Source organism: Lonchura striata, chromosome 4 (assembly GCF_050655825.1).
Source record: "Lonchura striata isolate lonStrDom1 chromosome 4, ASM5065582v1, whole genome shotgun sequence".
Classification (NCBI taxonomy): Eukaryota; Metazoa; Chordata; class Aves; order Passeriformes; family Estrildidae; genus Lonchura; species Lonchura striata.
Window position 1 is genome coordinate 18,960,688 of NC_140706.1, and position 288,358 is coordinate 19,249,045.

A 288,358-nucleotide genomic window follows, 5' to 3' on the forward strand; every position below is an offset into this window, starting at 1 on the left:
TCTGCTCACACCCATTCTCATGATTTCTAGGTACTATCTTTCAAAATTTTGGGGACTACAAGCCTGTATTCATTGCCTTAATCCAAATATGTGCAATGTTGCTTCTATAATTGGGAATGCTGCTTAACCTGATGTTCTTTGTTTTTATCAGTTATGATAACCAAACAGAGAATAATAGAACAGAATATGTGGGTAGGAAAGGGGTCTAAGAAATTCTCTGACCTCCTACAAAAGTCAAGCAATCATCTGTGAAGACTCCCTTCTCTTGTGGAGAATTTGGATACCACCACTTGTGGTGAGTTTATATCCTAGTCATACCTATTCACTATTGAAATATATTTTAAAGCCATTTTATCCTACTTATTAAAGTACTGCTCTGTCGCATTGTGTAAAGAGTATAAATACTGTGGTGGGTACAGGAAGGAAGCAAAAAAAATCTATTTCCTGATCTACACATTGAAATCTTCCTAAAATTTGTTGATGTGGTGTTTTGGATTATTTTTTTCTTTTTGCTTATTATTTGACATGCATTTTCTCAAAATCAAACTATATTGTCTAAATTGAAAATCCTATATTTTTTAAGTACTTGTGAGAAGGAAGCGAATCAACTCCTGCTGTACCCAGCAGATTCTTGTATCCTCTGTTTATTCATGTGACACTTCAAAATTAGCTTGTTAAAAATTAGAGACAATCAATAACTTTTGGTTTTGACTTAATCTAAGTAGCATTTAGTCATGAAACTCTGAAAGGGAAACAAATTTTCCTGAAGGTTTTTCATAGCTTCTTTCTGAGGGGCATACAAAGCAGTATTCTGCAGCCAGTGTCACTTTCAAATGACACTGGAGTTGCCTTATTTCACCATAAAAAAAAAAAAAAAAAGCTCAGAGACTATCATTAGAGCTACTTTTTATTTGGAAACAAAAACAAAACCAGAACTCCAGTTCTGGAGACTGTGCTCCATTACTGTTAATTAAAAAAAATAAATCACTCCGTATAGCCAAATAAAAAAAGAAACAAACCAAAATTTATGCAAAGCATGTTAAAGATGGCATTAAATCTGCCTGTAGCAATGTTCCCCAACACTGCTGGCCTGGGGGTAGTGATACTGCATGAGTCATGTGCTGCAGGCATACTTGGTACTTCCCTTCAGCTTAAGTTCAGGTTTTAAGTTTCCTCTGCCTGTGAGCGCTGTTGGGGATACCGCGGGCACACAGGGCTGGCCCGTGGTGCATCTCCCTGTGCTGCCTCATCTGTCACCTTTGTGCTACTCATTATGGGCTTATTCCCAGAGTTAGCTAAAGCCCATGAAACATTTCATAAACTGAAAATTCAGCTGGCAGTGAAATATGTGGCGTGTGCAAGATCTTTATATGACGATGATGTTACGAATGTGTACAAGTGGGCACAACCATAATTTCCCATGCAATTTTAATGTTTAATAACATCCCAGGAAATTAAGCAAACATACTCCTGTTCCCTGAAAATACTGGTGTATTAAATACAATAGCATGTTAATCTGTTCAAATTCTGAGTTGGAATTTTTAAGATGCTAAATTCTGATTTAAGTTCCATTTCTCTAAACAATTGCTAGATCAAAGAATAAATTTTTTTGCCTTTTTTGTCTCATATAGGTGTTGCACATTAACACTGCGTACAGTGAGTTATTTGGTCAGTTCTAAATTGTTGGTTTTCATCCAACATTACACAATTACAGCTGAGTTTCATGGCTCAGCTTTCATTCCTCATGAGTAGCTGAGGCGGGTTAATGTAATAACCTGCATCACCTTAACAGTCTCATAATTGTTTGCTTTAGTTTAATATTTACATAAATCACAATATCAAATTTTTATCAGGTTCTTTGATTTATGAGAACCCCAAACCAACCCAGCACAACTCTTCATAGTCTGATGGATAGAACAATGGATGTTATTGCTAAAACTAGAAAGGAATTTGACACTCTGGTGCATGAACATGGAAATGTTTCTCTCACGAACTTTGTCTCATGTCACATTAATGTATGACATCATTTATATGATGTATTGGGTAAACCTGGAGCTACTAACACTTTAACTTATTCTACAGGCAAAAATCTGCTTCCCTGGAAAAACGTTGTGGAATTGGTTGAGCCTGTGGTACTTGAAACCAGATTAGATGTAGTGTCTAGTTTAGACTAAATGATGTTCTATTTTGCAAACATTAAGCTAATTAAACCCCAAATAGTGGAAAAGAAATTCCTTGCAATTTTTATTATTTAGTCTTAAAGCCATATTTCAAGAATATGTCCATGAGCTTTAGTTAATTGTTTTCTCTATTCACTAGAGAGTTGGTTGAGATAGGAACAAGCTTAGGCATAAAAAGTTCATCCTAGGTCCTGAAGTTTTTAGACAGGGATTTAAATGTATATCTATGTCTAGATCTCTATATCTCTATATCTCTATAAAATTGCCAATTTGTATTGTCTTAAGTGCTGTATCATGTTTTCCAAATGACTGTAAAGTGAGATTTTTTTTTAATATGCACTGAAGAATAGTTGTGCCTGAATTGTCTGTGTGGCAATTTATAAAATTATGCCATTATTATTTTAAATGCTTGTAAGTAGGGCTCCATCATTTTGGAGTGCAAACACAAAGAAATAATTAGTCCTCCTCTCAGAGATCCTATCTGTTAAAAAGACCTGATGGAGGTACAAGGAGAGGAAGCAACGCAGTGTTGACAACTGCTCATGTTAATATGATTGTTTAAATGATAACATTTATTAAAGTTTTGCTGCATCAAAAGTCAAGAGAAGGCAGCAAATGTATCAGGTCCTGCTCTTCTGCAGCCAGTTTGGAGAATTCTAAATCTGCTACAGTCATGAAGATGAATATTTGGATAAAACACTGAAGTGTAGAAATGTGATGAGGGAGGAACGAGGGTGTCCCCTGGTGCTGGGCTCTCTGTGTTTATAGCAGTTATGTGTTCATACCTGAGTGCACTGTTGTTTTAGAGCTGCTTCCCACTGAAAGAGACAGGGCTGGACACACCTGGGGAGTCTGAACCCACCAGAGCGTGGCCACAAATCTGGCATGGTAAAACCTATTGGACCACTGAAACCGTGGTATGGAAAGGTCGTGTGAGCTAGGACCTACAGATGCTGTTGTAACACTATCTTATCACTCTTTATGGTTTTTGGAGGCCCTCACAAACATGTCTTGGGACTCTTAGATCCTGGCCAGCTATGTATCTTCACATAAGACATCATCTTACTGAAGGCCAGCAGTAACCGTTTCCCTGAACCTTGGAATTTCACTGCTTTGCTTGGGAAAATAGATTTGTATTCCACTTGAAAATGCACTGAATGCCTTCCTGTAAACCTACTACAGAATGACTATTTCTGCCTATATTTGGAAATAGCAATGCAGAGTTGGAACTGTTGTTGCCCTGGAAAGGTCAAGATTTCAGTTTAAAAGCAAAACACTTTTGCCAATGTAGCTGGTGTAAAACAGGCTTGCATTTCTAGATGTTTGCAAACCTAGGGCCTGTTGGCTGCCAATGCTTCGCAGACAGTGTTGCATGTTCTGATACATGGTTTGGCAAAGGCATAAGCTTTTACTGTCTGTGAGGTCTAACTGGAAACCACTATCATTGGCATTGTAGAAGAGAATTATTTATATTACATATTAATTTATGATATAAATATTATGCAAGATAAAGCTGTATTATGCATATAAAAATTTCAATATATATGCATATATGCATATGCTTGTCGGTGCAGTGCTATTAATTATAGGCCAACTGTGCCTGATCTGACAATCTTACAGTATTCTCAGGTATAACACTTCATGTGTTCTGATATGAATTTCTGCAGTAATGTCTGTATTTCTTTTGAGAATGTTTCTCAGAGCTCTGTAAGAGAGTCTACAGATTCTGAACTTATACTGTCCTACTGCAAAAAATCATCATTAATTTTTAGGGAATAGTTGAATAAAGTTTGCAAAAATCTAGGCATACCTATGCTATTATGACTGTACAGCTGCAAAAAAACCCCTCAAAAAATCAACAGATAAAATCTTGAGAATAGATAGACATTCATAATTCCTTTGAATGCAGTGAGTTTTGAAAATAGTTTGCAGCACAATGCAGTTGGTGGCCTAATTTTCAGGACTGTTGAAGTTAAAACTTCTCTTCTGTTATCAAGTAAGAAACTTCTATAACACTAAGACGCTTGCAATTTCATGACAAGAATCTTTGTGAGGAGAAAATGGTTAACTGATTTTCATCTGATCAATATGAAGCTGACCTGAAATCTTTGCTATAGCAGTTCCCATGGAGGTGATGAGCTGCTAGATGAAGAGTTTATACTGGTGTTATTTTTGCTCCTTCGCTTGTGTATTATGTGTATGTGATATAAAAGGGATTGAATGCTTTCTTTGCTTCTTTCTCTCTGCCTAGAGGAGCTTGCAAGCTTAATGTTTGCAGAGAGTCTCTGGCTCTGATGACTCTCTCTTCACAAGAATCTGAGTGATGTCTCCCAAAGACTGTGTGTAAGTTGCTGTTGTTGCCTGAACAAAACTAGCTGAAGATTTTTTCTTTGTTGTTCGTGAAAGGAATGCCCATCTTTTTGCCTATACTTTTTGTTGAATCTGAGATTATCTCTGAAATGATCTTTATGTATCATGATTGAATAACCATTCACTGCTTGGGGAATATGCAGAGGCAAATTCTTGTAAATAGTAGTCAGATAAAGAAAAAAGACATAGCCAAATGGGCTGTGATTTCTAACACTACAGTCAAGCACAATGAACATGCAGATTAAAAATAAGTATGGCTTGTAGCTGTTTATGGAAATACAGCTAGGAAGAAGCTGTGAGGAGCAAGGTTTAGAGATAAAAATATGTAGAAATCTAATACAAAAATGTCCTGGGGACAATAGATATCCCTTGCTTCGAAAAAGGCTTTTCTTTTCTTCTAGTCAAATGAGAAAAATCCCTCACCTTGGAGCAGTCATATGTTGCAATAAGCCATAGTGCAAAGGAAATCTAGGAAGGGCTAAGACAACTTCTCTAGCTGGAATTGAGGGAAGATCTGTCTGATCAAGAAATCAGCAAAGGGAAAAAATTGCTAGAGATGTGAGCTTTCCTTTTCTCTACTACTAAGATAAAGACGTCTATATTGTCTAGTTTCTGAGAAAAATTAGTCTGGATGTGTTGCTAAAACAGATTTTGCTAACGTTCACTGATCCTATTGGTCCTTTTAGATAGCCTCACATGCTGTACAGAGTAATGCTAAAAACAGACTTCAGCAAAAGCTAGAAGAGACCATCTGAAATGATGGAAGGAGAAGTTGTACCTGGTGACTCTGTACTTTATGAAAAAACTTTCATTTTAATAAAGTCCTGTCCTATGTGATTGTTTGCTGTCATAGCTGACTATGTTAGTGTTTAATCAGCTTTCTCCATGGGATCTATGAAGTGCAGAATGATGTTTGCAAGATTTTTTGGGGGGGAAGTTACTTAATATTTTTGAGCGTCTCACTTTAGGTACTTGCTTAGGACAATAGCAATTTAATTTTTTATTTGGGCAGAAGTCTCCCAGGTTTCATTCTGGATTTACATCAATGGAAATGCTGGAACCAGTATTTTTCTGAGTCCTGACCAGAAAAGCTTTCATAATGTCAACAAAACTGGAGCGAGTGCCTTCTGTGTGTTTTTCTGTGAATGTAAAATGTTAGATTCAGAAGTTTTCAAACTGGCTGGTGCTGATATTGTAGTGGGTCTGGAAAACATTTAGGAAGTAACTTCCTTTAATGACAAGACTGTCTGCAGATGTGAGCTAGCACTGAGAAATTATCTGTCCCCTTGACTTGCAGACTTCTCTTGCCATCTATGTATTCTATTTATTACTCAATGCTTCTACCTTAAAGTGGCTTTAGTATCTCTCCTTTTGAAGGCTGGCACATTTACAATGCCTTGAGCCTTTCAGATCTACAGCACAAAGGAATTGCAAAGGTTACTAGTTTTACTATTTGCTGGCAATCTGTATTCCTAAGGGTTAATACAAAAATAACTTTAGCTTAGCACAGTTGTCAGCCAATTTAAGGTGAAGATTTCAGAGATTAGTTCTGACAATCCTGTGGAACACACCATATGTCATCTTTTGAAAACTGAAGACAGTATTCCTTCTGGTCTTTGTTGAGAACTTAATGAGGTTAGAGAAATGTCCTCTGTCTTTTACAAGACACAAGAGTAGAAGGCCTTGATTTGAAAAATGCTGATCAACAATCTATCTTTAGTGAGAAAACAAATTGAATTATGCTGCTGTTTTTGTTTGTCGTGTCTCTTAATAACAGTTTCATCACAAAATTATTTAATTGTAATTGTTTGTAAACTCCACAATTTGTGACAAGCCAGAGTGGATTCCTGTAGGGATGACTGACTGTTAGTTTTGAGTTTGCTTACTCCATTTTAGGGCATCTAACCCTGATGGGACAGACTAGCAGCTATAAGAGAGGGGCAGGAGCTCTCAGCTGCAGAACTGCTTCTGGTTGGGGATCACTGGAGGAATGAGCCACAACGTTCCTCTGACTGAAAGAACTGACATGCCAGCATCCCTCAGATCAATTACAGCGTGATGATGTTTTCATTGTTTCACTGCTTTGGAAATAATGAATGTTGCTGCTATGACAGAAAAGTAGTCTTTATTATGAGAAAAGGGACTGGAAATAAACTGTGCATCCAGCTGCCTTGCAGGCTGTGTATTGCTGTCTGGGTCTCTTAAATGACAACTTGAAAGCAACCTGGTTGCTGCACTATGTGCCCTGATAATTTTGGATATGTGTACTTCTTTCACCCACCAAACAGCCAAAAATGCTTTTAAGTAAAGTTTTAAATATTGGAAAATCAGTCTTTTGGGTTTGAATATTTTTCTTATGTACTTAATATTCTGTCAACTAAATTGGACTAAAATACTTGTATTTTGCATCTATGTCTAGCAAGTTGAGAAATTGTAACAGTTGAGAAATTGTAGATATTTTCCTTCCTTTTTAAATAAAAAATTCCTTTTTTTAAACAAAAAACATCCAACAAAAAATTTCTCCTGTTCATTTGATCTTTTCTTCTTTAAGCAAACTTAAACTTTGAAATATAGGATTTAGGGATGATATAAGGTTCTTTTTAATTTAAAACTAAACCAGGAAAATAAAGGAGAGCTCATCACTTATATTTTCTTTCCCTGTTGAAAGTATTATAAACAACAGCAATGAGAAATATGTCATAAATGAAACCAACATGATGTTAGACGTAAAGTACTTTTCTGAGACTGCTGGATTTGAATCAAGAGATTGGATCATCTTCTAAATTTGCTATTGATTTCCTAGGTGATGATGTTTAACTTCTCTGTATATTTGTGCAGGAGCTCTTATAAGATTTTCTTATACTTTGCATCCATATTTTTTTTTAACTGACACATGGAGGGAGGGGAAAAGTAAATAAGATGCAAAGGGAGACTGAGACCTTACTTATCCAAATGCTATCACACTATGAGAAGACTTGCTTTCTGAGAGAGTAATAACCTGCAGAATACAACACTGATAAATCTAAATGGATTGAAGTCTGTGTATATTTAAGAAGAATGATCAAAAGAGCCAAGTGGCACAAAGCAGAAATGGGATGAGAAACAGCAGTAATAATGAAAGCAATTAGTTTGCTTTCTCTGAGAGAACAAGATGCTTGCTGCCAGCTAAACATCAAATTGCCTGGCAGCTGGGGACAGGGCGTGAGGGGGCAGGAGGAGAGTGGGGAATTGGCAGGGTTCTCCTTTTCTCTCTTTCCCAAAGAAGTTCTGGGCCTGGAGCAGGTGGGAGAAAGGCAGTGCCTCCTGCAGAAGCAGGGCTGACCTGCCTTCCAGGACAGAGGGGACCTGTGCTGGTGAGCTGAAACTTGCTGCAGGTGACTCTTCTCTGGAGGCTTTCCTTGAAATGCTTGCAGATCCCGGGGATGAATTAGTACTTTCCTAAAAGCCAGAATATCAGGATGCCTTTAAGTCTGAGGAGATGACTTCTTGACAAGGTGAATGAGATGGGAGGGTTTGGTGAGCAGGAATGGATGCCTTCCAGAATATGAGATTTGAATGTCTGATTTCTACATTGGAAATATAGCTCAGGGTGATGGCTCAGTCTGCCTGTGATGTGAAACACAAAGTAAGAAAACAGTGATGTGCCTGCTGAACTGAGAAAGATAGAAGACTAGAAATGGTGCCCTGGGGCTGTTGGCCTGTAGGAGTGGATTACTAGTAGTTGAATATCAATGGAATTTAAATTCTGTGATGAAACTGTCCTTGGAAAACTTTGTAGGAGATACATTTGGGTTTTAAAAGGCAACTAAACTAAGAGTCATTCTCTCATATTCCAGAATCTAGCCTGTGATGGAAACTCTTTTCATTGAGCAAAGCTAATATGAGCAGCTTTATTTTTTCCTGATAGTAAACTATGAGGACAAGATACATTTGGGTCTTCTTTTTAACAAATATTATTTACCATACCTTTGCTACGTAATCACTCATAAATTCAGACAGAGTGCAAGGCCTTCCTAGCCTAGTTTTAGGAGTTTCAAGTAAATGAGGTACATAAGACTTACATCTGCTTAACAGAAATCTTTTCATATGGGGAATTATTATCCAAATTGAAGATGTTTTTATGTACATTTTGTACAGAAAAAGCAGGAACAGAGAAATGAGCCTTTGCTTTTACAGCATATATGATTTATCAGGCATTGCATTCTTTCCCTGGGGAAAGGTAGGTCAGCTAAACCATGCAGTGGGAATGCAAGGTGCTTTTTTATGGGGTTGCCTCTTTTTTTCCTCCTTTCTGTTACCTGAGATATTTTGTACACATATGTCAACGCAGCTTTTGTAAAGACTGCTTTAGAATTAGCACTATTAAAATAAACTATTGGATTTAAAAATTTCTATGTTGCTAGGATGAGTGCTCTGTTGTGGTAAAAAATTATAAATTATTTTCACAGAAAAGACTAATGCATGAAAATACTTGTTACTGTGAGAGACGACAGTTCTATGGTATTATATTTCGAAAAGCTGCCAAAAAAATACTGTATGAATAACTAGCAATGCTCTGAAATGTCTAGTGCTGTGCCTGCAAATTGCTCCTTGGCATGAAATGTGTTTTGCAGCTGTTATAAAGGTACATCAAAGCCTGGGCTGGGAGAAAATTCAAACTGGCAGGCAAAGAAAAAAGTCCTGGGTGCAAATAGTTGATCTGCCCAGAGTGAGATGAAGCCAAATATTGTTTGTTCTGCATTGTCTGACAGAAGCACTGAGCAAAAAGTACACGCAGGCCAAATTCGCTGCTTGCATAAACAAGCTGAATGTCACTGGAGTCAGCTGTTTGCACCAACAGCGAATTTGCCTTCCAGGTTTTAAATGATTCCTACATTCTTTAATGTCAGAACATAAAACAATGCTCATTACAGGGTCTAAATTAACTAATTATGCAAGTTTCCTGTTTCTTGCTCCAGAGGCGGGAGGAAGGCTCCTTGTACTACTGAGGAACCTTCTGCCCTGGTTTGTAGCACTTGGGTCTGGCACAGGGAGGTTCTCTGAAGCTGTGCAGGGAGAGATGGAGATAAAAGCTCAGAGTCCTTGCTCAGATGCAAAGAGATTCCCCTGGCAAGGCCCGTGGCGGGGGTCAAACTGGAGAACACAAATGAGCTGTGAGGCTGCAGAAGGGGAGGTGAGGAAATGTTTTTATTCCCTCTCTCTTGACTGGGTCAGACTGGGGGCCCTTGGGTGCTGCTTCTCCTTACTCATGCACATGCCACAGGCCTTGGCTCTGCACTGTCTGTTCAGATCAGTCCTAGGGATATTTTGAATGGACTGCCTTAATTTTGCTTTTCTTTAGCCCTGTTGGGTTGGTGGATGGGTAGTGTTGGGAGCCTACATGGAGTCTCAGGGAGGGGCAATCAGAGTTTTTGTTGCTGCTGCCCATGTCAGCCTTCCTTCCCATGCTCTTGCCCTTTTATCTTGCAAACAGGGGAGGTAAAAATGCAGAGAAATCACTTCTAAGTAGCTAATACTCTGCAGGATGCATCCTGACACAAGGGACTCGATCCTCACCATGTATAGAAATGTGATGGTAATTGAAATCCGGTTTATTTTTCAAATCCCTAAGTATTAATACTAACACATTAACTTAATTTACAAGCAAAGAGAATAGTTTTGCCTGATAACAATGGTGTAATATACCATCCACATCTGTTATGTGCTCCTCTGGGAATTTCTCTCTATTTAACTCTCTCTGTAATGATCTTGGTTTCACTGTTGCTGGGTTTTGTGTAATTACCCATCTTACAACAAGGGCAGAAATGAGTTTGGTTTCTTTTAAATTTTATTTTAATGGTTCTTCTCTAAGTGACTTGATTAAGTTATTGAAGGACTGATTGTTTAAAATAAAATAATATCACAACCCTTTCCTTCCCCTAAACAATGAAACTCTTTAGTGGGGACAAGTTGCATTGAGAGCTTGATTTATTTTCCATTTGGCCACTTGCAGAAGAATATAATTCTATTACCTTCCAAACATGGACAGTTTTCTACAGAATTAAAAAAAAATATAAAGTTCTGTGTTTTGCACTAGCACAGTGAAACATTTTGCTTCAGAAAAATATCTCATAGTTCAAATGTTTTTGGATGATTCCACTTAATCATGTTCTTCCTCATGGGAACTAGATATAAGTCATGAGCTGAATTGCCTTTCTTTGTTCTGTCTTCCATGTCATAATGGCCTACAGGAGAGAAAAACAATAAAAATTAATATTGGAAATTCCTATGATACTGGAACAATCTCTTTTTTTTTTCCTTATTAGTTTTACTCTGTTTCTTAACCTTTTATTGAATATTAGTGTACTCTGTGCTTTATAAAGCATATGACAAAGGTTATGCTATGTTGCTACTGTAAAATACCTGACTGAAAATACAGGGTGAATGAAACTTAGTGAAAGATCATGCTCTTGGTCACATGTTTCAGCAAGGTGAGTTTTTAGGAAGTATTTAAATGAGAAGTAATAGTTCAATACCTGTGGAGTGTTAATGAGGGGAACAGCAGTTTTTGCTTTGCCTGGCAAAAAAAATTAAGCTCCTGAGTGAAAACTTGGCATTGGGGCAGAAATCTTCATTTTATTTGAAACTAATTCTGTATATAGTTAATATGTTTGTTCTAAGGATTTAGCATCAGTAAAAGGCATAAATTATTTGGCAGATGAGGAGTGTTTACAACATTAAATAGTGAAGATTAATGTGCCAAAGCTGATTCCCATGTCAATGCTGTCCTAGAAAACCCAAAACTTACTTGTGGAACCTGGAATAGGACCTTGAGAAACAGGCAATTATCTTTTGATTTGGGATGAATCCCCATCCAGAACTGGTGTGGAACATGCTCATGCCACTGATATGAATTACTGATGCTTCCCTGAAGGAAGCTGTAGCTTTTTGTTTAGGAATGGCACAGAGACAAATATCTCAGTAATGCCTGAGTAAACAAGAGACTTAATAAATGGGAATGAAAAAGCTGGTTATATGAACTTCATATTTTGGCATATTAGCTTCCTTTGCTGTCACAGAATTCCTGTTTATAAGCATATTTTTGGCCTCAAATTTTTGTCTATAAATGAAGATAAAATTAATTCTATACATCACATGCAGGTACTATGAGGAAAACAACTTTAAAGCCTGAAGTGATCCATTTATTAGTAAGTGTTTTGTGTTAGAAATGACTCATGGTGAGCACAATCACTAGGAAAAAATGAAAGACCCCTATTTACTAGTCTATTTCTGCACAATTTTGCACATAAATCATATGAAGGCAGATCTGCTACTTGTTTCTAAATGGCACTTTTTATTCCATGTATAAAGGCTTCCAAGCTTGCCGATAACTTCTTGAGTTTGAACTGGTTTGGCTCAGGCATTTAATGTGATCTACTTCCATGCCTGTAGATATAAACCTATGTGAAATGATGATACTTTGAAAACCCTGTTGTCTGTCAGTAGGTCACTTCTTCAGCTATATTTCTTGATTTTCAGACCACTACAGTCAATATGTATATATTTTTTTTCTATAGGCTACCATTAAACCAGCTATATTTCCCAACTGTTTTTTACCTCAAAATTATATAAGAAAGAGCTTTAAATTTCTGTTATTAGAGACAAAGGCAGAACTGCTGGGGAGACAAGCGGAGACAACCACAAAATTTCATATAGAAATCAATTTGATAAATAATGGAAAAATCTGGGACTTTGAGCACTGTATTTTCTGAACTGGATCTTTCTGGAGGTTGTTCATTTTACTAGGTTTTATTTTAAAAGTAATGCCATAAGTTTTGGGAGAAACTGGAGGCATAGCTTCCAGATTAATGGCATTGTGTAAGGAAGGTGTATTTTTTAATATGTGTAGTTGGATTTTTCTAAAGCAATTCAATATAAATACCTTGTAGAGCTTGGTCTTAAAGCTTCATTTCCATCTGCATTGACTGCTTTAGTAGATCTTTGGATAAATGTCTAAAGAGCTTGGAAGGCAGAATAAGTATTTGATCCACTGAAATCTTCAGCATTCTCCCAGAAAAAGATAAGAGCAAATATTATTTTTACTGCTGCTGTCACATGTATGAATATTACTGGAAAGACTTTTATAATAATGCTCAAGGAGAATGGGTGTCGCATCTATTATGCAAGTATTATAATGTTTCTAAACCAGATAAAAATAATGTTCTCAATAGACACTACAAAATGAACTCCAATCTAATTGCTCTCAACACTATATTAAATCACTCCCATTTGCACCTCGCTAATGATTTCAGATGTTCAAACAAGCCATTTTTAAACTGATCAAAGTCTACTGCGCTTCTAACACTGATTCATTTCGCCATCTAATCAGGTCTCCGACAAATTCCTGAGTACTCATTCCCTTGGAAGTAATTTGCAAGTGGTAATACTCAGGGTATTGTGATTTGGTGCAACATCCTGCTGCTTAGTAAGAGATACAGCAAAAAGCCTGTGTTTAGAAGGGTATGTGAAGGCTAAGCTCACTTGGCCAAACTCGCTGTTCATGCTATGACAATACAGCAGACTTTGCATGTATACTTGGATGTGGCTTTGCACCTCATTCTCAATGTTTATTGTAGATACAGCTGTTACAGCATCTCAGGATATGAATGCCTCTAGCATTCTGTTTTTTTAGTGATTGTCCCCACTGAGGCTTCTTCAGAGGAGGGTCGAGATGAGGCAAGCATTTCTCTGGCCCTGTTCTGTACATAGGTATGAGAGGTGTATGAAAGTCTGGCTTTACTGGACAGGAAGCAGTTTCTGTTTTTGCATACTCCAGGCCTTCTAAGGCTATTGCTGACTAAAATTTTTTTGGACTTCCACCATTTCTTGTGCCAGAACCTCAAAGTTCCCATGTTTTTTTCCAAATCCTGCATTTGCATGGAATTCTCTGGAAGTTCATTCTCACGCTGCCTGCAAGTTGTGCTCAGACTGTGTTTTACAAAGCAGTATCTTGGAAAACAGCTTTGTATTTTGCAATGTGTTCTTAAAGGAATGTTTATTTGTTCCCTCATCTAAATGGACTGGCCAGTAATTGACACTGATCTTATTTAATATAAACAGGGCATTAATTTGTATACAGTAAAAACCTGTTACATTGACCAGAGTTAACTATAACTGTAAGGCAGTGGTAACCTTTAGGTTGTGCTATGTCATTTTGTCACCTCTTCTTGGTCTTTCACTTTTAATTTCCCTCCACAGAAGGCTGTTTAGCCATGGATGTTGAGGAATTTGCAGTATTAAGTTGGATCATGTTGAGTAGATTAGTGATTTTCCAAGAATTTGATGCTCCTATTTTTACAAGGAAGATTCAAGTACACTTTTATTTAAAGGTAGAAATAATTGCTTTTCATATCCATTTTGCTGGTTTTACAGACAATGCAATTTCCAGCATTTTAATGAGTCCAAAATAAAGATCTGCTTATTGTACTTAGATGTCCTTTGTAAGTTTTTAGTTGAGACTTTACTGATGCCAGAGCTAAGCTGACATCTGCAAAGTGGTGTTTGCTAGTCTGCCACTTCTGCTCAGGAAATACTAATCAATTGGACTGGAGCCACTTAGGATGCTTACATGCAAAAATCATGGCAGTTCTTCATCACTTGTTAATTAAACAGAAAAAATTCTATCCATAGTTAAGGTCAGACATTCTGCCAGCTAATGACTTGTATGCATTGACAGAAACACAGCAGAATTTTTCCCTTAGTGATCTTTTTAAAATACTTAAAATTGAGAGGAGATTGCTAACTAGATAATAATGGTCTTTGCACATCAAATTAAGTCCAAATATGCCACGTTGTTGGCTTTGATTTAAGAATGATTTAAAGTTCAAACTTTATAAAATAACACACCTCAACTCTGAATGACTCAAAGAACCTTGCAGATACAAATGATTTGGATAGAAATAAACTTCTGCTGGGGAGGATTTAAAATAGGAAATGCATTTAAAAAGAAAACAAAGAAATTAAAAATAGCAGCAAATGGGCTCTAATGCTCTTGTAACAGTTGACAAGGTACAGAAAATGTCTTATGAAGAGTATAGAAAATTGCATGGAAAACCAGTGAAACTGAGGATTTTTCATACCTGTAAGTAAGGCTTCTGCCCACCTTCTTCCTGGCTCCCACCTGCACACACATTTTGAGAGTCCCCTCACACAGAGAGTGGGCAGCAGCCAGAGCAGAGACTTTCACCCAGTCCTTGTGGAAGTTATCCTATAGAATTAATCCTTGTCTACTTTGCCACTGGATCTTGGATCTAATGGGCAGATTCCTGGTTCTAGTATGAATTTGCTAGACTTGTTGCATTAACACCTGATATAGGATTAGAGTGCAGCCTGCTCCAGGGGCCTGAGCCAGAGGAGTAAAATTTTTTTGGGGATGTGGATGGATCTTGATCATCAGCTATAGGGGCAAACCTAGGAGTTCCCATTTATGACATGCTTAAAAAGAGGTTTAAAGACTTTCTGCAGAGTGAAAAATGTAGAGCTGTCTGTTTTTAAATTTGTTATCTAAAGGAAAAGGTTTATTCACTCCTTCAAGAGAAAAAATTCTGGAGCTTTAAATTTAGTCTTTTACCCTGCCTTACAGTAGAGGGTGTCTAGAAGGCTCCTAACGTTTGAAAGTTGCACTTGCTTGGCACCTTTACTCCAATGTACTCAACTGGGAACACCAAATAGCAGACCAGCCTGGAAGTACATATTTTCCCTTGCATTGAAGCACTGTGAATAATAATTATCTTATAAAGATAGTGTAATTTCATTAAAAAATTATTAGTGTTCAAAACAGCTAAAATATATTTTGAGGATCTTTCAACCTAGTACTTTGACATCAAATTCCATCTTAGCCTTTGTGCAAACACTTCCTACCCATATTTATGCTAAAGGGAAGCTGATATTTAACAATAAATGTTATGAAAGTGTATCTTTGTGTTGTGAAATGGAAAAAAAAAGTACTAGATTTCCAACTTTACCCACAGAATTTTGGCAGATTTCACAGTCATTTTCCATAGCTGGAGTTCTTTATCAAAGAACAGACATAAATGATACCTGAGAAAGAGCTGCTATGTAGTTCAGGGTTAAATAACATTTAATTTTCAAATCTAGAAATGAAAGAACTAGAATAACATTTAATTTTTGAATCTAGAAATGAACTGGTGGTGTAACTGAAAATATAGCTACAAATTCACAAGTATTTAAAATACTTTATTCCTGTCATAAGCATAGTGAATATTGAAGCATTTGATGAACAGCAGTAGGCTGTGTTTTGAAGTTTTTTTTAGTGATTAATGCAGTGCCACATTGATAAGTGACGTGATTGCTATCTTTCCTATAGTCTGGCTTTTCTAGCCCTAAAATCTCAAATACTGTGAACTATATTTACACTTAAAATGAAATAAATTTTACTCTTGGCAGCAGAGGACTGCATGGGTACCGAATAGTGCACTAGCTGTAGTTCCAGTCACAAAATGGTTTTATGGACAAGCTACTCTAAGCCTATTATGAGAAGAGCTACAGCAAGTTGTTATGGTAACTGGAGCTGTACAGTAACAGGGTAGGATTAAATACTTGATTTTTTTTCCCCATGTGGACCTCTGTGAAGCATTGTTTTCCACATACAAAAAAGAAAAAGGCATTTCAGAGGAAAATTAATGAAAAATAGCTCAGTTGAATGTTTGGATAAATTGGCTGTGGTACTTTCATGAAATGTCTTTACCCTCCCAAATGACAGGTCTTGTCTCCTTTCAGGCAGAGATGAATATATTTACTCCACTAAAAGTCAATGTTTGCTTTGATTGGAAGCTTTTTAGTGCATTGCTGCTTTTTGCTGTTCCAGTTTTATTATTGTTGGTATGGTGATACTATTTCCATAGTTTTGCTTAGAGGGTGTTTGCATCATGAAGTTTTTTGTCTGTGTTGCCATACTGCTGCAACAGGGGCCTGCTGCGGGAAGGACTCAGAAAAGTGGTAGGCAAGATGGATGGGATTGCGGCTGTCCTTCCTCCAAAGCCTGTGGCAACCATGTGGCACTTTGGTTGTTCTGAATTCCCTTTGATAAGGATATTTTTCTTTCATAGTTTAAAACTCGCTTGAACCATATTTAACAGGAATGTAAATGTATGTTTCTATGATAATTTCCAGTACAAGTAATTTGTTTGACTCCTGCTTTTGTATGTGTGCAAGATGGCTTGTCACTCATGCCTGTTGGATCTCTTTCATATGTATTTATGTACTATTTTTGAGGGAGATGCATTTTTTTCAGCAATATATCACAGTGTTTGATAAGTTCCTTATCAAACACTGAGATAATGCTCTTTGTCTTATGAGAAGTCTGGTTGCTTTTGTTTCATGAAGTATCTTAAAATTCATTTTGCAGATTAAATATGTTGACAAACCCTATAGCACTTCTATCAGAATTTTGACTTTAGCTGTCTGAACCTTTTCTGAATTTAAAGTGTTTACTAATATATTGTTAGAAATGCTGATGTTTATAGGATTTAGATTACTAAACAGGCTCCACAAATTGCCTTGAACCCCTGATTACCAATCCAGTAGGATTAGAACTGGTCTATTTTGTCATGAGTATTTTTTTTCCAAAGTACTTTACTCTTAACATTTAGGGTCTGCTTGAATTATAGAAGTGCTCAGAGATTAGAGCTAAACTTTACTAGCCTTTACTTTACAGAGCAGTCTGGTTCTCTAGGTGTTCTCCTCTTTGTTGTTAAAGCCTAGAGTTATACAAAACACTACAAATCCATGTTTGAGTCAATGTCTTTCAGAACAAAGGGGGTCTCTGTTATGCTGATATTCTTGTAATGAATTCCCCTCTTCAGATTAATAAATTTAGGTATGTGCCACTTAAAAATTTAGGATTGAACATTAGGGAACACAAAGCAGACAGTGCATATAAAATATGACAAGAAATAAAAAGGAATAACAGTGGAGATTGCAAGATATCATCCTGATAGAGAATGATAAAATATGCATAGTTCAGATGACAATAACACAAATAAAATGCAACATTTTACAGAAGTGAACCACAGCTCCTGACACAGCTCTGGCGCTATCATGCGACTGGTGATTATTCAAATGTCTCCATGATAAATACAGTTTGTATTGATGCAAATAATACTAGAGAAGACCTGTGAGAGCTAATGCATTTTGCTTCTGTGGCTTTCCATTGATAGCACAAAACAGCAAAGAGGAAAGTAATTTTCATGATATTAATAATGCGACTGCAGAATCAGGTCATTTAAAAGAATGGTGCTGACTCAGCTGTAGTAGTGCAGGGTTGAACATAGAGATTAATTCTTGAGCATGCTACATAAAAATCCACTGCTGGATATCTCATTGCACTAAAGTGTATTTCCCCCTCTGTAAGAAATATTTTAAATGACAGCAGTTGATTTGATGCCTTCTTTCCTACTGTTAGGAATTCTCTTATAACATCAGAGCTCTTTCTGTTGAAGTATTTACCTTTACACAGTGAGAGGGGGCTTGCCTTTCTCCTCCTCCTTTCCAGGAATAGAAATTGGTTTCTTCTTTTATAATTCCCTGAAGGTCAGTGAAAGTCTGAGGGGATTATAAGTGCTGTGCATGAATAGCTGTCTCAGCCAATGAATCTTATTAAAATCAGTGATGAGAGGGAGCAAACATTTCCTTTTTTTGAAAGGACATCTTCATGGATGTCACTGGAGGCAGGCTCCTGGCTGACTCTTGCTAACTTAGGTAATTCTAGTGGCAGACATCTGTACTTTTATTTCCCTTTTTTTTTTTTTTTTTACTGACCAGTCCAATAAGCTCAGCAGATATGCTAAAAAGGTGATTCTTGTAAAAATTCCTTAGAGAGAGGGAGAAAGACAAGAAAAAATACATAGCCATTGGGTTTCTTTTAAGTGCAAGTTAAAAATGCACCACGTAAAATTTTTCCCTATACTTAAAAATGTAAAACAGAAAAGGTTTAAGTAAAAAACACTTAAAACAAGGCTCTACTTGTGTTTTTTTTTCCTTCTGTTTTCTTTGTTTGCTTGGGTTTTTTTTTTTTATGTGGAGTTCTTGGGGGTAGGCTAAAAGGATTAGAGAAACAATTTCTATACATTTGCACTGTATTGTTTCCACATTAGTGATATTTTTCTTGCTTTTATAGGGAGCAGGAAAAGCCTGTTTTGCTCTTGTGGAACTACAAAATTAAAAATGAGCTGAAAGTTAAACATACTAATATGTTTACTAAAGTTAAACATGTCTAATATTTCTAATACTGAATTTTTCTGATCCCAACTAATTTATATTTAAATAATATATTAATTCCAATGTAAATAAGAAAATAATGTAACACAATCTAGAAAAAAAAAAAATCCTATATTAAATGGGTTCAGTTCAAGATAATTGTAGTTTGGTCTTGCTGGTGACCAGGAAAAAAATGAGAGGGGAGCATTAGTGAAGAATATTAGGAACATCATCAAGTAATTAGAGATGAATATTTCTGAGATTCTGTAGCAACACTGGAAGCAAGAGACTTGTTTTTCTCCTTAGCATCTTGGGTGGTAAATAATTGGGCTACTTGGGCCTCCCTGCTCTTGAAAGTAAAGCTCATATTTTCTCGCTGAGAGTTGTTTCCACATTTTGTGGTTTAAAATAGGTCAGATATGTGCCATTGCCTTTGGCTGTGTATTGAGTCATAGCACGTAGCTACAAACCCACTGTGTTCCCTGAGAAAGCTGCAGCTTGCTCCCTGGGAACACAGGACTGGTGTGTACTGAGAGTGCAGCATGGTAGTCCAGCTGCCACAAGGCCTTCTTCCACGAGTGTCATCTTAAGTTTCCTTCCCAAATACCAAGATACTTTTTGGGTAGGATTTGGATGGGGGATTTTGATAAAGCCTTTGGTGCTGATCCAAATCATCTGACTCTTTTGTTACTCTTGTCAGGTTGGATTTGTACACTGGTGCATTGCCAGGCATGGCCCCAGCTGCCCTGCTGACGCCCAGCCCATAACAGCCCCAAATGCTCTCCAGTCAACTTCCCTGGCCCCACTTGCCCCTTGGCATTCCCCCTCTGGGTGCAGCTCTTACCCCCTTCTCTCTCTGCACTGGAAGGGGTTAACACTACTGTGAGCCTTGCTGACTGGCTGCTGCAGCCCAAAATCAGTGACATGCAAGCCCCTGTAAAAGGCTTCTGCTCTCTGTCGCTGATGTCCAGACCATAATCACAGTCCTGCTGCCCTGAGTGCTGTCACGGGTCTCTGTGCAGCCAAGGGGAAAGGGAAGGCAAGAGCCTTGAGAAACTGCACTTCCTTGTCTTGTTTATGAAATGAGATTTACTCATGAACTGATCATAAATTTATGGCAAAACATTGTTGAATGTCAAAATACTACCGTGTCAGTCTGTACTAAGCTTCAGCTGAACTAAATTTGGGTTCTGTACTATTGAATGATGAGATGTGTGAAATTTGTCTGAAGACAGGACAGTTGTTGTCATATTTGTGCTGACGAATTGAAAATTAGTATATTGCCTCCAAGTTTGCACAGGTGGGAGAATGATGTGGAAGAATGAGTCATATCAATTTAAAATAGGAATGAAGGCTAAAAAGGATTGGTTTAGTGTTTGTTTTTACTCTTGCTGTGACTCCATTTTTAACTACTTTATTATCCTCTGTAGTTATTTTTTGCAAAGACATTTGCCAAGGATTAGTTTTTGTTTGGTTGCAAATACTATATGGCAGCTGGAAGCCTTTTTATGAGGCTTTCAAAAGCTGAGAAACTGGTTGTCAATGTGTGAAAAGTTCTTTGCTGGTACTCTAAACTGCCTTTCATTAGGATGTTGTATATTTAATGATTGCTAGCCCAATGGGGCATGCAGAATTTCCTGCTGTGGTCTTCTGTAAAATGTATTGAAGAAAGACATTGGAAAATGTTGCTGGTATGCAATGATGCATGGAAAACATTTGCAGTTGTGTAAAAGCAATGGAAATCCTCTGAAACAGTTGCTAGATTAAAACTAAGCCAAGTCCTTGGTGATTCTAGCTGAATTATCTGCACACAGATATTGGCAGGTAGGGTAGGTGTTAGGTTTTTATCACTGCCTTTAAGCAGCCTTTGTACATTGGTGCTTTCAGATCCAGGATGAAAATGTTTTTCTTTTGGGAGAGAAAAGTAAAATATTGTTTTCTCACTTGTTTGCATGTATGTGCAAAATTACAGAACAGCAACTAGAAATTGGACCACACAATCTACAAATAGAATTCCATCTTTCAATGCTTAACATGGAATTTTGAGATGTGGCATCTATCATAAATCTTGTTGCAGATTCTCTCTGTTTTTAGCAGTATATTAATTTGTCAGAGTCTGTGTTGAGTGATTTTTTTGTTTGTTTTGGTTTTTTTAAAATTTGTTTTGTTTGTTGCCATTTTGGCATAGCATGGCTCTCAGAATGCAGATGCCAAAACAACCAGTGAACTGGATGCATTGGATCAAAAGGTCTGACTGAGGAAAATATGATGTAGCTCAGACTAGAGTGGAACTGACACAGTCCTGAACTAAAGCTACTTAAGTGGTTTTCTGAAGTCAAAATGTTCAGGGATAAAAAGGCAATTTTTAGACCAGTGACTGGAAAGAAAGTGACTGACATAAGAGCTGTACAAAGTAGATCCTATGTTGGCCTAAGCATTAGGTGGTATTCGAGGTGTACTTTGCAGGCCAGACTCTGCTGTTCTTGCTTTGAGCTAAACACTAGATTGCATATTAAAATACATTCCACATTCCAATTTCTAGCCATTCAGTTTGTTCATGAAACTGTGGCTGTGGTTATTCTGCTGATGTGTTCACTTTAGATTTTAGTTGTAAATCCTGAAATTTTAAGTATTTGGTCCAAGACAAACAATAGTATCAAGAGAAGCATGCTTCTGCTGACCTTTCATATGGCTCCATCCTATCAAGAGGATCAATCCTCTTCTAGACCTACCAAAAGTTTACCTGGAGTCATTACAAAGATCCATTGAGATGGTGTAGTTGACTGTGACTTTATGCAACTTGACAATACCTAGAAAGAGCTGAGCTAAGATATGAGCAATTTAATGCATGGTATAGTGCATTGTTCAGTTCTGTAAGGTGATATGACTCCAATCAAAATGATCTGGGTGGGGGGCAAACCACAACCATATGGAATGCTAGCAAGATCCATGGAAAGGTTTTAGTTTAGACCTGTATGTTGAAGTCATACAGTATTCAGCTTCAGTACAGTATTCTCTGTGGGGAGGATGAATTCTCTGTGTGTGCTCTTGCATAATAACATCTGAAAGACCCTCTGTTGTTCTCTGTACTGTCCTGCCCAGCAGATGATGCAGCTTTGGAGTCTACAGCATTACAGCAGGTTTAAACATAAATCCCAGTGACTTAGGAAGTTTTATTCAGAACACAGCCATGTTTCAATTAAGTAAACACATAAATTATTTATTGCTAGTCTGTCAGTTGGCCACCAAGATGGACTGCAGGATACGTACTCTTTGAGGGAGCTCAGCATGTACACAGTCATGTAGACACTAAGGAGTGATCTAATAGATATTTATAACTACTTCAATATGGGGAGTTATGAAAATGAGAGAACCAAAATTCCTCAGAAAGTACAGATGACGTATCAGGAGGCAATGATCATGATTTCTGCATGGGGAGGGTCAAGTTAGCCAACCCTTCTTCCCAGGAGTGCAGTGAGGCACCCAGCCAGGTGACTATCTTTGGGGTGTTTTCTGTTGATGACCTGATTCAGTTCTGCTGATAATCCTGCTTGGAGGGTGAAACTGGACTGGACAGCTTCAGTTGTTTCTTGTTAGCAGCCTTTCAGTGAAACTGTTCTATTTTCTTGACCAGATTTGAACCCCTAAGAGGTTGAAGGTTTTTAAAGGCTGGGTCCATTCAGCACAAGTTTCATAAAAAGCCTTCAGACCCTTCAGGCAAGTAAGGTCTATTTCAGCAAAGAGTTTTTAATAATCTTCAATAAGAACCACAGTGGGATTTGCTGCTTCAAATGGAAAGCATACTTTTTTGACCTTGACTTCTCTAAAATAGGCACACAGCAGCATGTATATATTTGTGCAAGGAAAAAAATCCTACCAGATCCTACTTTGCATATGTAATTTGGTTACAGGGAAGAGAATGAGAGAACAAGCTGCTTGTGGCAAATATAAATAAATTAATTCATTACTGCATAGCAGTTCTTGCTGTGACATTATTGGGTGTTTTCAAATCTTATAGTACAAAGTCTTATTGTCTTGGTTTGACCAGATGGACTAATGATCTTTTGGGTCCTGTTATCTGTAGTCTAATGACACTAAAATATTTGGATTCTGCACTATGCCAATTTTAAATACACCGTTTAAAGACACACATTTTCTTGGCAATTTTTTGAGCATGATTAATACTGTATGAACAGAAAAAAAGTTCTTCTTGATAAGTCTTTGTAAAGGTGGTAGTGATGTGGAAACTAAGGAGAGAGAAAATCCACTTGCCCTGAACTACACAGTAAGTCAGGTTCTTCTTTCTCTTTATTAATTCTGAAGATAAAATGGATGTGAAATAATACTTACACTGATCTGGAACAGCTGTTGAAGATCTTTTAACAGAGCCCAAGTAGGAATAATATCAAACCAAAATAGCTGTATAAGTAATTAGGCACAAATTAATAAAACCACAAAAGGCAGAGGCAAACTATGATCTCTGATTTAATCCCGAAGAGAAAAGAAAACTAAGAGGAGTTAAAATATTCTTGATGTATATGTACAGTGACTTCTGCCTGGGAATTTAGATTAATCTCATCAGTGTAAATGTTAATGCTAAATATCTAAAGAGGCAAGATCGAAGTGATTTCTGTGAGGCAGGATGGGGAAAGCAGATGCTGCTGTTCTAATTGTAAGGATATCTTGTCACTGAGATTTGCCAGCTGGATGTATTTATTGATCCTCAATCGGTTTTGGGTTTATTTGTGATAATGATGGCTGAAGGACTCTCTTAATATTCTTTTATAATTATCCAGCTGAAAATGTTCTAACAGTTTACCAAATTCCCAGCACACAGCTGGATAAACACTTCATGTAATGGTTGAGCAACTGGCTTTCAGGTTAGGAACACAGGGTTACAGTGAATGGGGTGACATCAGGTTGGTGACCTGTCACTAGTGGGGTCCCACAGGGCTCCATCCTCAGCCCTGTGCTCTTCAACATCTTCATGAATGACTTGGACATGGGACTGAGCAAGTTTGCAGATGATGCAAAGCTGGGAGGAACTGTTGACTCCTTCTAAGGCCTGGAGGCCCTGCAGAGAGTCCTCAACAAATCAGAAGGCTGAGCAATCACCAACCACATGAAGATCAACAAGGAAAAGTACTGGATTCTGCACCTGAAATGGGATAATGCTTGATGTAGGCTCATACCAGGGAATGAGATGATGGAAAGCAGTGCCACAGAAAGAGACTTGGGGATCCTGATTGATGGCAAGTTGGACATGAGCCAGCAGTGGCCTGGCAGCCAGAAGGGCCAGCCCTGTCCTAGGGAGCATCAGGCACACATGGCCAGCTGGGCAAGGGAGGGATTGTCCTGCTCTGCTCTGAGCTGGGGCAGCCTCACCTCCAGTGCTGGGGCAGAGTTGGGCACTGCAATGTAAGAAAGATAGGAAGCTATTGGAGAGTGTCCAGGGGAGGGCAACAAAGATGATGAAGGGCCTTGAGGGGAAGCGGAGCAGCTGAGGTCCCTTGGCGTGCTCAGCCTGGGGAAGAGGAGGAGATTGAGGGGAGATCTCATTGCAGTTACAACTTCCTTGTGAGAGGAAGAGGAGGAGCAGACACTGATCTCTTCCCTGTGGTTTCAGTGACAGGACCCAAGGGACTGGCCTGAAGCTGTGTCAGGGGAGGCTTAGACTGGATATCAGGATGAGGTTTTTAACCTAGAGGGCGGCTGGGCACTGGAACAGGCTCCCCAGGGAAGTGCTCACAGCACCAAGCCTGACAGAGTTCAAGAAGTGCTTGGATGATGCTCTCATGCATTATGGTGTGACTCTTGGGGATGGTGCTGTGAAGGGTTGGGTATTGGACTTGAGGATCCTTGTGGATCCCTTCCAATTCAGCTTATTCTGTGATTCTGTGATTTCCTGCACCACCATTTATTGGCAGGAAACCTCTGCAGAAGAAATGAGCTTATCAAAACATATCATGAAAGACAGGTAGAACCCTATACATCAAGAGTAATATTTAAGCATTTGAGAAATAAGCTCTTTCATACTAATGCAGTGTTAAGTTAATTAGTGAAGGAAAAGCAGAACTCATTTTGAATGTACATGGTATTGTAGGGAGAAAGAAATCAGTGGTTCAAGCAAATGTCAGGTAGCTAAAAGCTCAGGTGATTTCAGATTTTTTCATGTAATTCTTGACAGGATTCTAAGTAACTCCCAGCTCTTTATCTTTGTGGACAAAAAAGAAAGAGGAACAATCCCTCTTTTCCTTCACTGTGCCACAGAGCACTGCCGATTTGCTCACTCCCAGGAAAACATGAGCAGTTAGGATGATGTAAATGCTATGTCTGTGTGTGGTTAAATAACTGCAGTTTTCAGCAATATCTGTTGCTGTAACTGCTTAGTTTGATGCAGCCAGCTGTAACTCCAGGGAGGGTATCAGGCTCTGGCACTCTCTTCCAAAAGCCTCAGAAGAGATCAATCCACTCCTTAAGGTTTGTTTCCCTAAGCCCAACAGAGCCATATGACTCATCCTTTCTTGCTGAGTAGAGGACAGAAGGTCTGGGGCCTGAATGTTCTCTGTGGGTCTGATGGCCCCCAGGCAGGGTCCAGCCTGCTGGGTTAGGTTGATGCTGCAAGTGTCCTGGTGGGAGCTGGTGCTGAGAGCTGGTCCCAGAGTGTTTCAGCCTCCCTGACAAGCTCTCCCTCCTCTGTCACAGCTGTGCAGGCTGGAAGGCTAGACAGCACTAGTATGGCTTATTGTGTTATATCAATCCAGGGTCTGATTGGATTAACTTCTACTAATGCACATTCCCAGAGATGCAGAATCCACTTCAGCCCCTAAAATTTGATGAAATTGACTGGAGGGAGATAATGAAATGTTTTGGCATGAAGTAAAATCTGCCAGAATATTCTGCATGCTCAGCCCTGGCACTGCTGTGCTAGGCAGGGATATTGCCTTAAATGTGCACTAGGAGGCACTTTAAGACTGGTTAAAAGAAGCAGAAAACAGCAACACTAATTCCACATCATCATGAGCAGAGTAAACAGTCTGGTGCAAAACAAAATATAAAAAAAACATAAGCAATTAAATATGTATTTAGCAGCAAGTGTGATTCGATTTCTGTTTTTCCCACAGCAACTGCACTTGCTGAAAGTGGACATGCAACTGAAAATTACATTCTTGTTCTAAACAGATTGTATCTTTGTCGTCTTGTTCTTCTAAATAAATGGACTTCGCTTTTCAGCATCTAGCCAAACACAGGATCAGGTACTATATTTTTTTGTTAATCAGCCTGTTTCTCTACAGCTATCTGTGATGGTAGATTGGTAATTTTTTAATTTCTCCATAGGAACTGCTGAAATGTCTGTTCTCCCACATTTTATTTTATTTCCTTCAACTGCTTTTATCTAACTTAAGCCCATGCAGAACCAAAATTCTGTTCCAGGACAGCCCTCTAGGGTGTCTCCTGAGCATGAGAAACTGGTTTTGCTGCCATTTTAATGTCCATTCCCCTGCTAGGGATATGTTTGCCAAAATGTTTGAATTCTGTAATGATTTATCTTGTTAAGCACATTAGAATGACATAAGAATCATAACTCCTAATTCTAACAGAATTTTCTCCTTGTGAATAGTTTAGGGAAGCTTAGAAGTAATCAGATTAATTTGATAGGTACAGATAAGCTAACGGAAGTATAGCTTTGTATAGATTACTTTCCACAAAATGACAGGCCATCCTTTTGCTAAGAATTTGGTTTTGTAGTATCAATAAGATGTATAAACTGTGAAATGGTAGGTAAGAATGACCCATTCAGATCACAGCAACAAGAAAATGTACAGTATGTAGCTGAGATGAATTAATGTCTTGCAAAACCAGTAGGTTTATACTGGTCAGCATATAAAATAGCCAGGCAATAAATCCAAGCTTTGTTAGAGTTTGTTGGCTACACTGTCACTTTTTTTTCTTTTTTCCTGCCTCTACTATGCATATGACTGCAGTTCATTGCTTCTGATACTGTTACTTTTGCTTATTTTAAGAAACTGGTAGACCTACTCAGCATTAATGAATGCACAATTTTTTTTTCTTTTTTTTCTTTTTTGTCAAGAATTACTGTTTTCTTGAAACTGAAACATTTTGTTGAAACAATGACTTAAAAACTTCCTGAGGAAGGTGCCTGAGCATCAGGAATACTGACAAAGTGCTAAAAATATGTTCATCCAAGAACAGCTGACAGCCAGGCACTGAAGAGGAGTATTGCTTTTAGTTTGGCACTTATGATGTACAGAGGCCTCTACACAACCTCTATATAAAGGGTTATGTAGCTGCACCTACTCCAAGTGCCATCCCAATCTGTTATGTAAAATTATTCTAAGAAAAGTCTGAGAAAGTCAGAGAACTAATGCAAGCAGAGAGGTCTGCAGGCACAACCCCAGGGCAGCTTTCGACTGCAGTATCTGCCTAGTCAGATGTTTGCTCCGAGGCAGCTTCAGCCCGGAGCTGTCAGCCCTGCTCCTGTGCAGCTGTGCCTGCAGAAAAGGGCCCTGCTCCTGACCTGGGCATCTGGGCACAGACAGGCAGGGATGTGCGCTGCTGGGGCTGCTGGGGTACACATGGGGCCACAGCTCCTGCTTCCTCTGAGCAGACAGGAGGCATGCCTTGGTCTTTAGAGTAAACAAGAAGAGTGTGTGACTGGAAATCAATAAGTTGAACTTAGCAGATGAGAAATGAGGTCTAATTGGTGATTAAACAACACCGTGTTTGAAACAGTTAGATGTCGATCCATTTACCTCTCTCCTTTCTGGAGGGAAAGCTAGGTTGAAGAGCTTGAATTTCATGGCTCTTGCTACGTCCTGAGATCTCTCATGGCATTTGGGGCTTTGGGTATCTTGGACTTGAGAGAGAGACAGAGACTGAGCAGTTTGAATAAGAAGGGATCCTGGAGGATGTCTGGTAGTCTGAAATTAATGTCTCACTCTTGCAGGCTCCCTGACCTCTGCTGTGACTGCTTCCTAGCCAGGTGAGGCTGCTCTTCTGAAATATTGTGCTGGGAACCTTTGAACAGAGATGAAGACAGATGTTAGGTGATTCTAAAAGTGGTATAAATTTACAAGGTTGCTGACTCTTCATCAGCTTTATAATCCACTCCTTTTCTTTGTCTCTTCATAATGAATTACGTGTTAGAGAATATCTTTCAGTAGTATTGAATAAGTATGTCTTGTGCCAATATATGAAGCTTAATGTTCTATTTCAAATATAGTTATTAGTATTGCTCTGGAAGTGTTGGTCTTGGCAGAGACTACCGATGGGTCTTGAGAAAATTTCCCCAGTAGGTGTTCCAGTCTGCACTGAGATGCTGTGATTGTGCTGACAGCAACAATTATGTGCTTAGCTTAAAGCTAGTTTTGATAGTGTGTATGGGAGCAGGAGTGATGCAGGACATGGCTGTGTGTATGTGCAGGCATGTGTGTGTATATCACATAACTGTACCATGGGGTGTAAGATTCATGAACAGGTATTATATGTTCTTCGATATTCTTTCACCTTTTCATGTTGGCACTTCTTTTGTCTTGTTCTCTTTTGTTCTTAAAATTAACCTTGTTGATCCCACAGAATGGTTTACTCTCCTCTAAGGTACTTCTGTTAGCTCTGTTATCATCCTGTACAATGTACTTGGTGATAGAAAAGATTCCATGGTAAAACAAACAATCTCCCATCTAGAAATACCTCCTTTCAGGTTTCAGCTTCTTTTATGCATGTTTTTATCTTTGCCATAAAATGTTAAGAAATGTAATGGTTATTTTCTGCTAAGAAGCTGAAGTGTGTGCCAGTCTTTGGTTTGTATTAGTGCTTGATATTGTAAAGGCATAGTAAAGTCATATTAGCCCCATAGATTTTTGGTTTTTTGCCTAACATAGTCCATTAAATTAACCTATATGGCATTAACTGAAGACTTAAATTCAAGTCCCTTCTTGTTTAATTCAGAACAGGAGAGTGAACCTCTAGCTCTGCTTTGCAGGTGTCAGTCAAAAAGATAGATAGTTTTTTATTTTTCTCCTTTTCCTTTTCCTTTTCCTTTTCCTTTTCCTTTTCCTTTTCCTTTTCCTTTTCCTTTTCCTTTTCCTTTTCCTTTTCCTTTTTTTTTTTCTTTTAATTTTTCTTTGCCCCCTCCCCACCTTTTCCAATTCAAAACTGGAAAGTAAAAAAAAAAATCTGACAAATAGAAATATTTTGCAAATTAGACAGCCATTTCTTTTCATCACTGGTTCTAGAGAGTATGACAATATTTTTTTGGTTTTCCTAATCCTTTGTTAGCAAATAAAGTCTTGTATGTAATCAGAGTGGAGAAAGGATGCAAAAATATTACAAAAATATTCAAGCACAGAAAACTTTCCAGGGGAGTTTTCTCATCTCTGCTGTTATATTATGAACTCATAATTTTTTTTTTTTTTTTTTTTTTTTTTTTTTTTTTTTTTTTTTTGTGAAGTTTGAAATCCTCAGTGGAAAATTACTGTAAATCAGAGTAATTCTTCCTGGGAGTTCTACTGCCAGCAAATATAGCTTGGAGTCCATAGCTAATTATAATGTCTCTGCTTAGGCTTTTTAACTAGAAGAATCTACTCCATCAGCAGTTCCCAGTGATTCCAGCACAGTGCGGCATACACGTGTTCCTACAGCACTCCAGGGCTTATAGGTCATGATCCTTTTCTGTTACGGATATGAATGCATTCTTGTAATGTAGCTAAAGCAGATGAGGGTTCCCAACAAGTGAACACAAATCTCCATGTAACACAATGAAAGGTCCCTGCACTTTGGCTGTGTCTTTGGGAAGGTGACCAAACTGATCCCAGCACCACAGACTCTGGTGGAAGTCTGAGGTAGAAAGTGATATCTGGAGATTGTCCCTTTCTCCAAGCCCCCTTTCTCCAAGAAGGGATCAGCTAGAGCAGATTGCTCAGGGCTGTGTTAAATCTGATCTTAAATATCTACAAGGGGCAAGACTCCACAGCCTCTTGGGGAAACCTGTTCTAATGCTTAATTACACTGAATTTCTTTTTTAATGGTTAAATCAGACTTCATGTATTTTAACTTATGGCTGGTACCACTGAGGAGAGTCTGTTTCTATCTTATTTACTGACAGGATCAGATGTGAGCCTTCTTTTCTCCAGGTTGAAGAGTCCTAGCTCTCAACTTTTCCTCATTTGACCCTTAATCATCCTCACAGTCTGTAAAAAGATTTGCTCCATGTCTCACTTGCACTGGGGATTCCAGGACTGTACCCAGCACTCAGTGCTGAGTGAAGGAGAAGGATCAGCTCCCTCAGCCTTCTGACACTCTCCCTAACACTAACCAGTGACTGCTGACTGCCTTTGCCCCAAGGACACATTGCTGGTTAATTATCAAGTTGTTCATTCCCTCCTTTGCAGAGTCTCTGCAGAGCTGCTTCCAAGCTAGCTGGCCCCCATCTTGTGCTGATGGATGGGATTATTCCTTTCTAGATACAGGACTTCTGCTCTTCCCTCTTCATGACCTTTCTGTTGGCTCATTTGTCCAGGCCATTGTGGTGGCTCTGAAATGGCAACATCTGGTGCACCAGCCACTCCTCCAGTCCATGTGCATTCAGGCCCATGTCACAGGTAATTAATGAACATGTTAACCAACACTGGCCCCAGTATCAAAGCCAGGGGTACACTGTGAGGGGTTGCTGTCACCTGGACCTTGTGCTGCAGATCACAGCCCTTTGATCCTGCCAGTTCAACCAGTTTTCAATTCACCTTGCTTACTATCCACTAATCTAGTCCATATTTCATCAATATGACTATGAGAAAGCTATGGGAGAAAGTGTCAAAATCCTTGCTCAAGTCAATATAAAAATGTCATCACAAATGCATACTGATTATTCTCTCCTTTCCTTTCATATTTTTGGAAAGTACTTACAATTTTTTTGCTTCATTACCTTCTCAGAGATTGAAGTGAGGTCTATTACCTTGTAGGTTCCCTGCCACATTCAGCACCAGATGGGTTTTGTTGTACCTAACACCATCATTCCACAGTTGGACTGTATCTCTGTATTCCTGCTGTGTAAAATGTCCCTTCTGTCACCTCTTAATAGTTCTTTATAGTTGAGATTTTCAGGAGCTCTCTGCTACCTTTGTTTGACTTTCTGCACATTGGGGTGGACTATTCTTAAGTTTGGAGGGAAATGATCCTTGAAAAATCGTAGAAGTCTGCATGAGCACAAGGGCCTGTGCAGGTGAGATTTATCTGTCTGAAGGAGGCCACAAAATCCAGTATTTCCTTATGATATTACTGATTTTTGTCTGCCCAATGATTTTGACTTGCAAGCTGTCAGCTGGCTCCTCACCCATCTGCTGTTTTCATATGAAGGGCAATTCTCCCTTCTCACTATCCTGACCATCCAAACAGTGGATGCATCTGGATTCACCATTCCTAATAAGGTTTCCTAATAAGCCTGTGTTCACCCATTGCAGCACTTAAGTGAGCTACCTCCCATCTCTAACCAAAGGAGGTGGTAGCCCTGTAACAGACATCTAATTACTCCTACCTGTTCCCCATGCTGCAAGCTAGGTGTACAGGCACTTCAGAGAAGAACCAGTTTACTGATTTCAGAGAAAACATATCCAATCTGCTATCTTTTTGGCACTTCATGTGTTTGCATAGATTTGAGGCATCCTCTTCAGTTCACATTAAGGTCTTTCCTGTTCACATCACATTGCATACTTGTCAACCCCACCCATTATTTCCTTTCTGCATTGGTTATTGCCAACTTCCTGGCCCCCTTGCTCCTGGTTTGAAGGGTTCCTCACCAGGCTGGCCAGCCTGTTAGTAAATATACTTTTGCTCCACTTGTTGAGTGGATCCTGCTTCTTCCAAGCAGTCCTCAGTAACCAGAGGATAGCAGGACTAGCTGCTTTGGTCACTGTGCCCTATGCCAGTGACTATTACTGCTGGTTAGGCACATATAAAATTTTTTTTAACCCCTTTTCCACAAACTAATGTACTCCACACCTCTTTGTAGCTCCTGCCGAAAGGGTGCTTGACCCTTTCTAGTATTCTGATTAGGACTAGAAGAACCTTTGACCAAGAGCAGCTGTGAAATCTTGTTAGAAGCTGCTAGAGCTTACCTGCAGCAGCAGCAGGAATCCTGGTGCCCCTCAAAGTACCTGGCAGACCTCCAGCAATCCCCTGGGTTCAGAAAGATCTAGAAGTAGGGTCCAGAAACTGCTGTGCAAGCTGCTGTGTCTGAATTCAACACTGAAGAGGCTGGCTAGAAGCAGGTTCTAATTGCCTGTTGGAGGCATTTGTTTCTCTTCCTGCCTGTGCCTAAGGTGTCCTGACTGCAAAACAGCAAGTGGGGACATAAATGAATTTTCATTGTGCACTACCTCTGAAACAAGGCTGTAGGTTGACTCCTTCTTTTGTGTTTATCATACACAAGAGGATAGGACATGGAATGAAAGATTTCCTTTGAATTTTGTCCTCAGTTGACTAGGTTTTTAAAAATCATTTTCTACATGTTTCAAGTTGCTCAGAAACAGCCTACTCTGGATTGAAGAAAGCCAGAAATATACCTAATATTGTAGATGGCAGGAGACTGTCTGCTGCTGACACTTTGTACTGTTTTGTTATCGTAAGTACAATGGAGGAGCACTCTTGTTGTTAAAAGTTTTCTTTCCATCTGCTCATTCTGACTTTAAGCATAAGCCTGCTTAACACAAAGGGAAGGCATTCTATCTAACAAGGAGAGGTTCAGGAGGGTTCACTGTAAACAAACTGATGGGAGAATATAAACAGGAGCAGTGTATTCTGCTACAGATGGCTTCCCCTCCCTCTTGCCTTACAATTTCCATGTTCATAATGAAATATTTTTGCTCCTTAGAATCCTATAATAAAACATGAATTAGCAAGAAATGGAATTTTTGAAAATAAGGTTGAATTCTTCATCTGCTGCCCATGATAATGGATGACTGAAGAATTAAAACCTTGACTTCACAGCTGACCTTGTTTTTGGGCAGAAGTTGGCTAGATCACTTTCCAACCTGACTTTTCCTATGATTTTATGAATTATAAGACATTCTATAGCAATATTTTCAATATAGCAGTTTGGGATTTAACTGCAGCAATATAGATCATAGTGCCACATCTTGCCTAATTTCTAACCTTTCTGTAGTATTTCTTCCATAAGTTGTTACTGGATGAATGAAGGAATTTTTGATGTGTCCTATTTCCATCTAGAAGTTAATATTAAATTGCTTTGAAGATGATGGGCGGGCGGTAGTACTTGTCCTGTGAGGAGTGACTGAGGAAACTGGCTTGTTCACCTTGGAGAAGAGATGGCACAGTAGTTATGGGGACACTTAATATCAGCTTCCAGTGCCAGAGAGGTCACAAAAGAGATGGAGTCAGGTTCCAGGAATCAGTACTCAGAGCTGGCTCTGCTTTGGGCAGGAGGTTGGACTAGAAATGTCCTGAGATCCCTTCCAAGCTGAATTACCCTGGGATCCTCACAGAATGGCCTCTATATTTGTTCAGAAGATTATTATAATTCCTCTTATCAAATATCAAATGGCAGTACTATGAATGAATTTGATTAGGCTTGAATCATTGGACATGATGTTTCTTCCCCTCCTGGTTATGAGAGGAGACCCTATAATCTGTGTAGTGATGCCAGAGAAGTTTCTGAAGAGAATCCAATAGAAGGAAAGTTTGGAGTTGAAGAATTCAAGGGAGTCAATGACTGTTACCCCTTTTGGCCCCAAGCAGAATAGACATCAGATCTTTTGATGGTATGGTTTCTCAGTTTAGTTTCTAACTGGCTTTTCTGTGTCAGGCTGTGATGCGGGAAAGAGGGTGCAACTCTGACTTTCAGGTTGCTGTTGCTCATGGAAGGAGTAACTAGTAGCACAGCTTTACATCTCTGATATTCCTGCATCTATGATTTTGAACATAATTCAGACTCATAGAATTTCTTTGTGACTGTGATTGATAGTCCTGTGCTTTTTTTGCCTTCCCCTCCTCAACCCCCCTAAAGATGAAATTCCACAGAATCAGAATAAAGGTGCAAAAATATGTAGGATCCATGCATGTTATGCATAATTCAAACTCTCTCTCTTGCTTTCCTACCCCCACTGCTCAACACCTGTTCCTCCTGTTATACCTCAAAAAACCACTAAAGTTTCATGCTGTTGTTGCTGATATTGACTTACTGATATGCACATTCAGTACTTGGTCTCTACTGAGAAGCTGATGGAATCACTTTCAATTGATACTGAGCAGCTGATCTTCAGCTTGCCTTCTTCATTTTTGATCCATTTATGGACTAAGTGATTCAGAGAAACCAGAGCTGCTGTTTTTTGGAGAAGGATTAGCATAAAGGTACAAGTTTCACTTCCTCTTCTTTACTATGATGGATACATTTGTTTGTTTTAAAAGGTACCTAGCATTTACCAGTGTGCAGGGTCCAAGAGAAGATGTTGCCTTTGTGGCTAGGGGAAATACTTTGTTCTCCAGACTGTATTTCCCTGCTTCATACAAGCCCAGATAGTGAGATGAATGGTAGATCTGTAGTTCTGTCTGTTCCTATCAATGAAATGTAATCTCTGTCTTTCTGCTTTAATATCTGGATGAAGCCTGGGGTAGGGAATTTAGAGTGTGGAGTCATCCACATATGTTTGGAGACACAACTGAGGCTTTATTATTGTTGACCTTTCTCATTTTGTTAATTATTCCTGTAGTGAAGAAGAGAAAAGGAATAAAGTTTTCTCTCTTCTGAGGTTCTTCCAAGATGGGACATCAGTCTGGATATTGGCAACTACACCTCCTTTTGATTTAAAGGTGTATTTATAGAATTTTAATGAGTGGGTTTTGCAAATGGCAAGCAGAGAAAGTGGATTTATACCTGCAGAATACCATATTAGGTTGGACAGTATTTCTTCCAGGTGAGTTCTAGGACAGCTGTATGTTTTTGAGAGAAGTCTCTCAGGTGCCCTGAATTTCTCAGAGCCAAACTGGTTATCTTCTTTCAGAGTTTGCTGACTTTGACTTTCACTTACCACTCACTCCACTTACTCACTTACTTACTAAAATCTGATAAAGAATAAAATAATATTTCTAATTACATCTATTCTTAAACCTAAAAGTGTTGCAATATAAAGAGTTATATTTATTTGTCCACTCTTTTTAGCTCCAGGAACTGATAAAGATTGAAATATTTTTGAAGAAAGTTTTGAAATGGATGAAATGCTTAAACATATCGACATTGTGTTTCTGTCACTCCAGAAAGTTGTCATTTACTGTACTCACTCAGAAGGGCTTTGCAGATATTCTCTGTGACTCTTTTATTTGAGCTTGGATTCATTTTTGAAATAGTACCAAGAAGTTGACTGAAAGGAGGCAAAACAAGGATTTAATGAGTAACATATTGAAGTAGATTTCAGAAACTTTGTGCTATCTTACTTCCTTTCACCCCTCAAATATGTGTGTAAATATATGTATGCCTCCCCTCATCTTTCCACAGGCTTGTCCAAAAATCCTTGCATTCCCACCTCCAACTCCTTATCTTTGATTGAAACAATTCCAGTTTCTTTCATCTCTCCCACATCCTCAGGAACTTTTCAACACTGGCTCTGATAGAGCCAGCTTTCTCCCTTTTCTTTGATTCCTATTACTTCAAAGTAACAGTAAACTTTTGATGTGAAGGAGAAAATTTCAGGAGGAAGACAGGGATAGGAGAGAAGATGCAGACATTTAATGACATTTTCCTGGGAAGTTTACCAGCATAATATTCCTGAAAGCTATTCCCCGAAGGTATAACTACAAAGTAAAATGTAGGTGTGATTGCAGCAAACTAAGAATAAAATGAATATACTTGTATCTCTGTATCTACATATACAACAGCACAGGGACTAATAACTAAAATTCAAACTGGGGGTTGAAGTACATGGCTGCCAATCTGTGACTGCATCTCCATTGCTGTGCATATTGAAGATACACAAAGACACCCGTGGACATTTCTTGCTCTGATTTCAAATGTGGCTTAATTTCTAGCTGCCAAATTAATGATAAAGGATTTGAAATTCCAGTGGTTCAACACTCTGCCAGTTCTGTCCTATAAATAGAAATTTGCCCTTATATAGAGACTGTAATCCTAGGGAATCAGATAGGAAAGAATCTTGGTCTGACAGACTTCACCATATTTTTTTTGGAAATGCTCTATATCTGCTTTGTCCCTTGGCGCATCAAAACCAATTGCTGTACACACACAAGTGAATTTTGAACAATGCACAAAAACACATTCTTAATCATGACATATATTTGGAAATAGTCTTATCTTAAAATCTACAGTTCAATGATAAACAATTTTGGAGACATGATGGTATGCTTTGCTTCTGTTGTTTGTGAACCATTAACTACAAGATTGGATTGTAAGTAATTCTGCCCTCCTTTGATAGCAAAAGTTTGCAGCCATTTTGGAACTACTTCTTTAATATTTTTAGAAATTTTGAATAGCATTTGAGTTGGTTGCTCTGACTTCAAGATATTTTTTGAGCCTCTTTACATAGTGAATAACTCATGTAATTGCTGAATGTCAATTAGAAGTAAACATAACAATTAAAGCTAGTTAGACAGAAATTAGCTAAAAGTTCAAAACCAATACTTAGCCTGCCAAATTAAACTGTAGAAAATTGCATGTAGAAACATAGGTTAGATTGCTTTATTTTTGAACAAGATGCAATTTCTACAAAATACTTCTTGTATAGTTTACAATTCTTATTTTTAATCTTTTCCCAATAGGCTAATTTCAAGTTTATTGTGCTGTGTTCTCTAGTGCACTCATAATTTTGGATCTATTTAATTTCTTCCTCTTATCCTTTTTTTTTGTTTTAATGTTTCCTACAAAGATTTATTCAGGTTGGAAAATTTAATTTGTTTTGCTTTCTTTTTTTTTTACTACAGTCTCAAAGGGCTTCTCATCTCCTTTCACTTCTTTGTTAATTGTATTTTATTTTCACCTGTTTAAGGCTATTTCCCCAAGGAGTTTGAAGGATTAAGCTTTTGTTCAATAAGAAAGAATTCAAGTCTCAAGTTCAGATTATAACTAGTCATGTGTGCATATATATAACAAGCTTGAGAGTATGCTGACATCCCCTGCCCTTTTTTATCTTTCAAGGGAGAATAACTTGAGCTTGCATTTTCACAAGGTTTCTGCATCTAAAATGTTTATTTTTTTCATTTACTTCAAATATTAACCCTTCTTTAAAATTCTGTGCAATTACTCAATTCAGTGCTTTAACTTTTACTGATATCTAAAGTCTTTAGATACAAAACCCCCTTTTAAATGTCTTTTTCAGTTGAAATTGAAATAGCTTGTGAAGATAATTGGAAATATTTTCCATTGCATTTGCAGATCATGGTGCTCCTACCTGGACAAAAATGTAGGCTGAAATAACCCTTTGTAAAATCATCTGAAAAAATGCCAGAGCAAGTATAATTTGCCTGGATGCTAAGTTTATATTGTTTTTAAAATGTTACATATCTTATTAACTCAGAGATGCAAGCAAACTCTCCAGATAACTTACTAGGCATTTTTTAAACCTGCCTAAGAAACTATAACTATGCTTTGTTCTCAATACCATGGATGTAAACTGTTTATGGTAGAACACACTATAGTATTTCAATATTTTTATTTTATACTATCAGAAAGACATGCCACTTATAAAACATTATTATTGCATAATTTATTTTTTTTACTTCCCTCTTGTGTAATTGGTTTCTGTAGGTCATAACTGAATTTTCTTTGCAAACTCCAATACCTACTGCTAATATGCTGTGTGCTTAAGCCAATCAAATGGTAAGTTAACCTCTAATTTTAGAGCTAATCCAGAAATATTTTTACATTCCTTTCAGCAGCTATAATATGGCTTTAATATACTCTGTATGGTTCCTCTGATCTATCAAACATGGATCATGCATTTCTGACAATCCTCTTTGGACCCATGCTGTGATCATAAGTGCTAGTAGATTGCAGGACACTTTTGTGGCTATATCCTACAAAGCAGGACTGCTTTTTACAAATGCATTAAACATTAATACAGACAAATGTGAAGGTTTTTAGTGCAGAAGCTTTATTTGCCTGGACATGTATGTATTTTTTATTAATAATTTTTGCCATACCACACAGTTCTCTCTAGAATTTGAACTCTGAGAATGATGCCTTGGACTCAGTAAATGTTGTTTCATTTAAGACTAAGGGAACAAATGAAAATTGCTCAGATTTACATTTCAGTGAAATCTCATAAGTAATGCATGCACTGTGTTTCAGAACTGACTTGTACAGGGCCTTAAGTACCTTGTAACACTCATCACCTTCCATAGGGAAACTACAGAGAAGAGAAATTCTTTTCCCCTTTCTTTTCTAAACTACAGAATCTGGAAGAATTGTGAGGGAGGCAACTATTGGTCATGAAAACTAAGAATGTTTATTTTTAATTATCAAGGAATGTCCTGATACAGTTAGTTGTTCTGACTATGGAACATCACAGTAAACACTTGTGTTCTTGAAGTGCCAAAGTCACTGTCACAGTCAGGACTTTCAGTATGAGTTTAATATGAATGGATAGGTCCATTGCCGAGAAGCCTGCTGATGGAAACAACCACACCAGCTCAAAGCCCTTATGAAAGCTTCTTTCTAAAGCTCCTCAGGTATTTTTCTATGCTTTGTTAGGATTTGAGATTCTGACTCCAGTTTTAAATTTATTATTTTATCTGACATGAAAATGGCTTTTTCTATAAGCCTACAATAATCCATTATCACTGTCTACTACTATCCTAAAGTTATTCCTAAATCATGACCTACTTTTATTATAAATAAACCCTTCCCATCATATGCTACTACTTCTACACATTCTTTTGCATGTTAACATAATAGTATGTATCACAGCTGACCTTTATTATCTATATAATCCTGCTGAATGAGATAGTAACTTCAATACTTTTAATTCAAATATAACCTCTCTTGTATAACATGTACTAGGTTGCCACTTTAAGTTCTTGTGTGCGTAAATCTACTGCAAGGTTATAAAAACCTAGAAGAAATGCCAAACCATAATCAATACACAATATGTGTACATAGATGCAATATGAAGAGGAGAGAAATTAAAGATTTCAATGACAGCTCTAAGTGGCTACTGTTGACATTAGAAATGCAAGGATTAAAATGATATCTGCATTGAAATGCTAACAAGTATGATGATTTAGACAGTGTGCCCTATTTCTAATTATTATGCATAACTTGCATATAACATAAGTAGTTGTAACCTTTGTGTGAAGAGCAAAGTCAGGAAATGTTAATCCATGGGGAAACCATCACTTCTCTCCAACTGCCATAGAGAAACTGTAGCTGAAATGATTGCTCTTGTTCTCCAGTTCAGGGGAAAAACATCCTTTTGATGGTTAAATACCCCCTTTTATACTGTGTATGTATTAGTCAAATTGATTCCCATAAGAGTTCTCCAGGCTTGTACAACACTATCATTTAGTGCATCTACAAAGGGAACTGGAGGAGGGAAAATGAGAAATATTAGAAAAAAGATAGTCTGAAAACCTGGAAATAGCAATTTTATCAAAGCTGGAAAGAATTCAGATGGAGAAACAATATACAGGTTATCTGGAAAGATAACCTATATGGTGGGAAGGTCAGAATTTGAATTTAGACTTCACTTGGAGCTCTGGTGTTCTCTCCTACAGACAGGCTAGTCACACGTCTAAGGCCAAGTGTCACTTGGTAGGCAGGGAGGGGATGCTAGAGAAGGGTCTCTAGAATGCTTCTGGCAGCAATTTTTCTGTAATGCTTATGTGCATGTCCTGCCCTCTCACGGTATGTTCTGGCTACTTATTGAAAGATTCTATGGCAAGCACTTCTTGACACTTTAACATGACTTACAGACAGAAGTTTCAGCTAAACTGCCATGGGTTTTGAGTGCTAGGACAGGAAATTAAGGAAAGAAATAACATATGGCTGATTGCAAAGTGCAAACAGACTTTTAAAGTAAGTAGACATCACTCTTTGATAGTCTGATCATAATCCTCAAAGTTGTGCTTTTGCTGCTCCCAGCTTCATGGTTACTTCACTGAGTATCTGGTTTTCGCTTGATTTAGTCAGCTTCAAGTAAGTAACTGCTTCTTGCCCTGATTTTCATATTTATGCACAAGAACTTGTGATTTGTTTTCAGCCACATTAATGCATACTGTTGCTATCACAATTGATTTTTGCAGTTGAATTTTTTCACTTGGATCCATCCAAAAGTCTTGTGTTTTTAAGTGTTGCACTGCTTTGGCTTCTCAGTCATCTTTCTCCAACACAAATAGAGAATGTTAATGAAAAACCTAATTTAGGAATTTCTGTGTTCTTCAGTACTCTCTTGTGTATCTCATGTATTTTACATATATATTCTTCAGTCCATGGGCTATCTGCCATTGTACATTGCAGAGGTGTTAATACACAATGGTTTGAGTTGGAGGGCACCTTAAAAATCATCTTGCTCTATTCTCCCTACCCTAAGCACAATTACACCAATACATTTAGCTGATGGGAGAATATTAAGATTTCTTTTAACTTTATATGCAAAAAAAAAAAAAAAAAAAAAAAAAAAGAAGAAGAAGAAGCTACAGAGCGGTAACTTGATTTTCTGAAAACAAAATGTAACAATGTAAGGTGGTTCTGAAATCCTAGTTTTAAATTTGCATGTGTTCAATCATCTCACCCCCAATTTCCCAGTTTTGGGATATGTTAGATAATTCCAGTATTGTTCTGAGGAAAAATATATATTGAGTTTGGGCTCATATCATTCCCAACCTCTTATAGAACAAGGAATAGTTTATATTTTTTAAAACAGCTTATGGCAATAACCTAGATCTCAGCAATAAACCTTATTTATATTCAAGAAGTTTTCAAAATGTATACAGCAGCAATAACAGAGAAAAATCAATGGAAACATAAGTGAGTATCAAAGCTTTACAATACAGGTGCAGACATAGGAAAAACTGTTTCCCTTAGTCATATTATGTATGATCTGAGCAAACAAAGGTCTCTTGAGAACTAACTTCAACAACTATAGGTTGTGATCAAGGGAGTGAAAGCTTTGATTCCTACACAGTTACTTGAGATTTGAGCTGGACATGGTGCCCACCAGGGTGAGCTAATGGAAATGCTGAGCTCAGGGGAGAGAGTATGCTTGAGGAGAAGAAACTCTTTCATGGCTCAGCTTACTTGGAGTGTTTCCTGTATTTTAAAAGCATATCAATAACGCAGGAAGTGAATCTGTAGCTGTACTAGCAAAAATCAGTGCTGTGTCCTCAAACAGAACAGGCTGAAAATTAGGTCTTTAAAACGCAGAAAAATAAACAAATAAAGAAAGTCAGGATTTTGTAATTTTTCATCAGGTTTTATTGCTAGGAGTTACTTTGACACTTCAGAAACTGTTTTTGAAAATTTATTTTAATTGTTCATGAACTATTTTAACTCGACACTTTCAGGTTAGGCTGTTATGATTTTAACCATTTTATTATTTTTTTTCCCATTAAATTGAACAATAACAAGTATGTTTAACATTTATATATACATTTTCAATCTAAAAACATGCAGATGGCTGTCTTCTTTAAAAAAGTGCTCCTGGGATGGACTTGATATGTTAAATTTTAACTTGTAGTAAATTTTTACAGTTGAATTATAAACCTCTGGGAAATGTTGGGGTGGGTTATCACAAAAATGCTAATACAACCCTAACTCCAGCAGTGATCTTGTAATATATACATCATTAAGTTTCCATTCTCATGGAACACTTGGTGTACAGAATATTTACATTTATAGTACTATAGTGTATCTTACAGTGTCCCTTCAGGTAACAGCAAAATGATAGTTCCATGTAGAAAATTATGTGACATTATTCTAATATACCCATGCTGATTCAAGCTCAGAGAAGCTTAGGAGCAGGATTGTCATAATACCTCCCTATACTAGCCTAGAAAGTATTCAGACCCTTTTAACTGTTAGTTTAGTAGTTGCTCAGAAAAGGGTGATAATTCAGAGGGCTTTTTATCCTTCTGGCTTCTACAGTAATTTTATCATACTGGGTAGGGGCATTTTTTGTTTTGTTTTGTTAAATCTATTAGAGTTGCTTTGTGTAAGGTTCAAATATGAAATACTTTTTAAAATATGTTTTTGCTACCTGTTTGTATATTTACACATTTTTCTATGTAGACTTTATACTAGGTGTCATTCACCTTTAAATGCTCACAGATAATTGCCTTTCTTTCTAACCCTAGCAGGAAAAGTTGTAAGGGGGAAATCATTACAGTGTTTGGAAGGAGACAATTAGAATACACCCTTTTTCTGGGCTTACTTTAAGAATGGCAAGGAAAACAGAAAAAAAAGGAAAAGCCTTTGAAAGAATGTCTGTGATCTTTTGTCCCTGAGGATGGACATTAAGGAGCAGAGATCCATTGATGAGGGCAAAGAAAGACTCAGATTTACCAAAGTCAGGAAAGGGCAACAAAAGTTTGCATGAAGACACTTGCAGCATTTGAGCCTGGCGAACTATTCTCTAGCACCTTAGGTTCATCCTGGCCAGCATGGTCACATTATTTCAGCTTTGCTTTATTGCCTGAAGACACATTTATGTTTTTGAAAGTACAAGAGGATTTGCCTGAACAGAGTAAAAAGCAAATTCTATACAAGTTACTGAATGTCTTTGAGATATTTTGAATGTAGAGAATTATTTTTGGGTCTGATTTTTGAGGGTTGGTGCCAGGGATGAACCTGCAAGGTGACCCCACAGGACACGTGTGCATGTGCTGCTTGCATGATGCAACTCAACAGACGAGCAGGAGTTATTCATAACAACTCCTCATGTGTGGAAGCCTAGAGGATAAGGTGGCTGATGTGTTTGTCTTAAACACCTACAGCCAGTCGTGGAGCCAGCCAAGGATTGCTGGCAAGAACATGCTGTGAGAAAGAAAAGGGTGTGGCTGGAGAGGCAGGGCAGCACTTGTCTGGGGGACACATACTGTTCTGGCTCCTGGGGATGAGCATAGCACAGTATAGCACAGGTGTGGGAATGAGGCTGAGAAGAAAATATGGGCTGTAGGGGTGGGACCAAAGACTCCCAAAAGCTCTCTGAACCGTAGAAGAACAGACTGCACATGATAACTAATTTGCATAGAAAGTGAGAGAATTATCTCCAGGGCAGGGAAAACTTATTTACGAAAAGGTACCCTCATGAATGCTCTCCAGGATTCTGGGCACCCTGCCAGCTTGATTGATGCTAGAGACAGGACTGGTAATTTCCCTTTCTTTCTCTGTCTCCCTCTTTAATCCAGACCTCTCTCTCTCTCTCTCTCTCTCTCTCTCTCTCTCTCTCTCTCTCTCTCTCTCTTCCTAGTCCTTTATCTAAAAACCACTGCTTGGGGCTTGTAGTAGGAGATAGGGGACTACCATACCAAAATCCATGCCAAGTGTATAATTTAATAATAAAATCCCGTACTTTTTTTTGGGACCTTCTGACTTTTGTTTTTCCATTTGACCGCAAGCATACACGAACCTTGAATGCTCCTTTCCTCTTAAGGGTGCAATGCCCCACCACGTTGCTAAATAAGTTATGAACACTAGGTATGAGTGTTCTGAGGTGTAATGGCCCAAGTAAAGGTCCCATGTCTACTAAAAGGTAGCATCATTTTTTTCTCAAAATACATGTAGAAATGCAACAACAAATTGCTTCTAATGGTGAAGAAAGGGCCACGGTGATCTCTTGCTCTGAAAATGCATTTGGGCTAAGACTTTTCCCAGAATATATCTGAAAAGCCATTTTGTAACATTCCAGTGCAATTAGTAATTTACAGGAGTTATGACTGTATCCCTGCAGAGCTTTGTTTGATCCAAAACACACAGCAGCTACCAAGTACTCTTCTGTAGAGTGCATGCAGCTATAAGAGAATGACATTTGAGTTAATTAATCCGTGGAAATATTGTTAGAGAGAAAGAGACTAATGTTGACGACCTGTCAGATTCCACTTGCTTTCTGAAAATACTTTTGTGACAAAAGATACCAGCAAGAGGCATCAGTACCAGCACAGCACCTTGTTAATCTGTTCCGTTTTGTTTCTCTGCATTCAAAGAGCAAGCAGAAATTTTCTGTTGGGATGAATCAGGACAACAAAATAGGAACAAAAATAAAACTCCATCAGAGAAAAAAAAGTGCGTTTGGTGCTTTTTTTTTTTTCTGCACAGACTTCACTAAAATTACTGCTGGTCTCTGTAGACTTCTCCACCTTTTTAAAAACTTAGCTCATGACAACAGCCATAGCATGTATAGATATCTAATTGTTGTTATGTTTATGGTTGTGGATAAAAATTTTCCACTTTAATGAGATTTTCTTTAAGTGCTGTCATCTATGACTTCATCCTCTTGAGTCACTAAACCTTGAGTTTGTTTCCTTAACTTTGCCCTGTCCTGGCAAGGGCACCGGTGAGGATGTAGGAGATGAAAAGCATGACCAGCATGTCACTTTAGAGAATGTAGGCTTTTACTGCTATTGGAGAGAAGCTACTCATGAGTATATTGGAAGTAAGTTTGGTGGGGCTGCGAGGCAATAGTCATTAGAATAACCTCAGAGCCCAGATCGCTTTTAGATGTGGAAGCTGCCAGCCAGCTGTCAAAAATGACTGAATTAAGTATCTAAACAAAAAATAGCTGAACTGAGAAAATACTTTAGTCTTGCTTCTCAGTCACTTATTTTATTGTCATTAAGCTTTGTAATTTAGAAATACAGAATAAAATGGTATGTTTTACATTTAAGTTACACATTTAAGTTGCATGATCTTCTGTGGCTTAGTAGCTTGCACCATGAATTTCATACAGATTGTAATTCAATCAGGAACATTATGTTGGCAAACTTTTGCCATTTTAACAATTTTTGAAAAAAGTTTGATTATTTAATCTCAAGGGCAGATGAGTATCTGATCCTAAATGGGAAGAAAAGTGTTAAAATGCACAAATATGTGAAATTTCAATAAGTTATTTACATAGAAGCACTTGAACAAATTGAAGAAATGAGAATGTGTGAGAATACCTTTAGATATTTAACTATTAGTCATCACAGTCTATTTTAGCTTATATTTATGCTATTGAATATGTACAGTTACAGTGTGTCCTGGGTATAAACAGAGATCATCTTTTGAGCCTTGGAAGAAAGAAGTGAGTGGTCTTGGGCAGAGAAGAAATGTGACATACTCAATAGCTTCCCCTGGTTGGTCAAGGATGTTCTCTACATGTATTTTTTTCTGGAAACACCTGCCCTTGCCCCATGATAAAATCAGTCATTAGAAAGAACCAGACAAAGGCCTGCAGAGCAAGAACAGTCCACATTCAGAAAATATTAGTTAAGAGATAATGAGAGAATCCAGATTCTGCATACTGACCTTATGATCCCCACAAATGGGACCTGTGAGAACACTGGTTGTGACATTTCTCTGTGCTACTTACTATGGGAGGTAAACTTGTCAGCTAAAAGGGGTAATTCTGAATGGCAGCATTACATATTCAGGATCAATGAGCCTTGACTGAATCTTTTTCTCTCTCTGTGTAATTAAAGATTCTGCCTATATCATGTAGGTTGATTTTATTCTCTGCATCTTTGCATTCAGATACAAGAGAGATGGCTTTCTGCAGTAGAGTTCAAAGGATGCATTGTGATGGGCTGTGAGGTTGTTAGGGCATTGCAAGTGAAGGCAGTTAATTATTTTAAAAGTTGGAAGTGGTCGGAAGTTCATGCCTGGTGCTTTCTTACTGGTACTTACAGAATGCTCTTTTGTAAGGGCACTCCTGAATGCACTGGTCCTTTGGAAGTTACCACCTTTGGAGTTTTGTCATTTTACATCTAATAAGTTGCTTCTTTTTTCCTCATAAAGGAAAGAAAACAAATCAAGAAAAAACTTTGCATTTGAAATAGAATTTCCTTCCTCTCCTCACAGCTTTCTAGGTATTCACTGATATTTCTGTCTCTTGGGCAGTGTCTACAGTGATACAGTCCACATTTTATTCTTGTCTTTCCACCATTCTTCACCAAATATAAATATGCAATAAGATTTTTTGAGAAAACCTCAATTTTAATTTCTTTCATGGAATTTCCTTTCAGGCCTCTCTGTGTTAATTTATCTTTCTAGAGAAAGAGAATTATTAGGGGGAAGAAGAAGACAAGAATGTGTAGGTTCAGTTAGCACTGCCCGGTACATGTAAGCATCAGATAACATTTTACTTAATTCTTCATGTAAAGTCTATTAAACACAGTGATCTTTTCAAAGTCATTAATTTGTATCATGTTAAAGCCAATTAGCATTCTAATTTGTGGGGTTTAGTCTGTGTTTTTTTTTTGTTTTGTTGTGGTTTTGCTATCAAAGTATATAATAATAATAATAGAGTTTGGAATAACTAGAAAAACAGAAAAAAATCTGAGCTGAAAGATCTATCTTGAATATTTTGGTGTCAGAATTTTCTTTTCCTAAAGGCACTTAAGATCTGAAAGAACAAAGTAAACATCTGGCTTTGGTGAACTCATGCTCAGGAGCAGTGACTTGAAATTTATTCACACTGTTGAATATCAGTGGAACTTTTTATTACACTCTACAGGTAAGAATTAATTATCATCACCATTTCTTAGCATATTTTGCAAGATGCTTACCATTTTGATGGGGTAGCCTCCTGCAGTTTAATATTCTGTTATTATTGTCTTGATGGATTTGGAAAGATGGTAATCCCAAAAAACAAACTAATCTCCCCAAGAGGAGTGAAAAGAACTCCATAGGAAATGGATTCAGTTTCATCTGCCATAGCCTTTCTGTTTATATCTCACTTTGCCTTTCACAACAAAGTTGATACTTTTTACTAGTTTAGGAAGGTTATTTGCTATTCTGGAGACAACCTGAAATCTTTGGGATGACTTTTTAAGAAGCATAGTATTTGAGTATGAAAATTAAATGTGTACCTTCCTTCTTAAACAAATTCTTCTAAACTGCTTATTATGTCTCTGTCAACAAAATGCTTACATGTGAGCTCAACTCTGTGGCTCAAAGCAGAACTTGTATTATGTGGAGGCATTCTAAATTAAAGAGAGAAAGAACAGAGTTGTAACTTTTGTCAAAAATATTCTCAGGAAGTTATCTCAGGTTTGAAATAGAATGAGAGGGAGCAGAGAGAAAGAGGCATTTGTCACAGAATATGTATTACCCTAGGAAAAGGTCACTGACCTTTGGGATTGAGTATCCTGCTTCAAATTGTAGCCTTAGAGCAGGCTTGCAAGCTAAATTTTAAAACTGAGTTATTTTATTTTTCTGCCACAGACTTTTTTGTGTTTCTTAAAATGTGATTGGGAAATTGTAGATGGATGAATTGCTAAATGTAGACTTTTCTTTACATATCATCTCAACCAATTGCACAAGTACCACAAGAGGTGGAACTCCCTGCTCTCCGCAGGGAATGACACTGCTGTTGTGAAATGAAGCATTTTCTCTGTGTATGGCAGGCAGGTCTGGGACCTTCCTGTCTATTATCACTGAAGTATTGTAAATACCATCTGGGTAGAATACCATGTTTTTACATCTTCCATTTTATCTATGCTTATATGAGGCTCCCTTTATGGGAAGTTTCATAAGATCCTCCACACTGCTCCTCCTGTTTCTTCCACTTCTGGCTGCTGCTTCATTACAGAAGGCTTTCAATATACCACATTTTGAGCATTGTGAAGGCTAATATCAGGGAAGATCATGGATTTTATACCCAGCAACTGTATTCTCAGTTATTGTCATAGTAGAGGAATGTACAATACATTTCAAAGTACTTCAGAGACAAAGATGACTCCTTCTGGGATAACTTGCCAAAAGGTCTCCAGTGTCAGTTTGTCAGCACAGTTATCTTTCTGAAACCTGTAATTGAGAACAGGGGGGAAAAGTACATTTTGCAGCAACTGCTATAGAAATGCAAGTACCAAACTGAAGGTAGCAGTGAGCAAAGTTGCAACTGCTAGTGGAAGATGGCTTGAGAATAAATTGATTTTAAACCCAGCAGTTTTATAGCTCCCCTCCTCAAGATAATAAAGATATGGTGAAGGTTAAAAGAATTCTATCACAGCAATAAAAGCTTTATAAAAATATTTGAAAACATCTTATTTTTATAGATATATAGCTGTGTAAAATATAGTTCCAAGTGAAACATATAATACCAGTTTGAAAATAACATTCAACTAACATTGCTGTCAATGTAATGCACATACCCCAGCAGGTTCATATTTTGGATCTGTGCTTATGTTTAAGTAGGTCTAACTCCAAATTTCATATTCAGATTAGTGAATATGTATTGTTTTGTAGCCCACAAGCATTTTTGTATATGTACAAAAAATAGTGTATTATGATCTCTCATTATTCCTGCATCAGAATAATTTACTCTTGTGTTCTCTTTTGTCTCTGTTGATCAAGTGTTTGAAATTATTTTAATGCATAAAGAAATACATGTACAATGGAATCCCCTGCTACTCATATTTGCAGTTTACTAGGGATATAAGAAACTCAAATTTAAGTTCATTCTGGCCTTGCATTAAAATCCCAAATCTCCATTTCTCACATTATAAGCAATGGCTATAACTGTAAATCTCCCGGTGTCTTTGGGATTGGGAGCATATTTCTATCTACATGGATATGAACTGAAATATCTCAGATTTGAAAAACAATTGTCTTTTTCTTGCTTGTCTTTGGGGGGGGGGCAAATAGGGGAGAATATTCTCTGTGATGAAAAAAGGAAACTGTTCTTCATATTCAGTTATGACTGAGTTTTTCTAAAATACAGAAGTCTGTTAATATGCTACTAATGCTTGAAATTCTTGTTTGTCCACTTGCTTATTAACTTCATCAAGAGCCTCCTCGTATGAAAGTGTCAGCTGTGTTCTGCATATATCTCAGCACCGAACAAACCTGAGCCTTCTTCGTCATTATTTGCCACACAATCTATTTTTACAAGCATTTTATATCCTCTCTGCCCAGAGTGGGGAGAGTCTAAAATTAGGCTCCTAAATTGCTAGGTAGGTAGGTAGGGATTTTCAAAATCTTGTAGTGACTCATAATCAATTTCTATTAAATTAATTCAGATTTCTAAATTTTTAATGCAAGTGAGAACACTTTTGAACACTGGGCAATAGGCCAAATAATTACACACTGCTTATGGACACTTTTTTGGTAGAAGAAAGACTATTAGGAACATACCACATTATTAAGTTATGAAAAATATAAAAAAATCTGTTATGAGAAATATAAGGCAAAGCGCCCTTTCCAACAGACCATTATGTTCAGTGTCAATAGACTACATGTCATGTAAACAAATAGCTGTAGATACTAAAATAAAATGGATTTCTATAGAAAATAGAGTACCACACTTTAACTTGTACCTTTGAAAAAAGTCTTGAACACAGTTATAATATAGCATTCAAAACGTCTTCATGGAATAAACTGAAAATATAGTATATCAATTCAGCAGTTAGTCATCTTTCAGCCAAAGACCAAGGGAATTCTTGTTTGTTGGCCTTTTTATGGTTTTTTGGATTACTGTCATGAAAGACTTATGAAAATTCCACTTTTAATTCAGAAAAGAACATGTCCATCTGAATCCCACCATCTCATGCTGAGGTTGTTTAGTTATAAGGCAGAAGCAGACTACTATGTTGCTCTACTTTAGTGTTACTATTTTGGTTTTTGTTACTCAAGGTGTTTTTCATGTTTCCAATAATAAATGAAGCTTTCCCATGCTTTCTCAAGGGAATGGATGCTTTCTGTGCTTTGCTGATATTGTGGAAATGTAGATGCGAGTTAGCCACTTAGTAGGATTTTCCCATCATTTGTCACTGTGTTAGGTGAAGCAGTGACACTCTAAGCATTAGGAGTTGTGTACTTTGAAATCACTCATCTGTTTATTTCTTGTCTGAGTTTTTTCAAAAAGTGATCTTTTGTAACTATGTTTTTATCTTAGAGTAGCCACTTAAGCAGAAAATTAGCAACAACTACATAAAAATTATTTAGCTATAATTAATTCAGTATTGCAGAAACCCTCCAACTTTGGTAATGATGTATTTTTTGTATTCTTCAACCCCAACATTTTAGATGAGATTTGCACTTCCAGTTTTGCTTAAGTACCCAATATTGTGTAACTGAAGCCGTTCTTTATCCTTTCTATTGTATTTAGCTTATCTTTTCAGAATGCCATGATGGTCATGTTTACAGTTCAGTAGGCAGATGCTTTCTGGAGGTGACTGGGTATTTCTGAGCACAGATAATGAATTCAGGGAACTTTAATCCTTGGACTGTTGCTTGAATTCTACATCAAGTGCACAGCTGCTGAAGCTGTATCTTTCATGCACAGTGAACCATGCTGAAGAACCCTTTCAATATGTTAACTTGTATACAAGTGAATGCCTACACTATAGTTGCTTAGCAGAAGACTAAGGCTTGATTTCATGTTTAATCACACTGAGAAATTGCAGGATTCCTTCAGTCAATTCCATCACTTCCAGAAAAACTTGTATTTTAAGGAAGATGGGGGACATGTGTATAAATACTACACTGATTTTGCCTTCAGTCTGATGAAATGTGGGCAGATACTGTAGAACTCACCCTTAAAACTGAAAAAAACCTCTGTCAAAGTTTTTGTATAAAAATTGCATAGGACAAATATAAGGAAGGGGCTGAGTTAACCTTGAAATGAAATTAGACTCTGAACATTATCTATTCTCAAACAGCTGCTTGAATTCTGTCCACAGCTTTGCTCTGACCATTTTCCAGTAATGGGCATCAGCAGCGCTGAAGGCATTGTCAGAACTGATTGCAATTGCCCCTTGTTAACAGTCTCAATCAAAAGAGACTGAATGTGCCTTAGGACTAGGTATCTCTTCTCTCCAAAGGTGGTCATCTCAGTGGATGCTGAAGAGCAATAATTTGTTGATTATGTGTATGCTATCTGATGTGAAGAGCAGAGTGCCTCAGGCTGCAGCTCCACCAAATGGTAAACCAGGTTTTTGAGTGGAGAACAACAAATAAAAAATTGCTCAAATGCAAAGCACAGAAACAGTACAGGCTCACTCTGCTGTCTCAGCAGTTCTTGTCCAGTCATTTAGCCCCTGTACTCCCACAGCAGGCATAGATCTGGCATAAGCATTGTATTGCTTGCTGTGTGGGTGACTGGAGAAATGTGTAATTGTGTGTTCACACTTGATCCAGACCACATTTTTTCCGCCAGTGGGTCAGAAAATACATATATTAGGTAACAATGAATGTTGAACCATGACTTCAAACGTCTCAGACTTTCTCCAAAGCACTCAATTTAAAGTTTAGTAGGGTTTAATTTATATGAAACAGCAAAAGCTTTTTAGGATTTAGTAACTGCCTTCTCTAGCTGTATATTTCCTGTAAAGAAAAATGATACAGTTGCAATTAAGAATTTTAGAAGAAAAATGAAATTTCAACTGCTTCAATTTTTAGAATTTTTTCAACATCTTTATTGCTTACATCCTTCTGATTTCAGGGGAAATTTATTTTTTACCTACAAAAAAAGGGGCAGGGTGAAGATTGAAATTAATGTTTCACTTTTGAAATTTCCTTCTTCAGGAGAAAAAAAAAGAAGAAAGCTAAGGAGGGGCATTAAAATTGAAAGTCTCTTCTTTCCCTCTGTCTTGCAGAAAATGGGCCAAATATCAAAGAAAAAGACTACCTATTACGAAAGTTTCTGTAAAAAAATTATTTATGATTTCTAATTCTTGTGTCCTCCAATATGTTTTGAGAAGATGTTATTATTTTGGTAATGCATGCTTATTTAAGACCTGGAAGTCCTGAGCTCAAATGTATCCTGGGCATGGTTTATTATGACCATTGGTGAAGGAATGAAATAAATACCACAGTACATTTTGGGATGTAATACAGTAGTACCTGTTCAGATATTGCATTAAATTTGACTGGAAAATTTCTCTGGCACTCTATACACATTTTTTGAGAAATCCAGACCAACAGCCCTTATCTCAAGGAAAATATTTTAGTGTATATAATCACTTGCATAAGGAGCTGTTTCTTTACATAGAAAATGAGCTTTTGAGTACTTGATTCTTCAGCCCAAAGGCACCTTTGGGATATGACTACTAGTGCTGTGCTATTTTCTTTAGTAGTTTAAAGACCAGCCTTTGTTTCTGGGATACGATAAATGAAATCAATCCAAACCAACAAATCAGACTTAACTATATTCACATTGTTAGACTTTTAGGCATTTTCTGTGGGGGTAGATATTGAAATCTGCCCCTGGGGCTGGAGTTTTCATTTCTCATCTTTGCTCTGATTTCCTTTCTTCAGACAGAGCCAGCATCTTCAAAACTAGGGTCACAGAATTATTTGCTATCAGGACAGACATGATTAATACATGCTACAGCAAAAGATGACTAGGATACTAATATGTATCTTATGTTATAAAGTATAATAATAATATGAAAAAGTTATTGCTCTCGTATTTTGATTTAAAAAATGAAAAGTATCTGGTGATATTTGAAAGACGTGGTGCAATGCAGCCTACAATATGAAGCATAACATTATTCAGATTTAATACATAATACCAACCTTCTTCCAGAATGTGTTGATGTAACAGGCCAATTAATTTTATAAAATGATACATCATTTGTAAAGTGAGATACTTAGGGTGAGGTAATTGTGTCAATGGAAAGATTGCAATTTCAAGGAGCCATGCCCAAATGCTGTTTCAGCATATCACTAATTAGCATGCTACTCCAGACTGTCCCAGATTAATATCTTCTGCTGCGTGTACTGTATATAGCTAGTAATCATGATTGATTACTGAACAGAGTTGTTGTGAACCACTGAAACCATATGATAAACTTGCTGGAACAGGATGGAGAATTTTTCTGTTCGTGTTCTGTTAGCAGTAAAATATTGAGAAGTGTGGCCTGGGTTTAGGGCAGATTTTAGTGACTAGCAGACCTTGATTAGAAACTGTAGAATTTTCTTTGATTGTTTTGTTTCCTTTTTAATATTAAGACATAACCTTTCAAACTTACACATGAAAAAGCAGTGAGAACCACATATGTACACACCAATGGTCAAGACATTAGGACATTCCCTGCCAATGATCCTACATGAATTAATCTCAATTCATTCTAATTAGAGACTTCAGTCATCTGAGTGCCTTTACTGCCACACAATGTTTCCAGGGATACATTTTCCTTCTTGGGGCTGCTCCATTTTGAATAACTAATCAAACTTCCATTGAACAAGTACTTGAACATGAATTTGTTGCATCTGAAAGTGCTCTAATCACTGTCACACAAACTCAGGCTGCCTCTTGATGTAGTTAAATGAATTTTTAATTTTATAAAGTAGAACTGATCCAAGAAAACATTGGAGAGATCTACATCAAAGTATCTAACAGCCTGTTTGGCAAAGGTACTAACCTCGTGTGGGGAACCCTGTCCGAAATCCCCAGTCTGAAGAGGGTATACAAGAGACCTGTAGCCACTCAGGAATGTCCAAACCTTTGGCTTTGATATTTTAGAGCTGGACTTCCCAAGAAGCAACTCCTTCTGGGAAAGAAGCAGCATAACATGATTCACAATGTTTTAGAACCCACTGTGAAACTTAGTAACTCCAAATCATTTTTCCTTTTCTCACCCAGCCAAAGCCAAATGAAAATATTTTCACAAGAATATTCCTTTATAATCCTAATTAATATTTCAGGGTTGTTTTTATAGCTTTCTACCAATTTTAAAATAATAATATCAACAAAAACCCCATGTACAGCAAAAGTGCAGCCATGACCTCATTTATATGTTAGTGCATGTTAAAAATTGCTCATATGCTAAATTTTGCCATGAGCTGTGAGATACCGAGCAAAAATATGCCAAGGAATATTGATATTTCTTATACTTATAACACCCACTGTGTGCTTCCACAGAGGGCAAACAGAACTTGCCCCTAACTGTTTGCATATATGTAATTGCAATAGATTTTAGCTACTCTTTTGTCCTTCTCTGTAGTACCTGTGTGGTAATAAGACCCAGGAGGGATGCATAAATTAGCTTGTACAACATTATGATATCCTAATGTATGAAAAAGTTGAAATATACCATTTTTACCCTCTCTGCTGTTCTGTGAAGTGGGAAACATCTAAATGTTCTTTTCACATATGTCTGGGTGGTTCCACTGCGCTTTATGTAACAATCAGGCTGGTTTCCTTAGAGCCTTGCTGAGGGGAGTGAACACAGGGACAAGACAGAATAATGAATAAGTCACGGGGTATGAAATTGCTATATTTGTGGGTTGATTCCAGCATCACCCACCCTCTTCCTTCTGCCTTAATGAGAGAGAAGGTTTTCTTCCCTTGTGAAACAAAACTTGTTACTCTGCCTTGTCCATCCCAAAGAATAATTAGAAATGTACTGGAATATATCCAGTAATTAACCTCCAATGACAAGGCTTCAACTTCAGGTAGAATATACAGAATATGTAGTGTTTGACAAGAGTGTAAAAATTATGCTCAAATAGTAAGGATGCATGAGCAATGAAGAATGAAAAAAGGCAAGATCAAATTCAAGATAAGTGGAGATTCCAGTATGAACAGGATACTCCATATTTGCCTTTGACTTCTGTTTTGGCCATGGAGCATTGATTCATTGGAGGTTCTAAGGAATGGAATATTGCCATTCACCCATTAACACTGTGGATTCTTCTTGTTGCTGCATTGTTTTCCCTCTCTCTTTGAAGACACTTGGAGATCTTTATGGAAACAGTCCAAGAAAGAGACATGGAAAAGTGGATACAATGGAAATCATGAGATGCAGTTGGTAGGCCTACATCTCTTTGTCATGAGATTAGTCTAGGACATCAGTATTCCAGGAAAAACATTCTGTGGAGCCTCATGACAACAAAATAGCTTGTTTGAGATGGGAGTTGAAGAAAGGGAGTAGGTAATGGGAAAGGACAGAAGAAAGGAGTATGCAGGTCTAAAAAAAGCTCCACAAATGGTCAAGGAGTTATGTAGATTTGAAGGAAAGGCAAAAACATTCACAGCATGTTGTAAGCCAGTTCACAGGAAAGCTCCAAGCTGCCTAAGTGCTAAGAAAGCTAGGGCAAAATCCTTGTGCCAAGCATGCTTAACAGCAACACATAAGGCAATGTGGCATTCTGATGGGCTGTCATGAGACAACTTGCCCACATATAGCAGGATAGAAGGATGCTTAGCCAGCTGCATAAATTTCATTTTTTTCATTTTATAAGATATCCTCTTATTTTGATTTTGATTTTAATTTTTAAAAATTTAATTCCCTTGCATTCACCACTCCTGCAACTTTTTCTTCCCTGATATTGACAAGTATGTAGGAAATACATTAGGCATGCAAAGGAATACAGCTGACATTAAACTTCCAACAAGGAAAACTGTTCTACTTCAGTACTCTAAACCTTATTATGTAGCAGACCAGCCACTTCACCTCCATGGGGAAAAACTGTGTAGTAGCTGCTCCTCCTAGACAAAAGGCTAACAATTTGATATGGCCCTTTTATTTGTTATTTAATCAAATATAGGAATATGTGGCAATTTTTCAATAAATTAAGAGCACTTCACTTGGAATGTGCAAACTAATTACCCTATTTTTCACAATAATGTAGCAAAGTCTAAAAAGGTGGAATTTTTTTTTTAAACTACATGACACCTTATGCAATTTCCATACTTTCAGGGAGCAAGATTAAGAGTTTTTATTTTATAAGTGAAAAAATCACACAAAAAAAGGGTAAAATAAAGACCTCATAAGGCAATGATTGTCAGTCAATACCTACAGACACTTGAATGAGAGGGTGATGGGATAGTAGAGGCCAAAATCCTAGTTTGTGAATGAGATGATGCCTTGAAATAATTCACATACCAGATAGCAGCCTCAGCTATGAAATTAGTGAATATATTGTGAAGAACAGATGGAATTAGGAAATTCAGCAGGTGCTTGTAGAGGGTCTGGCAGTGCTCCAGTAATTTGTTGACTTCTAAGGGAGATGCATGTGTGTCTTAGTAGGAGGAAGATTTCACCCTAGAATCAGTAATCTTTGATTTATCAGTCAAAATGTTATCTGGTCCTGATGTACTTGCTTATTAAAAACAGATCTGTGAAAAAATTTACTTCAAAATCAAACGAAAAAGTTCTTCCCACACCTCACCCACCGTGTCCAAAAAAGTCCGTAGACAGTACAGCAGTCAGACTGGATGTTGGAAAGGTAGTTCAGGCATGGGGGTAGCCAAGGAAAAATCATACCCTGACAATGTGAGAAGCAAATGACAAAATAATTAATAGCCAGGGAAGGGTTTGACAGCAGTAGAAAGCAATCTGGAGATAGCTATAAGTCTAATGCTTCACTGCCTCTTGCTCATTAAAGACCATTCTATGGGTATATAAGTAGTAGTATAAGTTGTAAACTGTTTTTTAATAATTTTTGTATTTTTAAAGTCAGGTTACAGGAAATACACACACCCAATAATTATGTTCAAAAAATGTAAAATGAGTGCTTATTTTATCCAGAGTGTGAAAAGCTGATATTTCACAGAGTATCTCTAGTTAACAGATAATGTCAATAGAATAGGATGTTATCACAGGATAATGTTCTCCTGCTGCTTGGTAAGTGCTGAGTCGAAAGCACAATGTTTATTTTCAAGGCAGGGGACATTGATCCTCTGACAACTCTCTATTTCTGTGACATTCTTGCTATTACATTAGATTGATGCACTTATGACCATTTTGTTTAATGGATATTAGTTTTGTAAAGTGACAGCTGGTTATTGTGTGACTATTCAATATGCTACCTACAGTCTGATTGGCTTCAAGAAAAGAACTTGACTGATAAGCATAAAGGGTACAGACTTTAATTTTAAAAAAGTGGCTCTGAACCTATGAATGAAGTGCTTAATTTTTTTATTCTTAATATCTGCTATAGAAGAGATTGTTTACTTTGCAGGCCTGCATTTTGATATAATGCTAAACAACAGTAATTCTGTATTGAAAAAAGAAATAAAGTAAGAATGAAAATTGCTTTGGAAAACCTGATCCACTGAATGTTTGAGCATTTCAGCTGGGAGCTTTTCCCAGGTAAAAACTGGTAATTTGTTCTTTAAAGAAAAAACAAATAACAAAAATGCTTTCAGTACTGGAATTACTATTTTACTACTTTGGAGTAGACTATGTAACACATTAAAACCAGACAGCAGATGAATTCCCAAGAGTAAAACAGCCTTTTACTGTAAAACACTTTCACTGCAAGTCATGGAGTAAAGTTCTAGTGTGTGCTCTCTCTCCTTTTTGCATTCGTGAATATTTTAGTGTCATTACCAAGTTGAACTTGAAATTTTTTGTACTTTTTTTCACCTTGAAAGAGAAGGGAAAAGGAGATTTTTTTCACTACATTGAATTTCAGGCCTAAGAAGATGTTTCATACAAACCAGGTTGTTTTGCATGGCTGAAAGATAAAGTCAAGTGAACAAACATCATTTATCCTTCAGAAAAAAACCTGCAAACCAACCTTATTTGAGTAGCAGCTAAGGAAAGCCCTACTTAATTTTTTCAAAATTGGCATTGGTTTCATGTGAGTAGCAGTGAAAACAAGAGAAGGTAGTAGAAGAGTTTAAAAGAATCCGATCCATATTCTCATTGAGGAAAAATGCTTTTCTGCAAATGTAATATCAACCATGTCCAGCAGTAGTCCTATTGATTTTAATGAGTCAAAGTACTTTATTGCACTGAAAGTCACAAGGAATGTGACCTGGATGATCTAGTGGTAAAGCAGGGGACTTAATTATTTCTCTTTCCTTGTCAGTGCAGTAATTTTACACTGCACATTTAGGATAATGTGGGAGGCATAGTGCATGCATTTGTACATGTGTGGGAGAAAAGTAAGGAAAAGTAATTACCTGAAGCCTCCTCACATGCAGTCAGGAAGCAGAACATTACTGTACATTTTATTAAATTACATCATTTAAAAAACCATTCCGAATATTTTAAGAGAGTTCAATTTAGAGGGGCACTGTAATAAGCAAATTTCAAACTACAGATGTAGTTTGAATGTATCCCAATATAATCTTTAATGGCAGTCAAAAACTGTCAAAACATGTAAGAATGTGCTTGGTGATTTTTCTTTCAATCCAGATCAGATACTAGAAAATGACTTTCTCACACCAGCATTTCTAATTTCTTTTTTTTCTTGAAATCTATAAAATGAGATAGAAAACACTTTGAAATTTGAAAAAAGACAGAGTTTGGTGTAAGAGAGATATGAAGGCTGGCTCAGGTAATGTTCATACACAAACCATAAACCAAATTTTCTACTGATAAAATTTAATTTTTATTTACAGCAACTAAGACTTTGTTGGTATCATTTTTTTTCTCTTAGATAATCCCTTTTCTCAGGTGTATCTTATGTTTCATAGCTGTAGGAAGTCCACTATTTCCTTTCAATAAGAAATACATTTCAAGGACTGGACAATGGTTATAGAAGGTTATTGGTTATTTTACAACACATCAGGAGGACTAAAATTCTGGTTGGTTTTACCTGGTAAGGAAGATAATATGTGAGCACTTTAATGCAAATAACTAGTTTTAGAGAACTTCTGAAAAATCTTAAAATAGACTTTTGAAAATCTATAAAAAGGACATTATCTGGATTTAAATACTTGTAGGCAGCCAGAGGATTATTTTAACTCTCAAATATTGCCATGTATGCAATAAGAATCATGTTAAAATTATCTCAGGTGACAGGTAGGTGTGTCAAGGTCTGAAGAAACTACAACTATAGGATAAAAGTCCTAAAAATTTGACTTTTTTAACTGGTAAGATAATATTTTTTTGGCAAAATGAGAAATTATTCTTAGCCTGCTGATGATACCGATGTACATTGAAGTCCAATAGAAAGGAACAGAGATATATAAAAAAAGCCTTGGTCTTGAGCATTTAATCACTTATATTTCTCTATAGTGATAGATCTCATTGGTTTTCCTCAGTGCCACAAGGAAGCTCTGTGTCTCCATACACAGAGCTCCATATTATTATTAAGGCCGTATTGTCATCTCCTATAAGTAAATGTAGGGCCCAGTGAGACAAAAGTGTTTCAGGGCCTGGATCTGCTTTGAAGTTGTTACAGGGTTTCTGGAGAGAGAGGGAGATGGTGTTTTCTAAGGTTTATCCAGGAAATAATTTCTGCAATATTTCTCATGAAGGAAGTAGCCCTATCTGTAGTTTGTAGAACAAAGAAATCAAATTACAGAAAGAAAATCTGTAACTGCCCAGTCCTGACCCCTGCTGGGACAGGCTGATAGCCCCAAGACCCAGAAAATACTTCATCTGTGAAATGGAGAACAAAGTTTGCATATAGGTAAAAAACAGTGTCAACTGATCATGAGGGTGAGGAAGTGGAGCTCTTTCCATCCACTTCACATTCTTGGAATAAAAGTGCCTGTTGAAAGCAAAGTCAAGTCCTTAGTGCCAATGACCATCCTGATTCCAGATGAGTTGCACTACTCTTGGAACAAATTCTGAACTTGTAAGAAAATGGAAGAGAGAAACCAGAAGAAAAATGTTGGAGCCTCATTCTCACTGTGGAAAAAAAGAGTGTGGTAAGGATGACTTTTAGCAACAATAATGTGTGAGAGGTAGTTGAACCTGAGCAGAACTGTGGAATCTTAGACAATGAAATACTTCATAAAGATCTGTCTAAGAAACAGTTTGCTTATCAGAAAGATGAATTAATTTACTACTGACAAAAGTGACAAATCAGTCTAACAAGATACCTGTCAAAACTATCTCTCTGTTCACTTGCTTATCTAGAATATGTGCCATAACCCTATAGATAAAAAGAAAAACCTAAGAGAGTAGCTGGAAATTAGCCTGATTTGTATCCACATACTTTCATTTGCGTCCATTGCTATCAAGTGATTGACAGCATAACATAAATCAATTTTTTTTTGCTTATTAATATGATATGAGCTGCAAAAAGATTAAAGTCTCATTTACATAACCTGAGATGAAAAGAGGTGAAATATTGTAATTATCTTTTCAAGCTAAATTTGCACTGCCATTTAAAATTAACCTATGCAAATGACAGGTTAAAGCCCAGGAAAGCTCTGGCTCTGTTTGAAAAAGTACAATCAATTTCCAATCATGAGTGTGTTTTTATGCTAGCCATTCAGTTAGTTACTTGAATCCATAAATATATGCCAATATAATGTAAATTTTCTTTGGACTTGTTTTTTTCTTGGCTTTTAGCCCCCCAGAAGGTTTTGAAGTCTGCATCTTTACTTGCATTGAGTAGCAGTTACATGAATTATCTATAGGGTAATGGGATGTGTTGCTTAGCCCAAGTGAGGATGGTTAAGCATAATTATGTCCATGGGTAAGCTGAGGATCTGATCTTTTCATAGTTAATAGGTGTATGGAATGATTTTGGTAAGATTTGCATGCGCAGCAGCTTTTAAAAGGATTCCAGTCCTGTTGTGAATGTAAGAAGGAAGAAGATGTATATATTGGCTTTTTGTCAGCAGAATTACAAGTTCTAGAACATATCAGCTAGGGACCTCCATTACATTTTTGTTTACACATAATCTGAAAATATTTTCAAAAAAGAGAAGAAAGCTTACATTTCCATGTAATGCCAACGTGGCATGAAGAGAATTTGTATACAGATGCACACACAAATAATTTTCCTTAGTAAACTGACATGTTTCATCAGATGGATCCAAGAAAATTGAATATGTTATATGAGCTGTGAACTTGTCCTTAATCATGTGTCCTCTAGGGCAGATATTTCACACTTGGCAGTTGAAGGTCTCCTTAATAACGGCCAGCCTCAATTATTTATTAAGGGCAAATAAGGAGATGGAAATTTTAGTGAATGCAGGCCAACCCCCTAAATCAGTGCAGCAAGGGAAGGAGGACTGAATGGGTCTGGAAATTCGTTTGTAGGTATGAACTACTGGGCCTGAGACTTGTGGGACAGCAAACACCTTTCGCTGCTTCTGCAGAGAAGATAATGCTGCAGGGGTTCTCTTCTGCCTTCTTGGTAGTATCCACAGAAATTGTCAGTTAGAGACAATTGAAAACCCTCAACCTTCCCAGCTGGTGTTCTTTTTTCCAACATTTGAGGTGGGTGTAATTTGCATAAATAGTCAATTTTGTTTTGGCAGCCAGTCTACAGGCAAAGGCGCAATGGAAGCCTGAGTTATGATGGGCTTATATACTATGTCTCCCGCAACACCTTCCCATTCCACTGCAAGAAGCACAAACTCAGCACTGAGATATTTTTATGTATTTTCTGTGTTTCTGAAGACTATCATACCGTTTTCAGTTTCTGTCAATCTCAACCTACTTTCTGGTTTACTTATTGGATGAGAAATAGTGTACATCCTGTGGCTACTCTAGATAACAGCACATACAAACTGATCAAATAATGAATAAATGCTGAGCAGTGCAGCAGGTTGTCAGATACTAAGTTCTGTCTGCCTTTTCTTCAGTGGGAGTATTAGTATGGTGTCTACCATATTTTGAGATACCAATTGTCACAAAACTCATGTAGCAGCTTTGAATTATGACTGAAAAATCTGATAAAAATCAGTCAATGAAAGAGAGAAATGTCTGACAACCTGCACAGTTATGTCAGATATAGCCTTGCCAAATCAGACTATAAAATTAAGGGGAAAGGAAAGAGAAAGGGAGAGAATTATTCAAACAGTAATGAAAGGAATATTTCTTGCTGAAATGAAAGACTGAAACATTTAATTTAGTTTGACACAAAAGGTTCCATTCACCGTGAAATCAAATATTTTGTTCCAAGACACTTGTGAGAAAATAAAGAATATGAAAGACTAAAGTCAAAAGCTGACAGAGGAAAAGCCTTACCCTTGCAAAATAAGTTCTTGGAACTATCTCTACAAAGCACTAGAGATCTGAATAATACTACTTCTATACTTCTATATTTGGAAGGGGGATTGATTCCTATTTTTCACTTTTTTTTTTTTTTAAATTTTTTTTTTTTTATTGCTCAAATATCCCCAGCTTTAGGGTATCTGAAATCCCACCTCCTCTAGTTCCACTTTTAAAAGACACTTTCAGAGCCACAGTAGGTGAATGTGAATGTGCATGTCTGAGAGAAAGAGTTAAGGTTTATAAAAAAACTAAAACAGTTGTTTATTTGCAAGTATGGAGAGGAAATGAGAATACTTCCACCCACCAAAAAAATGTGTTTGACACCCAAGCTCTCCAGGAATTAATACACTTATAACTAGTAGGGAGAGAAATTGATTTGATTTGGCGTGGAATTTAAGGTATTGCTTACCATCTGAGAATTTGTACCAGCTGCTGAGCATTTACAGACAAGAATTTATCATTTAGGACTACAAACAGCATACTTACTCTGATTATTTTTGACACTCTGTTATCAAAAGTTTCTTTGCACTTCTGATCTCAAAACTTAGAAACAATCACCAGAGGCGTTACAGTACTGAGGTGTCATACTGATGTGTCAGTACTTTTATACAAAGCATCTCAGGCCGGAGGTTACTGAGTTGCTGGTGGCGCTAGGTTTGAAGAGGTGGGAGGAATGTCCTTTGAATTTCTGCTTTAGCAGCCCTGAATGCTGAAATGCTCCACTCTGACTCCAGGTCTTGTGAGGATCAGGTGAAACTAGCTTTCCTTAAGAAGCTAAAGATAAAGATGAAAAGATTTAGTGGCTTGTATTCATTTGCCCATGGGAGGGGGCAAGTAAAAGGGCAACTGCAGGTGTTAGCCTGAAACTCCCAGTTGTCCACCACAGAGAATAAGGGAATGATTGCTTCTCTATACGATTGCAAGAAGGGAGGTCTCCTTAGAAGATTTTACTAAAGGGAGTTTTTTGGCACATCACATGAAAGAATATCCTGGTGAAAGTAGAGTTTGTTTGTAAAAATGTCAATAAAAGTTTTACTGTCATTTATTTAAGAACAACTGTGATGTGTGCCCACTTGGACTGTTTTCCTCTAGAAGGACAAATGACTCAACCCCAGAAATGTGTATCTGAATGCTTCTTTGCCTAGGAGATGTTCTATTCTGGACCCAAACTGTTTTTCTCTGTGTTCATAAGATAATTTTAGTCGTTACCTGAATATAAGTGAACTGTGACACTGTCCAAGTCTGAGTTCTGGATCTTCTCATAACTGATCCCTGTTTGGTTTGATGAAATGATGCTTTTGTGTCTTGTCTTTTATCTGTTTTTCTCCTTGTTTAATGATTGTTATGTTTAAGAACTTTTGCTGATGCTAGCCTTTGTAAGACAGCAAATCCAAATTTTTTTCTGCCTCAGATAACCTGTAACTTAAAACTGTAGGTTTTGAATGCTGAATTCTTGTAGCCCTGAATGCTACAATTTTCAGTCAGCAGGGTCACTCTGTTTACCTCTGACCACAATAAGTGGCATGCAGGGTGCTCAAATGAATGCTGAAGATGTTAAGTCATACACCCTGAGGATTACAGGTGGGAAAATCTTGTGCTCTGATAAAGCTAATATCTTGTGCTGATAATTAAAATTTCTGTGCTTGGCACTGATATTTAGAAAGATTGGAAAAGAAATGGTGCATCTTGCATATAGCATATTTTTGTTCTCTTTAGGTCACACTAATATGTCTGTTGCTTCCAGATGAAAAATGTCTTGCATTTAGACAAGTGCAAGTGAAACAAATATGGCCATACTGAACTTTAGTGTGCATATAAACATCAACACAATTGCATGGCATATTTCCCAATTTTTGAAAATTGATCTGGTCTTCAGAATATTGTTTCAATCAAGAATCAAGTCCTCTAGTACTTGTTAGAGGCATATAAAAACTGAGCAGGATTGGACATTTGAGCTGTGTCTTTATATTTCTTTTTGCATCTTTTCTAGTGAGTAAAATGATCTACTCTCCAATAACATGCACAGTGAAGCTGATGTCTAAGTGCTATTGTTGCAGACTCTCTACAAGCTTTGAGGTATTGGCATAATTTACACATGAGGCAGAGCTTTGGGAAAGAAGCAAGTTTCCAGTTATACAGGTATGGACTTCTATATCTAAAGAAATTAAAAAGTCTAGAGAAAACTGGAATACTTATATCTATTCTCATAAATGCTTACTAGCCCTTTGGAAAATGCTTTCCTGAGAGAATGGTGTCAGTAGACTCCTTTAAGCTTTACAATGTGTTTGTAAACTACTAAACCTTGTGCAAATAATTAAAGTAAGGAAAAAAGATTGTTACCAAGGAATGATTCAGTAAATGTAACATTAAAAAGTGTAAAAATTTTCTCTGAAATGTGTGTGCTTGCTTGTCAGCTCTCTGTATTGCCAAATATTGTTTGTTAGTCAGTAGTAAAGAGTAATAGTGAAACCACTGAAAACTACTGACTGACATAGTGGTTTAACCACAATTTTTCTTAATGATTTGAAACAAAATTTTTAATTTCATTAAAAATAGGAATATTCCTTAAAGTTGTATTGGAATAATAAACAGATAACGTTTTCATTTAAAAAACAAACCAGCTGCTGGATCAACACATAGCTATAAAATCCATTCTTTTATGAAGAGGATAAGAAAATATGCCCTGGAAATAGAAATGAGAAGTTTAGCACCAAAATTACTTACACATAGCATAGAATTTTTATTCTATGGTGACCTCTTTGCCTTGGATTAATTTCTAAAAGTCTGCAATTTATTCTGTCTGTAGTCTGAAAAATTTAAATTCTGAATGTATCTACAAGAATGATCACAGACCATAAGCAGCAAAGGAGGAATACATTCTCTGGGTTATCATTTCAGCACTGTGTACACAATATGTCAGAGTCTGAAACTTTCAAATTAATTACTAGTTCTGGTGATGCTGAATGTGTTTTGTTGCCCTTCAAGCTTGCAATTAATATTCAGACAGTTGTGAAGGGAGGATAATTTGGTGATTTTCAGTTTATTCTTCCAGGGAATAAACAAGAGAAGAGAATACATATTTCTCTTTTACTGCAGTTCAGCATCAGTTGATTAAGTTGTGTCTGCAACTGTACACAATCAATGTCAGTTAGAGTACAACTTTATTAAAGTTTTCTTGAATTTACATAACTTTCAGAACCATTACATGTATAATTTATCATGATGATGCAGTATCGTTGTAGGGTATTTATAAGCTTTGTGCAGTGGGGCAGAATTTCAAACCTGGTCCTTCATTAATTTTTAATTCAATAACTTAGCTAAACTAGGTGAGCACTGATAGCAAGAACACCAAGAGCTTTACCAGGCTTTAAATGTAAATGCTCTCTATGTTCACTGCCTCTGCAATCCTATGGGACAAAGTTTAATGTGCTTATGAAAGTGTGTTTACCTTCAGCATGTTCACTAAATTTTTCTTCCAAATATTTTTTACCAGCCTATGGTTTAAATTTATAGCCAAAAAGCTGAAATATTTAATTGAAAAAATAATTTTAAAAATCATGCGGGTTTTACTTGGAATGGGAAATGGTGAGGAAAACCTGAGGTCTCATGTATGTATGAAAAAATATCTCATTTCTTATTTTCTCATATCCCTTCGCTAGCCATAGCTCAAAGATGGTTTTCAAAGGAAAACATTTTCTTCTGCATTTAATCAAATAATGACAAACAAAAACATCAGGAATTATGGATGGTTGTGAAAATAACTTAGATCATAGAAACATAGAATAGAATCATAGAATTGTTAAGGTTGGAAAAGAGCTCTAAGATCATTGAGTTCAACCATGGCATTAGTACCACCATGTTCATGACCAAGACATGTCCCTAAGTGCCTCATCTTCTAAATTTGTCTTTTAAATACTTGCAGGAAGGGATGGTGACTCATCCACTTCCCTGTGTAACTTGTTCCAATGCTTGAAAACCCTCTTGTTGAGGAAATTTTTCCTAATAGCTGTTCTAAACCTTCCCTGGTGTAATTTGAGGACATTTTCTCTTGTCCTGTCACTTATCTGGGAGAAGAGACTGACCCCCAGCTTGCCACAATCTTCTTTCAGGTAGTTGTAAAGTTGTAGGTGGCCTTGGTGAGGGTGGGAACTCAGCCCTGACTTTCTTTAGCTGTTTGAAAAATCTGTGTCTAACTTCACAAAGGCTCTGGCTTCTAAAGCTAGACTTTCTATATTGTTTGAGATGCTTTAGGAGGTGCTTTTTGTTTTATGCATAGAGAGCATGATCTGTTTCTAATGTGCCTCAATATCAATGAGGAAAAAGGGTTAATTATTGGCATTCCAGCCATTGGAAATTGTTGATAATGGGAGATAAATAGCTGATTCTACTCTCATTGAAATAATAAGTCAATTTCTATTGATTTTTTGTGTTTAAAGAAAGCCTCAAGTGAATGGAAGATCTATTCCTTTCTGTTACAGTCATACATGGTATTGGTAATTTGAAGTACTCTTTCTGGATTAAGCTGACTTCTTGATCTCTCAGAAATGTGTGTGACACATTTAGCCTGTAACACTGTTCTCATTTACTAATTGTGGGCGAGGGTAACAACAAATATGCATAATTTCTCACAGAAAATACTCCAACATTATGCAGAATGTTAAATACAAATAATGCTACTCTGGGAGTGAAAGAAAATGGGAAGAAAAGAAAGCAGCTTAAGTCTTTCCCCTCTCCACCCCTCAACCTCCCTCTTCTATTCCAGAAATAGAAACCATGATGAAAAACGATATTGTGGCTTTGAGACTCTCTTTGGGCTGCAGACAAAAAAGAACAAAGTTAACCTTGTTATATTTTTCCTTCCATAGTCTAAAGAAGGCCACATGGTTGAGATTTCACTTCTCATTTCTATTTCCAGGGCATATTTTCTTATCCTCTTCATAAAAGAATGGATTTTATAGCTATGTGTTGATCCAGCAGCTGGTTTGTTTTTTAAATGAAAACATTATCTGTTTATTATTCAAATACAATTTTAAGCAGTTTTACTCAGCATATTTGAATTCAAAATCCTATTAAAGATCCAATATTCCTCTACTACTTTGTCCCCCACTGTGCTGACATTCAGTTTCCCCATTTTGAATAGAAATATAATATTGTATATCTGTTCAGGTTGATGTAATTTCCAGCACTGAATTACCAGTCATTGGACTGCCTGCTCACCTTCCTATCATGGAAATTTTGTATTCGCACATATTTTTCTCCACATTTACAAAATGAATTATTGGTCTGGCTATCTTGCAATTGCTTTACAGCAGCACTTTCTTTTTAAATCCAGAAAACTTATCCCTTTGCTTCCTACCATCTGATTGAAGTAGTAAGAATTGCTGAGTTAAGATAAACACCCTCATTTTGTGGTAGAGAGGGGAGGGGGATGAGAAGCAAAATGTTAATTTGTTTTAAAGTTAAAAGTACTGACCCATGCACTGAAGATAAGCATATCTAATTTTAAATCTTCCATATCTATTGTAATGTCTAATTGCATAGTTAAATGAGCTGTAAAAGCAGAAATGCCACTGTAACCTCTAAACAATTTTACACAGTTCTAGAACATTTGAGATAACAGAAGAAAGCTTAAAGACGCTTTTCTCCTCTAGTAATGCTAGTACTTCAGAGGACAGTGTTTATTGAACAGGAGAGGCTTTCTGCTTGGGCAGCACTTTCCTGTTACTCTGGACCCACTTAAGATTTAAGGAGGCAATTGAATGCATCATGTGGACTATGAACACTAAAAAGGTTCAAAACCATTAGTGGATGTGTCACTCAGTGCTCAGTTCTCATCTCAGATTGATGTAATGCTGGAATAACTTGATTGAATTCAGTAACTTTATTCTAAATTAACATAATTGCTCTCATAATTATTTAGTCTACAGAAGCATCTGGAGCCCCTAACTAGGTCAGGGCACAATTTCACTAGGCTCTCTGCATTACACACGCACATACACAGATTAATATGTCAGAGAGCTGTATATACAGACTGCCTCTCTCTGAATACTTGCTTGGGGCAAAATAAAACAACAGAGAGGTGAATCAACTAGTCTGAGTGTTAGCCTCTGTGATTGACTTCACTGAAAGTCCCATAGACTTTCTGTGTCTCTGTTCTCTTTCTAGAAACTGCTGATGGTAGTGCTTCTCTTGTTTTATGGGAATAATTGCATTTAAAATTGTGAAGTGCTCAGGCACCATGGTAATGGGGAGATGCATAAGTGTTGTGGATCGACAAGGTAATCTGCATCCAATTGTTCATGCTTTATAGCTCTTAATGACAGACACTTCAGGGGAGTTGTTTATATCCTCAAGATGAGATGTGCCAGCATATTAGATTTTTTTACTACTGAGGGGTAAAAAGGAAAATACAAAGTAGCTGTAAAATAGTAACTTTTCTGCAGACTGTAAAAGACTTCGTTTAACAGCAGAAATTATTGTTTCTAAGGTTAAATGAAATCACAGTATTGTCTCTGCAAAGTGGGAATTACATACACCTCACACAGCACAGCTCATATTTCCTGTAAATGTAAAGTATGACTTTTTGTTTCTACTCAGAAATTTTAGTCTAATGATGTTTTAGGCAATAATGAAAGTTATTGAAAAGAACATTAGGTGTTGTTCCTTAACTCTGCCCTGCCTGAATTGTCATTAATTTGTTGTGCCTAGCAAATGGAAAATACTAGGACAGGAGCTGAGCGGCAGTTGCATCAAATTAATTTGGGATTCTGAAGTATGTTAATGTTCTTAGGATGACTGGCTTCAGTGAAGCTAGGATATACTATCAAGACACTTAAAGTTGACCTGATTATACCTTCTTTTTATTTCCCAAACTATCCAGAATGACAGATACTGTCAGAAAGAACTTCCCAAGTTTCTATGCTTTCAGGATCTGACAATTTTTGCTAGAAAGGAAAATGAGTTGAGTAGAGAATTTATTTACCCCCTATTTTCAGCAAGACCAGAAAGGTTTAGACCAGCTCTTCTGATAAAATATCTTAGTAGTCTTCAAACTATTACACGACCAGTGACCAGAGTGAATGAATACATTGTCATAATTCTTCTGATGGCTGGGTGAAGTCCAGAAGTCTTTATGCACATTTTGGGTTACAGAATCCAGACTTAGAACAAGTTCCTTATCTAGCTTTTGTAGCAGTACTGTCCCATAAAGGATCTGGGCCCAAATGAATTTACTCCCCAAACAGACAATTTACCTTTTGGTAAATAAGAATGGAATTTGTGTTCTTCTGAAGTTTCTATTTTTGGCAGCAGGATCTTCAGACAACTCAAGTTAAACCTTGGATAGCCTAGTGCTGTACTATAAATGCTGGGATCCCAGAAATGTGATTGTGCAGCAAAAGGACTGACTAAAGTTTTCTGTATCTAGATACCTGAGTTTAGACATATTTTATAAAGGACAGCCTCAATATTACTGTGGGCACACCAATTTTTTTTTTTTTTTTTTTAAATTTCTATCTTGTCCTGAATTCAATAGCAAAACCTTGGAGTGTACATGTGAGGCAAGAATACCAAGGTTTTCTGGATACTTGCTTGGTTTTGGTTTCCTTATAACTTTCTATAAAATACCTGTTTTTCTTACATCTTTATCAGTGCCTTTTCAGTCTGCATTTCAAATACTTCAGTACTTTCTCAGTAGCATCTTAGAAAGTGTAATTTAATGGAGATAACTCTCAGGATTCTCTAGCCAGGACAGACTTGCATGGTTTGTGCATTCTTGCTGCAGTGGTGGTTGATTTTTTCTTAAGTTTTGTATCATAACCTCTGTGCCTGCAATATAGAAAAATATGTGACTGATACTTTGCCTTAGTATTATATAATAAAAAGTAATCCCTTCTTGAAATTCTAGTGTCTTTGAGGATACTCTCTTCTGAGTAAACAAAATCCTTTGGCTGCAAATTTCCAAGTATCATGAGTTTAAAGGGAAAGATTTTGAGGAATTAATTTTAACAAGCCATGTGGTAAGAGATTAATGGATTATTTACTTTGAGAACAGTGGAAAGAAATGTGGGACTCTGCTTTTAAATTTATCAGAAATCTAACTATATAATTGAGTTCAAATGTGAAAATGTTTTAACTGTGATGGCTGCTTTCCACTTGGTTTCTCAAATGAGGAAGACTTTTGCAGCTGATCCACAGAAGACCAAAGCGTTGGCTTACTCTGCCATATTAAGTAAGCAAAAATGTCTTTACATTGTGTCAAGATGTTTGTGTCACTGGTTTTACTTATGCCACTGTTACTAATGTACAGTTATTGTAGTTCGCTGGTGCTGGAAAAGATAAAATTAATGCTATTAATTCAGCTACAAGGTTCGTGGATCTGTGAGCAGTTAAGCAACATATCTAGGGGTCACTACCTGGATTAATGATGCTTCATGTCTTGGATTGATCATATCTAAATGTTAATCAATTCCAACCAAACGCCTGATGCTGGTTCTTTAATATCTTTTTCAATTTGTTATTTGTCAGTAGTACGGAATCAAACAAAGATATTAAGCTCTCAAGTCAATTAAACTGCTGTTGCTACCATAATTAGCAGCTGCTTCTTCTTATGACTGATTTAGTTAGAAATAGGTAAACTTGTTTTTACAGAAATATGGCAATTTGTTCTAGATCAATTAAAGTAACTCTGCATTTCATTTGTATTTTTACCAACAGATAGCATCCCAAGAGTTCAGTTATCTTATGTGATGGGCAAAGAACTGGGGTGAGTGACTTAGAGAACAAAGTAATTTAAATACTGATATAGATGAATTTTGAGATCAAACCAAAGGATGGCAATGTCGACTAAAGGTGGCCTTCAGGTCAATAGAAATATAAATTGAAATAAATTCCCACTAAAAATTCTTTCTCTGTACTTAGTAAAACAACTTCTTTTCTGGTATTGAATGAGAATTTTTACAGACCAAGTACTCCTTTTGTGTGTGATGCTTATTGGAAGATTGATTTGCTTTTCTCAATGTCTTACATGAAAATGTTTTTTTTTTCTCTAACCTCTTTCCTTGCATTAAAATTTCGTCCAGTCTTGGTGAAAGCACTTTACCCCTAGGTGTCTTGATCATAGATTTAAAATCATTCTTGGAGACAGAAATTTTTCAACTGAAATATGAGAGTTTACAGGGTGACCATGTGCCCTGTCAGTGTGGCATGAGTTATGTAAGTGGTTTTCATACTCTGACTATATTCCAGCTGGTGTCACTGACACACAGTGTGCTCATAACATGTAAACATATGAATAGGACTAAAGGATATAGTAACAGGGTTGAGATAGACATTTCAAGGAAAGCACTGCTTTACCCTTTCCTTTATGTAAATGCAACAGCATTTCTTTCTGTTCTCTGGAGTTCACTAAATCTCTTTATTTCTCTACAAAATTGTATGAGCATGGATGAGCAACACTGTCAGATAAGGATTTTATACCTGAGCCATAGAAGTCAGAGATGGAGAAGCCCTATCTCATGTTGTAGGTCTTTTTCCTGTTCTGGATAATTTCTGTCTAAATATATTTTTCTCTCATTGCTTTGAGAGCATCTGCACCATAATAGTATACAAACACACAAACTGGATTATGATAGAGAGTTAATAATTTATCATAGAGAGCTCTGGGTGCCTATGGCAGCAGTGTGCGAGGCTCATTTAAGAAGCCTGTGAGTGTTTTGCTGATAGGATTGTACTCATGACAACTGCTTCTTGCATAAAGTAAGATTTTTCTTCTTGTTGTTTGGATGAAGGTGCTTGCTTTTATTAACTATTTATTATTGAGATTTGACACTCCTAAGAAGAACATCTTCTTTAGCATAAGAGATATTACTGAAAGGAAAAAGAGTCTATAATTTTTCTGCACTTTTGTTTAGCTTCTGTACTTCTAATGAGTTACTAGAATGAAGTTGTAATGACAGTAGCCATACAATATGTTGGCTTTGGCTCTGGAATATCTAGTTACAGTTACCCAGAGCAATTAGTGAAGGCAACATACTTGTTATCAAAAATAGATTTTTGTCAGTAGACTCAGCACCAAAAATTACAAGTTTGTTTCAGTAGTTATTCAAACCCTTCAAATTTCTTGTCCTCTATCTTCATTGTATTTTAACTACAATTTCTACAAACCTTACTGCAAGAAGAGATTGTACAGAGAGAGAACAAGACAAGAGAGAACTGTAAAAGCTGTTTTTCTGGAATGCAGGAAGGGGGTTTAGTTTGCTTGTTTGTTTTGCTTTTTGTTTTGCTGTTTTTTTTTTTTTTTTTTTTGCATTTTTCTTTCAAGGGAAAGGAGTGGCAGAGGCAAGTTTTGTGCTACTGTTTATTTTCTTGGTTAGTTCAGGCTCTATTGATCCTATGTTTTAACTTCAGCTTTTCCTGCATTAAATAAAAGATTTTACCTTGCCATCTGAATACCATTATAGGGTCTTTCCCTGGGCCCCCCCTCCACCTCTCCCCAAAAAAGAAAAAGCAGCGTGAAAAGACTATCTCTGGATTTGGAGATGTTGTGCTATTTTTTCCTCCACCATGATTTTAGAAATTTTATTAAAATAATTTGAAAAATGCAAATCATAGCATCTTTCTGACTCTAAGAATAATATTGAGTGGATTTTGTGCTTATTATTCTATAATTTCAACTTCTAAGGCATATTTCTCATTTTCATACTAGGGCAAGTTACAGAGTTCAGTGACCAGAAGCATCAAGAAATAATTAAAAAAAAATCTCAAATGATGTCTAATTAAAAACTGTTCCAGGCAGAATGAATTAAACGCCCCTTAAAGTTGCTTACTGCATCCATCTTCCTGATGTCTGAAGGAACTGAGTTGCAGAGGTGAATCATATAATGGTAAAAAAGCCCTTGCAATAGGTAAATTCAGAAATGGAATAGACAATAAACTGATATTACAGAATAATCAGGCTAGTAAATTACAACATAAAATTTCTTAACTTGGCAAGAGACAGAAAAAAAAAGTTTTATTGGCTACCAAAGCCAGAGCCATAAGAGCTGTAGATTTTTTGTGGCAGATGAGGCGGTGTAATGACATCAATCAGATCCTTGGGTAGAAGCCAATACATGATTTTAAGAGGAAGGCTAATATACTGATATGCCAGCTTAGTTTGATATCTGATCAAGCCATGTTGTCAAATGACATCCAAATATAACTTCCAGTGTTTCTGCTGGTAAATCTGTTGAACTCTCTTCCTTTCATCCCATTTCACTTCCTTATTCTTTCTTGCTCCTCCATTCCCAAGGTAAGTCTCATGTGTCTGTTAACTGTATCTGCATTATGAAAGGCTAGCAGTCCAACTTCTCATCCATTCCTACAGCAACATTTTGTGTGTGTAAAAACGACTGACAGCTGTAAGTAGAAACCCAGTTCAGAGTCACAAAGCTAAAATCTCCAATGTAGAATTTAGTGACAATGATGAAAACGAATCAAACCTAGCTGGCTTGGCCAAATTGATGCCCACTAAGTTAACATTTTAAAGAAGCAATGGTTTTGCTATCTGCAGAGTTTGGTAAGCAGTAGTTCATAACAATACGATTGTTTATATCTGCATAAATTGTGTATGTGCAAAGAAGAGTATCTGATACTTACCATTTTCTGTTCTGCAGAAAAGAATACTTAATTATTAAAAAAAAATCAGTAACTCACTGTCCTGAGATGTATGGACAAGCTACACATTAGTTATTGAACATAATGCATCTCCTATTATAAACACTATTAATTTGTTTGTTATTATATGGATACAATAAATAAAATTGATTAAACTCTGAATAGATAGAAAATAATAATAAAATATATTTAATTTCCTGAATGTCCCACTACAAATAAATAATTCTACTGCTAAGTCCAAGAATATCCATCTATGACTTGATACAATGTAGGATATGAATTGCATTATAATTTTAAAATTTTATTTTCTCATTCTTTTAGGAGCATTTTTAGGATGCTGATGTTTAACTAATTGCTGTAGCAGGTGCCCTGTTACTTAAACACTATGGCTGAGAGCATTATGCAGTCTTCAGGAGCCTGGGGATAAAAAGTAAGTCTAGCAGCCGAGCCCATTGCACTGAAGACGTATAAATTAAAAAGATTAGAACTGACTGCTCTGGGCAGTGTAGAGTAATGATTTTTAGGCCAACACAAGATTCCAGATGCTCCAGGAAAATCCCATGATGAGCAATGTCAACTGATGTCAAATGCTACTGAAAGATCTAAGAAAATAAATGTAGCAATGCCAGTTGGTATTGAAAGCAGGTGGTTAGCCATGTTCCACAGGGCAATCTCTGTGCTGTGAAAAATCCTAAAATCTGAAGGAGATATGTGCTTAGGAAACCCAAACCCATGATCAAAGTATTATTTTTCTCTAAGTGTCCCTAAAATTAAAAAAATAGTAGTAAAGAAAAAATAATTGATCTTAAATGTAAATATTAAACTTAGCACTGTACAAATATACATTAAATGATAAACTAACACTCTATACATAGCAAGTTTTCATGATATAAAAATCTGCCCTCCCAGTAATAATCATTATATGCACTAGTGAGTACATCAGGTTTGGTGATTTTTCAGAGGAAAAAATATCATTAAAAAGGTGATATGTGACTATGTGACTAAAGACAACTGGTTGTAAAACAGGTGCAGACAGTAGCATTTTAAAAGACTGAAGTTTAAATTAGAATTTCAAGTTATGTTGTATCCATTATATGAAGTGACAGAAACATGTCTGGAGGAGCTTGAATAGATTCAACACAGGTCTACTGTTTATTTTGATTAACAAAAAAAAGGAAATGCAGACTAGATGCCAACCCTCATTAATAACCTTTGCATAGTGGAAATCAGGCAGATAAAGGTGACTTTGAAAGATTGCGCTTATCACATATCATCAAACTACAGATAAAAAATATCTAAGCAATAGTCAACCAAAATACAAATTTTGGTGTAGAGTGAACCAATGCATTATATATGGGGGAAAAAATGCAGAACCTAACAGTTTTGCTTTATAGGCATAAGGCAAAATGGGGTGAAAGGATTTGATTTGCTCTTGAGGAGGATAAATCAGGATTCCACTACAGTCTGGTGTTTTGGTCTTTCTTTTTACTTGGCAAGGGATTTGTCACTGTAGCTTTGATGTTGTGTTATGGTGTAACTACACATTAAGGAGCAGAGAATATTTTTTTCTTATTATTTTAAGTGACTTAATAGATATAAGACAATGAAACTGTGGGCATGGTGTGCAGGAATGACTGGTGCAGGCATAGCAAGTCTTGCTATGACATGGTCAGATCTTGAAGACTAATGGCGTGGCTAACCAGTCAGACCAGTGCATTTTACCTTTTTACAGAGATCCAGGCATTATATTCTTTACACATTGTTCAGTGGGAATCTAACTGTTAATAAAATTCTGTGGAAAAGTTTTATGACTCTTAGTCATTAGCCCTGGGTCATATCTAATGAGCATGAAAAACAGTATCTCCTATATTCTCTGATATTTTTCCTACATAATTCTTAAAATTATTTTTGTATATAGAGTGACCATGCAATTTGAATACCCAAAGTATTTGCAGTGAATGGAAAAAACCCCAAAATAAAAAATCTTGTCTCATCCAGACAATCTGAATCAATCTGTGGGTGAGTTTGCTTACCCTACCAAGGATCTGGCTACTTTAAGAAGGTTCTATAAACTAATCTGCTACTTTTTTAGATTGGTTATATTTTGGTTATCTGTCAAATACCACTTTATTGGACAGTTTTGCCTAATTACTTTTCTGTAATCAGGAACTGCTGGCTAAGAAAAAAGAACTGTTTTCTCTTGAGATATGGTATCCAGGGAGGTCCATATCATTCTTATAGGATTATATTAAGAGTGGATTAATTGAATGAGTCCCTATTCTTATTACAATCTCTCCTTATTAGAATGGATTAATTTATCACATTTTCTGTTCTCTTCACAGTCTTTGACGTAAGAATGAATTATCACATTTTCACTGGTCTTTTTCCAACTGGGTGATGGCTCCCTTACTTTTCAGCCTGTTCAAAAAAGAGAGGGATATTAGTAACTTGATGTAATGAACTTGCATGTTGGAAGATGGAGGAATAGCAGGGGGGTCTGTTTTACAAAGGACTGCAGGGAGAACTCTGTGCTCCACAGGTTTCTGAATACCTGGCAGACTTCTGTGAGTGAAATTAAAGGAAAGATGCAGAGAGGAGTGTAATTGAACACAGCCTCTCTGTCTGTGGTTTTACTGTGGTTGACATTTTTACTGTGGTTTACAGTCATATTGTTAATTTTAGTTTAAGGAGAATAGCTGAGACATGAGCAACTTCTGTTGTCTGCTGACTGCTGTCTTTCAAAATTTTCATACCTACAGCAGCATATTCCTTTAGATCAGTCAGCTTTCAAGTCCATGCACACCATAGCAAGTGCACTATGCTAAGGTATCTACTCATTAAGTCTTTTTTTGATATTGAAGAACTTAATTTTCCTTCTGAAATGAAGATGCGATGGTGGAAGAGCACCTTACACATGAAGTATATTTATTCTGTATTTTAAAGTACAGATCAAGTATGACTTTAATAGAGCCAGCTCTAGCGTATTTTTAGGGAAAAACACTGAGCTTTGTGAAAGAATCACAGCATCATTAAAGTTGGAAAATACCTCTAAAATCATTGAGTCCAGCCATTAACCTAACATTCCCAGGTCTCCACTTAAACCATGTCCCTAAGCACAATAGCTACACAGTTTTTGAACACTTCTAGGGCAGCTAGAAGTGTTTAAAGTTTTGAACCACTTCCCTGGGCAGCCTATGCCAATCACTGACAAACCTTTCAGTAAAGAATTTTTTTCCTAATATCTAATCTAAACTTCCCCTGGCACAACTTGAGGATGATTCCTCTTGTCATATTGCTTGTTACCTGGGAGAAGAGACTGACCTCTACCTGTCCACACCCTCCTTTCGGTTATCTATAGAGGGTGATAAAGTCTCTACTGAGCCTCCAGTAGAGGAGCCTCTCTTCTCCAGGCTAAAAAACCTCAGCTGGTCCTCACAGGACTTGTGTTCCAGACCCTTCCTCAGATTCATTGCCCTTCTCTGGACACACTCCAGCACCTGTCTTGTCATGGGGGGCCCAAAACTGGACACAGGACTAGAGATGCAGCCTCATCAGCGCTGCCTATGGGAGGATGATCATTGCCCTGGTCCTGCTGGCCACACTATTGCTGGCAATGGCCAGGATGTCATTGGCTTTTTTTGCCACCTGGGCACACACTGGCTCATGTTCAGCAGGCTATCACCCAGCACCCCATGTCCTTTTCTGCTAGGCAGCTTTCCTGCCAGTCTTCCCCAGTCTGTAGCATTCCATGTTGTTGTTGTGACCCAAGAGCAAGACAGGGCATTCTCCATATAGATCCTCATATCCTTGGTCTCAGCCTATCAATTCAGCTTGTCCAGATACATCTGCAGAGCCTTCCTACCCTCCAAGTCCTGCCCAAATTGTCATCTACTTGCTGAGTGTGCACCCAATCTCCTTATCCAGATAATTGATAAAGATGTTAAGCAGAACTGGTTACAACACTGAATACTGGGGAAGACCACTTGTGTTCTGACCACCAACTAATTTAACTCCATTCACCATCACTTCCTAGGTCCAACCATCCAGCCAGATTTTAACCTAATGAACATTGCACCCATCCAAGCCATGAGCAGACAATTTCTTCAGGAGGATGATGCAGGAAAGATTGTCAAAGGCTTTACTAAAATCCAGGCAGACAATATCCTTTCTTAGCCTTTCCCTCATCCAGTGAGGAATTCACCTTCTCATAGAAGGAGATCAGGTTGGTGAAGCAGGACCTGCCTTTCCCAAACCCATGCTGGCTAGGTTGTACTGCACATGCTGCGTGATGGCACTCAGGATGATCTACTCTGTGACCTTCCCTGGCACCAAGGTCATGCTGACAGGCCTGTAGTTCCAGGAGGTGCCTCAGTGCAGCACTTTTAGGTCTTACTAGAGCTTCAATGAGAGCAGAAAGTGCAAAAGTACAGCTATATATAACCGACTACTTTCTTTAACACAAATGCTGATATGCATTGTGATTTGACACTGAAAAACCAGGACAAGCAGACTCCCTTCCAGAAGGGCTAAACACCTTAAAGTTTATAAACAGAGGTTCAGAATTTGTTCTGTGACTCTACAGAAGCCCTTTAGAATACAGGTCACAGAGCACAACATGTATGCTTCTAAGCCTGTGCTCTGGGATGCACACGGCTACAACTGTTAAGGTAAACTGTACAGCCTCAGCCTAGAAGCGTGAAGAAAATGTTACTGCCATCCTGTTTTATAGCATTAATATGTAAATAGTATTTGATTTTATGTGTTTTTGTTTCTCCAAGGTGAACTAGGAGGGAGATCATACTTTTCTTAAGAGGCTCAATCACTGCAACTCCAGCAGAATGAGTGTAGTCTGGGCACTGCCGAGGCACTAAAGACTCTCTAAGATATAGGCTGGGATTCCATATTCCAGTTTAGGCATGCAGGGATTCCTCTTCCAAAATGGGTTGCATGGGTAATTTTCTGTGCTCTTTTCTCTTACACTGGTCAGTGTATTTTATGTGCTTCAGAGGTGGTAAGTCACATCTTAAGCACAGCCACGTGCAATCATATATATGATATTTCTTTGGCATACAAAGCAGTAGAGGAAGAATAATTTCCTTCTTATTTCAGCTATTTATTAGTTTGTACTATAAACATGAGGAGTAGTGACCTTTTAAATTTATTTATTCTTACTAAGCTTTTTCTTTAGTAATATCTTATAGGGCTGAGGCAGTTATGGCAATTATATGGTGCATAAAATCTATTCTCCTTTATACATATGAAATTTACTTAGTTTTAATTTCATAGAATGTCTTTCCATGCTTGTATTACAAAGCCATATGAATAAAAATGGTCTTCAGAATAAAATTACAGACATACTGTAGACATGTAGACATTGTCTAAGTTAAGTGCCTTCCATACAAACAAACAAACAAAAAAGGTAATGCTTCAAATTACTTTTAAGGAAACCTTCCAGACTTTTTTTTCTCTTTCAGCTGTTAAAAATTATCCTCCTTTTGTTACATCTTCAAACTCAATTTTTACTCTATTCTTTTCAATGAGATGGCAGTCAAAGGAGGTGATTATCCTGCTTTGCTCTGCACTGGAGTGGCCTCACTTTGAGCCGTGTGTGCAGTTTTTTGGCACCAGAACAGAAAAAAGATATTAAGCAATCAGGTAGCATCCATGGGAAGGCCACAGGGATGGTGAAGGGCCTTGGGGGGAAGCTATATGAAGAGAGGCTGAGGTCAATTGGTCTGTTCAGCCTGGAGAAGAGGAGACAGGGGAGATCTCATTGCAGTTACAACTTCATGAGTGGAAGAGGAGGGGCAGGCACTGATTTCTTCACTCTCATGACAGAACTCAAAGAAATGGCATGAAGCTGAGTCTGGGGAAGGTTAGGTTGGATATTAAAAAAAAGGTTCCTCACCCAGAGGGTGACTGGGCACTGGAACAAGCAACCCAGGGAAGTGGTCACAGCAACCCTTGCATACTTCAAGAAGTGTTTGGACAGTACTCTCAGCACATGGTGTGATTATTGGGGTGTTCTGCAAAGGGTCAGGAGTTGGACTCAGGGATCTTGATGGGTCTCTTCCAATTCAGCATACTTTATATTATATGATAATATGAATTAGCTTGTACAATACTGTCCTCCTGACAACACAATCCTGTGACTGAGGACCTCCCTACTAGCCTGGTGTCCAGGAGCTCAATAGGCCCTATGATGCCTAAATTCCTTAATGACTTCTTCAACTTCTTTGAAGTGAAGAAGTCATTAAGGAATGTTTAGAGTGGGAGAGGAAAGCTTAGAAACCAGCCATTACATCTAAGTATATTGACTGCATAATTTTGTTCACACATTAAATGGCTCCTATGAATTATGAGTCTGGTGCCATAAAAATGTTCATTATTTCCTGTTAAGGGCTTCCAAGTGATATAATATCCGGATCTTGGCCCAGAAGTTGGAGTTGTAGATGCAATGGCAGTGCCTCCAATGACACTTCACTAATTGTTTTGGCATGTGACATTAATTACATTCTGTTCAGGAATTCTCTTCTCCTGATTGAAGCGGGCTTTGTGTGTGTGTTGTGAGTAAGTTGCTACACACCCTGTCTGGCAGAACAATATGGGCTCTTTATGGCGTGCCCTTTTAACTTGAATAGTTTCTCCGAGATGAAGAGGTGTAGTTTTGTGTTAACCGAGAACCTGCAGAAGCATACAGGGCTTATTTTTAATGTTTAATTTTTCTTTTGGAGAGAAAGAAAAATATATGTCTCTTGTGGTACAGATATGCAATTAGGTGGAAACAAGAAAGGTTCATTTCCATTCTTTCTCTTTCTATGTCCATTTCAGAAATAAAGATATTGAAGCTTGAGGCTCTATGAACCAATACTTTTTCAACCAATGTTCTAGTTGTCTCAACTTGTCTGATCAAATCAGCAAATTGCACATTAAATATGTTTTTTCCTTGTTTTTAAATCAATGGATAAGTTTCCATCAGAAAAAAATCCAAAAGACTTATGTATTTTAATGACTTTATTAAACATACAGTTTAATACACAGGTAATTTCTTTCTTTTGCTTTTTAGAGTTTGTAAGAATATCTTTTTCCATTGGCACCTCCTACCAATTTTATTTATGCAATTTGTAAGCAAATTTGTTGCTATAGAGATATTTTCCTTGGAATTATTACTGCAATGAGGAGCAAAGGTGAAAAAGTAACTTGTATGTGCCTTGAAAAACACTTGATATAGTGACTGATTCTAAAAGAAAGATCCAGTATTTGTTTCTCAGAACTAGAAACTGTTCCAACAATTTCAACAGCTTCACTTGGAAGCCTATCTTTAAGCAAGATCCCAGGATCTGTCAAAAGTATCTGTATATAGATGACAAATAATTTCAGTTTGCCAGCTGCTCAGAAACTGTCTAACCAAGTAGACAAAATTAACACTCTTGTTGCAGATTAATGTTTAGCTGAGGTTATGGACCCGTAGGAAGATGAGGAACTTCTCTCTCCTGTGATTTGAACTCTCTGCTTTTTACCATTATTCTATGGTTTTGATCTTTTTAGTTGAAACAAATAACACTGTTCTGTTTGCATCTGTTGACCTTAATCTACAAATCAAGCTACTATTAGCAGACATCTGCATGATGGTGTGCCAATTAAAATTAGGAGAGTAAATTCCAGTTTGCACACAAACAGCAATTTGCATAGCTCTTCAAAGAGAGGAACTCAGATGTTTTAAGAACTCAGTGCCATTAAACCTTGAGGCAACTGGGAAAGGATTTGAAAGGCAATAGCAGATTTAACTTTATTTCTCTGTAGTAAACGTAGATGCTGCAACTTTAGCTATATACCAGATACCTGTGATTTCTCCAAAGTTAGCCAGCTATTGATATGATTATTTTGCTTCCAGCTATGGTGTTCAGAGAACTGAGATGTATGCGATGGTTATGGCAATTGGAAAGCAGACAAAGATGAGAAACAAATGTTTGCAGCTACTGAATGAAAGCATGATTAAAATGGTAGTTTACCAAAGTGAAGGAAAAACAACCAATAATCCCTGTTACTATTTACTCCAGCTCACAGAGAACACAAGGGAAATGAACATAAGTTAAAATGTGAAGTCAAAAATTGACTTAAAGAATCTATAATGACAGGACCTTGTACCAGCAGGTTCTTACCTGGCAGAGTACTGAAGCCTTTCTCGAAGGACTGAGAAACCTTTTGTTCACTCTAGCAGCCAGCAGACCTATATATGGCACTTTTTGTTACCACAGTTATTTACAAGTGTTCCTACAGCTCCACTGGGATCTTTGAAAATTGTCATCAGTTCCCTGGGATTCTCTGAGTTCAGGTATGCTTCCCTTCCTGTGACTTTCCTAGAATATTTATGCTTTTAACCTGCTGAGAAAATTTTCAGCATTGCTCCTGCGACAGCTACAATACAAATTCATGGAGGATGAGTTGTGGCACATACTTTATTTTACTGGGCACTGTCTCCAACCTGAACCAGGCTTAAGTGAGAATCCTTAAGTAGTTCACATCTATTTTTTAGTTATTAATTCTCCATATTTTTGAACTTCAAGCTTTTGGGCTCTTAACATGTATGAGAGTTTAAATCAATGAACTTCATCTCACAGCCATCTAGGCACTGTTACAGTGTAAAGTCTGTTATTTGCTGGGTTTTGGGGTTTTTCTTTCTTCCTTTTTTCTTTTTTCCCCACATGTTGTTATATCAGGGTCAAATTTATTTTGAGAATGAAATCCAACATTTAATAGGGATTGTGGTTTTACATCAGGAATTTTCAAACAGTTCTCAAGTGAAATCTAAATTGTGTGTTACTGTGAATATCCAATGCAATAGACATATTTTCCTTAATAGTACACTTGACTCTGTGATGACAATGATGTATTAATAATTTGAAGTCTACAGAAAAACAATGAAGCTGTGATCTTATTTCAGGCCTGTGAATCACTGACTTGGAATCTTTTTCTAGGGGAAAGAGACCCTAGAGCTATTTGTTTCTCTTTATCTCAATTCTCTTATCTGTGAAACAGTAATAATACTTGCTGTGTGATTGGAAGGTCTGCCTCATTAGTGTCAATGTCTGCTGAAAAGTAGGCTGAAAAAAAAAGGTGTACAAATGTTGCAGTTTATTATTTTAGAGATTACATGTAACTATCTAAACAGAATGACATAGCTTCACATTCTGAAATAATTTTCTCTAAATAACCATAAGAACGTAATTTTCAAAAGGAGATGCTTATGGTTTGAACAGTTAGAAATATTAGCATCTGAAACAAAGAATTGTCTACAGACAAGGTTTTTTATTAGTAATAATGAATAAATATATTTAAAAGACATTTCATGCATAATTGCTCCACAGGCTCGTTTCCTGGGCTTCACTTTTATCACAGTACCTGGCAAGATACCAGTTCAATATCTTGTGCTTGAGTGCAGTTAATGCATTCACTCTGTACAACAAAAAGTTAAAAACGGCAAAAACAAAAGCAAAGCAAAAAAAAAAAAATCTAATCTTGAAAATGCAATATGTGTTGCCATATGTATTTTAGTTCCCCAGAAACCTCTACAATTCACTGGAATTATGGGATTCTTGAGCTACAACAATCCAGTGAGATATTGGGAAGAACAGCAAAGCACAGGGACAGTTTTTGATATGGCATAACTTTTCCTTTTCATATGATCAGGTGGCAGGTTGAACTTCTGAAAAGATTTCCAGAGAAGACTGAAAGACTGAAAGACTGCTTTTTTGTAAGGTGTCCAGGATGGGATTTTTATTCCTTGTAAATCCTACCACAATTATGCTAGGAAGAAATACAGTATGGCTACATAGTAATAAACAACATTTAGCAGCTGAGATCAGTTGATCAAGAGCAGGAAAACTTGTTTCACTGAAGTTTAGAACTCCTTTGAGCATTGTTTCTTTGGGGTCTTAAAATTTCAGCTTAATCATACAAAACCAGAAAACCAAATACAAGAAAAATTACCCTGACTGGACACAGGGGACATGGGAAATGAGCAAAATCTGATGATAACAAAATAGAAAGATATATCACATATGAAGTGAACAGGAAGAGACTTAATATTTATTTCTTCCTTTTGGTATGGTACCATTGATGATGGAGGTGGAGAGTAACTGAAGTAACATGGTACTCTGTGAAATAAAACCAGAATATAACCTTAATACCCAAGCCAGCTTGTAAATGGCTCCAAGGACATTGCCAAACATAGACACTCCGTATTCAGGGCAGCACTGAATAAGAGGGTGCCAGAGGGACAGCTAGAGGGAATAGGTCATTTTGACAGTTTTGCTTTTCAATGACTTGCTTGTTCATTCTCCTCTCCATTGTAATCACCATAAATCAGTGGCTGTCTGATGTCTCTTGTGTAACATGTTGGGTATTAGATACAAGCTAATATGTTTAATAGCTAGATGAATCAGTTATATTTACTGAAATTTAAAATTATAACTTTGGACTTAGTAAAAAAAAATCCCACCAAAATCCTGGAAGTGCATATACAGTTATTTTCTTTCAATTTGCTATAACCAGATTTAACATGTAATGCAAATGCTGTAGTTTTAGCACATAATCTTAATGACGGTAAATGGAATTTGATATATTCAGTGTTTTTCATCACCAATTATTTCTTTCACACATTAGTGGGAATACTTTTAAAAACAGTTTGACCTGTGTGTTTCTGGATGATCCAGGGAAAACAATGAAGCTGTTAGAAATGTTACTGACATGTACAACGATAACGAGCATTTAATTATAATTGTGAAATTAGACTCACTGTAATTTAGACATGACAGATGCTTTCACAAAGATACAAATCATACTTAGATGTTCAATTTTTTTATTTTGACCTAGTAGAATCTTCTCTAGCTTGTTCAGATAACAGAAGTGTATTTAGGATAAGAAATGTTTACTTATTTATGGCTTTTTATTTCAATACTCAGGGTTGGTTTTTTATCTCTCTTCCTTTTTTCACATAATTTCTCTGATTATCATGCGAGAATCGTCTAAATGGTCTTTTTTTTTTCTGGAATAACAGTAAAATCCATTATTTTCTACTTTGTCTTCTCTGTATATTTCTATTTATTTTAGAGATCAAATATTTCTCATTGCTTTGAAATGTAAAAGTGTTCATAAGTTTGAATTGTTTGAACATTCTATGTTTAACTAAAAATTACTGCCACCCAAAGTAGCTATTCTGAAAGGGGAAATTAGTGTTGTAAAGCCCCTTACGGTTATGATCAAACCCCCAGTTCCTATGGACGTGTGCAGTCAGTGTTCTGCAGGTCAGCAACTGATTTCATAAATTTTTTTTTGCAATTTTAAATCTGTAAAAACATGAGGTTTACAATTCCAAACATAACTTTTGTTGACTAATCATCTAAGAATGGCTGAACCTCTTTGTTCATCTCAGTGGAATGTAAATAGTGACTGCCTAAAGATAAATATTCCACTGGAGGTTGCTTTAACATAGATAATTTATATTTTTATTAAATTAAAATAAGTATTTTAGATTTTATAATTTGTTTATAGTAATTTTCTTGAGTCTGGGTAATAAATGTTTTCTCACTGTGAACTCAGTCTAAATCAAAATCTTTATATTTTACAGCATCATTTGCTACGGAAAAAAGGGGAAAGAAAGACTTCCTGTAGCTTAGTGGAGAGGAAGTAATGTGGGATCTGGGCAGACAGTTCATGAGCAATATATTCTTTGTTAAGAGTGGAGTCATGCCAGAACAGAAAGTGAATTCCATCAGACAGAGGGGAATGGGTACTGCTCTCACATCTTTAGCCTGAATTAGAGGAGATGTCTCTGCCTCACAGCAGAAAATCTAGTCTGGACCCAAGAACTTCCACCATCCAGACCTGGTAGGCAAGTGCTCTGCTGTTTTATTCCAATTTTATTTTAGTTTTCAAGCTGTAGTAAAAACTCTTCAGAAAATCCTTATTTAATCAGATTACTTTTGTTATCTTGAAGTTTTATTCTCAAATTGCAGCTGTTTACAATGGAGTGACATCTAAAATAAATATTAAATTATATAGCTGCAAAATTTTTAATATTTTTAAAATCTAGTTAATGTGTATTTTAAAAAATATTCCAGAGTAGAGAGTTTCAAAAATTATCTTAGATTATGACTATTGTTTCCAGTCCAAAGAAACCAATTCCTCAGAACCTCCAGATAATTCCTCAGAACCTCCAGATAATTCCTCTAGGGACTGACAATAAAACAAATAGAAATAATCTATAAAAAATAACATAATTTGAAAAATAGTGACTTTGTTGTCTACATCACAGGAACATTTTAAAGCACTTGGGCAGTCTGTCCTTCTACTTTACCTGCTGTTGTTTTTTAGCTATGATATACTCAGAAAATCTTTCAAAAGTTTTACTCAATTTCTGGCTCAGCAAAATGGTAAAATCCTCCAATGATTGTAAATGATGGAGTTGTTTCCAGTCATTGCTGAAATTATTGCTGATAATTTTTGGTCCAACTAGGAGCACACTGTCCTACAAAGATTAACTAGTAATCATTTCTTCATTTATTCAGTGGCAATAGTCCCAGGTTTAAATACATATCACACTGTTGATCCTAGCAATTATCGTTTGAACTAAGTCTACACAAAAAATCTCATTTATTCAGAGCTACATTAATGAGTCAATAAAGCTCTGATGAATCTGGCTCTGTGTCCCTATATACATTATCTTGAAATTTGTGTTGCAACCAATAATTCAGAGAAGGTTGTTTTTTGGGTTGATTTGTCTACAGTCTTTCATAAATTTCAAGCTTTTCCAGTGCAGAGAGATTCCTTAGACTTGGGATTTTAATAAAAGTAATGATAGACAGTTTTATCATCTTCATTGAACTTCAGATGACATCTTGCTTATATTTACGTTACTGCATCAGATGTCATGAGTGCCAAGTGTCCAGTCACAATTTGTCCAGAAGAGGATTTATCCAATTTGTATGTGCATGAGCAGAAGCACACACTCATATAAGTAATCTCAGTAATATTCATTTGGTGGTGCTATAAAACTGGTCACTTGCCCCAGTTCTGTGAAATGTTTTTCTTTATATAACTTCTTTTTATGATTTTAAAGAAAGTGAGCATTTCTTCATTCCTGACCTTACAAAAGAAAACTTCCCCACTTCAGTATCCCTGATGTCACATAGTTAGTAACCACACATATGGCATGAAAATCTTGATTAATCTTAATTTTAGCATAATACATGCTTGATTCTATTAATTTATCTTGTAATATCTGGCGTGTTAAAGGAGGATTTGCCTTTACAGCTGTGCTGGTTAGCCATGAACAATATTTTTTTTTTCCAAGAAAAGATGAGATTCTTATTGATTCCATCAGCTTTGGGGATTTTAAAAAAAAATAAAATTATGCAATAAAACTTTATGAAAGGCTGAATAAGATTTGTGAAAAAGCCACAGCAGTTAGTAGGGCTGAACTCCAAGGCTTGCTTTTTATGAACACTATACTTGAATCCTCATGATTTTTTAGTTTTAATGAATTTTACTGAAAAAAGATATATGTGCATGGAACATAGTTGAATGTGAACTTGAAGTTGAACTTAGTTGAATGTGAACTAATTATAGCTCTACAAAGAGGAGTTTAGTCAGAGCACTTTAGTTTTATTTCTATATTTTTGCATAATTATGGGTTTTTTAAGTTTATGAGAAAAAAGAAAATTTTTCTAGTGACAATTAACTTACTAATTCAAATATAGTCCAGTATTTCTAGACCATAATTGATTCTGACTCAATTAGGGTACATCTTCCTTGGCCGGAAAGCAGAAGCTTCTCATGCCTTGGTGTGGGGTCTGGCTCAGAAGCTCTGAATTGTGTGTAGCTGAGATCTGCTATTGCCAGAAACATTTTCAGTAACTTAAAGAATTTTATATTATTAGGTAGAATGACTGATTCCCCATGTATTTGTGGTCTTTAAGCACTCACTCTTCCTAGTGTAACATCACATATTATCTCCTTAACAATGCCTCAGCTTTCAATGTCTAGTTTGTATAAAATTATGAGCTTCTGAGTGTGACTGTGTGGAATCTTTGTGATTTGTCAGCTGAGATGTATACATGGAATAGTATGAGCACCTTCAGAGCTATGGTATAGTATTTTATTGTAGGATAAATATCAGTGAAGAATCTGAATTGCTAGTTTTTTTCCCTCCTCTAAATTTGACATACAGCTAAACAAAAAAGCCTTTTTCTTGTTTATCAAGAATGCATCAATTGGAAGAAAACATTATGGAACAAAATCAAAATGGCTTTTTAAAACTGAAATTCAAAAACTGAAATCAGTGTATATTTTCAGGGTTTTTAATTGAAAATCAAAACTTGTTTTTCTGATATACCTGCCATTGGAGTAGTTAGTTCATGTGAATCCACATTCATTGCTGGGGAAAAAAGGCATGGAAAAAAATCCAACATGGTAGTGGGTTTGTTGTCTTGTTTTGTTATTTTTTTTTGAAACAGCTCTCTGAGGGAGGAGCAGGGACTCTGCCACGCTCACCCCCTACCCCCAGGCCATGTGAGATGTGCCCACATTACTTTGTACAGCTGCCTGACTACTGTGAAATCCTTTCTCCTTCAGACTCTGGCTGTGCTCACCCCTGCTGAGCCAGGAGAGACAAAGGAGTGAGAGTCTTGATATCGATCACCTGTTGTGACACTGCCAATGCAGAACCAGTGCCTTCCTTCCTGCAAAATAAGACCCTGGGACATTTAAAGCACCTGGCCCCATTTAAACATCCTAGCCTGACTTGCCAAAAACATATTTCAAGCATTTCAATGTTGTTTTCTTGCTCAACTTTTAAAAAGCAAATCAGTGACAAATTACCAACCTGTAAATTTGAACTGCCCATTACCCTGCAATTAAGAAAAAAAAATCATTAAAAGGGTAAGTAATTTGTAGGTATTTTTTTGTGCAACACTGATGTAAATTGCACACTAGGTAGTTACTTTATGCTAGCTCTATCTAATAATGAACACAACATTTTTTTCTCCAGCCTTTTCAATTTGTGATATTTGGACTTGGCCTTAATTTTCATGTTTATTTTTTCATTGAATAAATGATCTGTTCCCTTGTTCACCTGCTAGATGATATATCAGTGATTCTGTCTGTGACTTTTGGAATATATATATATATATATATATATATGTATACATATATGTATATATATATATATATATTATTATTTGGAGTATATATTAACAGAAAGACTGTTCTGCAGGTACCCTGTGTTGTCACCTTAGCTTTATATGAGCTATTCTGGAATCCTATGTTATTAAGTGAGGGCTGAGAACAGGCACAAAAGAATGACGTATAAAAAGTTTCTTTCATATTGAGAATGAGAGGTGAATGTTACCTAAAAATGAAACTTCAGCTGTAAAAATTGAAAGCAAAACAGTAACTTCATACAATTAATTAAAAAAAGTACAAAATACAACTTGGCATGATAATAATATTAAAAAAAAAAGTTTACAGATTATCTCTCTGTTTTACATGCACTTTCCTCACTGTGATTCTCGCATAGGATACCCAAGTACAGCTGCAGAGGACCTGTTACCCATAAAAATACAATATTAGATTGATCTTGGCTAGCTGCCACTCTCTCACTTCTTGTAAATAGGACATAGGAAGAAAATAGGATGAAAAAGCTAATGGGTTGAGATCAGGAAGGGAAATCACTTACTGATTGCCATCAGAGACAGAGAGTCTTGCCTGCAGAAAAAATTGCTAAAATTTTTGCAAGTTAAAATAGTGTTGGATAGCGAGAAACAAACACTGAACTACCTTCCTCACCAGCCTCCACCCCTTTTTCCGTGGCGCAGCTTCACTCCTTGCCTCCTCCCTCGTCCTCCTACCCCAGGCACGGAGCTCTGCTGGAGGCTGGGTGCTGCCGTCCGTCCAAGGTCCTTCTCTGCTCTTCCTTCCTCCTCACTCTTTTCCCTCGCTCCCGTGTGGGCCCTTCCCGTGGGCTGCTGCTCCTGCCAGCTGAAGCTGCTCCAGCTGTCCAGAGGCTCCTTTAGGGACCATCCAGCTGCTCTTGGGTGGCTTCTCCTGGTCTGCAGTGTGGACATCTGCTCACAACTGCTCTGCTGTGGTCTCTACCATGAGCTGCAGGAGAATCTCTGATCCAGCATGGGGAGCAGCCCGTCACCCTCCTCCTTTTTGACCTTGGTGTCCATAGAGCTATTTCGTACACCTGTGTTTAACTTGCTCCTCGGTCTCCTGGACAGCGTTTTGCCCTTTCTTAGATACTTTTTCCTGGAGGTCCCACACCCATGGCAGCAGGGCTCAGCTGTGCCCTGCATTGGGGCCGGTGGCTGGGATCACTGAGGCCACCCCTGCAGCCCCCACTTCCACTCCTACAACCTCCCTGCTCCCCTCTGTAAGGTCCAACTCCTGCTTTTTCTGGGTCTCGATGTTTCAAATCTTTCTCAAGGAAGGTACAAGCAGGTACAGTCTGTGCTACTTGATTTGCAGCAAGTATATTATTTTAATGTGAGTTTCAACTAGAAGAACACACTGAAATTAACATTTGATGTCTTGTTCTTTGATATCTGGCATTTTTCACAGGCAGACTATAATAAAGAAGTCAGTTATTGCTATTAGACATATTTTAAAAGAATTTTTTTGATGCATATCTTCACTCAGATTATTAAATTTAAATCACTGCTGCTATCAGTTTGAATACTAATGATACATTCTGCCAGATGGAAGCCTTTAATAAATTTTCACTTTTCTCTAACAGTTAGCTGTAAATCTTAAATAAGAGAATTTTCAGGTTATATCAGCTTTAATGCCTTCTGTCCACACTGATTTCAATGTCATCAGTACCTGGGAGGCAGGTACTCTTTAATTAAATGCTATCCTTTCCCATTTATTGAGATGCAAGGCAGTAGCACAGTCAAGGCTGTTCTTTTGCTGATTTCTGAGCTGCCACTTTCCTGCTATACTTGTGTACTTGAGAGTGTCCTTCATTGTTTCAGTTGAAGTATATATTCCTTATATTCAGAATTTTGAGCTCTTTTCTGTAGTTTTTTGTGAACCACCAAGTACTGGGGCTTGTGGAAAAGGAGGGGGAAAGGGGTGTGGGAGCTGCCCACTTACCAAGTAGAAATAATTCCTCCAGAAACAGAAATACTTCTTACTGATTTCAGGTAATTAGTGCACTTTGGAAGGCATCACACTGCAGTACAGGGGCAGCTGTTACAACCCAGTACCTCAGGTGCAGAATGAATGAAACTTAGTAAATTAGTATGTCTCTTTTATCAGTGCATTTGATGGCCTGTCTTCATCAGTTAGTAATATTTCCCTCTGGAGTCATCTTCTGTATTCACTTTTAGAGTTCTGAATTTTTGCATGGGGGCCATACTCAGCTAAAATCTATGCTGTTGTGGGCAAATGAACTTTATATAGCTTAACCTTTGCTCTGCTATAATCTAGCTAACTTTCTAGCATTCTCTGGAATGGCTTCTTCAGGGGAAAAAAATGTCTATCACACTGCTAAAAGTATAGGAAAAGTAAGTTGGAACTCCTGGCTGTGGTGGGAAGGGAAGAATAAACACTAGATAACAGAAGAGAAAATGAAATCACAGCATTCAAACTTTCTGTACCTTGGGGGAAAGAGAGAACTAAAATACTTATGTGAGTCAATAACTATTCCCAGTAGAATCCTTGGAAAAGCCTACAGGTAGAGTGAGATTTTCAGTTATTGAGTTATTTTCTCACCAGTCTGTTTCACTTATTGACTAGTTTTGTCATTAAACTTCAGAGCCACACAGTTAAATCTGTTTCATCCATGTACCAGACTCTCCAAATAATTTCTTATCTAAATGATTATCTGAAGTGCCAATTACAAGAAAGTAATTAATAATATTGTAATGCAGAGAACAGGTTTTGTTGAGATTTGTGGTGGTGCTTTGTTCATTAGTTTTCTGGTTTGTTCTCTTTCTGCTTCTAAATTAGTAAAAAAATGCTCATTGAAATGTCTCCATCATGAGACAAAAGATGTCAATTACAGAAAAGTACGGGCACCAACAAAACATTTCAAATCATTTTAAGAAATTTTCTGACATAGTAATGGTAATTAGTGTATTTCAGTTTCAACAACTGTAATTAAACCTGACCTTTAAGTTAATTATGTCTTGACATTTATGATTTTAAACTAGCTTTCCCTGTGGTGATGATGTGTTATATACAGACACTAATAAGTAGTTTCTGTAGTGTGAACAAGCAGATTTCAGATGTGCCTACACTGCTGTTCAGAAAACAGCATCATGCACATAGCTTCAATGCATTTGTGCTGTTTTAGTTAATGCTGCTCCTAGATTTTGTAATGGCATCCTGACGTTCCGTCTTACTCAAAAATCTCACTGACACAATTTTGAAAGGAGTTTAAAGACCAGTAACTGGTATTGTTTCAATTTGTTATTTATATAAAACCATTAAATCAGCATGGATGTTAGAGGCAAATAAGTCCATCTCTTACAAAGGCTGCAGCATAGCAAAGACATAACTAGTCAGTCATGGGAGTTGAAACAGGACATATGACAGAATAAAAGTTGAGGGCTGCTCTTGCTTATGTAGAACAATAGTCTAGTTTGGTTCAAGATTAAACTAAAAGGTGAGATTCAATAGTTCTAGAAGAAACATCAATGATAGAACATGTAAGGAGAGGCATTTCTGAACAGAAGAACTTTGACAAATAGCATAGCCAAGGTGTTTTTAGTGAAGATAATTACAGCAATGTTGAAAAGCTATTTTTATGACAATAAAAACACCATTAGTCTATTACAGAAAGAATTATTTGAGTTTAGAAAAGATCAGTAGACTTCAGGAAAGATCTTGGCCGTTTTGAAATTCCAGTGGGGCCTTGTTTTTTTGGAAGGGTTGGTAACTTTGTCTCTAAAGACCTGTGCTTCATACCTGATAAACACTATATTTCAGAGCCCTGGTGCTAATACTGTGATTTTAGAGTTGAACTCTCAGTTTGATCAAAAAATCCCTTGCTGTCCCTCTTTAAAAGAACAACAATTTATGTAGTCTCCTTCTTGATCCATACATTAATCTGCTTTGTATGAGTCATATGCTGAGAAATCTCTACTGCCTGTTTTCAGGCTTTATAACCTCAAATCCATATGGAATTATTTGTATATTGTAATTACATATCTATCTATCTATCTGTCTATCTATCTATCTATCTATCTATCTATCTATCTATCTGTCTATCTATCTATCTAATCTATTTAAAGTGAGATCAAACTAAATTTCAAAATGATCTGTGTTTATATGGAAAGCTAAGTTGGCCAAATAATACAGCCATACCATTTTCTATTTTTGGTGGTTCTAAGCTATAGGGTACCAAAACCATTTCCCTGAAGCCCACAAGCAGTACAGTGCATGTATTTATGGGGAAATCAGAAATCTTACCCCATTACCCATTTATTTTCTTTCCTATGCTGACAATTCCTCTAAAAGTTTTCTAAAGATGTTTGTTTATTTGGATGAGTTATAATTTATTTTCTGTTTTGCCTCTTCACAAAATTTTGACATGTTTTTATGGTGGGTCACTTATGATAAGGAAAGGGTCAACAGAAAGTTTTGCAACTAGTTTTGTTGATGATATCTGGACTATGGCTGCCTGACCTGTTCATTGACTGTGTTTTCTAATTGGGTTGTCATTGCTATCCAACCAGCAGTGTAATGTTGCTAAATGCTAGCTTAGTGATAACATAAAAATCAATCTGACAGTAAAAGGCATAGCAAGCACCGTGCCTTTAGAGTATTATGTGTTTGGCCTTAGCACTCTGAAGATTTTCAGTTACTGCTACTCTGAAGGAATACTGTAATCTATTTCCAAACTGAGTGACTCACAGTGTCTTTTAAATGCCTTCTTGCATTGCATTAAGAAGTATTTTTTGATGTAAGACAAACTGCAAAACACATAGGTTTGAGAGGTGTGTTACAAAAGAATGCCATACTTCTTGACTTGTGGTGCAAATAGTTGTGCAGTACAGCCTGACATTTTTGGCCCTAATTACTGCAGTTTTTCCTTTCTGAAATAAAGCTTTAGACAGCATGGCATCCACTAGAACTAATAGAGCACATGAACAAAGCAAGTAGCATTGTGCAATAAGTAGAGAAGTATAACTCATTTTTTCCTGCATAAGTTTCCTCCTAGCTACACTGTTTTTGGCATTTTAGAAAAATAAAAGAATTGCTCTGATCTGAGAACTGCATGAAAAGTAAGAATGCTTTCATCAAAGTGAAAATGAAAAAAAAAAAGCCCTTGAATTACTTATACTTTAGGTTGTCAGATACAAAGGAAGTGAGCCAAACATTTACTTCGATTGAAACTTGATTATAGAAGTGGCTTGAACTTAGCCTGGAAACAGTACTCAGCCTCCCCATCCCCATTGTTCTGTTTATCATATGATTTACTTTTCCTTTACACCTTATGCCCCAATGTTCATCAAATAGTAAATATCAAAAGCCTATTTTAATTGGGTAAAAATAGTTTTATTGCAATGTTTGTACCATTCTTTTCAAATTTAAGACCTGAATTGACACCAATTCAATAGGTAAAATTCAGAAATATCTCCTTTTTTTTTAACAAAAATATATTGTAGAATACTAAAACTACCTCAAGAGGTAGTGGTTGGGTTTTGGCAGAGAGAATAGTCAATCATATGCATAGTGTACTGCGTACTGCATACCTCTTTTGAAAATGATCCAAAGAACACAAATGCTCCAATGTATTTTTAATTAGTTTTAAATCTTTGCTCTAAACAGTTGGGAAAGAAGCAACTGAGAGTGAATATGACGAAGGTCATTAGAATAGCATGTTATAAACTGTGGGTAACCGAGGAAGAGCTGTATTTTTAAAAAAAAAATAAACTCCAGGGAGTATCATGTAAAACTAAAAGGTATCAGTACAAGGCAAGCAAAAGGCAACATTTATTTGTGAAGCATGTAGGTGACACGTTGGACTCCAATGCCATGGGAAGTTTGGGATGCCAGATGGCTACAGAAATGCCAAAATCAATTGAACAAATGCTTGCAGGGGGGCAGAACTATTAAGCACACAGACATAATGCCAAGCTCAGGATGTCCATGGTTTGTACATCACTGGAAGCAATACTCCCAGGAAACAGCGCTGTGCATTTCCACTGCTCTACTTTTCAGTGCCTGCCTGCTGTTAGCCACAGCCTGCTATGGGTAACTGGACAAAGTAGACCTTTGGCATGGACCAGTAGATCTGCTTATGAGCTCTTAAGTGGCTCTGTGAGCATCAAAAGTGGTAAATCTGTTTTTCCACAGCTGTGCGAAACACATTCGGTTCTGGCAAGTGAAAGATGTGAGTGCTGATTGATGTTCTTCCCTCAGATTTGAGCAGTAAATAGTGTGCCTATATGTTTTATAGTATCTCAAAAGCACTAGGCATGTACTGCAGGTTTTATTCTCAGGGTAGTAGCATCTTCAACACATTTATTTTCATGAGGCATGGTAGGTATTTATTATTGCTGAGCTCATTCCCATTTTGGGGGGAATGTAAATATAGTTGACTTGAGCAGAGTCATCTGAATTTTTGATAGTGCAAATATACATAGCCTTGATCATATAAGCATTGTTTAATTTAGAAAGGAGGCTGAAAACAAGATGTCCATTTCTTTGTAACAAGCATCATAAAATACAAGACAAGATGCAGTTTAATATTAATGTAAGTACTGTACACTCACACTATTATAAACCAAACAATTAGACAAGGTCCACACCCTAAAAATCTCAGCATTTAATTAGGATAGTTTCAGTACAAATAATTAGAAGCCTGACAGAAGGAGCAAAACGGGTCACAGGAGTTTTATGAATGTGAAGAAAAATAGCTGCTATAAAGTATGCTAAAAAAAATAAAAAGTGAATTTTTTTTCCAGCAGTGCACTGTGTGGAGGATTATCTTCTGATAAGAACTAGTTCAGCTATGATTTTCCTTATTCTTATGACTTTTTTAGGATGAGATATTGCTCTGAATATTATGGCCTATATTCTTAAATTCATCTGTCTTTCTCATGAAAGTTCCTGTTAAATCTTGGGTTCAGTTGATTGTACAAAGGGGGCATCTTTTCTTTCATGTGTTTTAAGCCAACAAGACTTTAACACAAAATGGTAAGGTGACACATGGTCCTTCAGACATGGAGGAAATGTACAGCTGCCACTAAGAGTGTGGGTCCATATCAAGGAGTAGGGGGAGCTTTTCCCAAGGACGTCAATGCAGTGCCTAATACATAAGAGAACTATGGAACCTGTACTTTCAGAAATAGTAGGGCAGATTTCAAAGATACCTCAAAATGTTTGCTCTGCAGTTTGACATCTTAACAATGGCTTGACATCACTACAATTTTTATGAGTGACCAAAAGCAATAAAGAATTGACTGTAAATACTTACACTTGAAGACATTTATCTGTATAGTTTTATAGCAAGTTTCCTCCTGAGGGGGGGAAAAAAAAGGATATTAATACTTCAGCTAAATTTGTAATAGACTAATACCAATTTGTCATTTTATCTTTATTTGATGATTTATTTATGAGGATGATTTAATTTCAAGACCTATACTATTTTCTGAGCTGTTACCACTTGAATACTTCTATACCTCATGCTGTTAAGCCTTTGAACATACACACAATATACTTTTCTTACATCTAGCTTTCTTACATTATAGGAGAAAGCAAACATTTTTAATTTATCAAAGTATGTCTTTCATTTCTTGCCTGCATTTTGTTTCCTTTATAAATAATTTTTATGTACAGTTTTAAAAATATAAACAAATCCTCCATGACATTCTTTCTGATCATTAACGTTCGCAGTCTCTCAGATCAAAAGTTTTCCTGAGGTTCTTTGTAAACGTGAAAAGTCCTAATCCACATACTCAAGAAACTTGCATTAGAAGTCTTTTCCTTCCATTATTTCTGATCTTTCTTAATAATTCTGAAGGTAAGTGATGAATAATGTGATTTTGTTCAGATATCCCTTGAAGTAATGGACACTAAGCAGTGGTTGAATATGACTGGATTTTTCTTAAAATTTTTAAAATTCCAGTGTTTATCTTGAAACTATAAATATATAGCTCACACCACATAAAATTATTTTTTTCAGCAAAATGCAATACAGGTATTGTAATGATACTTGGTAGTAAAATAACTGGCTATTTCAGGGCACTGACTTACAATTCTGCATACAGGTTGCATTTTCAAGATTAGAAGCCCAACAAAAGTTAATGCAAAGAAAGCAAATGGCTGCAAAAGATATCTCCATTAATAGGTAGCTACTGAACAGATATGATTTTATGGAAAATGTGGGAAGAATGAGACTGCTGTTCTTTCTCTTTGTTCTTTGTATATTATGTATGTTCAGAATGAATTGTCCCCCAACTTCACAGCATAGGGAGCATTTAAAAAAAATGGTGTTTCTTATTTCTGTTGTGTCCTTATTATCTCTCATTTCCTCAACGCCAATTCACAAATTCCCTTCATTTCATCCTGCTTATATCCCTACTGTCCCTGGCTCATCATGCCTCAAAATTTCATATTCTTCCCATCCATCAGTATTTCAGAGAATTCCCTGTGTAACTCTTTTCACTCAGTGAACTCTGAAATTTTCCCCTTTGTTGAGCAAGGAGGCCCCATTTTTATTTTTATTTCATGAATGTATTGTGAAATTTAAGTAATTCAGATCTTGTGCTCTCCTATAGCAGTGCGCTGGCTACCTCTGCTGAGTGTGCAATTCTTGAATAAGAGAGCTAGGTGAGACCACTTTATTGCCTGTGTGTTCAAAGGCATCTCAAAGTAAACATGCAGGTTGCAGCATGGCCACACCTTCGTTCCTTCACATGACCTGGTACATTTCCTCAGTGATTGTGAGTCTGTTGCATTTTACTGGGGATTCATGCCTGAGGATGTAGAAAAAGTTGGTGCCTGGACCATACCTATATTTTGAGGGCTGTTTTTCTAATGTGACAGTTATCACAATTGTACAGGTTAAAACATGGACCTAATTAGTGTTTGGAGCAGAGCAGAAGCTGAAGAAAAAGACTTTCTGAAATCATCAGTACAGAGCATTCTTTGTTCTGTTTCTAGACTGCAGGTATGAATTGTGTGTCTAGCCATTTAAACTCCCTCTAGTTGTCTTCCAGAGGCCAATTTATACCAAGTCTGAGAAAGATATTTCCAGAGAGTGCTTTATCCTTTATGGGAGATTTTATGATGAGTGTCTGTCTTCTACTTGAATGTGGAGGGATCTTTCATTGGACAGCTGTACTATTGGAATTTTAGGAATTCTGCTTGAAATGTACAGCTGTATTTTGCAGATGAGGCTGAGTCCCTTTGCTCTTTCAAGTTCAGTGATACCTAATAATGTCGGCACAGATGGATGTTTTCAAGGACATTTAGATACTTAGAGGTACCGAAGAGGATTTTCAAGATCTCTAAGGCAGACAGGACATCTAACTTCCGTGGATTTACCTGAGGTAGCTGACTGCTTATATGTGATGTTTTCCCATCATAATCCAACTCAGCACTTTTCATAATTTTGTCCACAAGTCTTATTTAATTTCTGAGGAATGCGTCCTATTTGTATCTACTGTATTAGACTGTATCTAGGTAAAATGTGTTAAATCTCAATTCTTAGATTATATGAAAAAGAGTTTTCATTAAACTCTTGTACAAGGTCATCAATTTTGTAGTGTAGTCTGGGGGGCTTTCATGTGGAGTCATCACTTTTCCAAAAAACTGCTGGTACTTTTATACTTCAGCTGCCATACTGTGATTGCTTTGCAGTTGGTTCAGCTGAAAATTTATATTTGAAAAATATTGTGCTCTTTCAGGAGAAGCATTTTCCATGGAGCATGGTGCTTTAAATATGGTGGACAGCAAACTACTATGTTTTGAAGGAACGGTTCTCTGACACAATACAATTTATTCTTTGTTGTTATTCCCATGACATTAGGAATCTGTTCAGGAACATTTTCTGAATGAAAATTCTGCAGGTGCTAATGGGATGACCACAAAGACAGGAGACATCCAGTCCCACTCCTAATTTACCTTCAATAGATTCTTTAACCAGATCAGCATTTATTTAAAATAATGACTATGTGATTTATTCCCCTGTCCCAGTTTTCACCTTGCTCTCATTCTGCCAGTCTGGAGTGACAAGAATTTTTCTTGTCTAAACTTTCTTTGGACAATAGATTTTATTCTTTAGAAATGTTATTTTTAGATGGGTACGTTTTTTAAAGGACTGTCTGTGAATAAAACACATAAACTTGATAGAATTTGAAACAATTTCTGTCAAATCCTAGATAGACATACTTATGCTTTGCAAGTTACTACACATTTAAAACCTCAGTTCCTTTTCGGTGTCATGTTGTCTATCTTGTTTCCCACTTGCAAGAAATAAGTGGACCAAAATCAATTAATTAGTGGCAATACATATCAAAAATAAGCACTGCTTTATGCTGGAAGTCCCTGTAAGTGCATTAAGTGTGTTATTCCTCACAGCAGCACTCAGAACCTTCTCTTCATTCTGCTGCTGTAACAGAGGTCAGGGCATTTTTTGTGCCCAAACCCTGGGCTTCTCATGCCCACATGTATCAGAGATTTTGCAGCAGTGAGAGTTACAGCCTGTGGAACTTCCTGGCAATAGGGATGCCAGGGCAAGATGCTTGGGGAAAAAAAAATCCATGAAGATATGATGATGCTGTTATTGCACACTCAGCTGCTAGGAATTTATCTGCTATAGTAGGATCACCCAGGAACTGTATACACTGAACACTCACTATTAAAGCCTCTTCCTGATTCCATTAGCACATGACAGAGAAACCCAAATCAGTTCTAAAGGCATTTGCAAGCAGCTGCTGCTGCAACAAAGAATATTGGCAAAGCTTTTCAATTGTGTAAAGAATAGGCAGCATTAATTTAAACTTCCAGTTGTGACTTATAGACTAAATGTTAACTTGAGTAATTTTTAAAGCTAATTATGTAACAGGGATTTTTAAAAAAAAAAAGCTCTGAAATACTTGAAGTGATTATTAAAAAATTCAAAATCCTCATATGACAGCTACAGTAGTAATACCTATTGTTAAGTTTTGCTAGACTTTCCTCTGTCATATAAGCTCAAAAAATGTTTTATTTTTGAAATATCTTCTTCTTTTAATGACCTAGGTATAACATTTATTACATGCTCTTAACATTTAGTAGCTATGAAATAAAACCTCATGCCCTTGAGTACATATTTTGTATGCATCTAATGGAATGATTTCCTACTGAGTGAGTTAAGCGGGGCTTTGTTTTTGTCTTCCCTGAACTATGATGGACCACAGGCTTTCTGAATGCAGCTGTGGCAAATTAAGCCTGACCTTTGCTAATGGGGATTCCAATCAGTTGGAAACTGTGAAAAATAATCTGTACTTGTGCTTTTCCTGTAGACTTGAAGTTTCATGCTCTTTAGCAAATATATTCTGATATATTCCACCACAGTGTACTGGTGTGGGTAAGGAGAATTTGGGGATAGTCCAAGTTCTCTCAATGTTGTGTTTTATTTTAATGTCAGACACTGGCACTTTTCTGAAATTGATTTGATTCCTCCATGCAGTGAGATCAACCTTTAACCTTTCACCAACACATGTAAGACTCATAGAGATACCATTAACATTCATGCTGGGTTAAAAATAGTTAGTCTTCTGTATAGTGGATTGTGTTGAGAGCAGCATTCACTAACAAGTCCCATACATGGCTTGTTTAATTACATATGAGTGAAAGAGTTACAGCTTCTAATTTGAAAGTCAGTCATAGGGATAACATGAAGTTAACACCTGCCATGAAACACTAGAATTCAAGACACAATTGTGAAGTAAACATTGACTTCATTTATCTTTTATGGAAAATATTTTCTTTGAAATGTTGTGATGAGATTCTGATAGCCTGTGCATTGATGTCTTGGTTGAAAAGACAGGTGTCTGCTAAGGAAGGCAGAGCCCCCCTTGAAATAAAAAATGTAAACCCTCTCTCTGAATTATTATAATTTTGAAATTAAGGGTCTCTTAAGCAAAATATGAGAGTAGGAACAAAAGTTCTTTATTAGGAAAAAAAAAAAATCAGAAAATGCAGTAATACTAATTAACACTGACAGAGTCAGAATACAACCTGACACTGTTGATCAGTCTGTTCGTAGCAGTGCCATTAAATGGTGGCTGCAGTCCTCCTGCAGTGACAGGTGTGGTTCTGTTGAAGCAGTGATCCTGTAGAAGGGTGTAGGTTTCCTTTGTAGATCCAATGGTGGGCCTGGTTTTCCTCTGGGAATCCAGTGGAGAAGAAAGCTGCTCCTCTGGGAATCCAGTGGGAAAGTCTGGTTGGTGTTCCAGCTCAGACTATATCCAGGTAGGAATACTTGGCTCCTCTCCCTGGATGGAGCATCTCCCAATGGGATGATATAATTTTATCAGTCGTGCAGTGACCCTCAGTGGCCCATTAACAGAAGAGATCTCCTGGAGGGAGGATTGGTTGTGGTAGAGATAAAGAAAACTACCCCACTTTAACAGGTGGTCAATTAAGAGAAGATAACTGCCCCACCTCCGACAGATGGCAATGGAATACACACCCCCAGCCACCTCTTGCATCCTAAGACAATTGACAATGGTGTTCTGTGCAGTTTTCTCATTAAAAGCCTCTACAAAGATGTTTAGAGCATATTGGTCTTCAGAAATGTTAAGTAGAGGCTGTTGTATAGTTAAAGTATTCTCTGTGTACTTCATATGAATGGCTTGACACCTGAAAATTGTAAACTGAGTGCTAGCCAAATGATTGCCAGGCTGTTTTCCTGAAAATAAAATGTTTGGCTGAGTGCCAGTACAGGGACCTAAAATCTGGATTATGCAGTCCAATGAGGCCCTAATCACTTTAGAGGCATATCCAGATAAGATGGCATTGTCTTAGTCTGATGATCACTGTCACTTAATGATCATGCTCAGGTGTAATGATTTTGACTTCAATTTTAACTGATAAAATGAATTGTCAATCATTAGGGTAGCCTTGATAGCGACTGTTCTTTAAATTAATCTGAAAATGGAGTTGTTTTTTTCCTGCTGCTGTGTTTGTATGTAGCTCTTAATAATGATTCATCATTAGTTTCCTAGCTTGAGTTTGACAATGGGTTTGTTTTGTTCCCACTGGGCCACTTCAGAGACTTGGCTCAGTGCAAGCAGGAACAAGTCCAAACTCTCTTGATGCAGTGCTACAGCTACTGCAGGCTGATTAAGACAAGAAGAGGAAAACATGAAAAATCCAGTTAATTGATCTTTTGCAAACATGATCAGTGAAATTATGCATTCTGTTGAAGGCAAGAGAAACTTAACCATTAACTTCAGAGAAGAAAACATTTTATCCAGTGCCTATGTCAGGTCATGTGAAAGGTAAATAAAACAAGATTTTTATGTGTTGTTTCTGAGAACAAAAATACTTTTTTTCTTATGGTAGTATCTGGAAAGACCAGACAAGGATTTGGTCTAAAATTTTTGTACATACAGAAAGTAAGGAGCAAACCTGGAGTTAAGGAACTTTACCTTCCAGATAAGAATTAAAAATTGATGTATTACACTTGGGGACCTCATTCTCAGAAAGATTAAATTACTCAAAAAATATCTGTCAGAGCCAGGAATGAACACAAATCTTCTGAGTTTTAGTCCAGTATTTCAAATTAAAGGCAAGTAGTTCCCACTTTTAATATATGCTTCCTTTATGGGTTTAAGTGTGATTTCAAGCTTAATGAACTATTTGGAGCAGATTGGAGCATGTCGGTCAGTTTTGCTGGAGTTCATGCTGGAACATAGATATATAAACCTGCAAGTAGCAGATCAAAAAGAAAACAGGGGGACACAAAAACATTCTTAATTATGTCTTGGGACAGAACTTAGGTCAAAGAAATTCTCGTGCTTCTCTATCAAGATCAAATTATCCTAGTTACACGAACAAAATGACTTCAGCTTGGAACATGACTGGGACAAAATTATGTAGCTAATGATTTACCTAGCTTCCAAAATTAGTTTGAGGGAATGAATGTATTCTAGCATTTGCCTTTTGTTTTAGCCTATTTTAATTGTTAAGATTTATGGTATAGCCACTTTTTCTTTGTTGTGTGTATTTGTGTTGCATTTATAAATTAGAAAATACTATTAATTATATAGTTATTTGTCAGGTCATTTTTTGACTGACTTCTGTGGGAAACTGTTTTTAAATAATGGCAAAAATTAAAAAATAAAAATTAAACAGATCACAAAAGATGCCTTTTTTTTTTTTTTTTCTATGAAAGTGTATGTTTTTTACATGAGAAGGAAAATGAATTTCCTGAAAGTGAAATTGTTTTTGTATCTTCAGAAATTGCAAAATCATTATGTGTTTCTGTGTTATGTTTGGAGAAACTTTGGGGCTTTACTTGATTTACTTCAATTTATGACTCAGAGTAATGTTCAATGATTACTTTCATGGAAACCAATTCAGAAGGGTCATTCTTGTAGTAGAGACAGTGACATTTCTCTCCTTGTAAAATTAAAGAATAGAGATAAACACTGTTTCTAGGGAAATATTTTCTTTTCTATTGTATAATGTACTGTAATTAAAAAACTTAAACACTTGCAAATACATATTCCTCAATGAATGAACTAACAGTGAAACAAAGTCTGTTTTTTAAACTGAAAAAACTCTTATCAACAAACCGGAGTGGTAATTCTGCAAGTTTTTCTCTGCTTGAGTAATCCTATGAAGCTCAATGGGGCTACAGAAATGCATAATCACATAATTGAAAACACTGTTTTAAGTATAGTTGAGCATTTAATACACAAAGAAAACAGACATTCAGATAAAATAAGAAAGTAAACCCCTTGTGTCAAATCTGCAGTGGATTTTTTTTAGAAAGGCACACTTGGAGAATTTGTGTTGTTATCTTTATGCCTTTCACAAAATGTGTACCTGTCATTATCCTCCAGAAAGAAAATATAAGTGAAATCCACAAAGTTATATGAGATTTAGAGCTGCATTTCCTAGTCATGCTTTAAGTAAATTCAGTGTCTAAGATTTGGAAAATGGAATTCCTTTCACCTAACAGATTTGACATTGCCAAGGCAAATAACTTCATATACTTTCTGTCAATGTTTTAATCTCTTTTAGATAGTAATATTACTGTGACTGTAATGATCTGGAATAGAATCTTTTTTTTAAAAAAAAACTTCTTATAATTGGAAGGATGCAAAAACTTTCTGATTATAGAAGAGTATAGAAACAGGTTTTGTAATTTAAACCTGAAAAATATGAATGTGTTCATGGCTGCTTGAAGAAATCAGAAGACTCTTTTTACTCAGCCTGTTTTAACTTGGATATGTGGCTATCATCTTCAGGAACCAGGTTAAACTGCACCTATTCAGCCACTGATTTCTCTGCTTGCATCCATTTCTAGCATAGATACCAACTACATGGCAATACTTCTAAGTACTAGAAAGACAATTGAATGAGACTGCCAGTTGAATTCATGTTTATAGGTGTGATTGCTCTGGGTAAGCAGCTTTCTATGCTGTTTCTGTTTTTCTTTCAATGCTACCCGAGAATAGCTGGCAAAGGCAGCAGTGAAAAACGCTGTAAACCTGTAGGATTCCCTTAGTTTTAATGCCCTTGGTTTTATTGATTTGTAAAATGGCTATTAATAGTTGTGATATAGTTCCTCTTTTATATTTGGAAAATCATATACTACTATGTACAAAATAAATGATTGTGACTTATTTTCTAAGAAAGATAGTATTGAGCTTTGTGGGTCTTATACTAAGAAGATTTTTTGTCCTTATGAAATTTTAATAAATCAATGAGCACATGAAAGTCATGGGATTAACTCGTAACTTGCAAATTTCTGTCTGACAGTCCCATGTTTGAGTAAATGTTAATGATTTTTTTTTTCATTTGACTGATTCTTGAAGATGAAACCTAATTTTCATCAAGAAAGGAAGAATCCATACATACCGATGGTATAATGCAGGCAGGTAAATTCTAATTATTTGCCTGTGTTGTCCCCAGCATAAATGAATGCTTTAAAAAATTGTTCAGATCATCCACCTAAATAACAAAAAAGAAATGGGGTAGGAGAAATTAACATACTCATTGATAAATTGTCAAGCAAGGTCTATCAATTTTCTCCCAAGATCATAGTGAATTTCGCAGTTAACTTCTCTCTGCTTTGACTATAGTTGGGGAAAAAAAGAATGGGTTATTAAACAGGAATCAAAAATTCTCATTAAAATGGAAATATTTCATAGAGAAAAAGGGCTGTTTGAAAAATCAGTTCCATATGTAGTTATTTTGTCTATGTGCTGTAATTCATTAAGCTCATATTTTTCTATTGTAATTGATTAAACCTGTGGTAAAGAAGTAATTCTGACTCTAAGTATATATAGCAGAAATAAAGTGGCAGAAAGTATTCTAAGTCAGGTATAGTATTTTGAATCATTATTATTAATTCTAAATATTCTCACTTGAACTTAAAAAAAAAATGCTTGAAGTGGTAGAGAACAGATTAAGGATATATATTCTTTTCAGTTTTGTTGGCAAGGTGTTGCCAGTCTCCTACTACCTAAAGGGGGTTTATAAGAAAGCTGGAGAGGAACTTTTTAGAAGGGGATGTACTGACAAAACAAGGGGTGATGGATTTAAACTGAAAGAAGGCAGGTTTAGATTAGATATAAGGAAAAAAAAAAAAAATCTTCACTGTGAGAGCAGTGAAGCACTGGAACAGGTTGCCCAGACAAGCTGTGGATGCCTCATCCCTGGGATCAGGGTGGATGAGGCCTTGAGCAACCTGGTCTAGTGGAAGGTGTCCCTGCTCATGGCAGGGCAGCTGGAAATACATGACTTTTAAGATCCTTTCCAACGCAAACCATTCTAAGATTTGTCACAGGCAAAAAATAATTGGGAAGAACATTAGTTTGTTTAATGTACTGTTGTCAGTATCCAGCAAGACATATAATAGCTCACAAATTATTGACTCTAGATCATAATCTGCATTGCACTTGTGGCTGTATTCAGTTCTTTAATGAAACCAGCCACTTTAACAGCAAACATGCAGTCATGTGAAAGATGACTGAAATGTCTGCTAGCTTTTTCTTGAAACTGTGATTTCAGTTTTAATTTTTTAAAACTTATTATATGGAAGATTAAAGCACATTTTTTAGTGTATCATTTAAATCAGTCATGACTAAGTTGATACCAGTGGGCAGTGTGTTTGAATATTTAATCACAAAGTGATGGAGCATCTTATCTTGCTTGTTAGAGTGCTTCTACTCACCAGTCTATTCTGTTCTCTTATTTGACATGACCTGAATAAAGAATGACCAAAAAGTTCAGCAAGGACAGAATAAAAAAGCTATATCAATAGAGGAAAAAAAGTATTTAAAGTCCTGATGATATTATTTCCTTAATTCATTCAGTGCTATGGAAATAGTTTTCTGAGTTATTCAAAGCCATGTAATGATGTTTGGTTTGCACAAATATAATTTAGTAAAGCAAAGCAAATATTTCTTCTTGTAAACTGAAACTAAATATAGTTAAAATTGATTTTTTTTCCTGTAAATTATGGAGCCCACTCTTCAACTTAAAATATTTTTTTGCACTCCAATCTCTTGTCAGACTAGGGAAGCAACTTTCCTTTCTTCTTGATTCTCTTGAGATCAAAAACTGTTTGGAAAACCTTAAAGACATTCAGAAATGTAATCTTTTTTCTCTAAGTATGGTAAATCAGCTAGAACAGCATTTTGTCTGTAGGCCATTAGAATCAGTACAACAGTCTTACTCCCTGACTTACTGCTGTGCTGAAATGTTTACTCTGTTCCTTGGGACAGCCTCAACCAGCTGAAATAATCCATTGACAGTGCATCCTCTGTCTGACTTTCCTATTGGCAGCATCCTTTTCAAAGGGACTCTGTTTGCTACACTTTTATACTCTTCCTGTGAGACTCTAAAGCCCAGGTCAGCTTAATGTGACAATAGCTTTCATCAGATCAGTGAAAACTCTGCAGAGTTCAGATTTTTCTTTCAACTTTCAGATCTGGAGAATGAAAATCACACAAAATTCTCTGCAGTGTGTCAGTACCTGCCAAGAGTCAGGAGCCCTCTGGGTGTAAGAATAGTGACTGGGAATCCAAGAGGGAATACCTAGCTGGGGCTGGGGCTGGCAGTGCCTGTACTGTCTCCAGCTGTTACTGCTAAATCAGAATTTCTTTTGTTTGTCCCATATACTTAACAGTTGCTGGTAAGAAGATCGACAGATTCCAAATCAAACAGAAAACCAATGCAATTGTTCATTTGGGACTTTGTGACCTGTTTTTCAGATGTCAGAGGAGATGGCATCCAAAGTAAGTTCCCTTTGTCCTACACTGAAGTCACCCTGTTGACTCACTTTGCTAGGCAAGGGAGGGATAGAGCCTAACATGTCACCCTTAGCAGCCATACAGAAAAAGAGCAGATGCTGAAATGTTTTACTGCCTTATGTTGTCACAGTCTGTAGATTTTGCTCTCTTAACTGGTGATGTTGTATTCATATAATGCCTAGAAGCCACAAAGAAAGAAAATGAAGTGAATATGTTGCTTGTCAGCCTGCAGTTTGTCTGTACTGGCATTTCACCATAGATCTTTCATCAGATTACATTCAGTTTGGAAAATGAGTCTATTTATCTTTATGTTTACTCACAAAATACATAGCAATAAACAGTATGAAACAGTTCTAGCTTCATACTTCTGCTTACAATATTATGGCTATCATAGAATATTAGTTCTAGTAAAGAATATTTAACATAAACCAGCATTTGTGTGACACAATTTTTTAAGAAAAGAATAAGTAGTTGGATGAGCAGTGGCAATAAGACCTGGCTCTTGTGAAGTCGTGTCATGAAGGTGAGCAGCTCTGTGGATGTAGGTTCACACTCAAACAGTACCAACAAATAGGCATGAGCGGCTGTACTTTTAGGATGATCAAAAGTGATAATGAATGTGAGTTCAAATTTATTATTTTTCATAAGTTGGGAAATTAACACAAACTATCCTCTACTCTGCTGCACATTCTCATAGAAATTAGGGGGAGCAGAAAAAATTGACGCCTCCTTGGGCACATGTGTTGTAGCTAGGCAATAGTTAAAGAACTTTTGAAGGAAACTAAACAGACTGGTAAATGTGCACTGAAGGGCACTGCATAGGTGTTTTTTGAAATTGTGATGAAAAGATTTATGAGATAAACTACATTTTTAAAAGTGAGTTACTGCAGTGGTGCAGGTTAAGGACTGTTTAAATAATTCAGAAAATAGTCAAAATGAATAATTTTCTGCAAACAGAACACTTCAGAATTCACCTGACTCTTTAAGAGGGTTTTAAAGTGATAATTAAGTGTTTGAGAAGAGCTATAATACTTGGGGGATTATCTTACACATGAAGAGAGTCCTATTTACTCTACATCAGTCAAATAGGCATAATTTTGAAATTTAAGGAAGTTATTAGAGAAAGGTGATGATTGGCAAAGCTCCTCAACATGCCATCAAGAGAAATATTCAAGATATCATGTAATATCATTTGATTTTAGTAGAAAGTAGAGTGATATAGAGGATTAACCTCTGCCAAAGGAGATGAAGTTTGGCCACGCACTGGAATGGAAATGACTGTCCAAAATTTAGAATGCCATCGATTTGTGGTTTCCTTCTTGACTATGTTTGCATGGCATAGCACAGAGCTGCAGAGGGAGGCTGCAGTTGGACTTCAGCATCCTGTCAAGGTCTGTGCAAGCAATGTATCTGTGTTGGCATGGCACTATCAAGGTTAATGGGCACTTCTGAGCACACAATGTAAGATTCAGTGCAGTTATAAACACAGCAGTATTGTGTTCTCTGTCTTTGCTGGCCAGGTATTTTTCAATGTCTTGAACTCAGTTCTACAGATCTGCACCTTGGAAGAGATGCGCAGTGCCCTCAGCTGTGACTGGCTGCTGTTGTGTGTGGTTATGCATGGAATACATAGGAATAATGTGACTATTTTTTGTGAACATACAAAAATAAAGAAATCTGTGTATTTATAGAATTTGCAACTAACATTCCAAGTTAATACAGAGAAGTATATTCTAACTTCAATTATTTAATGAGAAATACAATGTATTATATATTCTATAAGTATTTTGTTCCATTCTAAGCATTATGAGATGCTTCAGAACCCTATCCTAATGGCTGAATATTTTTTATTTAGAATTTTTAAAGTCTGTTTGCATATGACTTGATTTCTCAGTGTTTTGATCTGTTTGTCCAGAACATCCAGAATTTTTACACAGGATACAGATATGTCTGAATCCCTGTTGCTTATGATGTCAACTGGTAGTCCTAAGTACATAAGGAGATAGTGTTAAATGAAATAGAACTTGAATTTTTGATTGGAAAATTGCTTTATTTCCTCATCTCTGTGTGTTCCTGTCTGAGACAGCAGCTCAGCGGTTAGATTTGACAGCCACAATTATGAAATTGGAATGCCAAAGAGAATTTTTTTGTTTCAAGGATTTAAATCCCAGTTAGTGTTAGAGCTACATTATTGCACATCTCTCCACAAAGAAACATTGCATTTCCCCAAGGAAACACATTGGAAAAGAAATAGCGAAAAAGTTAAGTTTAAAATATATTTCAATCACAGTATTTTCTCATGGCTTTTGTATGTTTTAACAATTTCTAAGAGGCACATGCAGACTGTTTTTTCCTGTGCTGATTTGTAGCATAGGAAAATAGCTTTAAGACCAATTGCCCATCAGTGAGAATTTGTGCATTGCACCTAAATTTATCTTTTATAAAGTGAATAAACATGGAAGTTTTCCAAAACACTAAGTTGCACCACATAATTTACAAAATAAAAAAAGCGTAGGTCGGAATTTAAGTAAGCTACACATTTTTTGTTGGATGGATCTGACAATATCTGTGGTTAACAACATGTAGTCACTGGTAATAGAAATAAAAACATGTTTAGTCATCTTTCTAGGCCTAGTTAGGGGATAAATACCTGAGAGAAAAGAAAAACATAGTCTGGAATGCAATTATATGAGAAATTTAATCTTATGTCTGACTGCAAAGCCTTGTATGTTTGTATGTAGTTTGTAGGATTAAAGTTGAAAGAGAAATATTCCTGTATTCTTTATCCCTGATTCATCCTTGTTATAGTTTTTTTTTTCTCTTTTTCTTTTCTCTGCAGTTTCATGATAAAATAATTCTTCAAAATGGACTTGGATTTAATCCTCTGTATCTGCCTCTTGCCTTCTGCATTTTGGCAGGTTTGAAAACCACAGCCAGGTATGAATTTCTCTTTGAAATCTTTCTTCTCTGTTCATATTGCCAATTCATTTGCAGCACCCTTGTGTAGTAGTTTTCATTGGTATGCATATGAAATCTTATGATGAAGTTTAAATATTTATCAGCAAAGTTATCTAGGTGTAATGGTATAACTTTTTCTAGTATTTCTCTCACATACCAAAGGAAATTTGGGATTGTTGACTAGTATATCAGTAGCATTTGTTAGTATCAGGCTATGTCAGGTAGTCTTTCACTGTTCCCAGAAATACACAGCAAAGATGTTTGGTAGTCACAACCTTGGCAGACAGGTAAGCAAACAATGTGGTGTTTTCTAATGCCACGGAGTGTTTCGCTAATTAAGTAAACCTTGCTCTGCACTGTTATTGTGTGATGGTGCATTTAGATTTCTAATTGCTTTTCCCTCAACTGCTACATGATGCCTTGTTTTTGCATAATATCATCTAAATCATGCAACTACAATTGTATGATTTTATCAAGCCATTGTCTTCAGAAATCAAAGTAGCACTAATGTGTACTCATGCAGAATTTGGTTGAGTGGGAGTGCTCATGTCTTACTAGAAGGATGGTAGGTAACTTGGTGATGTTCTCACCAAGACCTTATAAAAAGGCCTTATAGAGGAATTAAGGGAGACCAGCAGTCAATTCCCTTTCCTTTCCCTCCTTGTTGCCTTTTTCTCTTAATTTTTTTTCAGTCAGTAAAAACATTGTTTTAGCTGTTAGCAGGTGATAGAGTGAAATCAGAATCCTCCTGAATGAAAACCAAAATGTGGTATTGGAATAAGAAACCAGAAAACCAATGGTAATGAAAAGACAAAAAACATGAGCCAGGGAGATTTAACAAGCTATCACAATGATAGGGTTTAGGCCAGTGTAGTTTGTAAACAGCAATCTCAAAGTAAATTGTATGTCAGTTTGAAAAATCATATATTTAAAAAAAAATCTCTACTGTTGATGCTGATTATCATTCTGTGGCAGTAGTGGGAAAAAAGACAGAAAAATTAAATCAAAACCTCCTACTTTTATGTTAAACATAGATTCTGATATCATCTAATAGGTCATGCTGGGATGAAGTGTATTGAAGTAAATGCCATGAGATGTTTTGAAATGCATGTATTTACATCAGAATAAGACTTGCTATTCAAAATTCTCTTTGCAGTGCCTGTAAGTTGACTTAAATGCTGATATTGAATTTGTGGTGTAAAGACCTTATATGTAATGATCAGGAAACAGCAGATAGATCATTCCAAATGGTATTGTGCATGGCGGTGACTGAAACCACTGTAACCCTCTAACAAAGCAAAATGATTCGGTTGTGCTTGTTCTGTGTACCTGGGGATCCCCTACAAATCAGCTCGACCTCATAGAATCAAGTTGTGAGGCAGTTAATATGTATGCATTCAAACTGACTAATGATATCTAACTAAAGGAGAACTTCTGTAAAAGCATCATCATACCCATAATTCTCTTGTTTTATTTACATGGGCATGATTGTGTAATGGACGTGGTTTTCTAAAGCAAAACAGAAATTAAAATCCTTCAATGTTCACACTACTATTTGGAAAGAGAAGAAACCTCAAAAAACCCTCCATAAAACAAGTACTCTCTGTTCACAGAAAGCTGAAAAGGTTAAAAAAGGTAAGTTAAGGACATTGACTGTTACACTCCCAGGCTGGTGGTAACACTTTATGACTGCCCTGTACCATGTACAGCAGAGTACAGCAGCTTATGTGTTGAGTTACTAGCACATTGTATCCATTCTGATGAAGGAGGGAGAAAATGTAATGGCATTTAATCTTTGACTTGCACTGGACTCTTAAACAGATCCATTTTTAATAAGTCTACATTGCCTGTGCTTGCAAACTGAGAAAAATGCAGTAGGAGACTGAAAGCACAACAAATAGCTTGATGAAATTATCCTCTCAGTGCAGAGTAGTGCCAATGCCAATGTGGTTATTATGTATATACTTATCAGTTCTACCCTCCTTTTCCTTTGTTCTTCTTATTTTTCTTTCTGCTAAAAAAATATCAATTTGAAAACTTGTTAATTTCCAAGCTGGAGCTCTACATCTCTGTCATGGTTGCTTTTAAATATTTAGAAATTGACCTGGTATTTCTTTAAATAGTAAAAAATGACAGATCCAAAAATCTTTCTACCGAAGCCTTATGAATCTGGGTATATATATCTGGGTAAATTTTGAAATGTAATAAAGCCCTAAATTCCCTAAGGTTGCATCATAAAAGCCCCTTGATTTCATGTGGGAGCCTAAAAACTTTAACAGTGGGCCTTGAAGACTTCAGAAAATATTAGCATAATGTGACAAAGAGATTCACATTCAAGGTAGCTGAATTTTTAATCCATCTTCAAGTTTAGTAGGAAGAACAACCTATTTTCTTTAGTGCGAATATTTATTAGACTAAAACTGGGCACACTGGGTAAAGCTGTATTAAAGATAGAGTTGCAATTTACATGTGGAATCCATTATAGTGACATAATACTTATTTACTGTTTGAGGTCATCATACAATTCTAAAAAACAAAGCAATATAAATAAAATCTTTAGAGTTTAATGGGTAATGGAACATCTAATTTACTGACTGTTGTCACAGGGTAATGCTATAAATCTTTACCCTTCAATTTAATTTAGGACATGGAAGAAATCCATTTACAAGCACTTAAGCTGTGTTAGGATGTTGTTTGTTCTTGCTTGGTGATTTCCTTAGGATTTACCACAATGGCCTGAGTTATAGAAATACTATTTCAAGTTAAGGGAAGAACTGACCTGAGTTCAAGCTGAAAACAAATGTTCTGACAACTCAAGTTTAACTCATCTGTCAGTATCTCCAAATTCTTTGCAAGAAACAAAACAATGTTTTTTTACCATTATTGTGGCTCTTAATCTTCAATAGATAAATGTATACTGAGTGTAGGAGAAAGAAGCTAAAGGAAGAAAAGAGGGAAAAAGCCCTAAATGAGGGACTGACTAGCAAAATGGAGTCTGAGCTTTAACTGTGAGCAGTGGAAATTATATACCAAGAAACAGTTCTCTCTACATGGAAGTCAAAATGCTGTTTGACAATAGTGGCCCCATACTTTAAGTATGATAGGACAGGTATAGTGAACAATTATTGCTATTTGGATTAGATAAGAAGTAGCAAATTTACTTTAAGGAAATTGTCAAAAGGTCTGATGCAGTTAGAAGCTGTTATCTAGTAACTCAAATAGAAAAAAGATGACAGGTGGTTTGCCATAGTTGAGAAACATAAGAAATAGCTACCCTTTTCACTGTACATATTAATAGATTAAAAAATGCAATTTAATTCAGACTGGTAGCTAGGAAGGATGCACAACCAGTCTTCATAGTAGAAAAAGACATCTGTCTTATCCATCATTCATTGTGGACTAACAGTGTTTTGTCACACTGTGCTTGATCAGTATGCACACCCTCATTTTCCAAAAGCAGGAAAATTTCAGAGGCTTTGTTTTGGCTCTGTATTTATTCATGTATCCTACCAACATTACTTGCTACCTCTGAGATACTCTATAAACATTAATTATTCCTTGCCTTAAATCTGTGAAATAGATCATTACTTTCAACATTGCCAACACCATCATTTTTGCTATGGATAAAATTGAAAATGAGAGACTTTTAAAGGCAATAATTACATTTTTGTTTTTTCTACTTGAATTATTTTCTAGGGACTGGTTCGGTTTAAACAGCAGTGGTAAAATGTCCATTTCTTTTCTGTAAGAGATCTGCCAGGGATAAAAATAATCCAAGAATGTGAAGAACATCAAGATAATTTTTTCTCATTCCATGATAGCTCATGACATTATCAGGCATATTATTATATAAAGGAAGGCATTGCTTGTGTCAGAGGCAATGCTTAGTAGCAAGCAGTCACAGCTGACATGAAATGTCCATTTAATATCTTTGAAGTCATGGCCAGCTTTTCCATGTGAAGCCTATGAAACTCCTTGGGACATTGAGAATTTGTTACCAACCCTCCCAAGATGCATCAAACAATTGCATTGAGTCCTTGTAGCGCATGGTACTCAGATTTTTAGCCTTACCTACTTTTACCTTCTACTACAAGTCTAGTGTTCCAAGCTAGTACATCTGACATATTTAAAATGAAAAGACCCTTTGCAGAAAAGAAATTATTATCTATAATTAGGAATACAGGAACCAAAAATTGTAGTTGAAAATCTCTATTAACTCACCCACAGATGAAGTACAAGCAGTGGACTCTGAAATGATTGTTCACCATCTGAGTTTCAAATGTTCTTGTTTGTGTGGGGGGATTTTATGGGAATTTTAAATAGAATTTGAATAGTTGACATTCAAGAAAATGATTTTTTTAGAACATTCTTACATAGGAAATTGCCTCGATGCATTGAATGTTCTGCTCTACATAGTTTAATTGTAAAGAGGAGAAAATATTTTGGTTGTGCTGTAGCTATCAAACAGAAATGAAAGATGGAAAAGGCGTATTAGGTCACCTTGAGGCCAAATTCACAGGTGCTGGAAACTGGTATAATTCCACTGATGTCAATTCCCATTCTTTTCACTTGGAGTTGCAGATGCTCAGCACCCCTGAAATCCCTGATGTGTATTCAGATTGTTCTTTTTATTACAGTGCAGTTTTTAGAGCATAGTTCCCTACATTTTTGCTGATTAATATGGTGATGCATTGACTAACAAAAACATTCCTGTTCTACTGTATGTTTTCACCTCTGTCATATTTAGCAGATTTAGTCTTTGGCAAGTAGAATGATACCTCCACCTTTTACACCAGAAAGCCAAGAGTCAAACCAGCAGAATCTGCAAATGCATTTACAGAGGTGTAAATTACCAACATGGTTTCAAGTCTGGAGTGTTTTGATTGTGAGGGAATGAAATGAAAATGTGGCACAAAAGAAAAATGCTTCACAGAAGCTATCAATAAGTAATGACTTTTTAAACAAAAATTCCAGTTCGTTTGGATTCATTGCCACCAAGTTATACTTCAAAGAATGTTCTAAGCAGACATTTTAAGAATAAGTGTTGACAGATTTCTATATATTATATATGGAAATTATAATTTAAATATAATTAATAAATTATAAATTGATCTATTTACCATTTTTTCCAATTGTTCAAAATTTTTGATTTTTCTGAATCATCATCTACAGGACTTATGAAAGGGTGTGATGTCAGAGCAGTATAGGGTAGAAGTAAGCAATCAGAAAGGGATTTTTAGAAAATGTTAAATGTATTTTAAATAACTAGCAAGTAGGCTAGTTTCTGGGTTAGAGTTGCTGCTTAGAATCATAGCACAGCAGTAACTTAGACAGTGAGATGGAGAAATCGCTTACACTTGTATCTACTCTGAGTTCCAAGGAAAAATGTGGTTACTATAGCAACTGCCACATTACACTTATGCAGTCTTTGGAATAGATTAAATTGCTGAAAACCTCAAGGTTTTGTTTGACTCTGTTGAGAACTGCAGCTAAATGTACTGAAGTTACTTAATCAAAGGTATGTTAGTGTGCATGTTCTTACATGTTACTGAAACTTTGGCTTGTTACTTTAGCTTAGTTTTTTTTGGTAGCATATACTTATTCAAAATAACTTTGTCATATTCATTTACTGTTTAGGTGGAATCCATTTGGCTATATGCACATATATGATAGAGACTGAATATGTGAAACATTCTATAGAAAATTTCCTGCCATGAGATATAGCCAAGAGGTTTAGAAAATCAAAGTATTGGTTGCTCTAGGAAGTTTGTTTGGAAACCATCCTAAGATTATATAAAAAATTATTAATTAATTACTATGGCAGCAGAAAGCAAGTGATGTGTTTTGTTTTTGGTGGAAATTCACTCTGGGCTCAGTGCAGTTGGTCAACAATTGCAGATAAAGTCATGTAACATACATCTATTATTTGAAGAAAATCTTGTGCTTTATATGTGTGCTTAAATGCAGTGATTTGGAGGAGTGGTGATTTATGCCTTCCTGACATGTTTAAACACTTCAAAAGTTTAATGACTTAAGAGGCAGAAATTTTGCTGCGAATATTTTTGGATGGTGTTCACACAGAACAAAATACAAAATAAACATAGGGTGGAGCTGTAGAAAACATTTTTCTTTGAATAGCTGAGATGCCACAACATGTCATGCTGTGCTAGGAAAACTACAGATAGTTTTGCATTGTAGGCCTTTTGGGCCTCCCTGAGCTGTGACTTCTGACAGAGAAAGTAGGTAATGTAGTAGCATTGTAGTATTGAAGAATTTAAACTTGAAATCCTGGGATTATATGCACTTGTATGTTTTTGTTACTCTAGACTGTTCCCTTTGTCTAGGGAGTTAATATTTTAACACTGTGGTTGCTGTTGATTCTTCCCCCTGCTTAATGAACAGTTTTTGTTTTCTCGTGTTGCCTCTGTTCTGGGCTTGCCCTGCTGGGGCAAGGGAGTGAAGCACCTGGCAGAGTCAGGGTTCTTGGTTGTTTTGGTGCTGGTTTTGTTCTAATGGGACATGGAAAACTCTGCCTACTTTGCCTGTTTATTTCTCCTTCTTAGTTAGACTTCCCAAAGTCTAGAGTATGTGGAGCCTCTCCAGAAAACAACTGGGAAGGGTTCTTCTAAAGGTTTGAGTTTTCACCTACCTCCTTACTGGTCACCTACTGCCCTTCCCTTTCTAAATTTAACTCTTTCTTTAGAGCTAATTATTCATTTTTATATGTTTCCTTCACAAATCCTGACAGTCGCTAAAGCTTTACTTTGTTCAGATGTTCTATCTTTATCTTTTTAAGCCAGTGTTTCTTATTGATTTATTTACCTATTTAGTGATTATTTGACAACATGACTATGTGGTACTTTTTTTTCTGTTTATTGTTCAAAGTTTTAGACTGAAGTAGTGCTTTCTTCCACCCTTCAAGGTATTCCTGTTTTTCCCTGAGAGGACACAGAAGTCTGGTGCTGAAACATTAGCAAGTCTTTTGTAATGAGTGACAGTTATTTAATTTACTTTCTGTACCTGATACAATAGCTCTTACAGCTTATTTAAATATGTCATTTGGTATTTTACATAGAAGTGCTGCATCAGTTTCTTTGTAACATCCAAGTAAGGATTAGATTTAACAGTACCAGGCTATCTAGGAATGCAGTTATTGGGTCTATGTGTTTATGAAATACATTATCATAAATATTCATGATTTCTTGTGTGTATTTGATATCAGTTTGCAATGTTAATCCTGCCTCAGGACCAACTTCCATCATGACAAGTACAAGAAATGTATTCTTCTTGCCTACTTTGTGAGCTTCATAAATTAAAACCTTTGAAATATACACAATGTAATTTGCCTTGCTTTGTCCCCTATGGTTTTTATCTCAATACCTTGTCATTGAATTTCATAGGAGCTACATTTTTTTGCTTGTCAGGTAACCAGGGTTCTGTCTTTGTCCTAAACTGTGACTTTATTCTTTTGTTACCCACTTCATTTTATCACCTTTGAAAACTGGTTCCTGTGCTGCCACTTCCATGGCGAAACACATTCATGTGCTGTGTTGGAGATGGTTAGACTCAGAGTGATTATTTGAATGTGAGACACTGTTCTTGTTTAGAGTGCAGGGAAATTGAAAGAAGAGAAAAATAGTTTCTTGACAGAAGGAAGCTGGCTTCAAGTCTTTTCACCGTAAATCCAGGTGAAAGCAAAGCAGGTATAAAACTGCTGCACGCCATGGGAAACTATTCCTTGTATGCTTCATTCACTTGCATTGGTTTATTTTTTCTCCCTCTTAGTCAATATTAAAATCTGGGTTTATATAACAGTAATACTGTTATATATTCATGTGAAAATACGTGACATCATCACTTTGCTGAGGATGTCTTTCTGAGCAGAGACAGGGATACATCTGAGAATTACAATTAGATGAACATTTCTGCTCAATTTTCTTGTTTATAGGCATCAAATGAATTTTTATCTGTATTTCCATTAATTTACTTTTTGATCAGTTCCCATAACCAGATAGCTTTGAAATTAAGGATAATTTTTAGCGCATAAAATACTTTAAGAAAAATGCCTACTTATTACTTTTATATTGATGATAGATTCTCAATATTAAATGAAACCATTTTACCATTGGAAAGTCCTACAACCTTGTATATCCCAGTTTTCTGGTATATAATATTAGCAAGATTCATACTTGTCAGGGCTTGTCAGCTTTTTAATGATTTACCTGTTTTTTAGTTACAGTAAAGACTTAGCTCATTATTTATCCTGAAAAACTCATTTTGCTCCTTTGTCTTGCTAAAATGATGTCCAAGTTTTGTTTGCTACTGTTTTTTCATTTCTCAGTGCATCTCTAGATGCAAAAGTTGAGGAGACAATTTGACATTCCAAGTGACTTTTAGAAAGAGTCTAGGTTATAAACAGGGCAAAGCATGTTTTGGTACACAGGGGGATGAGGATTTGGGCTGTTAAAAGGTGCTTCTGTGGGAACAGCCCCTGGCTGTCCCTGTGTTGCTCAGTCAGTTTCAGCTTGCTCTGAAATGGACCCACTACAGGTCTAAGCTGATCAGAGCAGTCACGCTTGTGGTGTCTCTGTATAAATGTACTTTTGAAAGACTAAAAAATCCTGCACAGCAGCTGTGAAAAAGAGCACTGAGACATGAGAAAAAAAATGTTGAAACAACTCTGCAGACACCAAGGTCAGTGTAGGAAGGGGAGTAGGTGTTAACAGGGTATCAGAGCAGAGATTCCCCTGCATCCCAAGGAGCAGAACATGGTAATGCAGGTTGAGCCCCTGCAGCCCATGGAACACACGGGGGGAGCAGATATGCTGCAAACTGCAGCCCATGGAGGATCCCAGGCTGGAGAAAGTGCTTATGTCATAAAGGAAGCTGCAGCCCAGCTGGAGCCCACATGAAGCAGGTTTGCTGGTAGGAGCTGTGGACTGTAGAGAACCCACACTGGAGCAGTCTGTTCCTGAAGGACTGTGCTGTGTGCGGAGAACCCACTTCGGAGCACTTTATGAACAGCTTCAGTCCATAGGAAGGAGCCACACTGAGGCAGGTTGGGAAGAGCTCTATCCTGTGAGAAGGACCCCATGTTGTTGCTGGAGAACAGTGTGGGGATGAAGGAGAAGCAGAGATGGAATGTTATTATGGGCTGACCACAACCCTCGCTCCTTATCCTACTGTACCACTTAGAGCAGGGAGAAAGTTGAAGAATGAGGAGTGAAGGAAGTTGAGCCAGAGAAGAAGGGGGTTGTGAACGGAAAGCATATTTAGTTTGGTCTGTTTCTCACCATTCTAGTCTATTTTTAATTGGTGGAAAATTAAATCAATCTTCTCCGGCCAGAGTTTGTTTTGCATGTAGTAGTTTCCTGTCCTTATTAAGCCATGAACATTTCCATCTTATTTCACCTCCTTGTTTTGCCGAGGAGGAGGAATGGAGAGTGCTTTGGTGGGCATCTGGCAGCCAGTCAAGGTTAACCCACTGGACATCGTTTGCAGTCCTGTAAGAAGTAGAAGCTATCTTTGGTTGATGGCTTCCTCATATGTAGAAACACAATTGTGTTTTCTATAATTCCAATGCTTATTGTTGTACCATTTGCAATGCCCTATCATATGCTGGCAGCAGAATCTATGTGTAGAATTTCCCTAACCCACTTTTCAGTAAACTGGGGAGCTGATACTATATGAAATACGTGTAACTGAAAAGGCAGGGCACCCTGATGTATTCAAAATGAATTTTGAAAGTCACACAAAGGAAGTACCATCCTTACATATTCTAGGCAGTATTTTCCAGCACAGAACAAATAAGTGGAAAATTATAATGCTTTTATTGGGATATCCACTTAATCTGTTTTTTCCTGGCTAATCATTAGCTCTTTTATCTCTTACCAATCTGTTTATCAAAAAATTACAATCTTCTCTTCCACTGATATTCTAGATACTAAAGTGTAACATTGCGATATCACCAAGGGTAAGCAAATTAGGACAAGATATGTGAGGCTTAGAAAAAGGGAAAAGGGAAAGAAAAATTAAAATACAGTGGGGTGAGGTAAGGAGAAAAAGAACAAAGATAAATACTTAAATATGCAATGGACGGAGAGTGAGAAGAAAGAAAAGAAAAATATTCTGAAGTAAAAAACAGTAGTTATTCACTTAATGAAATGGGTGTATCTTTGAGTGCACCTGCAGGTATGTATCTAGAGAACTTCTGATTTTTTAGAGAAAACTATAGCAATATACTTCAGCCATCAACAAACATCCTACCCAGATGCCACAAATGAATGTTTTCTCTGAGGTTTGTGTCTTCTTGGTACCTGTGGTAGATTAGATCTCACTTAAAATTAGCTGTCAAAATCTGTGAATCTTTAAAGGACCTGTTGCAGAGTTAATTAGACTTACAGGGGCTGTTGAAGAGTCATTCAAACTGTACAGAAAAAAAAAATGGGCAGAGAAACAGGGTGATTTCCGCTGTGGAAGGGATTACAGGAAGGCAAACATCTGTAGTGAGCTCGAGTAGGAAAACCTTCAGTCCTATGTGCCAAGAGCTATGTGAAGGATCTCGGTAAAATTAAAAAAACGCATTAATTCAAAGACTAAAGAGCTATTACCAAGCAATAGCAAAGTGCATATGCTACTTGCAAAAAGCTTTCTTACAAGTTGCATGGAGGCCTACTATGTGACAGAGTTTAGGATTTCTTTTTGGAACAGTGTTCCATCTTTTTAGTGTAGGACTTAATTCATGTTTGGTGGCCAAGCTCCTGCTATTGTTTCCTAATTCCACAGTCTTCTCTTGCAGGTCATTTTTTTGTATTTTTAAACAAAGGTGAACACCTGTTCTGCCAGTACTAATGTCTGTGAGCTCACGCTGTGTTTTAATCATCTCTGACTAGGAAAATCATTCATGCTGCAGTTTTTCCTTCACATTTATGCTTATTGGAAAGACTAAATACTTCATCTCACACTCAAGGAAGGAACTGGAAAATGCTGCACTGTCTCGCTACAGCATTGCTGTCCTAGAATCTTTTAGCATCATAGTAAATATCAGCATGAATATACAGAAATTACTTCAATTGAGCATGCTTTTTGAGTAGGAAGAAATCATAGGTTTTAACATACATAGGTGCCAACCTACTCCAGTGTCAGTAGTGATTTTCCTTCTGTCTTTCACAGGAATACCTAGTTGTGAAAACTGTGAGCTCAAGACTGATCTGCCAGGCCTTCCTTCATAGGGCTCCTGAATGATCCCTCCATCTGTATGCAAAATGTCATTTGAACAACTGCTTTTCATTTGTTTTGAGTTTTTCAATATGTACAGATTAGATGAGTATTAGGATGTCCTAATTAATCATGCAGGAAGATAGGGGAGACTAGTTATTTATATAACTCAGACTCCTAAGTAGAAAGACATCTTCCACATTTCTCTTTAAGTTTGGTCCCTGTCCCTTGCATTCCTTGTCCCATTCCCATTTTCTTTAACTTCAAAAAATTATTGCAAAATTTTGTCACACCCAAAGTGAATTAGAAACTTTGGAAGTAGCCAGTTTCACTGAATCCACTAAATTGATGTATACTGGACCTAAATCCCTAAATCACCCCTGGCATAATTCTGTTGCCATTAACTAGGACATGTGTGCAAGTTGCTGGGGTGTAAACAACAGGTTTGTTCTGTTCATGATACTTTCAGCTTGGAATGTTAATGTTATATTTCTGTATGGTTTTTACAATGGAAGGCATTACAATAAAACTTTTCATATGCAAAATACTGTACCAGGTATTTGCAGTTAGATAGTATGTGATATGTAATGTTATAATGCATTTCAAAATAGAAGAGAAAGAACAGAGCAGACTTAATTAAAAAAGGTTCATCTTTCAGCAGGAGCAAATGTTTGCTTTCTCAATATCACATTCTCTGGATTTCTTTTGGATTTTTTTCTTTGTTTTCTTAATTTTAGGAGCTATGCTAGTTCTATTGTATTAATGCTACATTCTATGGTATTCTCTGGGTTTTTCTTGGTGAAAGTGCTGAGTGTGATTTACACACAGCAAGTACACATAAGATTGTAAAACCTCAAAAAAGCAAAACAAATTTCACCAAAGACATAATTCACATGGAAAATAGTTTTTGTGAGATCAGTGTTATAACTTGTTTTATTTTAGAGCTTTTCAAGTAGATGCTGCAAGGATTATTTTATAATGCAAACATTTTCTCCTCTTTTCCCAAACTGATTTTATTTGTTGGATTTGCTTCTGTATTTTATGGATGTACAGAAATCATGGATGCAGTCCTGATCTGATTGAGTCATATCATTGATTATTTTTAGTGGGACAAGGGTTAGGTATCAAGGTTTCTTGCTACATTTAAACCTCTGCAGACCATGTGTAAACAAAATACCGGAGTTTTTGACTGAGTGAACCCAACAGCTTAATGGTATTTTCACTTGCATGCATGAAAAGCAAGTCATAAAATCACAGGAGGGAATAAGGGAGAGAAAAATAAGGAAAGTTATGTTTGAGAGTAAATGAAATTAGTCAGAGCATTGTGATTCTAGAAAAAACTAAATGGTGCCATAATTAGATCAAGCCAAAACATTTTAGGAGAAAGGCTTTTAAACCCACAAAACATATTGATTTATTATCTTAATGCATTTGATAAATAGCTTCAGAAAATATAAAAGCAAACAACTGATTCAACAAAGCAAACATATTTTATTCCTTGTCCCAAAATATGAAAAATGTGATATTTAGCTTTACACCAAATGAAATTTTGAGATTAAACTCCCCCAATAAAAAAATCCAACCCAAACAAAGCATTCTCTTTTAATTAACTGGAATGTTTAGGCTAAGCAAATGCCATCAAGAGGGGTAGACTAAAAAAGAGATGTGAATTCATTATAAAGAACTGTATTCATGTCCAGAGGGGGATGTGGTAATTTGTGATATTTATGCTTTTTCTTCTTCCTAGTCATTGGTGCCTCTGGGTTTACACTGAAAATGATGCAAGAAGAGTCTATCAATATGGGTAAGTGAAAAAACCCAGCTTGTCTTAGGTCAAATGTGTAGGACCGATATTGTGAGGACGTATTTCTTTTGCTGAAAATATTTCAGGGCATAGTCAAACCTATGTTGATCAGATTCATATGATAAGATTAATACAAAAATTGCATTCTATCCAAAGTATATTTTCCCATAAACTTATTTTCATGCAAATTTAAACTGTTATGGGAGATTTAACATCTTTGTCTATATTAAAGCTGGTAGTTTATACAAATTGTTCTGAAAGTTATGATTACATGATACTAGGAGGTGAAGCATTGACAATGTAGTCAGAAAGGTTTTCTCTGTCTAAAGCACATAGAAGATGTATCATGGTTCTATAGTTCTTAGAATTATAAGAACACAAATAAGAAAAGCAGTGGATGGCTAATAGATCTTTGTTTGTTTAGGAAAAAAAAAGACTAAAAATGTTATTCACTGCTGGACTCAAATTTATTGTTGCTCTGATTCAGCTATTAAAAAACCCACTTATCCACAATACAAGGTGACATTGTAATGCATTTATAATATTCTCTGCTACCATTATGCTACCAAATTTTGAATGCAAATAGGGTTATCTCTTGTTTGCTCAATACAATGTACATGTCCTAGTTAATACTATGTGTAGTGATTCTGTTGTATTTTCAAATGCCACTTCTTTGTAATCAAAAAAGATTTCCTATTTATGTGCATTTCCTGGCAACTGCTGTTTTTTTTTTTTTTCTTGTTTGCTTACTGAGATTTGATTTATTCAAAAGCTGTCATCTAAGTCCATTCCTTGACCGGTCTGACTGATTCAAGAAGATCGATCTAGTTATTCCACATGTCACTTTAATCCCTGGTGAAGAAAATTTGCTTGACCAAAGAAGACAGTAGAAAATTTCAGTAACTTAGAGATGCAAAGTGAGCAACAAAAAAGCAAATGAAATTCAGTGTTAATAAATACATACTGAAGTTAAAATTAAACCTAGTAGTGTACTTTACAGAATTCTAAGTCAAGAGTATTGCTTGAAGAAAGGGAGAAAAATAATTATAAGCAGTTCAGTGCACAGCTACAGTCAGCAAAGTTAGCATGATTTTGGGACACATGAAATAGGGTAAAGAATAATAAGAGATTATTATAATACTTTTGTGAGTCCATAGTGGGAGTATATATTCTTGTATAGCACTGTGTGTAAGGCTTTCCACCACATCTCAGAGAGATTAACCATCTGTAAATGGCTTCAGAGAAGGACAATAACAATTATAGAGAATCTAGAACGCCTCACGAAAGAAAACTGGGAGGGTTTTCCTTGGAAAGAAGATGAGTAAGTGGGGACACAATAAAATATACAGAATACTGAATACTGCAGAAAGATTAAGAACGATTTGTCTTCCTTTTTATAATACAAGACAAAAGAGGCATTAATGAGAACATTTATTTACTTATATTTAGAATAATAGAGATGTAAGACAGGATGTAGCCTTCCTTACATAATTATGCAATAAATATCTCCACATAAAACATAAGCAGGATTAGGGTAAGCTATTCCACAAGGACTTGGACCTGCAGAGACAGAGATCCACATGCTGCACAGAAAACAGTTTAGGGATGTATGTAATACTGATGGTAAATTGAAAGTTGGTATTTTCCCCCCCATGCATAAAGTAATTAAATGGGAGAACTGTAGTGCAACAGAAAGTGATAGGACAAAACATTTAGCAAAACTAAAAAGAGTATGTTTACGCATGTTTATAATTTTAATCATGCTATACAAAGTCATTAAAATTAATTATAAGAACTTAGTAAACTATCCTATGTTTCATTTCAGAGCTTAAACTTGTGTCTAATGATATGAGACCAAGAAGAAATTTGGGTGGTGTAGATAATTTTCAGTCTAGAATGATTTTGCGCTTTCCGGTGAAACAATTGCATTGGATGTTCTAAGAGATCATTAAGATTTGATGGACCTTGGTGTGATCTAATATTTAGATTCAAATGTTTCTTTGTTAGTAAATATGTGGCATCTAGCTATGGTAGAGTTGTTATGAAGCAAGACGCTGAGAAGCATAGAGTGTTGAGCTTGCATCATTAGAGAGCAAAATTGCTTCAAACAGGGTTTTTTTCCTGATGTTAAGGAATTTTAGCCGATGCATACACATGACTCATGTGTGGGGCTGTGAGTTGAGTTGCTTAGAGTTGGTACTTAAAGGGCTTAAAGTATTATTCAAGATATTTTAACTGATTATAAAAAATGTTTTAGGCAGAACCAATTTTTACTGAGCATCCATTTCAGTAAAGAGTAAAGTGGATTTCTGCTTTGCTCCCTATTTTCAATGTTAGTTTAAAAGTACCTTGACAAGCATAAGCAAAAAAATGTAGGATCAGACCCTGGTATTCATTAGCAACAATTCCTATCAAAGAAGTGGGATAAATGTATATGAGACATTTTAAAGGGTGTTTAATACTATAGCATGCAATATTGTGAATGAAAAAGTCTTGGCTGCTAAAAAGCATGTTTGAACTGTGTGGAAAGCTGTAAATTGTTTCCTAAGAAATACAACACTGAGTTTCTTTTGGTTTTCTCCATACATAACATATTAAAATCTCACACTAAACATCTTCTTGCTGAAAGTATGCATGTGGAAAAATTAATGCTGGGTAAGCTGGTGTGTGAACTTAGAATGCATTAAAACTTGTGCACTGTGTTTATTTATATACCCTATGGTACACATACAGACATACTTTGTTTTTATCAAGATTTGTCACAAATTCAGAAGCTGTGTATTCAGATATGTATCATAAATAATGCCATCAAAATTTTTCCAATAACTTTTTTGCATGTTCATAGACTTAATTTGGGGGCTTTGGGGATAGACCATATCTCTTGAAAAACAAATTCAGAACATTTTAGCTTTTTCAGCATATAGAGTAAATACTCTGGGTTCAGTAATACTATTCATGAAATCAAGAGTATTCCAATTTCTCTGGTACACAGGGTAAAATGAACCAAAAGAGAGATGTTGTTTTAGGGAAAACAGGATGCAATTTCATCAGTGTTTCTGAGAACACTGGAACATGCAAAGCTGTGAACAAGAAACTTAGCTTTCCAGTTGGCAGCATATTGATTGAAAGAGTAGTTCACTAATGAGATAACTAGAAGAAGCCAAAGCCAAAAAAGCCTGCACAACCAAATATGCTGACTTTGTTTAACAATGAGCATGTTTGCAGGAACACTGGAACTTTGCTGGCTGAGGTAAAATGGCTTTACCTTCACTTGATTTATTTTTTAGCCCTCTGTAATATATTATGTAGCTTTATAACTAGTATAGTATTTAGGCAGAGTCTTTAATCAGATCCAATTATACTGTTTTAACAGAACTCCGAGGAGTAGCTGTGTTTCAAAGCATTTGTATGCTACATCTGCAGGTAGTTGACTATTTATTCTAGGGAAGAGGAGTATAGGATTCTGTATAATTTTAGCAATAAGGAGAAACTTGGCTTGTGAGTACTGAGGCCACTCATACCATCAGTTTTGCTCTATACTGTCTTTGGTTAGCTAGGAGGCTCTATCTCACCTTGACAGAGTTTTTTGCTCAGTTGTCACACCTTTGCTGAGTTTTACATGGACTATGACAACTTGAACAGAAAGCTTTGGAAAGCCTGTGATCTTACAGGGTTCTTTATATATCTGCATGTTTTCTTAAATGACTCTTCTTCTCTCTGTCTAGACTTCCCATTAAACATTGACAAAAAGATACTTTAGGCTTGTGCATAGACAAACATATTCCCAAGTCTGCTGTAGCTCTGTTCTCTTGATTGTCCAAATTGTGAAATAGGGAGCAAGCAGCTGGGGCTCTTGTGTGCTTGAATGTGACCAGAATGTGTGCCAGAACCAGGAGCTAGGAAATGCTACTGGATGCTGAAGTTTAAGCATAGTTCATCCCACTCACCTGAAGCTCTGACACAGGATAAACATGCTCTGACACAATAAAACTCTCCATGGCAGTGTAAGGCTTATGTGTTCAGAAACTTAAGCTTGTAACTATGGGATATTTTCCTTTACAGATTGCAATATGTTCCATCACCTCTGAGCTGGGATGCAGCTGGACAGCCATGATAGAACTGTGCAGCTGTGTTGGCTCTCTGTTGTCAAATGATACAAAGTGCTTGCTATATTGATTAATTCATGTTTTCTCTAAGTGGATCATATATTTCTGTGTCCTTTCCTCCCTAAAATAAATAGATGGCAATATGCTTATATTTATACATTGAAAGTACTTTAAGAATTGTATTAAATGAAGTGCTTGTGTACATTGCCTTCTCTGGCAAGAAAGCAGATGTTAATCAGGTCACTTAATGCACTGAAGTGAAGAGCATGATAAAAAATCTAAGCACAATTTCTCTGTGACTAACATGGAACATGGTAATGAGTGTAGCATTTATGTCCAAGGATTTTAAGTGGCAAAGATAAAATGCTCCATTTTCATTTTCTGTGGAAGAGATCAAGCATTTTTTATTTTCTTCTTACACATCAGTATTGTATTCAGTGGTAAATACTACAATGGGAAGATAATTATTCTAATGGGTTAGTTTTAAAAAGGCTTTTGAGGGGTAGAGGGAGGAGGATTTTTTTAGCCATTTGAGAGATGAGTTATGCAACAAAAAGCTAGAAATCTTTGTTGCTGATTTTGGTGTGCTCATGAGCTGGGATTAATGTTCTTTGTGCTTGCTGATGTAGACAAACACGCAGTAGTTCTAAATTTATACCGCATGTACTGGAATCAAGCTCGCCTTTTCATTTAAGTGCCGTTATGAACTGGAGGAATTTTTTATATCTAATGAGTCCTAAAATGGCACACACTGATGGGGGAGACTAGAAAAATAACAAGATAAATAAAGAAGGTACTTAGCTACAGTCTATAGCAATCCTAAACATCAATTCTCTTGTTTGAGACCTAGCAGAGTTAACTTTTGTGAATTAGATATAGGGGATTTGTTTCAAATGGCTCTATACATGTAGATACAGACATATATATAGATTTGTGTATGTGCCATTCACCAGGCACTTTGACTATTCCTTTTATTGAGAGAGATTACAGAGCCTGCATTCAGAAAATTAAAAGGGACTTTTTGCAGGAATATGTAAAAACACTGGCAGAAACTGGTATGCCACAAAGCTGTGGTGATAATACTGTTTTAAAATGTGCACTAGTGGGACACAGAGATAATTTCCATAACTACTGCATCATCTTATGCCTCTAAGAGAACAGTTGTGGAATACAAAGTAGAGGCTTATTATTAAGTGTTTTGGTGACAAGAAGGCAATATTTTATATTAGGTATGAAAAGGAAGCCTCTGGAAAGTAGCTTGAGGTAAAGCACTTCCTTCTCATTTTACTAATTTGAATAATGAAAAAACCTGTAACCAACTGAAACCCCAACCTTTGGTCACAAGTACTGTCTTTGAAAATGGCATGAAAGCATGGTAATCACATAAATTTATACACAGTTTCTTAGGTCATGGTACTTTGTCATCATGTAAAGGAAATTCTTTGGAACTCTTATAAGAAAAATATTCCAAATGCCTGTTTCATATTAATAAGGCAGAAGACAGAAAAGTATTGGTGCTAAGTTCTCTTTTAATCCTCAGAATACAAAACAAGTTTACCTAGGTTTAAATCTGGAATAACTGACTTCTATTGAAATGCATATTACATAGATGGCCACCGTACCATTCTTGCCATGCAAGAAAGAACATCTGTGAAATTGATGTAATGACAAAACCAACAGGCAAGAAATGTGAAATGCAGAAAGCAAAATCTAGAAGATTTGGATGCTGTGTAGCTACCTAACTTTGTAGCTGACATTAAAAATCCTATTCTGATTTTTTTATTTAAAGTATGACACATATTGAGCTACTTACATAACCAGTACCTGTCCCTTTTGCTTTCTTTCTAAAAGGACAAAATAAGTGTTATAATGGCAATGGGTTATGAGAGCTCTAGGGTCATATGACCTTTATTTTGCCAAGGAGAGGAGAGTCTAGAACTCACATCTTGGGTGACTGTCTTTGCATGCTCATTTGGCTGCCTTTTAAAGCATGGCTGCCTTTTAAAGCAGTTGTTAGCATGAAAGGTGTGCTTCGTACTTATTTTTCAGTTCAGGACTGGATGATATTTCACATACACTCCAGAGAGAGCTCTGAACAAGTTGCTGGTTTTCAATAGGTGTCACAGTGCATTTACACTGCATGTATCCACTGAAAGAAATACCACTGCTGTTACTTAGTTGGCCTGAGTGTACTATTTTATACAAGTTATAATTAAAAAAATAATTTACTATCATTAAATGGGAGGTAGATATAAAAAGATGAGATGTGTTTTTATTAAATGTGTCAATTTCTGTAAACTGCATCCAACTATTAAAAAAATATTATGCCTTGCAGCAGCTTCAAACAATAGGATAAGGGATGAAATTATATTTCCTTTTAACACAAGAAGCTGTGAAGTCCATTGTAGTTCAGTTACATTTGTAATAGGACATATGTTCAAGAAAAGTGAGTTTTGACCATGTTATTATCACTTCTAAGAGTTAGTGTCTTTGCAGCAAGAATTTCAGAGGGATTACTTCAAGTTAACATTAGTCTTGCTCAGTGAACTGAATTATCATTTGTGTTTGAAGTGTGTGAATTGAGTTACCAGAGTACTTCTCCCAGAGTCATCCAAAGGATATACAGATTGTACACTCCAAGATTCCTCTGCGATTGGAGCCAAAGTGTAGCACTTAATCCTCTTAAAGCATGCTCCTAAATTCAAAGCACTAATGCAGATGCATCCCTATTGCCCTCATCCAATACTCTAATCAGCCCAACATTAAAAAAATGCTTACATGTGATTAAGGCTTGTTTAGGCACATCTCAGCTAGCTTCAGTTGCTCCTATGTGGTACCAAGGCAGAGAAGCTTTCTTACACAAGCACACCAGAACCCTTTGCACTTAGGGAACCTGGCTCTACTGAAGTCTGTATCACTGTACCTTTACACTTGGTACTTAAGAGAAGTGTCACAGTACCTGTACAAACTGCAGTGAACCTCCTACACTGGTCGAATGACTTCACAGGTGTAGAAATGAAGAGTATTTGATTTAACCCCATAAAATGAAAAATTATGCATTTGTTTCTGTAACTTTGTAAATTAGTGACTAAAACCAGAACTGGAGGTGGTTTCTCTGACACTGCTGCTGGAATAAATTGTAGAATATAATTTAAACATTGCACCACATGAAACAAAAACTCCTAAGTATCCTAAAAACTAGCTGTGAGATGAGCTCTCTAGGGAGCAAATAATCACCTCATTGACAGTACTGAGCTGTATTAATATGCACCAAAAGTGATGCTAGCAGTTTCTGGAGAGCAAATTATGATATTTCTTTTTCTCACATCCTGCAGGAGTCTCTTCACTGGCAAATAAAACGGACCTTATTAAGCTGAGACATACCTCTTTGAACTAGAGGAACTGTAGCATCATCTGCACATGTTTCAATTTCCTGATTAGGGATACAAAAAAATAGAGTTGCTTTTTATTTTTTTTATGCTTTTTTCATCTTATAAAAAACCTAAAATTATTATTTCTTCTAGTTTTTTTTAAATTGTATTTTAGGGGGACAGAATGTAGGGATAGGCTTGTGTTCAACTTGTTAGTAGGTTTTAAAATAAATGGCTTATCATGAAGGTATATATATTTACATATACATACACATATATTTACATACATACATACATACATACATATACATATATGTAAATATATATAATTGTTTGAGGTTTTATTTTGGAAGATTTTTCATCAACTTTTCTTTTTTATAGGAGGAAATGTTCATCTTCATTGTCAAACCATACATTTTCCAGGTGTGGAAAAAAAGTGGCTGCTTTTTTTAGGGTATATTTTAAAGACAACTTCAAGGTGAAATGCTCAGACAACAAGCTGTGCTATAGTGGTGTGATTTGATGTTCACATGGCCTGAGATCTTATTTACTGCTACTTCCTTCCTTCTAACTGCTTTTAAATCACTGTTGTGGTTCTCTTAGTGTTTTGCCTTGTTTCCTTTGGTTCTTGACATGACTTTGGGATGAAATGGAACCAAAAAGAAGATCAGAAGTGCATTGCCATAGATATTGCTGTGTGGATTCAAAGCATAGAAATGTGAAGCTAGATATAGAAGTATCCAAAAGGCTTAGAAAGCTCTCTTTTGTTATATATTTCTGAGAGAACAGCCATAACTGGGAAAAAAGCTGTTTATAAGAAGGAAAGTTGTAAATATGGCAATATGTGCCTTCCCTCAAGTGGCTGTACTCTAGCATGCAGAGCTTGGTAAACAAGAAAGGTCTGTGAGTCCATGCACTTCCATAAGCCTGTAAATATCAAAATCACAAAGATCAGGTGCAATGCTATTCACAATTTAGACACTTCCATGAGTGTTTACAGCCTATCTAGGAAAATTAGAAGAGGAGGAAAGCTATGGTAGAGTCCTCTCCCATGAAACTGGAAATGTGTTTGTATGATGATTGATATTTGGGTTACCATGCTGGCTGGGGGTGTCCTACAGGCCACCTGACTGAAAGGAGATGAGGATGGACAAAAGCAACTAACATTAGGTGGATGCCTGTACATCATTATTGTTTTTTTGGGATTTTAACAGTCCAGACAAATCCTGGAAGGGCAGCAATATGCAGTCAATTCAAGAAACGATTGTACTGCATATTGGCTGCTTCCCAGTGCAAATACTGGAGGGGTCAGACAGTATAATGATGTATGTGAGTTGCTGTTCACGAGGTCAGGGTCTGAAGGAAAGCTGGAAAGATGCAGAGCAGAGTTGGGACTCTCACCATCAGGAACCAGATTTCAATCTGTTCTGGCAATTTCTTTGCCCAATTTTCAAAATATTAGGCAGATTTCTCACTGGAAGCTGCCATGAAGGAAAGACAGTGCATAAGCAAAATTGTTTTTCAAAGAAAACTTACTGAGAGTTCAAAAATTAACTCTCTTCCATTTGCACAGGAAGATGAGAAATTTTGGCAGAAGAGTCATTTGGCTGGCAGGGTGCTTCTGGATGAAAGGAAACACAAGAACACACAAGAAGTGAAAACTAGGCAACAAAGGCAGAATACAAAGAGAATTGCTTGAGTATTTGGAGCAAAATCAGAAAGACCAAAGCACAGCTGCAGATAAAAGTACTGAGGCACATAAGGGGTAACAGGAGAATATTCTAGCATCAGTGGGATGCCCAGGGAAAATGTGGGTCCATCAATGACTGTAGGAGAAACAGATGGTTCAGAAAAGGCTGAATAACTCTGTGTCTTTTTTGGCCTCTGTCTTCACAAGCAAAATTTTGAGTACCAGAAAAACTGGGGGTGGGGAGGATAACAGGATAGAGGAGCAACAGGTTAGGAACTGCTTAGAAAAACAGAATGTATTCAAAACCTTGGACTATATTAGATTCACCTGAGGGTGCTGAAAGGTTGGCTGAGGTGATGCAATTAGATAAGGTTGCCAAATTTAGTTCTGCTAATGATTTTCTGGCTTGTAAATCTGTTGCCAGGAATACTTGGATTGACACAGCAAGGACAAGGCTGATAGCTCACATGAGGATAAATGGCCAATGACAAAATATTAGGCAAGCTGTGTAACTTAGGTGAGGGGTTTCCAGGGAAGAAATAATTGCATATTGCAGAATGTGAGAAATAAGTGCATTCTGAAAAGCCATTTATACTGCAATAAAAAAGAAAAAAGTTTTGTTTATTTGTGCCCAGCCTATTAAATTTAAAGGATGTGCATTGTGCTAAATATTCTCATGAGGCCAGCAGTTAAACACTTTCTCAGTCACTGTGGCTTCATGAATAAAGTGTTAGGAATTTCTATTTTGGCCTTTCTGTACACCAGCAATAATGCTTGCTGTAGGGCAGCAACTAAATACTCGTAAGCGATTATTATTATTTTATTCACAAGAAAACTTTTTTTTTTTCCTCTGAAATCATCACTGAAACTTGGTCTAGCAATCTATCTAGTCAAGACTTTATCCTAAAGTACTCTTGCCTTCATGTTGGTGTCTTTGAGTTATTTTGGAAAATTTAGACTGTAGTGCTAATGCAACCATCAACTTCAATGGTGCAGGGTACATATCTTGTTTTCTTTCTGGATTATTGGATCCTGCCTGACATCTTGTCAGGAGTGCTGAAATGTCTCCAACAGTGTATTCATGATTTTAACTGAATGACCTGCTATCAGCTGTTTGGCTTGACCATGTTCCTATTACTCTTTCACAGATATTGGTCTAACTCAGTGCTAATGGATTTTGATTGTTCAAACACCTGGGAATTCTGAGATTTGGACTAGAATAAGAGTATTTATGCATGAAGAAAAATATCTGCTGTTCACTATTTATTGCTTTAGCCAGAGAACATAAGAAACAAAAAAAAAGTGAAATAGATGACCAATTACACACTGAAGATAGAGTGAAATTGGATTTCCTTGATTGATAAAGAAAAATTGTAATTAAAATTATTAGAAATGTGATAAAAGTATTTGCCAAAAAGGCCACATTTACTGACTCTGATTGTTAGGTTCTCTTTGCTAGATTTTTGTAGGAATATTAATATTATGTCCTTCAGGTAGTAGGCATGATGCTATTTCCTTCAATCTCAATAATAAAGAATATTTAAATTTGCCTTTAAGACTAGAGAACATATTCCATATCAGATAATAATATTACTGTAGGTAAAATTGAATGTCAGGCTCCTGGAGCAAGTTTCTGAAAGAAACATCTCTATTTTTCTAATTTTTCTAAATATTTTTCTGAAAGGGTGTCCATGCTGGTCTTGGACATGACAATGCCTGTAGTGATTTCCCTGTTTTGTAGTGGAGGGAATAAAGGGAGAGACAACAGGTTTATTAAGAGTGTAAGAGGTGAAAGCAGAATAACAAAGCAGAAAGACTTTTGAAGGAAAGTCTCAGTGTCTAAAATTGAAAAGCATCATTTGGGTGATAGGTGCCACTCTGCTGTCAACCCTTTTGTCACTCTCTCTTTCCTTCACATTTCAAGATACCGTTCACATTCCCATCTATTCTTGTGTTGACTCCTTTGCTTCCAGCTCCATGCCTTCTCTTGCTGCATGGAGGGCACTGTACAAAGACCAGACCATATTTTAGTTTATGATATGTACTTTAGGGTTTAGGAAACATTTTTCCACCTAAACTTACACAGGGATCACCAAGTAAATAAATATCCTAATAGATCCAATAAAAGGTGTATCGAGTTACAAAAACACAGTTGGAGGAATCTGGGTTACAACCTAATAGCTAGTATTTCCCCTCTAGGCTTGGGATACAAATGCGCTTTGCCTCTCCTCTAAGACAGTTCCATGACCATTAGGAAATCCCTACACAGCTCTCATGGTTGTGTTGGTACTTCTGTTTTTGCAGCTGCTTAGTGAACTCAAGTGGGACACTGTCACCTTGTAAGCAGGCCAAAATCAGTGTATTTAAACCTTCCTCTTCTGCATCAAGTATAGCTTTACAGATCCATAGTCCAGTGAAGAAGAAAAGAGATATGGGAATGAGAACCTGGTAGTGTGGGAGAGGGGATTCAAGTCTCACTTTAACATCCAGCTATGACCTCATCCCTTCTGGATCTAGTTTTTATCTGTTTGCTCCATTTTAGCTGTATTATAAATCTCTGTCTACTAGCAACACTCTGAAGCTAATACAGCACAATTAAAAATTTCTAATTAATCGGTATCTAAAAAATAACTAGAACATTCAAAAAATCCCAGCATGCAATTGACTGGTCCTAAACAGATTGATTGAATATCTCGGTGCACTCTTGACATCTGTGCAGGTATTTTTGTGTGGCTCACAGGACCTTTCAACTATTTGTGACACACATGTATGTCCTCCTGTCTGCTGATTTTGCTCAGCAGCTTGATAGCTGGTAGCTCTTGATAGCTCTTATAATTTCTTTTATTAAACTTGTTGTAAATACAATTAGTGGCTCACTAACTCTTGGCATAGAGCATATATTATATTTTAGAATATCTCCTTTTTTTGCCTTCCTAGGCAACTGAATTCATGGCTTCTTAGTGCTACAAAATGCTTCCTGGGTTTCATCCTTCATAAACAGAGCATTAGTTAGGTAATCCATAGGTAGGGTCAGCTAACAGGATTATTAACTTGCAGACACCTGACTGAGAAAAATGACTGGACTATAGGAATATGATCACTCAGCTTATTATTTCGAGGCACTATATCTTAGCTTCAAGTAAGTATCAAGGACAGAATCAATATGTTTAGTAGATTTTTTGGTGCCATTTTCTCCTTTTTATTTGCCATTGCTTCTTTTTTATAGTCAGATTTTGATTTTTTAGCCAAGGCATTAAATAAAGTCACAGCATCTCATTTGACTGGGAAGGAAATTAAATAGAAGGATGCACATGATCACATGCATATCTACACAATTATGGTTTTATACACTCTCTTTAGTGTCTTAAGTTTCTAGAGCAAAGAGGTAAGATAGATTTTTGATTATTTGAAGGTGAAAAGGAGACACTATATTGAGAGGGATATTGAAGATCCAAACAAATTTCTAAAATTAGGAAGAAGGAGTGGAAAAAATACTTGGCAAAAAGTAAGAAAGAAGAAATGGAGGTGACAACTGAGAATTAAAGGAAAATTACTTCAGGAATGCAGTTACTGCTTCTGAGATCAAAATTCAACAGCAAAAGAACTATTGTAGTAGTAGGAAATATATGGAAGGGAAAAGAGCTTGACAAAGAGAACAAGGGAAAATTTTTGTTTTTCTTTTCCTTGCCTGGATGGTATTCCCTGGAATGTGTTATTACCTTGTATATGATTCTTGGATGATTTGGCTGATTTTGTTTATTGTTTCCTGTTCCCTTTGTAATGACTCCTAAGTGAGCAGAACCTGTCAAAATTGAGGTAATGAGCAACTCTGAGAGATGACAACTGCTATGGATCCTGTATTTACTACATCTAGGGAGGTCTGAAAGGGAAGCTAAACCTCTGAAATAACCAGTCACTTGACATTGCTCTGCAGTTATATATGAAAGATCTTAGCTCCAGTAAGGTTCAGTATGACTGGACAGCAGCTGGTCCCAACCACAGGGTCACTCTTCCTGCTTCTCCTTCATGTCAGCAGTGACTGTGATGTGAGGGGCATGTTTGAGGGCTGTTGTCCTCAGTATCACACCAGTGCAATGATGACAGTTCTGGGTATTATGATGATGCAGCATGAAACAGAGAAGCTGGGGGTGTTTTAAAGACCAGAAAGAGATGGGATGCTGCAGAGAACTGGCACACAGGGTAGTGTAAAGAGTTAAATATGTGCAGGACTACCAGGCAATGAGAGACACATTGAAATACTATGCTTCCTGTGAAAGAAGAGTCACATAAGCAATGTTTAATTTAAGTGCTGCTGAACTCAGCAAATAGGTGTTCTACATATCACTTTCCATGCTTCCAGATCTTTAATTCACTGATGGTTTCTGTACTCTCTTGACCTGCTGTAATAATCACTGCTTCACCTATCCAAGTGGCTGTCTTGCTCCATGGGGGGAAAAGCCAAGACTCAGAAATCCCCAGCTAGCTGCTCAATACAGGACTCCGAATTCAGCATTCAGAGATTTTTGGCTGCTGCAGCAATTTTGCTATTGTGCTTCTAATTGTTTCATTCCAGAGGGGATATGCAATGTGTCAAAAGATGAAAATATTAATAGAGACTATCATGTATCATTCTCTACAAGTAGCTTCTTTTTGCAAAGGACAAAGTTATGAACTGATAAACTGAGGGTTAGGATTAAATCAGCCATTTCTATGGAGATAACTTCAGAGAAATACAGCTCTTCCTAGTGCTGATCAACTGCTGATCCTGCTCTAACTTGTAATGAAAGGATTAGATGACAAGTGTCACCCACATTATTTCTGATGCTAAGAGATTGCTAATAATGTGATAGAAGTCTGCTGTGAATATTGCATGAGGAAGGTTATCTATAGCATAAGTTGAGCAGGGAACTTGCTTTTTTGTACCCTGACAGCATAATTACAAATGCTTCTTGCTCCTTACACATGTCAGCTCTCTGCTTCTGCTGTTAGTTTATGAAGTGGTGTAGTGTGCTACACAAATCTGTCATGGTCCTGCTTGACCTAGAAAAGTCTGAGACTGGATGATCCAAAGTCATGTAAAATCAATGTTTTTTCTCCCCAAAGAATATTGTCAGACTCTGGGTGCTGCCCAAATAAATAGATAAAGTGGGGATTAACTTCTAAATGAGTTAGCAAAAGAATTATTTGAAATAAAAGCACAGTGGGTAACAGGATACATATTATCTATTTCAGCCCCTGCCATGAAAATTCTTTTTACCTCAATTTACCCAGTTCTATTTGACAAATGCCTCAGAGAAGAGATGCTCTGCTAGTGCAGATAAGTGGTTGGGAAGATTTTCATAGATCCTTGACAAAAACCACAATACAACTCTAAAGTGTTATTATCGTGGTTTTGCTCTCAGCTTTATGAATATTGTATAAAAAATTTTATTAGTTCAGTTTGGTAGAAATAAGAAATCATTCACAGCTAGTAATAGCTTTTATGAGTGTGCTTGTTTTAGTTGGGGTAGAGTTAATTTTATTCACAGTAGCTGGTGTGGGGCTATGTTTGGGATTTCTGCTGAAAACATTATTGATAACAGAATGTTGCTTTAGCCATTGTTGAGCTGTGTTTGCACAGGGTCAAGGACTTTTGTGCTTCTCACTCCACCCCATCAGTGGGGAGACTGGGAATACACAAGAAGCTGGCAGGGGACACAGCTGGGACAGCTGATCCAAACTGACCCAAGCGCTATTCCATACCCTGTGGCATCATGCTCAGCATATGCTGCTGAGAGGAAGAAGAAAGAAGGGGGGATGTTTGGAGTGATGACATTTGTCTTCCCAAATCACCATTACCTGAGGTAATTTTTCCTGATTTCCTGGAGATGGCTGAACATCTGCCTGCCCATGGGAAGGAATGAATTAATTCCTTGTTTTACTTTGCTTGCGTGAGCAGGTAAACTGTCTCAATATACGAATTTTTGTCACTTCTAGTCTTCTGATCCTCTCCCCCATTGCACTGAAGGGGACTGAGTGAGTGGCTGTGTGGTACTTTGTTGCAGGCTGGGGTTAAACCCTGTTAACAAGTAGTCTTGCAAGCTTGCTGTTTTGTTTAAAAAAATACCTTTGGAGTTTTCTTCCCTATTTTATAATTTATTTAATTTGATCCATTCTAGTCTCTGCACTTGAATTTCCTGTATGATTAATTCTATAATATTAAAACAGTGATGAAATGCAAACTTTATAAAATTGACGGATAATTATGTTTCTTATGTTAGTCAGCAAAATGAATGATGAAAAAAACCACTATGGCCTGATCAAAACCATTAAATAATTTAAAATTAGGACTTCAGAATCAGGTTAGAAGAATTATATTGAAAATAATGGTTATCTTGCTTTATAAGCTTTCTGATGTGTCCTATCTTTTGCAGGGCTTTTTTCTTGAGAATGTTAAGCACATATTTGTAGTTAATTTGCTGATACTATGTGCATGAGCTATTACTTTTCCTTAGCTTCAAATTGTGCAGTTCATTCTTTTCATTCCTAAAAGGATAAAGGCAGGGATTTTCCAAAGGAGCTTAGAAAATTTAGGTCTAAATTTTAAAAGGTGCCTGAAGATTCAGATAGATGCCAAAGGGGATTTTTCAGAAGCATTCAGCTTTGTATTAGAAGAAATATAAATGGGTATTGAAATTCTTGAAAATCATACTGGGTTTGTATCAGTAGCCTTTAATTCCTACAGGTATTAAAATTGCCTTCTTTGGCTATGTCTATTTTAGTAAGTAGTGCAACACAGTAGGAGCAGATTTGTAGAGCAAAATGATGTTGAGAAGCTGACATTCCCATTTTTAGTTTTGGGGTGTTTGTCTTCAGAAGAGCACTAGTCCTGTCCCATAGACTAAATTCAAATTAGGAGATGGAGCATATTAAATATGTCAGAGAATCCCAGAAGAATTGCTTAGAGGGAATGCCTGGAAGTCCTCTAGTCCAATGTGCACCTCAGTGAATCCACTGACTCCTGACTGCTGCACTCCTCTCCAAGTGAAGAGTACTGTAGAAGTCCAGCCTGGACCTCCCAAGCTGCAGCTTCTGTTATTTTTGGCTGCATCTTGCGTTATTGTTCTTGTGCTTGTATAGCATCTTTACCAAGATAACTTTGGCTCTGTGTTTTGTTTCCTGTCCAAGCTGTGAGCATTAGTATAGAAGCACATGGAGCAGGATGGTGCATTTGCAGCCCTTTCCTAGGCAGATTTCCTCTGTATATACTGCTTTCTAGCTTGCCCCTGGATGTGGGCCCCTAGTTCAAAGCTCTCCTTGATAGGTCACCATGTCTGTCTCCTAGCACACTTTGAAGAAAGAAAACAAAGCCTTGCTGGTTACTCAGGCATGCATCCAGTTGTTCTTCTGCCCTCTACCCCTATATCTTCCATATAGCAAAAACAAAAACAATGTATAATGTATAATTCATGACTGTCCATATAGAGATATTCTAGCAGTTACATACTGCTGCAGATATCTTAAATTTCAGTTTTGTCCTGCAAAGTATAGCAAGTCAATTAGAATTGCCTTAAGCTTCTACTTTATTATTATGGTTATCAGATACTGGGTGCACAATCTGGTTATGGTGAAGTAAGATTTAATTTTCCAGGCTGTCAGCTTACTGCTTGGGTACATTACCTTATACTACTGTGAAGTAAAATTTGTCCTTTCCATGGATTAGTTGCCTTTTTCAAGTTCCTCTCTGAGTTTGGCCCACAAAATCTTGTTTGAGTTTTCATTGCCTCAAGGAAATATATCAGGGCTGGAAAAAGTGCTTTTCTCTTGCGGAAACTCTGCTGTTTTTTCCCCCCGTCAAGCTTTACTTTTGTTTTTATATGGTTTTGTCCTTAATTAGTCTCTTAATTACTTTCTCTGAAACCACAGTAAGTCTCATTGCTTTGTAATTCCCTTGATCTCCTGTGACTTCTTATTTTAAATATAGATGGTGTTTTATGTGAACAGATTGTTATCTTCAAAAATAATTGCTGTTGTAAAGCCTGTATTTTGCATCCTTTTCTATATCAACACTGCTTCAAACATTATTTCATTCAAATTTTTCAAGTCAGTTAAGTCCTGTAGCCTGGAAAATGTCAAATATATTGACTGTTTTTCTGTTTTGTGCTATATTCTCTCTAGTTCTGTGCTCATTGAAAAAAAAGAAAAGATACTTTTCCCATTAGCGCTGTTCCATTTATGGTCACCACTGGTATAAAGAAAACAATAATTTCCCCCACAAAGAAAGCGGGAAGAAATAAGCAAATGGATCAGCAGCATCAACCAACCTGGGGAAGCAGAATCTCTGGTATGCCTTTTCACAGGATGGAAGGGTGTGTACAAGGCTGTGTGCAGGAGAGGGTGTGATGCTTTAAGGGTATCTGGTCAAGGATTATCCCAAGGATTTCCAATGCCTAGGGATAATTGGAAAAGAAGGAAGCCATAAACAAGAACACAGAAGGACACAAAGCTGACGAACAAAGGATGAGTGAGGCAGTGATGGGAACCAAAGCTGATCAATCACACTAATTGATGGGGACCTGTGAAAGTGTCAGAATGTTTGTTCCAAGGAGGTAATGTAGGAATCTGATCAGTGACCTTGTTTGTTGGGAATTCAAGGGAAAAAGGAGGAAGCCAGAAACCAAATCAAGACATAGACCTGATAAAGCAAACATGGAGACAGTGACAACACTCACACTAATTATGGGCTATCAAGGAAACACAGATTCCACTTCCAAGAAGATCAACCTGGACTTTGTAGCAAATAAAATTGTAAACCAGAGGAACTCTGGATCATGAGGTAGTCAAGGATGAAAAGATAAGGACAAACCCATGGGGAACCTGTAGGGGAAGGAGATCGGTCACTTGTAAAATGGTCCAGGTCTGTACATTGCCTGACCAAGCCCTGTGCTTGATCTCTGTAGTATGGCCTGTCTTATGTCTTATTAAATCTTTTCTTAGCTCACTCTGTCTGTGTGTGCTGCAAGGAGTAAGTGCCAGTCACTGGTGAGACCTGTACGTGTGTCAGTGGGTTCTGTGCTAGCTGCTGGAGTCAGGCCAGGGGCACTGGAGCCAGTGAGGCCTCTGTGCCATCTGCTGGAGCAGTGTGTGTCTTTGGCTTCCAGCCACTTGGACAGGAACCCTGCGTGTTCCCAGCTACTGGGAGAAGGAAGCAGTGGTGTGAGAGAGGAAATGAGGGACTCAGCACTGGTGGCTGAAGTGCCTGGGAGCACATACAGGATCACACACAGGCTGGGATCACAGCCTGTGTGCCAGGTGCCAGCTGCTGCTTGATCTTCTCCAGCCAGGTGTGTGTGAAGGGTGAGGGTTTTGTTAGCAAACGTCAAGGTGGTCCAGACAGTGAGGAGGGGACCTTGAGTCTGGGCTGTGGCTTTAGGTGGGCAGAAGGTCTGTGCTGGTACATCCAGGGAGACTTGAAAATGTGAACTGCAGGAGGGATGACATGAGCCTGTATTTGCAAGTGTATAGCCTATGTTTGCTAGTGAGCATCATGCTGGAGTAGCTGGCAAGTGGGGGACCTGGTTGCTGCATGGGTACCCAAGGGAACAGAGAATACGTGTATGCTTGTGGATCTAGAGATTGCCATGGTCTGCCTGCACGAGTGACCTCCTGTCTCTACCAGCTGAAGGCAAGGAGGGCAGTTGTCTGGCTAGCTTGTGTTTTATGAGTTCTTGTATGTGGCAGGCAGCTTGTGTGACCAGCTGTGTCAGTGTCCTCTGTGTCCATGTCTGTGTCTCTGGGACACGTGCAGCTTTGCTGCTAGTAGAGGCTGCAGTCAGGAAAGCAGCAGCCATGTCCCTCAGGGGTCCCCAGGCATTGGGCTGGGCTTCAGCCACTGGGCAAGAGGGAGCTGGGCCGGAGCTGCTGGGGAAGGAGGCAGCAGAGCTGACATCACTTAGTACAATCGTATTTTCAGATACTGCATCGTCCCTTATAAAGCCCTTTTAAACCATTGTGGACTAATTAGAGAGAGTAGCATGCCCTCCCACAGGAATACACATTCAGAGCTTCTGCCTCTCCTTTTATTAAATTGTGATATACCTGTTGGTGTGCATTGAGCAAGAGCCCAGTGAACTGCAATTACTATTGATCAGAATATATATACTAACAGCTTGTGTCTCCTGCCTGCTCCTCTACTCACTCTCAAGAGCCTGAGCCACTGCTGTGCTCTGTCCTTCCAAGTGGGAGCACAGGGTAGAGTCCTTGGCAGGTACAGAGTGCAGCTCTGGGTTGGTGCAATAAAAAATGTGGGGAAGAAGATACAGGAACATGGGCTGGGCGGGTGAGAAGGGAGGAATATATTACTTTATGATGTAGAGTGTAGGACTGGAGGGTGTAAAGGATAATGCATCTAAGTGGCAGTTTGCAGTGAGAGGAGCAGGGAACTGGGGGCAGCCAGCTGAATATGGAAGCTTCTTTCAGGATCAAAGGCTGACTACTGCCTAAAATAGCTCCAAATAAAAGCTGTGTCAAAATCTGTATTATATGTGTTTTTAAGACACTTATTAGGTGCTTTTCAAATCATACCCTTATGAACAAATAGTTTTCAGCACATAACTACAAATGTTCAATCTACATGTTTCCAGGAAGAACATAAAAAAGTGAGGTTTGGAAATTTGAAAGTAAAGTACATGCTCCTGTCTCTCATCCTGATGTCTGGAAACTGATCTGTTACAGGTACTATGAAAAAATGCATGATCATGTAGTGTGTAGGTAGGTTCTCTGCCTGTGTAAATTATTCACAGATTTCAATGATGTGTGAACTTGTTATAGTTGGTTTCTGTAAGAAGAAAAAAAACCAAATGTGTTTGAAGAGCCTATAGATCATTCTAGCTATCAATATGATACAAAATTAATAATTGCTAACAATTTCTTCAGTGATGCATTGGAAATTACTATGTAATGCTCTCTGGTTCAGAAAACTTTAGAAAAATAATAATCTGAATGAAGATGAGGATTGAAGAAAATGCCAGTAGCTCTCCTGTTTTATTTCAGGTTCCTGTAATTTTATACAATAACATGTCTGATATTTTTATAAATATCTGTAGTGCAAGAAAAATTTCCATATATTTCCTAGTAACAGAACTAAGGCTAGAATTTTTTTTTCTAAATGCCATTTCAGAGCATGACATTGATTTTATTTTGGATATTTTTTTAAGATTGCTTTTGTAAATTATTTGTCCATAAAGGAGAAGTATAGAACAATACATCTTATCCTATTTATGGATTCTACAGATGTGACTCTGTGCACGGACCTTATTAAAATATTCCTATTGTTGCAGGAAAAAGTAATCCAAACCACTAGATATACATAAGAAATTGCCTTGGCAGTCATAGCTGGTTTTTTATTGTTTATTGTTTTTTTTATATGATGAGCACTTTATTCCAGGTTTTAAATCCCCTAGATGGCACTACAGAATGCAGTATTTAAATGTTTCATACAATGCTATTAAATAGATGATGTTAAATAATTTTTCTCTTGAAAAATAAACATCTGTGTGTTACTTAACAAAATGAAATAAAAAGCAAAGCTTTTGTTTAATACATTTGTGGTATTTTGGCATGTTCTGATGTACAAAAAGTGGAACAGTATGCTAGACATGTGCCAGATCACATATCACCCTTTCTGCTCATGTGGTCCAGATGGTGGCTGTCAGTTTCAAATCCAGGCTTGGGCCTCCAGGTCTGAATTGGAAAATAAGTGTGTTCAGTCTAAAGGGATTAAAGATCAGGAAAGAAAACAAGAGTTGTTGTTTTATGGTAGAAACATATTTGGCAATTGAACATCATGAAATTGTCTATTGCAAAGAGCTATTGTTTGAGAACATGTAAAAGATTTTAATACTATAATTGGTATTTAAATTTCGTGCTTTAGTTGCAGGTACCTTGCATGCTGGACCTCATGGGAACCCTGTAGTTTGTATTACCCCTGAGCATTTCTTTTTCAGTTAGTATGTCATTGTCTGCAGATCACTGCAGTAAATACTTTACTGTACTGCTGAAAAGAGAGAAAAACATTGCCATCTGCAACTACAGCTTGCAAATTACAGCTTGCAATCGTCTGCTATTAAATAAAGACACTTTAACAATATTTTGGGTTTTAAATTAGCAATTTACATCACAAGATGCTGAAAATACTAGTCTTTTAATACAGCAATTTTTGTTTCCTTTTAGCCAGGCCTCAACATGTATTGAATAAAATAAAAAAACAAGATAAAGTAATACAAACCAGTGTTTACTTAAACAATAGCCACTGACAGCAAGAGACACACAGATGGAAACCCAGTCACTTGTATCGCAGTGGAAGGTTTCATTTGAGGACCTTGATGGGACTGGAACACTCTTAATTTTACATCATGGAGAATCTATCCTGATGCCTTTTTCATGATGCTGCTGTGCCAGACTAGGTCTCCTGTGAGAAACTGGTCACACGCAGGGAAAAGAAAGGAAAGACTTTAGTCTGAATGAGAGGAAAAAGCAGAGTTTCCAGTACTGCAGATATGGGCTATCTTGCAATAGCCTGCTATTTTATGGACACAAGTAATGGCAGAACCATGCCTGTACATTTCATTTTTTTTAAGAATGGTAAAGAGGACAGCAGAGGAGCTATAGGGCATATTTGATATGTGGTGTATATTGCCCTATAGGTTAAGGAAGGAACAGAATTGCATAATGTCCTGCCAGGAAACAGCCCAAAATGTCCTTTTTTAGTGTCACTTCATTTACAATGATAGAATGAAAGACTGGAGAGAAGTTGTCCATTATAATGAGTGCAGAGCTCATTCTTTCATCCAGAGAATCTTAGTGTCAGCAAAATGTATGGAGAGATTCCTGACAGAAAAAGCCCTAGAAGTAATGGAAAATGCCAGCAAAGAATTCTATGAGGTAAGCAGAGTTTTCTGTTAAATTCTACCAGATGGTCCACAAAGGCTGATAAAAATGCTTTCCAGTTATAAATCTTAGAGAATTTTTCCTCCCAGGGCTAATCTTGTAATTGCTAATCAGTGAAAGCTACAAGTACTTGCTTTATCTTTGAGTACACACAAAGATGTTTTACTTCTAGTCTGCTTGGGCTTTTGGGGAAAGCAAATTCTTTATTATTGATGAGAAGGTAAATCTACTGGGGCAGGTGGGGAATAGCAGAAGATTCCTTGGGAAGTACAGCCAGAGCCTGCTTGGGCATTTGGTAACACACTGATTGTTGTAAGGAATCCTTTTCTTCCACATACTTTTGTGTTGCTCCTAAACTGCATATTCATTTTTTCAGTCAGATTTCACAATATAAATCTCTACAGTTTTCTGGCCAGGTGCTAGAAATCCTTGTTTCTCCTCCATAATGATCCCTAACTTTTTTTCTAATGATGAGCAGGTCCCTTAGGTTATGTTGGAACTGAGCTGTGGGTGTGTACTGTGGCACTGGGCAACCTCTCGAGCTCCTGGCTCCCCTGACTTGCAGGGGCAGTGGCAGATGTACCCAGGGTAGCCAAGCATGTGAGAGTGAGAATAGAGGGCTTGTGGTGCATATTCACATCTCCCAGCTGGGTAAATGTGCCTCCTCTATTTAGTCTCTTTTGTTTTGTATTCTCTCTATCTATTAACTATCTTATCCTATCTATCTGAGGATCTTGGAATCCACTTTAAGACTGTTCTAGCCAGCACCATATAATTTGAGTCCCCTGTAATACTTTCTACATGAAGTCAGCAGCAGTAGTGATATCTCTAAAAGAAACTTAGTAGCTGCCACTTACAGACTTACTGTAGTCTCTGATACCTGTCACTTATTCTGCAAACTCTTAGGATCAGGTTTATATCTCACCATTTGCCAATATAAAGCTTAGCATAATCTCAACCGCCAGTGTAGAGACAGTTGTGATACAAATACTTTTGAAAATGCATCTTTTGTTATTGGAAATGTAAATTATTATCATAATTTAGGTCATTTTTTCTCTGATAAAAAGAACTGTTTCACAACAGTAGAGTATACAAATTTTCACAGTAAGAGAAGAAAAGGAAAAAATTCTTTTAATAAAAATTTAATCTTAGTGAAATGTAGGCAGTTATACTGAAAGCACATACTAGCCTCAGAACATTGTTATTTGTCAAAAGTTAGCGAAGTGCAATTCTTTCATTGCATATCATTCTCTTGGTGCCTGCTGAGTAGCTAAGAAATTTCAGTCATGATTCTAGCAAAATAATGGCAAAACCTGCTTAGATTCTTTCAGTGATTTGCCAGCAAAAAGTGCTAGTGCAATTACTAACCTCGCCTTTTTTAGACTGTTTAGTCTGATTAGTCATCTCTCTGATACTCATTATCACTCCACATTATAATTTCACATAAGAACTGATGCCATACATACTGTTTAAGTGTCAGATTGGTCTGCATTTAGTCTTGTGAGTCCTGTTCAGATGATTTCTGTATCTAACTCAACTGCTGCTTCAGCTCTGGTTTTCTCCTTCAGAAACCCAATCCAGAGGACCATGTTCTTGGCCTGTTATTAGGTGTTATTTCTAGTGCCATTTGGTGGCAAAGATTGGTGGATAATGGATGGATTTTCATTTCTGTGCTGGTTATGAACTTCTATTTAATTTTAAAGGGTTTAAAAGACTTAGTTGTTTGTTTTTGTTTGTGGTTTTTGTTTGTTTGCTTTTTAATTTTTTTTTATGCTTGACTATACATCCTGTCACTAAAGTGTAACTGAACTCATTTTAATTTCTTATAACAAAATTGAGAGATGCCATTAATCTACTACTGCTATTAGGAACAAAAATATAGGTGCTTATACCTTTGTTAATAAATGTTGACTCTTTTCTGAACCACTGTTACTGTATGAGAACTATGCATATGTTGCTTAAAGTGTGGAATAGCTATAATTTTTATATATGCTTGTTAAGAAGGCTGTGTTTAATACTGAAGACTTCATATAGTTCTCAGCTTGAATTAAATATATCCTTTTCTTTTTCAAGAAGAAAAGGCCATTTTTCCTGTTTTATTAGTAATATAATAATTATCTGTGGACTGTTAAAAATGAGAATAAAATGTGAATGTTTACTTTTGCACACATATAATTCTTATGATATAGCTTTTGACATTAATCCCTTGAGCTGGATGGAGGCCAGTTTATTTTCTAACCTATCATAGAACAGCTGGAGGCCATGTGTAACTGCAGACTTGCCAATTGTTGGCAAATCCAACAATTGTAGCTCATGGGAATTTGGATCAGAGAGACTGTGGCAGTCCAAGACGGCTTCATAGAGAAGCATAATTTAGACATGGTTCCTGTAATCCTGTCAAAGACAGTCTGCAGATAGTCTGAAATAAAAAAATTAAGGAGAATTTTCAAGAGATTAAGAAGTTCAATAAAAAGACAGGCATGCTGTATTGTGGAAAAGGACAGATTTTTATTTTGAGTTTTGTGATGGAATGAAGATTTTCCTGATGCTAAACTTAAAACTAGTGGGCATAAAACTGGATGTTCTCATCCCTGGTGACTCAGAAGCAGAGCAAGACATGATTGTTCTTAAAAAATTCTCAAGTTGTTGATTAGTTTGAATGTGTCTGGACAGGCAGTAATAAGATGAAGTGTATGCAGTCTGTTCCATGCAAACTTTCAGAATGTGACCTTTATAAGTGTATGTTAGTGATTAGAAAATAATAGGAAAGGTAATGTTTTTGAATAGTTTTTTAAAGACTTTGGGAGTTCAGATTCTTGGCAAACTTCAGTGTGTTGATACCACTCTCATAGACACTTCAGAAATAATGATAATACATCTAGATTACACAGATACTGGCCCAAAGGGCTGTGTGTTATTGCCAAATACTAAAGTGAGAATAGGGCTGTACAGATCCCCTATACAGCTTGTGTTTAATTTTACAGGAGACATTGTTTTAATTTTTCTAATGATCCCCAATATAGAAATTATGTTCTAATGAGTGCAAGAGTCCAAGAAATTTTGTGTACATGCCAGCAAAAGAATATTCTAAATATGACAGAGTTTCACTTGTAGTATAGTAGAAGTACCTATTGGAATAGTAGGTAGTATAGATACCTACTGGAGCTTGATTAGAAGATATTCTAGAGAGGTGTATGATAAATTTTTACTAGTACTGATACTGTCTAAGAAACAGGCAGTAGTTCCAACAACCTGCCTTCACTTGGAGGTATTCTTCTCATGGAAATTTCTGTTTTTACCTGTCTTCTTCCTTAAAGTCTATCTAGCAGTCAGCTGCCTGGATAGTATTCACAGGCCTGCAGCAGACACCCAGGCTCTTATTTTTCCGTGATGCTACATACTGAGAGCTAAAATTCTTCTAAGGGCAGGAATATTTGTGCATTTGGAGCACTCTCCGGGGACATGGTGGCCACAGCTGCAAGGTTGGCAAGATGGCTGCAGCTCCAGAGACTCCAACTGAAGCAGCTGCCCAGAGTGCCAAGAGTTTGTTTTTAGCCCCTTTGAAACAGTGCTGCTCTCTTCTTTTATACTGGCTTGTGTGATGGTGTAAATGATCACTTGGGGAGTGGGTCCAGGTCCATGGATCACTTCCCTGTTGGAAAACAAACCTTGTACTTCCCATTTTTGCTGCAAACTTCCTGGTGCTAAGGAACTTTTCCTGCTGAACCCAGGCTACCGTGTGAAAATAAATTGGTATCTCTGTTATAGGAAACACTATAGAGCTTGAATCTATTGCCTAGAACTGAGACAATCTATCTGGGATGAGGTAGACTTAAGATGCTGTCCCTGACTGCAGATATGTTTATCCCTTTTAAACTAAATGAAAAACAGAAGCAGTATTACTTTCATAATCACAGTTTAAGTGTGTTTCTACCTCTCCCTTCCATGTACGTTCAAAATAACCTCAGAAGGAGAAATGCAGTCCTGAGCTATCAGCTTTGCCCTGTGGAGAAAGTGTTTTGCTCCATATCTGTTGAGGCCATCTGAAGCTTCCTTCCCTCATGAGATCTTCCTGTTGCTGTGTGCCTTTTTGGCCCCAGAGTCAGCAGTCACCTCTAGTGTCTGCTACTGAGTTTCTCTATGCAACTGCTTTGCAGAGCCACTTTTTCTGCTGCTCTGGTTTGAGCACCTTCAATGCAATGTGGGATAGATGAGACCCGCGTATGCAGCACCCTTAGTGACTTCAGTAATGCTTCTCCTTTAATAGTATCCTGGAGATAACCTTTGTTAGCCCAGGAAAGGGGAAAAAATGTACATACCCCTTAAGTATAGCTATTATGCTGGTATGCAGATCACATTTAAGTGCTGTGGGTTGTTAGGCAAAGATCTCCAACTATTTCAGATATCAAAAGCAACAAAACTGCGATAACATAATATTCAACACAGGATACTTACACTGGTAGCAAAGCTCTTTGAGAGCTGACTCAAAGTGCTTCTTCATAGTATCCTAGAGTGCCATACAGATCCAATTTTGATGGGAATTTTTTTTAAAAATACCCACTCCTGCACATTGGCAATTAGCTTTTCTTTGCTATTACCTGAACTGCTGCTAAGGCAGATGGCACTGTCTAGTTCCTGTCATCAACTGATGAACTTCAGCTGTCTCTAAAAGGTGCAATTTAAAGAGAGCTTCTTCAGGAAAAGAAAATATGAACCTATTTTTCAAGTGATAAAAATCTGTTTATTGGCTAATTCTCAGACAGACTAGTGATCATACAGTGATGATGGGCATCTGTGCATTACTGGCAGTTAGTTACTGAATGTAACCATTTCTCTTATCTTCCTAGAGAGAGCTAAATAAGTATGCTGGTATCTGTTTTTGGTCAGAAATTTGGATAGGCCTTGTCTACTATCAGGCCTTAATGGGAGTTTTTCCTTGTTCAGAATTAGTTCCATGCTGATTTTGTGAGATTTTTCTTTTTTTCCAAAAGATATTTTATTTCATCTTCCTTTCATCTTTGAGACTGACAGGGTTCCAGGGCAGAAAGTAAGGTCATGAATTACCTCCTCCTCTCATTCTGGTGCCAGAGTTGGTAACTCTGATGCAGTGGAAAGAGACTTCTTGAAGATGAACCATTTGGCTTTTCTGTCAGAAATAGAGTGAGAGGTGATTTACAAACTACAGAATATGTGTGGAACCTTGAGACTACCAATCTCCAGATTATTGCTTGATTTGTTTACTTCAGCAAACAATCCTAGTCCTATATGTTGGGTTTTACTTCCTAACAGTGTCTTATAATCTTACATTTTCCAGACAGTTGTACTGCCTAAACGTCAGTATGCTGAATAAAAGAGAAATACTCCAAGGCTGTCACTGTCAATACTCAATAAGAGATAAGATCCCTCAGAACACTTTGCATCATGCAAAGAAATAATTTTTAAGGATATGTAATTAAAGTCTGGATTCTTGCACACCACAGACTGCATTCTTTAGAGTCATAAATAATTTGCAGACATTTCTCATCTACATTATATCTGCAGTAGTTACAGCCAGATGTCTCAGTGCAACTTTACCAAGCTTTACAGGAAGAGTAGTGAATAAAGACATTTTATTTCTGAAGGACTTTTACTCCTGAGCTAGAAAACACTTCCTAAGAGGCAGGAAAATGTGTTGAGTGTGTTCACAGTAAGTAGTTAATGTAATAGAAGTTTTCTCCTCCTGCTGCTTAAGGACTGCAAGAGTAGAGTCAAAGTCCTTCTCTATATACTTAAAGAATCTCAAAAACTATTATTTTGTTTGAAAATGTATCAATCTTACATCTGTCTTACAAAATATATGAGGGATACAGTTTTTCCCAACATATTTAGCTGCTAAACATTAAGTTAGTACCATTTATTAAAGCACTATGATTTATTATTATATTTAGTATTCTTTCCCTTGAACAGCACAGCTCAGACATTGTTATAAGGTTGGTGTGAAGCACAAGTGTATGATGTGGGACAGAATAGAATTTTTACCTAAAAATGTTTTATCACCTCTCAATCATTTTATATTTCCATAGTGGCTTAGCTTTATGTGAGATGAGACCTAGTTTCCCCTGAAGAGGTTTTGAATGCAATGTGCTCTGCATCCTGCTTGACTGCCATCCACAAATCTGAAATGCAGACTTGAGTGCAAGCAGTGTGCCTAGCAGCATACAGACCTACCTGGCACACTTCCATGATTTGGAAGGCATGAGCAGGCTGTGCTTATAAGTTTGCTTTGCATTTAGGCTGAATGTCTGGTTTTCAAGATAATTCTTAGGCAATTCCTGCCCCAAAGAGCAGTTTAGATCAGAGGCAGCAGATGATTTCAGTTATTCAGGACAATAAAACTTTAAATTATTAAAAACTTAAATAGTAAAAATGGACACAAAGGGAAAATTCCATTCTTATTTCATCAGAAGTCTTTGAAAAAAGATAGTTTTAATATTAAGAGAAAAATTTCCTTTCTAGAATAATTGATGACTTCAGGTGTGGAAACTAAGGTCAAGCAGTAGCAGATAAATAATCCTGAGGTTGCTGTGGGGCATAGATGCTTCTCAGACTGGCAGACTCATTGTCTGGATTGTATTGGGGAATAAAAATATTTGAGAAGATATTTCTAGAGTTGTTTCCAATAGATTTCAAAATTCTCAAGGAAAGTTCACCCAAATCAATACTATCTGTTTAGGTTCTAATTTGCCTTTAAAGAATTCTTTAGGATTGATGTTGCAAGAATTAAAATTTATTGCTTCATGAGTCCTTCTTGCCTGACCTTCAGACCCAAACTTCCAAACTGGCTAAAATATCTCATTTTCCATCAGTAGATACAGAAGAATCTTGTTGTTGGGCTTGCAGGCAGTTTCTGTCAGAAAAAACCTTTTCTTTTGGGTTAATAGGGCTCTAGAATTAACCACAACAGTGCCTTTAACCAGAATGTGGAAAAACATGAACTGTCAACTTTCTTCTTGTACTAGCCAAATATTTTGGATTGTAATTTTATCTTGACTAGAACACAGATGCTTTGCATGGACATCTTGCCTTCGATTTTTAGTAGGATCCCTGATAAAAGATTTATTTTCCATTGCCTCATTTCTTCAGTGGAAGAAATTATATTTACTTACAGGGATATTTTAAAATCAGTTATATTAATTGTTTGGACAATGCCCTCAGGCACATGATGTGACTCTTTGGATATGCTACACAGGGCCAGGATTTGGACTTGATGACCCTGATGGGTCCCTTCCAACTCAGTGTGTTCTCTGTTTTTCTAAGGCAGTGCTGAGAAGTACTGTACAGTTAGTTGTACAATAAATTATGACATTTTTTGGAATTGCTGTTTACCACAGTCCATTCAGTAGAACAGAAAATATATATCAGTTTTTTTTTTTGCAGGAAGGTGCTAAGCTTAGAAAAGTGTTTGCTATAGAATCTTTTCAAAGCTAGTGAGAAATACCTATGTAAGGGGATTTTAATAAGCATTCTCTTGCTGAGTTCTATATTTCTGATTAAAATAAGTAATCCAGGTTTAATGTATCAAAAGACAGCTACATTCCACCTCTGCTGTTGGATTTTTGCATGGAGTAATGATTTTTATTTAGGTACGTGTATTTATATCTCAAGGTCATAATACTTCTCTTTAGGAGTCTATTTACATTATGTGCTCTGTTATTTTCTACATCACAAAGGTTTGATTGCATCAAATCTGAAAACTGAAACTGGCTAAAGAAATGGCTATAATTCTCTAAGTAAAAGCCCTAATTAATATATTAACTATATTAGCTAGTTTAAAATAGGATCAATATTACAGTCCATAGTGATATAAAAAAATGTTTTGTCTTTCTAATGTCAAGCTTTGATAGACTGTAAAATCAAGATTTTTTCCAACCAGCTGATAAGGCATAATCTACTTTTTATAAGAAGCAAATCTATGTAGTCATAAGTACCTAAGAGCCAGAAGAGTATGGCTAAGTTAGCAGACTTTGAAGGTTCTATGCAATATATTGTGTGCTATTTGATTATAATTAGAGATACTGCTTTAACTTTTATCAGTACATTGTTTTGATAGACTGCAAAGCATGTAAAGGACTTCTAACCTTTCAAAATCGGCTGCTTCAAAAACAGAATAATCTTCTGGATAAAACCACCATTTAAGCTCCTGTTAGGGGGCTATTTCACTCCCTTGGAGAAGATAGCAGGGTAGGTTGAATTATCTGGTAGACAATTGTCTGACTGACAGCTACTGTTTGTACTCAGTGATGAATTCTGGAAGGCTGATGGACATTTAACAGTGAGCGAGAACATTTCTCAAGATATAAATTTTAAAAAAGTTACACAATTTAAGAAATACCCTACCAGTAGGATGAAGAAAACATTGCCTAATTCTGTATTCCTTGAGCTAAGTGCCTGCTCTGGAATCATCCTATTTCCTTGATAATAGCTAATCATACAGTAGCAATTAAATTGCATGTGTCCCTTTACTTAACTTTGTAGAACACATAGGCAATTATGGAAAGTAAGATAGGTTATATTGGCCATCAGTCATTCTAGTTTTATATTTTATTCACCCTGTGGTGCCTTATAATTGTTTCTTAAATGACCTTATTATGTTTGTGCAACATGGAAAATAGCTTACTTCACCTGCTTAAAAATTGTTCTGATTCCATGTGTTTCTATTAAGTCATTTTTATATGCAGACGGCTTAAATAACTTATTATAAACTGTACATCTGTGTGTTGCCTACACTAATTGGTAAGCCAAATTACCTAACCAATTGTTTTTTCTGGCAGTGATGCCATAGCATTTATTTATACCTGTGCCCTGACTTTGCCTCTGGTGGGCCTGCACACACCGTAGTGCCTCAGGCATTTTGATGTGTGTTGGAGGCTTTGGAAAAAGAAAGCAGTGCAGACCATGTGCACATGGCTTCAGTTTCTGTCTGCATATTCCTTATCACAGACCTTCCATTTTGTTCTTGCTTGTCCAGGATAAAAGCTTATTTCATGTCCACATCTGACAGGGTGAGCTGGAGTCTGCCTAATTAAAAAAAATCCTATGGTGGCCATGGGATGTATATAACCTATATTTCAATACTTGTTAACTGAGTAGATGGTATCCAATAACATCAATATAATTATGTTTTAAATAGTTTTCTGGTGTTGCTCCAATAGTTGAGAAAGTTTGATTTTGTGAAATGGCAGTGGATTCCATGTCAAGAACTGAGAGTCTGAAATCACCTAAGCAGAGTACTTTATCTCCTAAGCATCTTCCCCAGCCTCTCTGACACGACCAGTTAGTAGGCAAAGCCGTTGTTTTGTGGGAATGATAAGCTGAAAAGCACTGATCACATTGCACCCTGTAAATCAAGGTAATGAGTGAATGTACAACTAAGTGCAGCATCTTCAAGTCATGTCTACCAGGAGTAAGGAACGCTCATCACTTTTCTGAGTCAATTGATAGATGCAGGATGGGTTTTTTTTTTTTTTGTGAGGAAGGATTTATTCCCAGAGGATAATTCCATGTCTCTTTTGTGACTGAGAGCTTGGAGCTTCCTGCTGTTAATTTTCAAGTTAATATTAACCTCTAGTAACAGAGAATATATTGCTTCTGGGATGCCTGATCAGGAAAGCAACCTTTTCCTTCTCTCTCTCCCCAGGACTGGAAGGTTGTATCAGCAAGGAGAAAATAATCTTTCTTGTTACTGTACCAGTTTTACCTCTCAGAACATTAGCCCTAATTCAGTTTGGTGTGTATTACAGCTGCAGTCACTGGTAGTCTATCACTGAAACAATAGATCTTGAAACTAAAACATGCTTGTAGATTACAGCATGGAATCTTTATTGAAGCTGTCCTGCTATGCAGGAGGGGATGCAGGGTTCAAGGTGCTGGTGGTCTAACACTGTCAGCTCTCAGATGTAAAGCAGAAACATGGATTTGGTTTCTACATTTTTCCATATGTTTTCTCAGTGTCTTTACAATGCAGAATACATAGGCAGATGTAGAAGGAGAAACCAGAACCCAGGAAGAGTTTGCAACAAGCCCCATTCAGGGTTTGTATTATTAAAAAACAAGAGAGACAAGAGGGAGGGGGAGAAGAAAAGAATAAACAAAAAGGAGAGGAGAGGAGGGAAGAGGGCTTCCCTTACATGTGCTTTTCTGTTTAATGAAAAACATTGATAACATGATGTATTTTTCTTAGCCACAGTTAAGACTTGAGATTTCACAGAAAAGACAAGGGGTCCTAGTGTAAATTCTACACCCAGTGAACTCTACTTTCAGGTAGATATATCAGATATATGTAACCACATAGATGTTTATGACCACATAGGTGTTTATGACTACAGACAAAAGAGGATTTTACATGCAACTTTTTTTTTTTTTTTTCCCTCATTGCAGTGTTTAAGATTTTTTTACCATAGTGGATTTCTGAATGGATGCTACTCCCAAGTGTGGCAGCAGCTCTCTGGCCACAGAGAGCACCAGACAACTTTCTCAGGCCTTTCTGGGGAAAGGCTGTGAGAAGATCAGAGAAAAGGATGATAAATAATTCTTATCTTCACTTGCTACACCTGGTATTGTGAACATGTGCAATGTGTTATGGAGATTTGTTTATCAATTTGTTTCTCAATTAGCCAGTGGTGATGGTGTTTGGATTGGTGGACCAATTAGGTTCAGGTGTATCGTAATGTCTATACAAGCAATAGGGTTCTTAATAATGATAATAATAAAGAGAGTGATCAGCCTTCTGTGAATCATGGAGTCAATGCTAATCATTACCGAGTGGGGGGCCTGTTGCGGTGACACTCCCAAGCACTTTACTTCCTAAGACATTATGATAACTGAGCTGGGACTCCAAATTTCCCCTGCAGGACCGATTATCTTAAAATCAAGTACAAGGATGTTTGGTCCTTCCAGGACAACGTTCTTTTCTAAACGTGGTCTTGTTTTCTTTTGACATTGAATTGCTATACAGTTATTATGAAATTACAGACATAGGGGTACAATAATACAGAATTATATATAATATTTTTTATAATAAGATATCAAATAATAGATCACAGATTTAACACTATTACTGGAAATATGGCAGATATCTTACTGTTGATTATAGGGGCCAGTAAACGAATGTATAATATTTTAAATGTTACAATGTTTTTAATGCAGACTTTTTATTTCAGATCATAAAATGTACTTTGAGCTCAAACAAGAACACAGAAAGCAGAGGCTTTTTCCATAAGAAAGAAAACTTCAAAAAATAGATGAAAACCCAGAAACTTACTTTCAAAAAGGCATAATATATTTTCTGAACAATATACAATACCTTATCTTAATTGAATAGGTTTATACTGCAACCATTTATGGAATAGCAGAGTACAGAATGAAGTAAAAACCTCACACATAATCAGTTTTCTTGGTCTAATTTGCTATGCTTAGCAAATTAGATTCTGCAAGAATCAGTGAACCCTTGCCCTTTGCAGAAAATTTATTATTTTCATTTTGAGATGAAAATACGGTAATTTCTTTCTCTTTTATTCACAGTGAAACTGTTGAGCAGTGATCTGCTTAGCATAGACCCAGAATATTACCAAAAAAAAAAAAAAAAAGGAAGAAAAAAAAAGAAAAACAAGTATAGGTTTTGTTTTATCAGAAGTCAGAAAATAGAGTGAAGCTGTACTACAAAAACCAACTCAAAAGAAAATACAGGAGTGTTTAATCTGTTGAGAATCTGACAAACAGTGAGTGAATACCCAAAGACAACAAAGAACATAGTTTCACAATCCTTTCTGTCAAAAAACCCCTCAAAACAATCTAATTTTAAAAAGCCTGAAAAGGCATCCAGCTCTCCCTGAAACTTACTGTCTTTTTACCTTGTGGGTTGTTCTTTATTTTCCCCTTTGTCCAGTTGCCAATACATTTTCCAAGTGGCAGAGTTTCTAATATTTCACTTAAAGGAGTAACAAGGTGAATAATTCCCTAGTCAGAATAATTTTCCCTCCTGATATTTAGCAAAATAATCAAAACAAACACCCTTCTTAATTTTATCTCATTATTCTTCCTGGAGCTAAAATCTTTTTTGGTCACTTGGAATAGTGCCTCTCTCCTTCTGCAGTGCTTTCCCGTGGAAAATTTGTAGGTTATTATTGCTCTCCTTAGTTGTTGCTTAGCTAAGTGATATATGTTTGACAGACTGTAATTGCATGAGCCCCTGGGAAGTGAAACTGCCAAGTTGCACACAGCTCTATTTGAGATACATATTACAAGGTGTGTCAAATGCAGCCGGATATAGTGCATAAACAAGAGAAGAAAAACTCAGGCTAGAAGAAAAGAAGAGTAGGGATTTTATTTTTTTAATGCCAGTTTTAAAAATCTCAGCTATTTTCTGGAGTTTTCCAAAGGTCACATATGCACCAGTCTGGGTTCACAAGCACTTGTACACTCACTTGTCCCAAATGCTGGCATGGCACTGGTCCTTGTCCATCTGCCACCCCTGCCCAGACCCTGTTGTGCCCTTCAACACTTCCCACAGGTCCCTTGCTCACAGGCCGGTCCTGTGGGGGGTTTGCTAGCAACCCCACAAACCCCACACACGTGGTTTGGGGGAGATGTGCCCCTGCCCAGCAGCTGGCAGCAGGCACACAGGCCATGATCCAAGGTCTCATTGCAGCTGCCAGTGTTGAGTCCCTCGCACTCTTCACTCATGCCTGCCTCACTTGTAGTAGCTATTTTTGGGGACACACATCATTCCTACCAAAGGGGCCAGGTCCAAGACATCCACTCACTACTGTGGGTGACACAGAGGCCACACTGGCTCCAGGGAGTGACACCACAGGTCAGGCAAAGTTGTCCACAACCCTTGTCCATATTCCCTCTTTATGTTACCTCAGAAATGGCACCTTAGTCTTTGCAGCATTCACACAGACACAGAAACGTCTTGAGGTTGATCCTCTCCAAACTTGTGCCTGGAGCTTCTTAATGGTCCAGCAATTATTACCTGGAGAATTTTGGTCTTTAGCATTGTCTTTATTATCTATCCTTTGTCTTCCTTGTTTGTCTTGTTAACCCTTCCCCCTTCACTTATCTCCTTTTCCATTGAAAAGGCCATTGATCAGATATCCTTGTATGTTCTTGCCTTCCACATACCTTTGCAGAAGTCAGTACAGTAAATCCCAGAAAACAAAAAAAAGCCATAGATAGTGAGAGAGCTGCAAGGTGGGTGAAGAAGAGAGACAAAGAAATATTTGAAGAGAAGGGGAAATGGTATTTTTAAAGCAGTATTTAATATCAGTGTCAGGTACTCAAATATAGCAAAAATATGAAAACCAGTGTGCTCATCAAATAGACTAAAGAAAGGAAAGCCTGAAATTCTTGAAGCATATATGTTTTTAAATACAATATTTGTGGTTATTCTCATTTTCATATTAATGTTACAGTAATTAGAAAGGTATCTATACTAGACATGACATTCTGTTTTTTTTTTTTTTTTTTTCCAGAAGGTCCAGAGATAAAAATATTTTATCTGATCAAATATCATCATCTACAGCTCAGCTATTCATCCTGAGCTTCCTCTCTGTCAGTGGGAAGAAGTAGGCACTTATTGGGTGCAGTGTATCACAGCCTAAAATAGACTTCTGAAATAGAATAGAGGAACCAAGCTTTAAAATTGCCTAATTCTCTTTATTGAATATGAAGTCAGCCTAGGGAGTTGGCTGAGATGTAGCTGTCTACATTCTACTCAGATTAAATTAGGTAAAATGAATCCCACCCTTCATTTATTTTTCAAAGAATATAACTTGAGATTGTCATATAATGATATGAATATGAGAGATGGGGCTTCAACAAAAGCATTAAATATGACAAAACTGATGATAAAATTGTGAGAATTGTTAATTGCACTTATGGACAGAAGTGAACTGAAGTTGTCAGAGTCATACATTTATAATTGTGTGCTATTAAAAAAACCCCAACTTATTAGGAGAAGGCAACGAAATGTTACATCAGATCTAGAGAAACATGCTCTCTCTTCTGATTACTTCTCCATTGCTCCTTCAAAGTCCAGCTGAAAATTCTATTATGCAAAGAAGCAATTCAAAGAACTAGAAGGAAAATAGAAATGAGAGAGAAGAATGAAGGAATAAAGAGAGAAATGAAAGCAAAACAAGGGAAACCAGTGTCTTTTTATTCATTAGGCAGCATTTTCTGCCTACATGCAAACCAGATTTCTAGTGACTAGTACAATAGACTGTTCCTAGCTTGCTGAAGTTGTCACTTGACCACTTCATTGTCTTTTATGTTTTGTTTTCTCCTGTCCAATATTTTTCTCTCTTCCATTTTCTTCCTGTCTATAATTCCTGGTGCTTTTGAACACCATAACATTTAAAAGCCTCTGTTGTCCTGTCTGCCTTTTCTGCCAATTGCTTTTTCTTTTTGTTTTTCCTCACTTCAACTAAGCTCATTGAGTTGCTTTGGAAAGAGCTCAACCTCCTATCCATTGCTCTGGAGGCAGAGCAACAAAACAGAGGGAGCTGCAGAGAGAGGTGCCCGCCAGCAGCTAAGGAAGTCTGGCACAAAGGACATGTACAAAACCCTATATCATTGAAATAAGGAAGGCACAGGGCAGAGAAGAAGCAAAGCAATTCTTTTGTGATTGGCACAGAAACAATGAGTTGTGTGCCAGATATAACAATGAACTGGAAAAAAAAAAGGTACTGGCTGGAGGTTAGCTCAGTTAATTATCAGAACTGAAAATGAGATGAACAGCCAAAGTGTGGAAAAGGGGAAGCTACAGTGTCTCATACACCTGCTTTTCTTAATCCAGTCTCATTTGGAAACAAAAATGCTCTCTTTTAAGTCCAGCATATCAACAAGTAGGAGCAGGAGACTGATTTGATGACTGAAACTAAATTTGGGGGCAATGATTCTCACACAGCTGACATGAGAGTAGCTCTTTCCTTCAGATGCTGATTTTCTATGTCATGGTGATGTCCCATGGTGCCCATGAAGCCTGGCTCCCCACTGCGCAATCCTTTCATAAACAGAGAAGAAGAAACTGTCTCAGTGCCAAAGAGCTTGCTTTAAGCAAGTCTACTGAGGGAGATATTTTTTCCATAATGAGCACGTGTGTCTTTGTGCTGCTCAGGTTTGTGTTAAGTTACTAAATCATTCTCTCAGTCTCCTACTTTCTCTTAGGTAACAGCATGGATTTTGGAAAGAAGCTTTGCCCTTCTTCAAAGTTATGCCACATCTGAAGTGTAGCCAGATCTCCCTTGAGTGCAAGGAGCTTAGGGACAAGCATTTGTATATTGAAGTATAATGAATTCCAGCTTAGAGACCAGAGTCAGAGGATAATGGTGGAAACCAGAAAAAGCTTCAATGCCATCCTCCATCATGGCAGCAAGCTGAAGAAATGGCAGACTGAGATGCTGGTGAGCAGAACTGACAACGTGCAAGCTAACAGAGACTATTGAAAATTAATGAGACATATTGGGGTAGAACCTTTTCAGAGGAGAGAGTGTGATGAAAGAAAAGAATGAACAGTTCTAAAACGAAGGAATTAAAGATAGGAACAGAGAAATATTGTTGGCAAGTGGAAATCCATTTAGAACAGGTTTACTGAGAAGAGAGTGACTGGAAACTTCACATAGTTTTTTGGTGCTCAGGAGGGATGGAGGGTTATCCACAGCTTCCTTTTTTTCTGTATGAGAGAATTATTTGATATCTGAGTTTAGGTTTTTATTACCCTTCTCAAATCAACACTAACAACTTATGGAAACTGAAAAAAAAAAAGTCTTGACAAATGTGTGGAATCCAATCTTACATTTTTGGAGATATATTCCGAGGTATACAAAGATTTCTGAAGACCATTGGAGCAAATTCCTGATCATATTTTTCTTCAAAATTCCCATGAAAAGCTTTTTGTTACCACTGTCAAGAGGAAAATAGTTTGAAGATTTGGCAAGTCTTATTCCATTTGGAATCATAACAGTTGCTACTTTATATAAAAACATGAAAATATGTATAATATAGTAAAATAACTAAATTTAATATGTATACATAAATATATATCTGGTATCTGTTATAAGCTATTTACTGAGTAACTCCCATGATTATTTTAAGGCTTCTCTATGAGTCTGAGATTCACCGATTGATTGAGTTAAATTTTCTTAGATACATATTAAAAAGCAGTAGGACTTAGGCTCAGGAGAAAAAAAATTTGATTATGATTTTTTTGAAGCAATTGATTCTCTTCAGTATATAACTCCATACTTAAGTTTTCATACAGATGTTTTGAATTAAAACCAATGAGAAAAGCAAGCAAGGGAGAGTTGCAAACTGATAAATTGCTGAAATTAGAAACATTTCCTTTATAAGGGAAAAACAAAAAAACCCTCATGCATTCACTTTGTATAATAGAGGCTCAATCTGACTCCTTTCATGCTGTTGCACTTAATCATGTGCTGTAAATCCATAAGTAATTGCTATAGAACAAATACTGTTGCAGTTAGCCTGTATATTTCTTAGCAAGAACTATAATGATTTACTGTAAAGAGTTTGTGGCTTTACTCTGCCACAAAGCCCCTGAAAGGCCCCCTGTAAAATTTCTCAGTCCATTGTATGATATATTCCTCATTCTCTGAGCAAAAGTGAATTGAAGTTATCCTGGATAATAAGGCATCACTCCTGCCTCCTCTTTTCTCTTCCGTCCTCCTCCTTGCCCCAGTTGCTGTCTCAAATATTGAACTCTAATTCTAGCCCACAAATTAGATTTTCTTTTAACTACAATGCCCAGAGTTCTTTCTTGTACATTTTAGTTGAATCTGAGTACCTCATGCAAATCCAAGCATTTTTGTATTGAGTCTTTTGCAGTATCTCTGTCTGTACAAAAGCAGACATAAGTTCCCTGGATGGCAGTCAGAGGTTTTTCTCCTCTGCAGTGCATTTCAAGCTATTAAACACCTGAGTCCAAGAAGGTACCCATCTGTAGATTACTGCCATACTCATAACATGGATACAGCAGTCTTTGTCTAACTCAGGCTCCTCTTTTTAAGTTTATATTTGCAGGCACAGTCTGTGAAAGTCCCTGTTTCTTCCCATCATCGAAGGGCTATGTTTCTTTCAGTGAGTTATGCACCTCTGCACTTTTTGGTAATCCAAAACACTGGGCAGTAGGGTGGGCATTAATAAGGCCTTGGTCTGTGAGCTCCCTATTGGCAAGGTGGGAGGGGTACCCTTTCCATAGCCCCTAGCAAATGCAGCATGTGTGGAGGTTTCTTGTATTTATCATAAAAGAGACTGATTTGAAGGTTACCTCTGTCATATCTAGCAAATCACTCACAATCTACTTCAATTATCACTGCAATGCACAGCTGAGAGTTACTTTATCTTGCAGGGAAGAAAATGGGTACAGAGGACCAATAGATATGAATTATCATGATTTTCACAAATGCAAAGCATAAAGCAGAATAGAAAATGATAATTTGTGACCCGCTTTATATTTAAACAGAAGAGATGAGTTCTAAAGCATGAAGGCAGATATTTTTCTACTATTACATTCTCTCTTACCAAAAATTATCAAGTAATAGATTAAAGGTGATCCAGTACTCACTAGTTTATTCTCCTTCTTTGCATTTGAATATACAATCAGTTTTTTGGGTTTTACCTCTAGGTGCTGACAGATGCAGAAGAAAGACATCCTGTCTCTGTTCTTGCACCCTTCACCATTGCCTCATATCATAGCTTCAGAATCCAAGATCTAGATAACTGAAAGATATGATGCAGAGATGGGAGCAAGAGGCCATCTTAACTGGCAGATGCAATTTCCCTTTTTGTAAAAATAAACTCATTAAGCTATAGCAATCTTTGTTGCATTGTATTGTAGATGCTAAATGTTTATTTAGGAGTAAGAGAGACTGGGAAAATTGTATAATGATCTGGGGTGGGTGTTACTAAATGTGTGGAGAACACCTCTAGCACATGATGAGCCACAAATGCTTGAAGGTTGGAACTGGTATTTTTTAGAATTTTTACTAATGTATGCTGACTCTGTTCTTGGACTTTTCCCTAGTCATGCATATCACTTACTCTGAAAGGCAGGAGACTGAACAAGCTGTATGAAGAAAGTTCTGAAATATTTTTGCACAGCTTTTCTTATCCAAGAAGCACAAATCCTTTATACCCCCAGAGATGGTTCTCAGGAGCTTACAGCTGTGAGTGGGGGCACTGCCCTCTCAGCAATGAAAACAAGTTAATCGTATCAATGAAGACAAGGTCAATTAACATAGTTCCCAGAACATGGGCCCTTGAGATAGTACTATAAAGTTTTAGTGGAAATGAGGCTTGGTCTATACTTGTTTACATAACCATGCTCCAAACTATGATGAAACAAGTCTGGGTTCAAACCCAGAGAGTTGGCTCTACTTCTGGCTCCAGTACCTCCATCTCTAAAGGACTCTCTTTGAATGAGCTGCCTGACACCTGAAAAGGTTCAGACTGGAGAGGAAATAAATGTTTAAGATTGCTCATGCAATCCATTATTGTCTCTAGTGGGATCTGCTTGTTGTGTATCAGGTCTAGGAACTGTGTCATGTACAGGAGGGAGGAGCCCATCCCAACAGTGTTTTCCCTGCATTATGTACATGAAGACAAAGCATTGAATATGAGCTTGCTATACTTCAAGCAAATTCACTTCTTCTGTACAAAGCATGTCAGACTAGTCAGATTTAACCTTTTATTGACATTCATCCTAGGATTCTCTCTTTTCATTATACTGCTGTATGTGCAACTTACTGGATTAGTTGTGTCTTTCTGCAAGAATAGATTATTCTACTTCTGTATGTGCACAATTCGCATAACTCAGCACAGGAACAATGGATCTATGATTGCTAAGATGCAGAGACACTGGTTCATCCTGACTCCTGGCAACCTGCTAAAATATATATTCTTCACCAGTCAGTACACAACTTCTAATACAGAGAAAGGCAGGCTGAATTCCTGTAAAAGGAATAAGAGAAGACAGTTCTGTAAAAAATACTGTACATTTTAAACTGGCAAAAAGGTCCTCCTGGCCTTTTTGTTTTTATGATAGCCCTGGCTGGAATAGGCATGGAGTATAATCCAAGTGTTTGTCACTGATCCCAGAGGACAGAGGTAGGCTTATATGGCAGAGCAAGATACACACGTTATCTTTTCCTTTTAAATTTTTCAGTTATCATATATTCAGGTTTCTGTCAGGAGTAGAGAAATTGAGTCACTTTATTGTTAACCTCTACTATAATAGTTATATATTTGAACATTGATACAACAATTATTATTAGGAAAGGCTCTTATTTCTTTCATCAGATCTACTGTACCTGGTATAATGTTGTACTACATGAAAAGATCAAAATATTTGGTCTCTCCAAAGACAGTGTTATAGTTATACATAAACACATCTGGGGAGAATGTCAAATCTGGGCTGACCTTTCAATCTTGCCTACATTTTTTTATTGAACTGTCTGATTATTTTTCATTATTTGGAACTACAGAAAATAGGAAAACTTAATATTTTCTGTAGTCAAAGTTTTTAAATTAAAAAAAATGGGAAAAATACCTAAAGTAGTGGAATTTATTAATATAGAAAGTTTTAAAAACTGATTATATGTCTATTGTTGAAAAAAGATTCAAAATTAAAAAGTCAACAATATGTGCTTTTTTTCCTAAATACTCGAGATCTCAATAGGTGTCAGTCTGATTTCATTAATTTCTATAATATAGTGGTAAAGCAATGTGAAGAATCAAGGTTTATTCCAAATAGCACTGTGTTGAATTCTACAATTAGAAAGTAAAATTATGTTGTACTAGAGAAACATGTCTTTTCAGAATATATAATTACAGATATATTCAATTTGTTCTCTAAAACAGAGCTGGATATAGAGCCTCAAATCACATTATGACCTGAGGTTACCTTGAAAGTAAAGAAATTATCCATCCACTTCAGCAATAAAAAAGTTCTGTATTCAGTGCACCTGCACTTCCCTTTCTCCTTTTTAGGCATTTGAACCATGAATGGACAACAAGTAGTATTGTCATATGTACTAGGAGAATAATTAGTAATGCATCTTCCCACTAATTCAGATTACTATTTATTAATTTTTTGTATGGCATTTTAGGGAATATTAAGTGAGTATTTGCCTTTGACAACATGCAAACTTTGTTGTTCAGTTCACTCTATGGTCATAAATAATTGAGATTCTATACCAGTTAGCCTAAACCCAAATACAGAGTAAATAATATATGCATGTGATCTATAAACAGAAAAAAAAAAAAAACGCTTGCCATTCATTGAGCAAAACCTTTTTTTCAGGAGCAGGATTTGTAGTATGTATGTGCTGACATCCATCTCAGTTTACTATGCGGTGCAGTGTGCTACAACTTCTTTGTGCCCTCAGGTTATTGTGTTCCAGTAATAGAAGCATTGTTCCTTGGGTGTGCTGTATTGATGTTTGCAAAATGTTTTGAGTTTCTCTGAGATGGAAGCTGCTATGCCAGTATAAATCCAGACTATTAATGGACAATTAGACTTCAGACCTGGATTTACCAGAAGAATTTAAGACTGAATCCTGCTTGATGAAGTCTCCATTAATCTTGTACTAACAGAGATACATATGCCCTCCAGTGTCTTGATTCATTAACATGATTTCCATAATGACATACCTGGAATGAAAAAGTTCACCTTTCTACTCAGTAAATGAGTTGGAACAAATGTAGAGAACATTGACCTTACAGAGAGGCTTCTGGGTGATTAAATTGTTGAAACCATGTCAGTAAGTGCATTAGCCACTATAGAAACTTCCCTGTGGTGCTAATGAAGGAGAGAGGATAAAGATCTCTGTAAACCAATTGTCCATGTGTTTCCATCTGGCTAAGACAGAAAGAAAAAATTAAAAGGAGTTTATCTAATCACAAGTCCTCACTCCCCTTCCCCCACCCTCCCGCCCACTCTGCTACTGTTGAACAAAACTAAAAAACAGTGCTGAGATTGTGAATCAAAAGGTTTTTCAGTCTCACACAAACACTCAGATACACTTAATTCATCTTCTGCATTGATTTTCCAGAGATCCGATCAGTGGAAATTCCAAGGTGTTATGGTGAAGGGAACCATATAAAAGCTTGGCAGATAGATAGGACCAGTGGTTTTCAAGTCTTTGAAAAAACTTTACCTTTCAACACATCTGTGCCAAATATCTTCCTGTAGATTTAGTAAAAGATAGAGGACTTTCAGGGGGAGTTAAAGAACATAGAAAGCAGAGCAGTTTTTCACTGGTGCTTTTAATACATTATCTTTTCTAAGCTTAGCTTCCTGTTTGCAGATCTACAGTTCTCTGCATAATTCAGTGCCCAGCAAGAAATTCTGCATGCCTGTGCACAGAATATTAAATTACACTCTAATACAAAAGGGAATCTGTCCCAGTGCACATGAAGACTGGGGTGTTTTCTATGCTGTGCTGCTCTTTCTCAGCTTATAAGGCTACAAAAATCATACAAAGACATGGCAATAGCAAATTCACAGGTTCAGTCTTTTAAAAGCTCACAATGGATATAACAAAATGTTCATGAAAGAGTTCTAACAGAGGTTTTCCAAAATCGATTTTTCTTATTCTCTCTGACCACATCTCAGTCAGAACGATACCCTTGTGACCTACAGAATGTCTGAGAGAATAAAAATGCAGCGCAGCTGAGCAAAGAGCAGAACTTTCCAAGTCAGGAAAAAAGGGAAAAAAGCAGGCGAAACAGGACAAAGCATCTGACTTAATCATATTCTACAATGTAACTTTGCCATGGCTGAAAAGTTTAAGTCTTCCTAATGCTAACATTTCTGCTACATAACTTGCACCCTGACAAATAATTAATCTAGAAAATATATGCTTATATGAGACATACTTGCATGATGTAATTCATATGATCCCAGATTACTGGCTCCACCATGAAAAGCTGAACTAATGAGTCTTTTTTCTTTCCTTATAATTTGTATCTTTTGTCTCTCACCTTTTCCAGCTGAATTCTCTTTCATGTCATCCATGACATCCCTTACCAGCAAGAGACAGCAGTGCTATACCTAGACTGGAGCTATCTGTGTGCTCATCAGCCAGCAAGGGTGCACTTGCTGACTCGCTAGAAAGCTGCTGCCAAATGGAGTGTACACGGGCTGAAATCTGTTTGTCTTTCTCTCAGCAGGACAGCAATTTATGCCCTACCCTTCCCTCTAGCTGCTGATTTTCACAATACTTGAAGGAACATAATTATCTTCAATCATATACAGCTGAATACAGACAGTAGGGTTCAAATATTATGAAGGACAGGGAAAGTACAGGCATATCTAGACAGTTAAATATGATAGATCTCATTTGTTATATTTGTAGTATTCAATTTACATCCTGTAAGGAAACCAGAAAAAAAAAACCACCAACACAAAACCACCCTGTGACTATTGGCAGAGAGTAATAGTTTCTAAAGCAACACTGATAATGCAAATGATAGATTCCTACTGTGAAAAAAGTGTTTTTATCAGGAAAAAAAAAAGAGAAAGATTTGTATTTATTCTGCTTACTGTAGTTGTTCCAATTTGAAATTTTGCTTCTTGACTGTTGGTAGGGTGATTTCCTTTAATTTCTCAAGTCTGCTTTGCAGAGGGGATGATTAAGTTGTAGATCTCAGATACAGGTGCTTCAGGAGCACAGTTAAAGACTTTCTGATTCCTACCCTGCACTGCTTCAAAATCACACAACTGTATTCTTTAGGATTAGCCTTTTTATTGGAATAGGAAAATGCTGAATTATTTTGTCCCAAATCAGTTACTGATCCAGTTTTACTGCAAAATTCTAAAGTGGTTAGTCCAGAACAATGTGGCCAGGATAAATTGTGTGCTATGGGGCACTAGAAGAAAATTTTGATTGTAACTGAGGACAATGAGATCTTAAATGTGCTTTCCTACTGAGCCCCTTGTACACAAAGATGCCTCTGCAAGAAATGTTAAAGTCATATTAATTAAACCTAATAATTTTAGCAGTCTGCTCAGGTAATATAAAACGAAAGTCACATATGTGTTTTGATTAATCCTGCTTCACTAGACTGTACAGTGGTGGATAACTCCTGAAGTCTTTGCTTATTCTTAACTGTTGTTCTCTTGGTATCTGCTGTAATTCTCTAGTCATGTGATCATCAAAACCATGCTTTGCAGAAGAAACCCCATGGTGGTTAATAAACCTGGTAAATAAAGCTCAAGTGGCCTGAAGGAAAACTGAAATAAAAAGATAAAAGGTCAACATCTTTTGCATTTGGCCCTATAATCAAAATGTTCCATCAGGCGAGAAATTAATCATTATGGCCAAACCAGCACAAATCAGTTAATTTAATATTTCTTTCACTTACCATTGACAAACAGTAATATTTAGGAGTGTGCATGTTAGTATGGCCATTCCTAGCTATAGGCTGAGAATTATCTTTTGCATGAAAACTCCACATGATTTCTGGTTCAGAGGATACATAGATAGAGCCCATGAAAATGCTGCTTCAAGCATAAGTGCCTGCTTTAGTATTAAGCATCAGTGCAAATGAAAACTGCAAATAGACAGCTGGGAATAACAGCACAAAAATCACATGCTGTGTAGTTGTCCTCCACTTTGTGTTTCTGGTTGGTTCATGTTAGTTATGCTGTGCAACAGTCAAGAAATCACATACAAAGAGAAAGAAAAAAGGCATTTTTGTCACCTAAATGATTTGTATTGCACAATTACACACAAGTAAGGTGAAGCAATTAATTGCATTCTCTCCCAGTGCCTGTAGACCTACAGCAAAATGTTTCATGTGAAATGGTCAAGATAGAATCAATACAGCTTATGCTTTCTATGTATGTGGTTGAAAATATGTTGTTTATTTTAGTGGTACTTTTGGAAGGGGAAAACTTTATTCAGGAAAAACAGCTGTAACCCTGTGCTCAGAACACTGTATTCTTTAATCAGGTACAGGGTTTTAGTAGGGAAGGAGAATCTGCTGAGAGCCTGATAGCATGGGAGCTGCCAAGTTCTAAGGTTCTAGGAGGCCTCTCTGCAGTTTTAGACAGGACCTTCTGTCTGTCTGCATTACATGAGGAATAATGCCTTCAAAATACTTAATATTGGAAAGATTTAAAAATATGTCTGTCTCTGCTCCAGGGCTGCTAGCTGTTATGCTGAGCCTTTTTAAGATTCACCCAATGAGAGTATGTAATTAAATGCGAGCAAACTTGCCTAAGGGCAATAAAATCCAGCCGTTGTCTTTTCAGTTTTCAAGTGTGTTGTGTGATTGAAATGAACTATCCTTTCTTGTGTGGAGGGAGACTTGAGTGTTTATGAATTGTGTGAAATCTAGTCAATCTACTCATCATTGTTAATAAATATTCATGTGTATAGCTAAAGTATCTATGGAAATGGAAAGGTGGAACAATAGAGGATCTCACTGAAAAGGTGGGACTTCCCAGTACAAAGGCAACTTCAGAGCATTTCTGAAATGGACATACTGTTGTGATGCTGCTTGGTAAGAGTGAATGTGTCTGTCTTCCAGAGAAAACCACAGAAGTAGAGAGAAAAGCATTTGAAACACAGTGACAGCAAACATTGGAATGTTTTGTAAACAAAAAGAATGACACCTATGAAATATTTGATTATTATCAGGTTCAATCCTTACCTGATGGCTCTTGGACTAACAGGTCAAAAAAGGTCTTTTGCATACTGCTTGAAATGCACTTGATTTCAGAAAGGATTCTATCTTTGATCTTTTTACATGTGAAAAGCAGGTCCTACACCCACAAATTTCTTCCTGTGGAACACATTTCTGACAGCATTAGACTATGAGTGGCTCAGAAGGGGAGAACTTGTGCTGTTTGTGTTCTAAGTCCAAATGATCTTTGTTACAAAAAATTAAGTACTGAAGAGTTGCACAGCCAAGACATAAGAAACATCAGAACTGTGGTTGCCTGAGCAGCCTTAATTGCACTTAGCAATAAAATCACCAACTCATCTACTCTACAGCTAAGAATACACAAGGGAAAATGAATTTTAATGAAAATATTGAACAATTTAATCTACAAGGAATCTTTAACTTGTAAAATTTGAGAAGTATTTTATAGAAGCATTGTTCTTGGGAAATTGCCTTAAAGAACTTGTCTCATTTGGCTTCACTGATCCTTATCTGTGTCTTAATTGTTTTACTTTATGTTGTAACATCTTTTTATTGTACAGAAGTTTGTCATGTTTCTATTTAATAATTTCTAGTGATAGGATTCTTTCCACTGCAAAATGCTTCTTTTGTAAAATTTGACTGAAATTAAAGAGGAAAGAGATTTTTTTTGAAAACTCAGACTTATATGAAAGGGATGTCTGAAAACCATTAGCTGTTCAGCAAGTTGCTAAGCATTTGGTCCTGATCAATGTGCGATCACCTTTAACATGGTTAATATCTCAACAGTTGTCTTTTTAAACCCTATTTAAATAGTACAGCTTTAATTCCAGAACATGCAAACTTGGCAAAATAGGGCTGAATATGCCATCAGGCTGTTCTATTGATCTTGGTGCAATTAGCTTCTGAAGTAAACAGATACCATGTAAATGGACAAGAGTATTCCTCTCAGAGCAAGGAGCAGAGAATGGGGAAAAACTTGTTCTGCTTCATGTGCTTCCTCTGTACCTCTGCCCAGCCTTTTAAGAGTCTTGTCCTGTCCCCAGTGACTGTAGACTGCCACGGTCTTCAAAATCTTCCAGAAAGAAGAGAAACAGCATGAAGTTTGGGCAGTGCACCAAATGAAAGTACTATCAGTGGAGCTAGTAAAATGATCTTTTCATTTGACTTTCCCTCTTGCAGCCTTGGGCAGAATGGAAGAGAGGGCGAACTGTGTCCAACATTGCTTATGCCTAGAGAGGAAGCCACTAGGTTGAATTAAGAATTATTTTCTTAATGTACTGCCAATATTTCAGCACTCTATGACTGTATGATTAATGATGGTACTTGGACATGTGGCAGTGATGCTGAAAATGGAAATTGGCTGCTGGATATTTGCACTGGAGTGTAGATCAATGGACTATGGTCAGAAGTACTCTGTTCAATGTGAAGAGATTTCTACTGTGTCTTCCCAAAACAAAGACATCTTCCATTCCTTTCTCTGATGAAGTTTGTAGGTTATTTTTTGTTGTTGTTGTTTTGTTTTGTTTGTTTTGTTTCATATGGAGACTCAGTGTTTGTTAGTGGGGAAAAAAAAGACAACTAAAGGAAGACCAGAGAAGGTATTTAGTCATCCTGGAGATTATCAGTGAGTGCTCAGGTCAGTGTGGTTTAGTGAATTTAAAAAGCATCCCCAGCTGCTTAAGGCAAGGTCTTGTGACAATCAGTACTTGACAGAATAACTGCATGCCAAAGAAACAATACAGGTGCAGTTTATCCTGCTTTGAAGCAACAAAATGAATAACAAAATTGTCTCTTCAGCTTAAAGGTCCAGGGTTCCACCCCTATGAACTTGCATTCATAGAGCTATTTTTACCCCCTTACAAATAAATGGAAAAAGAAGAGTGTTTAAGGGAGAGTTTAATTTCTTCAGGCTTTATTGGGAATTAAATTAGCCTTTTACATGTTTGAAATATTTATTGGTCTTTTTCTCTCCACTATAATGGCCATATAAAGAGAGGATGTAATCTTCTACTGAGAGGTAAAAAACCCATTCCTCAACACCCCAAACCCTCTTAATATTCTGCAAGATCCTATTTCCTTTTTCCTTATTCTTATGCCTATAAGATCCAAATCCACATTTACAGAAGTGACTGGAAAACACTTGTTTTGATTTTAATGCATGCTGTAAAAATGTTATTAGTTTATTGTGAACTTTTCCACCTCAGTCATTGGTCACTGTGTGGACTTGACGAGAATGAGGCACTTGCAAGCATAGCAAGGTGCTCTTTTAGAAGTACTTGCTTCATAGAGTTGAAAGCACAGCATCTCAAAAAAACTGCTCTAACCTGTGTTTAGGGACTTTTAGGCAGTGAAGAATATAATTTAATTCCCTTTGAGACTTCTTTAGGAAGCATTGGCAGCCCATCTTGCTTTGGGAAGATATTTGGCTTGACAGTATATTGACTTTATAGTCTTTCTTTCTCACTCACTTCCAGTGAGGCACATTTGCCACTGAATTTTCAACATGATGACAATCCTTAAAGCACCAGAATGAGGTTCCAGAATAGATGTTTTCATTTTGCAATAAAGTCATATTGTTTTTTTGTTAAACATTTCAGTGAACATAAGCCAATTAACCCTTTTCTCTAAATGAAATATGTCCACAGAATTAATTTGTTAAAGATAAATACTAAAATATTTATTGTTTAACTTGAAAGTATGCTAACACAATATACTGCTGTATCTTGATAACATACAAGGCAATAATCTGAATTGGTCCGAAAAATGTATGCAAAATTGCATTTATCAGGCTGAAAACCTTCCTGGATAAAATATGTGGTGCCTTAGAGTCATTGAAGCAAATGTTATTTAAATTAGCTTAAATTCCAGCACTCTGCCTTTTAGAATCAGGTTTAGTTAGCTTAAATGTGCTCCATCTAAAAGACAGACCTATAAATGTGCAAAGGTGCTTTTTTCTTCCTGCACAGTATCACTTTTAAAAATTAAGATTAAAGATAGATACCTAAAATTTCTGCTTAACTCTAGTCTTGCAGGTATTTAAATATTCACTAGGAAATCTTTCTGAACTGCAATATGTCTGCCTATGGCTTTATTTAGAAGTGCTGAGCGGAAGAAAAAGAATCTTGTCTTGTGTACCAATTATTCACATTAGAATTGCAGAATTGTCTTAGTTTGGAAAGGAATCATGAGGATCATTGATCCAACTCCCTGCTCCTCTCAGGTCTACCTAAGACTGAGCCATATGGCTGAGAGTGCATCCAGACACTCGGAGCCAAGGCTTGCCTTTCCTGGGTGAGCTGTACGACCCCACAGCTAGAGTGCTTCTGAGCAGGGTGCAACAGCTTGCACAATACAGACACAAAGAACATCCCCTGTCCTGCTCACCTGCTGCCACACAAAGCCTGATAGCTGTGGAGCTCTCCTGGGAATGTATGGTTAATATGTCAGGAGGGATATTTACAGCCTGCCTCCCAGCTGATGGAATGTTGCCACACATACCACATGTGTGAATCTTCTATGTCTACTGGGTCTAGTAGTCTGTACATGCAAATATGACCCATATACTACTTGATTAATTCTACTGAATGAGATTTTTTTTCCTTCTGTTTCTCTATTGCTATTTGAAAAGTGTTCCAGAAACTATCTCATATGACAGGTAAGTACTTTCACTAATACTTGTTCTGAGTGTATTCCTTGGCCATTACTTTTTGTCTTTTTGCAACTTTGCCTGTTAGTTTGTACATCCCTTCTGTCTCTAATATTTAACTTTATGATGTGTTTACATAGAGCAAAAATATCTCCTCTTGGCTTCTCTCCTTCTTCTCTTCTAAAGAGTCAGGAAGCCAAGTGTTCCTTTAGTCCTTTAGACAGACTGTTCAAACTTATGATCAGGCTGGTTGCTTCGCCATCTACTTGCTCCAGTTAGAGTGTGATTGCTCTTGAACATGAATGGCCAGAATTGTGAAGGAGTAGTTAAAAGAAAATTTTGCATTTATTTTGTGTAAAAGTCATGAATATTGCCAAAAATATTTCACATAGTACCTTTCTAAAATGGCTTTACCTTTCTAAAATGGCTTTGCCTTTCCATGTGGGCACATTTTAAAACTGATAATTCGTCATGTCAAATTTGTCTCCTCTCTTTCATTTGCATCTCAGAGATTTTCATTCATAGCATAAATTTATGTCATGCAAATAATGTAAATTCCTATTGTATAACCTTGCATTTTTGCATTACTTATTTTCACCATGATTTATTTTGTAGCACTCTCAGGAGGTGCCACTGAGATTCTTTTTCTGGGATCTACCTCAACCAAATTTCAGAAGTACAATTTCAAATAAGAAAAGTTGAAGCCTTATTTAAATTATGCTGGATCTGATTTGTCATTGTGTAATTCCTGTTCTGAGTTTTTATGAATTAGTCCAATTGAATTAGGGAAACACAGATTTGAATGAGCATATGAAGTAGACTGAAATATTGAGATTTTGTATTTTTCCAGAATTAAATTCTGAGAGAGTGTTGTTTTAAGTTTAGATATGGTACCTAAAAGATAATTTTTGTTATAGTGTAGACTTAGGAAAAAGTAAAAGGTGGTTTGATAACTATTTGTAACTTTATCAAAAATACTTAATCAGTTTCAAGTAATTTAATGAAGATCAGAAGACTGAATAGAATATTCTGCATTAAATACAATATAGAGAATAGAGAGGTTGTGACATTATGAAATTTCTCCATTTGCAATCATTTTGAGAAAGATGATCTGGGTAGGAGGATGTTTGAGGAAGTGACTGACCTTGGTGCTTATCAAAGAACATGCTATTGGTTAATCACGCAACAGTGTTAAAAACAAACTGCAATTAGAGTTCTCTGAAACAATACCATGTTATTTCAACAAGGTAACAATGGTCTAAAGACAGATTTGAAATCCTTTCCTGTGTTAGAATTTTAACACAGCTCTCAGGACTGCAAAATGTCAGGCCATTCTGAAATGCTTCTGAGGTCCCCAAAGCTGCCTAGAGTCCTAGGAACCCACCAAGCATGTTCAGATGGAATCTGAGGGGAGCAACTTTTTTTTATGAGAAGTTTACTGATGCAGCAGTACAATGAGGTAACATAGGATGAATTCCTTGTCTGGTCTTTTTACTCTCAGACCACAAGTTAATTTTCCTGCCAGTGTGTTTCTTCTGGCAGCCAGGAGGGCCAGCCCTGTCCTGGGGTGCATCAGACACAGCATCACCAGTTGGTCGAGGGAGGGGATTGTCCTGCTCTGCTCTGAGCTGGGGTGGCCTCACCTCCAGTGCTGGGGGCAGTTTGGGGCACCACAGTGTAATTTTGTACAAGATTCCCAAGCAGCAGAGAAGATGCCTCGGGAAATAAGCTGCTGTTTGTGTAACATATGAGGAGAGCTCCAACTCCAGGAGCACTGACTACCAGCACCTGCTGTGCAGCTGGCAGCAGGAAGCAATTAGGCCAGACTTTCAATAACTTCATGGTAGGTAGAGCTAGGTAGGGGAAATAGAGCTTCACGAGTCAAGGAAATGCAGTTGTTTTCTGTGGGGAGGATCACAACAGAGCTGGGAGGGTAAGAAAGAGGAGCAGAGACAGCATAAGAAAAATCACTGCAAAATGATCCCGCCAATATATGTAAATAAAATCAGTTGAAAAAGATGATTGTTTAGAATAACTTTCTCAGAAATTTCCATGTCTAAATTTCTCATAAAAAAGAGTAATATTATATAACCAATTAAAATATACTTTTAAATGCTTGAGTTAATATAGTTTTACATTTCTGTACCCTAATCTCTAAAAGGAATGAGTCTGTAAATATTAGAGTTCCACAATATTAACAGGAACTGTCAAGGGCTTAAAGAAAAGACTTCAGCAGTAAATATGATGTGAAAATAAAAATTCAAACTGATTACATAGCAGATACTTCTTACATAGCAGAACACATAGGTCAACACTTCCAACTTACTTATCATATTCTCTTTATGTATCTAAATATTGTCTCTCCAAAGAAGAGAAATATTGATTTCCTTGATAGCAGAGGTGAAAACCTAATCCCACCTACACTGGTGACATCATACCTCAGCTTCCAAGAAACAAAACTATTTTATGTGTCCTCCTGATCAACAAGATCATAGATTGAACCCCTGAAAGACTGACACTTAATTAAATGGCTTTTATTCTATTCTTAAAAGTGAAATCCAAGAACTTGCTGCATGATAGATGCTCTGATAGAGACCTGTTTCTTCCTATTAGAAAAAAATGTTTAAAATATTATAAAGGAAATAACCTACTTTCAGAAGGAATTAAAAATACCTTTTATCTGTTACAAGTGGCTGAATCTCTTTACCATATATAAATCCCTTGCATTACTTGGCACTGGAGCAGGTTGTCCAAAGAAGTTGTGGATGCCCCATCCCTGCAGGTGTTGGAGCTGGTGCTGGATGGAGCTCTGAGTTACCTGGTCTTGTGGAAGGTATCCCTTCCCATGATAAGGGGATTTGAGCTAGATGATCTTTAGAGTTGTTTCCAACCCAAACCATTCTGTGATTCTATGATTACTGCTGTGTATAAATCCTTTGAATCTGCACAAAATAATTTTGAAAAGCTTGTCATTCCAACACCTAAGATTAAATGTCAACTTAATAAAATTGTCATGTTAGTCTTCTTTTTTCATATGCATCTATAAATTTAATAATACAGGTCTGATGACATGTCCTAGAGAACAAATACTTCCGTCCTGTGTCAAAATGAATATCCACCTAGACCAACACTGCGTCTCTAATGATGACAAATATTGGATACACAGCAAAACATTTTCAAAAATCCAAGGAAGACAAAATCTTTCCCAAGTTTTCTGTCTCACATTATGCCAAGCAAACAGAAATTTTTTTATAATCAATATTGTGTTAAAAGCACAGTCTTGACTAGCCATTGATGGCCCTGTCTCCTGTGACTTTTTCCTGTTCTTTCTAGAATTTGCTTTCAGCTCTCACAGGATTATGTGACAATGTGCCACAATATTGTAAATATAATATTTTTAATAATTACCTACAATTAATTGCTATGATGTATATATATATATAATTATTATATATTGTAAAATTTTAACATTAATATTTATAAACTGCTACTGTAATTTCCTATTCATTGTCTTTATGCTATTTACCTATTCATTGTCTTTATGCTATTTATGTTTCAATGACCAGAGTAATATATACTGCTGTAACTATTTATTTCTTACAAAACAGTTTTGCAAAACATCATCCATTATCCCTTTTCCAAGCTGAAAAATTGTCATTTGTTTATTATCTTCTTATTTGGAAGGGTTCCAAACCCCTGACCACCCATGGCCTTTTCTACTTGTGCTTTCTGCTATGGTAAGGCCAACAGTGTATATATTGTTTGAGGAGCAGCCACAGTTTGTGTTTACATGTTGGCATTGTTGATTTTCTTCTCTCTTGATGTATATGCATGATTTTTTGTTTGTTTTTTTTTTTTATTTTCCCTTTTTTCCTTTGCCAAGCTAAGGATTCTCTTTCTCAGTTAGCCCTAATCTTAAAACCTGTAATTTCTTTTCTTAAAAAGAATTTCTTGGAAGGAATTTATGTTCCTTATGTCACTCAGAATGAACTATTTAATCCATTGTATCACTACTGTTCTATCCATTCTATCTCTATTAGTGATAGATGAGAAGTCAGCACCATAAAAATTGTCTCTGCCTGTCCTTAGTATCAGACATAGGAGTCAGGCTCAGAAAAAGAACCAGACCCCATTTTCTCTAATATTCTTTCTGTGTTAACTATGATTTGGAAAATCAAGAAACAAATTGCATTTGACTCAATATGTTTGGCACTCTGGGCCCATAAGCACATCAGGAAAAATAAAGATGTGTGTGATTTCTAGAAGGTTAAGTGAAACTGGTCTGGAAATATAAAATACTGGAATGAAAGTATTCAATTTCTTAATGAAGCTTTGCATACCAGCAAAGTATTTACTTTAAGGTATTCCTTTTTCAACTTCAAGCTCTAAGAAATTATCTAGAAATTGCCATGTTGATGTGTGTTCTAAGTTTTGCTAAGAATGTGATATGTTCCTTCCTGAGGCACGTCAGTGAAGGTCTGAAACAATTCTGTGGGCTTTAAGGATGTATCCACAAAACTTTTCACATAACCAATGTTCTATTTTTAGATGACTTTGAAAAACCTGTAAGTGTAGTTTTATTAATTCTACTTTTGTTTTTACTCTTTGCATGGACTAAACACAAATTTTACTAATTTATTTTAAAATCAATATCATATAGAGAGCAAATTGCTTTTATGGCTTACTTTACGGTGTGATGGCTCAAGCAGTATTATTGCAGTAAATGCAGAAATGTTAGCACTGTTTAAATCAAAAGTGAGCAATATAAGTTGCTTATGGACAGCAAGCTCAGTGTTATAGAAAATAAAAACTCATTGATAAAGTACTCGTCGCCTAATAATTTTCTGCGGTTTGTTCAAAATTAGATTTAGAAGTGTCGGCTAGTAGATGGGCAAGACTTTCTCAATCTGCATGATTTTAAATTTTACACAAAAGCTGTTATTTATCAATACAGCTAGAAACAGTGATGTTGCCCACTGTTCATTAAAAATAATAATGATGCCCATCTCCTTCAAGATTATTCCTTGTACGTATTGTGCTTTGCAAAATTGTTTTTTATTGTTTTGAGTCAGTGATCACAGAGTGCTTTCTAGGCTTACCAAGGGTAATGGCTAGGAGAGTGTCTATCTGTAAAGGCAACATATTAATATCTAAATGTATTTTCATAACAGTCCTCCAACAAGTAGAATTGTGGAATTCTATTAAATTGTGAGTAAAGGGTACCCCATAGATTTAATGCTTCAGCAACATACAGAATTTAGTGGACACAGGTCATCACTGATTCTTGCTGTGAGAGGAGTGGGAGGTAATAAAGAAAGGTGATATTTTTATAGGTATTGTCTGCACCTCTCTTTATTCCATGCACTTACTCCCCATAAGTAAGTCGAGGAATTTGGATTCATCAGCCTCTCGAGGTCGGTATACTTTGGCATGCTGAGATCTGACCAGAAAAAAGATAGGAAAGTCTTCATTATATGGTAGTATCCTTTGAGGAGATATGCCTTAGGCTTTGATTATCCAGGAGATTATCCTTGTTCTCCTAACGTCTTTCTTCTTTAATTCTGCTTACCACAGCAAATCCTCCTGTCTGGCCAAAGCCCAGCTGTATCCAGTCTGGCTGAAGGCAGCAGTCTGCTGCAGTGACAATGTGTGCTGCAGAGCAGGGCAGTTTGTGTGTTAACACAGAGCACAGTTCTGTCTTTCCCAGCACCCAGGTGAGGTGAGGATGGTGCTGCTCCTGTTCCGTTTGCTGCTGACAGAACCAGCAGGAGCAGATATGGCTCTCAGGGTTCAGAGCCCCTTTCTACCATTTGGCTTGGTTACATCTGCACTGCCCTGCCAACTGCACGTTAAGCCCCTCTGCAGAATTCACCTGAACTACTTGGAGTAGTCAGGCTTTTACAGGCTCTTGTTTATTGTGTTAAACATGTCTTGCAAAATGAAGTATGGAGCATTAATTAAAAAGATTTGGATTCATGAGGCATCATAATGGAGTTCAAGGTACAGCTATCACAGATGTCCAAAGTTATATTTAAAAAATAATGATTTTTAAAAATAGTCTTTTATGTCCATTTGTTTTAGCATGTCTAAATGAATAATGGAAATAATTACCTTCAAATACATTATCTTCATGCCTCACTGTACTTAAACAGATGCTTGATCTTAGCATGGGACTAGTTTTGTTCACTCTAAAGGGACTAAGTTCTTGCTTAGCTTTAAGCACATTTAAACATTTTTTTATGCAGGGGTGATATTTCAAGAAAAAATATCAGCTTCTGTGCATAAAATAAATGTTAAAATATCATATAATGTATAATTTACTCCAACCAATTAGCAAGTTAAAAATTCAGTATGAAAAAAGGTGTATCATTAGACTGTGCATTTCTTGCTGCAAGAAATTTTTTAAAAAAGTGTTTAACTATCTGGAGGTGTAATTTTATATTCCTAGGCAAGATTTTGTCCAGAGGATTGTTATGGGCTTGAGAAACTTCTTTCTTTGCAGCTTGACTCAGAGAGTTCTTCAGTGGCATGAACAACTTGTAGTGAAATAAAATAGTGAGTATGTATCAGGAAGTTATTTCCTTAGGAAAGAGTTTTTTATTCTTCATATAGATGAGGTAGAATTAACATTCTGTAAGACTTATCTTACATTTTGTGTATTGATATCTGGTAAAAAAATGATACAATCAATGGATGAAAAAGAAATGGACATTTCAGGAGTCATAGAAGAATGCCAAGATCAAGGAATAGGAAGAAGCCAGACAGTAAGAGAGCATATGTGTAGCAACATATGTTTTGTAATCTACCAGTGACAGCACTTGACTTGAAATTGGACATAGGTGAATTAGATCTTAAAGATCAGCTAGTTTTAGTGTGCTGTCATTTTGCACAATTCATTAACTAACTGATATTGGCATTTTGGCAAGTAATTAGTACTGAATTTCAAATACAAGAGTTTAAGTATTAGGATTTCATTCTTATGGATATGATGGCATAGTTATGAAATGTTATCTCTGCTATTAATTCCTCTAAATCTGACATCAGAAAAAAAAGTGTTTTATAGAAAATGTGGGCAGGGATGCACACTGCTTTGTATTTCTCACTCTTGTGTAATTCAGTTAAGAATTGAAAAATGAGTTTTCAGAGAAGTCCCTGGACTGGGGTGTGCCTTTTTGAAGACAATCCTGCTGGAGTGTTGTAAGTTCCATTGTAATCAGCTGCTTCTGGTTGAAAAAAATGAAAAGAGGAAAAAAATTTTTAGAGATGCTGAATAGATTGGTGGTGAACATGAATCGATAATTAAAGTATCTCCTATTTAGAATTCTAAGTCTACCTCTTCAACACAATATTCCTATGGCAAAAATACTTTTGACCGCCTGAGCAGGAATATGAGAGCATATTAAGTTTTGAGAAGTTAAGAAAGAAAAATAGTTAAAGAAAGAGTTGTGTTTTCAAGGTCCTAATCCAGCAAGATTTGTACATAAATAATAAACACTAAACAATTCCTTTATCTTCATCCAGTGCAACCTTTCAGACTTTGAACAAAGCCATGATGTCAGTGAAATGTAAGCATGCATTCAGAATAAATATTTATGAAATAATTTCAAATATTCAGTAATGTCAATCCCAGATTATAAAACAGACTGACCATAAATATATATGACTTCTGTCACTCAATTCCTCCAAGCCTGCCACAAAGAGAAAAAAAAAAAAAGATAAAATTCACTTTTGTTATATTTTAATTTATAGCCTCTTTATAGCCTTGAACACCCCCTTTATTCACAGACCTTCTGAAACTTTGTTCCCAGAGATGTTAGACTGGAAATATGGAAGCAACTTGTGGTATCAAAGAGATGTAGTTCTTCCTAAAATGGCAGCTCTTCAGTTTTCAGAGCAAGATATGGGAAGCATGGGCAAAGGGTCATCAAATGAAAACTTGCTGACCTGATGGCTGGCTCCTTATATCTCTTTTTAGGTTGAGGCTGAGGTTTCTTCACAGTTTTGACCAGATTCTGCATAATCAATTTTTTTTTTTATTAATCTATTCAGTAATCACAGATGTTGCTAGCTTTAACAAGAAATAAAGTTTGTGGGTCAAGTTTCTTTCCTGATGAAGCATACAAATAATTATTGACTTTGAAAATTATTTTCTTTGTGGCATTTGTTTTAGTATTTAATGGAACTGTTGACTTCTAAACCTCAGGCATCTCCTTCCTACATCTCCTAAATTCCTGTTGTTAGCTTAGGTACCTTTTATTATTTCCTGCAACATATTTGCTGAAACAGCCTTATCTTGTTCTTGTATGATTATTTCAAAATCATCTAATGTGCCTTGAGTTAAGACAATGAGAGATGTTTTCTGTGAAACAAGTCATCCATGAAATGAGGTCACCAGTCCTTCTTCCTGTATCTCCCTTATATTCCTTCATAAATTTGTCATGTCATCATTAACTCCCATTTAAATCAGAAAAAGAGGCAGAGGAGAAATGGAAGAAATGGCAGAGGAGAAATGTCCCTTTTTATGACATTGCACCTACAACACTCTTATTATTGGAGAAGACTTAATGCCCCTTCAGAGTGCTTGGTCTGGTGGCTGACAGTCATCAGAGACTCTTTTTGGAGCTGCTCCACTAACATGTGCCTGCTCTTTATTATTGGTAGGACATGGAGATTTTAAGCCCTGATTGGCTGAATATGACATGATTTGGGAGTAAAAACATGCATTCTTCCCTTTCAATGTCAGTATTTCAAGTCTGGAATATCACAAGTTTAATTTCCCTTCCATCAAATATGGATAAAAGACCTAAGGTAAGGACAATAACCTGATGTTGAGAGGATGAATTTCTGGTATGTAAAATGACTGCCATAAACTTAGAGACTTTGCTAGGTCTGAGACAGACTAGCCTATTAAAATCTCCAAGATTAAAAGTACATGTCCTCAGTCATAGTAAAAGTAAATAATGAAGTCCTTTGTGTTGTGATTTGATTTTTAGATTTGAAGAGAACTTCTAAAAAGAACTCCACTTTACCTGGATTAGTACCTATGGTGTCAATCTTCTGAAAACTATAATTGAAACTATAATTGAAGTTTCTATCTTCTGTCCTTTTCTACCTATTCCATAAGAGATGTTGAGAAAGATATATTTTCTTGTTTCAAAATTCAGTTATTCTTTCCTTGATCAGATTGTTTTTCTCCTGTTTCATTCCCCTGCCCCTGACTCCAACTCATAATAGGTGTTATTATATTTCAGTCTCCTAAGTTTATGTTTCATGCTGAGGGAAAATAATACTCTTGATTAAAAAGTAAACTACATGTAGTGTAGTATTTAAAGTAGTAGATTTCAGTCATCTTTGATTATGCTTCCTCAAGCATATCTTTATCTACAAACTGTTTAAAATTCACAAAATGCACAAAAAAAGTTGTTTAACTGTTCTGCTGTTCTTGTTACTCTATTGAATTGAGCCTGTCCATGGTTTATGTGTATTCTGTTTTCTGGCTGGAAAAGGGAAAGCTATTCTCATCTTTTATGCTACATACTAGTATAATGTAGATAATAAATCATGTAAAACTTCAAGCATTTCTTTCATGAAAGGCAAAAAAGTTTTTCTGAAAAAAAAATACACACCAAAGCAAGAGCAGAGAGAAATAATTAAACTATTTTTTATTACTTGTAAATGTTTTAAATCTAATTTATTTCAAAATCTGCATGTTGCTAAATAACAAGCAATGGTACTACATGCCACATTAAGGATTTCAGGAATTCATTAGAATGATTTAAACTTTTCTTGGGCAAAAGTCAAAAGAACTGGCAAAATATCAGAGCTGAGAATAACACCCAGGCTATTGCTCTGCCAGTTGCTGCACTTGCTACAACAGACCTAAATGGGTTATTCTTAAGCTTCCAACATGAAAGTATATTTAGCATTTTTAAAATACTTTTCTTTCGTTTTGAGGCAGTTTTGTAAGAAGTGCTATGGAAATCTAAGGCACAGAAAAATCTTTTAAATCATCAATGCTTGAACATAAGCAATGCAAGCAGGGTTTAAATTGTCTCGCAGACAAATAATACTTCCTGTTGAGCTGACCCATTCTGTGACACTATTTAAGTGAATTTTTCTTGCTGTTTATGATCTCTTATTTGTTCTGTTACACTTCAAAGCTGTGTTCTATAATTTCAGACAGCTCCTGGAACTTTCATCTTCAGGACCTTGTATGCATTACTTAATTAAGTGATGTACAGGCTTTAAGATCTGGAGTTTGAACATAAAGGATTATGTTAAATGACATAGAGCTGATCTGATCTGAGGTTCCATATGATGTGGTTAGTCCTATTTTGATCTCAATTAAATGCAGCTAAACAATGATCTGCCCCTAAGTACCAAATGGAGATGACTTTTGTCTAATTCTCTCAACATATAGGGGATTATTTTTTAATTAAAGCAGACATTTTACAGTAATCAATTTAAACTATTTGACTATTATCTATAGTCTAAATAGATAAAATATTTATTTTGAATAAACAATACATTCTATATGCATATGTTAAAATATATATGTAAAAGAATACTATCATCATGGCTAAAGAAAAAAAAAAGTAAAAATTTATATTTTTCCACTTTCAGACCAAACCAGAAGCATGCTTATTTGAAAAAAAAAATAAAAAAATCATAGAGTCATAATATATAGAGAAAGACTAATATACCTAAATATATTTCTAATCCATTTCACATACCAAGATCACATAGATGGTCTTTTCAAGAGCTGCTTTCACAGAAGGTGTATCTCCTATCTGCCTGAACATGTTGATAAGGCACACAGCAAATATTAACAGTGATGGGAAAGAAAAGCTAAAATCTACCATGGTCTGTATGCTCACTGAAACTTGTGTAGTCTCAATCTATGTGTCACCACTGAAATATATATATTTCCTCTGATAATTTGTCCTAAAATGTTAAACGTGACTGTAACCTGTGTGTGTTAGAGACTATTGTGAACCTATTCAAAAGATGGTTTTCAGAATATCCCTTAGTGGTTCAGAAGATCATTTTAAAGTAAGAGTGGTAAATGCTACCTGAAAATAGAAATTCTTACCCAGTGTGATATTAATACCTGTTGGCACTAATTTATATACTGAATTTGGTTGAAAAGTAAGGAAAATGCTGAATTAATAAAAAATGCAATTAGGAAATGTTAAAATATAGCTAAGCACCAAGTTGCAACACAAAAATGAAGACTATAAGTTAGCATTAAGATTTGTTTTCTCTTGGTAAAAATCATCAGAACAACATATTCAGCTGGCTTTGATGTGAAACTGAATCTCTCCATATTGTCTTGTAGGAACTGGGGATCAAGTGGCCCATGATGTGGGCTACCCTCCTCAGCTGGATTGCCTGTAAATCTGCAATGGGTAAAAAATGCTCACTCTAGGTATAAAAGACTCTTGGTCTGACTCTTGGGGATGGTGCTGTGAGGGCTGGGAGTTGATGATCCTTGTGAGTCTCTTCCAATTCAGTTTGTTCTGGAATTCTGTGAATATCAGCACAAAGCTTGACATAAATTTCCTTCCTTAAAAAGACCACACTTGTATAGTTTGGGCAAAAAGATGCCTCCTTTCTGATTCTGATCATGTTGAAGTATGTACAGTAAAGTTAGTTAACATCTCATGCTTGTCAAGAATAGTACAATTTCAGTACATACTTGGTACCTTAGGAACCTTAAGGAAAAAAAAGAAAAAAAGGAAAATATAAGAACTGTCTTTCAGATTAATAAGAAGGCTGGTGTTCTTTTAAAGATCAAAAATTTATACATGTTATATTATGGCACTATAAAATTTCGGTGTATGCATCCAATTCTGTCTGCCTGTGATCCTGAATTCCTTGCATGGGTCAAATTTTATTTTAACCACCAGTTACTTGTCAAACCCTGTAAAGTTCACCAGTTCCCTAAAAAATTCTTTAGAATCTTGAGTTGTAGAAGTATTTCAGAGGCATAATTTCTTCTCTCTCCTTCTTCATTGTTTCATCCTTTGGATGGGACCAGTAATGATTAGTTAGTTAATATTCATAAAATGTTTGGCATGTATAATAAGTTGATTTGCCAGGCTTTGTTTAGGTAGCAGATTGAATGATAAGGTGCATTCATGTAAGCTACCCTACTCAAGACTAAGTGTAACATCTTATATGCTGACATTTATGTAGGGGAAAAATACATATGTGGAAGAAATACAACTGCCTTCTCTGACAGAAAGCTATTTATACCCCTATTGTAATGCAAAATAATAGAAGATAGAAGGATGGCTGGGCTGAGGAAAAAATTGTCAGCCAGTTAGGGAAGGTGGATGAAAGCTAAAAAGAATCAATGGGAAAATAAATATTATATTTTAAATTCAATCCAGCATCTGTTCCTGTTGAAACTGGCTAAGGCTCTGGAAGAGGCTGCTGGCTGGGCACTGGCAACTCTAAGTAACCCAGCATTACCAGAGGACTATTCTCTGATGGATACATCTGCTTAGATCAAGAGGTTGAAAGGGGCTCAGTTTGTAACCGGTGTGTTGGAAAGTTAGGTTCAACAAGATTTCCTCTGTGTGAGTGCATGTGTGTGTATGGAACAAAACAGGAAAATTTTCTTTCAGTATATAGTGAAAGGAAGATGATTAATGATTTAGGATTCTTTTCACACTGCAGTAAAAATTAATTAAAGATGTGCTGCCTTTAAGCAATTCTATGCTTACAATGATAAATATGGAAATGTGCTGCATTTTGCTGAATAAAACCCACTGTCTTTACAACACACAGAAAAGAATTGTATCCACATCCTCTTTTATGTAAACACTGTGAAATTCAATTGTTAAGGGTTCAGCTGAATGTCTCTCCATGATTAAAGAAAAGCAATACTGGTGGTAGCATCTTCAATAGCAAATACTTTTTCTCACTTAAGAAAGAATTGGAAATAAAAGATTTTTGTCTTCTGTGGACATAAGGGCAAGTGAAGGGAAGAGGCAGGATCAATAAATGCTTTCAGTAGCTAAATATATTACAATTATGCTGAATGGGGGGAGAAATATTTTTGGTATTGTTTATTAAACTGAATAGTGTTAGATGTGAGCTCTGAATCTATTATTACAAATAGGTCCCAAATCCCTTACCCCTTCTATTCTTACAAAATGAAGCTACCAGAGTAATATTCCTTTCTATTGACACTGAGGCATAATTCCTCTTTTCAAATCCCAATGGCTGTCTCTCTATTACTATATTAAATAAAACCTCTTCTTCTCAAACTTCCACATAACTTTGAACATAACTGCAGATTTCTTTTCCTCTAGTCCATTTCCTTTTTCCTTCCTCTAGTTGCCATTTTGAGGGTGTTGGGAGCATTCCTGGTCTTTTCTGCTTCCTCCCTGCCTCCTGCACAGCAGCTGCACAAGCTGTCCTAGAGCCTGTCTAGGATAGCCCCAGCAGCTCTTATCTTTGCCTCTGACTAGTCTCTTAAATCAGCCTCTGCAATGCTGCCAGAAGGGACTTGTTCAAAAGTGCCTTTCATCTGCTTTCTGCTTGCTCACCTGTCCTTCAGGCTTGTAAAGCCTGCTGCAGCTTACAGTGATGATACAGCAAACCAAGGTTAGAAAAAAAAAATATTTAGCAAATCCTATTCATTAGGAACACATGTGTGATCTAGCTATTCTTATAGAAAAATGCTTTAATACTGCTGCTGATTTACTGTTAAGTGAGTATGTGTAGGTCTCTGTATGACACATCAACTAGAGAATTTAATTGGTTAGATGAGAATAGAAATATTCTCAGGAATATTTCTTGTTCCCTTTGGAATCTCTGGATAAAGGGGAAAAATGGAAACTGAGAAACTGAGAGCTAAGCATGTAACTGCTTTCTGGAGATAAAGCAGAATTATTTGCAGAGTTTGAAGTAGTAGCAGTGGGTGGGCAGTTTCTTCTGTGCCCCCCTTCAGCCATGTCTGTTTTCTCTTTTGAAAGCATTATCCTTATGTCCTTTATGTGTTGACCAGTGAATGAAAAGAGACTTGCACATCTCAGTGCCAAAGCACTGTAACTACATTGGTATCAGTGGGATTACAAACTGAAGGGTCATCCCAATCTGTCCAGTTAGGAATTAAGACATAGTTAAGATGAAGAGAGAAGGATATACTGGTTTCATGAAAATTCAGCTAAACACAGATATATTTTTTGGCATGAAATAAAATTTTCTTGTAATATGGATAAAGATAATATAGAACTAAAAGTTCTAGGAAACTGACAGATGACTTTTTAGCACCTCTGAGGATGAATGTTTTGATGTAGGCGTAATGTGCTAATGAATTAGCCTTTCAAGTACAAATGGAGCAAATATGCCTCATTCTAGTCCTAGAGCATGAAAAGTGTTTGCTTAAACCTAAAAATGATCACATGCTTCAGCAAACCATGACATGAGTGGAAATTTCCACTTGGTCAATAGCAAGTAGGTTTTTTTTTGTACAGGCTTTAGAAGTGCAGTAAGTAAAATTAATGTAATCTAGTGTAGTTTAGGATAATATTTTACCTGTGTTTCAATCAGTTAGGTGAGGCTTGGATAGAAGAATTAAGTAAGCTAAAAAGAGATGAAAACACGAGTGCTCTGAGCTAGGTTACAGGAGGCAAATGACCAAACATATTTGAAAAGGTGTGTGCCCTTGGGATACATTTCTGTTTGCCAGCAGATTTTCCCTCTTCTCTTGCAGTGGAACCAGGTCTGTCCTTGAAAAATTCTCTTAAAAATCTTAGAAGTCAAGTAAAACCCAGTGGGTGAAGATTTCAAATCTGCTTAATTCTGCAGACAGAAATATTAAATAAAAATAGGAAAGATTTTCTGACCACAAGTGAAAAACAGCCGGGATTGTAGGTTGCCACAAAGCCATTTTCAGTGAGGAAGGTTAGAGATGCTTGCTCCAGCAGCCACCATCCTCCATTAGTGCCTGTAGCTACACCAGCCTGTGGGTCATGTTTTAACTAGATGCTTTTCTATTACTGCTCTATAGTTTGCAGCCCATTTAGTTCTGTCTGTGCCTTTGCAAGGCCCTGATTGAAACCAGAGCACTGGAATGATGTATGTTAAAAAACAAACTCCTCTTAAAAAAGGAGAAAGAGTGAGAGGCATTATTGGATATAACTGTTTACTCTGGCAAGGGAACTGTGAATTGTCTTAAATGGCCAGCAGCAGCTCAGCCTCTCCAAGTCAGGGGAGTGAGGGAGTGTTTGTACTTACAGGCAGTAATTACAGCTGCTGCTCATTCCCTACTCTAGAGAAATTAAGCTGCTCCAGATTTGAGCAGTACAAAGTGCTATGTCTCAGTGCCTGTTGACTTTTATTTCTCTTCCTTCCCTCCTGCAGCACCTCCCTCCTTTGTGCTGCGTCAGCGCAAGTCTTTGTTCATGTTAGGTGGATTGGGAATTAAGGAATTAATCTGACTTAAAAAAAAACCACAGCAAACCCGATTACTTACTTCTATGCCTAAAACCCCTCTTGATGTGAGTAATGAGGACTAAGTGTACGGAACGAAATTACTGTAGGATTCCTTCTGGTACTGGAAAAACTTGGGCATCTTATGTGTGCCTAACAGACAGCCTTATGCTATGCTCACAGAGATAATGGAGTTACAGAAAAGGTGGTGTAAAAAAGCATGACTATCCATCAATTCCATCCTTTCTAGTAGGCAGGCTGTCACAAAACATTAATAAAATCTCATTGTTACTCAGCTTTAAACTGTCAACATCAGCAGTGCTGTGCCATAACTAAGTACAAATCTTATTAGGAAAAAAGCATTACCTTTTAGATTTTCCCCTAAAGAAGAAATATCTCACTGTTGCATTCATTGCTAAACAGAAACTCTATTATTTCAGTAAACAGTTTATAAACATTAAAAGAAACTGAGTGAGATTTATGGGATTTAAACCTTAGTTTCATTATTTGTTAACAGGCTTTAGCTCCTGCATGGTACTTCAAACATCCCTCTTGAATACACTTTTCTGCAGTTTTGTGTCTTGAAGGACTGAAAAAAAAAATCTTTCTTACCTGAGCTGGATATTCTCAGAAAATCAGCAAGAAGACCTGATGTCAATTACAGGTTTAAGAGCTGTACAAACATCACTGAATATGCAAAAATGCATCTTCAATGAATACTTTCTAGTTAGACTATTATTTCTCTCATTAATATTTTAGTTAAAAAGGTTTCTTTTTTAAATTGACATTAAGGGACCTGCTAAGAAAAAATTACTTATAACTTAATTTCCCTTTGACTGGCCTTGTAATGCATTGCATTAAGCAAGAAATTATTGTATAGTATATGATTGTATGATTTGTATGACAAAGTATGATGTTTGCTGATGCCAGTTAGAGCCAATACATATACAAATGCTTATGGGCTGAAAGGTTAATACATCATACATTGTGCCTTTGCAGTGACAAGCAAAATTTGCAACTGGATTCTTTATATTTACAACAAAATATTTATCTTTTCAATGGACAGGAATACCCACAAATGTTTATTGATTTTATTGACAGATTAATGACTTATTTTTAAAACGCATGAACCTTATATATCATCTGTTATTTTTCATTTTCTTGCATTGTTTTAATATTTTACTCTTTATGGGGATGGGATAAGTCAATTATAATTTGATTGAATAAATGTCATGCAAGAAGTTTCATAGAATAACAATCTTGCAAAGAAATGCTCTAGCAGGGGTTTAGTGTGCTGTGTCCTCTAAGAACTATTTGGTAGTTCTAGGATGCACAGGAGTATGTCTGTAGAGGTAAAGATGACAAATTCACTGACCTCTATGCTCTAAAGATGAAGGCTCGACTATCATGATAAAAAGGAATGTTTAGTGGCAGGAACAGGAAAGAAAGGAAAGTTGCACTTTTCTGAGAAGCTGAAATTCAGAGGCTGATAAAATCTGAATGTTGTGAAGGTTGTAAAATCACTGGGGATATGGGAGAATATGGATATGGAAGTATGTTTTAATAGCTGCCAAACCTGTGGTGTAGCTAGATCAGTGTATAAACTAAATTGAAACAATGCCACAGCAATGCCCTGTCAAAATTCCACCATCAAGCAAAAATGCTGTACTAAATGAGGCAAAAATGAAGCAGATTAGAAGCTTTCAACAGCTTCTGAGCCAGCTGGTGGCATTACCAGGATGGAGGTTTGCACAGTATCTAGCTAGTCATTCATATCAGCCATTGCTTTGCAGAGATATTTACTTTTTTACTCATATTATAACTACACAAACAAAGCTGCATTTTCAGCCAATGAGCAAAGAGTGTATCAATAGAAAATTAGTAGTGGACTTCTGCATGGTTCAGCAAGGTGATTACAAACTGGATTTTTTGTCTGTAGTTTTTCAAGTGTGGGAAAAAAAAAATCTTGGCTAGAATGATTACAGTCAGGAGAAACCAATTAAATAGATTTGTGTCCCATGGAATGTCTCAGGTGTATTAATCTCTATGTAAATTCTGTTTTCAAGTAGTCAGAAAAGGCCTCTTTACAGCCATTCCTCCCTAAAAAATGGTAAATAAAAAGTGGAGGCTGTCAGTATATTCATGTTTGAGATATTTTTAATCATTCAAAGATAATCAAATATTCTAAGAAAAAGAAGATATTCTATGAAAATGTAAAATGAAGTGATAACCCAACTTTTTCCCCTCTACTGAGTCTTTTGTGTGTTATCTGTGGCTGTAGTGCTCTTAAAACAAAACAAGGTCATTATTCATTCAGAACCTGTAGTATTAAGGTTGTGAAGTCAAGCACTCACAAGATAAGAAGTGCCAGTTTAGGTTCCCATCTGCATCTTATTTTGCCCCTACCTAGCTGTTTATGTTGCTAGCTATTTTTGACAAATTCAAATTCCATTTCTTGTTACATTATTTTGGCATATTTAAACACCTCTGGTTTTTTTAACTTTGACTACCCAGCCAAATGATTTAAATGTCCTAATTTCTGTAAAAATATTTCTGATGCACTGGCAGGGTATTTGTAAAGCAGTAGTATGTCCTGGAATTGCTTTCACAACTGTATCAGGTCTCCCTGTTGCTGAGCAAGATGCCATTGCAGGTCTGTCTTTACTGACATAATCCCTTCTAGGGTACCTGAGCTGCGTCCTTCATCCCTGTCCTACCTATCATTCATTCTTGTTTTATCCAAGGTGTATTAACCACACTCAAAGTGCAGCCTTTCTATAATGCAGGGTCTTTTCAGGCTGCTCTGTACTTCATGCAGTAGCAAAGGGTGTTTGAAAAAGGGCTGGAGTTTAAGGTTTTTATGTGTGGTATAGATGGTGCTGACTCTCTTCTACCCTGTGAAGCTGAGAGATGTGCCAGTGAAAGGAGCAGGGTTAGGGTGAGAGAAGAATGTAAACGTCACCATTTCTGCAAGTGTGGCAGAACTGCAGGGCAGGGCAATCTGGATGGCAACAAGGACAGAACAAAATACTTCAGGTTTTATGGGTCACCAAAGTATGAGGGAGGTGGGGACTGTAACAACATGCTTTACTCTTACACAGACATAGTCCCAGCAAATAACTTCATTTTAATGTTCTTATCCTGCAATCTGTTGGCAAAATATAGTTCTCCTCTACTTAAAATTTTCTTTTACAGTAACATATATGGTTCATGATCTTTTATGTTGTCATCTGAACAAAGAGATAGATACAGAGAATTATGAAGTTTAAACTGAATTGTCAAGGTGTATGTATGTACAAGATGTTTCTTGCTTGCTATTCCTGGCCATTAACCTGAGAAATCTGGGTCCTTGACTCTGGCTGACACAGAGCATAGGGTAACTTTAAGGTTGGCCCTACTTATTGGTGCAAATGTAACCTATATGCTCAAAAAGGTTTTCTGTGGTTCTTATATTGTATTACACTGAACCTCAAACTCAAAATCTGAATGCACTTAAATTTAAGTGAAGAAAATGAGCAAAAATGTGTCATGTCACTACAGAATTATTGGTTTGAGCTCATTAAACTGCAAGGTTTGTGAAGTTTCTTGGAGAAAAGAACAACTGAAAGTACTTCAGGACAACAAAAAACAAGAACTGCTTAGAATCTAATAGAAATAGCTCAAATGAAACACACAGTTCTCCAAAAGCTCAGTGAGTCTGGTTAACCCATTGTCTTTGAATAATTTTAGAGAAATAAGTCTACCACAGTGTTACCCAGGTGATTAGTAGTAAAACTACTGAAGGCAGAGAATTGTACAGGAATGATATGGAAGTGAGGGATCAGCTAAAGCAGAGATGATAACCGATTTTGTTAAAGGGGAAATAATAATGAAATTCCTCCAAGAACAGTCTTGCAACTAATGTAATGTAAAATTTTCATTAATAATCTCAACATAAATTTGAATTTGAGTACAGAGAAAATCTCAAATGACTCGTCATTGGGGCATGGGTCAGTTTCACTCTGGATAGTCATAGGTGCCTAAACCAGTAGGTTAGAGAAAGAAGTGGAGAGAAAAAGTCATCTCCCAAGGCTGGCTCCTGGCACCTGGGTAAGCTTCCTGCTCTGAATTGCTCTTTTAAGTACAGAGAGGGAGTCAGGATGCAGCAGGAGGCCTATCTGCTTGCTGTGGGGAGTAATGACATTGTTTATTACACACGGTTGATAACCCCACATTCAGGCCTGTTCTAGTTCTTGTTCACAACGTTAAAACAGGGCTTGAACATTGACTGCGAAACCTGCAAACCCCCTCTGGAGACTCTACTTGAGTCCATAGATAATTTAAATGTACATGAAAGGACTTGCCTAAAGCCAGTGTATTTCAAGTACTCTACTTCTACATCTTTAAACGATGCTTTTGCAGTAAGTTTCCCTTTGTTGTCACAAAATACATTTGTAGGACAGTATCTAATGTTCCATCTCACCAGCATTCACCTGCTGCTTGACAGGGTCCCATGTACCTGCTTAAGCACTAACCCTTTCCCCCACAAATTAACCAAATTAAAGAGATACTGCTCTCAGCTTCTCAACTTCAATGCTCCTTTTTCAAAACCTGTCTTGTTAAAAAAAAAACCCAAACCAACTGCCCTCCCCCAGCTGTTAAAAATCTTGCTGAAAATCAAGAACAAAATACTTGTGGCAATACAAAAGACACTGAGGATTAATAAAAGCTAGCTGCAATTATTTTGTCTCTTACTGTATTTGTTTGTATCTACCTCTCCAGCTCCTGGCTGCTCCCAGTGTCACTGCCTGTACCCTCCGGGGCTGGGTGTGTGGGGCAGGAGTCAATGTGGGGAGGATGGTTTCTTTTTGGTTTCTTTCTGCCTGGGTCATTTCTGCGGCTTGGTTTACATTTTGCGGCCACATGTGGCAGTACAGTTTGTAACTTGGTTTAAAAAAGGGGACAGAATGTCCCAGATTTTCTATGCTTGCTGCAGTTTAGCACACATTGCAACAGTTGCACTAGTCTTTCCTTGTACCTGTTTCCCTGTGGCCAGACTTGACAATGCAGACCCATCCTCACTGATATGTACCACTGATCTCATTGATCAACTATTGAAAATACCCAAATTTCTCACTCTTAAGGGAGTCAACTTAAGCCACTAGTTCAGGTTGGAAGATAAAATATTGGTTTGGTTGTTCTATAAATCATTCCATGCTAGGTATGTAGAGCAAGCACCATTGTAGACAGAGGCATGATTTTCTAAAAGTGGAGAAAAATATCAGACTCAGTAGGAAATACCTATATTTTAGCATGAGAATAAATTGGTTTCTTTAGATTGTAGAGCAGGGACTGGGAGTGAGAGAATATTCCTCATAAATAGTCCATGGTTTTGGCAACACAGAATGAGACACACTGTTTATCTTTAAAATAAAGAAATAAAAAAGTGCATTAGGGCCTAAGAGATATGTACTGTAAGGTAGTGGGGTGTGGAAGAGAATTCCAGCAAAAATGGTGGTGGGTAGGAAATGTAACAAATTCTAATCTGAAGATTGATTGGTTTATGAAAAGATGATTTTGTGGCTGTTATGATACACATTATTTTCTTGCCTGTGCTAGAAAGTGCTCTAACTCACTAATTAGGGTTTAGGCATATTCTAGTTTCCTAAATTATTATTCTTTATTATGGACAAAGAAAGCATTTACTACATTAGATGATGTTAGCCAGTTAAAAAAACCAAAAAGAACGAGCACTTTCATTTGACTGATAAATGTTGAAGTTTGACCCTGATCTTGCAAGAAATTGTGTGAACTTATAGAAATGCAAATAGCTATAATTATTGCAATGGGAACAAACTCAGCATGTTGTGAAGTACATATGGGTTGCAAGGAAATGTGCTATCACCACCTATATTCAAATAAGATCTCATAAGACTGTGTGCTGTTAGCTGATAGAATACTATCCAGCTATTCATTTTACAGAATAACATTCCCAGCAGCTGTCACCATATTAGGGTCTTGAGCTATTCAGTCTGAGCAGAGTGTAGCGATTTGGCAGGAATCACAAATGAGCAGCAGTCGTTGATTTGCTGTGTGGAATATGAATGGCAGAGCACTTTGAGGGTTAACCCTGAAATGCAGCAGATAATTTGAGAAGGATTTTTTAAAAAATATTTGAACCAGAGACTTCTTCAAAACAATAGATTCAGAAATGGGAATTGCATAGATAAATTATGCATTCAAGTCGAAACATCTCACATCATATAGGAATGTTTTGTCTCTTAGAAGAGTGTGCTGAAAGGGAGACGTCAGAAAATGGAGCAGTCAGAACAATCCATATTTTCACATCTAGTTTAGTTTTGCTGCAACCCTGCCCTAATTATTTAAAACCAGACTACCTACAATGAGAGTGTCTGCCAGTCCCTCTATTTACACTACCTTTAGGTTTTCTGTGCAGACAGTACAAAAATTTGCCAAAATGTTCTGTGACTTAGATGCTTGTTTTAGGATAGGTAATTTTGAAGCAAGCTATTGTAAAATCAGCCAAATAAAACCACTTGAAAAATCTGGAGAAGACTAATTCTTAAGGTGAAATCCATCACCATGATGCTGCCAATAAGCTACTATTAGCACATGCTTTGGCATATGCCTTTCTGAATTTGCAGATGTTGCTAATGCTTCAGAGGTTTTGGGGAGTAGAATGCATAAATAGCAGTTATTGTTATGGCCATTAACTTCTGGGTTTGGAAAGTCTTTTACATTATGATTGAGAACTTTCTTCCAGATGACAGCCAGAGGCAGTAAAAGACAGATAGAATCTTTAGCAAGACAGCACCCACGCATAATTGTATGAAAAATTATGATGACAAAGTTGGACTGTGGATCTCTAATGCACTGTACTGAAATAAAATTAATTTCCTGAAGGATACTGCTATTTGTAGTAACCATCTTTGGAAAGCACAATATACCAGCCCTGCATCAGGAGACACTCTTTTTCTGCATGAGTTTTTATTTTTAAGTTTTTTCCCTCATAATCTAATCTGGTTTTGAGATATTAACATAGTTAGCAGAGAGAACAATATGCATTTAATACAGCTTCAATTGACAGCTCAGTAAGAACTACATCAGGTCTTTGGCATATTTCTTGACAAGTCCTGACACCAGAACTTACATAAAGATAATTTAAAATAAATGATTTTGCATAATTATATTTTTGAGTCATAATTTTAAAGTCTGAAATAAATTCATAACAATTTTGCCACAAAAAGTAAAATGGGAAAAAGGGTAACTCTTTTTGAATGGCAAGCTCTTGTAATCCAGGACAGGAACAACATAGTTAGTAGCTATCAGTCAGCCTGAGCTGATTGAGGCAAGACATTTTGTTCAACTAACCTTGCTGATTAGAGGCACATTTTCAGTCCACCCTCTAGATGCAAGCTGAAGCAGATAAGAGAGGAATCATCATAGAATCATAAAATAGTTTGGATTGAAAGTGACTTAAAAAGCCATCTACCTTCAACCCACCTGCCATGAGCATGGAGATCTTCAACAAGACCGGATTACTCAAAGTCTCATCCAAACCAGCCTTGAATATCTCCAGGGATGGAGCATCCACAACTTCTCTGGGCAACCAGTTCCAATGCCTTGCCACTCACTCAGTGAAGAATCTCCTCCTAATATTTAATCTAAATCTACCCATTTTCAGTTTAAAAGCATCACCCCTTCTCCTATAACTATGTACGATTTAGTAATATGGCATAATAACTCTGAAAGGGTAGAAAGTACCTCTCTGGGTTTTTTGTAGGTTCCCTTTAGGGGTCTAAATCCTCATAATGAAAAGCAATTGCTAGTTTCTCTTATTGTGAGATGCTAAAGCACAAATGCCCTACGTAGTTTCTTGTACCATTTCATAAGCAAAGAATATAGGATGCATTAGGTTTGCTTAGCACCTACTACTAGGAAGTAAAACTGAGTGAGTCCTGTCAAGTCTCACTAATTGCTACAGAGTCTGGATCTTTCTATTATTTCTTAAGACCTTTGGTGCTTTTTCTTTTTTGGATGCTGCTGTATCTGTGTCATCTCTGGTTTTCTGTTCCTCTCTGTGAACCTCTTAAACTCTATTGCCTATTTCCTTTCCCTGTCAGGGGCTGGCAAGCCCACCAGACAAGAGGTGATCCTTATCTTTCAGATCTTGAAGTTCTTGTCTGTCACATCACCTGTTTCTTCTTCCTTTGTTCCTGCATATATTTTAAATTGCCTAACTCTAATCAATATGATTAGATTAGATTAGATTAGATTAGATTATATTAGATTGCCCTAAAATGTTCTTTGTTCCAGTATCAGTTTGTAGCTATTTCTTTTCCATCTGGGTTATCTTTGTACCCGCACTAGCTCTGAAATTAGCTTTTACCTAAAGGCTGCCTCAACCTTCTGGAAATATCTGAACCTCTTTTATGAATAGAGATTTGTCTGTGGCTTCATCCTTAAGACTTTCCCCAGAAGAAAGGAGAATATCCACACCTTTCCTCAGGTCCCAGAAGATATCTTTTTCTCTGATGTGATGCAAGAGGAAGTATTTGCTTGGCAGATTTCATGGGTCTGACAACCCAAAATGTGTGTATCCTTTAAGTAATATACCTTAACTAGTCAGGTCAAATAGGTATCTGTTTCTATAAATTACTTTCCTGATATCTTCTAATAACCAAAGCAAAATATAAGGTGTATCATAAATAAAGAGACGCTTTAATAAGTGCTAAAGATTTGGAACAACCACAGTTGATAAAAAGGTATGGTATGGTGTGAAGTGGTAAGATGAGTTGGGCTTCCAGTGCAAATTTGAAAAAAATTTTGGCCAGAAAGCTACTCTGTGGACTAACTGTTACAGAGGAATGATAGATGGTAATCATAACCCATCCCTACCCTTCCCAGAAACATTACTTCTGACACCATAAATAATATTAGACCCCTTTCTTTCCAGAATGTAGAATTGGATTATACATCTTTATTGCTTCCTGCTGTCTCTTTTTCTTCTCCCCAATAATGCACAGACATAATGTAGCCTTTTTTATTTCTATAATAAGAAGACAATTTATTATTCTCTAGTCAAATTTAGGGTAAAAAGACCCAAGGAAAGCATCTCTTTGTTATACCTGTAATATAATTAGAAACAATGCACAAAGATTTAGATGGTAGGTTGGCTGACAAGCATATGATAATAAATCAAATATGCAAATGAAAAATCAATGTATGCACAAAAAGGAAAGATATCACAGATTTCTGGCCAAGAAACAGAAAAAGTTTGGGAGTTATTGTGTGAAAAATCTGTCAGTTCCTCAGTGTAGTGCAGTTGCAGTGCTAAAGAAAAGCATGTTTCTTGAATTGTACTGTTAGGAGTACAAAGTCAGTGATGGATATTCTATCCAAAATTGTCACTACACCTCATCTTAAATACTGGTATAATGCAACTTTGCAGTGTATGCCACTGACTTTCAGAGTTTAAAATGGTAAAAAAAAAAAAATAAAAATACCATTGATTGCAGGGATCTAAACAGAAGAAAAGTTTAAATTAGACTTTATTATAATTGAAAAATGAAAGATTCACTGGAATTTACTGAAATTTCATAATTTTGTCAGTAGTTAGTGGGTATTCATTATAAGACTCAGTGTCATTGCTGAAATATAATCATACAAAAAATACCACAATATATAATTTGCTAAACCAGTGGAAGCAAGCAAGAAGTAATAAAAATAGGTTCAGACACATGATAGATAGTATAATGCTATATACTAAGGATAGCTGCTGAAAGAACCAAAAATAATGAGAGCACGGAGCACAGTCTGTGGTAGTAAAGACAGCTTCAGATTGTGCTTCTGCATTACCCTTTACAGGGAGCTGCAATCAGTTGGGAGGCTGGTCTGTAAAATGAATGATGTGAGATAAGGAGTTTTTTTCCTGGAGCCTTTTTTTACTGATCCAATGGAGGTGGAAATTTGCAAATGGGGAAAGGCAGCAAAAAGTAGTGAATAGAACAGGAGAGCAATGGGGTAAAGCTGGTGCACAAGTTTCAGAAAGAAGGAGTTAGATTTCTGCACTGTTAAGGCAGTGAGTGTTAAAAGAAAAAGGAAAGGGAAAGTTGACGATGATTCTGAGCATCATAAAACATTTTATTTTGTATTTATTTAGCTTTAAGTAGTAATTTTTTAAAATTATTTCACTGATAACACTGATTGTATGTGTGTCTCATCATCATATTAAGTGCATTTTAAAAACAATAAATTTGTTTATCATGTTGATGTGACTTTGATAGGGGAATTTTGCCCACAAGGGTAGAAAATTGTTGCTTACATTTGCATAGGAAGTCTGGGTCAAAGCAGGAAATGGTAAACAGCCTCATCTCACCACTGAGCAGGGTGTGCAGGTTGCTCATAGTTAATCTATCTCTAGAACAGATTTTTATTCATGTCTATTTGAGTTTTAAACTTTATGCTCCTGAAAGCAGGGCTGAATAAGGGAAATAGTGGAAATGCTCAAAAAGAATGGGTTTATGCAAATAGTGTCTACAGGTTGAAACCAGGAAACTTAATATACTGTGCCAGGAAGCCAAGTCACCTTTGACTCCAGACTGCATACAGGAAAATAAACTATGTCAGGGATCATATAAAGGAATTCTATACTCATATAAAAAGTCATCCCTTTGGTGGAATAATTCTGACTTCTAGCTGAAATAATTTTTTTTTTTTTTACAACCTTTTTGATTTTTGTTTATTCCTCCAATCTCAGCAAAATTTCAGTTTTCCAGGGGTAAGGGGTTGGGAGAAACTGAGAGTCCAATCAACTATCCAAACACCATACAGAAGAAAATGCTTTATAGTGATGAGAAATCTTTCTCTGTAAAATATCAAGCTGCAGCTTGATGATCTATGGAAGAAAAAATTGAATTTTTTTACCTTGAAACTCAGATTAGTATAATCTGAGTATAAGATTTATTTTAAAACCTTGACATTTAAAAAAAGATTAAAAATGTCTGTAAGGTCTAAAATTGACATATGTGCAAAAAGTAAGAAACACAAGAACATCAGGAGCAGTTTCAGCAATGATGAAGCTAAAAATTGGTGAAGGGCAACATTTCAATTCTCCACACAAATCAATATGCTCATATTTCTAACTGTATAATTATAAAATACATTATGTTCTAAAGTGAACATTTACTGAAATTGATGAGAGAATTACCAGAGTAGCTGGACTCTCTTAAAGAGTGTGTTGGTGATGATCATTACAGGGATTTTGCTGGCAGGCATTCCTTATTACCAGGACTGTAAGACTGCATTTTCTAGAAAGCCATCAAAAAAGAAGTTTTACATCTTCAGCTTTGAAAGAGAATATGAATACCTGCACTATACAACTTGCAGAGCTGTTTGACAAGTGTGATGCCAAATTAAGGTCTGCAGAGTCTCAAAAATTTTAGCTACACTAAAATATTCCATGCTATGCTTTTAGTAGACAGCCTTTACAAGACATTTTTGCTAAAATTGGGTACATGGTTTTTAGTAAGTTTCCTTAACAGACTGCTAATTTTAACAGATGTACTGGCTTTCTGTGGCAAGGTTTTGGTAGTGGGGAAGCAACAAGGGTGGCTGTTATGAGGAGCTGCCAGAAGCTTTCCCTGTGTCCAACAGAACCAATCCCAGCAGGCTCCAGGACTGACCCGCTGCTGGTCAAGGCTGAGCCCACCAGTTATGTTGGGAGTGCGTCTGGGATAACGGGATAAGAACAAGAAATAACTCCTGCACAACAGCAATGGGAAGACAGGAGTGAGAATGTGTGAGGGCAGCAGCTCTGCAGACACCAGGTCAGGGAAGAGGGAGGAGTAGGAGATGCATGAGGCACCAGAGCATTTCCCTGCAGCCTGTGGCGCAGACCATGGGGAAGCAGCTGCAGCCTGGCAGCCCATGGAGGACTGCAGCAGAGCAGAGATACACCTGCAGCCTGCAGAAGACCTCATGGTGGAACAGGGGGAATGTCCAATAACTTCTGGACCCTGTGGGAAGCTTGTGCTGGTGCCCCGTGGACAGAGAAGCCCACACTGGAGCAGGTGTGCTGTGTGCTGCAGAAAGACTGCACCCTGTAGAAAGGACCCATGCTGGAGAAGTTCATGAAGATCTGCAGCCTGTGGGAAGGACTCATGCTGCAGAGGTTCCTGGAGGGCTGTTTCCTGTGGGAGGCACCCATGCTGAAGCAGGGCCAGAGCAGGAGGAGTCCTTCCCATGAGGAGGAAGAAGGAGTGCAGATGCTGCTTCTGTGATGAAATGTCCACGGCCCCCATTCCCTGTCTACCTACGCTGCTGTGGGGAGGAGTTAGTGAATTTGGGAGTGAAGCTGAGCCTGGGAAGAAAGGATGGATGTGGAGAAGGTGTTTTAAGATCTGGTTGTACCAATGACAGGAATTACTGAACTATTTGTTTCCTTATCTTGATGCATGAGACTTTTTTATTTTCTCTCCCCTGTCCATCTGAGGAGGGCAGTGACAGAGCAGCCTTGGTGGATATCTGGCATCCAGATGGGATCAATCTTCCACAGCAGATAACAGGACACTGAACTCTTCAAAGACCTACTTCACAGCTAAACTGTGTCTTCTGGTCTTTTTTTTTTTTTTTTTTAGTTCATTTTAGAGGGAGCTAAACCTACTGACTTTAATGTTACAAATAGTGTTACAAGTAAGACTTTTTTAAAATCAAAGAAATTAACTACAGAAGTATGTGTTTTCCTTCAGAGAGCATTTGCATGTAAAACTAGTGGGAAAATTTTTCTTCCAAGCTGTATTGTTGTTAAGCCAATGAGTTAAAGGAATCCCAGGTCCTGTAGGTGAGAGCACACAGACACAGTTTATTGCATTCATCTGGGTTTCAGAAATAATGAGACACACTCCAGCCAGTGATTCCTCCCACTTTGTGAAAACTCAAAGGGAGTTTTCTGTCACATTTTATACTGTTTCAGGAGGGAACTCCTTGCAGAAACCTGGGGATGAAGAAGAGCATCCAGCCATTCTAAGGTTAGCAGAAAAACATAAAAGAGGGCAGCTGCCCTAATCGTCTCTGAAGCAGCCAAGCAGAGAAGTTTTAACATCCAGGCCCCTTATTTTTTTCTCTCTCTCCTTCTCTGAAAGCAATACAAGTGGGAGTAAAACAGCCTGCAGGAAGAGATACATTGGTGGAATATAAACAGTTGCTGGGGCTGGATGCGGAGGGGACCCAAGGACTATGTGAAGTACCCCAGTAAATTCTGGGAAATGTTAGACCTCTGGGTCATAACTCTAATTAAGGTATATGTGTGGTTTTTCTCCTGTTTGAATGTAACTGTTGTTTAAAATGTTAGTTTTAAGTAAGACTTAGATAAACTTACTATTAGAGTTTTTTTAAGCCACCCTTGTAATGCTGAAGTTAAAAATTTTGCTTGCTTTTTAAACATATGAGGTTGGGAGAATAGTAATGAATGGGCTAGCAAAACAAAAAACCCTGAAATATATGAATCCTAGTTTCTCCCCACGTTCTGTCAAGAGGATTTTAAGGCTTGGTAAAGAGAGTCATGCTTAGGAAGATTGTTAAATTCTGTTAGTGAAGATGGTTGCATGTCACATATATCTATGTTTGTCTACATTTTCTCCTTTTGCCCACTGAAAAATCTTATATAGAGAGAATTTGAAAACTGAGCACATATCCTGGGATATCTAAGCAAGTTGAAACCATTCAGGGAACTTTTTATCTATGCCTGAGATTATATGGACAGATCATCAGAAAAAGGCTATGTGCAGTGACTGCGCTGCACCTTGGATTAATCAGACTCACTAAATACAAACTGCAAATTTCAGGCAAATTTCTGTCTTTGAGTTCCTGCAAAAAGGATGAGAACTCTGATTTTCCCCTCTGCACAGTAGTATTGAAAAAGATGTAAAGTCCTGAAATTAATTTTGCTTTTGACTAAATATTTCAGTCATATTCCTTTTTTTCCATCCCCTGAGAAGAAATATGAGAGGAATAAGAAAGAGGCAGCAGTCTAAGAAGACTTGGGAGACAACATTTTATTCTTAGCCCCACTATACAGTGGATTGAAATATATCTCTTTCTATAGCATTTTGAGATCCTAGGGCTAAAAATGCTTCTGTAACGAGGCTTTATAATTATCATTATTGTTGTTCATATTTAAACTTTTTTCCACTATTTTAAGATTCTAATTAAGAGAAAAGTAAGGAAAAGGCTGTACTGGAGTGACTCCAAAGAATTCTTTTTTGATGGAGTTTCAAATTTGTTACTTCTTTACTATAAATTGTGTTATTTTCATTCAGACTGCAATCAACTATCCAACTTCAGAAAAGCAAATTCAGTTGAACATCTGTTCAACTCTTTATTAACCACAATACATGGCTTACTTTGTGTTGCTCTGAATAGTTTCATTTCTTTTTGTTTCCTATACTTTTACTCTATGGAGGTGCAATACAGGTCAGAAGATAAGAATTTTCAGTCTCTTACAGAATATATTTAGAGGCATGATGTACTCCAGAAATGCAATTGGTATTCGAGAGGATTTTCCCCCCCACCTTAATAGGCTGTGAGCTGAAAAGGACACTCCATTTTACTTAAATAGTCTAGCTGACAAATTATGCTCTTTAATTCTGCTTAGAAAACTGTCTTTTACATTAAATAAACATCACCCCCTTCCTCAGCCCTACTTGACATTTAAAGCTTAAGCAACTGCAACCTGCTTCCAACAAATTCTCCTTCGATATAAATTAAAATGACGTGGCATTGAACAAAATCATCCAGTATCAAACAGTGCACTCCTCTGGGATTTCTTTAATACTGTTCATGTATAAATAGAGGAATTCAATTATAAAATAACCTAAGGCACTAGGCAGACTTGCAATATCAGCAGAATGCAATGTAACTTGTCAGAGACCTCATGTCATGAGTGGTATATGTATACACACACATACATGTACATACAGGCACACATAAATAGACCTAGAATGTTCCTAAACAAAGAATATCTTCTTCTCTCATTATTTGGGATGGTTTTATTTTAAATGGAATTATCTCTTGCTTTATTTGGCTTGTTTCACTTACTATAATGAGCTTCCTCAACAGCCGCATCCTGGAATTTTAAGATCTGTAGGATGCAGTTACAGTATCTTGCAAAGTAAATGGTATGAATTAAACTCCACAGATTTTACCCAGGCTCATCTTCACAGATTCAGTTGTACCTTCTAAAAATATTAAGACTGGAATTTGGTACTTGAAACTACCACAGAAAGAATGATGTCTGCAGATTCTCTGTAACTTGCCATACTTAAAGTCAACTGATCCCATTTGAGCTCCTCTAAATTTCTATTTTTTGAAAGACAACAGGAATAGATAAAGTGATTTTGTCACAACCATGCCAAGAGAAAATGGAATAATCTTCTAAAACAGGTTGGAACATAATTATGATTAGATTCTTTGGGCTCACTTGAAACCATCTCTGCACCTTCAGAAGATAACGTATGGGAAAGATGACTTTGTTCTTAATGCACAACTGTGTGTTAAATTTAAATTAAACATCTGTTAAGCTCTGCTTTTTGATTATTTTCACATTCAGTTTGAATGTCCTATTTTTACAATATCTTGGTGATATTAAATTATTAATTGTGCTTGTGTAACATGACACCCAAAACTATTCAGTTGTACATTGAAAATGTACTTATAGGGGCAGCAGATCATTCATTAACTGTGGTGCTTGCATAGCTTCCCAGTTCCACTATTAGTGGTTATCATTTGGTGCCTCAGGTGGGAAGAGCACAGTGTCAGTGATTTTACATATTTTTGATTAAAGTACTGAAAAGTTGGACCGCAAATATATTTACTTCCTGTTGTCCTGGAATTTTAGAAACTGAGCTTTTTTTTTTTTTTTTTGGTGATAAAAATGAATAAATGACAAATGCACATATCCAGACTCCTCCTTCCATGTAATTTTTTTTTAAAGACAAATTACAGCTTTCCTTTAGGTTAAGCCTGTCTTTGCTTTTGTGAGTAAACACAAAATTTTCTGGAAATGGGCTGATGGACTTATTGACGTGTTATTATAAATACAGAAGTATTTGTTAATGTAAAATATAGTTGAGGATGTTTTAAATCACAGCTTATCTTTTAATGTTCTAACCAGCTGTACTTCCAACAGATGTATTGAGTATACTTATTAGTAATTTAAACAAAGGACCAACCAATCTGCCCTTCTTGGATCTGATGTGCATTACATGTTCAGTGAAGGTTCTGCAGGAGGTCAAAGTTTAAAATATTTTTCAAAGATCAGAAAATAATCATAGAACCAGAGAATCATGGAATATTTCAGCTTGGAAGTAACCTTAAAGATTATCTAGTTCCAGCCATCCCACCATAGGCAGGGACCCCTTCCACTAGATCAGGTTGCTAAAAGCCCCATCTAGCCTGGTCTTCAAAACTTCCAGGAGCAACCACAGCTTCTCTGGGAAACCTGATTCAGTTCCTCACCACCTTAATGGAACATTAAAAATTACTCTAATATTAATTTTCAATAAAAATGATCCTAAAAACCTACAAAAACTATACCTGCACAAGAACATAAACTATTAATCTAATTGCTGAACTTATTTTTTTTTCCCTGCAAGAGCACTCTATTTGTAAAGATGATGTCAAGTCTTAGAAGAATGTTAAAGAAACACCTAGGTTGCTTACTGATATGGTGTACACAGTTTGACAGTTACAGGATTAATTCAGGGAAGTACTTAAACATGTGCCTAACTTTAAACACTTTAAATCTCATCAACTTTAATGAAATTTAATTATATATGGGAACACTCTCAAAGAATAAGATAATTTCCTGTAAATAATTTTTTTCAGAGGGTTGGTTAAGTGAAAAAATCTTTAACTATAAAAGCTTTTTTAGTTTCCATTTGCAGTAATGTTTCTGCATAGTAAGTGGTTTTACTAGTTTTAACATAATTTTACCTGGGTTGCTTTTGGAGTAGCAATAGTGAGTGTTTATTTTATTCTTTAATGCAGATGAATGGAAAGAAGCAGTAAATACGAAGCATAGCTGGTTACTTTTATCCTTGGTGCAACCCCTTTGGCTTCTGTGTAATGTTGCTAGGGATGGATTTAATCTGCTGTTGGAAGATTATTTGTTCTGACTGCATGTGACAGCATAATTTAGTAAAAACATATTAAATATACCATTTAGGCACCACACTTCTAGCATTTTTGAGATCCATAGGAATGATGTTCAAGCACATATGGTAAATTGCTCCCTGGAATTAATGGTCTGGTTTGATTGTTGTCTACAAGATTAAAAATAAATAGGAAGTTTTTGAATGAGGAATTTCAGAGGGAAACTGTGAGAGTTGATAAGCACACTTAATGCACTGTCTAGATGGACCATTAGTTTGATCTGGCATGTCAGTTCTTATGTACCTGAGAAGAGCTTTTCTGCACACAAATGCCAAAAGGAATTTCGTTTCACGCAGAGGTTAGAACAAGTTAATTTTATTTTAAATTATTTTTATTTGTAAACATTAAAATATAGAATGATCAATTTTAGCAGAGTGCATACATCTTAAATGCATAAGCCTGATACAGTTAAGAAAACATGAATTAATTTAGCCTTCTACCTTTCTGGTGTTGTGGGAATTCAGGAGTTCCCAGAATCAAACCAACAGCTGCTGATGATTTTGAAAAATACAGACTTCAGCTATATTTGAAGTTTAGCTTATTTACTGTACTTCCATTTCAAAGTGTGTGAGTGTTCTGTTTTCAAAAGTGAGCACTTTTTGTGACCTAAGGGGCAACTACTGAACCATTCAAAAATATAATTCATGGACTTGATGATTTTGTTAAAGATCTATGAAATTCTCAGTTTTTAAAATTGGAAATATACTGAATGATGAAACATACTTATAAAGGAAGAAAGTTTAAGATTAAAGATCTTTTAAGATGTTTGAATACTCAAGGAATTTGAGAGCTGTACTGGTCATGTATTTGCCTCTTGCATGTGAATTTTAGATGTATTGCAGAGTTTGTGCAACTGCAAATTGAATTAAGCGTAAATTCACAAGAGATCCAGTATTGCACAAAGGCTAATTTTATTGCATAGCAAAATCTACTTTAGATCTAGAGGATCTAAAGATCAGTCAACAAAGAAACCAGTTGATAGGTTGATTGTGTTTGACATCTGAATAAAGCTGGACTACTATGCCTCTGCATCATTTGTTTCTTACACACTGGTTTAATTTCCTTGAAAGTTAAGATGGAGAAATGTGGACATGACAGCCCAGTCAGAGAGTGAGAAAACTAGAGAAGTTTTTTTCAGAATTGGCCTGGGAGACTTTAGGGAACTGGAGATAAACAATGACAGCCAATTATTAAAAACAACAATCTGGGGATTGTTTTTCCAACTGTCTGTTTTCTTGTTATTCTCATAAGATTGTTTATAAAAGGGTGTCTTGTTAATTAGCCAATCAGGTGAAATGTATTGATAAAATGACCAATCAGGTCTGCCTGTATCGGAACAGTGTATAAAGAGCAATCCAAAGTAAGCATGGGTGCTATATATCACTCAGCCTTCTGATGACTCTGTGTCATTTCTTACTAAACAGTGACAGTGGGTTTTTTTCTTAAATTATTATAGATTTTTTTACAAAAATTTAGTCAGGGCAAGGTATGAAAGACAACAGCTATCATAAATTTGTTCTAGGATATTAATGTGTAACAAAATCACAAGGTCTCACATGTTCCTTTCCCCATTGAAGAGCTGTGACTTCTGTTCAGTCACAGCTCTTCTTAAGTCTGCAAGTTACCTTAGAAGGTAAACAAGCTACTTAATTTTTATTTTTTTTTTTTTTACTTTTCCTCATGCTAAATTCCAGCTATACCCTTGGATGACTGCGACCACCTGTTCTCCCACACCTGTTTTATTTCTAAACCATATGTTGCAGTCACAGACTAGAACTGCTATATATATGATGTACTTTCTCATAAATATTTCACAGGCTTCCTAGTCTCTGTGAAAAAAATTAATTTGAAAGCATTGATTTGCTGAAAATTAGGACTGAAAATGGTTTCTCAATATTATGTCTGTTAGACAAGGAGTTTTACTGGTTGCTGAATCGTAAGAAATCCTCATAGAATTATCAGCATATTGCTATCAGATATTAACATTACCTTTTCAAAATGAACTCCACTGTGATCAATGGTAAGGAAACAGAGGATACAATAACTTTCTGTAACACAAAATGACACTGTTTGCAGTCATTTGTATGGTGATAATTTCCCTTGTGTTCCGACAAGTTTTACAATCACACGTTCAAGTCAAAAATGTCTTTAAATTACTTTATCTTAGGTAATTTGGATAGTAGGCTAAATCCTCTCTTTCCTGGTATAAATGAAACATTTTAAAATTCTTTTCAATGAGGTTATAACAATTTGTATTGAGTATACAAGAATATTCCACCCATTTGTATGGACACCTATAAGTTCATAAACTTTTAAAATACTATATGCTTGGATTTTATGCTAGAGTGTACCTTTCATTCTCTTGGCTGTGAAATACTGTGAAACCTCATTCAAACTATATTCTGTCTCTTAAACGGGTCCCTGAATGGAAAAACTTACATAACCATGCAAGTTGAATGCTACTGGTAGATAATAAAGCAACTTCTCATGAAATTAGTAGGCTGTGTTTTAGATCCATTCTTTGGACTCTTAGTCTCTTCCTACAACAATGTGGATCCCTTGCCTCCCATTGGCATATATATTCACCAGCTTGTGCTGAATTGATTTGGAAGAAAAAGAAACCCTTGTACATAAGCATGCTTTCTGAAGCCATTTGTCTGTGCTGAAGATTGAGATGGTCTTATGAAAACCCTTTATGCTTTAGTGCCTGTCATCTGCTCTAAAGGGTTTGGAAGAAGTGGAATTGCTTTCAAAATGATTTGTCATGGCATGGACTTTATGCTTCACTTTTACCCTTCATAATGAACTAGGAATGTATATTTATTACACATATGCAGGGGTAGTGAATCATCATGGGTGATGCAAAGCTGAATGTTTAATTAATGCCATGGATAAACCAGAGTAATATTATGCTCTTTACCTATTATTGTTGAAATATCAGTAGCTGCCAACATAAAAAGTCAATTATGTTTGTAATGGCTTGTACTGGTGAGAAATAAAGGCTGCTGGAGGTGGTATGCATTTCTTCTTTTTTTCTCTACTTTCTTTGCTCCTCTTGTGCTTGTCTTTTTTTTCCCCAATTTTGTTTACTATATATTCAATTCACTGATTCTTTATACAGAAGGAAAGTTGTAGTATTAGAAATAAACCACTACTTTCTTTCTTCTTCTTTCCCCCCTTCCTCTTCTTTGGGTTTCTTATGTGCCATTCATTTTCATAGGCTTTCTGGCTTGTTTTAAATGCAGTTAATAGAAGTTGCAGTGTGGGAAAATGAGACTATCAGGGAAAGCTAATGCTTCAAGCTATGACTATTGTAGCTTAAAAGCAATCTTCCTAAACACAAAGCTCAAGGAAAAAACTCCACAAATTTTCAGTGTATAAAAACTTAATTTTAGCTTGACTTGCTCATTGATTTATCAACAGTTTGGTTTATTATTCCAATATTGTTTAAGAGAATCTTATACTAAAAGTTAATATTCCTTGTGTTGTGTAGCATAGTGTCCACAGCATAAATAGAGAAATATTCATCCTGATTTAGGACAAGAATTTTGTAACTAAAAGATGTATTGGCAATAATGATTTGAACATTATTTTAGACTAAAAAAAATACTTTGAAATATTTATCTGTTGGAAGCTTCAAGGTATGAGATGGAGTAACTTTTCCTCATTTTATTTTGGTATTGTTTTCCCCTTGCCATAGGAGATGGATGGATGGATTCTAGTTTCCTGGTACCTCTGACAGTAGGGATGCAATATTAACTGAAACTACCTCATTAGCTTTACTTATCATGTGATAGATTTTTGGATGTTTAGGTCACCTCTAGGCACAAGGAGAACTGGTTTTAGCCACTCATGCCAGCACTGAATTGGTTGACTCAGAGGTTCCTTTCTGCCTCTTTCTCCTTTTCCCTTTAAATCATTTCACCTGTAAATGCCTATTTTATTTTTATTTAATAAAAACCTTGGGGTTTCTTGTTATTCCACTTTAAATTTAGACCTTTTCTGCTCAGAATCATAGGAATATGGCTCAGTTCTCTGAGTTGTAATTAGTGAGTTCAGTGCAATGAAGATAAATTAATTGAAACTGATGGAACTTGGGTTATCATCCGTGGCTTTTCAATATGAATTTTTCATGTTTTATTTTTCTGTGTGATTGTCTTGATCTCTAATGCCACAGACTTGCTGAGATATTTTGATACAGCTTAGTCTTTCCATATTTCCTCCAAAGTCATGTTCTTGTGTTTTCCTCCATATGCTTAATTAAAATAGCGAAATGCCTTCCTCTAGCTACTTAGTGACATTTGGTACAATGGAAAAAAAGAGAGTAAGCCTTTTAATTGGTAGTTCCATGTATGAAAACAAGCAATTAGTTTCTGACACATAAGATATGACAGAGAAATTTATTAAAACTTAGGCTAGAGCAAAGTTATGGAATCTTGTTATGGAATGTATAGAACCAAGAGCTCAGCATCATAATCTTGGTGCCTTGTTGCCACAAAACAAGAGGCTTGAGCCATCCTTGAAATGAAACAGAGAACTTAACTCACCTAGGAAATTAAAGTGTGTTATGTAAATAAGAATGTGATGGAGCAGTGACTAAAAACCCAGACTAAGCACAAAATCTGACCTAAGAACTTACTACTCAGAATATACATGTGCAGATGTGTTTCTATTTGTCCATCCTATGCTTCAGATTGGAAAACTTTATGTATTTGACTGAACTATGCTACTAAAATTCAATCCATGCTTTGTTTTAACTCTGCCATAGGAAAAGCTCAGTAGGACTCTTATTTGGCCACTATAAATTTTCCTCTTAAGGACTTGACTAACATGCACCTGTGTTGGGAAGGATGGATAAATATAATTATTCATAATGATACAGCCAGGATGAAAAAAATCCTCTGTACTGGCTGGACAATACCCTTAGCTACAGATAAGTCCAAAAGTCAAATGGACTGTTCTATCTCAACCCCCAAAATGTATGGTTCATCCTACACCTGTAATCCTCCCCTGAAACATCAAGTGCCTGTGACCCCATTGGCCCAAGCCTTGTTCCAGCCCACCTTGAAGCCCCTTGATAAGGGGTCTCCGAGGAGCCAGACACTCTCTTGGAACTTCCCCTCTCTTGGAACTTCCCCTCTTTTAGATCTTCCCCCTCACAGGACCTCCACCCTTTCCTAGAGCATCCTCTTGTCTCTCCCCTCCCCCATCCCCTCAAGCCTCGCCACGTGCTGTCTGGCAGCTCGAGGCAGGACCTTTCTCCATCCCTAATAAACCTGATATCCCAAGAGCAGCCTTCAGAGACCTCTCGTCTCCATTCACCCAAACCGTCCTGGAGCGCAGTGCTCCCTACACACCTGTTCTTACTTATGTTCTCTCTTTTGAATAGGGATAATAAGCAAACTTCAGACAGAATTTGGAGGTTAAACTAAATATCAAGGTGCAACTAAACAAGGTGAAACCTGGAATGTTCCAACACTGCAAAAACTAAAAACAAAAGGAATCACATATTGATGTTTTACTCTTCAACAGTAATTAACAAGTCTTAAACCAAGGGCCTCAAGAGTGTTTGTAGGGTCATTCACCATCAACCACACAAGGTGGAGATCTGAGACTTTTTTGTCTTTTTCCCCCTTAAAAAAAAAAAAAAGAAAAAGAAAATACTCATTTTTAGTGACCACATCATCATCACAAGACTCAAATAGAGTTTTAAGGAAAAATAAGATATAGTATTGGTAGATAAGTATAGTTCTCTCCACATGCTTTGATTTTCCAGCTTCTAAAAGCAAAGTGTGATTATAAAGTTTCTACTGCCAGGAGAGTCATCCAGAATAACTCTCACTGAATTTAAGTGAAATAAAATGTATGTTTTTTCTTTTTCTTTTATGTTGATTTTTAGGGGAACAAGGGGAAAATGCTGTATGTCCAAGGTTTGACAGGGATTTTTTCCAATCAGAGAGAAGCATACATTTATTTTGCTACTAGAATACAATTGCATTCCAGTAAATGCCAAAGTGACAAAACCCCAGGGTACTTTCCTACAGCCACATGGTTTATAGGTTAAACAGTCTCATGTTAGGTTAAATTCAAAGCTGGTGCAAAATATTCAGTGGGAAGGTTAAACAAAGGTCCTCAAAGTTATAACTATTGAGTCTAGTCAGTGATATAATGATTAATTAGATGTCACTCAAATAGTGATATGTCAATAACAGCTTGCTGGGCCCCAGTAACAGGTATCATTAAGTACAATTTTGTGTGAGCTCTAAACGCTCCTACTGTTACTACTTTTCTTAGTCAAGCTTAGAAACCCTTAACAATAGCAGAGCCGCTTGGCTTTTGCTCAAATTCGCACACATAACAAGATCATTCATTGTCACCAGTTCAAAGCCATCTAGAAGAGGCAGAAAAAGAGAAAGAGAAGTGATGCAGCTAAGCTAATAAATGAGGCTGTCCAGGGAAGTTTGGGAATAGGCTAGCCTCAATGGTTCCTTGTGGTTTCCTTGAAGGCCTGGGGAACTTCACCTGCTACAACTCTGTCTTGCCTCCTTTATGTTGTAGAAATCTTAAAAAAGCAGGAGCAATGTCCTTACAATGGAGGCAAGGTGTTGTAGGGGTATAACATTAGTCTTTGATTCTAGCCTGGAATGGCTTTTAGTTGCTTTCATTCAGTAAGATGAATGATGGACATAGAAAAGTTTCTGTGATTTCCTGTAAGTACTTCAGGCATGCTAATATAACTTATGAAATCTAATTTTATTTAATGTTCCTTATTAAATATATATTTTTGTCCAGCCAGAAGTAGGAAAGTCAAAGGCACAATTGAATTGTAACTAGATTTCTTAATTTCTGGTTGATTTTGGGGCTAGCATTGAGGAGCTGAAGCCACTTTAATTTCAGTAAGGTTTAAGTGCCTAACTGTATCTGTGAAGTGGGGTATTGGTATGTTTTCACTTTAAATATCTCAAGGAAAAACTAAGTTTCACTCTGGGATGAGAAGTGGATTATCTCTTCACAAAACAAGTTTAGAAACCCTATACAGGTGGAGGCAGTTAAAACACAGACTGTAAATTCCTGAAGCTGGAAACCTAAGGCTGCAAGATCCAAAATACCCTTTCTATTAAACCATTTGTCCTGGCTTTGCAGGGGTGTAATTGTCAAACCTTGCTGAATGCAAAATTACTTTTTCTCATTGGGAGCTCAGCCTGTTCTAGTTTAGTAATTCCTACTAATTTGTTTTAAATAAGATAACTCAATCAAATATATAATTTGAATAAGAGCATCTACAGATTTACACCTCTCTGTTTAACAATAGCTTTAAAGGTAGACACAAAAATGACTACATATATTCCTGCCTTTAAATGCATGTATCTGTCTTTGCAAAAATATTCCAATAATTGTTAAATGAATTAAAGATCTCAATTAGCTGTCTGTTTTGTCACACAATGTTTTCAATCATAATTTGTTCTACTGTTGCAGCTCAAGCATACACATTTTCTTTTACTTGTTCTTTAGTGCAAGTTTATACATATTACTCCAAAAGGATGGTTTTTGTGGAGAAAAAAAGCTAAGGGTATGATTAAAATTTGGCCTTTGTGGTTATCTGTACTTACCTAGAGGCTGTCTCTCAGTGCTGTAATACTTGGAGAAAATGATTTTCTGAATAAGCCTGAAACAAAATGGCTATACAAGAAGTATAATGAAGCAGTTGCAGTACTAGCAATAGCTAGTATTCTTTTGTTATGACACTTTGCTAGTTTTTGTTCTGTCTCCCAGCATTCTAATAAAAGAATTCCAAAAATCACCAAAACAATGTACTTCTGTAAGAGTTTTTGATTTCTCTTCCTCATGACATCCTGGATTACAATGACACTGGTAATCTGAAGTAAAATGTCTGACATGGAGGGTGATATTATAATTTAAAAGATATTACAAGTCAAATAAACTCCTTTCTTCAGTGTTGATCTCATGTAATCAGTTTTTCTGTCAAATAAAGTGTTCTCATATAATAATACTAGAATTCATGTCAATATCTCTGGAACCAAAAATCACGATATTTAAGATTATTCTCTAGAAATTAAATAATGCTAAAAGCTAAATATTGGATGTTGCAACTAAACACACTGCTCTACAGAATTAAGTTCCCAGGAAAACTACCTAAGAAAGTAAAAAAGTTTCTTCTGTTTTTGATAAAATTTATGATAAAAATAGGAAACTGCTGAATCTTCAGTCCTTTATTCTGGAAATTTATAAATAGCAATCCTATGTTCATACCTAAATAAGCATATATGGGATTTGGCTAACAGTTCTGACCTACCTGAACTATATAGTTTAGACCACTTTTTATTTCAATGGAAGTGTGATATTCACAGATAGTAAAAAAAACCTCCAGAAAAATTGTGAAAAGATCCTGAGTACTAAGAGTACAAGTACTTTTAGTGTCATAAGAGAGAGTGACAGGAAGAATATTGAGGAGTTTTGGTTTGTTTCTTCTCGCTTCTTAAATATTCTTTGAAGTTGCTAAGTATTTTTTCCTGCTTATTACACCATCATCTCGAGTGATTAATAGTTGTTAAGGTTCATGGAGGGAAAATATTGGATGTTAAAGGCTCCTTCATTTATCAGATAAAATCACAAGAACTAATGTCTGAATGTTAAAGTTAAATACATTCAGGTTAGAAATAAAGCGTCTTTACTATTGCCAGTAAAGAAAAAAAATTGAAATTATAGAGAGAAGTGGTGTATTCTTTGCCTCTTGGTATTTTCAGATCAGTCTTGTATGTTTATTTCTGAAAGGTATGACTCAGTCAAAGCCATTTATTACTGATGTGACTACAGGAGTAATTTGGTATATTGTTTAGCTTGAGATATGTGCAAAGGCAGACTAAATGCCTCAGTGATTCCTCTTGATCTTGAAGTATTTTATTAGACAAGTCTTTTCAAGTGGAATATAAATATTTTAAGAGTTGAGGTTTTATAGAAAACCATTTTATTTTCATTTTTGAAAGTATCAGCTTCTCCCCTGAGGCAACATTTTACCATAAACACATTGTACTGTGTGTTGATAATGGTCTCTGGTTTAAGTTTTTCCCTTTAAGTTTGGCTTCTATTAACCCTATGAAAAAATACATGGTTTGATTACATTCTATCTGCTTATAATGATCTTTAGATATTTATATTATATTTTTCAGGATCTTTTCACCTTTTGGATTACATGAATCTGAAACAGCTCTGAACCCCAAGCTGGGAGTGCTATGGAAGGAATCCAATATAGCATGATTTGTTTGGATCACTGCTTTAATGCAACTACAGAGGCACAAGGTTCACAAAATAGATGGAGAAAGCTTAAGTCTGTAGCTCAAGGCCATATAGACCATAGAGCTCCTTGAAAGGTGCCTTTTATTTCCTGAGAGCTCTCAATTTTTTTGTTTATGTTTCTACTGCATAATTTTTAGGGCCTTTGGAAAAAAGGGGCAGAATTTTTTTAGAGAATCACAGGGTGGCTGAGGTTGGAAGGGACCTCTAGAGACCACCTGGTCCAAAATGCTGCTTAAAGAAGTGTCATCTGAGCAGGTTGCTCAGGAACAGGTCTGAATGGGTTTTCAATATCTCCAGGGATGGAGAATATTTGAACTCACAACTCTCAATTTTCTAAGTCCACAAGGTGAGTTGGTCAGAAATATCTCTCTGAAAAATAATAGTAGTAACATTGTTGTTTCCAGTTTTCCAAATTCTTCTGTAGGCATCCCCAGCCATGCTTGTGAAGCCACTGTGGCTCCCTGGCCCCAGACACAAGTTACTCCCAGTCTGTGCACACAAGTCTGACATGATTGTGGCCACACAGACCCCCATGAAGAGTGGTGCCTGTACTGACACCCATAAATGCACACACACCCTTCACATAACCACAACTCTCACAGTCAGCCTTAACCTGTTCCTCCTCTCTGTGATCAGGAGACACAAAACTGCTCACTATCTGTTTACATGAAACTGGTTTTGTCATGTTTCCTCTATTTTTCCATGTTTGTTCCTCCCAGTTCACCTTGGTTACCCTCTCTCTCCATCTTTGGTCCTTACATTAAGTATAACATAAAAAAAAAATTGAACATTCCCACAATTAACTTGACACATCCCTTAACAATTTTTACTCAATCCATGAATACCCTTCACCACTCTATTTTGTGATAAATCCTGTTCCCTTGAAGGCAATAATCTCCTTTTAGTCTGAAGGCTTCTAAGAGAGAGTTTCTGCTGCTGACTCATCTCAGTGGGATTCACACCAGGGACAATAATTTTCTCTTGATAGCTTTAGAGACAGCTGATTCAGTGTGCTCTAATTTTCGCTGATTAGGTTTTCACTGATTGTGTTACTATGGGTCTTCCACTCATGACTGTTCCTTAGATCCTTGCTGGGTCTGTCTTTTCAATTTACTTATCCTTTCATCACAGACTCTACAGACAGCTAGCTCTTAAATGAAGCAAATGCAGAACTTTTAAAGAACTAAAAGAAATTTTCAGGTTTTTCTCTCAACAGCTTGCTTTACCTATTTGAGGAAGAAGTTACCCAGTTTGGAAACTGAAATAATAATATATCCTTAGCTTTTCATGCAAACCATAGGAAGGACAGTATAGGGAGTTCAGCTGCTTTCAGGTTTTCTCTAATCTGTACCAGAGAAGCAACATCTAATATTAAATTCATGTCTCTGTGTTCAGTAATGCTGGATTTATGCACTCAATTCCCTGATGGTCTCAAGTTGATCAGATAGAGCACAGTTGCATTTGTGTTCACAAAGACCACCTCATAGTGCCTTATGCAGGCTTTCTGCAGCAGTGGAATGGCTGATATGTGATCTGGAATAATGTCTATATGGAAAAAAAGTTAGCTTTTCAAAATTTTTCAGTCCTTTGAACAGACAAAGTGAATTTTTCAAAGCTTTGTCTCGTACAACTGACTTATTTTACTCCCATCTTTGGTACCTTTATACTTAATATCAGATTGACTCTTTCATGGAACCGTAGTGCAAGCTGTAGCTCTGGAGAGTGAAAGTATGTGGGTATAAGAAGTAGCTGCTCTTAGGGAGTGTGAGAAACTATAAAAACTGGAATATTAAAAGTAAGAAATTTTAATTTTAAGAGAAAAAAACGCACCTCACCGTCTTTCCATCAATTCTCAGGAAAAGTTTTCCTCGATCTCTCACTCAATATTTAGTGCCACATGGGCTGCAGATAAATAATTCCTTCATTTCAAAGTAATAGGATGCTAAGCAGGACTTATAAAGGTGGTTTATGTTGCTCTTTAACCATTGAGTTGCTTCTTACTCTTTTTGGTTAAACACATGTCAACAAATTTATTGATTAATTAATCATTATGTCATTAATCATTAATTTCTAGTGCTCTTCATGATAATGGCTCCTTAAACTGGATGCATTTATTCATTATGGGTTGTGGCTTCTGAAATGCCCCCTCTTTGACTTTTATATTTGACATTCGTAAAAAATGACACAAGGTTACTACTTATCCTGGACCTTCTACTTGGAAAATATAGTAACCTGAGGTAATTAATTTTAGTTGCTATCTGTTAATAATGAAAATATTCATAAGTAAGTTTCAGTGGTTGAGTGGCTGAAATTAGCAAAATTTTTAAAGTTAGAAGATGCTGATTAAGGGATAATAGGATGCCTCTTCATTCCTTGCTCTTTTGAAATTCATCTAATTTCACAGACTTCAGACCCATTGCAATTGCTCTTGGATAGTTTGATGTTTTGTGAAATTAGTAGTTAGATCACAGGACTGAAACACATATTGGGATCTTCAGTGTCTATGAAACTTGTGTCCTAATTGTTGTGTTACACTGTGATGCTAATATATTTTGCTCACCAGTTTAGCAGAGTTTAAGGTATTGAAAAATGACTTATCTTCACTTCTATTATATAATATAAACTGCTTCAATATGATGAAATTTGAAGGATCCCTTTAGTGCTTCAAATCATTCTCTTTGTTAAGCAAGCAAGTACCTTATAGATGCTCGATGTAAAGTCTTCATTAAAAGGATAAGCTGTGATAGCATATATGCTCATAGTTAAAGGAAAAAGACTTTGTAGTTGGTGTAGCACATGCATTAAAAAGTCCATACAAGTTAAAAGAAAGTGATTATGGTTTTAAAGCCTAGGCAACTTTAATTTGTTTCCTTATTATCACCATTAAGAGTGTGCACTACTGTTTTTATGGGGAGGCAGACCCCTGTTTTCTCTAAAGCCTTTCCCTGGTCTGATGTATGTAGCAGAATACTGTGTATATTCTTAATATTAGAAAAATACTGCAGGAAAAAAGGCCACTTTCTCAGTCATGCCTTTCAGAAATGAATTCTTTCTTTGCTTCAGAACTCCTATGAGATCCTGTAAAAGGTATCTCCAAAGACTCATAACTCAGTCATGTGAATGAGGTTCACTGAGGATTCTGAAGCTGCATTCCTGGCATAAAGACATTTGGTTACCTGTTATCAGCATCACCAGCACGTTGGTACACTAGGTGAAAGTATGGTTTCACTTTATCTACTGTGTGCATCCTCTGTGTTTCTGTTCTGCAACTAAGTTTTGCAATTCAAAGAAGTCTTCTGAATTTTTTTTCAACAGATTTTATCACTGTTGCCCCTCTTGAACTGCATGGAACATCCTTAAAGTTTATTTACAAAGCATCTTTATTGGATGCTTGTTGCAGATGGGAAACTGAAGGTCGTGTCTCCTTTGTACTTAACCTTTTGTGACTCTTGGCAAATTAACACTTGAAGGAGAGCCCTATTTTAGCTGATTGATTTGTCCTTTTCTTGTGTTATCTTTGTGTGGCTTTGAGACTTCTTTTCCTGCTTGGGTAAAAAAACCCTCACTTTGATGGTAGTCAAAAATTATCTATTTACTGGCTGGTGTTACAATGCAGTATAGACCAGGAAATATTATAAAGTTATAACAGAAAAACTTTAAAACATCCTTAACAAAATTAGGAAAACTTGCAAATGTCTTACATTTTGAATCAGAAGGCCTATTAGCTGCCCAATGTGGGAACATTTTAGCAGATCTGAATGTCTGCAGTAGCTATAGTAAAACATAGTTCTGAAATGACTGACACCTGATTTGCATATCTTATGAAGATTCCTCCAACTAGTTCATGGTAAAAACTAATTGAGTTTTTCCAAGGCTTCACATTTTTGGCTATTTCATGAAAAGTCCAGGTTAAAACAACCCTACTTAAGGATGTGGAAACTTAAGAGTCATAAGTGGCAAATGTTTGGAAATTTTCATTTTGGTGAGTTTGTATGTGAAAAGGTGATTAGAGTTATCAGAAAGAAACTCCAGGCAGTACAGAGACAGTTTTTCAGAAAAAAACCCTAAAATTTATGATAGGACTTTGTACCAAAATTACTAAGAGATTTATAAGTTATAGGATCACTTTTCCACTATTATATAAATTACAAAAAAATAAAACAGCCTCATATTAAAGGAATGAGTATTTCTAAATTTAATTATTCGTATTAAAATGAAAAGGAAGTATGCAATTCTTTTTGAGTGTATTGTATAGCTGTTATTAAAGTATTATTTTTAAAGGATTATTACATACCTTGTCTGATGTGCTCATTTCTCTTATAGAACTGTAGCTGATGACTGAAGTACTAAATTTGTTGTCATTGAGGAAAAAAATTCAAAGAAAGCATAATGTTCTTCTGCAGGGAGCATGAAGAAGTCTAGCTGTCTGTGTTACCATAACATATTTTTATGAATTTATTTGTGTGGAATTAATAAATAGATTTTTATTTAAAGTGCATCTCAACAGAAATAATGGTCTACTAAAAAAAAGTTTAACAGTTAAACAATTAGCATTATAATAAAATTATTTATAATTATACTATCCTCATACTTTTGAAAGAAATTTGTTCTTATCAAATTTTATTTATTTTCAAAATTACCATTATAATTTTTTAAATAACCTTTTAGAAATTTTTTATTACAATTTGAACAAAGGAACAGAGCTAAACTATTCATATTTGAATGGCTAGCAACTATATTCTCCACTGATACATAAATACCTATTTTTTCCTCTCTAAAATGAAATTTGAACATATAAATACCAGAAATGAATGACTGCAAATATTCAAGCTTATAGTACTTGTGCACAGGGCAAGTACTACGAGTAGTTTATTGGATTCTTCTGCCAATAACAGACATATATCTCATATCATGCTATACAATTAATTTGTAATCCTTTTTTATAATTGGTCACTTTTCAACATGGACATTGCTAAAATTGCAGCTCCAAGTAATTCTGGTAGTCTGATAGTCCCTCCTGTCTGCCCTGGGTACAGGAGAATGATAACATTCTGCTGTTTGACCTCTGCATCTATCAGGGATGCACAGGACAGTGCTACTGCATGCTGGCATACCAACAGAAGGGACACAGTAGTAAAAAGTGCCCTTACACTATTGTTTGGAGTGCTGTAAAGCTTTCAGTGAACTGTTTTAAGTCAGTGCAAAAGGCAGCTACTGAAATTTGGAAGTGACATCATCTTGTCTGTGCATTGTACATTTTTTGTTCCTCCTCCAATCTATTTAAAAACAGCAGGGATTTTGGCTTGTAGCTATGGGTTCTCAGCTGGCTCCCCTTGGAGCAGGCATTTCCCTGATATACTTACTGGCTTCCTTTCTAATTTTTGTATGTGTAGCCATATACACATAAAGATTGTATGTAAATGTTTGCAGGGTTCTGCTGGGGTTGCCTGGTCCTGTTTCAGCCTTTCAAATCCTTTGCAGTGGTGATACCCTGAAGGATGGCAGCATAATAAGCATGCAGATATTTGAGTCAGACTCCCTCTCTGAAAGATGGGTTATGACAATTACTGTAGGAAAGGAGGTTGCCAGAGCAGCCTTGCTGATAAGATTAGTGGGGGTGCTGATACTGGCTATGTTAGCATTACACACCTTCACAGGGTCTGTTATAGTAACACTGCAATTCACTTTTACACAGAAAAGCATGAAAAGAAATAAAACCAGCTGATCAGTCTATTTCTCTATTTATATACTTCACCTCATATTTAATGGTAAGAATATAAAAGAAACATAAAAAATGCTTTATCTAGGAAACAGTTGATACATATTTGTCAAGTCCTCACATCCAAATTACAAACTAAAGGATCCTTTTAGTTTCTATGTGACACACAAGCTATAGATTTCAAAGCTTACCACTGTTGCAAGGCTGCAAAAGAGGCAAGTTTGTACTGAGAGTAAAATATATCTTATAGAGGTGGTGGTCATGTCAGGTTTTGATCTCTTTGTATGCCAAGAGCTTTCTCAGTCTGAGACACTTAGACATCTATTTACCACTAACTCCAAGTGATATTCAGGGCCAATTAGGAGCCCTGACCAACTTGTGTACAGAGCATGCTGAAACCATGGCAATGAGTTTCACACAGAACATGATGTGATGTCTGCTTTTTAGTGTCAGATATCCTTTTCTAAGCTTTAAGTTAGAAATCAAAATTCCCTAGATGCTCACAGATCTGGATGTAAATGGATAGAGTCCTTTAGGCTTCATTCTCAAAGTGGTCAAATGTGGTACAAGTTGTGTTATTCTTACAGTTCCAAAAATTAAAGGAAATTATATCTTGCAGCTGCATATGTGAAGAGTCCGTATTCTTAGTAAAGCCTTTATCTTGTGCTATACATCCCACAAAATAATCTATGAGCTTCACCCACAATTAACTTAATGTGTTGTCAAATTCATAAATTTTGAAGAAAGTTTCAGTGAAGAAAGTGTCTCTCAAGTTTCCAGAGCTCTTCTAGAAGTGACTTTGCATAAATAAGGTTAAAACAAAAATAGACTTTCATTGTTCTAGTAGAACAGCCCAAAAATCCCAAAATTCTGGTTAAGAATTTTTGTCAAAAGACTAGCAGTAGCATTCATATTGACGTTATGAAAATTTCCCTAATCACTTTAGTTTAAACTACCAACTCCACATGAAACAACTTGATTTGATGTGCAGCCAATATTATTGCAAATTGTCATAACAGCTGACTTAAAATGAATGAAACCCAAGCCAGAGTTGTCTTACCAGACTGAGTAAGCCTGATGCACAAAATCAATTCAAAATGAGAGTTCCACAGGTCAAGACATATCTAAACATGAGCAAAAACTGACTGGCAAAATAGGCTAATTTTTAATGTACATGATTTTGGCAAAATAATTATCTAGAGAATCGAGTTTTAACCCAAATTTTTATTGCTCAAGCTTTGGGGATTAAGTGCAGGCAAACTAGCATTACTGGAATCTTCAGTCTTATAAGTAATAAAATATCACAAACACAGCATTCTGGGAAGGAAAGACCACCTTTTGCATGAGGTTTTTCTTTGTGCTGTCCCAATTCAATTTACTGTTTACTGTTGCTTAATTTTAGGAAACTTCATTCTGAAAAAAAGTTAATTTTGAAATCCTTTGTGTCTATAGGCATATTAACTGGTAGTACAGATGCTAGGGTTATTTTTTTTTCCCTTTTCTTTGATACAGTAGTGCTGAAATTGTCTTCCTTTCTGGAAAGAAAGTTAATCCTTTGTGTGAAACAACAATAGCAAATAGAAAGACAGGTAATTATCTCCAAAAACATGAACTGATTTGTTTGAAACTGAACATCTATGGACTAAGCTATATCAAATTTAGACAGTGCTTCTAAAAATTGTGGATGTATAGTAAATCACTAGCCTGAGGGCACACAAAGCCTGAAAGAACAAAAGCAATGTCCCATTTTACCTGTAACAATCTGCTATAAATGATTTTGTGAGTTGCAGCAGTATTTTGGATTGCAGGAAGAATAAGTAGTGCTTGGCATACCTTATGTGCAGTGCAGAATTCTTTATCAGTTGCTTTAATAGGAAAGAAGGTAATCCTTTGTGAAAAGACTCTCACTTGGGAAAGTGAAATGGTTAAAAATGTTACAAAGTGGATGATTATTCTTAATTTTTGGATTACTGTAATGTGGCAGCTCTGTTATCTAGCAAATCCATATGCAAAAGACAACTGACCAGAATATTAAATATAACCTCTAACTAGATAAGAGAAGCCCTCAGCTCTGTAGATGTTTTTTTTTTTTTTTTACAACTACTAGAGCTAAAACAGATCTTAATTAGTGAACAAAAAGATTTCTCAGGGTTTTCTGGAGAATTGTAATAGAATGTGAATTCAAAGAGGATTAAGCTCAAATTCTGCAAATGGTTTTAGGAGTAAGAACAACATATCCTGAAATTTCACCTTCTCCTAAATTTAGCTGTCTGTGTGAACTAGGAATTCACAGCTTCAAATTGGATGAAGGCACACTATCTTTGGGGTGCCGAGAAACTATTGGCATTTTTCCTCTAATGTATGGTGCAAAGCAGCAGGGAGCAGCTGGCCAGGGCAGAGGGCAGAGGGCAGAGGGCAGAGGTGGTGTGTGCCCAGAACCTCCCCAGATGGAGGAGCCCCACTCTGCTGTCGCCTTGCAAAGGGCTGAGCTCGCAGGCATAAAGCTATGGTGATACCAGCTGGGGGACAGACTCTCCACCTTGGGCATTAGTCACTAGGCACAGCAGAGAAACAGGATCTAGTGCAAATCTTGGAATGCAGCTTCTTTGTATTCTGACTGAAGGTTTTCTTCTCTGTATTTGCAGAAATCCTGAATCATCCTCTGCAACACATCACTGCATTTGCACAAGGACGCTGGCTGGACCCAACAGGCTGGTGGGCTGAAACACTTTTGGCTGCAGAGAAGGGATTAAACTTGGACTCCATTAAGTGACTGTAGCTGGAAGATATGACTTTGGGCTGAATGGCTTTAAGTAGTTTACAGGAGACCTTGTGGTAGTGATAAACCTTGTGTAGTCATTTCTATTCTAAGGTTTAAAACTGGAGGCATGTTAAACAGATGCCAAGAAGAAGAGAAAATTAATCTTTAGCTATTGATTAAAGTTTCTGCAGACCTGAAAAGAACTGTAAAAGTAAATAAATGTTTTTTATTAAACCTTTGTCCTGTTAAATGACAGGAATCTACATTCAGCTAGCATAGTGTGATTTACTCTTATGGTAACAAGAAAACTTCAGGCAGAAACTAATTTTCCGCATCCACTGAACCTGCATTCATGTGAAAAAATCTAATGATTGTAATAGAACTACCTGTAGGAGTAAATTTTATTGTATAGTATGAAATGTCCAAGGTTTAACATATGCAATGTAATATTCAGGTGCGATGGAATACCAGCTTATCCTATGAGATGTTGTCTGCCTTCTCAGTAGTTACACTGGAGCTTGCAAAGAATGCAAGTTTTTGTAGTTTTCAACCTCTGTGTGCTCAGTTCACAAAAGAACTAAAGGCTACAACTCTTTTCTTCTGTAGTTTTTGAAGTAGTGCCAAGTACATTCAGATGTGCATTAAGGAAATTTGAATACAGTTTTAAAATATTTGCTTTACTATTTGGTTAAAAAGAAGTGAGCTTGGATTCCTCTCCCCCCACCCCCCAGCCCTGATCCCCCAGGATTCTACCTCTAGCTATGTAGAGATATCTGTTATACTTTGCATGAAGTTACTTAGTGCTTACTTGATCACTTCCTATAGTTCTGCTGTGATGGCAGTAATCTTCAGTATGGAGGAAGTCTTTATTGCTATTTTCCATGCATTTACATCTTAAGGCAGCAGCTTTATTGATTTCATCAGACTTGAATGTTAATGCTGACTGTAAGCCAAATCCTGCCTGTCTCACGTGCATACTGTTTTAGAGAACTTTATGGATGTAACAGAATTTGTCCCTTTCTAGTTTTAAAACTTTTGCAGTGTTATACATCTATTTATTTATCTTTGTTGTATTTCAAATATGCATGATATTGACTCAGGTGACTATACCAAATACAGGGTCATTGCTGTACAAATTAGATGGGGATAACTCAGACAGTAGACTTCTCTCTTGAAAGCCAGCCATTTTTGCCTTGGATTTATATGCACTTCCTATATGAGACATTGAAAGTGCCACAGAATAAAACATGTAACTGGTGTAATGTTTAACAATTATTTGTGTAACACAATATTTATGCATCTTTATAATTATTTTTTTATTATCTGTAAGAGGAATTTGTATGCAGAAAGCATTTTTGCTAACCATATGCTCTGTGCACTTGCTGAAGCCAGGTATGGTTAGTGTTGCTGAATCTCCTGTCCTGTTAGAGGTGAACATGCATTCCTAGTGAGCATATGCATTCACAGATCATGTTTTTATATTTAGACATGTCCAGCTACACAGATCAAAATATAACACTCAGCACCGAAAAAATCCCAGCACAGGTGACCTCATCCTCTTTTCCCTCTTGCCTGATAAGGATGAAGGTGCATTAATGGGAAAAAATATACATTTGCAAGGTGGGTCCCTCCATCAGCAAGGCTCAGACACTCGGTCTGTGCAATAGCTTCCTCTGGATCCCAGACTCTCTAGTTTCTGGCAGTTGAGTACACAACTTCCAAGGCTGGTACCAGTCCCCAGGTCCTCCCTCTGCACACACAGATGCAGAGACACACAGATACCTGCACTGTGGATCCCTTCAGTAGCCAGTCTTAGACACTCAGTCTCCCTAGTGACTGGTTTGTGCATCAGATTATTACACGCACAAACTGTCTTCTTCTCTCTCTCAGCTGGTCTCTGGACCCCGTTGTCTCTAGTAATCAGCCTTGACCACTGGGTCCCTCCAGTAGCTGTCTCCTCCCAGAGCTACACACTCAGGTGCACCCCAAACTTGAGTCCACTCCTACACCTGTCTGACTTGTTCAGCCTGGCATTCGCTGGGGTTTGCATGGTGACACACAATCACTCACAGTGTGTGCACTCTGCAATGTGTCTGCAATTACTGGCACCACAGACACATAGTCCCTTTGACCCACATTCTGACTCTAGCTGCTAGCACTCAAGGTCCTCCCCACCCCAAGAACACACAGGTCCCTCACCAAGGTGAAGAAGTAGAAAAGGGATTAAATAAGACAGGGGTGATGGTTACAGGCCATGGCCAGGCAGGCAAACAGAGGAACTGGAATATGGACATATTAGTATGACGACTCTTCACATGTGATAATCCTTTTTATCACCTTATTAATCTATTTTCCCATGCTTATTCCATCAAACACTTCCTTTCCCCTCTTTTGGCTCCTGTCTTAAATTTTTCATGATAAGTCTTATGCAATGTCAAGAAATTCCTCCTCTTTGTCCCATCACAAAATCCTGCACCTCCCTCAGTCTGAGGGGTTTTGTCCCCAGCTTCACCGGGGTGATGCTCCCCTAGAACTGTCCATGTTGAGACAGGGAGCAGGTGATGAGGTTACTGAGCTTCCCCTGCCTGACCCAATGCCTCACACATCTGTGTGTGGGCAGAAAAGCCTTTTTTCCACATAACCTAACACATATGTAAAAGTGAACTTGCATCCTTATCAGATTGCCTTTGAATGTAACAGAAGCTTATTTCAAACAGAAGAACATGAGAGAGATGAATAAAAAAGCCAGAGGAGACTGTATACAACAATTTCTAGCAACAATACATGTCAGTGGTTGATCTGCAACACTCCTGCGTCCCTACACCTCTTAGCAACAACAGCACTCTTGGCACAGCTGACAGACCTGTGACCACAGTAGTGCTAGTGGATACCACTATAATTCACAGGTAGTGTTCATGGGATATAATCTGCTCTGACACTATACTGTGTAGTGCATATTCCCTGTTCAGGAAAATGCCAGTTGCATTCCCTTCTATATAAAAATTTCAGCATCTCTATTTCTCCATGTAGGAAGCTGAAATTCAGTTTTCAGCTAAAAGGTAGGAATAATTACTTAAAATTACAGATCTCTCTAGTCACAGTCCTTGCTAAAAATCATCCGTGGTGAAATGGAATGAGCTATTTGAGAAACAGTAAATATTTTATGCTGTGTATCTGCTCAGCTTTACACATAGAACCCCTTGGTGCCTACAAATAGCTAAACTAGGAACATTGTTATCTACCAAATTTTAAAAATTTCAAGATTATAAAATTATCAGCTAAGAGAACAAAAACAGTCTATAGGTTGCATCTTTTATGCAGTCCCTCTGGAAAAATTTTCAAATTGCTTTTGATATAAATCTGGCTAGAGGATTTATAGGAAAGAACAAACAGGAAGGAATACTGTTTAGACTTTGAACTTGGTGATATTTTTCTGAAAAGTGGCAATAAAATCATGATGACATCTCATAAAAAGAATAAGAGGAAGCAGAAAACCCCAGTGTTTTTAAATCTAGGTCTTTTGGCTCCAAAGGACTGTTTTGTATGAGGCAAAGACAATGTTGATTCATAAGGACTATAGATTATTTGAGGAGAATTTTGGATCTTCTGGTGGGCAAGACCACAGTCTTCTGACTTAATGTTAAGGCCACCTTATATGTTTTTAAATAGTAGTGTACTTCCAAATTTTCAGGCAATAATAGTTCTTTATGATACTTTTATATTGTTACAGCAAATAGCTGAGAAAAGGACAATGACTTAAACTTTCCCAAATTGTCTTTTTTAAGGCTTCATGATATGCTGTATCCAGGATTGCTAGAATTTTTGGGTGTTTTGTTGAGGTAGAATACACTTGACAGCTGGTTTATTCAACAAGTCTGATACTAGAACATCTCATACAACTTGAAGGGACCAATCTAAAACTCCTGAATTTCAGATCTGGCACCTCAAATTACAGCTGCTGAAATCAGGCTGAGAAATTCCTATGTATTCATATATATATATCCTTCCATATTCTTCCTGGTCTTCTATGGTCTATCAGTGACTGAGCAGACAGTTCTAGAGGCTAGAATAAGCATCACATTTTCAACCAGATCTTCTTTATATACACGGGACACATGGGGTTATGTCCTATTTCAGTGAGTGGGATAATAGATGGGAGTAGTTGTCTCTTTGCCACTGTTTCTATAAGTTACATACTTCTCTGTTTTAGAGGCACTTAATCTTTGACCAGTTATCTAAACAAGTGTTATTCTAGGGATTTTACATGAAGCAGCAACTCAGTTCTGAGGTTAATCCTGCAATCAATTGCAGTCGTTACAAGTTTTGGTTGCAAAGGAAGTTTTGTTAACACACAAACCAGAAGTCCAGCAGAAGATACTAAATTGGGAGCTCTAACTGTGCACTTTGTAACAGTGCAAGTTGAAATGAATGTTTGATGCTTTATAATATAGATGTGGTGACGGTGTTTCATCCAGGGACCAGGTTAAAGCCAGTCTGAAGGGACCTCACAGACCATGCAGGGTGTTGATGCCGGGTCACATCACCACCTGGTTTTGATTTACTGGTCTTCCTCTGTTTTCAGTATTTAAAACAATGCTTGTTTTACATTATTACTCTTTGACTGTTATTTTTCTTCATAAAAACTGCAAAAAGCTGTTTTTCTCCCAGAGTATGAACATGGATGTGAAGATGCTGAAAGCAAAGCACCGTGTCTTTGATCTCTCCTGACCTAATCTGCAGCTCCTTTGACAGTTACGGAGATAAGGGACAATCTTTGATGAATTTGTTGCTGTCTCACTGAGATAGAAAGTCAATCCAATTCTCCATTTCTCAACTCTGTGTGATAACAATTAGTGCCAATGTCTTGTCAACTGTATGCTCATGCAGGCTTTTCATATGGCAGTCAGAATATATTGAATTAAAACTATATAACAAGAAAGTAGATAAAAACTGGGTCAATATTTTAGGGTCAAGTACTTTATGATTCAGTGTCAAACAAAGCCCAAAGGTGAATATTAAATTATTGTTTTCCTTAAGAATATGGAAGTGCTCTATTTGAATGTTATATGAAGGTCATGCCGACCTAGCAACATTTTAAATAATCATAAAAAAATACTCTTGGATATTAAAATGTAGAGTAGAGTACGTATTTTGAAGCTATATTACTGGATACATGTGACATACAGTTAACCTATTGAACACTATATATAAGCCCATTCACACAGAAGATGAATACTGCAGAATGCAGCTCTTTAAGTTTGCTGCAAAGGTATGATGAGATTCAGGGATCTTATTTTAAGGTGAAACGAGATAAATTCAAGGTTAAAAAGGAAAATATATATTTCTGAAAGTAAAAGTAATTAATCTTTAAAATATCTTATCTAGGGAAGCTGTGGATTTTCACTGCCTAAAAAGTTTAAATAAATCCAGTATCTAACAAAAGAGATATTCTAGCTAAAAACAGAGATATGAGTTTATATGGATTATTGTGGAGTATTTCTATGGTGTGTGAGTATCAGAGGCTAGACTGGATGATTGTCATGGTTCCTAGGACTCAAAGAATATCAGCTTGTCTTCTATTAATTTAACCAAGATTTGTGTTCTAAAAAAAAGAGAAGAAAAAAGAATTTATCACTTTTTGTCTTAGTAGACAAGGATTAAGAGTGATAGATGTTCACTTTCAAGTTAGAGTTCTTTTTGTAGTCAAATGTTCTGTGTTAACAAAGTTTGGCAGTGACAGGTTGCTATTCTGAATTCATTAACAAATAATTGGAGGGTTCCTCTGATGTGAATAAAAGTTTCAAGTTTCTATAATACTTTGAATTAATGAACAAACTGTAACTGATTATTTGGTTTGTTCTGCTGAGGTGGGTGAGTAACAACTTTAACAAATGTCAGAAGTCTTGCTATAATGCAGGAGATAATAAGTAATTTTTACAATAATATAATTACTATTATTATGTGTTTAAATTACAGTATTATCATTTATTCATTCATTCTGCAATAGTACTAAAGTTACTCAGGTTAAAATGGGTTAATTATATTAGGCTCTTGTTATGATGAAAAGCCAAAAATATTTCTGAGCAATTTGTTACTGGACAATTCTGATTTTAAAATCAGATCACATACTGAGGAACAATAACAAAACGTTGTTTTAAAATAATAAATTGAAAATTATTTATTATTATTTAAAATTTTAAAATTTTATAGTCAGACTACATACAGAAGAACAACAACTAAATAACCAAATAAGGGAAGGGAATATATAAGGTAATACTTTCCTCATACAAACAGTGTGTATGCATATAAAATATAGCATTTGTATACAGGTCATACATATGTAAACTTTCTGCTTATTTTGTTTTAAAGAAGCATAGAAAAGTCCTTAACATTCCATTGAAAAATTCCAAAATATTCAAAACAAATGGGAAGAACCAAATTTCTTTGGTTCTTCACTAATTTCTCTGATTACGGTAGAAAAAAACTCCCACAACTCTCAGGAGATTTCTTAGCAAAGGACAGTCTAGAGAATAGTCAACAGATTTGAACATTTGAAAGTATTGTACAATAATTGAAAGACAGGAAGAGAAGCACACAGACAGAAATGTTTACCTTAGATTTGTGAGAAATGGAAATTAAAATATTCAGACTATGTAAACATGAAAAACATTTTTGAATTTTACTTATTTTCAGTTTGCTAACATAAAAATTGAGACATTCTGCAACAAGTGCACGAATATTTAATGTTTGACTAGTAGATATATATTGCTACTGGCTTTAGGCAGAGGCTAACATTTGAGAAAAAGATTTTAAGCTGTAGGAATGTCTTTGACAAAGACAGTGTTTGATACAGTCTTATGTAGTTTATCAGAGCACTGATATTATAGCCAGTAGAGGTCAATACTATACATTTTATTGAGGATTGTTTGCAAGCATAGTTAAGCAATAGAAATCATCAAATATAATTCCCATTGAGTTTTAGGATAGTAATGCATAAATTATTCAGGGATTTATAATTTTTTTCACGACTGCTTAGTTATATCAAAAAAGTGTAATTGCTGGGTAAACTCAAAGCAAATTTTGACAGTTGCCAAAGGCAGGATCTCAGAAGGATTTTAAGTTCTTGAAGTGGAAGAGCAGCATATTTTGAAGTCTTAGTCTAAACCTGTGAGGTCCAGAGCTCCCACAGAGCTCTTTCTTATATTTGACAGGTCTGTAATCTGTAAGCACTTCAGTTCCTGACCTTAAAGTTGTCCAGATGCTTAAATCACTGTTACTGCAGTTGTCAGAAGTATCTCAATCCTGGTAGTTCAGTAATTCAGCCCGAACTTAGGGATCCAGAAACTAGGCACCTACTGCCTTCCTCCTTTGAGGGGTATGATCTGCTAAGCTTCCTCAGACTTACAGGTTACTGAGCATGCAGTGATAGTGGCTGCTTCCTTTTAAAGCATACCTAGAGAATAAATCTCCCTTTTCACTTAGAGATTTGGTTATTTTAATATGACAGTGTGAATCCTGGTTCATTTCCTCCTGTACTGAAGAAAAAAATATCTTACTAATACTTATCTCTTTAGACTCACCAACTTGTTTGAGACTTTATGAACTTCAGTGCATATTTTTGTGAACAAAAATGCTTTCCACCAAACTTATGTGTCCATGATGAATTCCTAAATGGAAGGAGCTAGGGAAAAAAAAAAAGCACAAAACAAGCTGACATGTAATTCATACAGCTTTTCTGAAGGAGAGGAGTTTTGTATGTTTTATTCAATGGTGACATGATGCCAGATAAATGTGGGTGAGTCACTAGGACTGTAATGCATTCAGCAATGAGTTTGAACTCAGGTGGGAAACTGCTGAATTTGTGAACTTGTGTAAAATACTACAAAGTTCCATGCTGTCAGAAGACTGCCAGGCTTCTAGCAAAACTTTTATCTGAGAAAAAAAAGGACTTAAAAGGAAATCCTGGAACTGCAGGGTGAGTCTGACTTCCGTTCCTTGCAAAATGATGATCTACAAAATGGAATAACATTTTGATGCAGCACAGGTGTCATCTCATTGTGTTAGGTGCCAGGAAACATGGAGTTCTGGAAGAGTATGAGTAAGCTAGTGGGTAAAGGAGAGGCAGAACACCTAATGAGTATGAATTTGGAAATGAAAACACTTGAGAAGCTTCTATTTCAAGGCCGTGTAAGAAATTTATTTGCTATTACTGTGGAGAAAAACTAGCGGCTTAATAGGATGGCAAGATGAAGGGTAGACCACAGATTAATTTTAGATCTCTTTTCAGGGGGAAGATGAGTATGGATTCCCATAGGTCAGTGATGTATGCATTTTTATTCAATATTTTCACAAATAACCTTGAGACAGGGAATGTATAATTAAATATTCAAGTTTGCTGATATTACTGAGGTCTTTCAGGCAGTTAAATACGGCATGGATGGTGAGAAACCCCATAAGAAGATCAGTAAACTCAAGTATTGAGTAAAGAAATACAAGATGATAATTCATGTGAGTAAATACGAGGTAATAGAGTGTTAATCATAGTTTAAAAATGGTGAACTTGAAAGTAGAAGTTAAAATTCAGGAAGAATATTTTGGGCTCTCTGGCAGTTTTCTGAAATCATCAAGTCAGTGTGCACTTTATTCTCAAGAACAAACAAAATATTTGGCATCATCGGGAAAGATGAGACTAAATAATTAGAGACTAAAACAGAAACAAGCATTTTTTTTTTCTGAAAAACATTGATGCACTTGATACAGTGCTTTTCCTTGCATCTAAAAAAGGCTGTAATGTATCAAAAATGATGCAGAGAAATCAACTTCTCATGATTATGGGAATGAAACATTGTCTCATATTATAAAATTGAAGTTGTCATAGAATCATAGAATGATTTGCATTGGAAAGGACCTTAAAGATCATTTTGTTTCAATTCCACTGAAATGTTCAGAGACTCTTTCCACTAGGCAGGTCCTATCTAAGCTGGCCTTGAACACTTCCAGGGATGGGACATTCCCATTTTTCACTTTCTTCTCAGGGCTGCTCTCAATCAATTTTCCAGCCTACATTTCTGTTTGGAATTTCCCCAGTGCAAGTGCAGAAATTTGCACAGCCCCACCTCCCAGGCATGTCAAGGTCCATCTGGGTGGCATCTCTTCCCCCAGGGTATTGACTGCACCACACAGACTGGTGCCATTGGCAAACTGGCTGAACCTTTCCATTTTGGGAAAAGCCTGAAGAAGATGATAAATACTGGCAAAGTTATGAAGAGAGTAGTTAAGGCTGCTATTCATCAGATCCCCCAGTACCTGAATAAACTCACTGAAACTATCAGGATGAGAGTTTAAGAGAGGTAAAAGAAAGTACTGCCTTATAGAGTGATTAGTGAGTTAATGACATGTGTTGCCACAGGTGGTTGTGGAGGTAAATAATAACAAGCAGGTTCAAAAATGGATTAATCAAGATCCTGGGTAACATGCTGTTAATTGGACAGTGAAATCAGAGATGTGCTCCCTGCAGTTCCTTCTGTGAATAATTTCTTCTGAGAAGATAAGGGTAGCGGATGGCGGATAGTGGAAGGACTTGTGTGTGATTGCTAAATTGTGGCTCCTACTTTTGCAGAGAAAATGCTGAGCGGTGTTCCTGTTCAGCAAGCTTCCACAGGATGATGATACCAGTGGCTCACCAAGGTTAATATGATGAGTCCAGTGGGAAACGGTAATGAGGGATCATGGGAACCTGCATTACTTTATTCTCCACAATTAATGGCAAATCATAGTTGTAGGATAATTTGAGGTAAATGCAACTATATAAATCATGAGAGATTTTTATTAAAAAAAATAGGCTAAATTTAAGTTATAAGGAGATACACATCCAGCTGATCCACTCTCCAATGTTTTCACACTTGAAGAAAATAGTATGAGGTAGATTGTTTAACTATAATGTAATTTTGCTACACGTTTAATTGGTGGGGGGAAGACAGTTTTAATGAAAATTCTTTGTATTTCTACTTATCTTTTTCTGGGAGGATGTATTTCTATTGATTTTAAAGGAAAAATTCAGATTTGTTAGGATAACTCCATCTGTCTTCTGAAGTCCCACCTATTGTTAACATCAAGAACTTAGAGATCTCTGTAATGTTTCTGCTTTTTCTTCCTAATTATTTCCATATGAAACTCTTGTCTCTTGTAGATTTTATCCAGATCCTCTTCTTACCTTAATTTAAAGTCTGGGATTTTTTGACATACCTATTCTCTTATGACTCATCAATTTTTTAAAGCATTAAATTCAAATTATATATATATATATTTATATATATAAAACACATTTGTCTCTATAAATTCTTCTAACAGACTCCAAAATAAATGAAAGTGCTAAAAAGAAAAACTGAATAGAAGGAATGAAGGTACATTTTTGATATAACAGTGTGAAACAATTTCATTTTTATGTCACAAATTCTACTATGCATATGATTATTTGTTGCCTAACTGCAGTCTTTTTTCTGAATGCCTTCACTTTATCTAGAAAAACTTAAGGAAGAAGATAAAGTTTTGAGTGAAGTCAGCCATGCCAGGAAAGCTGAACAAATATGGTTTAACATGGCATCTTTATTTCAACAAATTAACATGACTTCATCTCTGGGCCCCCAGAACAAATCAGAGAAAGCAGCCTTGAAGAGATTAAAACAAGCAGCCTTGAAGAGATTTGTTTTGAGAAGCTTTTTTAATATCAGTATAGAATTAGAACTTTATAAAAATACAACAATGCTGTAAATGAACCCTGAAAAGGTAGTATATCAGGTTTTTTCCTATAAGATACCATGACCATATTGGAAAAAATCATAGGTTAAATTAAGAGAAAATATTAAGAGGAAATACTCTCAGACTAAAAATCACATATGAGAAAAAATGAATCAGGTGGAACACCTAATGAGAAGAAACACAGAAATACAACTTAGGTGACATAATCAGCAAAAGAAAGGCTGGGGTAAAGGTGTGTCTGTTGCTGAGTGGGGCAGGGCATCTGCTGTCACAGGAAAAGCTGAGGTACTGAATATTGCCTGTTCCTCAGCACTCACAATAGGACTGGCATTTTTAGAAGGATGAATCTTGTCATTGCAGATGAATGACTGAAGGGAGGGTGTGAAGGAGACACAGTCAGGCTCTATTCAGCTCTCTCCCAGAAAGCTATATGAGGCAATGGTCACAAACAGAAATACACAAAATCCTGCTTAAACATGAAAAGCAGTTTTTTTACTGTGAGAGTGACAAAAATCTTGAACAGTTTGTCCAGTGAGGCTATGGAATCATCCTCTTTGGCAGTACTCAAAAGTTGCCTGGATATGGCCTTGACAAACTGATATTTGGTGCAGAGTATATTGCATTTGATTTTGGATAAATGTAATAATTGATTACCTCCATAATTTGTTTCCCAGGTACTGCTAATGCAGCTGGGGTTGTAAAAGGGGACCTCAAATTAATATGAATGACAGCTCAGATATTTACATTCAGCCATTTGGGGGATATGTTGGAGAAAACATGCTGTCATTCATTTTACTTTATGAGCTTTAAAATAATTCAATCTCTGGATCTTCTTTCTTTTAGTTTCACTCAAGTTTTCATCAATTTTGTGTTGCTACTGTGTACTGAACTAGGATCGATAGACAATTTAAAGTCTTTTGTATTCTATTGTATTCTATTCATTATTTCATGCATACTGAAGGCGTCTTATATACAGGAAAGGAAAGGCTATATCAGTATTTTACAATGATATCCAGTCTATTAGGAAATCAATAACACAGATTTTGTGGAACAGGGTTCATCACGGAAGAAATAGTGCAAAAATTAATTGCTAACAAAGCATAAGTCCAAACATGCATGGTGTGAATTGTTAAGAAATAGATAAAGTTTTTACATGTATTATCAGAATTCTAAAATGAATTTTATCTTCCTCCAGCTTAGGAGGAGATTTTCCATTTTGATCGTAGATTAAACAGGTACAAAAGATTTACTTGTATGCCCAGAAAGTTTCCTGGTACCCTTTATGATTAGGCCCACTATCCAGGGAGTATTTTGTACTTGAAAATGAAGGGACAATCAAAGAATTAAGATTATCAGTAGAATATCTACATTTAATTCTTGTGTCTATTAAAGACTTTTTGCATAATGTAGAGGAAATGATTGTTCTGTGATAGAATACCTCATCTCTAATCTTCAGAGGAAAGAATGTGTCTGCCTTGTCTGTAAAGTCTTTGAAGTAGAGGCTGTCTCCTTGAAAGCATTTTCCAGCATAAAGTACAATGGAACCTCTGATTTGTCTGAGAGCCTTTCAGTGTTACTGTGATACGAATAAATAATAATTAGTATCAGCTATTTTGTCTACTTTCTTTATGAAGTAAAAGTTCATGAAAGAAAGCAAATTTTCCCCTGTAAATTGAAAAGAACTCAGAGGTCAAATTTTAGCTATTATTCAAATGAAAAATGAAATTCATCTAAAGCTGTTGGTAAAGAGTATATTTTCATACATTGCTCCTATTTCCTGTAAGTTGTATTAGAATTATTACTGTAATTTTAGAGTTTGAGCACACAAAAATATTAAAAGACCCCACAGATTGAATTTTTCCCTTTAGCTGTACTATAAAGATGATATCAAACCTCCCCCAGAGCCTTCAACTGCCTTAGTGCTTTAGTAAGTAAAAAAATGGCAAGATTTATGAAAATTTCAGTGGGATACTTATGCAGGGAAAAATATCAACCAGTATCTATCAAACATCATTGTTGTAAATAACAATGTTTTGCAGAAAGTCGAATTAAGGTAGATTGCATTTATTTTTATGATGGCAATGCTTTAGTACACATATCTCACTAATTTTAAGTAAGAAGAAAAATTAATTTAATTCCAACAGTCTAACCTCATTCTTCCTGTCTGAGGGCAGAATCAAGAATGGAAAAAACCAAATTATTATCATGATCTTTTATTTATGGTTCAGTGACTTGAAGGAAGGAAATTTCTGTCTTCAGTGATATCACCTCTTACCTTGTTGAGTTTTTATATTCTCTTGAAATTTTCAGCTCATCAAGAGAAACAAAGCCAAAGGATTAAAATAATTTTATGTTCTGATACTTACTAATTTGCTTTATTATATGTGTGTTTCAGAGTTAGAAATAAACATTAATGTATTTGACAATGAAAAATTATTTAATCTCAAGAGAAGTATTTTAGAAGAATTTATAAAGTAATTAGCTTGTTTGAAATATTCAGATGATGGAGAATTGTCAGTGAGCTGCTTTAACTTTTAACTGATTTTTATCTCCTGATTTGCTGACTGCATAGTGTTTTGTATCAATACTAACTTTGAAAATGAATGACAGGAGGGATTTACAATCTTCTTTCATAGGTCAGCAAGAATACAAGAAGGAAAAAGCTCTCTCCTTTGAATATAGACAGCAGCTAAATTTACATTGAGTTAGCATTAGTCCCTGAATTTCTCCTGCAGTCCTGTGGTATCTCAGGATCCTTAACTGAAGAAGCAGAGCATTTGGCTATTTCCATGAATGTTAAAAGGAAAACAAATTAGAAATAAAGATTAGAACCAACAGCAGCTTTTAGATAAAATGGCTCTGAACCCCTCCTATCCTTCTTATCATTAAAGACTCATTGTGTTTTGGCTTTACTTTAATCAGGCTGACTTTTTCTCTGCATGTATTATACTATCTGTTTTAAAACATTTTGCATTTCTGCTAAGTTAGGGAGTGTAGGATATCTCTACTTCACATCTTTCCACATGCATGCACTTCCTCCAACACTGCTTTATGTTTCCCCACCATTCCCACTAATGGTAATCACTAGTTCACTTTTTCTTCCTGAAATTTGAATGCTTGCTGTGAGAAGCATGCTTTAAATATCAGCAGTCTTTTTGACTCAGTCTCATTTTCTTATGCTGTTTGCCAGTTTTGCTTGTATGAGAATTGTTCCATCTAATGCTCTAAAGCTCTCTTAGCCAGATCTTCATCAAATGTAAATTTACTTAACATCATTGAAAGCATTGGAGCTGAAAAACTTTCTTTCTATGCTTCTTACCCTCCAGAGTGTAATAGCTGTATAAAATGCAGAATCAGAGATTTGCTGAGGTTGGAAGGGGCCTCTGGATATTTTCTTGTACAAGCAGTCACCTAGAGCTGGTTGATCAAGGCTGTATCCAGACAGTTTTTAAATATCTCTGGGAATGGGGACTGCAAATCCTTTCTGGGCAATCTGTTCTGATGTTCAATCAGTCTCAGAGTAAAAATATGTTCTCTTATGATAAAATAGAATTTCCTGTGTTTAGTTTGTGGCCATTTACTCTTGACCATTCCCAGGGTAGCATGAATGAGAGCCTGGCTCTTTCTTTACTTCTTCCTGTCTGGTGTTGCTAGATACTGATTAGATTCCTGAACCTTCTGTTTTGCAGGCTAAGCAGTTACAGTTCTCCCTACTTTCCCTCATAAGCTGAATAGTCCAGTCCCTTAATCATCTTAGTAGCCTCTCACTGGGCTCCCTCCAGTATTGCCATATCTCCCTTGTACTGGGGAACCCAGCACTAGACACAGCACTTCAGGTAAGGCTTCACCACTGCTGAAAAGAATGGAAGGATCATGTCCCTTGAGCTCTTGGAGCACTCCTCCACGCAGTGCAGGAAGCTACAGGCCTGCTCTAAGGGCATGTGGCTGACTCATGTTCTGTGTGCTGTCCATCAGCATCATCCTCCGGTCACCTGGTTCCTAAACATTTCCATGGTGTTCTTCCCTTCCAGATGTCTTCCCTTTGCTGAATTTCATAAGATCCCTCTCAACCCATTTTTCTAGTTTCCTGAGATTCCTCTAAATGACAGCATGACTTTTTTGGTGTATCAGGTACTCTTCCCAGTCTTGTGAAATTTACATAATTTCTGGGGCTGTACTCTGTCCTATCACCTATATAATTAATAAAGATGATATACAGTGTTACCCCAGTACTGACCCATTGGGTTTATCATGAATGGCTGACCTCCAGCTGGACTTCTCTGTTGATGAGCCTTCAAACCTAGTAGTACAGCCAGTTTTAAACTCACTGTTCATTTATCTAGCACATATATCACCAGTTAGTCTATGAAAATTTCATAGGAGACTCGAGTCAAGATAAACAAGGTCTGCTGTTCTCTTTGGCCACTGAATGAGTCATTTCACAGTGGTCAGGACCCTGGTGAAGGCATGTTGACTGAACCTCAGTCACCTTTCTATCCTTTATATCTAAAAGTGTCTTCCACATTTTAGCTGTTCCATCATTTTCCAAGGCTTTGAGGTGATCACTTTGAGGTCCTCCAAATTTTTCTCCATTCTTCTTCAAAGTAGGAATGACATTTTCTTTCTGTAAGTGCTCAGGGATCCCCCCTCTCTCCCCCCAGTGGCATGGCCCTTCAAAGATAGCCAGAAGTGTCCTTACAGTGACATTGATCAGCTCCTTCAGTGCTTCTCCACAGAGGGTACTTTCCTTGCTCCAGATTTTCCTATTGTTCTCAGGGCCCTGGGATTCTGGTAGGCAAATCTTCCCATGGATGAGGCAAAGAAGGCATGGAGTACCTCAGCTTTTTCCATGTCTTTTTTTACCAGGTCCTCTACTCCATGGGAGAAGTGGGCCCACATTTTCCCTCATCTTCTCTTTGCTGCAGATGTATCTAGAAGCCTTTGTTTTTACTCTTCACATTCCTCTCCAGATTTAGCTCCAGGTGGGCTTTGACTTTTATGACCACATCCCTGTGTTCCCTGTGTGACCAAGCAGTCAATGGCTCTATATTCCTGGGCAATTCAAATTTTCTTCTACTTCTTGCATGCTTCTTTTTGATATCTGAGCTCAGTCAAACACTTCTTGCTAATTTGAGCAGGCCTCCTGCCATCTTTGCTTGATTTTCTGCAATTTCAAATTAAGTGCTCTTGATCTTGGAAAAGATGATCCACAAAAATAAAACCACTATTCTGGAGCCCTCTTTTGTCCAGGACTGTTGCCAGTGGTATTCTTTCAAGTAGAATCCCTGAAGTGTCAAACATCATCTTCCCTGCCTGGAGAAGCATACACTCTAGCTAGTCCTATAAGCTAGTCTCATCAACTCTGTTTTATCCATTCTATATTTTAATTAAAATATACTAATGAATTGATTATGCCACATTTATACCTTTTATTGTCTTCTTTTTGTTCTATTGCATGTTAGAACTCCCTGACAACAGTCTTTAAAGATTCTTTTTTCTTTTTTTTTGCTTTCTTAAACTGATTTTAGGGGGTTTCATTATATCCTCTTTGATCATTCTGTATAATTCTTCCCCTTCTATTGCACCTTCTCATACTCTTGTTGGTGCCTCCTTACACTGATCCAAGAGGTGAAGCATAAATAATATTTTAAAAATTAATTCTCTATATTATATGGTCTGCATGTTCCAAGAATTGTGGAAAACAATTTCTTTTGTCGTAGAACTATTTTAAATTTGGTGTTTATGAAGTCATAACAACAGCTGTGGTTTTATAAATGAAATTTATGAAGTGATCCAATCCCTCTAGCTGATCTAACTCTGCTTAGAGTTTCCTCATGTTTTCTTCCAAATTTTAAGACTTCTTCCTACTTCCCTCTGAGCTGACAAAGTCACAATAGGAAATCCTTTATGCATATTTTAGTAGCATATTGAAACACTGCTGAGCTGTAAGAAAAATACAAATTGCTTCAAATCCCTCCTTTTCTGTTATTTGTTCTCAAAAGTTGTGGCACTAGCAGTAAAACTGTCATGTGTCCTCATCACAGTTTCAGTCTTCACACCAAGGAGTCAGTGTAACATTTTGGTATTTTGATCAAGGGTTTGATGGCTTCCTGAGATAATATAATAGGTTATGTACCTTTCCACTTGTGGGTGTGCTTGATTGGTGACTCCATTGCTCTTTGTCCACAGCCATGGATAATCAAGTTGTAATAATCTCCAAGATATCCCTTCTCATTACTACACTTTTTGATCTGTAGGTGTATTTAGAACTCATACAAGTGCTGTGCTACCTGACGACATCCACTTTTAAGGTACTCATATCTCAGTTTTGGTTTCTATCAGTATTTACATATGCTGTTATCTTAAGGAAAAAAAGAATACATTTCCACTTTACAAGTTTATTTTTCCCCATGCTCTATAAAATAAAGTGGCTATATTCCAAATAATCAGATTAGACTGTCTTGGTCTTCTGTTTACATGATTTTTTTACCTTGAAAAGCAGTTCAGTATTTTTCTAGCATAAGTTAACTAAATCTTGATTTGTGCAAAATTTCTTGATCTATTTCCTAAGTCTGTTCCCTATCCTTCTAACATCACAGCATCTTTTATTGTCACTTTATTATCTTCATCTTTTCCCACAACAGAATTTAAGAACAAAAATTCGGCTTCAACTCAGCCCTAAGAACTAGCAATGTGTATCTACATATGATGTCAGCAGCATATAATGGTTATATATTATTACATTTAGTTTGTATTTAGTAATTCAATTTAGGGGATTTGTAATCTCTTGTTATGGAATTGTAAATATATAATGAAAAAAATTTTCAGGTCCTGGGGACCTCTCTTCAGTTACTGTGCTCTTTCATGTTTTCCTTAATGATCTATAATGTTTCAAATGGAAAAGTGTAGGGAATGCTGCACTCCAGGATGGCTTTGATGAATGGAGACGAGAGATCTCTGAAGGCTGCTCTTGGGATATCAGGTTTATTAGGGATGGAGAAAGGTCCTGCCTCGAGCTGCCAGATGCAGCACGTGGCAAGGGCTGAGGGGATGGGGGAGGGGAGAGACAAGGGGTAGAGAGGATGCTCTAGGAGAGGGTGGGAGTTCTAAGAAGGGGGAGGATCCAAGAGAGTGTCTGGCCCCTCAGAGACCCCTTATCAGGGGGCTTCAAGGTGGGCTGGCACAAGGCTCGGGCCAATGGGGTCACAGGCACTTGATGTTTCAGGGGAGGATTACAGGTGTGGGATGAGCCATACATTTTGGGGGTTGAGATGGATCTGTAGCTAAGGGTATTGTCCAGCCAGTAGGGGAGATTTTTTTCATCCTGGCTGTACTATTGTGAATAATTATATTTATCCATCCTTCCCAACATCTCAAATGTTCTGTTGAACTTAACCACTATTTTCTGCACACTCTGATGTATACACGGTATTGCTACTAAAACTACACTTATTACTATTAGAATAATCAAACTTACTTTACAGAGTTCCTTTAGTTAAAGTGCAAAGCTCAAACAATTAAATAAACTATTCAGCTAAGATGGGTCCACCCTTCCCAACAGAAAAGAGTATTTTTTTTTATTTTTGATAGAAATCACATCTGAAGCTCACCCATTTCACATTGTTAGGCATTCTTTCTCATTTTTTGTCCAAGGTGGTAGGCATGAACTTAAAAACAGTGTATTTAGTATTAGTCTACATAGTGACTGTGCCATAAAACTGAATCATGCAGTTTGAGGAGGCTGCTATATTCAAAAATCTGTTAGAGGTAATGTAGGCATAACTAGGGGAGAAGAAAGCTTTTATTGACTGATTATGAAATAGTGCATTCCAGAATGACTACAGTAGCATTTGCAAAGATGAAGTAAGGCATGTTACTGTGTCATTTATTTAGACATTTACATTTTTACTTTTATTAGTAGGAAAAGAGTATATTTTTCAAGTTATAGTGGGAATTGGCTCTGTACAATTTTGATTCCAGTTACAATTATCATTCCAATGTATTGCTATTGCTCAACTCAGAATTTTAACTATTTCCATGAAAATAGATTTAGTTGAAATCACTGCCTTCAGTAAGAAGGAAAAGATATTTTTAAACTATGCAATGCTATATTTTCACTAACGCTTTGTTGTTTTAAAGTAAAAGAATATTTCACCTTTTTGTGATGGGAATACAGTTAAATTTATATTTACATTTTCATATTAGGATATGCAAAGGCTGTGCTGGGAGCTGAAGGTAAAAGCCATGGCACGCTAGTGAATAGACCATATTAGAGATAAGAATAAATTAAAGAGTGTCTCCTGGCTTTCTTTCAATCTTATCTAAAAGTGAAGCTAAACTGTAATTATTGTTGCCCTCTAACTATGCTAGAGCTCTTCGAATTTAGTGTGAAAATGCTTTCTGATGAGAGTTTTATAACTGCCTTTTTCAGACCAGTGAAGAAAATGTTAAAAGAAAAAAAAAAAGAGTATTCCGCAGAAAACATCTGGATGTTGGACCAAGACCTGGTAATCTATGTTCTAGTCCTGCCTCTGAATGTCCAACTTTGCTAGTAACTCATATAACCACTTTAATCATAATCTCTTTTCTATTTTATTTACTTTAAGTGAGAAATAATTGCATCAGGGACTGTTTGGTAATATGTATGCTCAATGTCCTTAAATAGGTTTATAATTTTAGTTGAGGCTTCTCTCTGTCACTCCAAATAAATAATCACAAGAACTTCCTATTGAGCAGTTTGTGTTGTATTTCACAGATGGAAACTAAAGCAGTGTTCATACCAACTTTGATTATGTGCTAAAGCAATTAATGTAGCATTCCAAATCCTCAGGGTGGGTGGGGGACATTTTTAAGTACTTTCCTATGGATTTTTTTTTTAATCTCTTCTCATGGTTGCACAGAACATAATTGGAAGCTTGCTATTGACTGAGGTACATTGGTGACATGGGTGACCAACAGCTTCAGCTGACCCACAATTCCTTCTTGCTGTTTCCCATGGGAGATGAATACAGAAATCTAACTCAGCCTAGTGAGTGACGGTGGATGTTTAATTTCTGAGGGAAAGAAAAAAAATGTATAATCCTTACTTCCTTATACATGCAGGGGAAATTCTGATCAGTATGATTTTTAGAGGGGTAATTGTAAAATGGAAGTGTGTGCACTTTAGATATTTTCTATGTTGGCTGGTTATTCTGCTTTTTTTTGCTATTTGTACTTGCTGAATTAGTTAAAAAAGAATGATCAGCAAACATAAGGAACAAATTGCACTTTCCTCAGCTGAACTGTATGAAAGACCCCAGAGACAATCCAAACAAGCCTAACATGGTCCCTCAGGAACCTAGAAATTCCATTGGCCTTTTTAAGACTGTCTTCTCTGGGGAATAAATCCCTGCAGCTGCTTTTAAAATTGAGGGTTAAAAGCATTTTTGTTGCTGAGAATGCACATTGAAGCACATGTAATGCTTTAATGTGCATTTTAAAGTGAAAATACAATACAAGTTTTCAGAACCCTTGAAAAGAATCACAGATTTGATTCTGTGGTTGAATGAATTCAGAAAGGTACTTTCAGGCAGAGCTGACTGACACTCTGAAAATCCCTTCTAGAAGAAATTCTGATATTTCAAGAAAGTTTTCATTTTGAATGAGAGTGAATTTGAGAACTTCCATTTACCTTCACTGAAAATAATTGTAAAAAAATGTTTGCTTTGGTTTTGAGGGTTATGTTTGGTTTTTTAAAATAAATGTTTATATTTCTACACTTAAAAGACTATTCCTTTGGTTGCTAGCTATTAGAAAAATCCAAAGAATTCCCAGAATCCAAAGTAATCAATTGTGATTGAGAAAATACTGTGAAATTGAAGACTTAGAAATGGCTTATAAAGTTTAGATTTTGCATAGTGTTACTGTGAAGAGGAAAAAAAGGTCATGTTATGAGCACATTTCCTGATATTAAATATTTTCCGAAAAGGGCAATGGAGTTCTGGGAAGCTATGTAGAATAGCTAAGCTATCTCTCTCTTAGTGATGCAGTTCCTCAATTTACAATTGATCTGGCCTCACTAAATACTTAAAGGCAAGTTTTGATTGATTTTATTTAATAGGGAAGATTTTAGGAGAATATGCTGCTGGAAGCTCTAGGACTGATTTTTTATTACCCACTCTGAAATTCACATGCATGAATATCCTAGACCAACCAACTTGTCTCCCTCAACCACTCCTTCATGGAGTCTACTGTCTGTCTAGTAGAGCTGCATGTATACAAGACTTTAACTCTGATATTTTGCTGTAGATAATAGGGAGAGCTGCTGACTGAGATGGCACTGAAGGCAAAAGGGAGGTTTTTTTTTACTGCCTACTCCAGAATACTCCTGCAAAATAGCTCCAGAATGTATAGGCCTTGAATAGAGAGCTGGGAAGGGTGGTGGCAGAGTCTCAGGATGTTTGGGCCACTACAGTAGGAGTTAATAGATAAAAGATTGCAAATACAGTGATATCAGAGGAAAATTAGTACAGAAGTATGTATTAATATCTGTTACCCTTAAAACTGTGATACTACCATGGGTTGTATATTGTCCATGACTATTTAGGGTCAATGAAAATATTTTCCATTCCTTCTTGTATCATGGCTTATCTTCAACAAGTGAGCAATGATTGAGAAGAACAGTATTAAGGAGCAACTTGATCCCAAAATGACTCTTCTGTGAAACTGGGGCTGCACTCAGAAAATGCCAGATATCCTATTTCCTGGTGTGTACTGTAATGAGTGAGCAATGGTGAAAAGTAGGGCTTGTTTGTTCTCCTTTACTTAATGTGCATCCTAAAAAAGATGCCAATAACTCAGCTATGTGTCCTCAGCTAAGTGCCCATTCAGACATTTGAACCTTATGTATCTTTTTTCTTTCTCTAGATAGCATCTCACTAATCATGTGTGTCTCCTGGTTTCAGCTGGAACAGAGATAATTTTCTTCACAGTAGCTAGTACAGTGCTCTGTGATTTGGATTTACTAGGAGAATAATGTTGATAACACACTGATGTTTTGGCTGTTGCTAAGTAACTTGCTCTAAATCAAGGACTTCTTGTGTTGCATGTTCTGCTGGTGAGCAAGTGCACAAGAATATGGGAGGTAACATGGCTAGGATAGCTCACCCAAACTGGCCAAAGGGATATTCCATATCATGGAATGTCATGACCAGTATAGAAACTGCTGAGAGCCACCAATCACTGCTTAGGGACAGGCAGGGCATCAGTCAGTGGGTTGTGAGCAACTGTATTGTGTATCACTTGCCCTTCCTGGGTTTTGTTTCTATCTCTTTTTGTTATCTCTCTTTTCATTACTACATTATTATTATTATTATTTTCTTTTTTTTTAAATTTCATCTATTGAATAGTTTTTGTCCCAAAACATGGGCTTTACCTTTTTTTTAAAAATTTTCCTTTTTATAACATGGAGAGGTGGAAGTGTGGAATGTAAGCAAGTGTTGACATGGTACTTTGTTGCCAACTGAGGTTAAACCGTGACAATGAGAAAGTGATGAATTATCCCAAAGAGGTACTTCTACCCCTTTTGCAAGGTTACTGAAGAGACCTTCATTTCAGTTCTCTTATATATCCCTCTTGACTAGTACCTGTCTTTGTATAGTGTATTTTTATTGCACAGGTGCTCTGAAACACTTTGCCTATTTTGTATTCCCACCACAACTGGCCTAAGCATAGATCACAACCTGAAATACCCCATTCAATTCTGTAAAGTAGTAGTATTCTAAGAAAAAATGATCTATTCTGTAGCACCTAGGTTTGGATTCTCTTTTAGCAGAAAATGGGGAACATGACTATTATAGGTCTATTTTTGAAGCTGTAATCACAGTTAATGATTCAAATCATAACTCATTTTCACTAAATTGTGGATATAAAGCCAGCAGGTGTAATGTATCACTACTTAGACACTGAAGTAATACTGAATACACTTAGCCATATTCTTTGCATTGTAGGAATATAAAATTTTAAATATATCTCAGACGGCAGTTTGATGGTCATTGTCCACAATAACCTGCTAAATTTAGCTGTCAAAAAAACTCAAAAAGGCATCAGGTCTAGCCAAATCATTATGCTCCCTGCATAGTCAAAGAAAGCCTAACCACAGACTCCTCCCCCATGCGTTTGGAGTGACTTTAGGGAGCTTATACAATTATTTTAGGTATCTGTCTGGCTTATACATGTTAAATATTCAGGAAAATAATTTCAGCTCTATGTTGTGATAATACAGACTTGTTTCTTTGTCTATTTCATGTGTATCTTATATACCAAATAAGTCCTGTAACTCAGAGAAGGATTTCTTTCCATTTAGTAAAGAATACCCTGGTGCTAAATTGTACTTTAGTATAATATTGGCTCCAGTGTGGGCTCATCTGCTGGCCACAGAGTCTTATGAGATGCACTTGCTCTGCAGCAGGACTTCTGTGGGCTGTCACCCCTGCAAGGGCCTCTAGCATTGGTCCTTCATGAACCTCAGTCCTTTGGGAGAGATGTGCATATGATTGTACTGCCTCCTCCTCTGAATTTGGTGTTTCCTCTTGTTTCTCTTTCTTTATTCCCTTCTCTCCCATTTTCTGACCTTAGGTAGATGTGTTTTCACAGAGCTGTGATTAGCTTGGGCTGATGGGCTCAGCTGTGGTGGATCTGCTGTGGAACGGGCCTGACCTGGCCATGTCTGGCACGGGACAAGCCCTCATCTTGCAAAGCCACACCTGCAGCCCTCCTTGTACCAAAACCCTGCTGCCTACACCCAATACATGAACAAAGCCCCCAAATTATTTGCCTGAGCAGCTGTATCATCTGACATGTCTTATGGTACCCTGTATGTCCATATGGAGATGCAACATACAGCACAGCTCAGGGCACTAGATGCCCATGTGTAGGCAGTGGAATTGCACTCCTGAAGTCCTTGAATAGATAATTTAAATATCCTTTTACTAATTTTCAGGAATCATATGTTCCAACATTTAATTCTGAATGTTTATAAATTTTTGATATTTCTAGCCTAGAAAGATTCAAAGTAATGCAAGTTTTTCACACTGTACATATACTTTGGCTAAAGAAACTAGAAGAATATGCTACACCTAATCCGAAAAGCAAAGTGTTGGGCTGAAAGTAGGTTACCAGTGGAATTTCTCAAAGCTTGGCTCAGAACTGATGTTATTTATTATATTCATTTACGGCCCTGGCATAAAAAGCAAAAATGTTTTAATGAAATTTGCAGATGGCATAAATGTGAAAGGAACTATAAATACAAAGCAGCACTTGAATATTGTGTAGAGTTAAGACACCTTGAGGACCAGGGTAAGAGAATTGTAATAAGATTTAATAGCACAAAATAAAAGGTCACAGGATTCGGCCTTTTCATCTTACCCATTATTACCTGTCTAAAACTTAGAGGCCTACTTTAAGTTGTGCACCTGGGCTCCTTTAAATAATCACAGAGAAATGCCTCTGCAAGGACTAAAGTAGTTATTTAAGATAGGAAGGTTGTACTGGCTCTTCGAGATGCCTTTCTCACTGCATTGCTTTTGGAGGAAAACTAGATGTCTGCTTAGCCTAGATCCCCATGAATTCCAGCTTCAGACGTAATGTGAATTCTTGCTAAATGCTTATTGTCCTTCAGTTGGAAAGAGAAAAATCGATTAACAAACAGCGTCAGGGAATGCAACTATGGTCATTCAATACATCAAGCTTAATATTTCTGTAAAACAAAAGGAAATAATGAAAATCCCTGTAAAAATTCCTTGTGGAGTATCTTCTAGGACCTTCACCATTAAAGTTCAAAAATAAATTAATTGTAAAGATACAAATAGTAATGAGGGAAAATAATTTTACAAGATGAACTTACATGAATATTTTTCATACAGCAGATTGGAGATGAGAGACACATTTTTTTTTCTGATATGAACCACTATATGGACCAAACATGCCTGTTCTGTGTGAAATAACACCAATAACAAGTCAGGTTAAAAACCATAGAAGCTACATTAGTGCTAGACAGTGCCTCATACAAAACATGCCACCAGTTGAAGTGACATGCCTGAGATAGGCATGACTGTAGCCACTGGCAGCATGTAGCCCGCAGTCAGTAGTGGCAATTGTCCCTATCACATGGACTACATCTCCAAATCAGAATATGCTGGGTTAGATGAGCCTTGTGAAAAGATTATTGAGCTTGTAAGTGGTTTAAAAAGTTATGATACATTTTTTTTCAAAAATATGCAAACCGTTTTTTCCAAAATATCTCTTCATTGTCATGCCCACCATTTGTGTATGCATTTCAGCATTTTCAGTAGACTAAAGGTGAAAATACAACCATCAGTCCTTGAGTAGTTCTGCTTAAGCTGATCTAGCCTTCAATATGACATCAGCTGGAGTGCTGTGCTATGGATGTGGGCGCAAGTCACTGCTTTTCAAGCAGTTGAGTGTTTTGGGTAGCTCAGCTATTGTAGATGTTGTTTAAAACACTAGAATTTCCATAGTATTGACAATCCCCATTTTCCTTGAAAAAATGTTATGTTTTCAGAATTTTCTGGTTATTCAAAAGCCTTTCATATTATTTCTGCCTGTCTAATTCACTAGAATTTTCCATCTTATGATTTCATTACAGTGTTAAAAATATAAGAAGTGTTACTTTGACTATTTCCTGAGAAGGAAATAATAGAATACACAGACTGTAAAAGTCCCAGGATAATGTAAATCACTCCCTTAGCTGGGAATAAAACCAGCTAGGACTTGGAAGGCATCTTCTCATTTGCACTTAGATATCTGACCCAGATTTAATACCAAAATACTGTGCTGAAATCTGGAAAAATAAGTGAGAGACAACATTTGTCTGGCTGACAAAACCATGTTTCTTTAGAAAAGCTCTTTAACTCAAGTTCAGCTAGCTTTGCACATTTCCACTAACCCGTGGATGACATCCGAAACCTAAGTATGATGTGAAAGTTGAAGAAGTGTTCCTAAAATAGATTAGATTTATTGCAGAGGTGGGAAATGAGCAGTGCTGTCAGCTAAGGGAGGTATTTATTTGACTCTTTTTTTTGTTAAAATGCTACCATGCACTTGCAGATTGAGCAGAAACAATACTGAGTCTTGGAAACCTACTACTTTGATGAATGCCATCTACTGGAAATGAGCCAGTTGTATTTGCTTTCTTGGTTGTCAGCATCTCAACACTCAGCGTGAACTCTACCATGGCAAACTTGGAGTAAGTTATTTCTAGTCTGTAATGAGTACTTCTACCATATTGTTATTGAAAATAACAAGTCTCAAATATGGACAGTACACCATTCTTCACCAAAGTACAATTTTTTTAATGTTAGAATGACCATGAGCACCCCTCCAACACTGAGTATAAAAGACTGAACATAAAATTGAAGAAAACTTCTCTCTGTATGTGTGTATACAATTTACAATTGGTGTTTTGAAAGAAGTGGGACAAAATTTTCCAATACATAATAAAAATAAGTTTTACAGGAATTAAATTATATGAAAATTTAGTCAGGTAAAATAAACAACTGTATGCAAGAAGAAAATTAAAAGACAAAGGAAACATATAATGAAAATGCAAAAATGTAGAACTGGAATTTAATTATGTTTAATTGACTAAGCTAAAATGAAAAATGAAAAAGCTAAGAATTGGTATGAATTTATGAAAATAGGTTGCATGTGAGTTTGAATAAAACATTTTGGGTTAACACAATTTCTTTTTCGCTTTCATCCAGTATTCTGTTTTCCTCTTTCCCTTTGATTTACTATCCTTCCCTCTCCTCCTTTTTATTTGTGATTGATAATTCATATTCTTAATTTTATCCCATAAAGAAAATTATTTTTTTAAATAAGTATTGTTTACCTGTTTGTATATGAACATCGTCACTATTATTTTGCAACTGGTGTTAACACTAATGTGTTAACATTTTGTTAACACAAAAATGATACAGCGATAAAGGATGAGCTATTTGGTTGTATGCTTCCTAAATTTGATGTTCAGGATATGAGATAGCTAGGCTGGTTGATTGGACTTCCATGGTTTATACAGTGAGATGTAGATTCCAGCCTGTACCTCTCTGGCAGGTGTTTCACACTGGGGTAAATTTCCTCCTGAAAGGGGCTGTTTCTCTCTGTGGGAAGTATGTTAGCAATGTGGTAGTGTTTTCTTGAGAGTAGCTAAGGCACTCAGAATTGTATCTGATTATGATCTGTGGCATGGCAACCTGAAAACCTTGGGCAAGCACCCCAGCTCTCAGACAATATGTTCCCAGGGTAAGCCTGCCTCCGAGTTAGAGCCTCTGACCAGAAAAGGGCAAGCAGGTGCAGCAATGAACTGTATAATGTAGATTTAAGGGCCTCTGTGCCAATTTATTGCTCTCCTGATCTCTTCCTACTACACTGAATTCCTTGCCAATGCAAGCACAACATAAGATAATCATATAATTACACATATAAAGCTTAACAGTTTTGTCTTGTTTTATAAAACTGTCATAATTATTAAACCAACTAATCCTCAAATATGCTTGGCTTTAAATTTGTATCAATTATGAGAATAAAAGGTGTTTCAATCATTTGATAAAAAAATACCCTGAAGGAGAGAAACTGTGGCTACCATTTGCATTGGGGTCTTAAGAATTTTATGTTGAAGAAAGTGGGTGGTCCTGTTTGTTAGAAGCATTTAAATCAAGGGTATGCATGTAATTTAGGGCTTCATGCACAAATAGTGCTCAAAATAAATAAAAAAAAAAAACAAATTGCACTATGGCTCATTTTTTCAGTGGAATATCATAAATAAAACAGGGATTGGAGAGCTCTTTTCTCAATTCACAAGTTAGAGAAGTTTTCCCAGAAATTTTAATGTATTTTAAGATATATTTTGTTAGTTTGTGCTTTATCTAACATCTAACTACTCAAGACATCCAACAGTATTCTCTGTTATTAAAACCGCCACAAAATATTAATTTTTGACATTAAGAAATCAAGGTAGGATTTCTTTTTAAAAAGTTCTAGAGATAGATAAAGAACTTACTGAGTTGTGAGAGCAGAGAAATATTCACCAAGATTAATTACTATTCTCCCTCTCTAGCAGATGATTAGAGATCAGAGCAGGTAAAGACTAATGTTGAAAATCCCACTACAGACTAGCAGTGACAGATGGACACAGTAGCATATCAACTTTTAAAACTGGAGCATCACAGCAGGTTTTTGTCTTCAGTGAGTTTGACAATTTATTTCAGACCCTTGCTTGCAAAGTTAAAATGTCAGAAAAGAAATCCAGTTTGGGGAAGCTTGTCAATAGGAGAGAAGGTTTGTCTCTCTCCAAAGATATGCCTGCAGAACTTTCAAGGTCTCGAAGGCTACTTTTTCTTTCTACAAACCTTCAGAAGTCAACACTGAGTGAAGAGAGACCAATACTTTTCATTTGCAGCTTTCCTGACACATCATTTGTTGCTATAGCATGCCATCCTTCTAAATTGCATTCTCTAACTCACTATTGTTTGACTGTGACAGGAGATCACAGAAAACAGAAGCATCCATGAGGGATCAAGATGAACTATGAGGAGAAGAGTAAGACTTGAAAATGAATGTCTCCTCTGAACTTTACTCCTTTGTTTTGTTTTATTCGTCTCCATTAATGTCCTCTGCCTTCAAGAGAAATATGTACCATCTGGTCTTTTTGAGTCCCTATCATACTGTAATAATTCCTTGATTTATTGCATGATGCACAGTGTCCTTTCACTTTGGAGCACATATAAAACCTTTAGAAGGAGAAGATTAAGAGATTATCTAGAAAGCTATATTAGTGTCTTTGGGATACTAAAGCTTTGAAAGAGACTCACATTAAGGCCAGTTTAAGGAAGAATTTTTAGAAAATCACCCAGACTCCTTGGAACAATAAATATACACGTGTCATAGGGAACTCTCCTATCACTTGAACATGTTTGTTATACATGAGTGTAGGGCATGTAAATTCTCTGTATTGGAAATATACATTTGGTTGTTCTTCTCAAGTAGATACAGTACGAACTAAGCAGTCTAAATCTTAAAGAAGAAACAAATCATTGAGTAGGCTATATGCTTTGTGAATTTATTTTTTGTGTTATGTCAGCATTTAAATCTTTCATTTTTCAGTACTACGCTAATTTTTAAGAACTAAGTGCAAGCTACAGACCTGACCTCTGTGGAGCTAAGGAAGCTAATTCACAGCAGAATTTGGTTATAATAATGGTTTTATTCCAAATAAACAGTTTTGGAAACATGCTATCTCTACTTCATATGCGCCACAGGACTTGTTTGGCTTGAGAAATCCATATCCTACTACAATTTGCAAGATATGCAGTTTCCTGAATACTTGGGAAGCTTCAGGCCACTACTTGTTTAATTCCAAATATGAACATTAGATTGGGTATTTTCAAAGTAATTTTCTCCCCATCATGTGCCACTACTTCTACCTGCCAACATTTTATCAACATGTTTTCAATAGGAAATTCATTTCATACTTGCTGCTGGAGTTTATTCTAACAGCTGAATAGCCTGAACATGTTCAACATTATAGGTCAGAAGGCGCCACGGTGTAGAGCTGAGATAAGGGAAAAAAGAAGACCTCCAAGAAAGTAAGTTTTGACTTGTTTCTTCTGGTATGTAACAGCCAGCATTTTTTCCCTATCACTGTTTCCCAAGTGTTATAATTGGAAATGTAACATTTAGCTTGATAAGGGTCTTTCTTATTTCAGTCAGAGACTCCTATTTCTGTTTAAGAGCATACTGCTAATGTATTTAATTGGAGAAATAGGAATAGTTTGCATTTTGCAAAGTACAGAATTTCTCCAAATTATTCTGGATTTTAAGCCTGTTAAGAATTGTGCTTATATAGAGGCCATACTTGCAAAGCATGTTCATGTTGTTGGAATGTACAATCAAGGAGGTATTCTTGCAATATTCACTTAGTGGAAGGTCTTACTGAAATCAGTAGAAATTAATTTTCTAAAATATCACAGTTTTTTACACTTGCATATTACAAAAAAACCCAAAAACCCAAAACAAAACACCCTTAAAAAACCACATAAACAAAAGTACAAATAAAAACCTGAAACTCATTGAAATTTAGAATTATTTAGAATAAGTCTATATAGGCCTGTCATTACATTGATTGTGCAATGGAAAGCTAAGCATACAGTGATGTGAGGCAAAGTTATTTCTTAATAGGAAGATAAGTTTATTATTACTCTTTGCAGAGCATTATATTCCTTGGAATAATTATTAATGGAATCCCTTCTGGTTATCATAATATTTTTTAGAATACAGAGTTTTAAATGGGATAAAATATTTGATAATGAAGTTCCCAATTTTCTATATCACTTATGAAATCTTCCTAGGTCATCATTTATCAGGTGATACTGGCTCTTTCAGTATTTATTTTAACTACAGTCTATTTATGCAAAATAACATTTCATTTACCACTTGGAACGAAGAGTTTGTTCAGTACAATATTTACTTTTAAACTTGAAGATAAACCAAATAAACACAATGCTAAGATTTTTTTATCATTATCAAAGTAATGCATTTTCCATATTTGTTGAATAAAAATAGGAACAACTCACTTAGCTGTCCAAAAAGCTTTGATCTATACTGAAAGTTTCTATTGAACCAACTGAACTTTATTTCCAATAGAAAAAGGTAGATATCCAGCATAAAATAATATCAACTTTAAAACGAAAAGAAAAAAGGCTTAAAAAATTGAACATATTTTGAAATTTTGATTCCCTCTTCTTTACCAATTTCTATTTAGATGAAAAATAGTTTGATTATCATAGTTTAATTACCAACATTTTTATTCTCTCCCCCTTTGACCTCACAATTCTATGTTTATGAGAATAAAAGCATTTCAAGAAGGATGTCTGTTAGGTCCTTTTAAATTTCCTGTGATTTGAAATAAATTTTTGTCTAGAAATAATCCAAAGAACAGTTTAAAGATAGAAGGAAAGGAATTTTAAGTTTTATTGGCTATCTGAAGAAATCCAGAAGCCTCTATTTTTCAGAAAATGCCATTTTTCAGTATTTCCGAGGCAACACTGGTTTGGAATTCCAATTGGTAGAAATTTTTCACCTTTTTTTTTTTTTTTTTTTTTTTTTTTAGACTTTTCTCTGGGGAAAATCTTGGAAAGAATTCGTGGTTTTTTTTTTTTATGAACCAGAAGCTCAAAAGTTTTTTGTTCAGTTCACAAAGCAGTGAGGGAAGGTAGTTTCACTTCATGCAGGACAGAACTTAACCAGAATCTGCCACAGAGGGGATTTTCTGCATATCACTGCATGCAGGTTTAGTAAAATAAGCAGACGAGGTTTCCTGCAGTGACATGGGATGGAGGCAGAGGTGAAATAATGAACGTTTCAGGATCAGGTGGGTAGTGGATGATCACTGCTATCTAAAGAAAGAGGTGTTCTTGACTATGACCAGGGAGCTGCCATTTCTCTCCAATGACATAGAAAATCCATGAAAGGATGATTATTAATGGCAGTATTGGCATCATATAGAAGCTGGACTTTCTAAATAAGCTCCTTTTGTTCACAGCCCAAATTCCAATGGGAATATGGTCCAGTTTTAAATATTACAGAAACAAGAAGCTTCACTAAGGCTTTTGAAGGGCTTATTGTCATGAGTCTCTCCCTGCTGAATGTCTGTTGCTAGGGGGCAAGTTTGCAAGAGGAGATTGTCTTCTGCAGCTAGCTTAAATGCAGAGGTAATATGTCCCCAAGGCAAGGCGGTTTAGGAAGAAAGGCATCAGCTAATTAAACTTAATTGGGTTAGCCAGGGTAGTCTGATTAGCATAATTAATTTAGGCCTCTGAGTAGGCTTGAGGGGTGTGTGTTTTTGTGAGGGATCCTTTGAGGGAAGTGTTTGGGACTCTAAAGTGGAAAAAGTAGTTAAATCTTTAGGTCAAGGGAGAGACACTGTAGTTAAGTGGGAAAGACAATGTACAAAAATGCAGAGGATTTAGCCTGCCTAAAGGCTATGTACACTTTTGAAACTGGCAAAGGTTATTGAAAAAACAAGAGGGGCTAGTTAGAGGATTTTAATCCACCTGGAAGCATGGGGAAGGAACCTATCCAGACTGTTACACTTATGCTTGACAATACTGTGATATAAGTAAAAATGTGGTGTCTAGGGAATAGTGGATAGGATTAAAACGAGACTGTATAGCAAAGAGGTAGAATCCTCCAGTTAGCGGAAGTTAAAATGATTTCACCTTAAGTGATTTGGGATCTTTACTGCAAAAAAATGAATTAAGTACTGGTTTAAACTGTATTCAAGAGCTTTCTGTACTGTACTGTTAGCCATTAAAAGAACCCCTAAGAAATAAAAAATTGCAAACATAAATGATTTTCCTCAAATGATAGAGTAAAACAAAAATTATGATCACTTAATAGCACTTCTTCTTTTACAAAGAAAATGGATTTGAAAATACGTATATCCTATCTTTGAGCACTGCTTTAATGGAGCAGATGGTGTAGTTCTTTATTCCTATACTAAGTTATATATTATGTCAGTTCCATTTGCTTTAAATTTTGTGTTATCTGAACTGGCTTCACATTTCAAAGCTTAAGTTTTCTGATTTTTTTTTTATTTTTATTTTTGCTAAGCATTTAATTTTCAACTTCACTGTGGGTGATGCAGTGCTCAAATGAGCTTTTGTCCTGATCTGTTTTAATCCAATGCATATCCTGCCTGCCAGGCAGAAAATCTCTTCCTTTTCAGCTGAGAAAATAAGGTACCTCTATCATTAAATTTTCCCTGGAGCTGGTTGGTATGAAGCATAGTTGGGAATTTCAGAGGAGAAAAGAGTGTGCTGCTGCCCAGCCAGGACTTTGCCCAGATACTCCTGTGAGCTCTGTTTATTACTCACTGATCTACAATTTAAATCACCACAGTTTCAAATCCAAGATAAAAGTGAAATATGGGAATTTTACAATGAAAAGCCTTATAGTAATTCTGTATACATATTTGTGGCTACAGACTACTCTTAAAAGACCAATCTGAGGACTTTTCATTATTTATATGAAGGATTACTAATATATAATCAATGATATTTGGCATGTAATTTTGTAAGGATTCTCCTGAGACCTGGAGAATTTTGACCAAATATGATGAAATGTTGTCTGCAATAAGGAAATGTAGTGATTAAATGTTGGGAAAGAAATATGTAATTTGTTAAAAAAATTACACAAATTGAAATATCACTTTTTGTAACTAATGTTTGAATTAGGTTTTACTTAATTTCTTTCAGAATTTTTTAGCTGATTTTTCATTCCGTCCAAACCATCACACATTCCTTAAAAATAATTTTTGTATCCTAAATAAAGGTATTGATATTTTAGTTGATGGTTTGGAGGAGAATCTCAGTATGTGTGAAGGCAATTATAAATTAAGATGGTTATATTCTAAGATCATGTTATGTGATAGCCTTTGGGAAACTTAGTTTCATTCTCACTTGAAATCTTGTGAGAGCAATTTTACAAGGAAAGTTGTTTATAGTGCTAGCTGGACCTGGATGACAGAATAAAGCATGAAAATTAGAATCAAAGCAAAGCTGATGTACCAGAACCGAGACAAATATATAAATCCCCAAGTTTTCCTTTTCCAATCTTTAAAAGGTTTATGTTTAGGTCAATTCTTGCCCAGTTCTGCTTGAGAGCCATTCAGATGAGATTTTATTAAAGGAAGAAAGAAGAAAAGTTGCTAAATTACTTTGAGAAAGGTTATCCACTCAGCATGAATAAACTAGGGTTTGCTACACCACAGATGTATATGACATGTTGAAAAATGTTTTAATGAAGTAGCAAAGGTCTGCTAGAGAGTGAGTTAAAAAAGAAAAATATAGCAGTCTAGTACACTTTGAAAAGATGGAAGAATTCTTTTCTTCTTTCTTTTAAAGAAGAATTGAAACCATAGTATTTCATGTCTTTGTTCTAAGCTCTGTGTAAACCCCGTATTGTTTAAAGTACGTACTCCAAATTTCAGGTTTGGCACCTGCATTATTTGAGGTATAATTGCATTTACTCTACATAATTAGAATATAAATTTATGTTGCTGAGGCAGGATAGCGTTGTAGTTTTTTTTTCCTGGGAGGTAGTGTTGTGCAGTCTGTTTTGTGTTCAGAAAATTTGCCATGACAGTGCTTCATAATAGAACCAATTATCAGGAATGCTGTTACACATAGCCTTCCAGACCCCAATTTAAACAGAAGCAAGTGACAATTCCTTCTGTGAAACTGTCACCATAAATCAGCTATATGTGAAGACCTACATGCTTATTGAGGATAAAACAGAAATATGAGTTTTTAAAAAATAATTATGTGTTTTTTAAGGTGTTCTGATTAACTTTCAGACTAAGGGGAAGCAGCTCATATTAACAGCACCTACCAAAACTGCTTTCCATGTATCTTTAATAGGTCAGAACACTTAATTTTTTTCACATTTCAGTTTTAAGAGGAAAAGATCCCACTTCCAATGCTTCAAAATAGATGTTTTTTACTTTGCAGCACAATAGGGGACACTGAAACTGATCCTGCTATCTTTGACATTCTTGTCCTGTATGTAATGCCTTAACTGATGATCTTTTTAATGGGCATTCTCAGTTAAAATGCACAAAAGTGAAGAAATAGCCACTACTTTTGATACATAATTAATACTTTTTTTTTTTTTTTTTTCCCCCTGGGACTTCACTTTGTTAAAATGATCCAAACAGCCCAGTTTATTCTCAGACACACTTGGGAACTTTTAGATGTAATGCTTAGAACTGCCTATTATTTATATAATGTTTATCAAAAGCAATGCCCTTTATTATTGAACTATCTGTCTCTGACCACAAAAATCCAAACACTGGCTTAGATGTCAAATTTGGTTTTTCCATATATTGATTGTAAGCATTTCCAAGGTATACAGTGACACACTGGAACACAGAAACTTCAGACAATATTCTCTTTCCAGATACCTGCTTTTTTATTTTGGATGTCTTTCTTTAAACATGTGATTGCACACATGGCACTTGAAGTTTTTCTTGAAGGGCAATCTAAGCAATAAGCAGTTAAGAATGGCAAAATTTTACAAAAACACCTAGGAAATAGCATAGCAAATTGGGCAACAAAAAGAAAATTGAATAATTTAAGACACTTTTACGACATAATATTTCAAAATATAGCATATTAAAATATATAAAAATTTATCAAATTTCAAAAAAATATTTAAAGTAGAAACCTTAATGAATATTCTGCTATGTTCATATTTTGCCTTTACTGGTTTTCCTACTGGAAATAGATGGGAATAGAGTGTATCTTGCCTGCAAACTTTCTAGATTTTCTTGGCCAAAACTGCAATTAAAATAATAGTTCCCTAAAGAGAACATGAAATTTTAAATAAACTAGAGTTACTAATAGAAATTCCAACATTGTTTATTTTCTTTCACTGTTTTCTGTATGATCAGACATAGGTCAGAATTACATTGAAAGTTCTGTGAAAGAATGAGGACATCTCAGCCTTCATCTCTCTGCTTTCATTTCAGGGATTTCAGTGAAAGGAGTAAATCTTGGCTTTCTGACTTTTCAACCAGACATCCATACCCTGCTGCTGCAGAACTGGCAAGTATCATTCAGGATCACACAATGCTCACCTTAACGTTCATTACCATGCTTGTAAGGTTTTCCTGAAATTTATTTGACAGCAAAGGAGCCATGAGATCAGCTGTGGTTGAATGTGTGAAAAGGAAAAGGGACTGTTTTAACACTGTATTTTCTATTATGAGTTTTGCAGCAAAGAACTTTGTTCTGCTTGCGAATTCTTTTTTTCCATGTATCCAATAAACTGAGATTATGAGACTGGATCTTAGGCAACAAGAAGAAAAGAAGAAGAAAAATAAATATAAAAAAATTCATTTCATGTCTACCTTAAAGGCAGGGGGAGGAAAATATATGTGTTTATTAGTTCTTTTACTCTAAATCTACCTTTTGTGTAGGTGGTGGGGGTGGTAACTTCAGTTCAAATGTTTGTTGCAGATATGATGGTAGAAACAGAGTTAATTTGTTTTCTTGGCACTACCAAATTAAAGTTTTATTTTTTATATTCCTTAAATCTGAAATGTGTAATAAATATTGACTAGGTTTAGCTTTCCTAAATGTTAAGCTTTGCAGTTGTTTAAAGCAGAGAAATATGCCAAAAAATTCTGCTGCATTCTGCCTCTGGGAGTTTGCTGGTGTTTAGTTAATGTCTCTGTTTGTGCAAATCTATAGTTTTCCATCTATATAAAAACAGTAATTTCACTTTTTTTTTTCTTTCACCTACTTGAAAAGAGGGATTGCTGCTGTCTAACACTGCTATGGTGAAGAAATAGCTCAGTTTTTTTTTTTTTTAAATTTAAAAATAACTTTTGCAAGCTGTAAAAGTGATGGCTTGAGATATAGTTATTGGATCTAATCTCTCAAGATTCCTGGAATCTCAGATTCACACATTATTGATTTGATTGATTCTTTTCCTGAAGTTGACAATTCTACTTTCAATAAGCTCACTCTGTTTATGGCTTTGTATTGTCATTCTGAGAAATATTGAGAATGAAGACATTATTGTCCATTTCTATTTCCTTGCTGAGGAGAGAATAAAAGAGAGAGAATGAATAATATTTGGAAGATATTTCAGTTTTCTAGAAATAAATTTTCTTTACCATGTGGCTGTGTACTACTTCCCACATAACTTTCACTCTGTTTTACCTTGGATGTGCTTTCATTCTAGAAATGCCATAGGCATCTAATAATTTTTTAAATATTTTAAAATATTTGAATGGTAAAGTGCTTATACAATAAAGAAGTTGTCTAAAGCTCATTAAAACAAGAGGGAAATTTTTAAAAGTCTGCTATTTGACCTTCTAGTCAGGTCCTGATTTTTTTACTTCTTTCTCCTTTAAAGAACAATACTCAATTCAGAAACTATTCTGGACATAATAATATAATAATTTGAAAAAAATCAGAAATTTCAGAGTGTGGAGGTTCTGTCTTTGAAATCATCACAGATTCAAATGAATAGTACCAGACTTTCTTACTGTCTATGAAATAATGAATAAAAAATGAGTTTCACTTTCTTGCCAACCCTTCATGACAATGACCATATCATTCTCTCTCCCATACATCTGACCATTTTGCATATATTTTTTTAAAAAATAATCTTACTGACAAACCAAACATTGCATTTGAAATTAGAAAACCATCAGAACACCATTGTATAATATTGTATCACAGTTTAGGAATGGGCAAAGCATTCAGTATTAGTCAGGATCCTTCAAAGACTCTGACAGAGCAGAAGCTGATATGGTGACCCTTGGGTGAATATTGGAAAGAAAGTGCTTTTCTCCTCCAGCACATGCTTCATTCAGGTCACAATGGACATGTTGTGCACTGAATTCCTTGAATGCCTTGCCTTAGTGAGAGCATCTCTTTTCACAGGAGCTGCTGGACTTTATCCAACTGTGTTAGTAGTTCTCTTATCCACACCTGTTTCTGACACCTTTGTTGCCCTGCTTGGTCTCTGAATGGCCTCTTGACTACTCTTCATTTTTATTACAATTTGAACCATTGTTTCTCCTTTTATGCCTTCGAAATTCTGTGTTAGGGATAAAATCTGCTCTCAGTGTGGCAGAAAGCCATTGCCCTTAGTGCCCTGATGAGCAATGGATAACACCTAGATATTTCACTTTTTAGCTGCTAACCCAGGGTCAAAAAGGAATAGACAAAGGCACCTTAGCTGGATACTGAAAGGATATTTGGAGAAAATGGCTTCTGTGCTTGCCCTGTTCTTAAGCTTCCCTTTGCCTCCACTCTGGCCACCATCAAACTCTATCACTGGGTCAGTAAGCTTTGGTACCCACCACTAAGTTGTTTCTGTGTGACATGAGTACCTTTAAACTTTATCTTTGAACTGGACCAAGAATGAGGGAGGTATGTAACAAGAAGCTACTTTCCCTTAGTACTCTCAGAATTAAATTAGTAGTGATTTCAGCCATACAGTCTTCTGTGGAGGAATTTTCTGCTTTCTCTCACCCTGTTGCTGGCACTCCTCCAAAGTGTTTGATTAGGGGTTATGTCTGCAGTCAGTGCCTAGCAGAATGAAATACTACTTTTCAGAGTGTTTCTCATGTCCTCCCTTTATCATTTTGTATTGTATACTATTCTTTCATCGGGGATACTTAAAACTGGCAAGTAGTTTGCCTGCAGGTTTGCAGAATTTTATCCTGCTATATTATTTCTCAACCTTAATTATAATTCTAAGCTGTTTGTATGTGAAGATAATCACATAGCATTCATATGCACTGTAAGGAGGATACAAGCTGTTGATTAAACCTTTCTATTATATTTTTATTTGTGGTTTGGTTGTTAGGCAAGTGAGCATTTTATAGATGGGTGCCTTTGTTCAAAGCTTTTTTGTCTGGTGAGTAAAAGAAGCAGCTAGTATCTTGAAAACTCAGTTTTCCCCATAGTTTTTCTGCCTACACAAGAAAAGCTGATGGGGCATTGTGCTGAGGAGACCACACCAACTTCTTTTATATCAGCATGAAGACCTCTGATCAAATCAAAACACCCAGTGTTATCAGACTTGTTTGAGCAGTCCCACATTGCATTTTTCTGGCAAGTTTCCTTCAAAAACTCATAAAAATAGAAATTCATAAGAGAAAGAACATTACATGAGTAATGCTGAACTGGAAGGAATTGCTTGGCCAGCAGTCCAAAGATCGGAATGGGTATTTTTACAATATCTTATATGAAACTCATCAATTTACATTGAGTGTGGCTGCAAAACTGCAACTACAGCAAAGACAAGAAAGTCAACACATTGCAGTAATGCATTTAAGAACTCACTGTCAGCTTCTCGGCTAGACTGCAGATCCTGTTGTATGGATTGCCCATTTAGAGATATTTGCTCTACTTAATAATTATATTTGAAGGCAAATTTGAGAATAAATCTCTAAAAGATGTGTGGCTATAGGTGTGATTTTTTTTTCCCATGCCTGCAAGTGTACTTTATTTCAAACTGATATAGCAAATTATGATCATTTATGTAACATCATTCTTAGAAAATGCCTATGTGATGTGAAGTTATTCAGAGTGCCAAATGCCAAATATCTCAGTGCAGATAGTTTCTTAGAATATTATGGAGAAATGTGTTTTGCATTATACTGTCTCAAAAGCATCATAATTTATGCTCTTTGTAGGAGTCACTTTCTTCAAACATAGGTAACCGTCTAATTTTAACCCTTCAAAAACCTGTCAGAAGCAATATAATTTTATTTTTGTTATAAGTACACCCTTCTTTTTGCTCTAGAGACTAAATAGAAATAATAGAATGAGTAGTCAATGAATGTAGAAAAATAATATTATTATACACACAGGATTTCTGAGACCAATAACAGCATATTATGACAGTGTTGGCGGGCAAAATTGATAGCTAAATTTGGGAAAAAAGGGCCAAAAAGAAATTAAAGAATAATTTAAATATTTAAAATTTTATTTTGATGGTATAAACTTAATAGATTTAACTTTTAAATAAAATGACCAGCCTTAAATTCATAGTAAATTACCGTATGAAGAGTTTTCTTATGGTAAAGGTACAGTAAATATAAGCCAACAATATTTCTAAAAACCTGATCTGAAAATAATGATGATCATTTAAACTAGGAGGGGGTGCCTTTTTGAAACATGTTTTGACTGAGTCTAACAGCTGGAATTAGCAGAAAGGGAACCAGCTGAAGAACTCTAACTGTTATGAATGTGATGATCAGGAATAAATAAAAGCACTCAAAAATTTGAATTTGTGTGTCTTTGAAGCATTCATGACACTGAGATGAGAATCTGCCTGAGCAGCAATGAGCATCCTTTTGTAGGTCCAGTCCTTTGAGTGGGGGATCTACTAAAGGAGATGGGAAACCTGAGGAGGACTTACTTGTAAAGAGCCTGTATGGATGGTGGGGTTTAAAGTTATGAACCCTTGCCAAGATAAAATATAGACACACTTAGAGCTCATTTAGATGCTGGAATCATCTAGTGGGCTTTGAATGTATTCCCTTAATGCTAAATCATGAAACAATTGAGAAATCATCTTTTAGTTAGAAGGTTAGACTTCAAAGTAAGAGATGTCTTTTCATGTCCTGGAACCACTCTCTGGTGGCTTCAGGTAAACACATTTTCTTATTTTTGTTTTTTGTGTGTTAAATGGAAGCAACGATTACTTCCTGAACTGCAAAGTTGTTGAAGATTCAAGACACACAGTTCTGGGTGAGGAGGAAATAAAACCTCTGAATGAATAAAAATGTGTTCAGAAAGGGAATCAGAAAAGACATGATATGATTTCAGAAAAAAATGAAAAGAGATGCAGAGAAATTAATGTTTTTTATGTAGTAATAAAACCCCTTATATTTGCCCCTGAAATATTTTTAGTGTGTGTCTTTCAGGAAATTCTAGGAAATTCTGAAGGGCTTAAAAAGTATCCATGTGTATTTAAATTAGGGAAAAAAAAGGGGGAAATTATTATTTTTCAGAGTAAGAAGGATTTACATTTTCTATTTTTATATTTATCTATATATTTAGCTCCTAAATCTAAATGGAAACATGATAGGAATCAGACTGGAAAACTAGGGTTGCACCATACTGACGCATGTTCATGCACATGTATGTTACCATGCAGAGCTCCTTGAGAAGCAAATTTCCCTATGCATCACACCTTTTCTGTTAGTTTTTGTGTCCCATCTTTTATCACCAGAAGAGTCAAATCAAATGTATGCTTACAAAGAGGGTGTACTGAGTGATTTACACATGAGCATCCCATGAGCAATAGGAAGCTGGGCTCAATTTTACAGTTTTCTAGATATCTTTTCTGAGATTCTGAGTATTTCCATTTTCTATAGAAGTTGAAGGGAACGGAGCATGTTGTCAGCATGAGCTAATTGAGATGTAGATTTGTAAGATAGGGAAAAAGCAACTCATGCTGTAAAGTCCTTAAGTATTATAATGGAGATGGATATTTAAAAGCATTGATTAATGAGAAACTAATAATTGCTCAAGGGAAATGCATCAAATATTTTGCACCATCAAGGGCTGAGCACAGATCATAGTCAATATTTTTAGTGTAAACAAAACAATCAGATTTTAAAAGTAAATAACAGCATTCTCTGTAAAAAAGAAAAGCTGTAAAAGTAACTGAATAAATCCAACACGAGAAATAGACAATTAATATTTCAAAGCATACTTTGTGACATTTCAGACCCACATTCCCTTAGAAGGATCATAAATATTCCTGTAAGATACTACAGCATTGCAGTTACAAAATATGGCATCTTATATATTTTGATTTTATTCCTGATAGAGCTTCATAAGAATATAGGAAGAGAAATGACTGAAATGCTTTTCTTTAAATAACTGTGATATTTCCTAGAACTCAATATAAAATAATAATATTTTTTTTTTCAGCTGGAATTTCAGATAATTAAAGGTATGCTTCTGTTCTTACACTAATGAAAAAAGATTTTTGCCATGTAAAATTCCAGAATACCTAAATGTGGAAATACCAAATTTTAGAGAGTAATAAAATATTTATTTTCTTGGAAAGAAAAGATAAATTACCAAAGACTTTTCTTCTGGTCTTAAACAAAGGTTTCCTTTTTCAGCTTTTTGTGATTTTATTTGTTTTTTTTTGATAGCAATTTAGTAAAATGTAGAACCAGGAGCTGCACTTCCATTTAAATGCAAAAAAAAAAAAAAAAAAAAAAAAAAAAAAAAAAATCAAACTTCTGATTTTATAGCAAAACTTTTGCTTTTCTTGGACATTCTACAAATAGAGGAGGAAACCTAATCCATTCATTATGACATGAGATTGTGGTATACATATCAATGAAAAAATACATCTTTATACACATAGCCTTGCAACCTCTATTAAGAAACTGGAGAAGACACATTATATATGTCCAGATCATGGATGTATTCCATCAGCAAAACCTAAACTTTATTTCAAAAGTACATATGTGGGTTTATAAAATGTACTCAAATATACAATATAAACATTAATTTAAAAAATAATATAGCACTACAAATACATTGCCAAATCCAATGCAGAATTTAAAGCTGATATTCAAGATGATTAATGATTATGAAGATTTCAAAAGAAAAATATTAATGGAAATATTTATTAAAAAGTTACTTAAAGATAACTTTGTCAGTCTCAAGATGGTATCTGTAAGTTAGTACACACATCAGCATTCTGCAAAAGCTGAGAAGAAGAGAAATAAAAATAAATCAAAATTATGTTCACTGTGTAAGTGGTGAAAAGTAGTAACCAGATTGTGAGCTAACACTAGAGACCTATATAAAAAGGCTTAAATGTTCTAAATTTATCTCCAGCTATCATAAATTAGACTACGCCAGAGCTGTACCAAGAGGAAGAAAAATATGTTTTCTACACCCTGCCTTTCATGCTGAAGATTCTGCAATCTGGGTTCCAGATAAGCAATGTAAGTATATTAAACCTGAATGCTCAGTCCTCTAGTTGTGCTCGCTCTTTTTTTTTTTTTTTTTAAATATCTGATTTATAAATAGAGTGATTTGCTGCCATTGATGGAAGAAAGGTGTAGTAAAGTTTTGAAGTGAGTAAGAAGTTTGCATGAACAACAGGAGAAAAGCTGCTGAGATGACAACCAGCTCTTCCATGCACCTTTGGATTAAGCATACTACTATTTTGCCCACTGGTATATGGTATGAAAACAAGAAGCTGTAGAAGAGAGTGTCAGGAATAAATTCAAACTAACTGACATATCTGTATTATCCATATTGTCTGATAAGGAGAGGAAAAAGAAGATATGGCCATAAATCACCTCTGCGACAGAACAAAATATATAATTTAATGTGTGTGGGAACTAAATATAGCGTACACTGACACCACGACATGCCACAGTGCATGAAATGAACAAATGTAGACTCCAGTAGTGTGAATAAAAAACTAATCACACGGAGAGAAAATAAAAGAAATAAGATCTATAACTAATTGCAAAAGAGGAATGATCTTTCTAGTTTACTTAGCTGAATGCACAGGAATGCATAACTGCTTATCGACAGGTGTGAAGCAATATATTTCTCATGGTGCTTTAGTTCATTACAGAGGCTTTTTGACTACTTAATCTATATATATTTTTCTGCATCTCTTGAAGACTCTGTACTAGCCATAATGGCATTTTGAATAAATTTAGAAGACGTGAGCATTCCCAGGCTATAATGAATGTTATTGGACAAAGCAGATGGCCCAATAAAGGACCTGTGTGATGAAATCCTCCTAAAGAGATAATTATTACAGAGTTTTAAAGCTATATTAATATTGTGATTAAATTTGTGAATGGGGCTACTTTTCTAACAAATTTTAATTTAAAAAATTGTATAACAGTATCTCTTTAAACTCTTGAAAGCTTCAAAAAGGTGTAAGCAAAGCTCCATATGAAACAAAAAGTTGTTTGTCACAGTATTTGAAATAGGTAGGATCACTTGCTAGGTAATGTGTGAAGACAGTAATGTTTGCCTTCATGGTTGACAAGTAGTTGACTGAAGATGAACTTATAACCCTTGTATGCATGGATGCTACAGAAGAGAACACTACCTCATTCCTATTATACTATTTTTCCCTCCTTTAATAAAAATTGTTGTTTAAAACACTAGAGAGTAAAATACTGAGAAAATAAGATGGAGTTTGTCAAACAATCCTGGTATTCAAGATCAGTCTATCTTCTAATGAAAAATATTTTGTAATTCTTGATGGTTAGGAACTGAATTCTCATCCCAAGCTCATACATAGCCCCCCTGCTAACATGCAAAATTCATCCACATTTAATGTATTTGAACTGAAAGACAGTAGCTACTCTTTTGTGGTGACTGTTCCTTGTACTAGCTATGCAATTTAACTTTGCTGGGATAGGGAACAGAAGAAAAAAACACTCACACCTTAAGCCATGATCTCAGCTGGAAAGCAGGCACCAACAGCTGTGAAACTAGTGCAAGATGTGCCCCTTGTCAGAGAAATTCCTGACTGAAGGAAAGCTTCTTGACTTTATGTCAGTGCAATATTGAAGCCTAAGCTTCCAGCTGTTTGCTCTGAATGGAGCTGGGCAGAATTTTAATCTAAATAGGCTTCCTTGCTTAGCTTTAAAATTATCTCCTTCTGTAATAAAGAATATGATTTTTTCCAAAACAGATCTGATAAATTTCTAATTTTGACTTGCAAGGTAGAAAGTGGTGATTGCTTTTCTGAAGTTGCAATTTTCCCTTTGGAATATACACATCTAACTTTTGTACGCATGTAACTGGTTGTGGGCCTGTTCGCATGCACATATATTCCCTAACTTTCTGATTTATGAAATAAGGGGGAAGGACAAAAAAATTTTGATCTGAAATGTAGAACACAGAAGTCCAAAACCAAATAAGTAATCAAAACATTTTCTGAAAAATGTTTTCTACATTTTTCATTTTCTGAACTTAGATATTGAGCTTAGTCATACCCAAGGTATTTCTAGGATAATTCCACTGACACAGGTGTTCTTCTGTCTTTGTACTTATGAGAATGAGTAAAATTTTCTCTCTAGACTTTTTCTCTGAAGTTATTGTTTCTAGAACAAAAATTGTGTGACATTTGCTATTGGCCAGAAACTACTGTGAAGTGGCTACTGAGCATATTTGTTTGTGTTTGTTTTCCACATTTTCTTGCATTCAGCATATTTGGGCTTTTTTTTTTTTTTTTATTTTCCTTGCTACTTGTGAAAATTTAGTTGAATATATTACACAGTATTGGACAATTTATTAATCCCATGTTATAGGAAATGAGCAATCTCCAATGTCACCTTCTAGCATATTCATGTAGGTCAATCACAAATTATACAAACAGCTACTGTCAGGAAGTAATTTTTGTATATACTAACAAATACAATGCAGTCTGAATACTGATACCCTGGAATAAAACTGTGTTCTCCTCTGTAGTTTCATTCTTTTGTGTTAATACCGTTATCAGCTTGTTTTATGAAGGAATAGAAGTTGAAAAAAAAAAAGAATGCATTAGCTTACTTTACTGTCTGGACATATGGTAAGCCATGGGATCATTAACAATAACACATTAGCCCCAATAATGTTTTGTGAAAGCTCACGGGGATTTAATCTGTTGTTGCATATTAAAGGTATGCATATTGTTTCCTGTCACCTTACAGATCATACTGAGTCTACAAAAATAGCAGCCAAGTTTTATTCACCTGGAAATTTACATGGAACAGCTGCATGCAACAAGCAGATCATTTCTGTCAAAATGTTCTTGATTTATCCATTAGAAATATTCTCCCTCCCATAAGGCAACAGCCATTCATTCACTCTGAAACTAGAGGATCTAACTGTGTTCTGATCTAGCTGTAGGGTGTTTCCATAAAGAGGTTTATTTGTATGGATAGATATCCAGGAGGAATATTAGGTTATCATATTGTTGTTATTCCAAAAAAATACCAGGATTGACTAAGTGGTTGAAAAATATATGCTACTGTAACCATTAGATCAAAAAACAACCTTCTTTGTTGGACTTAACTGGTATTGCCAATGAGTTACCTCAGCTCCCTGGCACAGTTTGGGCATGGTAGCACAGGCTAGGTAAGTCCTGTAAAGGTACTACAGGTTGTTAACAAAAGGTTCAAATATTTTTCTGCTACTTTGGGTTCTGCTGTGCTAACACATTCTAGATATAATGGCTCAAAATCCCTAAAAATGGGTTGTTAAATATAAGGAAAATGTATGGGAAATAATTAAACAATCATGGAATTTATATAAAAAAATATTGTGGAAATGAGAGGAAGATTCATCACTGGGGAAAGATTAAAAAGGGACAGAGAGTGACTGCTCCTGCTATAGTATATTCTTTCCTGGGGCTGGGCCCTAAATCTCTTCCTATATATCAGTTATTTGTAAAGTTATGTTTATCAACAGCTAGGTAATACAGAGGCATACAAGGTTTCACATACTCTGTCTTTCTGACAGATAGCAAGAGACATTCTCTATTTTGGCTGTTCATTCCTCCCTACATCCCTCTCCCTCCCCATCCTGTTGTTTTTTCCTTAAACCAAGATCATGGCTTTCACTTGGTATACAATCATATGCAATGTTTTTTTTAACATATACACACAAACCTACACACATGTTCTTACATAAAAGTTATGTAAAAAACATAGAAATATAATTATAATATAGAAATACTTTATATATTTATATGGATTCACTGTGGTAATAAGTAGAAATACTTGGACAATTGAACTGGTGGCAGATTGTAACTGATGAGTGGGATGATGGCTTCTTAAATCAGCTTCACCACCAAGAAAAGGTGAATGGAACTGCAGTCTGATTCTGAGTATCTCATCATGAAGTGATCCACAGAGCTAGCTTAGCACCACAGGTCCAGCAGATGAGGTCAGATGAAAGAATATAAGATGGAAAGAAGTTATTATTTATAAATGATAAGATTCTTGAACATCTGTCAATTTAACACACAATAAAATACAATTCACTCAAGGCATTTATTTAAAGTGCAGTTTTTTGTCTGAATTTCACTAAATCTATGATTTTCTTTAGTACCTTTAATTTCTTCCATAGGGACTTTAACTGGCCTGCATGGTCATAAGGTATGAACTAGAGAGTGGTATGTGGGGTACAAATTCTGGTTAATGAAGCATTTCAGATTGTTTCCATGAAATCTTCTCTTCATGAATTATTTACCTAAAACTAAGGCTAGATACCTGGTATCTTTCATGATAGCTGGTATCCCCTTTGAAAAAGTATTTTTAAAAATCCTTTAGTGTAAGTTGAAAGTTACTATGCTGAAGTAATTGAAGCTAATTGGATTAAATTATATAATGAAAAATTTTTATTTGAAGTTGAATGTGCAATTTAATTGTATTTTTCTTTCCATTTAGAATTAACTAGACAAGCTGAAATTAGTATGTATGCACTGGTATCAATGATATCTAAAAACCTACATAAATGGGTGTTGACTGTGAAGATCAAAATACTTATTAGGCAGGACAGCACTTCCCAGTGATTCATTGCACTTCTTAAATCTGTGGACAGCTTTCCATTAATTTTAATGGAGCCTGAACCAGGCCCTTGTAGAATTATATAAACACCTAATATTCATAATTTCCTAATTCCTGAGAAACCTGTGTTTACCAGCTATTTCACTTGAAAGCACAGAAATGCTTTCCCACTGCTTGTAAATTAAGAATGACCCAATCTTGCGGATGGTTGTGATAATAAAGTGAGGAATAATAGCATAATGATATTTACAATTTTCAGTCCATCCACAGAAGTATGGCTAGAAATGTCAATACAAAACTATCTATATTTTGCATAATATCTTTTTAATTAGGTTGCTAACCTAGGAAGTAGAATCTGGCTTCCTAATCACTGTTTCAGCCTGAGAGGCTTTCATTCACCATTCAATAAGAAAGAGAGCCACAATGTTTATTTACCTGAATATATGACAGGGAGAGACTCATTTCTAATACCTAAATCACTGAGCACTAACCTTCTACTACCTTCACATGGGTTTATGTCCTTTAAACTTATGTTTTCTTTTCTGTGGGAACTCAAAATGTCTCTCAGACATTTTTAGAGGTTCCAGGCCTTGGTCAGAAGCATTCTAGACCCTGGCAGACAGCTGAAAAACAACTGTGATTTTGAGTTTGAGCCATGGAATGAATTACCAACTTTGGAGGTGGAACGAGCAGTCACAAAAGGTTAGATAGTATAGTAAAAGTAGTTACAAAGTAGAGGGGAAATTTTTTTAGTATTGTACAGGGGGGTTTTAGCACATGTACAGGGGGGTTTTCACTTTGTACATGGGGGTCAGAAGTTCTAAGATGGAGGAAAGTGGGCTGAACCCATCCTTCTTCCTTCTTCTTCCTTACCTCCATGTTCTTGGTGATGTTGGCACTCACAGATTGGTTTAGAGTAGAAAAACACTTGGCAACGTAGGTAGTAGGTATTGGGGAATAATTGTAAACATGTTATACGTAATATATCTTATAAAAGATAGCAGCAGCCCTGGGCGGAGAGAGAGACGAAGAAGACAGCAGATAGAGAGGATGTCAGGGTGTGTGTGTGCCTCTACCCAGGCCACTGATCAAACAGCCGCAGTCCAAGAACATAATCTGTTAGATAACTCGCAATAAACTGCCTTGAGACTGAACAGCTAAGCCTGAGGAGTTTTTCTTTGGAAGCACGGGTTGGAGGAGGAATTTCACCACCACATGTGGCCCCAAAACAAGGCTGGGGTTCTCACACTTTTCCATTATGTGGTCTGGGGTAAAGGAGGATGAGGGAAGACCTCATTTCTCTTTATAACTACCTGAAAGGAGTTAGTGAGGTGGATCTCAAGTCTCTCCTCCCAAGTAGCAAGAAACAGGACAAGAGGAGATAGCCTCAAGCTGGGCCAGAGGTGATTTAGATTGGATATTAAGAAAAATTTCTTTATGAAAAGAGTTGTCAAGCACTGGACCAGGCTACCCAAGGAAGTGATGGAATCACCATGCCTGGTGGTGTCTGAAAGATGTGTAGGTGTGGAAATTATGGCCATGAGTCAGTGGCAGACTTGTCAGTGAATAATGATTGGATGATCTAAAAGGTCTTTTCCAACATAAACAGTTCTATGATTCAATGAGTGCTGTGCCTGAACTAGAGGCCTGCATCCTGTCAATGGACATGGAGGGACTTCTAATCACTATAATACTAAATGAGCACCATCCTTAGGAATTTGTTTAACTGAATAAGTGTAGGGAGAAATTTCCAAGATAAATGCTTAATAATTTGCAAGATTTCTTGCATCTTGCTTGGTGTTCTCTCTTATTGATTTGAATATCATGGCTTTTCACATGATATATGCTGTGTCTGGAGAGTTGTTGCTTTTCTCCCTCTTATATCTCACATCTACTCTAAGAAGCCTAGTCTGAGAATTTGGTGCTATATATCTGACCACTAGGTGCTGTCTTGACTAAGGTAAACTTTGTAGTCTGGCTTTAGCTGGTTTTAAAGCACTTATTCTAGTGACTATCAGTTTTACTGTTTTGCTGATCCTGGAGGTTGATATAAATATTGAATTAACCTCTTTTAACATCTGTTTCTTATGCCAATACATATGAATAAAAATACACTGTCTGCCACAGGGGTTTTTTTGCCCTTTCATCTTCTTTTTCACTACCAAATACTGCCTGTCACCATCTTAGGTTAGGCATGCTTGCAGCTATTTTGCATTTATGTAATGAAAAATAAATATGTAGGCCATTGTAAACTGTTCTGTTTTTTTCTTTTAAATCTAAACGTAGTGAAATAAACTTTGATGCTTATATCAGTTGCATTAGTTTTACCCAATTTTTTCAAGCCCAGCTCCAATTTCAAAGTTCATAGTGTAAGAAGGAAGTTACCCTGGGGAAAGTTTCTTCCAGTTTGTGAGATAATAGCTGTTCAGTAATTATTATAACTCCTTAACCTGTTTTGAAATCATTTGGTCTCCTACTGCTCACTTGGTGAAAGTAGCTATAAAGTCTTTTTCCAGCAACAATATTTTGAGTTAATCATTTTCATTGGTTCAAGAGAGGATTGTGTTAAAGCTTTCATAACAATTACTGTCACATCCCAGGCTTGTGCATATACATGTATTGGGATTTTGGCATTGTTAATGTTTGTATTTCTTCAATGATAGTCATAATTAATGGGTACAAACTAAATTTACTAGAGAATGGAAGTTGAAGCTGCAGCTAAATGAGTTCTATTAAGCCTAAGCAGAACAACATGAAAAAATTATACAATGCAATTAAGAATTACAATTACTTGACTGGTTCTAGGTGTTTGTTCTTTTCCCAGACAGAAGCATGTAGAACTTTTGTATTTCCAATGAAGATGTCATCCAAAATTTTACTTTTAATATCCCAAAATTTTACTTTTTTTTCCCTAATATTTTATTCCCAAATTGAACTTTTCCATAAGCCTCACATTTTGTAAGGCTTTCAGGGTTTTTTTTCCCAATATATTCCTGAATCAATGTGGTATAGAAATACTTTGTAAAATATGAGTGGGAATAAAGTTCTAGTTGAAACATAGTAAAATTTATCAAATGTTTTCTTGTAGTTCCTTAGGAAAAAAATATAAATTCTTTCATAGCGGAAGAGTATCTGAAATAGACTTTATGAAGTTTGTTTTATTTTTTTATGTAGCGATGCAAGCAATGTTCTCCACCATTGCTTGAGTAGAGTGATGGCAAAATATAACGTAGAATGCAAAAAGACTATATGAAATATGTGATATTATATTAGATATGCTTCAGTGTGTGCATCATAGTTTTAGTATTTTCAACTGTTAAAACTTGGTATCCACAAGTACATTACTCACTGCAGCTCTTTATTTCATTTTCTAAAAGACAGAGGAATAAATTCTTAGAGCATAGTGAACAAAAGTAAACAGAAATATTTGCTCAGATGGTTACCAAAGTTATTTTTTGTCATTACTGACTGGCCATGAACCCAGTAGCATTGCCACTGCCTGTAACTTCTGCAGGTATTTACTACTATATTTAACTGTAAGTAGTTATATACTACAAATGTGTAAATAATAATTTTGCAGAAATACAGCTAAGTCAGCTTCTACTGGAATTTTGGCATACTCACAAGACCCCATGTTTCTTTCAGTTACACAATACTTTTAATTATCCACTTAATTACAGCTTTTAAAACCTTGAAATTCTGTGGTAAAATGGAATACTATAAACCAGCTGAATGTCGGTAGATCAGGCTTACAGGGGGCATACATGCTTTGATTATTTTCCTGCTGCGAAGGATCTTAGGTTTGAGTTTCTAGAATTACTTCATAATTTTATCAGGTATTCTTTGAAGCTCTTCACTATACCTCACTGCATATTGCTTGCAAAAATCTGCAGTCTAATGTGCAATAATCTTGTCAGCTAAAGACTGACAGATGATATTCCTTCCTATTCTATAATTTAGTGATAGATGTGCTTTATATTGTATAAACAGCTGTAACTTTCTTTTAGCACATTTCATAGAATCACACAATTACAGAATGGTTTAGAAAGGACCTTAAATGTCTAGTTCCAAACTCTATACAGGGGATATCACTGATGAGTGTAAGAAAGCAAAAGTTTTACCCACTTACAAGAAGAGTACTGAGGAATATACAGGCCCATTAGTATTATCTAAGTACCTGGAAAAATAATTGTGAGTCCTCTGTTGAAAAACTTGAAAAATGAACAAAGCAGATGATTAGTAAAAACCAGGATGGATTTACCAAGTACAAATGAAAAAAAAATCTGTTAGTGTAAGGAGAACTGTAGATGTTGTTCACCTGGACTTCAGTAAAGCATCTGCCGTTGTTTCACACAGCCTTCTCCTGGCAAAACTGAGATGATACTGGATAGGCAATCTGCAAGGTGGGTAGAAAATTGACTGTCAGGCTACACTCAGAGAGTGGGTTTTACTCAGACTGGCAGCCTGGTACAAGTGGGTCCCCAGGACCACATGCTGTTCAGAATCTTCATAAATAATGTGTATGGTGGGATTGGAAGCACCCTCACCATGTTTACTGATAACATCACACTGGGTGGTAAGGTAGATGTGAGTACTGGTTTTGCATGGCCTGGTTTTGGTAGCAGGGAGCTACAGGATTGGATTTTGTCAGGAGGTCCTGGAAGCTTCTGCCATGTCTGGCAGAGCTAATCCCTCATGGCTCCAACAGATGGATGTGCTGCTGGCCAAGTCTGGGCCAATTAGAAATGGTGGTAATGGCTCTGTGATCACATATTTAAGAAGAAATCAAACAAAAAGTTGTTATGCAGTTTTAATTTCAGCCTGAGAAGACTGGAGTGCAAACATGAGAGAAATAACTCTGCAGGCACCAAGGTCAATGGAGAAGGAGCAGGAGGAGGTGCTCCAGGAACCAGAGCCAAGATTCCTCTGGAGCCTGTGGTGAGGGAGCTGTGTCCCTGCAGCCCATGGATCCACGGGGGATGCACAGATCCACTCGCAGCCCACGGGAAGCCTGCACATGCTGGAGCAAGTGGATGCCTGGAGGAGGCTGTGGGAGACCCATGGAGAGAGAAGTGCTGCTTCCAGACTGGAACAGCCTGTCCCTGAAGGACTGCATCCTGTGAAAGAGCGACCCACGCTGCAGCAGCTTGAGGGGGCTGTTGCCTGTGGGAGGGGTCCCACTGCAGCAGTTCTCAGGGGCTGCTGCTCGTGAGAGTGGGCCTGAGCTGAAGTTCATGGAGAGATCTCTTCCCTGGGAGGCACCCCACAGTGTAGCAGGGGAGCGACTCCTCTCCCTGAGCAGTGGGAGAAACCACAGGGGATGAACTGACCAGAACTCCCATCCCCTACCTCCTTGCACCACTGGGGTACGTGGTAGAGCTGGAAAGAACAGGGAAGTAAAAAGGTGTTTTGAACCATTATTCTGCTCTGATTTTCTTAGTGATAAATTCACTTCATATCTCTAAGCCTGTTTTGTCCTTGATGGTATTTGATGAGTGAACTCTCTCTGTCCTTATCTCTACCATGAACCCTTCATTAAATTTTCTCTCCTCTGTCTAGTTGCAGCAGGAGTGAAAAGCTTCTCTGGGTGCCTGGCATCTGGCCAGTGTCAATCCATGACAATGTGTCTGAAGAAACAGCCATCTTACAGACCTGGACAGGCTGGTAGAGTGGGCTAGAAGCAGCAGCATGAAGTTTAACAGAGGTGGTTAAACTTCATGGTCCTGCACCTGGGACAAATAGCCCAGTACTGGCTGAGCTCTGTGTGGCTCGGGAGCAGCCTTGCTGAAAGAAACTTGGGGGTCCTGGTGAACAGTGAGCTGAACAGAAGTCAGCAGAGCGCTGCTGCAGTGACAAAGGCAAATCACACCCTGGGGCATTGCTAGCAGAGGTACAGACATGGTCATTCCACCCTGCTCAGTGCTGGTTGGGCTACATCTGGAGTAATGTGTGCAGTGCTGGTCCCCACAATCCAAGAACGACAGGGAGAAAACAATAGGATCCAAAGAAGGGCCATGAAGATGATCAAAGATTGGATATCTGCCCAGTGAGGAAAGGCTGAAAAACTTAGACCTTTTCTGACTGGAGAAGAAAAGGCTCAAGAGGGATTATCTTCACAGTATTCCAGTACTTAAACGGTGGCTACAAAGAGGATGGAGGCAATCTCTGTGGAAAAACCACATGAGGATGACAAGGGGCAACAGGTATCATTTGCACTGGAGAGGTTTCATCTTGACATAAGAAAGAATTTTTTTTTGTAGCTAGAGCAGCCATTCACAGGAACAACCTTTCCAGGGACATGGCAGAAAAATTGGTAGGTTTGTTGTTAATTTTACTATCTGGAGTGAGTGCCCTGTAGTACAACTACAAAGATCTTGGGATATGCCTTTACTTTCATTTAAGGACATCTCTGCAAGTTCGTAGTCACAAACACAGCATAGTGAGTCTGGGAAAAGCAAGGCATATTTCAATACAATTGACTTTAAATAGTTGCAGGAACATCGAAACAAGCTTACATGTATGTATAAAGTCTTATCCTACAAGAAGACATTCTCTTTCACTAGATTAAAAAAAACAAAAAATACACCTAAAATATTTGCTAATATGAAATTAGTTTCATTTAATTGTAACTGGCCCCATTTTCAAACATGAGGTTCAGCAATACTGATTTATGAAAACCAGTAATAAGGTATTAAGTGGTCCAAGGTTGCATGTCCAGGATCAATTACTAAAAAGTTATCTCTTTTCATTAATACTAAATTACTTTAATACTTTAAACCAAAGCATGTATTACAAGATAGGTAATCATTCATGTAGAATCTGATTGGGGCACAAGGGTATGTGTTTGGCTTTCAGTAATTCACATGGGTCAATTCTATCTGCAGTGAAAGCTTTAATGAACTTGGCTGCACCTAACAGATCTCTTGACAGCAGATAAAAGCTGGTAGTAAAAGAGACAAAAAAAAAAAAAAATCCCTGAAACATCAGGGAGAAATAAAGGACTCAGACTTTGAACATAACACCAGGAATGCATCACACCCAAGATTAATGCAAGACCTTGTGTTATTATATTGAGTTTTGTGAACATTCAAATTTTCAGCACATTTTCAAGTCTCTCATTTCTCACAGTTATTTTTAATCCTTACCCTTTCCAAGAATGTCTGTTAGAGGATACCTGGAAAAGAGTATCTTCCTTCTATTTTTCAGTTTCCACTTTGCAACACAGGGGACTTTGAAATATTTATTATTTCCCAGTGGAATTTTTTCTTTGATTTTTTCTCCCTGGATCTCATATATACTTCCATCACAAAAAAAGAACCTTTGACAACAATCTCCTAGGCTACCTGCTGTGTAAATTATTAGTTTTAGTTTTAATTGTTATTTTTGTTATTATTGTTGAATCTGTTACCTTTCTTTGATTCTTCATAGTTATTTTATTGTACAAGCTGGGGAACAACCTATCCAGTCAGCTCATGAAAGTCAGATCTCATACACCATAGTCTATATTCTCTTCAGTCTGTACTATAATTAATCTCTTCTTTCAGATTGAAGAGTCCTTAGTCTGCTTAGTAATTTCTTGCACAGAAGCTGAATGTTATCTTTGAACATTCTTGTCTGAAACTTTTACATATTAGCTGTCACTTCAAATGCCTTTGTCAATTATATCTGAGGTATTTTAATCCATGAACTAATGCTGACAAATCTTTTTTATTTCATTGCTCAAGCAGTGCTGACCGAGTGATTCTTTCAAATATTGAAGGACTCTTCCTTCATGACATCACATGATAACATTTTTAGAATTTATTGTTTAAACTCATCAGAGACACCTGAATGAAAATCCAACCCCCTGTCAGTTTTTAAAAGGCTAATGCTTTTTAAAGCATTACCTCTTCCAGATCCTGCCCACCTCACCAGCTGTAGTTTTGCTTAAAATATTATCCTACAGTGATTTAAATTAGACATAATCCATTGAATTAAATGTATTGTAATAAGTCCACTGATTTCAAAATAGACAATGATCTGAGCTGTTATTCATAATATATATGACAAATTCAGTATTATAAGAGATTCAGTATAAATGTAATATGAATACATTTATGTTTGCCATTTTTAGCTATGTAAAACAGTCAGTGCTTGAGTAAATGTTGCACTATTGTGTTCTGGGTTTTTATTGTGTGACTGTCCTTAATCTCAAGATTATGACTAGCTCATTTAAACTCCTGCCTCATAATGGTTATTTAATGTCTGTGCTACACTGAAAATATCCAATATGAATGAATTAGCGAATATTAAAAATGTAATCAATTACTGAAGTAGGAAGACTTCACCTTTAGTAGAGAATAATTTTTACACAGCAAAATACAGTATGTGGAAAGGGTAACTTAACATTGGAGTACAGGAGAAAAGTTTTATTAAAGCCATTAAAGTTCCATCTCCTCTTACTGCAGTGAAAAGAATCAAAAACACAACCTCCTTTTGTCTAGGAAAAAAAAAGAAAAAAAGACTGAAAAGCATGCTTGGATCTATGGAATGGAGAGTTGATGGACAGGTAAAAGAGGAGTTGGAAGCTAAAAGAAAAGAATATATTAAGTATAAAGAGACTGCAGGGGAGAATGTGAAGGACGTACTGAAAAGAAAATGTTCCTGCACCAATACTTTGTGATTGTAACAAAAGTAAATATATGGCTTTTGAGAATGAAGAGGTCATATAAAATATTAGTTTGTTTTGCTCATATATTTGAAGGATGTAATTATGTATTTCTGTTTCATGAGTCCTCCTAGATTTGCCTGCCTGACTGAGAAAGTCATTCTATAACCCAAAATGGCAAACAACGAGTCACATAATGTTAGAAATTTGTCATTTCAAATCACTAAAAGAAAGTAAGGAAAGAGTTTTAGAAATCACCTTATCCCTGAATGAGAGGGAAAAGGAAGGAACATGGTCAATTTACAATTGAGGGGTTTTTCACTCTCTTCTTTCTGGAAGGTTGCTGTTCTGTTACATGCAGTATGCTGAAGACCTCATTTCTTTCTATACCTCATTACTCAACATATTTTTTTTAGATCTATGTCTTATGTACCAGGTATGGCAAATTAGTTTAAAATTATTTAATATCTTAAAAATAAAGCATATAACATTTATTACACCTGTGAAGGCAAGCATGTGTAAGCATATCTTTCTTAAATGGCACAAATAAGCCAATTGACAAGGTTGTCTGAGGGGGCCAATGTCACTTGTGCTAGAGGATTCATTTTGGAGAGAATTAAAAAGGGAAATTTAGGATTTACATCAGTTTCTATGAGAAAAAGTAAGATCCTGTTTTCCCCATAACTAATTTTTGTTTAGTTTCATCACAGTGTCACTTTTTCTCATCATGAGTCCATAAATGTTATGCACTATGTAACCAAGAATGGGACAGGCCCTACTGAAACCTGTCAGAGAGCTTGTTGCTTTTCATTTGCCCAAACATTATTCTGGAGTCAGAACAGTCACTGTAGCCATTGGTATTGTGCCAGAATGAATCTGAATGAAATTATGAGATTTAACTGAAGGTTTTTTAAGGCAGTGAGTCCATTAGTCTAACACAAATCTGCAGAGAGATTTGCAGATTCATCTTCCTTTGAATTAAAGGAAGAAAGGGAGCAGACAAAAGAGAAAGTTATATAGCTAAAATTAGATATGATGACAGATAGCAAATCTCTAGACTTTATCAAATAGTTTAATCCTCTTTCCTGATAGTATTTAGGCTGTAAAGAGAACTCTCTGCCTTAGGAGCAAAATTATGAATGCATTGTGTGGGGGGATTATGTTGGAAGTCTGGCATCTACGTGATAACCTCATGAAATTCAGCCAGATCTGTCCCATTCAATACTGACCAGGATGAAAGGACTATAGTTCATTTTCAGGGATGGATTCTAGGGACTTAGTTTATGCTGAATTAATTTTTTTTTCATTTATTTTATTCTTTCCCTTATTTTCCTCCACTTTGGCAGTTAAAAGCAAGCAAAACTGAACATATGTTTTCACCTTACACATTTTCAAAACTCTACAATTTTTCAACTAGTTGAAGTCTGCAGGTTGATTTCTTCTGAGGAAGAAATAGTCACATTTTCAGAAAAAATTCAGAAATGTCAAATTTCTGAAAAACCTTTTTTTTGATAGGCTATTCTAGAGAGATAAGTGGGAAAAAAGGGAAATCCCAAGAAAGACAAATGTAAAGAAAAAAAATAACCCTGAAATGTGTGCTTATTTTGGCAAAGGCTGTTGTTATGTCAAGTCACAGTAGATGGTGCTGATGGGCTGGAAGGCATAAATTCATTCTTTTGGGTCATACTCTGATGAGGCTGTTTTATGGAAACATATATAAATAAGCACTATTTGGTGTAAATAACAATTAACTCTATATTTGCTATTCACACATTGTCATTACTACATCTGATATTCCCTGTATTTTGATTGATTCAGCTGGTATTAATGAGGATATCCTACTACTCAACCTTCCCTAAGAGGTTTTTTTTTTTTAACTAGAGGAAGGTATCAGTGGGAAAATTATTTTTTATTTCCCACAGTAATAAATGAAAACAGGGAATTTTTTTTTTTTTTTTTTTTTTGTATATGGAGGGAACTGTGTGTAGTTTGATGAGAAAACTGAAAAGCATATTGATAGTAGCATTAACTCTGCTGGTGCTTTGTGTGTTCCTGTTGCTGTTCTTTGCATTTATGCAGCTGATTTGGTCTGACAGAAGGGGATCTCTCTCATGTTTGCTGTGCCACAAAAATGCTGAAAACATCCTGCTGACCTAGCCAGTTGGTAACAGCATTACTGGATATCTACCATGGTCTCATTGTATTAATTACATCTTCTATCCTGAGATGATGACAAGGGAAAAACCTCCTTGAAATCAAATTAGTTTGGCTGCAGACTTATATTTACAGCTCAGTGAAGCTGAGTAAAATGTTCAATCTAAAGGCAAAATCTACCTTCTGGAGCACACAAGTGAAGTAAAAAAATTAGTACCATAAGCAGGAGTATCTATGAATACATACACAGAATTTATGCTGGCAGATACTAGATAGTTCACTTTATAAGTAAAATATATTAATATAAGAAGCTACTGCACATGTATTTAAAAAAATGATTTTCATATTTTCATAGCTGTTACTGTTTTTTCTCATGGGGTTATACCAAAAAAGAAATTTAGAAAGCAGAAATCTATTAACTGAGCAAAATTACTCTGCTAGACTTTATTTCCTTGTTAGATTAAAAATTAAATACCTTTTCTAATTAAGACCCATTGTAAGTAACAGATAACAGCTAGATTTTATGAGTAACTTTTCCTTATCTTCTTTCTGGAGCTGGCCAAAGCCAAACTCCTGACCAATTCATCAGAGGGATTTCAAGTCCTCTTAACTCATAGAAAAGAGTGCTCTAATGATGGAGATAACTGTACTCTTGCATGGGTCTTTCACCTGTGCAACTTCTTGCACTGTACATGAACTCTGACAAGTAGTTGCCCAGGTTTTACCTTGATAAGAATTTAAATGTAAAAAAAACCCCTTTTTTTTGTGTTATCAATCAGGTGATAGAAATGTGAAGGGCTTTTTTTTATGTCACATCTGTCTGTTACTTCAGCTTGCTTTTTTTTTTGTTTTCCTTTTTCCCTTGAAAGAAGCATTGTGTAAGTAGGGGAACTAGACTGGGACTCTGAATATCAGTCCTTACCTTTTGTGAGACTTTCAATGTCTAAGACTCTTAACTCAGCCTCATTCCCAGCCTTTCTGCACTTTTCCCTTGCTGAATGTTATGTTGGTAAGTCATTCAGCTCAGGAGTTTGAAATCTATGAATGCAAAGTACTAAATAACTCTGTGATAAAAGTAAAATCCAGTACACTGTAAGATCCACTGCTGTCACCTTGGTAAGACAACTCTATATCTTAAGTACGTGCACATTTGCAGCAGTGCTTTAACTATTAAAGACAATAAAGCTGAAACCAGGTCGTATATTATATGAAGTAATACTTCCTCTACACTTGCCTTCTGAGAGTGATAAAAGCTATTAACTTTGTGTGTGAATGTCATTTAAATTTCGCATCCCTTTTTTTATCCCCAGTGATCAACAGTAAATTAAACCACTATGTGGCTTGTTTTTACAGATGAAGGGAGAATTGAAAGCAGTGCATGAGAGAGCTTAAGACCTCACAAAAGCCAATTTCAGTGAATGAACCTTCTAAAAGAACAGTAACAGAGCATTTTAAATGTATTCCTCTACAACTCTATCTGTATTTTCTTAATCTGATTTTATGAGGATGTTATCATGTTTGTACACATATGAGAATAAATGGGTTCAAAATTACACAGATTTTGCTCTCCCTTCTCAGCTAGTTGTATTATTTTTAAATTAATTAAATACAGTGGCAGGCCACTAAGTCTGAGTGTGATATTTGTCTTTGTCAGCAGTTTACTTATGTCTTTCCTAATTAATTAAATGGGAAACAGTGAGTGGCTGATGCACTGCTATGCATAGTATGTAGGACAAACCACACCTGCCACTGTGTATAAAATCTGCTTAATGCACGTGATGGAAGCACATATGCCCATAGCATATTGCGCATGTGTGTAGATATTGTGAAGAGTTAATTCCTTGCCAAGGTATTTGCAGCTTGTCTTTATTTTTGAATACACTAGCCCTTATCTTGCATTTTCTTCAGTTTATTTACAGAATTTTTAGTCTGCTTGCTCTGGCTTAAGAATCTCCTGAGCAAGCAGACTGAAAATTCAGTAAACAAGCTGAAGAAAGCTTGAGATAAAGTGCAAAATATCTAGAAGAAACAAGAGCTGTACAGTTCAGAAGACTGAACTAAACTTTCAACATCGTGGATTTTACACAGTGTGCAAAATATTTTTCCTTATAATGAATGTATAGCTCTACTACTTAGCTTAACATGTATATTTCTTAACGTCACATTAAATACTAACACACCCTAAAATGTTAGTATCCACAAAAATTTGACCTCCCCACTGAACATTTCTCACCATCTGCTTTACATTTTCACTTTATTTGAAGTTTTGTCTACAATTAAGCTTACCATTGTAAGCCACAATGCTTTTCTATTTCAATTGCATCTCAGGATCTGCATCTCAGTTTGTTTTTGTCTTGAAAACCAAATGAAGAGGTAGCATAGTGCATTGGTATTTCCTGATTCAGTCTCCAATTTCAGTTTTCTTTTGCCTTCTCTACATGCAGGGATGAAAAAGGTTTTTTTCTACCCTTTGCGTCAACACCTTCCCATACCCTCACTAAAATGGCTCAAGTAAATGATAGCTCAAAAAAATGCCACTAAAATTAGCAATGCTGAGAAACCTCCCTAACTGCCATTAATGCATTTTGTAAATGCAAGCAACTAACAATAAAATGGTTACTTCTGTATGCAGACTTCTATAAGCATCCTCAAGTCCAGCCTTGGCCAAGACCTGAAATGGCTTCTGAATAATGCATTTATCTCTCAGGGAACACCATTCTATTTTAGAACAGAAGAAGCCACGTGTACTTATCACACTGCCCCTTCCTTCACAATTTTTTTCCTGCTTGACATATCCCCTAGGCAGATTGTGTGAGACAGACCTTTCTGCTCTAAAATTCTGCCATTTTTGGCAGCCTTCTGACATGTACTCTATTCATTGCCTGCATTTATTGGATCTCAGCTGAACCATTCTCAACTGCCCATATTTTGCTGTTACATTCCTCATCCTTCTATCACCCAGCTCTGTAACTCTATCTTGTGTAACAAAATATTCTCACTTGTGAAAAAGAATGGTATGAAAAGAAGCATAAACAGGCTTTCCCTCATATCTTTACATAACTCTCTTGTGTAAGAGCCTGGGGGGAGGTAAGAGGTGCAAACACATGCCCTGTGGGCGATATTCCAGCCTCCAGGCTGGAATTATGACAAGGACATTTAGACAGCCTGCTTGACAGACTGGCTCAACAAGTCTCTTTAAATGCAAGTAAAGCTTTTGAATCATCCTACAAGATTTTCTCTTTTTCCAGATCACCCTTTAGATTTAAATATTTATTGCTGGTCTCTCTGTTCTGCTTTCCTTTCCCAGGTCTTGTCTGAGCATCCCGTCCTTTATCATGGAAAGTGAACATGTGCACCTTGTGTAGACCTTCTGGACAGTTCTTGTACTTCTAAAAAAAAAAAAAAATCTTTCTATTTAATAAGTTGTGCACATTTTTGTACAATTTTTCTCTAGTGTTGAAATTTTAGAGCTCATTGTGTTGAAATTTTAGAGCTCATTGTGCTGGGATATTGTGACTATCAAAAGTAAATTATATTAGAAAAAAATTAGACAGATTTAGGGAGTATAGTACACATGTAGCTAGTAAGTAAGGCAGAGGCACACTTTCTAGTTTAGAAAGTCCTCAAACTTTTGAACAACTGCAAAAGCCAGGTTGCTCTAAGGGACAGTTCATTCTGAGCTTTCTGCTGTTCCTTTTTTCACTTGATAACTTAATAGAAAAATTTGTAATATTCTGCTTGATGAAGTGTTTACTTAAGACTTGTCCAACAAAGAAAGCATGAAATTTAATTTTTAAAGATGGTATTTTAATGTGAGATTTAGTAAATTTAGACCATATTTCAAGGATTTACTACCAGTAATACTTATTTTAAACATAGGAGCTTTAATATAGATTGAAATAGAATTGGCTGTACAGTATTCATAGATGCATATATATATTTTTCGTTCTGCATAGGCTATATAAATGGATACATCATGCATAAAAAATGATAGTTGTTTTCCCATTACTCATTATAAGGCAGTGTTGTCTAATGGGAATAAACTAGGTTAGTAAACTGCTTCTTCAGCAATTTACCTTCACAGTTGATTCCAGCTGCAACAAAAAGATAAATCATCAGCTAACATTTCCAGATAGCCAAATTACAAGCAATTTAGATTTTTCTCCTTAGAATTGTATATCACGTTTGTAAGATCTTTTTTCCATATTGTAGTCTTCTGTTGTAACTCCTTTGTGTAAAAGTTATTCTAACCTTAGTGCCTTGCAAGCAAAAATTACACAGAGGACATTTCTCCTCTGGAAAATGAGTTAGTGTTTTGACCTCGTTTTATTTATCTACATCTTTTTATAAAATGTTTTCAGTATGGTCACCTGATTAAACCCGGAGATCGTGACCTGCATGATACTTGTATTTTCAAAACAGTAGCAGAAAATATCAAGCTGAATTTATTATCTGTATAATATGTATAAAAATGTGCATACTAGGAAAACTTATTGGACATACTATTTAAAAATATTTTGAGATTAAGGCCATAATTCATGAATACTTTCAAATCACAGATACTTTATAACACAGTGTATAAAATTCTTCTCATTCCTGCTGAAGAAGTGTTATTAATTGTAGACTCATAAATATACTTTTTAGACACAATGCTAGGTACTTTTGAGACACTCATGTAACTGAAGGATAATTAATGTGAAAAATAGATGACTATGTGCAATACCACTACCTCCACAAACTTGCTTTATGCACTTTGACATAGAAAGTGACGACACAGAACTCCTTTCCCTCCATAAAACTTATATGACTCAGGTTATAATAATCTCAATAAATGCTGTCCAAATCACTCTCTGAAACTGGGTTGCCATTATGCATGCTGGGAAAATTCTCTCTTCTAGGAACTGTCCTCTGTCCATGCTCTTCCCTGAGCATTTCACCAGCATTTTTCAGAAGATGCTATTTGTCCGTACACACATTTGTCCATAGAGTAAATAAAGCCCTACAGCTGGTGTCCAAGATCAGTTTGCTAATGCAGCTGTAGTCCAACAAAGCTCCAGAGGCCTATCTTTTGGACATAAAATGGAGTTGTAAAATTAGAAACTTTCTACACTGAGTGTTTGATATTCCCGGAGGACAAAGAATCCTGAATTCTTGACCACTTGTGATTTTATTTACTGATTCTTAATGCAGAAAGATAAATAAGCCATCCCCAAGAGGACAATAGAACCTTGTTCCCCCTTCCTGTCTGAGAACAGCTTAATGTCTGGCTATATTGAATTTTCTCTTGCACATCTGCTGACTGCTTGGCTTATATATCCTTATGTAGCCTTTCTGCTTTAGATATCCTTATAAATCCTTTCTAACTGGTGGTACAGTTTTAGCTATACAGATTAAGAAAGATGTCCCTGTCATGTGAGTTGCTGCTGTTCAAATAGACCACGATTTTGTGGACAGAACATTTTCCTGAGGTTTTTGAGTTGTTTTGAGACCCCTCTGAAACTGATGGGAGACTAGGATAGACATTATTTACATCCTGGAGGAACACCTAAAGTTACAATGAAATAAGTGAGAAAATAAAAATTAATTTCATAAAAGGTTTTCTTGCTGCCTTCAAGACTGGTTTGTAAATAATGGAGCATAATTGGACTGTGAATCTCAGTCTCATTTAGTTTTAAGCCCAGATGGGGGCCTATTCCCTTTTCTTCTGCATGTAGTGAGCTTTGGCTTAGACGTGCTCTGAACTACTATCTAGTTGATTAGGTTGTGTAAACATGGACAATTCCCATTTAAGTGATTTAGGGATCTAGAGGGAAATTTAGATCACCAAAATCTCCTGTAGGATGTTGTATAACATTAGCCATGGAAATATTTGGACCCTTTGCTAAATATCAAAGCCGTGTACATATTTAAACAATTCAATTATTTTTAAGGCTGTGCACAGCATTATTAAAATCTACTCATCTACTTAATTCCCTCAGGCCTGAGTTATTCCTTTATATGGAGCTACTACACACTGGAAACAGCTGCTGTCAGCAAAAACACCCTATCTGAAAACCTACAAAGCTTCACAAGCCTTAACAGCTTAACAGACCACTACAGAACAGAGGTGTGAAGTTTACTGAAGTCCAATTGATTAAAGTCACATGCCAGTCTTAGCTGGAAAGCAAAGAAAAGAGGCATTTATAAATATTTGGAAAAGTCTTTCAAACAGAGTTGGCAAGTACAGCTTCCTTGAAGATTTCTCTGTCTTTGTTGTGTTGGGATAGATCTGTAAGTAATTTAAGATAGTACAGATCCATCATTTTCAAAAGTACATCTGGGCTTACAGGAGCTGAGACTCTCACCCTGTGAATTTTAGAACACAGCAGGGGCTTATTTTGTATCCCTAAAATACCCTGCTGTGAAGTTAAAATTATTGCTTAACAATCATGTGTATTTTTTTTTTTAAAGAACCATTTGGCTCATGACTACAAATTTACCAGAAATAAATTTAGCTAGGGAAAATGTTTTGATGTAAGTAGAGTAATTGTCCTTTCTGGAAATTTGAAATAAATAGCAAATAAAATAAATAGCAACTAGAGACTATGATAGAGCATGATACAGTTTTTCAAAACTTCCAGGTAACTAGTGAAATCCTGTGTTGAGATGCAAGATTTTCTTTAATTCCAATCACTTGAATCAGAAGTTACCTTTATATATTTGCATTAAGGGTTGCCATGGGCACCATTTAATTTGTGGAGAAAATGGTGCAGACCTTCAGAAGAGAAGAGCCTTT

The 288,358-nt window shown here is 36.4% G+C and overlaps 1 protein-coding gene across 2 annotated transcripts; it reads left to right on the forward strand.

The window, feature by feature from the left end:
• Window positions 1-61,928: 61,928 nt before the first annotated feature.
• Window positions 61,929-225,148, forward strand: LOC110484011 (uncharacterized). Of its 2 annotated transcripts, none has more exons than XM_085577765.1 (5): window positions 61,929-63,980; window positions 106,870-106,978; window positions 109,833-109,930; window positions 122,916-122,972; window positions 223,761-225,148. In XM_085577765.1, exons 2-5 carry the CDS (start codon window positions 106,955-106,957, stop codon window positions 223,837-223,839), a joined length of 258 nt encoding a protein of 85 aa, XP_085433891.1. In that variant the 5' UTR covers window positions 61,929-63,980; window positions 106,870-106,954; the 3' UTR covers window positions 223,840-225,148. The 2 variants fall into 2 exon arrangements, with proteins under 2 accessions (XP_085433891.1, XP_085433892.1); XM_085577766.1 differs by lacking the exon at window positions 61,929-63,980 and adding an exon at window positions 79,731-85,385.
• Window positions 225,149-288,358: the final 63,210 nt, after the last annotated feature.

Coding starts and splice junctions, on each gene's coding strand:
- LOC110484011 (XM_085577765.1), top strand. CDS start 106,955: ATGTCAGAGGAGATGGCATCCAAA. Junction 106,979..109,832: donor CAGAGGAGATGGCATCCAAA/GTAAGTTCCCTT, acceptor TTTTCTCTGCAG/TTTCATGATAAAATAATTCT. Junction 109,931..122,915: donor GGTTTGAAAACCACAGCCAG/GTATGAATTTCT, acceptor TCTTCTTCCTAG/TCATTGGTGCCTCTGGGTTT.